At 45.6% G+C, this 288,358-nt stretch overlaps 2 protein-coding genes and 3 non-coding genes across 5 annotated transcripts; all 5 read left to right on the top strand.

The window, feature by feature from the left end:
• Nucleotides 1–28,170: 28,170 nt before the first annotated feature.
• LOC142574478 (kelch-like protein 10) lies at nt 28,171–48,453 on the top strand. Its single transcript, XM_075683542.1, has 10 exons — nt 28,171–28,456; nt 30,414–30,620; nt 32,337–32,548; nt 35,369–35,607; nt 37,919–38,105; nt 38,867–39,066; nt 40,311–40,421; nt 40,627–40,818; nt 42,649–42,774; nt 47,563–48,453. The coding sequence occupies exons 1-10, from the start codon at nt 28,214–28,216 to the stop codon at nt 47,715–47,717; spliced, it is 1,872 nt and encodes a 623-aa protein (XP_075539657.1). The 5' UTR covers nt 28,171–28,213; the 3' UTR covers nt 47,718–48,453.
• On the top strand, nt 46,644–46,718 carry TRNAS-GGA (transfer RNA serine (anticodon GGA)). The gene has a single exon. It is a non-coding gene; the product is annotated as a tRNA-Ser (tRNA).
• Nucleotides 46,925–46,999, top strand: TRNAS-GGA (transfer RNA serine (anticodon GGA)). Its single transcript has one exon. It is a non-coding gene; the product is annotated as a tRNA-Ser (tRNA).
• Nucleotides 47,206–47,280, top strand: TRNAS-GGA (transfer RNA serine (anticodon GGA)). The gene has a single exon. It is a non-coding gene; the product is annotated as a tRNA-Ser (tRNA).
• Nucleotides 48,454–115,948: 67,495 nt separating the features above from the next.
• LOC142575439 (carotenoid-cleaving dioxygenase, mitochondrial-like) lies at nt 115,949–232,071 on the top strand. Its single transcript, XM_075684815.1, has 12 exons — nt 115,949–116,073; nt 209,547–209,683; nt 214,278–214,402; nt 214,783–214,924; nt 215,802–215,943; nt 217,246–217,454; nt 218,528–218,685; nt 219,601–219,694; nt 220,993–221,104; nt 222,591–222,691; nt 224,378–224,492; nt 227,114–232,071. Exons 1-12 carry the CDS (start codon nt 116,013–116,015, stop codon nt 227,266–227,268), a joined length of 1,551 nt encoding a protein of 516 aa, XP_075540930.1. The 5' UTR covers nt 115,949–116,012; the 3' UTR covers nt 227,269–232,071.
• Nucleotides 232,072–288,358: the final 56,287 nt, after the last annotated feature.

Genomic DNA, 288,358 nt, shown 5'->3' with positions numbered 1-288,358 from the left:
TGCGACGACCGCTGTGAGATGGCGCCAGAGTAGCACGCCGTCGTCTGTTCACCGATGGCAAGCGGTGAGCGCGTCCACCGATACCATACATGGAAACAAAGCGCTGCATGAGTGGAGGTCTGTCTGCGGCGCCTGCTGTGAATCGCGCTCACGCGCCACCTACGCGCTGCCTCTCGTGACCTCCCGATCAGCGAGGTAGTCGCGCTACTCTTCGTTCCGTTTGCAGTGTGCCGCACGAGACAGAGTCGCCTAGCAACTTGGATTTCGCCTCTGTCTGTATGAAGCCTCTTCAAACAGCCCCGCGCCCGCGCGAAACGCGTGTTTCGCGAATGTAGAAATAAATTTTTCAACGCCTAACAGGAAGCGAATTCGGCGAGAGTAGAATCATTTACTGTAGCGGTTCGAAAAGGCCGGTTTTTATGGTGAAGTTCGGAGAAAAGAGGTGGTGGCTGCATGGTCTTATTTATGGAAATATACCTGATGATGTCAGCGCAGGTGCTCTCGGTGACGCCGTTTCGACGCTGATGCCGAGGCCACGAGAAACGCGCGGGCTAACGAAACTCCCGAACGGCAACATATATAGGGTTAACGCTAACTGTAAGGTTAACGATGCTAGCACACGGTAGTTCGTTCTTAGCCAGAGCTAAACCGTCAGCCACTTTTTGTTGTTCTTTTCTGTGGTCGGTCGAAGCGACTCGTAACTTTCGTCGTGCTGCACGCAATCGAGCAGATAGAGTGCTTATGCCTGGTGCCTCACTGCGTGCGAGTGAGTCGACTCTGCAGGATTTTCAATGCTGCACGTATTTACATCGCAATTCCGATCGATGGCTCAAGGCATAGAAAAAGGTACCATGCGTCCCTGGCCGCGACAGTTGACTTCTAAAGCACGAGAAAATTCGAACGAAAGTATATGCAACTTCATTAAGAGACAGAAACTCTCCTTTTCCCCTATTTCTTAAGAACCGCTCTGCCGGCCCAGTAGAGCCAGAAACGGCGTCCTGAAAAGCTGGGCAGTTTCTTTCAGGCAATGCAATAGTCGCACACGTTTCGCCATCTCCTAGTTACCTTTTCTCCCGCAATGACTGCCGAGTTCTTTTGTGACCTTACGCTAGCGTGCAAAAAAAAAAAATAATCAAGAAATGGTGAGGGGAGAAAATACCGGCCGCTATGCGCGTGAAAACGGTGAGGCAATAGAGCGAGCAAGGTTAAAGAAAAAAAAAATTTCTTGGGGAGTTCCGCGAAGCGTTCCACAGCGTCTAGCCACTTCAACTTGGCTTTCTGCAGTGTTTATTTCGTAACGTGCCCATAAGTTTCACGTTCACCGGCGTCAGATGGTTTCGCTAAAGTATAGTTCTTTAGCGAGAGGCAGCGACTCCTACGCGCAAGCTACCACATATATGTGGTAGCTTTCGCGCAGGATTCACTGCGTCTCGCTCGCTTTGACCAAAAGAGTGGGTAACTAAATCAGGCCGTTGATAGGGGGATCACTGTGTTTTATGCAACGATAAAGTGTCTGATATCTTAGTTCAGGAGCTGAGAAAACGAACGGCACCAATACGGTGACTCAATTCTCTCTGAAAGCGCAATAAAAAAAATGGCTGTGGCTTAGCTAAGGTTAAGCCCAGGATGCGAAGCATACTAGCCTTTATTTTAGTTGTTGAACCACTGTTTAGCCTGGTGAATTGCTGTTGCCTGGCTATATTTGGTTCGGCTAGACGAAGAAACAACTCATGCAGGCGAGCGCACGAGCTGAGACCCGGCTATGTAGCTACGCGGCCGCAAGCGAGCGCACGAGTTGAGCCTCCGCTTTTGCAGCTGTTATGACGTCATATGGTAGCTACGCGGCCGCGCGCGGCGCAGCAAGGAAGAGCGTGGTTGTGCGGCTAGTATGCTTCGCATAATAAGGGCACGTATTCACAAGAAGGTTCTTGCGCTAGAGCTGTTCGTAAGAGCGAGTGCTAGCCAATCGGGATGTGGGCTTTATTATTCGTAAGCGTTGCCGGCCGATAACAAGGAACAGTTACAAAAGAGTTTGCCAATTTGGATCGATAATTGCGTGAGACAGACAGACAGACACAGACAGACAGACACAGATCTCAGCCAATGAAGAAATGTGCGGAGAGAAAGGTGAAAAAGGACGAAGGAACAGCAAGAGAAGGACAAACGCGAGCGCGGGATTCCTGAGGTTTGCCACTTCATCAGTATGCGAAAAGTAGTTGCGAATAGTTAAAGAGCGGGACCAAAAAAAAAAAGAAGGGTTAGAAAAAAAGAAACGTGCGTCAGTTGCCCCATATTTGCACATCATCTCTCACGGGCTGAAAAAAAGATGGGGTCGCGATACACTGTCGAGTTAGTCTTATCAGTCCCGTACGAGATCGGACGTATTTGCAGGATGACAGACGAACGCCCTAGCGGGACGTCAAATAAGAACAGCTGGACGCGCACGCTTACACACGAAACAAGAAAAGTGAATTGCTGCGTATATCAAATACCACTAACATGCGGGCGCAGTTATATTGGGCAAACGGGGCGCTGTTTAAACAAAAGGGTAGGGGAACACAAAAAATACTTAACTAAAGGAAGGACTTTTAACCTAGCGTCGCACTGCAAAGGCTGCCACGGCAAGCCTAAGTTAAAAAAAAAAAAGATCTTTGCTAAATCGCCATCACGATAAGGAAACGCGGGAAATTTCAGAGGCATATTATATTAACAAATTTCGCAACAAGTGCGTAAGTCAACCATCAGTGTCTTTACACGATAAGAAATTCGGAGACTATGCCTGTCCTAATATTGTCGGGCTTTACTGCGGGCTTATTAACCTACCGATGTGACTGGTGTCTCTGGCGTATTCCATACACTGCGGCCGCATTTCAATGGGGGCGAAATGCGAAAATACCCGTGTACTTAGATTTAGGTGCACGTTAAAGAACCCCAGGTGGTCAAAATTTCCTGAGTCCTCCACTACGGCGTGCCTCATAATCAGAAAGTCGTTTTGGCAAGTAAAACCCCATAATTTTTTTTTTGTATTCGATAATATATCACGTGTGTGTTTTGTGACAAATAAATTCACTTGGGATTCAACGATCGTGTTTGTCCGTTTCTCGCTATCCCTTTGTTCTTTTTGCTCTTTCTTACCGCACTTGAGTGCTTCGCGATTCAGAAATCATGAACGTAAACCAATTGACCCACACCGCTGTTCTCATCCCGATGAGGCATATCTGACAAAACTTGTAGAACTGTGGACTACTGTAATGCCACGCAGCTTTGAACGATTTGTCATCAACATGAAGCAAAGTTAGTATCAATCAATCAATCAATCAATCAATCAATCAATCAATCAATCAATCAATCAATCAATCAATCAATCAATCAATCAATCAATCAATCAATCAATCAATCAATCAATCAATAAACCAATCAATCAATCAATCAATCAATCAATCAATTCGTTAATTAGCTTTTTTACAGTACTTACACGGCCCACAGAAGCCTTGCTGTAATGGGAATACAAACGTTCAAAGTACAGAGAGTACATGGTTGTACATGACAAAACGCAGAATAATAACATTTCAGTGAGACTTAGGAAGAGAACAACAACAAAAAATTTAACCAGTAATAGCACGTGCAAGAGAAGTTTAGAAATTGAAATGGAAATGACCAACAAAGAAAAATCAACCATGCACGCTCTGCTCTGACCAGACTGACGTGTTCGTGCACATTCTTTAGCCTTTATAAGCTGAAAGTATATATAGGCAAAACTGCTGATTTGACGTTATCTTTGGGAGGCAATAGGCTGAACATGGTCGGCTGTGATGAACACATGTGATGATCACAAATAATGCGATATCCTTTTTTTGTTTTTACACGGTTAAATTTTCTTGTCTAAGCCGAAACGAAGGTAAGACAAGAAAAAAAAAACAGTGCGGTACTTGAAACTGCGACGTGCAGCCTAATTTATGTATGACTAATCGTTTCGCATGAACATGCGTTGCATGACGTTGGCTTTGTTAAACGTTGATGCTCATAAGTAGAGTAGAGTGTACGATCGCACGCCCGCTTAATCTAATTACAAGGCTGCCTGACGCAACAAGTTGCAGGTATGGAATATAGCGCTGTATTCACAAGTGAGAATGGCCGTGAATTCAACAAAATTAAGTAGACTCTTGCGGCGATAAACCTCAATGGAACACGTGTCCTTTATATACACGTGGCTTTTGTTTCCTTTCTTTTAAAGCCAAGCTGTTAATGACAGTTTCGCAGCCATTATTTTCGTGCGGCGGCATGTATGTACTCGTATGCTGGTGGAGTGCCCGGTAAGAATCAGCAACGCAACTTATAAGTCGGAGTTCCCAATTTTAGCTTTAAATAATGGTAATTATTAATGACTATGAATAAAAGTTACCTTGCGTACTCTTCACAGGAGCACAAAGCACATTCTTTGCGCGGTTTATTATTTTTTTCAGCCAGCAATTTGTAATCTGTGTTTCTGACGTCGGGTTTAACCGGCTCCACGTGCGAAGCCAGCTAGTAGTTTGAGCCGTCTGCGGTGGTAAAGGGCAGTTACCAACGCAGATTCCTATGGTATACCGTATATATACATATATTGCGTTTTACCGTTTTTCAAACCTAATTAACACAAGGAAAGTACCCCGAAGTTTATTGATTTCGCGATGTGAGCGTCTTTACTAGACCAGCCGCAGTGGATCAGTTGCTATGGCAACGCAATGTCACTGGTTTGACTTCCGGCCACGGCGGTTGCATAAGTGAAAATAAATAAATAAATAAATAAATAAATAAATAAATAAATAAATAAATAAATACAAACAAGAAACAAAATACAGAATAAGTCATCTCGTGATGACTGTGGATGGTAATGTGACTAGCATTCGAGCAATGTAGCAAGACAGCGTATTTCTGAATTAACGTGTATTCAACATCTGGCGTGATCACTGTGAGACTTCCATTTTGCTTCGGCACCGCTTCCCCTTTGCTACGGGGCTTGCTGACCAAGGTTTGTCACGCGAGCGGGGACATGACTACGATCGTATGACGCCGACGCAGCGACTATACGATGAAATGACGTCAGTGGTTCGAACGCCCCTCCGGATATATTGCCACTGAGATCGGCTCACAAGGAACGGTGGATGGTAAGAAAGAATTGGAATCGAGCGAAAGGAATTCTTGCTACATGCCTGGGCCCATTAAGGCAGTCGAAATTAGGATTAAGCCCGCTCCGCTACCCCATCCACCTATACTGTATACGGTGTTGACGTTAAACACGATAATTTAATTCAATTTAATGCGCCGTGGCGTGTTCATTATGGGAAATTTTCGCGGGTATTGAGCACCGAATGTCAGAGCCGCTATAATGCCAGGTGTCCGTACAAGTCGGCGGAGATACGAAGGTAAACAATGCGCCTGTCAAAAATGTTTCATTAAAGGTTCTCTTTGTCGCTGGCTAAAGATTGCTGATACATATCGTTATACTAATACACCAATCAGCACTTACTTCCTGAAGTTTCGTTCGCTGCGCGATGAGGGAAGCGGGCCAAGTACCTGTTATACGTGTTGTACGTGTACGTGGTATAGCAGAGTACGCGTTTCGCGAACGAAAAGAAAGAAATAGCGGAAAGGCAAGCTTTCGACGGTTGATTTTAGCTCGTATAGTTCGTCATTTTCATCCTCGTTTCTGTCGAGTTAGTATTCGTCGTGTTCAGCTCGGCTTACCTAGTGCCACCTAAAAGAAGCAAAAGAAATAAAGAAAAATGTGCTCGGTATTTCGAAGAGACGTGTTGCAAATCAGCTTATCATCTTTCCAGCATGGGGGTCTCCATCACTGTCGCCTATGGAGCAGTATTGATCGGCGCTGTCTAAATATAAACCCTCCGCACCGTTGCCCGCGTGGTCTCCGTCCGGCCTAACGAGAGTCAGGCCGAGTCCGCGAGTCCGGTGCATCTCAATTTGGCTGCGTCGCCCGTTTCTCTTGCTCGCGGTGGGTTGCCGAAACGTGAAACGGCGGCGATGTTGATGACGAGGTGCTTCTCTCTTTGCTTTTAGTATGACCTTCCCGCTCATACTCGATGGATGCAGGTGTCCTTCACGAATACATTTGGCTGCTAGCTTTGCTAATCACATAGAAATCGATGGTGCGTGTTCCACGTGTCGTACAGAGAGAGAGAGAGAGAGAGAGAGAGAGAGAGAGAGAGAGAGAGGGAGAGAGAGAGAATTGTTAGAATTTGGGTCAAATTACATGTATTTAGTATGCAGGAGGAGGTCCCATAGTCAAAGACTGTATCGGGACTGTAGATGAACTGCAAAAGACTGGCAGGTTATTCGGAGGACAAACATCCAGTTTTCTACCCGGCACTGGGGAAAGGGTAAGAAGAGAAAAAAAAGAAAAAAGGGGAAAGCAGGCGCACTGAGAGAGAGAGAGAGAGAGAGAGAGAGAGAGAGAGAGAGAGAGAGAGAGAGAGAGAGAGAGAGAGAGAGAGAGAGAGTACACAAACATGCACACTCATTAAACAGAACGTGTCGTAACCCTACCGCTGCGGTAGAGAAGTTTTCTCTAAAACAAAGCAAAGCAAGGGAGATGACGCTGAAAAAAAGAAAACTAATTCGAACAGCCGGCACAATTTTCAGTGCTTTCGTTCGACAACCACAAAATACTTCGCCTAAGTATTGCAGGAGAGAGCAGCCTTATTTTTTCGATCAGCTTGCACTGTGGAATATATTCGTATTTAAATAAAACCGCCAAGACCTTCCTCAGGTATAAATTGATGAAGGTGGCTTTTGTAGGACTTGTTATTAATTAGCGAACGCGTATTAGCTAACACGTCTAACCAATTCATCAAAGTACTCACCAGCACAAGGTATCGACTGAAGTTTGTCCATTTGAAGGCCTCTGATTCTAAACTTCTTCGAAGTAGCGGAACTTATTAAACACTTTCAAGTTTACTATTATTGATATTGAAAGAAAAATAAAACATCATTGCAAATTGCGCAATATAACGCGAAATACTGGTGTAAGTTAATTTGACGTTTCATTAATTCAGTGAGCAATTTATTGGTTCGGTAACTGATTGAACGAATTGTTTCTATTTCACAAACTACGAGAGATGCTGCTGCAATATAAGGTAATTAGATTGAGTCTATGTTTTGAGGGGGGTGGGGTTGTAAACGCTATTGAGGGAAACTGGCTTCGCAAACAAAACCCAGTTATTGAGCGGGTCACGCAGCGATTCTGCGTTTTATAAAATGACGAAGGAGCAGAATGATCGTCGGTAACCTACAATTCCAGGTTTAGCGAACAAGCATTAGTCGTTTCCCACTGCCGTAGTTGGGCCAGCTATAGAATTTCTCTCGCAGTTACGGCGCCCTACCAGCTTGCGAAATAGCGCGTTGCCTTCCTCCGGGCTTTACCTGCGCGAACTTTCGAAAAGTGAGTTTCTAACAGTATTTGCTCTTTTACGTGACGTTCTAGCTTTCATGCAGCTTGTCAGGAAGAAGATGGTTTGAAGGACGACCTTTAAAGCCACGAGCCATGCCCAAGTTAGACCTTCCAGCCGTGCTACTCTTGCGCTTCGCTACTTTCCCCCTCCCACTTTGTACACCAATGGTGCCGAGAGCCGATTTCCTTGAGCGATAGCCGGCCTAGGGTATTCCTGACGTCACGTAGCTCCCGGGATTCCTCGCGTCATGTCTTCCTCCTTAGGGCGACCGCGCTGGCCTAATGACCAATCGCCAGGGCACGTGGGTACACGCTCAGAGCGCGTCTTCGCAGGAGCCAGCCTGCCTCACCTATATGGGTCTTCAAGCTGTCGACTTAACGACCCCCTACGTTTTGCGCGTCAGTGAACGGCGCTCGTTTGGAGTGAACCTCAGGGCCTTACTCGCCCGCCGCCTTACTTTCTTTTTAAACCCTTATCGGACACGTATTTCATTTCTTGTTGGGCGAGGAGCTCACTCTGCAATGGCGGAGCCGGGCTGTCACGGCATTTCCGAGCTTCCTTTTCGTTCACGTTTTTTTTTTTGCGTAATAGTGATGGCAGCGATCAGAAAAAGCGTGCACCGTTGCGAATGCCTATGCCCCGCTGTTGCCGCACCGAGTTGTGCCACGTGCAAGCTTTCAAAAGCATAAAACGTGCACTTCATTTTCAGCCATCGTTGTTGCGATGAACGTGGTGATACGGAAAGGAATAGGGATCGTCGCTGAGTTTAGGCGGCGTTTGTTTAGGTGGCACGAAGAAATTAAACTAGCGTCGCCGTTTCCGGCTGGTTTGCTTTATCAGATGCAAAAAATAATCGGCTCACCCCGTACGACGCTACCGAATTGTCTTCACATCAGAGACGAATACATGAATTCGGCACACAATAAACCTCCGGAAAGCATAAGGGTAGTTAATTATGCTTAAAGAAAGTGATATATAGAAATAGCAAGGAAAACGGAAATCGAAGTGGGCGAAAAGCTAACTTGCCGCCGTTGGGAGCCGGTTAGTTTGATGTAGTTGTGAATAAAAAAAAAAGAAGAATAAACTGAGCGCCTCGGTTACTATTCTTCTCGTACTTCACACAAGAGAAACAGTCACAAGCACCATACATTCCTTTCCCAAACCTAATTTGTCGAAATAAGGATCACTCGACTACAAAATTGGGAAAGACAGATTTTTTAATGGACATTTTGTTTTCGTGATTTCCTTGCACTGTCGATGATGTAGTGGCGAGGAGACTAGGTTGTGTCTCAAACTTGGTGAGCCTGCAGTGCCACTAGTTAATATCCCTGCGCAGGCCAGGCGTACCAGTATGGGATGACCTAAAACTTTGCCAACCGAGTGATGTGGAATAAACCCTTTAATTATTTATTTTCAATACTGCTGCTCTCACTTGAGAGAATAGCAGGTGTTAATTAAAGCGATATCATGAAAAGCGGCAGTAAATTTGTCACTAATGATTAATCGTACAATGAAACGTGCCAAACCAACAGAAACGCACATAAAACCAAAAGAGGACAATCTCAATGGACAAATAAATATTGCAACAACTTTGACCAGTGATGTGAAAAAAAAAGGAAACTTTGACCGGTGAGCAAAAAAAAAAACAACAACAACATATGTGCTGGCCCCTATCCACCGGTTCACTGTGCATTTGCTTTCAATAGCCCGTTCACATTTCACAAATTAACGAAAAAAAAGCGAGATAGAAAAAAATTCACCGAACATTGCGATACTCCCTTATGCGCAATTTGAGCGCAGCTGTATACGTGTTTTAATTTCGCGATGTGTTGGCTGACGCAGACAATCTGTCGCGTACGGCACGTCGCAAACGTAACGATGTGGGGTGCGACTGCCTCGCTAATTGGGAGATCGGGAGAGGTGGCGCGTGGGCGCGATTCACAGTAGCCGCCGCAGACAGACACCCGCTCTTGCAACGCTTTGTTTCCATGCAGACGACGCACGCTACTCTGGCACCATCTCGTAGCGATTCTTGCCGCAAAGCCCGTCTTGCGCGGCACAACGCTTTTCTTCTCACGCTTTCGCCATGCCCTCCTCTTCTGCTTTCCCCCTCGCGCTTTCTTCGTTATCGCCATCTTTCATCTGGCGCTGCGCTCCGCGTTCGTTTTTATCCTTCGCTGTGTTCATTCGCTCGGTTACGAGGGACAACGCCGACACCCGCCGGGGGAACGGGCGCTTAAGAGCTGAGCTCTAAGAAACGATAGGGTCTATTGGCAAATACCACGCAATAAGGTTGTTCCGCAAGCCGCCAGGCCTTGTCGAGCCCACCGTATTGGCCTGAGCGGATTTACTCACAAAATGTTTCTTGTTTAAAGTTAAGCGGGTAAGATCGGCCATTGCGACCTGCGCGCGAAGCACACGAGTACGCAACCGAATTAGTCCGTTCTTGCTGCCAATTTGCATTTCATAAGAATGCCCCGAATATAATTCATGGATTACACCTTGAGCTATAATAGGTACTTGGACCATGTACTTGTGTCACCTGTGTGCCTTTTTCCGAGACACTGGTCTGAAGAGGATACTTTGATTTGCTTTGATTCTCGTGTGTTGTAATGTGACTTTGTGTATGTTGTGTGTCCGTGGTGCTAGCATCCACCATCTCACCGTCTTCCATTCTCTCTCTTTAATGATGATGATGATGATGATGATGATGATGATGATGATGATGATGATGATCCTCTCTACAAATGGCGCATACCCACCGCGGGTGGGTGGAAAATTGAATCCAAGCTAGCGCAGTGAAACTAGAAAATTATAACCGGATGAGGAGGGTGGCGTCATCGTCAACAATTTGTCCGCTTTCTCTTGCTTAGCTTGGGCTGCCTGGTCGAAAATTGCGGCGGCGGGTAACGAAAACATAAAAAAAAATGTTGCCAAGGCGGCTTCTGAGTGAAGAAAAGTTGGTATGCGTGACGGAAGGGCTTGGCGACGTTATATTACTACGCTGGCATTCTTATTGTACGCAGGGAAATCCATTCTGTCCAACAGCTTCGAGTAGCGTGTGCCAGAGCGACCGGCGGGCAATCACGTTTTATTCCTTTCGAAACGGGACACTCCTCGGCTATTTCGAAAAAAAAATCAGTTCTGTTCCTCATAACAATGCATCTTTGGGGCATACACCTCACTTCGACGTGTGAGCTTCTGCGGCCTTGTGGCGTCGAGTGACAGACGGCCGAAGTTGGCGAAGTCTGAAAATGTTTGACCAATAGCGGAGAGCTAACAGAGAAAAAAACGCAAAATCGGAAATGAATAATTTCTTTTCTTCAGCCTAATCAACCGGTTTGCGCACGTCATATCAGATCGCGGATATCGGCGGTTTTTCTGACGTCACGTGGTAGACAGACAAGCGGGGCTAACCCCAAATATTTTTTTAGCAATCGTGGAGAGGTAGGTGCAGACATAGAATACAAGCAGAATGGAACAGTTTTGCTTGATAGCGCCCGAAGTCCTGAGAGGCAAGACTTTAGGACGTAATTTAAAAGAAGAGCGCTTTTGAAGATGGAGGCAGATGCATTTTGCGCACACAAGCTAGTGCACCCTGTAATGGCAGGCCGAAGTATTTTGCGCGGTAAAGTGGTGGAGAGAGCGACATCGATATGAAAGATCTGCAAAGATTATTTTGGTTCTTGATACACAGCGCAAATATTATTTGAAAACCTTACCGTTAAAAAACGAATCAGAAATACACTTCACCTGTAAACCCCCAAAGACATGCTCGCAAAGGAAAACTTGATGAAACCGCAAGGTTACGTAAAACACGAACCATACTGACCTGCAAGAAATCTCGAACTGTGTATAGGGTGATAACTGTCACGAAAAGAAAATTGACTGTACATTTAATATACGCAAAAGAGGGGGAAGGCGAAAGCCTGCGCGGTCAAGAGATATTAATCACTTGACATTCTCATTTGAGTGTAATGCTACTTCTTATTACTTGTATTCTCCCACCAATGGTCTTGGGATCGAGTGCCTTAATTGACGCTGTTGTGGACGCTGCCGTCTGGTGAAAGCGGGGCGAGATAGTTCCCCCGTTACGGAGCCTGGTGGGCGATGTGGCAGCGCGGGCTCCTTCTTCGTCCTTAGACAGAACACCTCTGAGAGGCTATTAATTAGCTTAAGAAAACTAACACTAGAAACACCACTACGCAGTCTTGGATTACATTTAACTATTTGAACTGCGCTTTCTTTGGATGCCTTCATACCTGGACATAGCGACGGGAAGGTTAGCGCTGCCAACCAAGGTTTTCTATGATGACCACAATGATATTTAAACTCTGAGTACAAATTTTTTAGCCCCCTCTTCTTTAACCAAAATTCACCTTTAGTTGTTTTTACTTTATGGTCATGGTAGAATGTTCAGTTTCATAATATCGTGCAGGCTCTACAACCTCTATCTTTCCATTAGAGCTCACCTACTGTATTCTTAGAGCTTTTCTTTGCATGGGTGCTCTTCAACACTGTACTTTATGCACGTCTCCACTTTGACTCGACCTGAAATAGCTGATATATCGCTTCCGCACCTCAAACGACTTTGAGAGTTCAAGAATAAAGTCGATATTTGGGGACGCACTAAAACTTGAGGAAAAATGGAAAATCCCCAATTTGTTGTGCTGCTGCATGTATTTCAATATGCTGAATATACGATCACTCTGTATGTTGAAATAATATTTACACATACAGAATTAATTGGTGCCTGTACGGTTCATTAAACGAGATGCGGCATCAAATCTGCATTCTAACTTCGATGCGCAAACGGGCCCGTTGAATAGATGAACTTGTGATAAACACCACAAAAATTGTATTGACCGAATAGCTTGTAATATTCGTAAGTAGGTCTCCTTTTTTCTTTACCGGTTACAATATATACACACAAGAACATGCCCTTTAAATGCATGCAATTTTATTTTAACATGCAGATTTTCTTTCAGTTTCTCCTAACGCGCTTTGGGAGGGTTGCTCAGAGACAATCGCACTTCTGCGCCGAAAATTTGCGTAGCCGAGGGCGTTGTCGATACTCGAGCCTCTCAAGCATACTTAATACAGCCGAAGTAATCAGACTTGCTTCGGCGCCCCGTTTATGCAGCGTATGCTAGAAGTATCCGACACAGGAGTTGCTACGCAATCAGTATTCAAAGAGGCTTGTCGTACGAGCTGAATTCCGCATGGTACTGGCTTCGTATAGTGGCAGGTAGAAGTCACGATAGGTCATCTTATGGTAATATATCAAAACTTCAGTGAATATACGGTACTGATCATAATTTATTATATTTGGCCTGCGGACGTCCTTGCATTTTGGCACTTTCATTAAACTTCTTGCAGTGATCAAATCCCCTAATTAAAATTTAAATTAAATTATGGGGTTGTACATGCCAAAACCACTTTCTGATCATGAGGCACGCCGTAGTGGAGGACTCCGGAAATTTCGACCACCTGGCGTTCTTTAATGTGCGCCTAAATCTATGCACGCGGGTGTAAATCCCCTAATTGTTCTGCACTTGGAATCGTGATCGCCTTTTTTTTTCTTGCTTTCTGCTAAGCGCTTTCTCGTGTAAAAAATAATTTAAAAAGTGTCATCTGGGAATCAATTTCGATTCAACTTTTGTATACAATCTCTGTAAACGCATAAACGCTTTATGTTCATAAACCAGCGCGCAGAACTGAGTGAAGTCTCTCGAAGATAAAAGAATTTCGCCCAAGCGCTTCAAGCTACTAGCTCCTAGGACCACATTAGAGAATAGGAATACTGCAGACGAAAATTGCAATTTCAGGTTGTGGTTACGCGCTTTTGTTGCACAAACGGAATCTGTTAGCAGGAAGAATCCTGCAGTCCTTTCAGTTCACTACTCGGGCAGCCGAACGAGCAAAATCAAAAACGAAGATGAAGAAGAAAGAAAGAAAGAAAGAAAGAAAGAAAGAAAGAAAGAAAGAAAGAAAATATAGAGGCTTTCATGAAGTGCCTGATTTTGAACTCATTTATTGCCGACAGAACTTACTCCCACGACTTTCCCCAAGGTTCCAATCTTTGCGCAAAGCTGGAACAACCCTGCGCAAGGACCTCGACTCTGTTCAGTGACATCTTAAGCGATGGCGTTGCGACGACTTCGACGGGCAGAGCAACGTCAACTGCTCGAGGATGATTATAACGTTATGATCGTTATAAACTGCTTGCGCAGTACAAAATTAAAACGCAAGAGGATGTGGTTGCCTCATATTCTATATACATGTCAAATAGGTAAATGACGTTGAGAGTATTAAAAAAAGAAGCAGCATAAGAACGGGGTTCTTTTTTCTTCTTATTTGCCACTGCTGTTTACTTGCACTTTAGCGATTTTAATTTCATCTTCTGGGAGGAAGTTTTTCTTCTTCTTCTTCGTCTCCGTCATGTTGACATTGTCGCAGGGCAACAACAATAGCGACAACAACAAGAAAGGTCGCGGTTTATCAGTCATGTCGTCCTGGAGCAAAGCGGAAACGGGCGCCACTTCTATGGCTCATAAATATTGCCCATTTCCTGCGCATGCCTCCGACACCAAACTGTACTTTTCTTGTGGTTGCACGCTTATGGGCCATTTTTTATATGTTTACTAATCTCGCAGGAGCACGTTAGAGTTCCAGGTCTGGTAGCGGCGTGACGAGGATAACAAAGCGGCATAGCTTTACGTTAGCGGGGACGTGAACGTGTTGACTGCACAGCGAGGATTTACTACAGCCATCTTAAGCAAACGAAACGAGATAGATAGAGACTAAAGAAAGGTGAAGAAAGGAAAAACGGCAACGTTAACCAGATAACATTTCTGGTTAACTACCCCATACTAAACAGGGGGAATGTTGACAGTATTATACATGCTGTTCGGCTAGTTGGGGCGAGTACTAAGGTAATAAAAAAAAAACTGCAAATGGAAACTAACCAACGACGAAACCGTGCGTCATTGTTTTTCTTTTTCTCTCCGTGCTCAGCATCACAGATGCGAGAGACCGGACAGGCGCTAAGCTTTGACTTAGCGCCCTGTCCGCTCTTGTTTCTTCTTCCTACGTAGTACCCCAGTCGCGGACCATGAATAAGTGTAATATATTCTGAAGAGAAGGATTAACAGCGCCGACAACGGGACGTGACTGAGACAGACGAAGCGCTTCGTCTGTCTCAAGTCACGTGCCATTGTGTTCGCCATTACTTGTTCTCTTCAGACATGTGCCAGCCGCCCAAGTTAGCACGTAATTGTAGTCACATATTCCTCGTAAGGCAATATGATTCCAACAGGAATCGCTGAACCAGGAAGGGCTCATGAATGTCCCGATGAGTGCATTTTGCCCCTAGAGAGTGGTGCCGGGACGTCTTAAAGATGTGGCGGAGGTCGTCAGGCGGGAGTCAGTCCGCCAGGCAGTAATCGTAACCCCGCGATATTTAGGCGGAAGTGAAACGGCGAGGTGGTTTAGGCACTTGAGAGGCAGCATATATTCTCTTCGCCGGAGCCCGGCGTAATAGAGACAGTACGCCTTATACTGTCGCGCATGAATACCCGCGGCGGGCACAAATAAAGAAGTGAAGAAAACCGTTGGAAGCATTGTGCTTTCTTTTCTTTTCTTTTGGTGGAGAAGCAGCGGGAATGAACGTTGACCTCCGCACTTCCCTAAATCTAGGAAATGAAGAGGACGTCGCGGACATCGTGCCAATATGAATGCGCTTTCGTAATGACGTGATAAAAAGAAAGGCTAGCAAAGCAATTCGAAAGGAAGATGCGTACTGAATATAGTGTTGGAAAAAAGAATAACTTGGCAAGAACACAGCACCGTTAGCAGTCTTAATATGCGATAGCATAAATTGTGATGATTGTGACGTGTCGGTAAAGACGCGCGCGTGTGTCGCGCGCAACATTGCACGCTCTCATTTATCGACGCGACGTTTCCCCACCTCATCTCTCTCTCTCTCTCTCTTTTTTTTAACTTGAGATTTCGTGCACACTGTGACACTATCACGTACGCTCAACACACCTCGAGCTTCCCTCTACACATCTCCAAAGAGCCAACGATTGGTAACGATTGACAGATTCAGTTCAGGGCGTTGTGTCGGGGGGGGGGGAGGTGCAGACGGGGCAGGAGGGTGCGGACCGACGCTGTGTAATGCGAGGGATGGAAGACAAAGTGCGGGCTCGTGTCCTTTTCCGCCTTGCTGTGCCCGTCGTCTGGTTGCTCCGTGTCGCGCTGCGCTTCTGGACAGTGACAAACTTTCCTGAAAGGAGGAGTTCTATACTATATTCTATACTACGTCCTATAATATAGTACATTCTATACTACGTTCTATACTGTACTATATTCCATATTGCGTTCTATATTATAATATATTGAATTGCAATCAAGTTTATTACACAAGTTTATTAGATAACGAGGGTCTCGAATCCGGCAACATTGATGCCTTCAGGTAGCATGTGTGGGTTTATTGACCGGTTGCCTTCACCCAAACAGATCACGTTCTCGTGAAGCCTGCGGCAGGAACGATGCTCCACATCCGCCGCCAAGGTCTGCGAGTGGGGGCGCTGGCTAACACTCCCTGGGTTCTACTGGGAAACATAAGTACCCAAGAAAGTGGATGGGGAAGCGGCGCCGCGCTAGCTCAATCGGTAGCGCATCGCACGCGAAATGCGAAGGTTGTGGGATCGTTCCCCACCCGCGGCAAGTTGTTTTTACATTTAATTTCATTTCCATTGATTTATCGTTTCTTTCATTTCATTTATTAGGCACAAGTAATCTCTCATATGTTGTCCTTGGTGTCAGTGTTTGTGGGCTTCTTATGACGTGTCTAAAAGGACGATTTGTCACTCTCAAACCGTTGCAGAGGCAAGAAGCTGCCCTTAAACGTTTCCAAAACTGTTGAGCGCTGAAAACACACCGCGTGCGATTTTCATACACTTCGGGATGCTCCATCGTCCAGGGTCAATGAAGCAAAAGATCTTGGTGTACACTTTGACAAAACGCTATGTTTCTCTTTACACACTGGATATGTGAAACAACGTGCCCTTTGCGCTCTTGGTATTGTTTGTGGTATATCGCAAGACTTCCGCTTCACTACTGCCTTTGTTAAATTTCATTCTGCTGCGGGTCTTCCGCTACTAGAGCATGATTCTGTGGTTTGGGGCGGAACGTGCGAATCTAATTCTGACTATGCTGAACGCGCACATAATAAATTGATGTCTATTTTCCAGCACCGCTTTTCAGGTTCTGGCGACCGGGCCTTTCAGTTATACTTCGACTGACACCTCTAAAATCAAGACGTATTAGATAAGACCTTTTGTTGCTCTAAAGATCTTTTCATCGGGCGAGGAGTAAAGAGGGCGGGGTGATCTTTTTCTCCTGTCTGGCTTTTGTATGCCAGGTAGCACTGCACGTTTCCTGCGCGCGCGACCTTCTTGCTTTAGAGGCTGTCCTGTGGCTCGAGTGGAAAAAAGAAAAACGGTGATAAGTATTCTACTTGTTTGACATAATTCAGAGTTAATTCCCAGTGTTTTGTATATATGTAGATAATCACTTCTATGATTAACGCATTTTTTTTTCACACACCTCCTCGTTTTCTGTTTCTCTATATTTTTTCATCTATCTCACATCGTTCTATCTACCTCATTTATCTAATCTGTCCATTCGGTCTTGCTTATTACTAAGTGCACCAGTACGAAGGGGGGGGGGGGGAGAAGGGAAGAAGGAAAGGCAGAGAGGTTAACCAGACTGAGTCCAGTTTGCTACCCTACACGTGGGGAGGGGAATGGGGAGTGAAAGAGAGCACGAAAGCTTCGTAACTGTTCCTATAATGAACATTTGATTGATGAGGATGATCATTATTATTGATATACATTTTATTATTATTATTATTATTATTATTATTATTATTATTATTATTATTATTATTATTATTATTATTATTATTATTATTATTATTATTATTATTATTATTATTATTATTATTATTATTATTATTAGTTGTAATATATGTTCGGAAGCACAGAGCCTTCCCGGAGAGAAGAAATGTCACACAGCCATAGAGACATCAAAGGTAGTCGAGAAGGTTAACCAGATCAAAAATCCAGTTTCCCACCCTGCACTGGCGGGTGGGGGAATGGGACGTAGAAGAATGGGAAGGAAACAGAGGTACTTAGGTACGGAGAGAGCGGGGTGGCAGTTGTCCCCAGAAGAGGCACAACTCCTTTTCCTCGGAGAGGAGGAGAATATCAAAAATATAAATATAGCAAGTTAAGGCTACGAGACATTATAAATGAAAAGCAAGCGGAACACACCAACTGGAGAACAACAGGAGAACTCATAGAAACAATCCACTTCCCTGCCGTGCACCTGCAGGGTACCCTGAGCCTCTTCACGACAAGAAGCTACGCCAGACCTGACTAGTACTATAATAGTTCGCACAAACAGCGTTACGGCATCCAAGGTTACAAGACTCCTGGACCGAGAGGCCATCTCTTTGCCGAGTGGGCGAGATAAGCACGCTCGCCCGGCTTGCATTTGCAATTTCCTATTCATTCCTGATAGGAATGACCAACCGTGCGGCCCGCAGTTTGTGCGGGTTGCGATGAGACTCTAAAGCACCTTCTGTGTCACGGCCCATTCTTTGACACTCAGCGACGTACTTTACAAGCGAAACTCAACCTGCTAGATAATAGAGCGCTCTCAGAAGAAATCCTTGTATCATGGTCTATGGATTCTTTCTTTTTTTTTATTTGTTTAGAAAGACCTCGCAGGCCTACGAAGAGGCATAGGGTGAGGGGACCATATGGCACAGTTTAGCACACGATACAATTGGTAAAAAGATATCGGTACATAAAGGGATTCAAATATTGGCACAAAACGACGAAATTTGCATATTTAAAGAAAGATGTCAAAAAGAAAAAGAAGAGAAAAAAAGTAATTCTGCGCTTCTTAAAGGACATTGGATTGTATGAACGCTTGTGACAGTGGAGATACCGCTGCGACTGACCGTGAATGACATACTATCATTTTTCTTTACTCTCCTTATCTGTCTTTCCCTTTCCCCTCCCCAATTGCAGGGTAGCCAACCGGGCACGTCCTTGGTTAACCTCTTTACCTTTCCCTCTTCGTTTCTCTATTTGTCTCTCTGTGTCAGCTTGCGTGTATTCAAATTCCTCAAATAATTGTTTACTCTCTCTCGTAACGGATCGAATCAACTGTACTCAGCACTGCGAATAGGAATCCAGCTTGAATATGGCAGCGACGACTCGGTCTTGGAACCGCGCAAAAAATAAAGATTCTTTTTCTCTCAGAACTGCTCCAGCCTGAGTTTTCTGCTTGGCTGAATGCCTGCTCTCCGTGCCAAGCTGAAAAAAAATATTTCTCAGTCGTGATTTGCCTACTCCGCAAAACATCCAAGCGTGGTAAATAACAGCCGTATATAAGGCACAGATTAAGACAGACGGCACGCGCCAGCACACAAAGCGTGCCTGATGCTCTGGCACACAAAGCGTGCCAGAGCGTGCCGTTTGTCGCGAAGCGCAGCACCACCGATCTGACAAGCGCGAAACACAGTGAGGCGAGCCTGAGATGACGCGCCATGAGCCTTCAAGAAGGCTAACCGGGATGGAAGCGAGAGAGACGCGATAGTAGCTTCGACAAGCACAAAGGTTGAAGAAAAAAATCACGCCGACAAAAAAAAAAATTGTGTTTGTTCAGGGAAGTACCGCAACGAAGGCATAACTTCAAGGCGTTCCTAATGTGTGCGTGTAAGTCGAAAACGAAAGTAAACAAATAAAACAAGACCAACGTCGTCTTAGTGGCATAAAAGAGAGACAGAAAAAGTGGCGAGGTGTCGGGTTGCGAGGCCGTAACCATAACCTAGACCTGCCAACGAAACTGAAATGGCTAGATGGGACGACGTCTGAGACTCCGCATTCCTTTTAGCGACCAGGCGAATAAGAGCACCACGGAACGTTATACTTATAAAGGCGAGCACTCGCTAGAGGAAGATGTCATCGGGAGTCATCTTGGTCTTTTTTCCCCTTCTTTCTTTTTATGATGGAAGCCAGCGTGGGTAGGTCATTTTCCAAGGCTCCACAAACACAGCGATTCGCAGAAGGCACTATATAGATCTTCTACGCATACACACGTCGCCGAGCTGGTTCAAAATGAAATGAAATGAGAAAGAATTTCCCTAGACTTTGACTTAACAGGAGCGTGCAGCACTGTGAGAGTTTTTAAGTTTGTGTCAGTTTTCGTATGTCCATCGGCCATCAAATTCAGCATCGGCGTACAGATATAACACTGCTGCGCTTTCCGTGGTTCTGCTTGCTGCTGGCGCCCTAGAAGCGTATTAGTTCTTGTACTACAGCTAGACGATAACATATTTTTAATTTGAACTGTCTGTGGAAGACCAGCAATAACCTTAGCAAATGATTTAATGCAGATTGACGGCTTTGTTCGGTCCAAAAGACCACACTGAAAGTAGCTTTGTCTTTCGCTACATCGGACACACTTGCCCTACTTTAGCTATAGCTCATTATTACCTTCAGTTTCACTTCATCTATAGAGCAGTGACAATAAGCAGAATGGATTTCAGGCAGATCAACGTCGTTGTCTTCGCAGGGAAAGAAAGATCTGAATGAGCATGACGCTTTTTTTTGTGATACTATACAGAATATCTGATGAATATGTGTCGTCTTAAATCATGTTGAGTAGTCGTACACGTTGACCGAATAAACGAGGCCACCCTACGTTTTTACTGAAAGTGAGAGAAAGTCATTCAGTCATCCTCTTACTACGGCTACTCAATTTCAAACAACAACAACAACAACAACAACAACAACAACAACAACAACAACAACAACAACAACAACAACAACAACAACAACAACAACAACAACAACAACAACAACAACAACAACAACAACAACAACAACAACAACAACAACAAATTTCAGATATCACGAACTGGCGTAGCTTCAGAAAATGTAGAACAGAAATAGCTAAAGGGAGCAAATGAAAGCCGCATATACACGGTACTTTTTTCAGCTGCACGAAGTATAAATATTTTAAACAATGCTTGTGGCAGATAGCACACTTCTCACCCTTGATCTAAATCACTCGATGAGGTGGCCACAACTACGAGAAATCAAAATAACCACTTGAATAATCAACACAATTATGCTAATTAACTCTTTAATGAATCTTTTTACGGCACAAATCTAAAAGCTGTAGCTAGTGAATTCGCAAGGCGTATCCAATTGGGGCAAATTCTCAGGACTGCCCCAGTTTCGAGATATTAATTTTGAAAGTGCATTGGTGTTCCAGTTACTGCTGTGTTTCAATGCATAAAATAGCCTTTTCTTAAAGAAGGTAACTGGAACGCCATTGCACTTAGTCGGATACTTCTAAAATTGAGATCCCGAAACTGGGGCAGTCCTGAGAATTTGCCCCAATTGGATACGCCTTGCGAACTCACTAGCTACCATTCGGTAATTAATACATGTGCCATGCGATTATCAATTAAAGTTATTTAGCGTAAGTATGTTAATTATTCAATCAGGTATTTGGATTTCTCGTAGAAGTTATGGCCACCTCATCAAGTAATTTAGATCAAGGGTCGAATCATGCTATCATGAATAATGCAGGCATTATATAAAATATTAGGTGCAGAAAAAAGAAAAAACACCCTGTATAGTCCTGTATAGTCCTGCACTCTATCCGCGCTTTTGCCGAGTGCGTCTGTGTCGCGTTGTCTATTCAAATTAGGAATATCTATCTATCTATCTATCTATCTATCTATCTATCTATCTATCTATCTATCTATCTATCTATCTATCTATCTATCTATCTATCTATCTATCTATCTATCTATCTATCTATCTATCTATCTATCTATCTATCTATCTATCTATCTATCTATCTATCTATCTATCTATCTATCTATCTATCTATCTATCTATCTATCTATCTATCTATCTATCTATCTATCTATCTATCTATCTATCTATCTATCTATCTATCTATCTATCTATCTATCTATCTATCTATCTATCTATCTATCTATCTATCTATCTATCTATCTATCTATCTATCTATCTATCTATCTATCTATCTATCTATCTATCTATCTATCTGCATCGCTAGCAAACGAGGTTCAAAAGTGGCCGCCGGAGGCACTTAGCGTTGAGCGTCAACATTCTAGCTACTTAATTAGCACAGATTGCCCCGCCATTGCAGTGCCGAATCGCGCAAATAAACTGCACTTAGCCCATCGGAACACCAGACCCCCAGCGCCTGCTTGCGCTGTCAGGACCCTTCCTCCATTCTCAAACTTCGCTGCTTTGTTGTTTTTTCTTTTTTCGTTGTTTTTTCACCCCCCCCCCCCTCTCTGTCGTGCTCGCTTTCCTCGGCTTTCCGGGGCCACGCAGCGATGCCGTCGTCACAATGTTCGCCTTGCATAGTTACTCGTGACTCTTGCTGTGGCCCACGATCCAGTGTGTGGGCTTTCTTGCAGGACGGAGGAAGGCTGTTACGCCCAATGCTAACACTACCCACGCTGATTAACAGAGGCGAAGTCATTAAGGAGATGGAGAGTGCACACGTTTTTTTTTTTTTTGATCCGTCATCGTTTTCTTGCGCGAATGGGACGGGCGAATTTGTTTCAATTACGAAGCGACGTCGAGTGCAGTTTCAGCCACCGACGCGTGAATGCGCTGCGGACTTTCCCACCTCGCGACCTGATTATCTTGCAAGGCGACACATAAGGAAATGAGAGAGCTCAAAACGCATGGCTGCCTGACCTTTGGTAACTCGCTGATAAGAGTGGTTCATGGGTGTTGAATGCAACTAATCGACAGGCCAATGCGCTTATGGCTGTTTAGAACTTTTTACAAAGTGAACGAACGTTTTTTTATGCGGCTGACAATGCGCTGGCCAGTTTCTTTGTGCTGAGCACTGCAGTTCAAACAGCCCTTTATTATGTTGTTTAAAAAGAAACTGCATTCGAGCATGCTTCACGCCACTACTTACCTAAAAAAATGCAAGAGACAGAGAAAAGAGGGTATACAATTATTCCACACTGAGATGTAGTATATTCCATATGAAATTACCCCCCCCCCCCCCCCAAAGAGAAGAAATAAAGAATAATGAAGTAAGTAGCCGTTGCATTCCAAATTATCCTTAATTTTTCCCGTCCGCCCTCCCATCTAACACGTATGGTGGCAAACAGAGATTATTACTAATCTTATTAATTTTGGGGCGTTACTTTTGAGGATTTATTTTCGCGGCGACAGAATCCAGTGAAGGCACAAAATGGCTGAAAAACATGTGTTTTATATCGGCAACGTGTTTTATTGACCTTTGGCAGTGTAACCGTGTCTCGAACGTCGCATTTATCATCTTGGCTCGTTCTACGTGCAAAAAGAATGTCGGTCACTTTGCTGAACGCTCTCTGCACTGACGTGCTGGGCGTACGCGAGCACCGCCAATGTGCCGGAAGAATGCCTGATGCGCGCCATCGTAAGGAGTCGATTGCAGGGCTATTGACGGCCTGAAGAAATCACAACGCCTCGTCCTTACTTACGTAGCCCTGGAACGCTTGAGATCTCACAGCTGAAGTAATTGACGGGTGAGCCCCCGCAGGCTACCCGGGCCACGTGACCCGGGCACAATCAACCGATCATCGCAGTAACCTTAACTCCGCTTTCGTAAAGAATACGTACTCCGAGTAATGTCAGCTTTAGGTGTCACAAAGAGAGAGAGAGAAAGAGAGAGAGAGAGAATAATGCAGAGAAAGGCAGGGAGGTTAACCAGAGGTAGTTCCGGTTGGCTATTCTGCGCAGGGGGAAGGGTTAAGGGGGATAAAAAGAGAAACAGAGTGGAAGGGGGAGATAGAAAGAAAGAGAGAGACAAAGAATATTCAAAGCATCAAATCCAAGGAAAAGCAAATATCCACAATATTTGATGGTATTGCGCGGTGCTGTCCGAATGCTCTCGAAACAATATAAGCGCCGGCAAACATTAAATTATTAAAAAAATGGTGCACGTTTACTAAAGTAAGAGAGCTGAGAATGTGCATGTGGCAGTGTTCAGGTGTAAACAATCATGTCTTCGTTATAGCAAAACGAAGCCATGTAGAGTTCAAGCTATAGGATAAATGTGAAACAGCCATCAGATTCAAAGGCCCGTTGAATTGCGCTACTTAGTGGGGACTCATTTTGCTGTCACCGCGCAAGCCAGTAAGCAGAAAGAGAACGCCCACGAATGACAGAATACGAGCACTGGGGTGTGATCGGAGATCGTTGCTTGAAACGCGCGTTCAGTTTGCGTTCAGCTTCACCTCACGCGATTGGCCTAAACCGCGTCGAGTCATCAGACGCGCCTTCGTTTTTTCATGCAGCCACAGTTCTGACTCGGCACAAAAAAGTAATGTGCCGAGAGATTATTTAGGCTTCCTTAAAACAAAGACAATATCGTCTTCACTAACAAAATACGAGGTCTGTTAATACGTGTGTGAAACTTTATATATTTAGAAGCGCTGCAGGCATTGAAAGAACGTCAATGTGGTAGACTGATTCCTTCTGCAGTTTCAATTTAATCCTCACAATTACAACAAAAAAGAAATTATGTATCGATTTATTGGGCACCAGGACATGCTGCTCTTCCTTTTTTTTTATTAAGATGTATAGAATCACCGGTTGTCAGCTCAGGCACGAGTTGGTTATTGGCTATAGACCTTACTAGAGTGCAAAATACTATTCTACCTGCATTGCTGACTGAACGCAGCAAGTCGAAAATCCCTTCAAGCATGGTGTACTGCCTTCGTCAAAGTAGTCGCATGCAGCAATGCGCTGGCCAGTTGCTGGTCACATCAATGCTGAACACATCAAAGTGTAATAGATCCACATTTCGGGTTGAGTTTATCCGAAGCCTAATGTACGTGTCTTTTTCCTTGCCACCATTGGAGAGAACCAATGAAAACAAACGGCACGCACGAATGAGCGCACCGCGACTGAAAGAGTCAGAGCAGAATGGCGACAAATGCCTAAGTGAAGGATCTGTAATGCTACCGGATAATGAACTACCAATGTTGAAGCTTGGCCAGCGGCGATGGCGCATGAAGAGATGATGCGAAATGGCGCTTCGCATTCGTGAAGCGCACGCTCGTGCCGATATGATGCGTGTTTCCTGAATAAACGATAACTTTTGAGTTGGGGCTCGAATTGTAGTTTCCGTACGCCTTTTCTTTGTGGTTTGGTTTTCGAAACCGTAGTGAACTGAAGCCATGAGACCCAGCGTTGGGCGTGCTCTTGACTGCAACGCGCGCGATAGTTCTCGTTTCGCTTGAATAATTTACCGAACATTCGAGCCCGTCCCGCGGGTGCCGTCGACTAAACAGCGAGAAGCTGAATGGCAAGACAAAGGAAGCATCGCGTAACACCAGCGGAGAAGGTGTCCGACCCGCATACACAGTAAATTATTCAGGAGAACCGGGTTACAGAGCGCGAGGACTCATTTCTTCGTGCGTTTTCGATGCGGGGCGAGCGGAGACAAAGCGGGCGCATATTTGCACGGATTGCGAGTTTCAAGCGAACAAACACGAAACAGGGAAGCGGTGTAGCTGCGGGCGAAATTCGCTCTCGCCGGATTTTTCTTGTCACCCACGACTCCAAAGTGAGCATTAGTTGCAACGTTAAAAAGAAACAACCAAAAACGTTGATGCCTTAATTCCACCGCGATATTATTGTATGTTATTGTCTTCTTAACTATGCTTAACAACAATGCGCGTATGGTACGCGGCATTGTGGACCGATGAAAAGACATTTGTTGGCGGCTCCAATCAGTCGATGCCCGTAGCCTTAGCATACAGAAAGATTACTGCTACTGGTGCTTACTCGTCGAGGTTAAAAAGAAAAAAAAAAAACAAAGGAACAATAAACATTGTTCTCCGTTAACGAATACCAGGATGCGCTAGAAAGATCACGATGATGTTTTGCAGCTAATCGAGACTATCGCAAAGACACAGGTCATGTTGTACGAGGAGCCTCCCGTGTGAGAACGTGGGGAGTCTAGAGCATGGAAACAGCCGTCGGACCGGAGATTCTTCCAGGGCAGGTCATCGCCACCAAAGCCGCCACGCTAGGAAAGAACGTAAATAAAGCGCTCCCGTCCCCTGCCTCCACACTGTTAGCTTTTGTTCTCCCTGAACTCTTCCTGTCTGTTAACCCTGGATCGAGAGCAATAAAAATTAGGACTATTTGATTTCCGAACCAAGCTAGGTTAACGAAGAAGCTGCGGTCTCTCACTGGAGATAACAGGAGTAGAAGCAGTCACAAATCGGTTTGCAAACATACGGTGCTGTAGAAACTCACGGAAGAAGATAACTGTTTGAAAGCATGAGCCAGAAGTTAGGATATAAAATATATGGTGGAAAGAAGCTCATGAACATGGCTCAAGGGAGCAGTTACATGGCACGGACAACAAGCTACGCATTAACGAGACGTGAAACATTTACAAAAAAGCGATTTGGCGCGTCCGATAGTTGATGCACGAGCATAGGACGCATATAAAATGTCGGCGTATATGCTGTCTGAAGCAGCAGCCAATTCAAGGCAATGCAAGACGGCCCGCCCTTGATACGTTCGTGAGATTGCGGGCCTAAATAGCCTTTTTAAAGCGAAGCTTTTTTTGCCTCTTCCTTCGACTTTCCCACTGCTGCTGCTGCTGCTGCTGTGGGTTGCTGTCGCGCACACCGCGTCGGGGGGTGGTTCCGAGCGTGTATATAGATGGCAGCGCGAGCAAGAGAGGAAAGGCGACGGGAAAAACTCGTTTTCACTCCACCACGTCGAATGTCCACAATGCTCTTTGGAGCACCCTGGCCGTCACCACATTAGCTGCTTGACAGCTGTAATTATCCGTGACTCCCCTCAGAAGCATTGCAGAAACTGCAGCGCTTCCCTTTTTTACTAAAGCGCGAGGCCAGAGGGGACGCAGATAGAACTGCAGAGAGAAGAAGAATGAGAGGGATAAGAGGCAGGTTCCAATATAAGAGAGGGGGGAGGTGACGTGAGAAGGCAAGGAAACCCCACTACTCTACGACAGTGGTTGCGGGGAAACAGGATAAGCTTAAGTTCAAGCTACGGTACAGTACGTTGCTACTAATTCTGAAAGATAAACGCCGTGCAAATATGTCGAGCGGGCAACTTACGCAGGGCGTGCAGAAGCAGAGCCGCATTAATTAACGTGCACCGCAGAGCCCAGGTGACAATACGGAAGCGGTCGACCGTCAATCAACACTTCTATGCCCACCGCGCTACCTTTGCGGCTATGGCATTGCTGGAGGTTGTGGATTTGACTCCAATCGCGGCAGGCGCATTTTGACGGGGGCGAAATAGAAAACGCACGTGCACATAGATTTTGGGACACGTTAAAGAACATTGCGGTGTCAAAATTAATCCGAAGTCCGCCACTACGGCTTGCATCCGAGTGTGGTTTTGGAACGTACAGCCACATAATCTAATTCAAGTTTACCACTTCTGCCACCATGCGATGTGCCAAATGACAACGCTCAACCCTCTCAGAAGTTATAAAATATGGCGCGCAACAACGCCTCAAGCAAGCATCTCTCCCTGTTTGTTCTGTGTACTACGAAGACAGACAGCAGTGGTGCTCGCAAGGTGACGTTTAACATCAACTCACCACTCTCGTGTTAGCCTAAACTTAGACGAAATTAAGCTTTAACCGTCAACATCACTGCTAATTATCATCAATCGAAGCATCCAGCACGGAAAGCTTCGCTTACGTCGATTCCTGCAGTGCGTGGAATCTGCATATATATTTTTTTTATTTTTGGCCTCCTGCCCCGACTTTGCGGGTGCTAGAAGTTTTCTACTGGCTGCTGTCACGCAGAGCATACAACAACTTGGGTCACCAGGCATGAGAACTGAGCTCATGCCACTGGATATTTGAACACTCGCGGTCAGTACCCCTGCAGAAAGGATCCATCCCTCCGGGACATGCCAGTGCGGCACCGTGCGCGGGATTGATCACAGGCTGCGCGCACGAGTGCTGTTCCAAACTCGCTGCATGCGTAGTCTTATTCACCCTCTCGCGCTGCGCTTCGGAATAATGAGGAACTTTTTCTGAAGAGAGGTGCTCGGGTGGAGCAACTGCCGGCATGTTTGGCATGGCTATATCCACCTGCAGCCAGCAACGTTCTCCTGATTCTTTTCCTGCTCCCAGACTGGGTATATGCCACTGCGTAGGTGCTCGAATAGACAAGCACAACAGGAGGCAGGAAGCGAACGAGTCGGCAACAGAAAGTCGTACTAGTCGGCTACAGCTCAGTGAAAAAGTAGTACGCAATAAATGCAGACAGTTGCGAAAAAAATGTAAATCGGACATAGTGGGAGGGGAGCGTGCAATGATCTAGCGATGTGCGTTGAGCTACAGAAAGAAAATGAAGAAGTGGAGATAACACACATTAGTAAACATCAAAGAAAACTTCGCTTATATCGCCGATTTCCACCATTGCATCCACGGGGAGCGCTAATGCTATTCTTCTTCCTTTTCTTTCTTTTTTTGTCACGAATAGATATCTATTCCTCGCTCTCTCGCGTGCAGTTTGCATGGGCGCGCAAGACAAAGACGACGCGGCGACTTCCACGAGGTGCACGCGACAAGAGCAACGGTCCCGATTCTGCGACGACGCGTCATCTCGTCGTCCGAGCACCATGTCCGAGGTCTCCTCCTCTGCCGACCATTCCGTCCGGGACGGCTGCAGGGTTTCGTACGACTGCCTGGTTCGCACGGCTGACGGCGGCGTGTTCAACGTCCACCGCGGTTTCTTGAGCGCGTTGAGCCCCGTCTTTCAGGCCCTGTTCTCCGTCGAATACGGGGACCGCAAAGATGTCCTTCTCCAGGACGTCAAGGCTTCTACAATGGGCGTGTTGTTCGGTTACCAATACCAGAATAAGGTGGGTCAAGTAGCAAGCGATGGAGACGCGACGCGAGTTGGTACCTAGTCCTTGTGAAAATAGGCGGGAAACTTGAACCCCGATAGCGCCAGTCAGTATCAACAACACCATCGTCACCGCGGTCCCCATCGATAAAGCTATTATCATCATAAAAAGAAGCCTGGTAAAGTCCGCCGCAGGATGAAGGCATTTCCTAATGATCTCCAGCCTAAGCCAGCTCTTATTCTAAGCTACAATAAAAAAATTGCGCCCTTTCGATCTTATCTTGTCCCCAAGGAATAAATGTAATCTATCTTGCATGAGATAGGGCGAAATGCAAAGGTAATCGTATACTTAAATTTGAGTGCGGATTAAAAACACGCAGATGTTCAAAAGTCACCCGAAATCCTTCCACTAAGGCGTCTATGACAGCTCCAGTGTTGATGTATGGTGCTAAACGTCATCAATCAATGAATCATGCGTGCATTTGCTTTATTCAACGATGCGCCAGCGCCACATAGCGTTTCTGACAGGAAGTGAGCGACTGCAGAGTGGTAAAGGAAGTTTATAGGCATGGCGGATGACGATTAGTGTTGAGGGATAAGATAATATCCCAAAGTTGTAAATTTTCTTTAGTCTGGGAATGCAAGTTGGCTAATATCGTTTGCCAATACTATTATTCTTTGAACTCGGTGGCATTTTATTCCCTTTGACACTCATCCTGTTACATTAATAAACCACCGATGACATGCTCTACACGTCACTCTTCTTGCACATCTTATCACTCTTAATTACAGAAAAAAAAATGTCTTGTACCCTCTTTCTCCATCTACACTGTGAAAATGTTTAAACCCTTCAAGGTGTTTTCTTGTTGCACTGGTAACACCCTTGCCGTTAGCACCTTACAAAAATTTATGTAAGACTACGACGCAGTTCTAAATAGGCGTGCTTTGAAAAAAGACATAGTTGAAAACTATGCAATTATTCTAACAGACTTGGACGCAAAGAAATATCCGAGAGGAGAGTTTCATATCTCTGTCTATGAAATTATATTGTCGGATGTTTGTATGCGCCCAAGGCTGTCAGAATGATTACATAGTTTTCAACTACGTCTTTTGTCATCGCACGTCTAGTTAGAACTCCGTTGTCGGCCTCTATAACTTTTTGTAAGGCCCTAACGGTAAGGATATTACCAGTGCAAAAAGAAAACAACGTTAAGGGCGTAAGCACTTTTACAGTGTAATGCACATTGCCGTCTTATCTCCTAGCGCGGCACCTGTCATTTTCCGTAAGGTTGCCAATAACAGGGAGGAAACCAATGCCGGGAAGAATAGTCACTTTGTCAGGAATCGCAAAGAAAACCTTAGTTGCAGACAGGTGCCAAAGTCCTTTGAATGCCTTGACAGTCAACGGCCTTCTTGTCGAAACGTTGGCACCGGATTGATGAGTCATTTTCTATTCATCGCTCGCAGTCTCCTTACAAAAATCTTTATACTTCATGTATTTATTCGTCAATACAGAACTTAGTTCCTGTCAGGGTTTTTGTCTAATATTGAAATTATTTAGTACACACCATTTTATAGGAGTAGTGTTTTGTGACAACTGCTTCAATTCTTTGCCAGCGGTGTATAAATGAGATTAAATCAAGAGGAGGCGCGGTGCACCTCTTGGAACAGAAGCGCTGTTAATGAAGATTTAAGGGGGCATATTCTTCACAAAAGCTTTTCCCTGCCTTGGTTTTTTTTTCTTGCCAGAGGTAAAAAAGAAAGAAGTGGGCGACTGTGTGTGGTTTCACAGCCGATCTAAACAGCGCGACAAAACGAGGACAATTTAGAGAAGTGGAAGGACAGACATATAGTTACGAGCACAGCGCGTGTCCTACCGCTTCCTTCTTGCGTCCTCGTCCTTTCGCGCTGCCTAAGCCGGCCGTGAAGCCTCAATTTTTGCAACCGGATGCGTTTGTTCTTCATGGCTGCAGCTGCGCATCAACGAGGAGAACGTGACTGAGGTCTTGGCCGCGGCCGACATGTTGCTTATGGACGACGTGCGCAACCTGTGCCTGAACTACATGCTGTCCAACATGGACATCGAGAACTGTCTGGGCATGGCCACCTTGGCGCGGTGGTACCACTGCCCGAACTTCAGCCAATCAGTGTTCAGCTATGTGCGTGAGCACTTCGACCAGGCGAGTGATTTTTCTGCGCGGCCTCGCAGTTTTCGACTGCGAACGCTCGCCTCCGTATTCTAGAACGTTCGTCCTTGCTGCGTGTTGCGCAACTAGCAGAGCGAGGTTAAGCTTGACACTTCCCGCTAAACCGCCTTTTCGTTCGCGCTCAGATTTTGCGCAAAGGTAGCATTTTACGTTTGAGTTTGCTCTGATACCACATTTGTAGGCGTCCTCTGCCAGTATTGTCAATAATAAATTCGAAATAGAGGTGGACTGCGAAGGCGCTACTGAATATGTTTTTGTATTACTTTGACAGAGCGGCAGCCATCTGTCACTGCAACGGCGCAGGTGCAATGTTCTCCGTCGCCATGATAGATGGCGTCACTGTTTCGTTGCAGTGGACTAGGTATGCTTTGAGTGACAGTTCCCGTAGACAATACCTACTAGTAATACCCATGCAAACGTGATAATACACTTAAGTTACTGCGAATTTCCACCTCTGCGCAATATGTGAGCGCGAATAAGGTAAATCTTTACCAGGAAGTCTCATGTAAACCTGGCGCTGATAATTTATTGACAACCTCTGAATGCACTGGCAAGTACACCGCTATCCAACTCGAGAAGAACTTGTACAGATGTGCCAGTCTATTGTGCGAGCTTCGTTTATTTGCGCGATGTCCCGCCAGAGGGGACCTCCTTTCTATATCTGTTAGTTACAGTATAGGCTCCAACTCTAATATCGGCGTCCCTCGGGAACCATCTTTTCTAGCGCGGAGTCACTGAGGACAGGCACAGTGCAAAGTGTCTCGGGCGGCCAGTCGCGCGGCAATTTTGCCTGTATTCGCAGGCTTCTTTGAGGCTCGGAAAAACTTTTAGGTAGCACGTATTCAGCAACAAAAAGCTGTATCGGGGGTTCTCATGCTGCTCTACAATTTTCTCATTGATACTTTTAAACTATATATCATGATTGAGAAGTTGATTAATTAAGACTAATTATCTAATTAGAAAGAATGCAAAAAATATTTTACTACCTCCAAGCGATGACAAACATTACCTTGGTTCGGTCCAGCTGCGTGGTATTTGCATATCTTAAATTTTGGGCCAAGTTACGTAAAACACTATGTGTAGTCAAATCGAGGAAAAGGCGCCCAGTCCCTGCTTTTGAGTACAGGGGTTGGACTCGCTTGACAATCTTTAAGACGCTGGTCATCTTCAGTTTACGTTGTTGCTGTTGATCTATGAGTCAAGTAACGGCGTGAACTGCTGGCGTTGTATGCGTACAGTATTTCAACACCAAGGACAGTTTGTTGGGGCTTTCTGAGAAAATTGAAGGCACAGTTGATGGCAATGTAGGCGCCGTTTGCGGGCTGTTGCAACTACATTGCAAACTACCAACGGTGTCCTGCAACGTGTCGCAGAAGCCTGCAGGTATCCATTTCAGAAATGGCTTCAAGATTTCAAGCATATGTGATATGGTCAGCGTGTATACTCTCCGCTGTCAGCAGTGAATTGGACCATCTGCACAACGTAAGCTGCTGAAACCCGCGCTGAATGACCGCGCACTTAGTGAAGGAATGGAATGGCGTACCGCATCTCGAATGAGCTCTGAAACGAAACATTCTTTACCCAGCCGTCGCTTTACCTCGTCGTTCGATGACACCCTTGTTCAGCGTCTCGTGTCGGTGTAGCACCTGGTGACCGACAGCTTTCTGCGCACTGCATTCCGTGGTGCAGGTGTGGCGTACAAGCGACGAGTTCCCGGATGTGTCCGAGGCGCTGCTCGTCGAACTGCTCGCCTCGAGCGAGCTGAACGTGCGGAACGAGGCGAACCTGCTGCAAGCGATCGTGCGCTGGTCGTCGGCCAGAGATGCGTCCGCCAGCGGTGAGGCTGGCGCCGACCTGTCGAGGCTGCTGCAGTGCGTGCGCGTCGGGCTCTGCGGATCGTTGTAAGTGGCGCCCCAGGTGGCCATCGTTTAGAGCCGTTGAGTTCCTGAAACGTGAGACCCAGAAAAAAAAAGACATAAGATTCGCGTGTATGCGCGGCTACGTTTTCGCTTACAGCCAAGATGCTACTACGTATTCAGAAATTCCCCGCGTGAAAAGAAATTACAAGGGGTTTGTAAACCCAGTAAAGTACGCAAGATGCGCAACATATTTTTTTTAAAGTACACCGCACGTTATGTGAGGTTGTTTTCCGCATTTACCACTGCCTGCCAGGCTTGAGCTATGGTGGCCATTACTAATGACAGCGCTACCGCGCCTTTAATAATTAAAGAGCTGAAAAAAATTTTACAGCCCCTTACGTTCTTGCTTATGGTAATACTAACGTATTGGTACTCCCAGAATCTTAACCTGGTACCAGACACATACCCAAGGGGGGGCCCGAGGGGGCCCGGCCCCCCCCCCTCTCCCCCCCCCCCCGCCCGAAATTAAGACGCATAACCTCCCCGCACCACGCCACCACTTCTCACACACGTTCCTAAAGCGCCGCCAAATCATTTCTGAAACTTGACAGATATTCGGTAGTCAACATTTTGCTGCCTTTCTCACTCCTTTTGGATGGTGGTAGTTATCGGCATCTCCTGGGGTGTGAAGGCTAGTTTCCTCACCGATTCGATGCCCACGCGATTAACTCGAGATGCAAAAGTTGTCACCGTCTTTTCAGCGGTCACGCGCATCGCTGTTGCTTTCTTAGTTCAAACTTCTTTGTTTAGACTGATCCAGGGAGCAGGAAAGGGATTAGGTTCGTGGTCAGCTGGTCTGTATGCACGTGGAACGAGTGGCGGACAGAGAAAACGCCAATTGAGTTTAACTTTTCCTTTTGCTTCATTATTTCCTCGAGTAACGGCTCGCCGCGACGCTGACAGATTCTCGGAACCATATACCTCCTAAATAGGTTGGATAAAAAGGAAAATAAAATAATGTGAAACAGCGTCCATCATCGAACCCTGCCATAACCGTTAAACCCATAAGCAACATGAATGTCATCCGTTACCTCGTCTGGTTTTTGCCTAATTGTAGAGCACTTCTGGTGCAAGATTGCCAACTGGGAACAACAGTCGCAAGGAGTCGAGAAATTAAGCGATCTACTATGGAATTCATCGTCGGCAACCGAGGCAACAGCCAAACAGGAAGAAAAAGCAAAAATTAATAAATGTAACCGTTGTTTATGAAAATATTTATAGATCAACATCTTTTTACCTAAAAAGGAAGTAGAAGAAACGCCGCCGTAAGTGGAGAACAATTCCGTGTGTTTGGAATGGCGCTTCTACAGTACTAAAGTCGAGCCTCCTGACGTAGCCACTTCTCTGCTGTGCTTATGTAATTGTCTTTCTAAGCTTCCGCGGTGGGCGTAGTAAGTCTAGAATCGCAGCGTCCTGCGCCCTACGCGGTTGTACGGGAATGGCGGCCACGCATCGTTGCGTAACTTCACAAATAACAATACAAGTCGGTTGCGGCACTTAATTTGGTAGAGCATAAACGAGGGATCCAAAAGACCTGTGATGGTTCCGCAAATATATATTTCTCTATAATTCTTCCAGAGCTAATTCAAAAAACGCTACTATAGTTGGATACAAATTAAGTCTGCAGTGAAGCCCCACCCACGCCGTCATAACCGCCAGCCACTGCTCCTCCCGGGAGGCTGCAAATAATTCGTTCTTAAAGCTTTTCCTGTTACCCAAATAAGGCGGTAACGACACAAAATAAAATTATTAGCGCCTAATTTTATACCTTTTGCCTCGCCTATTATAGTGGAATGGCCAAAGCCTAATTCTTTATTCAACTGAAATAACATGCTTGCTTTGCTGCAACTATTTGTTGTCAAGTTTCACTTCAGTTTGCATTGAAGTTTCATGAGGAGAACGGGTTCAGCAGTGAAATGAACTGGCCCCGCAGACTTTTGAAAAGTGAAATGCTCAGACTTCATACACTTTGTCCATGTCTGTTGCTCACCTCATTGCTTCCGCCGATGAAAAGACTCTTCAAGAACAGCAGACTATCCGGAGGTATCAAGTACGACGCCATATTGAAAAGGCCGCATGACGACGATTTTGTTTGCTTCTGTGATTGGCTGGTGAAGTAACACAACTCCGCGTGGTTTGTGTGCCTTGGTTGCCAACTGCTGTTTTTTAAGTTGTATTCTACTAATCTTTGTTACTCTTTTGTTCTCGGCAGTGTTCTCCCTGCGCAAGTCCATTTGACGCAGTTCCATGTTTGCCAAGTAAAGGAGAGATATATCGCACAGGCGTACCTGTAAAATACACCTTACCTCTTTCTATTATGTGGGTTTACGAGTTTTTATGGCGAATGGTGGACGCTATTCACATTTGTACTGGTAAAGTACCCCCCACCCCCCTCATTCGCATAGAAGTTACCTTGGGTTGCCCCCCCCCCCCCCCCCAAAGAAATCCTAGGTACGTGTCTGCCTGATACTACAACCTGACTTCGCCTTTAGTTTAACGCATTACGCCACCGATGCGCCAGCTGTGCATTGAAAAAATTCTTTACCTTTCCTCTATCACCATTGAAGCCTGGACTGGGCGACTACGTGGTAAATTTAATCTACTCCTGAATTCCTTCACGCAGCTCGGTCGGCCTCATCAGAGTGTCGCTCGCGTCCGCCTTACTCCGTGCAGACGACGTTCTCCGCTACGTCGCTTCTGACGTTATTTTAACTAGTTTCAGATTACTTATAAATATTCATTCCTGTACCCGCGACGTGGTTGCCAGGCGTTTACTCAGCAGCAGTGCACGGCGGTACCCAGGGCGCCGGAAGACTTCGGCCGTTTGTATCCAACGCTGGCGTGCAACCGCGCGTACTGCGATATTGTGTGCGAGGCACAGCGGCAAGGCCCCTGCCTGTGTTCGCCCAGCCCGCTGCTGCTGGTGCAGTACGCCGCCCGTCGCTCGGACGCGGGCGCGGCGTCCCCTCTCGTCGACAGCAAGGGAGACAGCGGTAACACCGGCCGGAGCGACGTTGTTGCCCCCGCTGCACCCAGGAGCTGTGAGTTGCAATAGGAAATTTCATAGTACAAGTCACTGGCCAATGCGAAAAAAGAAGTTCCGTTTACTAGAACACTAGGTTATACTAAATACCATGCCCATAGCACGTTCAACATAAACTAGGACGAGGCAAAGGTCGCTATCACGAAAAGAAACATATCAGCAAAACTACGCCTGCAATAGCTGGCTATCCCAAGCTCGCATAATACGCTGACAAATATTGCGTTTCCTACAGTCAATACCAGAGGGAACTGTGGCGCTGCAATCGTTCAGCCACCGTTAGAATGGTGGGTAGTATACGGATTTGTCTGGTATTCGCGCTTGTGGATTCAGACGTTCTTGTGGCTTTGCTCATTATGCTTTATCTGCCTTAATTGTCCTAAATTTCAGAGCAATGTAAACTTTTCTAAGTTCAGAGGGCTGTGCGAACACGCACAATTGCTACTAACTGCAGCAGTTCAGCCTGTCGAGGTGGCTAACTCGAAATGTGCCAAGCATCTCGGTGCGCTGGCTTAACCCGCGAGAAATTCATAAGGGCGTTCGGTTCCGCTCCTTGAAGCATGCTTACGTGGTATAATGGTTTCAATATCGGGCTTCTGAGCTACAGGTCCTATGTTCGAATCCTACCATCGGACAATATTAATAATGTTTATTTAGTTTTTATACAGTATACTTTCATAGAAATTGTGAGTTTACAAAGTCACAAAGCCGTTCGAAGCCAGAACGACAAAGTTTAGGCACATCCAGGTACTACCCACTATTCCTAAGCAGTCTGAACCATTCCGCTTGCTGCAGCTTCCGTAGACTCCAGTGATCATTGTTTGAAACTGTGTGCTAACGAAGGCGCAACACAATCTGGACAACGTGTATTCTCTAACACTGGGACCCATCGCTCAAGCACATCGGCTCTTGTAATGTGACCGGCTCACTGCGAACAAGGAATCTAGCTGCCGGCAGCCTGCGGCATTAATGACGTTTTTCGTTTTTTTTTCTACTTGACCATGCGGTGTTTCGTCGAAGTCTCGAAAAATTTGAAATTTGTTTATTGTACCGTATAAAGTGTGCAAACTCAGCTACGAAAAGTCGAAAACAGCGACTGACAGCGATGCAATGATGTTACAAAGAATTCTGTAGTCACAAGCACGAAGGATATCACAAATTCGTGTGCTGTACAGAAGTTTATCGTGGTAGCTGTATGACGCCAGCACCCTATTGTCCCCTCCATAATATGTTGCAGCAAACTTTATGATCGAAAGAGACGCTGCTCAATCTCAATAGTATTCAAGAAGAAGACTTCATTCATTCATTCATTGAATAAAACAGAACCGTCGCGGTGGCTCATTGGCTATTGCTGCTAGGCACGAGGTCAAGGATTCGACTTGTGTGTGTGTGTGTGTGTGTGTGTGCGTGTGTGTGCGTGTGTGTGCGTGTGTGTGTGTGTGCGTGTGTGTGTGTGTGTGCGTGCGTGCATGCGTGTGTGTGTGTGTGTGTGTGTGTGTGTGTGTGTGTGTGTGTGTGTGTGTGTGTGTGTGTGTGTGTGTGTGTGTGTGTGTGTGTGTGTGTGTGTGTGTGTGTGTGTGTGTGTGTGTGTGTGTGTGTGTGTGTGTGTGTGTGTGTGTACGTAAACTAAAATGAAAGGGTATTGCCGCATTTCCCGCTCGTCTAATCAGATCACGCGCTTCCCGCAATTAGTGCTGTGCCATCTGGAATCTACGCGGCCACCTTTTATCGATACCAATTTAAATAAATCTTGCAGTCTTACGCGCTAAAACAAAGATTTGATTACAAGCCACGCCGTAGTCCGTGATTGCGGAATGATGTTGACCACCTCGTGCTCTTTAACGTGCTGACCCGAAATGTGCGATGGCACATATTTAGTCTTGCGCCGCTTTTCTTTTCGTACAGGTTCTCCCAACTGTTCCTTGGTTAGGCACATGATTTTTCGGATAACAATGTGTCCGCTACCAAAAAAAAAAAAACTACATTCTGGGATTTTACGTGCCAAAACCACGACATGATTACGAGGCACGCCGTAGTGGGAGACTTCGGAATATTTTTGACCACTAAGGTTTATTTAACGCGCACTCAATGCACGGTAAACTAGTGTTACATTTCGCCCTCATCGAAACGCGTACACGCCAAGGCCGGGATTCGATCTCGCGTCCTCGGACTTGTAGCGGCGCAACGCCAAAGCCACTGCGCCAACCACAACGGCGTGTGTCCGCTGTGAGAAATTCACGCGTTTCTCGAGACACGCGGTGCGCGCACACTTTTACTCACGCATGCATGCACCGTTAAATTTTTTTCTGCAGCAGCACAGCTTCACTGCGAGCGCTGCGGCGTGGCGCGCAACCCGGAGCGCTGGCTGCCACGCATGCCGTACGAGATGCTCTTCGTGGTGGGCGGCTGGAGCGACGGCAACGAGCGGAACGCCATGGAGGCGTACGATCCCAGGGCCGGGAGGTGGCTCATGAAGCACATGCAGGGATTCGGGCCCAGGCAAGATTGGGGCGCGCGCGCGTTCCGCCGTGGGACGTTTGCCTAAGTTGATTGTAACAGAGGAGCAGTGTCAAAGCGAAAAAAAAAAGTGCGCGTGAGTGAAGTGTATACGTCATGTCATAAGAAGCCAACAAACAATGGCACCAAGGACAACATGGGGGAAGTGAGTTTTCCTTACTAATTGAATTAAAGAAATTGTAAATTAATGGAAAGGAAAGGGGATGAAAAAACAACGTGCCGCACGTGAGGAACGATCCCACGTCTTCGCATTACGCGTGCGATGCTCTAACAATTGAGTTACCGCGGCGCCATTTTTCCGGATACCTTCTGCTGTATTTGTTTTACTGCTTGACGTAACCCTGCGAGTGTCAGCCAGCACGAGCACTCGCAAACCTTGGCAGCGGATGTGAACCGCATCCGCCGCCATGTTTTGTGAGTGATGGCTCTCCTATCCTCTCACTTTCATTTAGCTGCCAGATCGACTTCCTCTGAAACGCGCTGATCTCTCATTCGATATGTAGAGCTGGACAAATTGTTCCTTAACTCTGATGCGTGCTTTACGAGGACACCCTTAGCGGGTCATTTCGTAGTAGCCTGAGCCATTCAGCTGTATGGGATTTTTTTTTTTCTAAAGACATTCGGCTTCGCTTTAAAGATCTGTGCTAGACGTGACGCGTGCTTTGAATTAGCACCTTCCTGATAGAACAACACCAAGTGAAGTAGTCTAAGTATTAAAAAAAAGGCCCATATGTTTTCTGCAGGGCCTACCACGGCGTGGCGCTTCTGCGCAATCGGCTGTACGTGGTCGGGGGCATGCAGGACAGCGCCTACCTGCGCTCCTGCGACTGCTTCGACATCGAGCGCTGCACGTGGGAGGCCCGTTCGAGCCTGAACATCGCTCGGGGCTACGTCTCCGTCGTGGCCCTGGACGGCTACGTGTACGCCGTCGGAGGGCGCAACGGTACGCACGCGCAGACACCCGCGAAACCTAGAGAGGGAAAAGTGCACATTGAAATGCGGTCGCGTTAGTGGATCACGTGGGCATCTGGCATTTCTCGGAAGCCAGGTTTGCGAGCCCCAATTTTGTCGCCCCATGTTGCACGCGGGAATGTGGGGACAGGGTCGGTGGCTCCAAAGAGCAAGGTCACCAGCTGAGGCTCTCGGAGACCCGTGATTCTCGCGTTAGCGTTTAGATCACAAGGACGGCGAGACGAGCTTGAGGAAGCAACGTTGTGCCAGTGAAGGGCTAGGACAGCGGGAATAGCCGAGTGAGAACAGGGTGAAGGTTTCTTGGGCGACGGGTTTCTGTACGCATTCGCGCAACTTTTACGGACTGTGACTCCCTGCTTGTCGCGTGCGCCTCTCGACAAAGGTGTCCTGACATAGGTCTCAATTGTTCAGACACCGAGTTCAACGCTATTGAAGGTTGCTAATCACATCAACATATTTTCTCGCCATAAAGTGTGACAACATTCTTCGTAGATAAAGCGCACAGGACGCACTATTTGGGCATTTTGTTTAACCTTGTATACCCCGGTATTTCACCTACTTAAACTGCTGCTGAAGGGACTTTACTCACTTGCATGCAGAGGACTTCTTTATAGTGCTCCGAAATCTCAGCTACACGAAGGTTCTTCGAGGTCTATTTCGTCCTATCGAAATAATGTGACTGCGACCAAATTGCATACCCTAGACTGTGGCAGCTCGTTAAGCACGTATATAAACAAATTTAGAGAGCTTGCAAACTCTCTACAAGTCGACCCCAGATCGGCTGCTTCGATGTGGTATAGATTTAAACTTTTGTTTTTGGACTGTTGTTCCTCGTAAGTCTGATTCCCATGCACGCTTCTTGCAATAACATTGGAAACAGCAAAACATAAAAGAAGTTGTAGGTCCTGTGAGACATTCTAGATTTTTTATAAAACAAATATATATTTACGGCTGACAACGAAAACATTCTGTGACGGAGAGCTTTTAAACCACCACAGTCGGCACTTACGGTGCAACTCCGTACTGCGTCTTGTGGGGCGCCTTTAAAGTTTCCCTGTGTGCCTGCATTGCGCAAAATGTGAACGTGTTGCTCACTGATCACGCGGTGTCTATAGGGAACTCGTCGAGGCGATGTTGTTGCGATATGCTGTTTTCTTAGCGTTCGTGGCTTTTTTCCGAATGAATCGAGACCATCGTTATCCTCTTGCCATGCAGCCAGCGAACGCACAGCCTCCGTGGAGCGGTACAGCCCGCGCTCCAACCAGTGGACCCTGGTGTCCGCCATGAAGAGAAGACGCAGCGATGGCGCCGCCTGTGCCTTCAAAGGCAAGTCACGACAAGGCTGCAGAACATCTGTTCAATGCTTAAGCTACTACTGCTACCACTACCGCTTCAGATGCTAGTATACTGCAGTTTAAGCAGTGACGTATTGCACTCTGTTTACACAACAACCGACGCTACCACACAAGCATTATTATTTCTGGAATTGTTTCTATAGAGGTGTACTTCGGCTCCCATGCCTATTTCGCAGGCAAGATATACGTGAGCGGCGGCTTCAACGGCCAGAAGGTGCTGACGAGCGTGGAAGAGTACACGCCCAGCCGCAACACGTGGTGCCTAGTGCGGCAGCTGCCCAGTCCACGCTGCAGCCACCAGATGGCGGTGCTCGGCGAGCGCATCTACGTCATCGGCGGGTACGATGGCCGCCGACGGCTAAGCTCAGGTATACGGGCTAAATTTCGACGACTGGCCTAATGTTTTGTCACGTCTCTAGGACATTTAGGTGAAAAAGAAAGTCAAGTCCAAATCTCCCGAAACACGTCAAAAATATCCTAAGCCTAACAAGTAGTCTTGACATTGTTTTGTCTTCACGGTAGAACTATATTTGCTGCACGGCTAGATTTCATGCCGGTTTCATAAATTCTTTTGTTCATAAATTCCCTTCGCCATAGGCCGGCCGCTTTCATGCGCCGAGCATCACGATTGGCTGAAATCTTCTTTTGCGAAAACTTCTTGCGTATGAACTGACCATAAGGTTCTCGGCCGTCGTTCACAAAAAGCTCCTATGCCAGAATTCGTAAAGGCGAGTTCCAGCCAATCCTGATGCTGAACATATCATTAGCGAAGGCGCCCAGCAAATAGCAACGATCACTTCCGAACGACAAACTTTGTCAACTGGGTCCTTCCTTCGTAAGTACCGTCGTCGATGGACGATCGCCGATTAAGATATCGTGAATCGCGGACATAGAAAGGGCGGCCAATGAGCAGGCGCTTCTACATAAGCTTTATGAAAAATTTGAAGGTCGCTTAAGCTTCGCCTCTAAGAGTGCATTGCGATAGCATTCAAAGATCCCTGGTTGCTTGTCGCGCTTCCCGGCAAGCGCAGTTTCTTTGCGGATGGGAGGAGGTGATGGTGGATGGTGGTGCTGCAAGGAAGCGAGCAGGCCGCGCCGCTCTATGAATGGTAGAAACCCTGCAAAAGGGGTTTGTGTTTGAGTTGTCGCGTAACAGAATTTAGTTTGCTTGCATACTCAAGTTACAATCCGACGCTATCATGTCTGTAGGTTGTGTTTAGGTCGCACTTCATAATTTTCTGACGCATTTTACTTTGAGTGACTCAATTAATTCAGTAACGCCTTTGCGCCACTGGGAGGGCCTGCATGGTTGTGTTTCGGAATGATTTTTAGCGCGACGACGTTCGACGCCGACACTGGATTTCGCGTTAATACAATCTGAGTGTCCGTACTCACAAGAAAATCTTACGCTAGCAATCTTCATATTACAACCAATCCAGAAGACGGAAATATTACTAGCGAAGTTGGCCGGTCATTCGCAAACATCACTTAGGAACGAAAAGCTTTTTGCATCGGGGCCCTAGATTCACTCGAGAACCATGCTTTTTTCTTCTAGAAGAAAAGTATAAATTCTTTGTCAAAGTGTCCAAATAAAGGTATTTATACCAAATACACCATGAGTGGGCGTCATTAAAAAGAGACAAGCTTGGCCGACGTGCATGCACCTGAGTGACTGGGACGCGATAGCATTGTTAAGGTTGTTCCGTCAACGTCTTTGATTGAACTTCTGCATTGTCCTGCATTTGAAATAACATTCAGACCATCGCGAGGGCACTCATCTAACACTAATGTCAGTATGAAACTAAAATGTCACCACGTTTGGTTAACACAATCATAAGGAATAGATTGGTTTTGATTACTTCTCAAAGATTGGCCTTGCTTACTTTTAAGCTTTCTGTGGGATCGGCTTAGGTTATTTGCCCAGACGGTCAAATAACGACACGCGAAGCCCAAAAGAAGCAGGCAAAGAAAGCTTCATTTTATAAGTATTTATTACAAAATGTTGCTCGCCCGGCGATGCAGCCACACAATCACCCCGCTGAGGCTTCGACGGTTTGTGCGTAGCACGCGAGCCGATGTTTCTCTGGCGCCAATCGATAACGATGGCGCTTTCACTTGGCCGAGAGTCCTTTCGTGACAGAGCTTCACATTTTTTTTCCCTGATGACGCGGGTGGCTGTTTCCTGTCCCCGTGTCCAGTGTTGGCCAGCAGAGAGGGCGAGGGGCCGCTGTGGTGGCGCTCTGTGACCCCCATGAGGATAGGCCGGAGCACCTTCGCCGTGGCGCTGTTCGATGACGGGCTGTACGCCATCGGCGGTTTCGACGGTGAGTGCCTCTGACGGCTCGAGAACCACAAGAGTGGTTTCGGGAAGCGTACTGACAAAACATATCCCGTAATGTCTTTCTTTTTTTTCGTGTGGTCACGTATAGTGATTATCGCTTACAGCGTAGTACAAGAAATTTCGAAACAGCCCAACAACCTGGTACCACTGGTTAAAATTATTTGTACCGACTTCTCACCTGTCCTAAATACTCTCAGGGCACTCTGATATGTTCACATGCCAAACAGCATGTATACTATCTACTTTTTTGTTTGCCATGTCCCTACTCAGCGCCTGGCATAGATAAAATAATAGAGTTTAAAAGGCTCCTCACCAGACCCTGTTGAGCTGCTTTTATGGCCGTACGTAGGTGCAAACCTGGCAGACTGTTTACAAAGATGGCTTGGTGGGCTAGTCGGTAAAGCATCTTAAAGGGTTAACAGCGCACACAGAACGGGACAGAGTGAAGTCCTGTTGTTCTTCACACTGTACCCATCTGTGTGCGCTGTTAACCCTTTAACTCGCAGATGTGGTAGTCACGGCCGGATGTACGCACCCAGCTTTTCTTTTGCTGCACCCAAACCTGGTGAGGACTCCTTTAAAGAATTTGTAGTAGTGGCGCTGACAACACTGTCTCCCGCTGTTTTCGATTTACATCGGTCGCCATGCACAACGTTTTGCGCGATAGGAACTAAGTTTGCGGTTGCTCAAAGCAGATGATTCGTGTACGTAATGCAGAAAATTTGCGGGTGCTAGTTGGAATCGCTTGGCGCAGGGTAGGGGTAATTGGAGATCGTAGGGAGAGGCCTTCGTCCTGCAGCGGACATAAAATATGATGATGATAATGATGATTATGATGATGATGATGATGATGCACCCATGGTCTTTGCGCGCTTAGCCGACTCTGAGTCACGGTGTTCTCAAATTTAAGCCAACATCTGGTTCGACAATGACCAGCTCTTTAGAATCTTGACACGATGTTGGAGCACATGTTCCGAAGTTACCACGCAGTAGGGCACCCTTCACGTTATTGCTGCATTCTTTCATGGCCTAAATCCCGCTTTGACATCGATTAGTTTGTTCACTCTCTTGCAGATGAAAAAAAAATGAGCGAAAGAAGGCGCAACAAAGAAATGGAGTGTTGACCAATAAAACAGCATAGCTTTCAAAGGGAAGCGGAGATCTAACGTGGTGATTTTCGCCAGCATATGCTGCACAGAAACGAAGTGAATGGACTTTATTTACATTAAATATGGGATACCAGAGTGACAACATCAGCGTTAAGATTTGCTTGAAATCAAACAAAAAAGTTTAGGTCCCCCTCCCCCTCCTTTTTTTTGCTGTAGTATAACGAACGCTTTTACGTCAAATGAATGTAGATAGCCAAAAGGTTGTGGTAAAATTATCCGGCAAAAAATATATTAGACGACAACGTGCTACCAAAGACAAACTCGACATGTAAGGCTATGTTTACACGACGAAGCAAATTGCCATTAGAGCTTGCAGATTGTTATCACAGGATCATACGTCACCCATTTCCTGTGGCGTCCACTGGGTCCCCGTGAAACGATTCACAATGCACCTGGAATCTCAATCACTACGCAGATTGTCGTCGAGAAATACCAAGCTACGGATAACAGATACTGATGAAGAAACGCCTTCCAGTGCAAGTCGCTCGCTGAATTGAAACGTGAAACGCACGCGACAAACGTGTAGCTCACGCTGATATCTCTCTGGCTGCGGCTTGTTAAGGTTCACTTTGTGCGGCCATGAATGGAACGAATGGCAAGCGCCTGAGACACGACGCGCCTAATCGTCACGCCCGTCGACATGAAAAGACTTGTCCGTCGGGTGTGTGCGATGGGATTATGCCCCAGTGCAAATTTACTCTCCACTGACCTCCGTTCACCACCTCTACGCCAGGGGTTGATTTTTTTTCTCCGTATTCCTATGTGCTGGCTGACCAGTGTGCTGACAAGGCCCTCTACCGGGGAGCAAGAGCAAATGAGGTTGCCCGAATGGTGTAGGGTATAAGGTCAGCGAGACACCTCGTGGACATCTCTGCCCCTGCTTGCAGGAGCACGTACGCCGAACGTTTCTGTACTTTTTGTCTTGGAGCGCACCGCTCACCCGTAACGATCTCTTAAACTTCTGGTATTTCTTTTTACATCATCTCGTCTTACATCTCCAAGCAGACGCTGTTGAAGATCGCCGAAACCTCGACCCCGTAACAAGTGGTGACAGCTGTAATGGGCTGAATGTGCTCTGCGCTCCGACGCATTTTTGCCGTAACCCGTTCATTGAAGAGCGAAAGCAATGTCTACGGAGTTGTCCGGCTTTTCTCTGTTGCCGTGGGAATACTAGGTGGGGAGGGATCCATACGCCGTTACTCACAAGTATGTGGGCTACATTGCTTACGACCGCCGCGATAACTACAGGCTGTTTAAAGGAGTTCCTGTGGTGTGCCATAAGCATTAGAATGCCTTCGAGAATGGAAACAACTCGCATTACCATACACAGATCTGGAATGCTTCTAGCGCCAAGAAAACCGCGCACAAATACCTAACAACTTATATGGGGCGGGCGCAAAGTATTCCATATGCTTGTCACAAAAGTTGTAGGTGATAAGTCAGGTGACACATTTGTGCGTAATCACATACGTCGCGTCAATAACCCAGATAAAGGTGAAAACGGCCTTCAGACATTGACTGAACAGCACCTTGGTTTTTACTGCCCTATGTGTACTGGCTAGCGCTGCGAAGTTTTACCCCATCTTCTCATCGATTGAGGCCATCTCGTCAGTCAGGATGTTTCTAGTTATTACCGTTACTAAGCTGCTAACTACTACTACTACGGATAAAGGGAAAATGAGACATCCACCCGTACGTAGCAATTGCTACAAAGGAAACCCATACGGGTTCCTCGAAAGAAAAGCCTCATAGTTGAAGAAAAATTCGTCCTGGTCCGGGACTCGAACCCGGGACCACCGCCTTTCCGGGGCAGCCGCTCTACCATCTGAGCTAACCAGGCGGCTAGCAGATGGCAGAGCGAAGTCGAATTTGTCGACAACACGAAGCAAAGGCAAGAGTTTGACGTAGTAGTTCTGCGGAAACCCGCAAGGTGGAGAGAAGTAATGAATAAAGGGAAAATGAGACATCCACCCGTACGTAGCAATTGCTACAAAGGAAACCCATACGGGTTCCTCGAAAGAAAAGCCTCATAGTTGAAGAAAAATTCGTCCTGGTCCGGGACTCGAACCCGGGACCACCGCCTTTCCGGGGCAGCCGCTCTACCATCTGAGCTAACCAGGCGGCTAGCAGATGGCAGAGCGAAGTCGAATTTGTCGACAACACGAAGCAAAGGCAAGAGTTTGACGTAGTAGTTCTGCGGAAACCCGCAAGGTGGAGAGAAGTAATGAATAAAGGGAAAATGAGACATCCACCCGTACGTAGCAATTGCTACAAAGGAAACCCATACGGGTTCCTCGAAAGAAAAGCCTCATAGTTGAAGAAAAATTCGTCCTGGTCCGGGACTCGAACCCGGGACCACCGCCTTTCCGGGGCAGCCGCTCTACCATCTGAGCTAACCAGGCGGCTAGCAGATGGCAGAGCGAAGTCGAATTTGTCGACAACACGAAGCAAAGGCAAGAGTTTGACGTAGTAGTTCTGCGGAAACCCTCAAGGTGGAGAGAAGTAATGAATAAAGGGAAAATGAGACATCCACCCGTACGTAGCAATTGCTACAAAGTGCTAAATTGCTCCTTTATTCATTACTTCTCTCCACCTTGCGGGTTTCCGCAGAACTACTACGTCAAACTCTTGCCTTTGCTTCGTGTTGTCGACAAATTCGACTTCGCTCTGCCATCTGCTAGCCGCCTGGTTAGCTCAGATGGTAGAGCGGCTGCCCCGGAAAGGCGGTGGTCCCGGGTTCGAGTCCCGGACCAGGACGAATTTTTCTTCAACTATGAGGCTTTTCTTTCGAGGAACCCGTATGGGTTTCCTTTGTAGCAATTGCTACGTACGGGTGGATGTCTCATTTTCCCTTTATTCATTACTTCTCTCCACCTTGCGGGTTTCCGCAGAACTACTACGTCAAACTCTTGCCTTTGCTTCGTGTTGTCGACAAATTCGACTTCGCTCTGCCATCTGCTAGCCGCCTGGTTAGCTCAGATGGTAGAGCGGCTGCCCCGGAAAGGCGGTGGTCCCGGGTTCGAGTCCCGGACCAGGACGAATTTTTCTTCAACTATGAGGCTTTTCTTTCGAGGAACCCGTATGGGTTTCCTTTGTAGCAATTGCTACGTACGGGTGGATGTCTCATTTTCCCTTTATTCATTACTTCTCTCCACCTTGCGGGTTTCCGCAGAACTACTACGTCAAACTCTTGCCTTTGCTTCGTGTTGTCGACAAATTCGACTTCGCTCTGCCATCTGCTAGCCGCCTGGTTAGCTCAGATGGTAGAGCGGCTGCCCCGGAAAGGCGGTGGTCCCGGGTTCGAGTCCCGGACCAGGACGAATTTTTCTTCAACTATGAGGCTTTTCTTTCGAGGAACCCGTATGGGTTTCCTTTGTAGCAATTGCTACGTACGGGTGGATGTCTCATTTTCCCTTTATTCATTACTTCTCTCCACCTTGCGGGTTTCCGCAGAACTACTACGTCAAACTACTACTACGGATTACTACAATAATTCCTGTTGCAGCCTACGATTGCAACTGCTAATAAACTGATTTCAGTGCTTCTATTTAGCGTATCTTTAATTTACGCTGCTGGATTTTCCTCTTTGCGACTGGCCTCAGGGATGAGCACCACAGCGGAGGTGGAGAGTTACTCCGCGACCACCGACAGCTGGCGTCCCGCGGTGCCGCTCAACGAAGCGGTCTCTGCCATGGCCGCCTGCACACTGAAAGGCCTCAACGTCTGCAGGCGCCTCTCCGCATGCGCCGAGCGCTAGCCGCGTTGGCGTCCTCGATGAATTTGTATAACAATGGTTTTATTTTTTTTGTGAAATTTTGTAATTGCATGCGTGCATTACTCACTCGTGTAAGTCTCGCTGTCGCTCAAGAAACTCCTTTCTCTTCGCGCGCACACACTTTGGAGCAGATGAGTGCAAATGCGAGCAAGTTGAGCTTCGGACACAGCGAATCTATGTACGTGAGTTATTGGAAGTCCTGGGAGAATAGTTTGTTTCCGTTGGACGATTCGATGAAATCTGTTAACCGCTAAAATAGAAGGACAGAAGCAAGCATACCCCATGGTTTCACGCACTTTTTTACAGACATCCCGAAAGCCTCTTGAAACACTTCGCAATATCCTGGGCAACTAATTCGTTATACCCAATGTGCATTCAAACGTTTCGCTATATATAGTTTACTACATTATGTGGTCCTGTGTACGATTACGCGTCTGTAGCCGAAACTTTGTAGACGTGCTCACCATATCCGGTGCAATTCCTTCTGTGTACCCGAGTCTCTTGATTAGAAAGCTTCTGTATATCCGAGCTTAGCACTTTTACGCTGTAACCCACTCGTGTTACTGTGCGCTGCACCAGTCCTGCTGCGCCAGCTGGTCTCGTTACATTGCCCCTGCGCCGCACTTCTTTAATGACGACGACGCCTCACGTGTCGCAGTCGCTGACGCGTTGCAGCACATTGCAACTTGCCAAAGCGGGTACAGCATTAGGATAGTGGCGGTTGCATCGAACACACTCGCAGAAATTAAGACTTTTCATGGTTGGCCATAACTGGTTGCCGACGCTGTAATAATCGCGGCGCATTACAGACATCCATGTTTGAAGCTTTGCTCCCTCCCCCTCCCTCTTGTTTCTGGGTGCTGGTTGCGGCTGTTCTGCTTTTTTTTTTTGCGACCGAACGGAGGAGGACCGCAGCGATGTGCCACCTAAGCGCAGACGTGAGTTACAATAGAAACACGTCGTCCTTCGTAGTCATTCCGTCGTCATTTCATCCCCTTCGTTCCATTAGGATCAGTTCTTCATTGTCGTACCATAGTCATTGTTGCACAGCCTTCACTGTCTCTTTGCGGTGTCATGTCGTTATCACCTCACCGTCATCACGCTGCCGTTATTCCACCATCGTCATTCCATCGTCTTCATGTCGCCGTCACGCCGTCGTAATAACGCCGTTGCATGTCGTCAACCCATCAGATTGACGTCATCGTCGTCGTGCCATCATCGTAACTGCGTAGCCATTCCACTGTAGTCCTGCTATTGCCATACCGTCAGCGTTATTCAATCATCGTTTTATCATGTTTAGAGCGAAGCATTCTTCCGAGAGCTATTGACTGCGCAAGTGCACATAGATGTCATATAGTATTGTATCGGCTTATAGAGTGCCTAATTCGTGCCAAACATACTGCAGTTTTTCCGTACCTTTAACAGGTATGAACGCCTAATCAGCCCTGACAAAAACGAACGATCGTGTGCTACAGGTGTTCTTAATTTAACTCACGTGAAGCGTACGCTTAGTCGCGCAACCGACTTAAGCACGTTGTACCCTCAGCATGGGGTCTTTCGGCAGTAGCAAGACCAATTGCATTTCGCAGATAACTGGAAAAAAGTACTCTTAACTACTAACCAGAGAAAAGCAACTGACGTCATCAGACGTATGTGAAAGCGGCTACGGAAGACCACCTCTACTGGTTCTGAATGAAGAACCCTCGGAAGACATACAGCTGCGGAACAAGAAGCGAAGCGGCCCGAAACCGTAGACACGTCGTAGTTAAATAAACCTGTACATTGTGTCGTGCTTCGATTCACATTCTCAATAACTAAGAAAGCTTTGAGACCGTGGGTTGTAGCCCTGCCGCGGCGGTCACATCTCAATGGGTGCAAAATTCGAAAACTCTTGTGTGCTTCTAGTTTACGTGCACATTAAAGTACCCCAGATTGCCAAACTTCACCATGTTGCCTCGATTACGGCGTGCCTCCTAATCCTCTTTAGAGTATTTTGTTTACACTGCTGGATCTTCGTTTCGGCATGTAAAACTCCACAATCTAAGTTTTCATTTGGGAGATGAGTAGAGAGCGCGAGCACATAGCAGGTGAGTACAGATGGCTAAGCAACATGCGATGGAAACGAAGATTTAAAAAAAATGTGATGGCATGATTAGGCTAATTAGAAGTACAAATCTAGGGTATGACGGAATACCGTTTACTTTAAATGAAAAATGAGGGCCTACCGACTTAACTTTTAAGAAAATTGATGGTCTTGGCTCCAGCCGAAACTCCTTTGACAAACAAACTTGATCGATGTTCTCTTTTCATTCACTTCATGCCAAGTACCTTGTTCCACTAGATAGTTCATTTCGTAAATTTCTTTCCGAGTTCAGCATTAGGACAAGCCGACATTTCAACTTGTGCATGTCTGAGATGGCGCTGTTATGCTGTCACGCACTGTCGTAATCAGTACCCTCTGCAAAATCTGTAAGCAAAAACGTAGGCGCCACGGAAAACATTGACAGTAGAGAAGCTTGGGAGGCCTTGCTCCAGAGCGAAGCTGAAGACGACCAGCGTCGAGCAATCCGCCTGGCCGTTGAGGCCGTGAAGACTCACCGTCCTCAACGCGTGGGGACTGCTTCGTCCTGCCCCCCTACCTACGTGTAAGTTAAGAGGCGGGCACCCCAGCTCGGTGGAATAATAAAGTTTTCAATCAATCAATCAATCACTACTCTACGAAACGCGAATGACTTGAAAAGAATGGCACGGAGAGGAGACGTCGTTCAGCCTGTGGGCTCGAAGGTATGCCTTTCAACTCGTTAGCTCCGACTTTGAGATTTCTTACAATTTGTTAATTTATGTATTTGTCGTTCGTTGCTCATAACATTCGATTTCTTTGCCCATGCGCCATTGTGCGTGCCAGGGACCTTCAACAACAATAACAACAACGACGACGACAACAGCAACAACAATAACGGTGACGCCTCGCCGACCTCAACAATCTTATGTTGCTTAGTCGGCGCCCAAAATAAACAGTTCACACTGAACTATGTTGTTTACTAGAATTACGATTTATTATTCGGGACGTTGACCTGGTGCTCGGTGACTTTGCCTGGTCGCGCCAGCAAGGAGACCATCGTCATTCTGTTCCGAACATAGAAGCGCAAATAGGGGCTTTCAGAGGATCAGGCACGGGTGCCGGGATAAAGCCTCTAAAGCGGCTCGGCCTGTGGGACGCAGCTCAGGAACCGCTTCTTCGTGGGAACAGGCGAAATGCATTAGGAGGTTAAGCCTGGCGTCAACGCGCTTTCCAAGGGTTACAGGGCTAAGCGAGAAAGGATATACTGTCCGTGCGTTTGAGCCGTCTGCACACCCCAGGAAAGTGCGAATAAGATTGGAAATGTCCGCTTGCAGCGCGTACCGTACTTTGCTCACCCATTCAAAATAAAGCAGGCGAGGATTTAGACAGGCAATACGAGACCGCAAAGCTTATATGTGTCCTTTTTCTCCCTGTACGTAATGGGAGCGAAGTAGGTAGATGACCAATGTATCAAGATTTAAAGAGTAACAGAGGACAGCGTTTCTGTAAGCATGACCTGAACGAAGCTAGTTAACTCCGAATTTTTAGGTCTATCAGGCTTTTGGAGGCACGGGGGGACAGAGTCGGAACGCGACTACCACATTGCTCTTCGAGTGATGCCTGGATTGCCCCGTGGAGCCCAGTCTACACATTTGCTCACAGCAGATGCCACTTAGCGTACATGCAGCTGAGTAAGCACTATGACATATCGAGCGTATTCATTGGGCACCGCATGGAGGAACGCTCCTTACGCGCCTCATCACGCGCTCTTTGCCTCACACAAGAAAAATGCCGATGAACTTTTACAACAATTATTGGTAAGCATGACTCGACAAGTGCCGTCAATAATAGTTTAGGCGAAGTTCATTTCCCCATACACCTTCACGTTCATGGCATACAGGAAGAGTCGCGACTTTCATGTCGGCGTCGTGCCAGCTAACCCTTTTCCCACGTATATGAAGAATATTGTCAACACGTACGAGTGTACACTGACGCCTCACTACATGACAACAAAAGTGCGTCTGCTGTGTTCTTCTCTCCTCAAGCAGGAACACGACGTGTCGTTCCGTATGACATACTCAACATCAACAACTACGGCTGAGTCACTGGCCGTCGAACTAGCGCTGTAGTTAATAGATGAGGAATTCGCAGCTTGCCAGGTTGGTTTTCTTGAGCAACTCATGAGCAGGGCTTAGTCCCCTACAGCAACCTGGCAATGATCATGCCCTATGGCGAGTCGCATTATCGACTCTGTCTGAGTAGTTGCATATCGTGATGTGTCCTTAACCTGCCAGTGGATACCGCCGCACGTGGAAATTGCCGGCTGTAAATTTCGGATTTCGGATAAGTGAGTGCGGCATTATTCCAAAAGTTCCCTGCCAACTGGATGATATTAGTCTGCTGATCTGCCGCCTCTCGCTGGGATAGCACCCTGATAAACGAGTTTCAGCTGCAAGATCCACATGTTAGTGGAAGTGGTTTACCTAGCTGCCATTAGAGCTTTGTTACTGAAGCTTAGTGTAGGGTGTGTGCCTGACGCTGTTAAGAACGGCCAGCTGCAGTGCAAGTTTGCCAGCCATTTACGCCAGCGGTGGCAACCTCATCTTGGAATTCCGCCGCCAACCCCTAGCCACGGCGTGACTAAGTTGACTTTGTGTCGGGAACAATACGCGCATACTCCACTCTCCGTCGCTTCAGCTAGGATGCGTTCGACGAAGCAGGTTTTGTGCTGAAACCGCCACCGTTACGCTCTAGCCTCGTCGTCGTTGTGACTGAAGGAGTTCGACGAAGCAGGCTTTGTGCGCAACACGACAACGCCGCCCTGTTCTGCTATGAGTGGGAGTTGCCGCGGGAACGCCGACGAAGGCTCCTTCTCACGCGCCGACCAAGACGCAAGACAATGTGCTACCCGGGCGTGCTACCCGGACCGGCTCCGAGTTCTACGAAGCACCTCTGACGTCGGCTCCAGGCCATTGCACCTGTGCGTGTGTGTGCGTGTGTGTGCGTGTGTGTGTGCGTGTGTGTGTGTGTGTAACCCGTCCCGGGGAGAAGCGGCCTGTTTACAATGATTGGACGAACGTTTTCCGTCCCCTTGGAATCAAGGGGGGACCGCTTGCTTATAAGCCGCTGTTGTGCGGATGCTCGACACACTTAAGCAGTCATGTTGGACTGAGACACTCTATCAAGCAGTCGTGTTAGACTGACGTACTTTCTCTCGCAGTCATGCTAGACTGATGAACTGCATGTAAATACTGTAAATAAACCCATGTTCCTCGTTCTTGATGAGAAGCAGTCCTTCCCTTCATCAACGTCCTCAGCGTGGATAAGTTGGACGACGGCATGGGCCAGCTACCTTCGAATTCATGCCGAACTCCAATCTTGACAACGGATCACGAGCGATGGCAGTGAGCCCCCAATCCTGACAACGCACTGAGTACCTGACAGGGGCGGGCACTCAGTGCTTCCTGTGCTTTCTGCGGGGTGACAGATGGACTGACCATTTAATATTGGACAGTCAAACGTGCGTCGAAACATGATCAAGCACATAAAGCTATTCTAACATCAAAAAGAAAAAAAAATCTGGGGTTTTGCGTGCCAAAATCACGCTTTGGTTATGAAACATGCCGAAGTGAAGGACTCCGGATTAATTTTGACCGCCTGGGGTTCTTCAACGCGCCCCCTATGCAAGGAACACGGGTGTTTTCGCATTTTGCTTTTATGAAATGCAGCCGCCGTGGCCGGGTTTTGATCCTGCGACCTCGTGCTTAGCAGCGCAACCCCATCTAGCATTTTTGAAGGCGACAAATCTATATAGACTACTGATTATAGCCTACCATCTTGCTCCAATTTTTTGCCATTTGCCCAGCCTCAAGTGTCGCCCGGTGATTGTGTTACGCACATGCATGTTTTATTATTGAGTTGATCTTTTCTCAGCTCTTTCGTATCCTCCCTCCAATAATCTATCCTGTTCTTCTATACCTATTCTTTTTTTATGTACCTTTTCTCTTCTAGAGGTGACAGGCATTGTGCCCCTCCTAGTGGCCGTTGTCAGCTAGCCTTCTTCATCTCTGTGATTGTTGTTTATGTGTGCAAATCAAATAAAGCAATAGCACTATTTTCCTTTTGTCCTGCCGGATTGTACCGGGAACGTCGCCCGCCTTGCGGAGGCATCGTATTGCTACTTACGCTGACCTAACTTAGTTATGAGGTCAAACCCTAACTGCACATCTCTGTTTCTTAAGGAGAAAGTCTTATACGCCCCATGACGCGAAACATTCGCCGTCCGTTGTTATCATCCGGTGGTACCAAAACCCACGTGACGAAGCGAAGACGTCACGTTCCCGGTGCTGAACTGCTGCGCCTCGCACTACGAAATCCCATGGTGCACAGCCATGGCGTCGGACGGACGCCGTGGCCCTCACCCAAAATACTGGGCTGAGCTACTCCCAAAGGTGAAGTAAGTTGGATTAAAGTCTATTAAGGTGGGTTAAGGTGGATTAGAGTGGGTTAAGGTGTATTAAAGTGACTTAAAATGAATTAAATGATTTGAAGTGGATTAAGGTGGATTACGGTGATTTAAGATTGGTGCGAATTAGAGCAAGGTGGAATATTCTGTATTGAGGCAGAGTTTTAATGTAAGGTGATAACTAAGAGAAGTTGTTATGCTTTCGCGTTCAAATCACCTAAGGGTATTTAAATGACTGTCAACTTTTCAGTACCGATTTTCGCTAGTCAAGGCAGGTGTACGATAAGCTAATAAGAGGGCTAAATTAATAAAATATGTGAATATGACGGTAAACTGATATGTGATACGGAAGGATATTAAACGAGATTGATTTCCTCATCTGGAGGCACTTTACCGTGGAAAGGCTGTACTCTTATTTGTTTTTACCTAGAAATAAAAGAAGCAACTCTCTCTGCGATATGCGCGGTGCACATGCGTGATAAAGCATTACTTCGAATACTGCACCGAACTAGTAGCAGGAAGAGGTGACGCCCCGAGCCTTTGGCGTAAATGAAAGAAGTTAGCATGGTCGTTTATTTGCGTGAAAGTGGACAGGTAACCCGTGAGCGTGAATATTAGCAATATGCCGGGTTCCAATCAAGCATTGAGAACACAAGCTGCCGCAGTTTAGTTTTCTGAAAGCACTCCGGCGAGCTTCTGTTGCTGCGCACTGATTGTGAACAAGAGATATAAAATTACAACCCGGAGACGTCGCCTACCAGGCAGTATATGCGATGTCACTCTCATCCCCTAGCTGACAAAAGTGACCTTCGCAATCTCGAACGTTTCCAAGCAATGTTCGGCGGATTGCAACTCACTTTACCGAAGGCGGAAAGCTGCAGTAAAATTGGGGAGAAACACAGAAAAACAATCAAGAGAACAGTAATTTATCTCAAAACTCCACAGGGTCATTAAGACTCTGCCTTGTAGCCGCCTTGTCATGATTGCTATTTCATCGATTAATTGCCTCTTGATTATCTCGTTACAAAACGCCAGATGCTCCTCGTTAAAACCCGTTCACTCTCGGCGATGGTGTCTGGAACGAGACAGGTACGGCGAGGCTAATTGCGCGAAGACAAATTGCCGCCCCGAACTAATCTAGTCCCGTAAAATGCCAGCCGGCAGTCCGGCTAGGGCAGGCTGCTTAGAGTGCGCTTGCTTGCTCGGATGAGCGCGTTTAATTTTTCGAATCGTAATTCTTTACTTCGGGAAGTAAATGGGGAGGCTCGACAACGATCGGATCGAAAGCTTTGCACAGGAAAAAAAAAGGAGGGAATCGAACAGCAATAATCCCCAGTTGACAAGTGCTGGCTTGAGCACTTGTTCTGTGAGCGAACATATGATTCCCAAATAAAAGCACAATTGCTAGCGAATCCTCTTTATAGAAAAGAATAACAACAAAAACAAGCAAACAAGATAAAAAAAGTTTACAGCGAGCAGATTACATTCAGGAATGCGGCTTATTGGACGATCTATCGTATCTGAATAGGGAGTCACTACCGGGAGACGTTTCTGTGGCGTGCGAGGCGGCAGTGTCGTATTGTCGAAATTTTTGACAACAAATAACCAACAAACATGTCGGTATTGTTGAAATGCTATTTCGTTGCGCCTCAGTGGAATGGCGCAACCCACTCTGGAAAGATCTGTCATGAACTGAGTGGTAGGAGAACTCCAGAAAAGTACGAGAAAAAAGAATGAGGAAAACTTGTTGAAAGCAAAGTAACTGTTCCGTTTTTTGCTGGCCGAATCGGTACGTATACATGCAGATGAACACAAAGCCAGCGCAAGAGATGCGTACACGAAAGACGAAGTGGACAGGACAGGCGCTGGACTGACAATCAGTAACAAATTAATAGTTGGCAGTTGTGAACCTAAACGTTAACTGATACAGACGTGCCATGGATAACAACTAGATATTGCAGCAAAGAAGAATTAAGGGTACAAAACCAGACTAATTTAGCATGCATTTCTTCCTGACTCGCACAGAAAAATTGAAGATGGCGTCATAAATGTTCCTCTAAACGTTTAGAATGGGTCCGAAACGTCAATATAAGCGCGTTATCTGTCAACCTATAGGTGATTGCTTATTTTGTTTTGCCCACGTATCCTCGTCGACTCATGAGTTTTCGTCAAACTTTGTACTACGTTGCTCTCCGAGAAAACCATGGGGCGCCCTTTACTAAGCATATTCGTCAGTTCGTCAATCTCAAGTCCGAACTGGCCTCGTTCGAAGGCCAGCTGAACATTGGAAAGTGGTTTATCTGCTACTGATACGCTAGACGTTGCAATAAGCGTGTAGGTTATCTTAAATGAAACTTCCCTAACTGACGTTACGAATAAAAGCGCCCAGTTGGCGTTGGCACCTTTATTGGCTTATTGCGATTTCAGTACAATGTCTTCGCAAAACATCCTTCAAACCCAACTGAACATGATAGAAAAAGACGCATTACAAGCGTAATACACGACAAATTTCTGGTGAATCGGCGAGCTATCGTGGACAAGAAGCGGGCCGTGATTCCGCTCTGTGAAAGTGTGAATTTTTTCTCTGTTCCATTGCGTCAACAGGAAAACCACTTGCTAGCGTTTTGTTCGAGATGTGCGTAAGGCCGGAACCTGGAAATATGAAAGAAATTTGCCGGGTAAGGCAGCGAAGAAAGGAAACCTGGAAAAAAAGAATAAAATTACCATACATGGACGCGGCACTCGCGCGGACAACAAACGCTTGCGATGGCATTTTATGGATCGTCGTAACTCGGCTTTAGCTTCCGGACAGGTCGCGATAACCCCTGTTCGCCTGTCTTCCGCGCAACACAATCTCTCTCACTCGTTGCATTGTAGGGCTTTCGCTCGATGTGTGGCCTCATGAACGCTCTTAATATCTCCTGTGATTTTTTTGCTACCCGAAGTATCACGCAAGGTTGGTCTGCCGGGAAGTTTTAATACTTAAATACTTGCCTTAACCTTTCATTTTCAGTACACGATTGATCGCAAATGGCCTCCGACGTTCCTGCACCTTACTTGGTACCATGCCGCACTTGTATGTTCTTGTTGAATGAAGATAAAGATAAGGGAAAACATAACTTTCACATAAGCCGTCGAAAAAGCTGTAGTGGCAATAAAATTTTTGGGCAGATATCCTCGCAATTTTCATAAACCGCGGGGGCGGTCGGTGTGCGTATTTGAGACTACAGAGTTTAACGGGCTCCTCGTCGAAGCGCACGCACAATTACGATATTTCTACATTGCAAGTGCGAGGAACATTGCAATGGCGTAATTTCTTCGTTTACATTTCACTTCACACCTTTAAACCTTAACATAGAATGTTATTGCAGGTTTCACTTTCTCGGTAACTTGCAGCACACGACAACAGGACAAGGAGACGTGCACCCACACGTGTACAGCCGGTCGAATCCATAGCTAGGCCTCGCCGTCCACTGTGTTTTCTGTCAGTAAGCACTTTACAGCGGAGAGAATTTCCGGTATGGTCGTTGTTACGCGCGCGCTTTGTGAGCACGTACTTAAGATCCCCGATATCGTAAATTCTCTCCGTCTTAAGGTGCTGCTGGACAGAAAACTGGTAGCTTGGCGTGTCTTTAGCTATAGATAAGTGCTTGGCCTGCTGTAGGTATGTGGGGCTCCTTGTCCCATTTTTCTAGCGTCGCAATGTATCGGTGATCGATCCAGCAAACCAGCCAGTGTATTCGTGTGAACTACATTTGTCATGCTTGAATGCCTTGGTCACTCGTTCGCCATGTTGCCTAATGCAGTATTCAGTCAAGCCCTCTACGTTTCAAATGTTTCCTTATGCGCACGCACGCACGCACGCACGCACGCACGCACGCACGCACGCACGCACGCACGCACGCACGCACATACATACAAAAAAAAAACCTGCCGTTTTATCTTAGGTACTCGCACGGTGAAATGATTATAGTGATTATGGAATAGCGGCTTAGAACTGAGGGCGACACTGGCACAATTATTCGACAGAGCAAGATTCAGAGTACACGCCTAACCACTGCATCGGTAAAGCTTGCGGTCTTTGCCAGCGTTCTCGTTTGCATCGACAATAGCACCTATTGTGCCGGAAAACGGGGACGGTACGTTTTTGGCCGCCTGCCAGAAGCGATCGGGGAAGAGAGCAATCAGCGCTATCTCAATTCCAGCGCCTAAGCGCACAATGCGCTGTAAATGAGCTCTCCGATCGCAGTATTGAAGGTTGTGGTGCTAATGCGACAGTGCTATCGTCTCGGACGCGGTGCGCAATGCAGTTCTGGAACTGTTATGGCAGAAAGCAATCTTGTTTGTTTGTTTCTTTCATGCACAATGTGACTTTAAACGATGCCACAATGAATAAGCAGCTGCTTGACGTTTTCGAGGGCGAAAATTCCCCGCCATGGGCCGAGAATGGCGTCACGCCAGAAGGCGTTAGAGGACGTAAATAGTAACTACCGGCAACTTTCCAAGGCTAGGTCTGAAAAAGTATCACCCGTCCTCCTCCTGGGACAGTGTGAAATGTGGGGCTTTTTCCGCATTGTCATTTTACTCACTTACGCAGGGGTGACGAGTAGCAGATGAACGCCGCGGGTTGTATACCGTATTTGCACGATTCTATCGCGCACCTTTTTTGGATAAGAAGTGCACTCAAATACGCATGCGCGTTACAATCGCAACTAATACTACTCAAAATCATGAACGAAACAAATTATTACCAGGAACAAAAAGTTCAATGCAAGGTAGCTAGCCACACTGCCATCGAACAGACGTTTTCTTTTTTTCTGTATTAGTTTGCGGTTGCCGGTTTCCAGTTTGCTGTACGCGTGGCATTTCTAAAGCATCAGATGAAACTGAAGGTGACTTTCTGTGGTCGGTAGAAAGCGAAAAGAAGGTGTCGTTGACTCCGACAGCGATTAGCCGCTGAGATTCAGCTGTGTGCTTTTGCACGTTCTATAAAATCGTTTCAAGACGGTACGCGTCGACTCTGGTTTCGTTACTTGATGTGCGCGGTAGAATCGGTACAAAGTTGCTTTTTGGTAATATAACTGCGCGTTACAATCAGGGGTGCGTTAGAATCGTGCAAATACGTAAATTAGTATTTTGTGGTCGCTGCAGGATATTTAAGTGTTTGTCACTCATTTCATTATTTTTTCACAACATTCACCCTGAATGGTTTTAAACAGTGTTAAATATGCTCAACGTAGTACCACTGCAACTTTTGAACATCTACTGAAATGTAGGATAAGCACATTACTACTTTAAGGGTGTAGTTGTCAGTAGTTCTTAGCACGTTAGAAAAAACAGTTACCGCTGGCTCAACCTGTTCGCCGTAATATGCGGCGGAAAGCCAGCTATTGTAAGAAGGTTGTTAAGGGGAATTATCCAGAGCCGTTTTCTTGTGTCGAAGGGCTCGGCGTGCGACTGGGGTCCATATCAAATCTAAATACAAAGCAACGGGTTTGGAGCGCCGAATTTGTTTTGAAACGTAATGATTCGTGACTATAAAATAAAATTGATCTTGCGTATGTCTCATTCGAAAAAAAAACTTAAGTGGACGCTTTTTTTTAAACCGTGATTTTTGTTGCTCCCGTCGACCTATACCACTTCTTCGTTGAGAGGCCACTTAGGTATTTGTATGGCTACAAGACGGGGAAAGCTCGCGCCTCAGGACTCTAATGATGCATGCGTGGGTGCCTTCATTGGAAAGAGCCAGTCATCACCAAGGAGGTTATCTATGACAGCGCTCGTTCGAGCGAGGCTGGGAGCCAGCAAAAGACCCTTACTGAAGAAACTTGCTTATGTAGCTATGCTGCCCCATGATGTATCAGTTGCTTACATTAGCGCGTGTCTACGACGGATTCTTTCTTTAGGTCTTCTTTTTTTCCATTCATTGTACAACTTGCGATTGTTCGTCTGAGGGTTACATCTACCGAACTTGGGAGCTAGTCCTACCGGTATGCATGGCGCTCGCTTCAGTATTCACCTTAGCGCACTAACAACTGGTCCTAATTCTCTGTATGATTCATTCACATGCGCAAAATTTGAAAATGCAACTTATAATGCGCACACAGCGACTTACTCCTATAGTGAGGAAAAGGCGTAAAAACCGGATCGGAATGCCACGCATAGCGATCTCAAAGCCAACGCAATAAGGAGGACGAATAGGCGGAGGCGAAAGAAACGCTAGCGTGAGATAAGACAGGCATGCGATCTCGCGGAAAGGAAGCAATAATAAGCAGCGTCAGAACTAACGCGCAGGAAGCCGAGCGTACGGAAATAAAAAAAGGCGGAAACGTTGGCCGGAAGCTAAGCACAGCGAGCAGGACATAAACTTGTAGGTGTCAGGGGCACTTCCGTATAATGCATCACGAGCATTCTCCGCTGAGGTCGTCGTTGTCATCTCCAATGGCCAAAGTAGAGCGTGCTAGGAGCCAAACCCCAGAGGGGAAACCTTCGGAGCAGGCGCTCAGCGAAGAGGCTTTGCACTGGCTTCGCCTCATTGCACGCCTAATGGGACGCGATGGGCTTCAAGGGATGCGGCGGGCGGCGACCACGCCCGGAGCCTTCTAACGAAGCATCCTGGTAGTGCCATCAAAGCTGGTGTCGTGGAAAGCGTGAGCTACGCGACAAAACACGACGCCGGCCATGCAGGAGACCGAAGGGCGTATCTTGCAGCGCTGATGGGTGTTATCAGCGACAAACAAGGAGGCCCCGAGGGTTGGCAGTGAACTACTCCACCAGCGATGACGGTGGCGACGCCAAGTGCAGGCGGTTGTATGCACCCTTTCAGGAATTGCCTGCAATTCACCCTCCCCTACACCGTCCCCAAATCTGAGCGCGCAAAGGCAGACGGATGTTTCCCCATCCCGTATGGCATACAAGCATAACAATCCGGAATTAAATGCCGTTGCGTATTTAGGGTACTTGACACTCGAGCTTGTTAATTATTTAAACTAAATTATGGTGTTTTACGCGCCAAAAGCATGACTCGATTATGAGGCACGCCGTAGTAGGCAGCTCCGGAATAATTTGGACCACCTGGGGTTCTTTAAACTGCACCTAAATCTAAGTACATGGGCGTTTTCGCAATTCGGCCACATAGAAATGCGGCCGCTGTGGCAGGGATTCCATCCCGCGACCTCATGTTTAGCAGCCCAACACCATAGCCACTAAGCAGCTCCGGCGGGTCGACTGGCGCTTGTTGGTGTGGCGTAATTTGGAAGTCAGCGCTGTGTGTCGTCTTTTCTGCCTGTTTTCCCTGTGGTTTCACGCAGGACACAGAAAACGGGCAAGGAGGTAGCAGTCTAGGCCAAAAGGGCAACCCTGCCTACGCTGAGCTGCGCTTCTTTTGAACTTTCTTTGTATTTATTGGGCCTACGAATGAATGTTGACACTTTAATTCAGTCGTTGGTTGAGAGGTCTATGGGCAATATTTTCTCTCGGTTAGACTGCAGGTTGCTTACGGAAGAAAAGATCTTGGTACTCTGACCGAGAAAGCGGTTGGTACGAACAAAGTTATTAGAGTGATGCAGCTCCTCCCGACGCTTACTAGACTCCACGACCGCATTTTACTACGTAGTGAGCGCTCATGTGCGCATACTTACGCGTGCCTACGTGTGCGTTTACTATCTTTCTCTTTTCTGCTTTGTTTTCTGTATGTTACTTTCTTGCCCTCCCTTTACATAGGGTAGTCAGCCGGGTCTCTGCTATCTATCTATCTATCTATCTATCTATCTATCTATCTATCTATCTATCTATCTATCTATCTATCTATCTATCTATCTATCTATCTATCTATCTATCTATCTATCTATCTATCTATCTATCTATCTATCTATCTATCTATCTATCTATCTATCTATCTATCTATCTATCTATCTATCTATCTATCTATCGATCTCCCGTCATCCCTTGCGTAAGACGTTATTGAGGCGTAACACGACAGACAGAATTTCCATCATGAGAGAGCGACAGAAGCTGAACTTTTATTTTCTGAAACTGTAATGTGAGTAAGGACCCAGTTCACCCTAGGTGGGAGTATTTATTATTAGAGGAACCCTCTGGCTTGGGCTGCCTCCACGGCCCGGATGAAGAGAGTGCGTTGGTCGTCCAGGTCGTCACAGAAAAGCTTGGCCTCCCACGTTTCAGTGGTCGTAGAGATCTACGGCGAGTTGGGGCGCTCTTCTTGTGCTTCTGTGGGACGACCTTCTTTGGAGTCGTTTTATGGAGCTTGCGAGGTGGAGTCTGCGGACGTGTCACGCAGCGGGCAATGCTGAACCATGTATTGCAGGATGTCTGGGACGTCGCAGTGGGCGGATGTGTACGAGCACTGCGTAGATATAGGCTGTGCATGATTATTCCGTGTACGTAGTTGTTTGGCTGTAGGCAGCGGAGGATAACTTCTTCCTCTTTGCTCAGATCCTTGTGTGGTGAAGTGTACGTTCTTCTGCTGTGTCGATGGTGTTGCAGGAGCTTGGAGTACTTTAAGACGATGTCATCAATGTTGGTGACCGGCCTCGTGTGGGATTACAACAAAGCTCAGGTCCTCATGACAGGTCATGACAGGTCCTCATGGCCCTCATGGCCTGGAACCCAATTAATGTGGTTGTCGGGGAGCGAGGCGCGTGCATATGATTTAGAAGTATTTGGAGTGTAGTGTCTGATATGTATCTTTTTTGATAGTTGCAAGCTGCTGCTTGAGAGTCTGTTATGATTGCTGCTACTTCAGGGTAAGTTGTTATTGCCAGAACAATTGCCGTTTCCACTGCAGTCTCGGCGGCTCTTGCTCGGATGGTGACAGCTGCGAGTTCTTTGCCTTGGTGATCCGTGACGCTTAGGGCAAAGGCGTTTCGTTTAATATACCGGGCAGCATCGGTGTACCTCGTGTCAGGGTCTGTGGCGTATTTCTTGCTGCGTGCGCAGATTATGCTTTGCCGACGCTCCTTACGGTAAGTTGGATGCATATCGCAGGGTACACTTGCAACGCTGATACAGTCCCGGAGTGTGGGCGGAATTCTTGCTTTCTGGTCTATGTCTGCAATGCAGCTTTCACTGTAGTTGAGGTAGCGCAAAACTGCACGTCCGGTGGGTGTGAGCTTGAGCCGCTCTAGTTGGCTGATTTTATGAGCCTCGACGAGCTCTTTCCACGTATTGTGGACGCCGAGCTTGCGAAGTTTCTCCGTTGATGCCATGGGTGCGTCGGTAAACGCTACTTTGATTGCCTTTGGAATGACAACAATGATTTTCTTGGTTTCAGCCGGCTTGAGTGTCAAGTAGGGAGTTCCGTAGGTCATACGGCTAGTTAAGAGAGCTTGAATTATGGTTAGCGTGTCTTGCTCCTTGAGTCCGCTTCTTTGGTTTGTGATCCTCTTGATGGGGTACGTAACTTGTGTCAATGTGCGTTGGAGACGCGGGAGAGTGGCCGCCCCTGATCCGTCCTTGTGAACATGAAGTCCGAGTACGCGACGGGAGTTGACTGTAGGGATCTTGGTTCGATTGAGGGAGACGCTAGGATCGGGTTCGACATAGTTGGGTGGTCTTCCTCGTGTCCATGCTCTCTGGACGAGAAATTCCGACTTTCGGGTGCGCATTGGAGACCGCAGTCTCGGAGGTATCTTTCGATAATATCGATAGTTTCTTGTTGATTGCGTTCTTGTGGTCTAGTAGTGGCGGTTTGGTCGAGAGCGTGATCTCATCGGCGTAAGGGGCATGATGTATCTTTGGGATGGCGTTGAGTTGTTTTGATAGCTTGATCATTGCGATATTGAAAATGAGTGGTGAAGTAACTGATCCTTGTGGGGTTCTTCTTTTTTGGGTAGCCGAAACTTATCTCTGCGGAGGTTGCAGACGCCTCCTGTTGCCCTACTGTTGCTGTTCTATGTGTTAAAAAGCTGCTGATGTAGTTATAGGTCCGAGCTCCACTTCTTGTATCTTCGAGGTTGCGGAAAATTGCTTCGTGGCTCACGTTGTCGAATGCGTCCTTTACGTAGATTGCCAGGATAGATTATTTGCGCCTTTGATCAAGGTAGTCGAGCAGGTCTTTTTTGGGGAGCAGGAGTATGTCCTGCGTGTGCAGATGCTGTCGGAATGCGAACATGGTGTGTGGCAAGTGTCCGTTGTGCTCGAGGTATGGTGTTGACCGGTCGTGCACGATGTGCTCGAGGAGTTTGCCCACGCAGGCCGTGAGGGAAATGGGACGGAGGTTTTCGATGCGAAGGGATTTGTACGGTTTGGGGATCATGGTGACCTTCGAATGCTTCCAGGCTGCTGGTAGGTCCCCCTTTTTCCACCAGTAGTTGTAGTACTGTAGCAGTGCTGCGGTTGCCGGTTACGGGAGGTTGCGTAGGAGCTTATTAGTTATTTTGTCCTTGCCGGGGCTGGTGTTTCGAGTGAGTTTGGCTAAAACTGCGTGGAGCCCTGCCTGGGTAAATTGAAGATACAAGTGTGGGTTTGGTGCGCCGTTATACGCCTTTCCGCTCGCCGACGAAGCGGGCTTGTCGCTGCTAAAGTTTTTGCTTAAGTTCGCAAAGGAGACCATGTTCTAATCAAGCGTGATTGTGGATTAGTCTACGCAGATCTTACCTCTGCTGCGTTTTGGTGCGATCGGCAGCTAAGGCAGCGCATAGGAGATACCAGGTTTTCTTGGTGCTGAGTGCACCTTGTATGCTGTCGGAAAAGGTGTGCCAATTTTGCCTGCTAAGGTGCTCCGCGTAATCTTGGGCCTGTATGGTGAGAAGGGCGATTCATCGCTTAGGTTTTCTATTGAGCTTTTGTCTTTCACCTCTTCAGGAGGCTTTTGTGGCCTCCCAGAGAGGAAGAAGATGCAGATTGACTGCGGGGGTGTTGGTGCTTAGGTGTATGCTCTTGGTGACGTTTTCAGCGGTAATGAGAAGGCCCTTGAACCAATAGTCGATGTCGTCGATTGTTGTCTCTGAAGGAATTCCAATCTGTTAGTGAGGCAACTCCAGCCTGGGCCAGTTTCTAGTTATGCGCGATGTCAATTTGGATAATATGCTGGTCGCTTGCGAGCGTCTCCGTGAGACGACTCCACTCGGCCAAGTGAACGTTCGTTGTGAAGGTAAGGTTCGGGTTCGTGTCCCTGTAGACAGTTTCTGATTCTCGTGGCCTGTAGCGGTTCGGTCCAGACGGTCAGCTTATGTTTCTGGGCAGTGTCGTGCACTCAGGCTCCCTTCTTGGTGATGTTTGGATAAGCCCATGCTGTATGGGGGGTGCTGAAATCGCCCATTATGAAAACTTGATGGCCTTTCATGCGTTTCCGGAGTTCACGAGTAAAGTGGTCGAATTCCGGAAGTTGATCACGAGGAGGGCTGTATATGCTGGCGATAAAGAGGCTTTGCTGCGTTTTTCTGTCTGGTATAATCTCCAGTAGGGTGTGCTCCATGGGGATGTCTTCTATTTCGTGTTCTCGCGTTGTGAGAATTTTCTTGGTCAGGATGCCTGTGGGTTGGGTATGTGTATGAGCGGTGTATCCTTGAAGTCGAGCTTTGTGGGTGTTGGTTTCCTATAGAGCAATTACATCAGGGTGGTCCACTTTGACGAGTTCTTGTAGGTTTGCATAGCGGAGGCGGAAGGACCGACAGTTCCATTGCCAGATGCGCAGAGTTTTTGCAGGCTCTTCGTTGTGATTTTAGGCGTCGCCATCATGAAGCTCTTCAGTTTCACAAGAAGATTCATGGTTAGGTGAGATCGAGCGGGAGGCAGTGAGACTTTTCGTGCGAGCCTTTCTTGTACCCTGCTCGGTAGTAATGAGAAGGCTCTCGAGGTAGGACTTGGTGACGTAATTGTTCTTTGCGTGTGTTATGAAGTTGTTGACCGGGGCTGTTAGGCCGGTGACCTGGCTTGAGAGAGTGGCCACTTCATTTGCGAAGGTGGTGACTTGGGCAGTAAGGGTCGCAATTTTCTCGGCGATAGCCTTGGTGATGTTTTCAATTAAGGGGAGGATGTTCTTTGTGAAGATCCTCCAAGACCAGGAAGTTCTTTTGAACTCTAGCTTCGATGGCGGCATCACCTGCCTACATGCATCATTAGCGTTGTAGATGATTGCTTGCTTCCATGCTCGTATTCATTGCATCTTTGGAGTAGTCTGTCTATGAGGCCTTGTTGATTTTAGAGCTTGCTCTCGAGGGCTCATACAGCTACCGAATCTGTCTATTCGACAACAAATCGTGCTAAAAGGCAATGCAAGAGTTGAAAAAAAGCGATTGCCATGAATGTAGGCGAGAACCGTGTCTTGACTGTTTTCTTACAACGGAAAAAGTAGTATGAAAAGAAACATTAGCGGACTGGTGACAGAAAAGCTAAGTGGACGATTCTTTCAACCTAAATTCTGAATCAGAGCTGGTTTTTTAAGCGTCTTATTTATAGAGATCAGCGCTAACGGACGGGATACGCAAAGAACATACACAGGCATTTAGCATGCAGTTCTAACTAAGCAAATGTAGGTTATCTAGTTAGAAGTCAGCGTTAGTTGGGTTGCATAGTAGGAAGTCAGCGTTCAGCCTGTGTAAATGCTGCTCGCTCATCTCATGATTTAACGCTATTGATTCCGCGTAAATATGGTTCTTTCGTAAGTGCGATGCTACATTCAACGCCAGGAGGCGGTCACTTGTTCTGTGAATGAAAAGTTCGAAAAGAGCGTCGCCAGGATCTAGCCTGCATATTTATTTACACAGCGCTTCGCCATGGGATTGGGGATGGAAGCTTGCCAAGACCTGTCACAACCAGGACGCGTCCAATATGTCAAACTCAGCCGAGCTTTCACACGCGTCGCTTTGTTTCGATTGAATTTGCAGAAAACTTTAGCCGTTGTGAAACGAGTCGACGGCAACAGTAATGTTATCATTATTTGAGATTAGCGCGATGCTTAGCTACAACATGAGAGCGTATACATTCCGTTGCACTATGCAATTAAAAAAAAAAGAAAGTACATAACCTTACATCGGAGAAAAGAAATAATTTATTATAGGAAATGCGGAGAGGTCGGCCTGAGTTAGTGCATCCCAGCCGGCTAAGCTGTACATTGGGACTGAGAAAATGATGCTCAAAGTAAATGAAACATCATGATGAGGGCAAGAACAATGAATGTGTACATGCAATAACCCCGCAGCGCAGTGGTTGGCCTAAATCATTGTGTCCAGTCCAGTGTTTGGCAGATAGTCCATAACAGGACATTTGACGGAGGTAAAGAAACGTGCGATGCTTGCACTAGTGGTGCAAAGCTGGAGTCAACAGCGCAGCTTGTGATCACCTAGCTTTTACATAGCTTGCCTAAGTTGTTTCTAGGTTTTGCGAGGTTATGCTAGGTTTTGCTAAGTTGTTCGTAGGCTTGGCTAAGTCGTTTCTATGATTTGCGAGGTTATGGTAGGCTTGGCTAAGTTTTTTCTAGGTTTTACGACGTTATGCTAGGTTTTGCTAAGTTGTCTCGGCGGCCTGGACGCTGGAAGTTTTCGAGCAGTCGCGAACCGGGATCGCTTTCTCGGCGCCGTCGAGCATTCAGGCTCGACTCGGCGTCGCCTCTTCTCAGCCGCAGCTTCGGCGCCGTGTTCCGGATCAACTCTGCGGCGACGCATCGCTTCTCGCTTGGCAGTAGGGGGCTCTTCCTGGTAAGCCACTTCCTCTTCGGCCGTCCGAACTTTCTTCGGTCTGGCAGCAAACCGAAGTATGGCAGCAACACGTATGCACGGAGTATAGGAGGCGAGAGGTGAGTCGCCATGCCGGCTGTTGCGAGCTTTTACTCGCGTCTGAATCCACAATTCCGCCCTACAGGTGTGGGGTGCGAGGAGGTTACGTGGCTCAGTGCTCTCGCAGATGGTTGCTAGGCAACGCGAGGTGGCGCACAGGTGGGCTGAGTTTTCTGGTAACGCTCCACGGCGGAACGAAGAGCTTAAACAGCTCCGCTGTTAAAGGTAAAGCCAGTTCGTCGCAGTGAAAGCTGTCAAAACAGCGGAGCTGGTGGTCGTTTTTTCAAGTTTGAACCGGCGTTAAACGCGATTTTCATGAAAGTCCTTTGTCTCATTATTGGCGTTTTGCTAGATTCGAGCTTCGGTTCCGGATTGCGCACACTCTTCAGTTGCGTGAGGTTGGGATCAAACCACTCTCTATCACACACCTTGCAGCTGTGGCCGCACTCACGGTCGAGGAATTCTCTCTTGAATCGTCCGTCGGTACCCTCCGTGGAAGGAATCTCTCTGCGTCGACGTCTCTGCTCGGCCTTCTATACTCTTGAAGTTGAAGTTGAAGTTGAAATCATCACAATGCGGGAAGGCTCTAGCAAAAAGTGAAAATCAATTCACTTGAGAAGCGCTCGAGCCCCCAATATACAAGGCATACAAAAAGCGCGACTAATAACAAGGAATTTTAACAGTTTACCATTGCAGGTTAACCTCTAGTGTTATACAATGTAATATAATAGGAACAACTTGACAGTAACTATAGATACATAAAAATACTAACAGCAGTGGAAAAAGAATACTGACATCATGGAATGAAGAACTCTCGTATGTTACGTATGCTGCACATTTCTACATGAATGTCCTGGAAAATTAGTTTGTTCAACAGAACTGCAAGTGCATGACGTAACATTTGCCGCCCATGCTCAGTACGACAAAATGGCACGTGCCAAAATTCTTTACTAGGGAATGAATATACAATGGTGTTCGTTTTCAACGATGATATGCTAAGAAATGCATGCTCGCTGCAATATACAGAATTTTTGTATCTTATGCATAGAAAATACTCGTAAAGTTTGGGCACGGGAACAACTTTAAACTGCCGAAACAGTTCAACAGTGTGTGTATTGTAATCAGCACTAGCGATATGACGTAATGCCTTCTTTTGTAGCACATGCAGTTTGCTAGTGTTAGACGATGTGGTATTTCCCCAAACCGGAAACAATAGTTAAGATGTGATAAGAAGAGTGCGTTGTAAATGAACAATTTTACGGATGCGGGAAGGTATGAGCGAAATTTTGCTAGAACACCAACACACCTATTTAGGCGAGGCATAACTGAGCTAACGTGAGGATCCCAGCTCATGTTTTTATTAAAAAGTATTCCCAGCGTTTTTACAGTATCAACTATTTCAATGTTGCAGTTGTCGAACTTTATCACTGGTTTTACAATAAGCGAATTTTGACGCGCATGAAACAATACATTATTTGTTTTTTGGAATTTATTAACAGGCAATTTGCAGCGCTCCATCGACTAAGCTTTTCCATAGTTTCGTTAATAACCAAGATCAGGCGCTGCACGTCGCGGCTTTTGAATAGGAGGCTTGTGTCATCTGCATACAAAATATAACTTGGGTCGTTGCTAATAGTTGTTATATCATTAATATATAGCAGAAACAATAATGGGCCCAGGATACTACCCTGAGGGACTCCTGTGGTGATATTCTGGTAAGTAGACACGTGGTTTCCTATCGCCACGCCCTGGCATCGATATTGTAGGTAAGATTTTAGGAGGAGCGCTGCGATTCCACGAATACCATATAATTCCAGTTTTTCCAAAAGTATTTCATGGTTGATCCGATCGAACACCTTCGAGTAGTCTATAAGTACACCGATACACAATTGTTTGTTTTCAATGGACTCAAGAATTATTTCTTTTTGCTTTAGAAGAGCTGTTTCTGTGGACCTGTTTGGTAGGAAGCCATACTGCGATGAAGTAATCAAGTTAAATTTCACGCAAAACTTCATTAGTCGTTTATAAATTATCTTCTCCAAGCCCTTGGAAAAAATGAGTAGAATCGAAATTGGTCTATAGTTAGCCACGTCATTTCTGTCACCACTTTTAAAAAGCATACTAACTTTAGCTACTTGCATCAGTTTTGGAAAGCAACCTGAAGATATTGATAAGTTATATACATAAGCCAATATTGGGGCTATTATTTCAACCACGTGTTTAACTGGAGATATCTCTATACCATCAATATCGTGTGCTTTGCTGTATTTAAATGAGTTAAATATGGCACATATTTCGGCCTCATTAGTTGGTTCGAGATACATGCTAAAAGGGTTGCTATTTATGGCATCTTCAGACCTACTTGGCCTTTGCGGACCTGACACAACATCTCTGAGAAACGTATTAAATTGTTCAGCAAGCTCGAAGCCCTCAAAACGACGTCCATGATAGTTTAGCTCCGTGACTGCTGCCGAGACTGGTGTACGATTTAGCAGACTGTTGAGCTTATTCCACATCTGCGCACTGTCCCTACATTGCTCTTTACTAAAATGATCATGCAGAAAAGAGCGCTTTTCGTTTTTTAGAAAGGTGTTAAGCTTATTACGATATTTTTTATAAATATCGAGATCCTCTGGTGATCTGGTCTTAAGAAACTTTTGGAACAATCTTGCCTTCTTTCTTATTCTGCGCAGGCACTCGCGGTTGATCCACGGTTTCCTGTTTTTGTTACATTTTCGTAATACTTTTTCCTTAAAATGTTCGAAATAAATACGTTTGAAAGCAGAAATGAAAGCCTCATATGCGACGTCGGCCGTTAAAGAATGGCAAACGTCAGTCCAAGTTTCCCGTTCAAGGCACGCTTAGAAGGCGTTTAAAGTTGTGGGAACGATATTTTGTACCATCTTTACATCGTTCTTTTGCGCATATGTAAGCTTATCTTCAGCCTTGATAAACAAATAAATCGGCAAGTGGTCACTGATATCGCAATTCAGGACACCAGTTGTCAAACTTTCGGTATGTATATTTGTAATAAAGAGGTCGATGAGTGTCTCGGTGTGGGATGTAACACGTGTTGCCGTATCTGTTAAGATAGCGTGACCAGATGACTCTACTGCTGAAAAGAGTGTTTCTTTAATGCAGGAAGATTTTAAGAGTAAGGGAGTTGGCTTGCCTCCACCGGCGCTCGGCTTGCGCTTCCCTTCTTTATCCTCGGCGGTAACGGCTTCCCTCCACTGGCGCTTTGCTTGCGCTTCTTGCTGTCGAAGTTCGGAATTTGTGCGACGTTGGTGTTTCCGCTCGCGCCGAGCGGAATCCATGGGGCGAAAGGGCGCCCACCGGCGAAACACCTTCTTCTATATCCCTCTCCTACCCCGTGCCCTGGCGCTCGCTATGGCCCCCTGCGTGACACCGGTTAATGGACGGCGAAGGCTCGACTTAGAAGAACTCCGCTGTTAAAATGCTGAGTGTGATTAAAGGCATTGCCGTTTGTTGGGCGTGTTGATAAACTGACTCGGAAAGCATATTTAGCGCCAGTGAACAAGAACAGAAGGGAGACGACACCGCAATGCGCTAACTTCAACAACTTTATTTGCAGGAAACAGCCCCTATTTAACCCATGCACTGTGGCGCACACATCATCCAAATTTTACCCATCCGAAAAAGCCCTCTCCTTATCTAACAAGTGGACCGAAGGGGCACTAACACACGTATCACTATTCCGATAGATAGCCTCAGGCTCTATAATCTCTCTCACATCTTTATCTTTGCGCTTCGCAAGAACACGGCAGGGGCCATACACCGACGCACAGCTGTATTCCTGACAGTGAGTTGATGGATGACCGTATTGCTTATTTCTTACGTTTACACTACGTTTTCGTAACCGGTCATGAAGACACCTCCTTGTCTGTCCGTTTTATTTTTTCCCACACGACAGCGGAAGCTCGTAAACAACCGCTCCTACGCAGCTCACTGGTGCTTTACGATGATTCGTAGAGCATCCGACAGGTGGCTTACGGTATGGGTCCGTTAACCGACATATTTTCGCAAGTTCTTCTGGCGCTGAAAAGACGACTTCTGTGTCCACACGGCTAGCCATTTTCTTAAGACTATGTGCCGTTCTATGCAGATAGAGCACTATCGCCACCTTCCTTCTACGTTCCGTTCGTTGATTTTCCGCGTCTCGAGTTGTGCTGTCGGACCCGCATCTTTTTAGCAGCCCCTCTACGACCGAAACGTGCACTGACTTCGGAAACCCTGCCTCTGATAACTTTCCCGACTGATCCATAAGACTCGTCTATATCGGCAAGATTTCTTTAATGATTGCCAAAGCACAAGTTGGCAATGGTCCTGTTGACGAGCTTCGAGTGGACGGACCAATACGGCAACAGAGGCTTATTAGCCCTGGGTTTATACTCCCAACACGTGTGCCGTTCCGTGAACTCGAGCTGAATATCTAAGAAACACAGCACGTTATAAGTCGGCTCTTCAAGCGTGAGAGTAAGTAGGCTGCCTGCAGAAAGAACTTCGTAAAGCTTGTCTACTGTAGAACGTGCGTCTGGTTCGAAAAGGACTAGATAGTCATCAACGTACCTGACAACGTCAACCACCCTGTGCTCCGGACTGGCAAGGTACGCGACAGGTTTTTGTAATGGAGGGCTAGAAACATGCCACTTAGTATAGGCGCCAAACACGAACCGATGCAGACACCCTCTTTTTGAATGCATATATTGCCATTCGATGCTGCGTAAGTTGCGTGAAGGTAGCAACTAAGTATATCTAAAAAGCCCTGAACGGATAAACCAGACTGAATTTCTAAATGAAACCGCGGCATACTTTAGTTATTATGATTATTATTTGTTTTGAACACATATACACAGCTAACAGGCAAGGGAAAGCGAGGAGCAGGCTGGCAACTGCCACCGGAAGGGGCACAACGCCTGCCTACCCTTCTGAAGGGAGGTGACAGGAACACAGAAATGGAAGATAGGAAGGAGGGGAGGAAAAAGGAAAGAAAGAGAAACACGACAAATCTAAAGCCTAAAGTAGACCACACTACAGATCACACAGAGTAGGCCCGGTCACTGAAAGTCACGCTACCACAGAATGTTGAATAGGATCGTCTCGACGCGAAAAACGTGAACCTAAGTTAATTAACTCTAGAAAGGTAAGTAGGGATCACGTTTAGACGCACAACCGCTGGGGTATAAATATTCGCCGAGTGTCGCAAACCGCAGGCCAAGGAGATTATAGTTTCTCACTAGCGACATGTGCGGCGCACTGAAAGCGGGGCACTCAAATATAAGGTACTGAAGTGTCTCGCAGCAGCCACAAGGCGTACACAATGTACTTGCCACACGCCCTTGTCTGCATAAACATTCATGCACGTTCACGCAACCATACTCGCGCCATACTCGTTGATGCACTCTTGTACGCATGCTATTAGTTTCTTTTGAGACGAGGAGTAGTAGAAATCTTTTATGTCAAAGGAGGAAGCTCAGAAGCTTTTCTCAGAATTTTCTTTAAGGAAATCTACGATTTCTTCAGAGCATTTAAACAAAAATGGGTCGTCAATAATAAGAATTCTGAGTCTGCCCTGCAAGAAAAGAACAATCTTTTTGTTTGCCATGACCCGGTTTCTGAAACAACTGCCCTTAATGAGCAATCGGGTTTGTGCGTCTTCGCACAAAACATCATTTGAAGGCAACCCGACGTTGCGTTGTCAATTTCAGGAACCAATTGACTAAGGTCTGCCTTCTTGCAAAGACGGCTTGTTTCTAGTTTGACCTTTCCAAGAGATACATTACGACACTGGTCGAACACAGAGGCGATCGCAGAGCAGGTTTTCTTATTAAAATCACCTTCCTTGAGGACTACAAAGCCACCTTCCTTGTCCGCTGGCAAAAAACACAGTCGGTTCTGCCTCAAGAACGAAGTTGCGTGGGTGACCGGTACACGTGAGACAATCGGTTTGTTGCGCGAGACCACGTCGGAAAGCAGGTGGGTGTTCAGTCACATGAAACGTTTACTTTCTTTTCATGGTTTAGAATCATAAGACAAAAATACGAAAGCATGCCCTGGATAATGTAATTATTCTATTCCTATGCTATTCCTTTGGACTCTTCGTCATTGGCCCGAGCTGCGCACTGCCCACGTTATCACCGGGATCGGCCAGCCTTCATGGTGTGTGATAAGAAAGTAATAGAATAGAGCGACAGAACTCCTTACATTATTTATTTCTTGTACTTCAAAGGTACCTTGGGCAGAGTTTCGCGTGAGACGTCGGCTGTATACGTGCATTACTTATTCAATGACGCGTTAAAGGTACTTTGCGCTTGATTGAAGGACGGCGCTAGCAAGAAGGTGAGACCATTCCTTTGATGTCTGGGTGAAGAATGAGGAAGCATGCGAAACAGTATGGGCTTGAAACGGGTATACAGTCCTGCCGTGGTTGGCGCGACTTGGGTGGCGATTGGCTGCCGCAACGCATTCAGTCCAAAGTGATATGTGGAAGAAATTGTGGAAGTCAAAATGCCGACCCATATTTTCGAAGTCGAGTAAACCAAAATTTGAAACTGTGTACAAAATGGCATAGTCGGGGCAACTTTCCCTTATCGGAGGTGTTCTCGTTGCAGTGAACTTAAAAGGATAAAGATGACAATGATATACGGTGATCACTTGGATAGATAAGACGATGGTGATGACCAGGACAACGACGTCTTAGGAACAAAAAGACGAAGAAAGAAACGCTATATTCGAATTCCTTTTAGCGCGCGGGAAATCACGCAGAAACTTGATAAAGGACAGCGCAGCAAGCATGTGAAATCGAGAGTAAACGCCGTTTATTTTCCTCCTTCACGCGCACGCACGTAGTGTTGGCAGAGCAGCCCAGAGATTAATGTTCACAAAGCAGCTGACGCAAGCGTTCTTTCGGGAGGCAGCGAGTCGGGGCGGGCCAACGAGAGAGCTATACGGGCGCTCACTTTTGTGCAAGCCACACGAGCGCGGATCGAAATTGCTACGACCGCCCGCACGAAAGCGAAAGGTCAGAGGAAATGAAGAAACGAGGGCAGCGGGGAGATCGGAAGGAAGGTAGGAAAGTCCCTAGCCTTAGGACGCTTCGTTGTTTACCTAAGGCTGATCCAAGCACGAAAGGACAGCAACGACTCTAGAGATAAAACGAGAGCAGCGCAGACGCGAGTTGCGAGAGCGTGACAAATGTTGCGCAGCAACGATTTTGAAATTGCTTGGCGGGGGCTGGCAACACTGAGGGAAGATCGTCTGAACTCACTGGCGCGAGCTAGCAGCACTGCTTTGGTATCTAGGGCAAGTATTGCTTTCTTTTTTTTTTCACATTTAAAACAGCTGTATGGGGATCTTCCCTCAATTTCATCACCGGTCTGCGCTCGTGCTTGACGAATGACACCACGCCTTCGGCACCGGCCTAGTGCACCGCCTGCAAGAGAGAATGCAATTACGCGAATGTATTAGATTGTTTCTCCTTCGGCTGCGTGTCGGCTGCTACAACACGGCCGCCAGAATGCACAGACTGAACGGAAGAGGCAGCCCCGCGTGCTTGGATTGCGGCGAGGAGGAGACGCTTGAGCACCTTCTGCTCCGCTGCCCGGCCTTCGATGTTGAGCGCACTGCGCTATTTGCATCATACCGTCGTGTGGGACTGCCCTGTGACTCGGAGGGAGCACTTCTCTTTCCGGCAGCCCACCTTTCCATTGTCAAGAAAGTGCTTCCTGCCCTACTTGACTTTTGCTGTGACACGCAGCTGAGAGCGCGGCTGTAAGCCCCGCATTGCTTCTTCACCATTCTTATTTTTTTTTCGCCTTCTTTTCCTTCTCTCCCTGATCTTTTTCTGCCCACTCCCCTTTCCCTGTGCAGCGCTGTTGAGGTGTCCTCCTCTGAGAGACAGTTACGGCACTGCACTTCTCTCTTCCTCTCCTTCAAAAGTCACTACACACACACACACCGCCTGCAAGAGAGAATGCAATTACGCGAATGTATTAGATTGTTTAAAATGGTATTTATTGAAGGGTGTTAAGCAAGATCAGTGTAGTCAAAGCGTGCCCGTATTTTCTTACGTACGTTGACGGGAACCTCTTCCTCGACTCCACAGAGTAAGGTTACTGTGTATGGTTCAAAGGGAGTCATGCACATGAACTCTACCACCGAGTAGAGCGCAGCGCCACTCCCCGACTGAAAAGGGCATTGCGCTTCGCAACATTCTGTTCCTGTCCTGCCACACCTGACCCCTAAGGGTGACGTCATACGATGAGTGGGTGCAGCCGCAAGAAGGCGCAGCACGAGGAATTAACGCTTTGTTTGCTGCGCTAAGGAGGCAGACAACCTAGCTTCACTTAATCATCTACCCCCATCTTAACCCACAGAGTCGAGTCTTTCGTCTGAAATATGGGGTTTTCTCAATCAATCAATCAATCAATCAATCAATCAATCAATCAATCAATCAATCAATCAATCAATCAATCAATCAATCAATCAATCAATCAATCAATCAATCAATCCTATGGTTTCTACGACGAGGAGCAGCTTGAACAACATGCATTCACCGCAACAGATTTTAGTAGACGCCTAGAGCATCTGGCTAGAAAAATTTACGCCCAATTATCGCAGTCGAGTGTCACTGAGGTACACTGAATTACTCGAGCTGTGGAACTACCTTTCACTTTCTGGCAGCTGTCTTGAGCGGAGGCATTCTTAGAATACTTGAGTTCGTATTGTCCCCAGTTACCGTTGTCAACGGTGCCCTTCAGTTTGGATGGGGGCGACGACTCGCGGGCTTGGGCGAGAACCACGCCAGTGCCGCGCGCTTGTTTGTACATTTGTAGTACCCGATTCCCCTCCACTGAAATGGCCTGGTTCGCTGGTTTAATGGCTCTGCCTAGTAACCTGATTCCAGGCTCTTCGGCGATTACCAGAACGAGGTCGGGGTCATCCATAGCACATCGGTTTGCTTTAAGACTCCACTGCTCTAAATGGCTGAATAATATGGAGAATGAAGGATACAACAACATAGTCCCCATTAGATGTCGCAATAGTTGCAGTTTAGGCAATCGCGATATAATTATAAACAGATATAAAGAAACAGAAACCAGGGCAAACACAGTTGATAGGCGAAGTGAGACAAGAAAATCATGGAGGAAGATACACAAGTGACCGGGTTCAAGCGTAGTGCGAGCTATCGCTGTCACATGCTTTGTACATTGGGCTCAAGAAGAAGCTTTTATCTCAGGGGCTGCTATCGAAATACATACATGAATTAAAAAATAATTTTATTCTGGATTCGTTGCACCGGAAATGATAAGGTTTGTTGAACGTTAAGGAAAACGTTATAATATAGTGACTGTAGCAAGGGCCCTATTTATTTGGACCGTCAGGTTTCTTTTTCCAATGTTGTTGATAATATCAAAATTAAAAAAACAGAACTCCGTCGTAATGTTTTCAAGTCTACGACTCTTTAATAAATAATTGTATCACAATTGTGTAAGCTGCAGTTATTCAGACATCTGATGGGGAGAATATTATTCTATTCTACATCGCTTCGAAGTATATACCACAAATTTATGAGTAAGACTCTAGCAAAACTATCGCAAGGTAGCCCTGAACCTCTTTTTATCGAAATATAGAGAAATGTATTTGAACTTAAATTAGGCTGTTTCAGAAATACTTTGGCGCAAAAGGTTTTTCTATGGGTTCATCAGAAGCGGAGTTATTAGCAATCAAATATATCGTTTGCTCCTCCTTCCGCTCCTCCTTCAATGATTTGCACTGCGAAGGCTACGACGGATTGAGGTGGGCCCACAACGTTTCGCCTACTGAACGTCATCGAGGCGCGCAGTTAAAATTTCTTGAAAGTTACCGATTTGGTCAATTTTTGAAAGCAGCATGTGATCCCAAGTAAAAAAATGTGCTTTCGATGTTTGCTAGTCTTAAAGGGACTGACAATCCATTTTCATGGTACTTACTTTTTTTTATTGCAATGGAACAAGCTAACCGGTCAGAGTGTCCAATCATGAAGTGGCAAAGCGTAAAACACCGTGGAACACTTTTTTATCAGTATATTTCGATCTGCAGTGTCGCAGGATGAAAACCCAGCCCCGGCGGCCGCGTTTCGATGGAGGCGAAATGCGAAAACACCCGTGTACTTAGATTTAGGTGCACGTTAAAGAGCCCCAGGTGGTCAAATTTCCGGAGTCCTCCATTACGGCGTGCCTCATAATCAGAAAGTGGTTTTGGCACAAAAAACCCCATCATTTCATTTTTAATCTGCAGTGAGGATCTAGTCGTTCGCTGTAAGCATGCTGAAAACGGTGATAGCTGAGCGCGATAGCGATTAGACGCCGGCATTGGTGGGAGGCAGACGACAAGTGCGGTCGTAACTGTGAGAAAGTATTATTTTGTTTATCCTATCCATGTTCCTGCGATCCATATTTTCCGAAGTGTTAAAGAGTGTAGCGATAATAGCTCCGGGTTATTGTGGTTTCGTATCCAACTGTTTAATTGTTTGACCTGTTAAAACGAAACCAATCGGATCGAAAACGAAACAACGCTTTTACACGTGATACGCATTTCAGCGTGTTGCCGTAGCCATGCGTGCGCTTTTGATTTCCGATGCATAGATTAAAGCGCGAGTTACTAAGAGTAATTTTAACCGATAATTATGCTGTACTCGGTAACAGGCGACTTACGTACAATAATCTGACAGGCTACATCCGAAGTACCAAGATTTCACCACCAGGCATCGCCACTTACCGGTTTTTGAGATTTTCTTTGCAAATTAAAAATAACAATTCCTACTGAAATCGTGAACACAGTGCTGGATCCTATCACCATAAATCATGATCATTTCATTTCCATCAACGCCTCACAACCCATTCTGCCCAGTTGTCAGTCCCTTAACTTAGAGTTGTTGTTTCGTGAGAGCATTTCTCTGTTTTACACGCAATTCTATAGGGAAATCGGATTTAGACCCGAGCTGCACTTTTTTCTTAATTCGGATTTATGTATATATAGGTATTGCTTATGGTCGCTTCAGTTTTATATCCCTAATCGTTTTGATTTTCACCAACGTCGCGCCAGCGCCTACCGCGGCGTCCGTCACTTGAATTTATAAGTGTTCGCAGAAAGTTAAGAATAAAAATTTACACTCCACGTGAGGAATATGAAACGACAGTGCATATGAAACGACAGTGCATGAAACGACGTTTTATTAACAAATTAACTGGAATGCCAATGCATTTATCCGCAAAGTTCGGGAATTTGTATCTCGAAAATTCGTTCCAACTGGATCGGCCTTGCGAACTCCACGGCTAGAATTTGTAAATTGCAATATGGGCCATGATGTAATTAGTCAAAAACTGAATTAGTGAATTTTTATTAATTAATCGATTTTGCATCTCAATTTTTTGTGCGAGTATTGTCCACCGCTTCGAGTAGAACATCTCATGAACTAGAATTGTGATGTCTGCCACAGGCAACCTTTAAAGATTTTTGAAAGCGTTCGGTGAAACACCCTGTATATATACAGGTCAAATGCGAATGGGGTGAAAACAAGCTGAGCAGGAAAAAGATGTCGAGTAAATCTTTTGAAATGTGGAATATGGAACATTGAATATGAAATATCGAACTACACCTTTGATGAAATTACTGAACATGGAAGAAACGTAACTCGATAAGACTGGTTGCTTAGCTATGCTGTATTGCATATTAGCGTCAGCATGTCAGTTGTGGCGAAGCAGGCCCGTTTCTCTTCGTATCCTAACTACCTGATAAAAGAGATAGTCCTCTCTGCTCGAAAAAAGCTGAAGGACAAAAACGTCACAGGTAATGAAGATTGCTCACCTGCTACACGTCACGCTCGAAAGAAATTAACCAAGTTTGCCAAAAGTGAATCCAACGGAGGTCCGTATCAGCTCCGATATAACAAATTACTAATGAATAAGAAATACTACATGTATGATCCCGAATCTAACTGCGTTAACGAGCATACGAAGCAACCGCCATCACATGATAGTCATCCTACTAACTCTGTTAAACAGCACGCGCAGAAACCGCCCTCAGCTTATAATTCCGCTAGTTCGGCTCACGGCAGTAATAATAATAATAATATTTGGGGTTTTACGTGCCAAAGCCACTTTCTGACTATGAGGCACGCCGTAGTGGAGGACTCCGGAAATTTTGACCACCTGGGGTTCTTTAACGTGCACCTAAATCTAAGCACACGGGTGTTTTCGCATTTCGCCCCCATCGAAATGCGGCTGCCGTGGCCGGGATTCGATCCCGCGACCTCGTGCTCAGCAGCCCAACACCATAGCCACTGAGCAGCCACGGCTGGTCACGGCAGTCCGTAGGGACGCGCGAGGGGATGTGGACGTTCTTTTTCGCAGATATCCGTTCTTTTTACTAACATCCGCAGTATCATCATCAAACGTGACTGCCTTAACTCCGCCATCGACACCTGCAGCGCTGATATCATAGTACTAACTGAAACCTGGTTGCGTCCTGAAATTCGAGACCACGAACTTTTTCTTATTGCAAATAATTTCTCTCTCTATCGCTGCGATCGCATTGGGCGACAAGGAGGAGGCGTACTGCTCGCTATCACGAAAAATCTCGCTTCACAGTGCATCCACGTCAACACCCCTTTAGAAACTGTCTGGGCATGCGTCGCCCTAAATCATAAAAAAAGTTATTATTGGGGTCTGTTATCGGCCCCCTACCTATGCACGGAACTTCGTAAATGAATTACACGATGTTGTTAACATCGTTTCATCCCGTTACCCAAACTGCCCATTACTTTTGCTTGGCGATTTTAATATGCCAAACATAACCTGGTCTAACACTGTCCCCACGATACACCCACCTTCCACGCTAGCTAAATAATTTTTAGAAATGTGCTCCGTTTTTTCTCTCGAACAGCTTGTAACTGAACCGACTAGAACCACAGACTCTGCTGCTAATACCCTTGACCTCGTTCTCGCTTCACAGCCCGACCTAGTTTCCAACATCGCTCACGTTCCAGGAATGAGCGACCACTCTTTAATCTTTTTTCACTTAAATCTCGCACAACCTAAACATGCCAAAAGAACTGTAACCATCCGTAATTACAATAAAGCAGACTTTGACGCGATTAATAGAGAATTATGTTCATTCCTTGATGTTTTCCTCCAGGATTCAACAGCCGTACAGTAAAAACTAACTGGGCAATCTTGGCAGAAAAAGTTACTTACCTAACCAACAAGTACATTCCCATTCGCATCGTAACTAGCAAGTCAGACGCTCCCTGGTATAATGTTGATATAAGACGCTTATCAAATAAAAAGAGTCCATTGTACAGGTCGGCAAAGTTTTCCTCGAGTGAAGCCCGTTGGAGTGCCTACCGATTGGCTTCAAGCGAATATGTATCAGCGCTAAGAAACGCCAGAAACAATTTTTTTATGTCACACGCTGCCGTCCATGTTAACAAATGATACCAAGAAATTCTGGCGCGTTATTAACCAAAAAGTTGATGACACCATAACTCTTGTAGATAACTCTGGGAATGCCATACCCTCTGATCATATCGCATCCGTCCTCAATGAAACATTTATCCAAAGCTTTTCTGTAACCTGCAATGTTTCCCCACCCACTGCACCTTGTTATGATTACCAGGCTATGTTTCCAATTACAACTGAACCCTGTGGCATCGAAACCGTGATTAAATTGTTGCGTCTCTCCTCTGCTCCTGGCCATGTCCTAATTTCCGTGAAATTTTTGCACAGCACTGTTGTTTATTCATCTATTTTAATAGCAAAACTTTTTCAACAATCGCTTGACACAGGATACCTGTCCCTTGATTGGAAAGTCGGTAAGGTGATTCCACTTTATAAATCAGGTGACAAGCATTCTCCTCTTATTTATCGGCCTATTTCACTAACCAGTATCCCATGCAAAATATTAGAACATATCCTATATTCACAGCTTGCTAACTTTCTTGAGTCAAACTCATTTTTTTTCAAGTTCACAGTTTGGCTTTCGAAAAACATATTCTTGTGAAACGCAGCTGACTTCCCTCATACATAAACTACACCTAATTCTTGATACTCGTTGAATAGCAGATTGCATTTTCCTAGACTACTCCAAAGCTTTCGATAAAGTGTGTCACAAACTGCTACTTCACAAACTACAGCTCATGAACATTGACCCCGAACTTCTTGCTTGGATTGAGTGTTTCCTTAAAAACCGTTCGCAATACGTGTCAGCTAATAATCTTAACTCTTACTCAAACCCTGTCCATTCCGGCGTCCCACAAGGCTCCGTCCTCGGGCCTCTTCTTTTTCTAATCTACATCAACGATTTGCCTTCTTCTGTTTCCTCTCATATCCATTTATTTGCGGATGACTGCGTAATCTTCAGAGAAATAACAAGCAGTGACGATGTAACCGCTCTTCAGTCTGACCTGAACGCTATTTCATTGTGGTGTAAAACATGGCTCTTGGAACTTAACATCACAAAATGTAAATCTCTTCGCGTATCCAGAACTTGCAACAGTATCCCCACTTATTCCTTAGATCATGTCCTCTTAGAATCGGTAGGCTCATACAAGTACCTTGGTGTACACATCACTTCCACTCTCACTTGGTCTGTACATATCCCATACATAATTAACAATGCGAATCGTATTCTTGGTTACATCCGCCGCAACTTTTCTAAAGCGCCCTCATCCCTCAAACAGCTGTTGTACAAAACGTTAATACGTCCGAAACTAGAGTACGCCGCATCCATCTGGGACTCTCATCAAGAAAACCTAATACTTTCACAAGAAATGGTGCAAAATAACTCGGTTTGCTTCATTCTTTCCAATTATAACAGGACCGCTAGCATATCTTCAATGAAATCAAGCCTTAATCTATCCATCCCTATCCTCACGTCGCAAAGCGTTTCGTATCTGTCTGTTCCATAAGATGTTTCATCATCCACACTTGCGTAGCGAATTAATCCCTCCCCCACGTCACTTATCATCGCGATTAGATCATGCCTACAAGGTCAGTGTCCCATTTTGTAGAACTAACGCTTTCTTTCAGTCATTTATACCTCGTACAGCAGCAGAGTGCAATCACCTTCCCGCACTGACAGCCACCATCAAAGATTACCAGCTTTTCAAGAACGCCTTAGCTAATTTTGTATGAGTAGACACACCTGTTAACTTTTCATTGCAATACTCCTATTCCTTGTATCACATTTCCTATTTTTTCTTGTTTTGTATGCCTGTAACCACTCCCCTCTCCAATGCCAATGGCCCTGAGGGTACATGAAATGAATAAATAAATATCTCATGTAGGTAGTCATGGCGCTGCTTTATCATACTTTCTTGTCCCGCATTCTTCTTTGCCGGCGAATGCACAGAAGAAAGTGTCAGTCCCGTAGTGAAAAAAATACATGTTAAAACAAGAGACAACGACAGAAGACTACAAAAATTTGAACCGAGGAGTGGCAGCAGACGGATCGGTTTCATTCCTGCACCACGATCGCAGTGGGCGGTGGAAATACGAAGCCGCCACTGCACGTACTTTCATTGGCGACTTTCTCTGCAAACTCTCTGTTCCAGTAGCTTTATTAGCAGAGACGTTTCTCGCATTACTTTAGGTAAGCTTGGCTGAGTGGTGCGAATTGATCGTATACGAATTCCACCAGGGCTGTCAGTCCCATTTGCGTGTTTCTTTTCTCTCCCGCTGTCTGTCTTGAACTTTGGATTTATATCACTTTCTTAGTTCCCGTTTGGTGCGTGTGGCTACTGTTCTAACAGAGGTCGTTCTCGATGGGGGGCCTCCTCTATATTTAGACTTACGTTAGTCTGGAGACCTACAGTATGGAGTTCCTCATAAGCCGTTGTGCAGTCCCGGCAAGTTAAATTCCATTATCTAATTAACCCGGCTCTTTCCTCGTTAAGCAAGGGAGAAAAGGGCTAGCGCTTTTGTGGAGCACCTAGGAAGCCCTATCTGGTTTAGGAACTTAGGCGCAATGAGTTCCTGACAAAAAAAAAATCAACTTGAATTGCTGTGGTTAACGAGCCGATGACCGCAACAGAGGGCCAAGGATTGTACATCAAGGCCAGCGCAAGTAAAGATGCAACATATGGCAAGACCCAAATGCACCCGCGTTATTGGTTAACCTGGACGGAATCTGTAATCAGGATGCAATCGCTGCGGTACGTAGCGCTTTGTGATCAAATGTCTCACTGACGTCGTGTTTTTAGTCCCTTTTATTTTCATGTTGCCAACACATACATAGATAATCATCAGGATGTGACAGGGATTGCGAACACCTGCTACTGCAAACATTCTTTCGTTCATCTTCGTAAGTGCATTTACAGAAATAATCGCCACCAAGGGATTACCACGGCGGCAGGAAATTTAGACGGCAAGTAATACTAATTTTACTTCACGTCATCGTTTCAAATTTCCAGTTGAAACACTAATGCCTGTGTGAATTTTGCAGAAACACGCCAACGCATTCTGGACCGAACGAACAATTAGATGTAGGCTTCATTTGTACCAAAGCAGCTCCACTGCGTCACCCAGCGATAACCTCGGCAATTTCCACACACTTGCACAGGTGGCAATGGTCACAACAATCTGCGCAAGATACTTGACTCACTACAGCGCGTTCATCAAAAGATGGCTTCGCCACAGTGATATTACGCATGAGGAGAAGCAGAATTGACTAATTTCAATATCTAGCCGTGGGCTGTCTACGTACAGTTCATGGTTTGTGTAATCATAAATATTACCGTAGCAACTACAATGGCTCCTTGGGAATGAATGAATGAATGAATGAATGAATGAATGAATGAATGAATGAATGAATGAATGAATGAATGAATGAATGAATGAAGAGATAGAGAAATGAATAAGATGATAAATGCACGGAGGTGATCTAGTAAAGGTTAGTTTAGAAGCATCGACAAAACGATAAAGCGCAGGCGCTATGTCACGTTGATTGAGCTTCCACTTCAGTGTGTCAGTCTGCTAAGGAGCTGTGGTAATGTCTGGCGCGTTCACTTAGATACTTCCCCTAATAGAAAACAAAAGCCGAGTATTAACAAAGAATGGCTATGATCGAAAACGCGTTTACGGGCACTCAAATTCTCATCCTCTGAGCACGCATGAGACGGCTACTTCATAAAGCCAAGGACGTGCCCGATCTGCTACCCTACACTGCAGGATGGAAAAGGGGAAGAATAGGTAAAGAGAGAAAAGAAAAAGAGTAGTCGATCCTTCACAGTTAGTCGCAGAGGTATTTAGACTGTCACACGCGTTCTTACAACCCAGTATCCTTCACGAAGTGCAGAAGGGCATTTGTGGCCCTTTACATGCAAGAATGCGTAGGCCATGGTCCAAGAATCTTTTCTTCCGAGAGCGCGCTATTATCTATCAGGTTGGAAAGCAAGAGTAGTTCTCATAAGGAATGCATTGTTCTGTCCGCGAGTTCACACCAGAAAAACCTGAGAAGAAACCTTCTGTTAGGAAGGCAACAGGATTTCAAGATTTTGCAACACCCGCGCACATTGTTACGGGTTGCACCAGTCGCCACGTCTCCGCAGAAAGCTGTGTAGACCTTTGTTTCCTCGTTTCGATGCAAACAAAGTTCCTCACCCGCCGTTTGCATTCAAAAGGGAAAAGCGACAGCAAGACAGTCTGCTGACAAGGGACTTGATTTACAAGCTCCGTTCTCCGAATTGACTGTGCGGCGTCAAGGTCCTCCACACTCCAAACGGCTCTCGTTCAAGCAGAAACCGACGCGGTTCGGTGAATCTGGAATTTATGCGCATTCTTCCAATACGAAACCCGGTGAGAGTGCATTCGAGGAAGGTCTGCTTTGCGGCTGCAGACTGTGTTTCTGTGGCAGCGCGAGAAAAGCGCGAGAAATCGAAAAAAAAATACTGCATTTTTTTTCCTGCTCGAAACAGTACGGTCTTCGCCTGTTCTTCGTTTACTGTTTCTTTTTCATTCTTTCGGACAATACTGAAAACAGTGTTCCACTCGCTTCGATTTCGATTGTTCTGATCATAAAAGTGAGTGCTCGCCGCTTTTGCCTCGGCCCCAAATACAGAATAATCTCTTGGAGAATAACAAACTTGACAAGCAAGTGAGGCCTTCTGCGCACAGAGCAAGTTCGTACATAATCTGAGGGGGGGGGGGGGGGGGGCATAGTGATTATTTGCAATCGACGCAAGAATCGTATGTAAAGACACACTCCGTATTGACAGGGGCGGTTTTCTAGCGCGATGAATACCGGAGCGGAGCAACATGAGGTGAGCATGTCACGAAAGGCAATGGCTCTAATTGAATCCAGGAAATTGTATCACCAAGAAAATAAAAATAAAGTTTTGTTAGTACGGCTGCAGCACCCGTCTTCGTGGCGCCGTTTCTAGTAAATTGTTGGCGCCATCGAACAGCTGCATTTGCATATTTGCCCGCGTATTCTTCGGGCTTACCTTGTACGCCTTTTCGACGAAGTAGCGCACGCCAGAAGGCGCTGAAGCAGTTTGGTTGTTTGCACAGTTTGCTAACGCCGTCCCATAGGGATGCCGCGAAAACGGCGTGATATCTAAAAAGTTGATGAACACGCCTTTGGGTCGGTGCTTGATAACGCTTTCCAAAAAAAAAAAGACATATACAGCCTAAGGGAGATTTAAAAAACCTCGTTGTCGCAATCGAGCTCTGTCCATTGGCACGCGCTTTCCAGAGTTCGCGCTCTTTCCTTCATTCTAGTACGCCGGCACCCTGTAAAATCAGACGCTGGACTCGTGAACCTCACGATGAGCGTTGATTATGGTGATGAGAAAATCGCAAACATCTCGTACTGAAAACTATGCAGAAATTGTTGAAGGCGACTGTCTAAATAAGCCAATAGCACCTCATGCGGGCAGCAGAAACCAAATGGATACACTAGCAATACTTCGGAAGTATACTCGTATTGCTAACGTCGACTGCGGTGTTTAATGGTTGCGACACAAACCATCGGTGACCCGTTTTAGTAGACGGCGTGATAGCGTCACGAGTTCGGTGGCGCTGCGGCTGCGGTAGCGTGTGATGACGATGAAGGAGGAGGAGGAGGAGGAGAAAAAAAAGAGAGAATTCAAGGACATTAATCAGAAATGCGACACCGCCAACCGCCCAGGCAGCACGCCCCAAACCAAACAACACGCCCAAACTGCCACGTTAGCACGACCAAAACACAATGGTGACAACAGAATCCGGACACAGTGGGGAATTAACGAAAGACAGCTATTCGCCTTAAATTTTTTGTTACGGAGCTCTTTATGGTACTAGGATTTCAGCGTTGTCAATTTTCAGTCAGGACGTCAGAGTATGTTGGATTTCAGCCACAATATATTGGCATTATTACATTGGAGTTAATTCTACAAATTTTTTTAGTTAAATGTCTGGTGCAGCAAAAAAATTATTTACCACATTCTCGTGCTTTACATTTGCAGCAAATTTTGAAGAAACATTGCTTCAGGAGTCGCACTGAAAACCAGACCAGTTGACTAAAGTCACAATGCATATTACAGACGTCTTGCAAATAGCTGTACGACGGCTTTTCCGCTCATCTCATTCGTTCATTTATGTTCGTCCATTAGTTCTCCTGCCAGTGAAACACTAAGCGCCATACAGTCATGATAATTCGCTCATGTTGGTTTCATTCAAAGCCAAGTCAAACGGAAGTGAGAGAAAGAGACAAAGAGAGAGGAGTTCTCTTTAACAGTGATGTACTCAGGAAACATGTCATTGAAACAGCAATTATACGGACGCTAAAGGCGCGTTCCAGCCGCCATCATATTATTCTACCACGGCCGCTAGAGCAAAATGTTTTGATCGAGCGGCCGCTATCGACGGCATATGCGCGACCACGCGCATATGACCACGCGCACGAATACAAGTGGAGTCACCGGCCGAGCTCCCTTCTGTCGGAGTCAGGGCAGCGTGTTGGCTCGTGTGTTGCGCGCGCGCACATACACACACACACACACGCGAGCGAGCGCGCGCATGAAGAAGACGACAAGGCAGAGAATAGAACAGCCGGCCCAGGTGAACGGGTGTCTCTGTTCTCTCATTATACATACATACATATATATATATATACATACATACATACATATATATATATATATATATATATATATATATATATATATATATATATATATATATATATATATATACGCCTTGTATATGATTAGCATTGGTTGTGGTATTCACATGCAGAACTGATCGCGGGAGAAAAAAAAATATCCACTGCCGAGAAAAAATGGCCACCACTTTCAAACTTTATGCGCTATGCCATCAGACCTCATTGCCACTATTACCCCGAGAACGGAGGTGGCACAGTAACGTAAACGCGTTTCCCACACCCAAAGCATAATCACGCGGCAGTGATGAGGAATGGGGGATGACTTCGAAATTCTCGAGTTGTTGCATAATACCGACCGCTAGCATAGACACACCCTCCTCCTCCCTCCCCCTCCCCCCGGTATTGGCCCGAATAACTCATCGAACGCTCTCGCCTCTTTTCTGCGCCGGCAGGCAAATAAATGCGCGTGCGAGGGAGGCAAGGGTAGCTTTACCACAAGCAAAGTGATTGCATGAAACGCCTATGCCAGAATTATTCGTGGCGAGAATGAAGATACACACAAAGCTGCGGACCTGAGCTAAATCCGAAGGTTTTCCCAGAGCGTTCTTTTGAAAAGAACAGACAATGTGTGTGTGAGCGAGACAAAAAAGGCTATCTTTCTTTTCTTTCTTTCTGGTTTTGTTTCCTTTCATTTTTGTTATACGCTGCGCTCATTCATTGTCGCTTCAGACTTCTACAACGCTCTCTTATACTTTTTATCTGTGTGCACTATATAGCCTGAAGTGAAAGCACAGGCCGACGTAATTCCGTAATTCTTGTTCGTCCCAGTTATCAGGCGCCTTCCTTGGAAATTTATGTATCGTTACATCAGCTCTCAAATCACCGGTGCTGGCTGTAATTTAGGCGGCGGGATCCGTATACTTGGTTTGTGGCTCTGAGGACTCGAGCTTCGGAGCCTTGCCCGTAAGGGCCCTGATGTAATGCGGCACTTTACGTACGGTCTTTCCAAAGGGAACCGTCTCTTGAGGGGCCATATCATTCATGGCGCTTTAGTCGGAACTTCATCCGCACGGGATTCTATGACGCTTTCGTCGTTTTATCTGCTTTAAGCAACCTCTGGAATCTGAATGGTCGTTGATGTGCGCACTGTGCCGTGAAACCATTGAAGTCAACCGTGCGTCCTATTCAATTTTCTATTTCATTTTTTTAACGTAATGCCAAGAAGACTACGTACGAAAAGATTAATGTTTTAGCTATTACATTGGTGTTACAGAAGTTATGAATCATATGTAGGTCTTTAATGACCTGTATGTTACAGAGAAAATGAGGCGTCATTTGTCTGGAATATTACATCTCCGCGAGCTTCGGAGTAATCATTACGACGACGCGGCGCACAAAAGTCAGTTCCATGATGGCAGTGCGCGAAGATTGTCGACAGCATTTTTTAAAACAAGGTTTTAAAACAAGTATGCAGTGTAGACTGCATAGAGAATTTGTCGGCGTTGTTTTTCTAGCAGCTATGTAACGTCTCGCTTAATATCTTGCAGTCCACAACTTTGCGCACAGGCATTGAAAGGATTTCGCCTACTGTGACGGTGTGATGACCCACTTATGGGCAAAGGTTCGTGTTCTCAATGGTTCGGTTGATTCTCTTAGGCGGAGCCTCCGAGAACCCAATTGAGGACCAAGCCGTCGGTTTGGACGCACACACAAAGACTTTTAATCAAACAAAAAAAGGCAAAAAGTAAATAGAAAGAAACATAAAGCATGCATAAAATAAGCACTCAGGAAAACATTGTGGTAAGGAACACACTTAGGGCTTTAACGAGGGTGCTAGTCCGGGCGTGCCACGAGGGCGGGGACGCGTCGCAGTCTCGACACGGCAACGCGGCGACAAGCTGGCAGAAGGGGTGGCGCCGGTCTCACCAAAGGTTGCGGCGTAGGCTGACTGACCGGGCGCCGGGAGCGCGCCAGCTCTGGCGAGGCGAGGTAACGCTGGCGGCTGGGTGGCAGGTGTGGACGGCGGCGGCGTTCTGGCCGGGCAGAGAGCTCGGGCCCGTAGCCCGACTGCTCCCCTCTCGCCCACGGGCACGGAAGCTCGAACGCCGGCCTCGGGCAGCAGGCGGCACGGCAGACGGGGGTGGCGTTCTGGCCGGGCAGCTGGCGTAGAACTCGGGCCCGAAGCCCGACTGTTCCCGTCCTGCCCACTGGCGCAAAAGCTCACCGGCCTTGAGGAGCCGACGGCACGCTCAGTTAGACGGGCGACGCACAGGAACAGGTTGGCAGGAGGCCCCGGGCGGGTGAAGTCCTGGTGGGCTCGGGTCCGGAACCCGACGGCCCGTCTTCAACGCCCGCTCCGGTGGTTGACCTCCTCCTGCCGTCGTTTCCTGGGACGATCCTGGCGTCTCCCCGGCGTCTCCCTGCGTGTCCTCTTGCGTGTCGCCCCCGTTCTGCCAGCGCACCACGCTTTTTGTCGTGGTCTGGCCGATTTGGCATTTACTGATTGGCTGCCCGACGCCCCGTGGTCTTTTCTAATTGGTTGTTTTTTTCCTTTTGTCTTTCCTGCGCCGCGCGTTCACGTGCCGGGCGCTCTTCGGCGTCGTCGTTTTTCCTCCTTCCAGCTCGGCGCGCGTGCACTCAGCGTCGTCTGCTCTCGACGGTCCCGAACACCGCACCGTGTCGCGCACCACACATCACAGACGGTATTCTCGGGCGATTACTTTCGGAGATGCTTTCACTTTCGCGAGGTTTCACGTGACCAGAGCCCGACACGTCGGCGTCTACGAGCGACAGCGTTCTTAGCACACTTTCTTAGCATCTGTTGGCACAGTACCTGAATGGCCCGTAGACGCCTAATGCGTCAGGCGGTGGTCTCGCGAAATCTTGCGAAAGGTAATTACTGAAAGTGATTGCACCAGAATACCGCCTGTGATCTGCGCTTGACGGTGCGCTTGGATGTCCAGACGACAAATACAACTGGCCATCCCATATGTCTTCACTACGATGCCAAATTGGCGATATCTCTTGGCAGAGGGCACGTCGGATTCGAGAGAAAAAGGGGCAGGTTTGGCGGATAGTAGAACGAGGCGTCGTGCCTAAGTAACTGACACTGATCTGGAGCGGTTGGTGTGCGAAACTGGCAAGTTGCCTCCTCTGGAAGACGTTACGCCGAATTTAGCTGCGGCAGTAGTTGAAAGCTTCAAACTGGTTTAGGGCACTGCTCTTAAACCTCCATTCCTGGGGCGAGCGTCGGCGTAACCAAGTGAACGAGCACAGCGAAAGATGAAAGCGAATGCGGAGCGCAGCGGAGGATGAAAGACGGTGATAGCGAGGAGATTACTAAGAGGAAAGCGGAGGAGGAGGGTATAGCGAAAGGGTGAGAGAAAAATTATAGTAGGGCGGCGACGTTCGCTGCGAGAGGGCGCCAACATAGCGCGCGTCGTCTGGTAGGTCTGTCGGCGGCGGCTGCTGTGAATCGTGCCCACGCGTCACACCCGCGCTGGCTCTCGCGATCTCCAGATTAGCGAGGCGATCGCGCCGCACTTCACTCCGTTTGCAACATACCGCACGAGACAGACTGTTCACACCAGCCAATATATCGCGAAAGGAAGACACGCATAGAGATGGGGCCCAAATTTCTCATTAGGCAGTATGGTAATCGTCGGTGAACTTCTGCCGTGTCCGTTTCTCCGTTTGTTTAACGTAATTCTGTTAGGATACGAACTCATGCGCTGCTGAAAGCTGCACGTGCTAATCACTGCGCTATCATGCTTTGTAATTTGTTCGGGGTTTGAATGGAAGAATCTCTGCGGCTATTTGGGGGGGGGGGGCACAACAGGACGACAACAAGGACGGCGCGGGGTGCTTGAAGCATGAGCCCCCCATCAACAGGTATTCTCAAGGTGAGTGTATCGCAAGGAAGGAGTTGCTCTGAAGATGATGACGAACGTCCTGCAGTTGTCGCTATATATGAGTTCGAAGCAGGAGGAATTGATGAAGTGTGCCTAATATTTTTTATCGAAGTACCACGAAGCGAACATGTGGGAACTTTAAGCGTTTTATGCCGCGTTGTGTGGAGTTTGCCCTGCAACCAACAGACATACACAAGCATTAACGTGCTGTCTCGCGTGAAATAATTGTCTCCTCAGAGTACTCTGCTGGCGTCTCGTGCGAGAAGTTTGGAGAAAAGTACCCTTTAGAGTCGAGGGCTGCCACGAATTTTCGTTTAACCCGACTGAAGATAAAAAAAAAAAGAAAGCAGCCGTGAAGGCAAATGAGTTGTCTTTATTTTCCATAGTTCGCAATGCTGAGTCAGCGTCCTTCTGCACGGCCCGTGGGATTGTATTCTCGAGTTTACTCAGCTCAAGAGCAGGTTCCATCGCATGACATAGTGCGATAGCGCTCGTGTGGAAAATCAATTTCAAGAACCGCTGACCCGTCACGGACATGCAACAATATGTTATGCAATAAATTAGAGGCTGTCTTTTTTTTCAATGCCTGCTTATAATTTCCCTTCATCCGCGAGCACCTCTCGAAGAATGGCTCTATTTGTCAGTGCTTTGTGCAATAAGGAATGCGCCACGTACATAACGGGTCTCTGGAGACCTTAATGGGTCACCGTGCACGGAGTGCTTCAAGCTTATTTTTCTTGGTTCCCAGCTCTTAGGAACAACGTTAATCTTTAAGCCTATAATAAAGTAGAGAGCGAAAAATTGAAGAACCTCTATGTAAAGTAACCTGCAGGCATAATTACGGTCCAGAGAAGGTTCGATGGCTACTATGGTTTTGCGTAATTAGGTTTTTGTTGTTGTTTGCTTGTCCTTGAGTATTTTAAACATACTACAGAAGGCTTGAACACTTTAGTAGATTGCAGCGAGTGCAAGAGAAATGTACTGTGTGCGTACTGTGTACTGTGCGCATGACGTGTTCTTTAATTGTTCAGCTGAATGAAACTATCGTGCGAGTCTCGAGTTCTGTGGCGTCGAACTTTTGGTTTTTCTAGGTCTAAAGCACAATTTGTGATTGTTGTTTAAAACGAAGGCTTACAGGGAGACCAACGCTAAAATGCAGGTTTACTGGCAAAAATGAAAAAGTGTTCAAGCTACGGAGTTGCAAGCTTTTTAGCTTGAAACTTTCTTGAAGTTTTATTACAAGGATGTAAATTGTCATGAAATGTTACCATTTTTGGTAACAGTTTTCTTTGCTTGTATTGCGCTAAGCAAGGAAGCTTCTAACATTCATTAGAATGCGTTTTTTGCCGCAAGTTAAAACACACACAAAAGGAAGACACAACGGCTGTGTTTTAACTTGCGGCAAAAAACATGTCTTTTAGCAAGCACCAACTAGGCTAACAAGCAGTTATGTTGCAACATAGTTCATTAGAATGTAGCTTCCTTTCTTTTTTTCACTGTTACACAGCCATTGAATATTGTTCCGATTGTTCCTATATACAGGTATCCATGAGTTCGAAGACCGGCCGTCAGCCTGGTGATCAAGCCGGATATCGAAGTTCATATCGACCGCCATGTTTACGGATGTGATGACTGTTTGTTCTTCTAACTGGTGTATTTTGCTATTATTATCGAGTCTTGTCTATCAGATATTGTTAAGGAACGTTCCTGTGTCGTGCGCGAACATTTTAAGAAAAGTGAAAGACCATTATAATACAATTAGTTAGTTGGCACACATCGAATAGGTGTTAGAAGCCTCAAGAAATTCCAGAAACTGCGTCCCGTTGACTGTATGTGCAGTGATATATAATAGTGACAGCAGCCAATCAAGTGCTGTTGAAAGCGCTCACCGTTCGCCATGCTTTGTAATACAGACCTGTCCAAGGACCTGCATCCCAGAGCCTCATCAGGTAGAGCCAGGACTGAGAAGACAAGTTTGACTCCGCCCTCTTTCTGCTCTAATTTCTGTATTTCACGCCATGGAGCAAATCGCAGGGCTTCAGGAAAAGCACGAAGTAGATAACGCAATCGATCTCTTCTAGACTTATCTGAATAATGCAAACCACAGAATGGACGTAACGCTCGTAAAGAGCAAGAAAAATAACGGAAACATAAGGGGTTGATTTCGACCTAAGTAACGGTGATGTGAAGACAACGAATAATGAAGCCAAGAAAAGCGCAGGCTTTTTAAAAGAACGATATGAACCAACGAATGCGAGATCTAGTCCTAAAGAATACTAACTATGACAGCAGCGCTGAAATTTCTAGGGAAAGTTACGCACGTGCGTACGTAACGTTCCCTACATACATACATACATACATATATACATACATACATACATACATACATACATACATACATACATACATACATACATACATACATACATACATACATACATACATACATACATACATACATACATACATACATACATACATACCTACATACACACACACACACACACACACACACACATACATACATACATACATACATACATACATACATACATACATACATACATACATACATACATACATACATACATACATACATACATACATACATACATACTTGAGTTATGGACAGCGGTCGCGGTATGGCGCAATTAATGGAGCACCACATAGTTCATCGCAGGCTGTGGGTTCCGTTGACACCGGCTGCAAAGCAGTCTTCTATTTTCTTTTTAAAGAAGAGTATTGCCAATTCATTCTTCATATTCTTTAATTATCGCATTCGTTGAAATAAAGATATGGTTAGGGTCTATTACGCTTTTTCTGGCTTCACGTCATTTTCACTTGATGCAAGTGAGGTTTTATTGCTGTTATTGCACAACGGATTGAATATTAACATTGTAAATTCCAAATACAGCGCAAGAAATACACATACACGTAAAGAAGACACGAAAGACGCGGTCAAGCGCTGTCTTCTTATGAATTAGTGGGTTCTTTATGCGTAAGTGTATTTTTTGCGCTGTATTTGGAATTTACAATGTTAGATCAACTAGCCCAACAGACGGAGGCCCTTCTGATTAATATTAACGCGATGGCGTTAAGGGTCCCACATCGCAGAAAGTCCGGCGTCGTTTCGGCAAAAATCATTCCGAATCCCGCATACCCAACCACGTAGGCCCTCCATGAAGTGCAAGGATGTTCCTCAACTAATTGAATTTCTGAAAGTAAAATAGGTAGAAAAATTATAAAGTGCAACTTAAAGACGACCTACAGACATGATAGCGTCGGACTGTAATTTGAATATACGAGAAAACATAATTCTATTACGCGGAAACTCAAACACAAACCAAGTGTTTCTAAAATTCATAGAGCGGCCATGGCCTCCGAGATTTCCTCGCGCCGGCGCGCGCAAATCTTAAAGCCATAAATAGGCGCGCCCGGTTCCTTTCAACACCTCCAGATGACGCAAGAGGGCGCGTTTCTACCAGAAAGCTCGCCTTCGTGCATAGCGTTCGCCGCCAGTGTTTCCAAGTAAACGTTGCGGTTATGTAAGCTACAGTTGTCGCGAAGCGTTGATAAGCAGTCTGAGATATTTGAATGCTATTGCGTTTCGCTTTAAAACGTGAAGCTTAAGCGCCCTCCGATTTTTTTTTCTTTTCGTTATGCTGTCGATAAGTGCCTGTAAAACAGGCAAGAACGTGGTTCAGACTCGGCTCACCTAGGGCGTTTTACGAGTATCGCATTGCACAGGCTGGTTGCAAAGTCCTGACACCAAATAAGCTCTTCCAAGCCAAACTTCAATTCTGGTACTTCTGATCATGTTGTTTTACGCACTCTCGATATAGGTTCGACGCGGCGCTGCGGTACCTCGGCGCAGGTTGCCACATTTGTGGTTGCTCCTCAGCAGACGACAACGCGTTCTGCCCGGTGTTGCTGTGCAAAAGTATATTGTTTGATCGCGTGTGGTTCCGCTTCTACAAGAAGACTAGTATGAAATGTTTCGCTGAATGTGCTGTGCGAGCGTGCAATATAGTCAGCATGGTGGTGTAGGTGTGAGCTTCGCCTAAATATGTCAATCTATCTCCGAGTATGTGCTCGTGTGTCAGGTCGCATTAGCGCTGCATGGTGCCATTCACGAGCTTGTTCTGGCAGGTCAAGAAACACGCGCAACGATGTCAGCATTCGAGGGCGGGTTTCTATGACGTGCTTACGGAGCCGAACACCCTATAAGAACTCTCAAGGTCGTCAGGCTGTTGGTTTGTGGAAATCAAATTAAGGTACAATGCCAAGGTTAGAACAACGATCTAGACTTCCAGGTCACCCGTTCAATACCTTGAAGCAAATCTTATATTCGAAGGCACGCCTTATTTGCGGAGGAAGCAATGATGGAAGGGACCCCCCATCTCTAGTGAAGTTCAAATCACACGCGAGTGAACGAGGTGGCTTACGAAGGATACCAAGTTGGGCCGGCAATGGCAAAAGCCTTGTTCTGCCGCTCACTACAACCTAGTTTGACTCAGAAGGCCGCACAAAGTGGCCGCCACTCTCCCACAAATATCCCCGACAGAAGTGCGCGGAGCAACATTAGTGACAATGGGGAGCGTTCGCCTTTTATGGCGCTTGTGCAGTGTCCTTCCCGTACGAGTCTTTAGTTTTGCTGTAAACCTTCGAAAAAGAAGCAGCATAACTTCCTTAACAAATTTCGCCAAGCTGTATTTTATTTTCCACGTTGGAACGCAATACAGCTTGAGAGGTTCACTGATGATAAATAGGAGGTCATGTGTCGTGGCAACTAGCTCAACGCATACTGTGCGTCCGTAACGGCGACGCCAGGCCTGTCCGCGATTTACATTAGTTTTATTTGTCCATTACAAAAGCTCCGTTCGCGCTAAACGTCGATGTTTTGGCGCCAAGGAACACTAATTCATTCCGCCTTACTTAACGTTTATACTTAATCTCTCTTTAAAGCTACTTGAACATTTGCGCCACATCGCACTCTTATCTTCCTAAATGGCGCACGCCAATGGGAGTCTTCAGAGTCCAAGCATAAAGCACGTTCAGAAGAATTGCGCAAGTTCGGGAGAGGCCTCTACCCAGCGGCTGCCTCTATAAGGCAGCATAGAAGCGCTAAGAGGATCCTCCACACGTGTGGCGAAATGACTTCCACGTGCCCGGGAACAAGAGGCGAGGCGGCGGACAATTTGGCCCGCCGAAGCTTTACAAACGATAGCGCCGTTTGTCTTGGTGCCGCAGGGAGGCCGCCCCATTGTTTCTAAGTAGACAGTGCGAAGCCCCAGTAAGAACGGCGCGCACACAGGAACGTCGGGCGGTTCGGGACCCAGCCACGAGCTGCGAAGTGATTAGGCTCGCCCGGCTGTTCGATGATAAGAAAGTGAGAGGCGCCCGCTGCTTCCAGCTTCCGAGGATCCGCGCAAATGGAGGGAACGTTCACCGATTTCCTCATCACGTGTTCCGACGTGGAGAGTCGTGTCGTAGGGAGCCTGCACTAAAGATCATGTTTGCAATGTGGAGATGTATTTTGTCAGTACGGTTCTACTTTATGTAGGTATATGTTCGAATCACGTATAGTTCTTTTACCGTGTTAATAGAAATGGATGCGGTAATGTTCATAAAGCTCGAACGTTTTTGCTCGTCCGCAGTCTTGCGTGTAGTATTATTAGAGAGTTTTTTAGCTTGTCTGTCCTTTTCGGAATACCAGATTACCGGAGAGGTAAAGGTGAATGGTCTAGCGTGCACCCAGCGGTCGGGCTGGTAGCGCTACCTGGTAGCGCAGAGATGAAGCGGAGAACACACTGAACTATTATTGCAGACCAACCATATTCTAATTAGTTACTGCTGTAAAGTGTCAGCAGTGGCTTAATCGTTGACCACCAGCCTTCTTTTCATTTTTATTCGAAGAGAACACGCATGCAGCATGGCAACGTGTATACCTTCGTTGTGGTAGAATGAATTGTAACAAGGTGTCAATAACCAGCGTTGTTGCGGCAGGTCACGTTTCCGATATCCCTGTATTCCGTGAAAATTGATGAGTTTACATCTATTTCTGAATTGTGAACATGGCTTCTGGACGCCGTTTTGTGCCCTCAACAGTCGCGTATTGTAGTATGTGGTTTTCATATAGGATATCTTATTTAAATCATTTATATCCCGGGAAAGAAAGAACTGCAAGACCTACAATACCTAGTCCCGTGCAGTTATGTATGAGATGGCGCACTTATGTTCTGTATACTGCGGACCCAACTTGAACTAAGGTGTCTGTTTGGACCTATACCATCCATTTAGTATGTGAAGGATTCTTGCAACAATAGATGAACACTACGAAGTGTATACAGTCAGTGCCACGGACAGATGGCAAATAAACGTACTGTTCGTTGCGTCTTTGCATTTGCTACTTTCACAGTCTATTTATTTATTTATTTATATGGCATTATTTATTTATTTAGTTTTGCTGCTTAACGTAAAGAAATGCAGTGGTCAAAGCACGCTCTCCTTCAATATCTCCACAGCATGTGATGTATAACAGAACAGCAGAATAGAAGCCTGTAGCGGAGAATTTACGCGGCTCGGTGAGAGTTTGGATACATCTCTGCAGGTGTCGCGGCTCGTCTCCTAAATTGAGGGCACCGGGCGTCATTGTACCCTGCGAGACGACTAGGAACAAAGAATACATATATGTAAGAGCAAGAAACTGAGGCTTTGGCGTACAGCGTCATACATGGCAGAAAATACGAGGCGAGATCGCTCACTGGAGTGTGGAGGAGGCGGAGTGAAAGAAGGTGTGGACCAGAGCACTATCTCGAGGACCCTACTTTTTACTTCGGCCCCTCGCATTGATTTCATCCCATCAATTGGCACGAGGTCATCGAGGAAAGGAGGAGGGGGGCGGGCGCCGTAACAAGCTAGGCCCACAGTCGTTGCCGGGGAACGCAGCCAGAAGACGACCCTGCGCTGATTACTTGGGCGGAGCGCCCTCTTGTGGACTCGTAGAGATCTCGCAAGGTCAAGTGGATTTCGAGCGGAGAAAAGGATACGAATGGCAGGCTTCTGAGACCGGCCATATGCGCATCGTGAAAGAAGGGGAGTCGCGCCACCACGCCCATCTTTCATATTGGCACAATACTGATGCAGTATTTGATTGATACAATATAATGTGCAAGATTGTTTGGAGTAGGCGTATAGAGTTGTCGATGGTGGCGTGGGCAGGTGTGGTTATAGCATGCGCAGTTGCTTGTTCCGTGCAAAGTGGCTGCTGTCTGCCAGCTCCTGTTCTCCCGTTGACCGTATACTCCCACGTAGCCTATAGGATTGCAGAAAATGTGGCTGTATTCATCTTTATTCTGACACTAGCGTTCTCGTCCGCAGTCCTAATGATCCTAGCCTAGGCATTATTGCAGCGTTTCCAATTAATCGCCTTTAAGATGACTGTGCAAGCCAAGCTTGTTTGGCCTTTAACGGAGGCGGGGCCAATCAAGCTGTGTTTAGATCGCAGTTTTTGACTTGAAACGTCTTTAAGTTCGGCCAGCACAGGGGTCTCCCTTGCTAAAACCGTCACGTATTGAAAACGTGTTATGCTATTGCCTCTTACATCTTTACAACCGTACTATCCACGGGTCTCACTTTAGTACCGTTGCGTACAGGAAGGAGGACGTTACCCGGTCCCGCATGAATCGCGCGCACAGACGGCCCTGCTCTACGAGTCGCGCATGACTAAACTGGAGCTGAATTTAGCTTTTCGCTCGGCTTTCAGAGAGACATATCTGCTGCGCAGTACGTCTGTCGATTCGAGCAGGAGTGGTCGCGTACGAGAGAGCTCACTCTGCTATAGCAGGTATAATCCGTCAGACTGAAACCTTAGCTTATGAGGAGTCATAAGGCCTAGGAGTGTGCACTTCGTTGCAGAAATTTGAGTGTTGCTCGGCAATGGCGACCACGCGTTCGGCACGTAGGGTACAGAAATGGCGTGAACCGTCCTGGGCAGCAAAGCAGGAAGCGAGGTGGATTGCGGTACAGAAATGGCGTGAACCGTCTTGGGCAGCAAAGCAGGAAGCGAGGTAGATTGCAAGATTAGACCGCGGGACTCCCACCGACAGTGGCTGTTTCGTAAGTTAAGCATGTAAGCTTTTCAATGCGTGAATAAATGTCATTTGCGTATTTGGTTGCGTCATTTCTGAACGCTGGTGTCCGTACGCCTTTAGCACCTAGAACAATATGTTGCACGTACCCCAACTTATCACCTTACCTCCCCCTCCCCTCTTTCCCCAGCGTAGGGCAGCAAACCGGATCTCCCCCTCTGGTTAACCTCCCTGCCTTTCCCCTTTCCTCTCTCTCTCTCTCTCTACCCCAACGCCGGCTGCGTCCCCTATGCAGCATAACCGATATTTTTTTTCTCAGCTTTCCCACCCAGTTGTTTCTTTTTCTGTGTGTGCGCCTTATCTTTGCAAGTAATCATTAAAAAAAGAAAAAATCAAACAATCTCTTGCAATATGATTTAAAGAAATGAAATATGTCGCATTCGTCCGATCTTTAAGGTCCGCAAATGGCATGGAAAAATGTAAACGCGTATCTTTTGCCACAAAATAATAATAATAATAATAATAATAATAATAATAATAATAATAATAATAATAATAATAATAATAATAATAATAATAATAATAATAATAATAATAATAATAATAATAATAATAATAATAATAATAATAATATTTTTTTCTTTTCTTTTTTTAATTGCTGGGGGGTTCGAATGAAAGCTTTCACACAGGCAGCCTTTATTTATGCGCCAACGCAGCGCACGAGCCTCTTTGTGTATGAATGCTCTCTACTTTTACATATGAGTTTTTTAAGGTAAACTTTAGTGGCGAAGCAGGATATGAGGTCGGGCTAGTAGGTGTTCCATCTTCTTCAAGAGCGCGAAGCGAAACAATCTTCGTCCCCCTTTTTTTACCGCCCTTTGTCTCGTTTTGCACTGTTGAACAAGAATTTAGTTGATAGTCAGCTTTGCTTTCTGCCTTGTTTCTTCCCTTTGTCTTAGTCTTTGGAGCTGTTTAATCATGTCCGAATAGGTCAGCGGATGTGCTGAGAGAAAGTTATGCAGTAGATTTTCACGCAATGAGAAACTCATGCAAAAAAGAGAAGCTTCGAATCAATAACAGTCGAGAAAAGTACGAATTAATGAAGTATACAAATTACCTAGCTGATCTTAGTAACCGTTCAGGCTGGGTACGCCTCTATGTAAGTTGTAATCAAACTGGATATTCCGTTCTATCACCCGTTATTGGGACAATAGTGGCAATGAGGTCTGATGGTGTAGCGCATAAAATATGAAAGTGGTGGCCATTTTTCTTGGCAGCGAATAAATGTCTGTTCCCTCGCGATTATTTCTGCAAGGGAATACCAAAACCAATGTTAATGATATACAGGGCGTATATATATATACTATAACCAATCAGAATTCTTACGGCTCAGCGCGCAATAAAGTTTCGCCCTATTCCCATGCGCGTTTGACGCGTCTCCCTGCCACAGCGATTAATGCAGAAATTGTCAACCGTCTCGAAGCTCGATCTGGAACTCGACTCCACGCAGAGCACACCGACGACATGTGTCTTCCTAGAATCGCTCCAACGACAAAATAAATCCGTAGCCAAAGATCACCGCGTAAATCTCGGCTTAGGCCAAGTGGCGGCCAAGCAGCGAATGGTTGAGCGAACAAACGCTGCTGAAGAGAAGGAAGCCAGCTCCGGCAAACCGAAATAGTCCGCGATACGGCAAAACGGCTCGAAAAAAAAAAAAAGACCACACAGCGCAGCAAGCTAATACGCTCGGTGTAGCCCACGGTGGGAAGGAATGCAACCGTAATACAGCAAAGCTTCTTGGGGACAGTGAAAGAACACGAAACACACACAAGAAAAGGAACGCAGAATGGGAACAAAGAACAAACTCGAGGAAACAAACTGATGCCAGACACCCATAGCTCGTTGGAAAAAGAAAAAAAAGTAGGAAAAAACAAGAGTGTGGATCCTCCACTCGGCCAAATGAGAAAACCGCCGAGATGTCCCGGGCGTGAGCCCCGAGGGGATCTGGGCCAAGAAAGTATTGCAGCGGCGACGACACCATTGTCGCCTAGTGGCTCGGCTGAAGAAAGAAATGAAAAGAAGCATCACGTCGAAGAAAGAAATCAAAGTAAGAGAAGAAAAATGGAAGAAATCAATAGAGGAATGAAGGAAGAAAGGAGGAAAGGATGGAAGGACGGAAGGATTAGCTCTCTCTGTATCTTCAAAAAGGGTATCAATGTGAATGCTGTTGACCACCCATGTTTAAGTCTAGACGTCCCCTTAAACGGCGAATCAGAGCAAGCTGTGCTACTGTCCAAACTATCTTTCATGATTTGTTCGTAGACGGTCTGTCGACCGCGCACTTTGAGAGTAGCGACGGCTCCTGCACCGGTCAGTTTCATTCACCTGACCGTTTCATATCGTTATAAGTGCTGCCGATGGCTGCCACGCGCGCTTCGAGAGAAAATCGATGCTATAATTAACCGTGAAACAGGAGCAATTATTTGATCGCTTCCCATATCCCGATGCACGAAGCAGGGCTACTCCGTTCCATGACACAAGTTAGCCACGTGTGTCTCAAAACTAGCCAAGAAACACTATTCAAGATAATGCAGGAGATCAGAAAGACAACTGAGAAATAACGTAAACGGGCACTAAATTTAGTGAGTCCATGGAACCCGCTCTTCGAGCCAGCCAATGCCGTTATACGAATCATCATCATCATCATCATCATCATCATCATCATCATGGTTACGCCCACTGCACGGCAAAGGCCTCTCCCATACTTCTCCAGCTACCCCGGTCATGTACTAATCGTGGCCATGTCGTCCCTGCAAAATTCTTAATCTCATCCGCCCATCCAACTTTCTGACGGCCCCTGCTACGCTTCCCTTCCCTTGGAATCCAGTCCGTAACCCTTAATGGCCATCGCTTATCTTCCCTCCTCATTACATGTCCTGCCCATGGCCCCATTTCTTTTTCTTGATTTCAACTAAGATGTCATTAACTCGTGTTTGTTCCCTCACCCAATCTGCTCTTTTCTTATCCCTTAACGTTGCACCCATCATTCTTTCGATAGCTCGTTGCGTCGTCCTCAATTTAGGTATAACCCTTTCCATAAGCCTCCAGGTTTCTGCCCCGTACGTGAGTACTGGTAAGACACAGCTGTTATACACTTTTCTCTTGAGGGATAATGGTAACCTGCTGTTCATGATCTGAGAATGCCTGCCAAACGCACCCCAGCCCATTCTTATTCTTCTGATTATTTCAGTCTCATGATCCGGATCCGCCGTCACTACCTGCCCTAAGTAGATGTATTCCCTTACAACTTCCAGTGCCTCGCTGCCTATTGTAAATTGCTGTTCTCTTCCGAGACTGTTAAGCATTACTTTAGTTTTCTGCAGATTAATTTTTAGACCCACTCTTCTGCTTTGACTCTCCAGGTCAGTGAGCATGCATTGCAATTGGTCCCCTGAGTTACTAAGAAATGCAATATCATCAGCGAATAGGAAGTTACTAAGGTATTCTCCATTAACTCTTATCCCCACTTCTTCCCAATCCAGGTCTCTGAATACCTCCTCTAAACACACTGCAAATAGCATTGGAGAGATCGTATCTCCCTGCTTGACTCTGCTTTCTTTATTGGGATTTTGTTGCTTTCTTTATGGAGGACTTCGGCGGCTGTGGAGCCGCTATAGATATCTTTCAGTATTTTTACATACGGCTCGTCTACACCTTGATTCCGTAATGCCTCCATGACTGCTGAGGTTTCGACTGAATCAAACGCTTTCTCGTAATCAATGAAAGCTATATATAACGGTTGGTTATATTCCGCACATTTCTCTATCACTTGATTGATAGTGTGAATAAGGTCAATTGTTCAGTAGCCTTTACGGAATCCAGCCTGGTCCTTTGGTTGACAGACGTCTAAGGTGTTCCTGATTCTATTTGCGGTTACCTTAGTAAATACTTTGTAGGCAACGGACAGTAAGCTGATCGATCTATAATTTTTCAAGTCTTTGGCGTCCCCTGTCTTATGGATTAGGATTATGTTAGCGTTCTTCCAAGATTCTGGTACGCTCGAGGTCATGAGGCATTGTGTATATAGGGTGGCCAGTCTTTCTAGGACAATGTTCCCACCACCCTTCAACAAATCTGCTGTTACCTGATCCTCCTCAGCTGCCTTACCCTTTGCATAGCTCCCAAGGCGTTCTTTACTTCTTCCGGCGTTACTCGTGGGATTTCAAATTCCTGCAGACTATTCTCTCTCACATTATCGTCGTGGGTGCCACTGGTACTGTATAAATCTCTATAGAACTACTCAACCACTTGAACTATCTCATCCATATTAGTAATGATATTGCCGGCTTTGTCTCTTAACGCATACATCTGATTCTTGCCACTTCCTAGTTTCTTTTTCACTACTTTTAGGCTTCCTCCGTTCCTGAGAGCATGTTGAATTCTATCCATACTATATTCTTTATGTCAGCTGTCTTACGCTTGATGATTAACTTCGAAAATTCTGCCACTTCAATTTTAGCTGTAGGGTTAGAGGCTTTCATACATTGGCGTTTGTTGATGAGCTCTTCCGTCTCCTGCGATAGCTTACTGGTATCATGTCTAACGGAGTTACCACCTACTTCTATTGCACACTCCTTAATGAGGCCCGCAAGATTGTCGTTCACTGTTTCAACACTAAGGTCCTCTTCCTGAGTTAAAGTCGAATACCTGTTCTGTAGCTTGATCCGGAATTCCTCTATTTTCCCTCTTACCGCTAACTCATTGATCGGCTTCTGATGTACCAGTTTCTTCCGTTCCCCCCTCAAGTCTAGGCTAATTCGAGTTCTTACCATCCTATGATCACTGCAGCGTGCCTTGCCGAGCACGTCCACATCTTGTATGATGCCATAGTTAGCGCAGAGCATAAGGTCTATTTCATTTCTATTCTCGTCATTCAGGCTCCTCCACGTCCACTTTCGGTAATCCCGCTTGCGGAAGAAAGTATTCATTATCCGCATATTATTCTGTTCTGCAAGGTCTACTAATAACTCTCCCCTGCTATTCCTAGTGCTTATGCCATATTCCCCCACAGACTTGTCTCCAGCCTGCTTCTTCACTACCTTGGCATTGAGGTCGCCCATCAGTATAGTGTATTTTGTGTTGACTTTACCCATCGTCGATTCCACGTCTTCATAGAAACTTTCGACTTCCTGGTCATTATGACTGGATGTAGGGGCGTAGACCTGTACGACCTTCAATTTGTACATCTCATTAAGTTTTACAACAAGACTTGCCAACCTCTCCTTAATGCTATAGAATTCCTGTATGTGACCTGCCATATTCTTAATAATCAGGAATCCGACGCCTAGTTCTCGCCTCTCCGCTAAGCCCCGGTAGCAAAGGACGTGCCCGTTCTTTAGCACTGTATATGCTTCATTTGTCCTCCTAACTTCACTGAGCCCTATTATATCCCATTTACTGCCCTCTAATTCTTCCAACAGTATTGCTACACTCGCCTCACTAGATAACGTTCTAGCGTTAAACGTTGCCAGATTCAGATTCCAATGGCGGCTTGTCCGGATCCAGGGATTCTTAGCACCCTCTGCTGCGTCAAAGGCCTGACCGCCGCCGTGGTCAATAGCTTCGCAGCTGCTGGGGACTGAGGGCCGGGGTTTGATTGTTGTATTCATATAGGAGGTTATGGCCAAGTACTGCACCAGGGTGGCCAATCCTGCTCTGGTGAGGGAGTGCGTTACCGGTTCTGGTCACCGGGATCAGGCCGCAGTCCAGGCCTGTTTATGGAATTTTATCAACACGCGGATTTCTTTTCTGCTATTTTTTTTTTTAATCTGGTGGAAAATTGCGCGGCACCGGGATTCAAACTACGGTCCTCTTGCACGCGAGGCGCATGCTCTACCTCTACGCCACCGCTGCAACTTGCGTACGAAACATACTTGAACGATTACTGACACTGCATTTTTAAATCATAAAAAAGTGAAATAAGGTGCACGTAAGTGTATCGTTTATAGTAGAGAAAACCGTGGTCTCTTATTCGAAATCCATTTAGAGGAACAATCCGATAATATTGGGATACCTGATACTGACATAAAGGGTAGCCAGAAAGTAACCGATGCATGGAAGAGCCGGGAATCTCGTATAAGTGAAGGGCTCTAAGTGCGGCCGCTTTGGCACTGAGTGGCGAAATCGAGCAACCATGACGCCTGAAGCGTTACCCGAAGCGTTTACGGCAGCGCTTGTCGTCGTACAGGTAATTGCGACAGTGCCCCATCAATCAGGGCATGCTGTAATTGTGGTGTTACAGCACACTGACGTGTGTGTATCGTCAGAAATTCTCGCTAGCTATAGGCTGCGTTTCCGGGTGCTTGTGTCGGTGTGGAAATGTCTTGTGGAAGGTGGCTTAGAAGTAATCAATCATGACAGTTGCAAAACTTCGTTTTGGATACTTCGACATCTTTGGGGACCATCCTTCGGATGCTAGCCGACCGACACGTCGTCGCTAAGCAACGCGGCAATATCTGCTTGTATATGCCGAATGCGGTCAGCGAGTAAACGTGGTATACAAGGCAATTTCGAGAAGCGACTGGTCGAGCGATCTTTTTATGCAGCTGTGCGACTTGTTTATTATTGTTTTCCTTTAACGCCGCGTTTGGCTTCAATAGCTTTCTTGGAAGCATTACATATTATTCAAGGGAGCGAAATCTTGCAAGACGCGTCAATCTACGTTTTGTTTTACCCCACCCGTGAAAACGTAGCAGACTTGACAAACTTTCACCCAATCAGCGTGTGGGATTTTCGGAAAAGCAGAGCGCTTTGGCGACCTTCGCAACTGTAATGAATAATGTAGTCTTCGATGAACGCGCCTCAACTCGCATAAAATTTGACTCCAGGGTTTGAATTCGCGAACAATTTGACCGCAACGTCGTTTTTTAACGTTATATGCAAATTTCCAGAAAATGTTGAATCTTCGAACGGAAGCTCTTTATTTTTTTGTCTAAAGCTTCCATATTGAATAGTTGTCGCACCTGTTACCTGAAATTCTCGGCGAAGGGAACCCTCAGAATTGAAGGACAGAGATACTGAGCAAGTTTTTTCCATTTTACTTCAAAATTAATATAAAATGTTGAATGGAATTCTAGTTTATGTAATAATCGAACGCAAAGGGTGGACTTGAAACGCTTAGAGGCTGGCTGAGCTCCGAGTTCTTTGGCAACTTCTCAGAGTCAGATTAAGGAAAGATGTAGAAATAAATAGTATAGATGACGGAAAATGATGCCAATAATGATTAAGGGGCTCTTTTTTTAAAGAATATAAAACGGGAATGAACTCGCATATTAGGTTCGCTCTTTCCAAGGACGTCTGCAACGGCCTTTTTAGCCTGAAGGCCACAGCGGTGCTGTTACGAGCCGAAAATAGCTCTGCCAGGAGACGACTGACTGTCGATCCAAGCCAAAAAGAGAGTCATTGACTCTCTCTCTTTCTCTAGAGTGCAGGGGAGACACGCAGACAAGGCACGTGATCAATATTCTTTTGCACGATGCAGTGCCTGCAGTCAGACAGTGAGCAAGAAGTGCAGTTATTATCGCTGTATACGGGGGCGGTGAAAGTCGCCGTAGGTTTGTGCCGAACCAAACTCTGCCTCTGCTTGTTTTAGCTTAGGTGTAGATAGAGATCTCACAAAGGTAGCGTTGTGCTTCCCTGCACTTGGTGACAAACAAAACGCTTTCGAGGAGTGCCGAAGATTACGAAACGTCCGAAAATGCCCGCGAACAACAGTAGCTCTTATGAACATGGCAAATAGTAATGATGACAAAGATTCGTATAGTTGTGAAGGTTTCATTTATGTACCGTGTTATCTTTAACAGGAAATTAACTGCTCAACTTCGCGGGTGACTGAACGGGATAGTCCTTGATTTGCTTGAATCTGTGAACAGCGCAAAGGTAGACAATTAAGGAAGAGTGCTGAAGCTCGTCTTCGTCCCATTAACATCCTTGTCCGCTTGTGCTGTGTTAACTTAAGATGGCAGTATAAGTCTGGAACATGTTAGTATTACATAAAAAGATTCGGTCACCTTTAATACCGAGCATTCTGCTGCCAGCCCAACCACTTCTCGGTATGAATGCCTATATCGCCGTTTACGTGTGTCGATCCTGGTAATAGCGCTCTCTAAAATTATGTGCCAGAGGTAGGGGCGACTGATTATGTGCCAATGTGCTTGTAGCTTGTTTTCAATCTCCAATGTTGCCATTACAAACATTCTGTCTTGCTTAATATAAACAGAATCACTATACAACGTATACAATCTCTGCATAACCATTCGCTACACGAAGTTACATTATTCGTGCAGCCGTTCTCTACAAGTCATAAATGCTACGCATTACGTAGACGTCAACTACAGTTGAGTCAACCAATTTTCTTTTCTATCACTTTGGTATGCTGGAAAAACATTTTCCGGCATTCATTGTCACTCTCGTAGGCAGCTTTGCTGCTCTCTGTCCGCTTTTCTATCGTCCTTATCAGTCACTATATTGATTGACCTCCTAAGCCTGCCCTGAAGAATACTTTCTGCAACGATCGAATCCGTGTCACTATGCGCATCGAGTGTAAGCGAAACACGGAGGACGACAGAAAAACGCAGTTCTGTCTTCCTTGTGTGTTTCGCTCGTCTTCACTGTGCATGATGCCATAGCAACTATCTCATCAGTCTATCCTTTCGAATTTGATGCGTAAGAGTCACGATATTAAGAAATATTTGGCGTATGTAGCGTGGCTCGATATATTACCGGCCGGGCTATACAGGAAGAGAGATATAGCGGATGCGCCGTTAATGGTATAAGGAGCGTACATACAAGCGCCCAGCTGACTTGCATGAAGTCTCCCTAAAGCAATGGGACAAACACTACCTCGGGTAGCCATTGCAGGCACTTTTATACATAAAAAGTATTGTGATTGCGTAGCCCGGTATCACATGGTCTCTCGTTCCGGAGCATTGCGCGTGGTGTGATGCGTCTTTTGTGCGGTCTTTTTTTCTCTTGCTTTCCTGCTTTCTTTCTTTCTTTCTTTCTTTCTTTCTTTCTTTCTTTCTTTCTTTCTTTTGAGGGTGCAAGGCACGTGCAGGCGCCATAAAGCTTGGTTCATAACAGCACACAAATTGCACAGCGGCGATTGTTTAAATACGCTAATGTGATACGTTCAGAGCTCCTCAAATGCCTAAATAGTAGCTATAACATAAAAACGGAAAGCGAACCAGGAAAAGTACGCTTCACGAACCTTGAAGGGGGCCCCTTTCTTGCGCCCATTGCTTACATGTGACAAATATGGCATTTCTATCTGGTGCTTCGATCAGTAAGGTGAAAATAGCTGGTCAATAGAATAATGCGTTTTTTGTTTCTCAGAGACCAATGTAATAGCCGCTCCATCGCATGAGAAGGTAAATGAGGAACATTGCAACGATAATTACTGACCGAGCACTTTTCCTTTTCCTGAAGATTAGTGGCTAAGGTGCTGGCTCGTGGGACTCGGTCGAGGCCCCGGCGGCCGCATTTAGTTGGAGCCGAATTGCAAGAAACGCAAAATTGCGAGAACGCTCGAGCATTTAGGCTTAGGTTCACGCAAAAGAATCCCAGGCGGTCAAAAATTAATCCCGAGTCTCCCACTACGACGTGCCTCATGTTCGTTATTCAGGCACGTAAAACTCGGGAATCCAATTAATTTTATTTTCTCAAACTCCTCCGCCTCACTGCCACGCTCAAGTCATAAATAGTGCCTCACCATTTCCGTGCAGGGCCGTGAAACACACGGGCCGCGTCATCCAACCGCGAAAGATCACCATGGAAGAAGGGTCTCTGCCATCTTACACCTCTCACCGCCCTCCGCGCGACGCAACTGAAGGGAAGCATCACGGAAGGATAAATGGAGCACAATGGGCGTGACCCCCTCGCTTCTCTGGAACGGTCGCTGGTTCTCTGTCCTGATTGCCTGCCACAAACCCTGCCCTCCGCCTAACTGCCCGTAATTGCCGGGAAGGAGAATACAGGGTGTCCCAACTATAACGAACCAAGATTTCAAGATATGCAAATGTCACGTAGATGGACGCAACCGAGGTAATGTTGTTTGCCGTTGCTTGGAGATGCTTAGATTATTTTTTGCATTCCGCCTAATAACGTAATTAGTCTTAATTGATTGGTCAACTTCTTAAAACTGATAATTAGATGAAAAGTGTAAATGAGAAAATTGTGCAGCAACATGAAGAAACTACCGATACAGCTTTTTGTTGCGTGATACGTGCTACATAAAGGTGTTAATTCGAGCCTAAAAGAAGCCCGCGAATACACGCAAAGTGCCTCGAGCGGCCAGTTGCGCGGCAATTTTGCGGCACAGTTAACCGAACACGGAGGCAAATGTTTTCCAATAATTAGCCGGTTAAATATCATGCCACCTTGCTGTGTGTGACGTCATTACTTCCGATTTCTACTTCCCGGTTTCCAGGAATTTCGAAAAAGTCGTGCTTACGGGGTAGGTTTCTCAAGTCTATGATATTGTGCTTTGGTGTGCGCTATTCAGTGATTTCTAATTAATTGTAATTATTCCCTGACACTTCAGTTACTTAACTAAAGTTATGCTCTGATATCACATCTATAATGAAATCCATGAAGACTGTACTGTACTATTTCGTTTCTATTTTTCCTGATTTATATTGCATTTCATCCTGGTCGTCTCAATGATTTCTAATTAATTCTAATTATTCCAGACCCTTCAGTAACTCAACTTGTAACTAAACTTATGATCTGATATCATATCTATAATGGAACCTTTGAATTTTGTACTGTACTTTTTGTTATATTTTTCTTACTTATTTTGAATTTCGTCCCCTGTTGTCTGAGTTATTTCGAATTAATTCTAATTATTCCAGACACTTCAGTAACCCAACTTGTAGTAAACTTAGGCTGTGATATCATGACTATAATGAAACCCATAAATCTTGCGCTGTACTTGCTTTTCTATATTTTTCTGATTTATATTGAATTTCGTCACCGGTCGTCTCAGGAGGTGAACCGAAAGTGCTGCGCAGGAAACAAGAGTGCCACTCGATGCTCGTGCCACTAAAGAACTAAAAGAAAAAGAAACGTTATTGTAAATGAAAGGAAATATCGCGGTAGGTGTGCCTGCAAAGCATTTAACCGTCAGAATGACGGCAGGCCGTAACTTTGTAAGGAGTACAACGCGACGTACTGCACAGGCCAGCCAATCGATTCGCGTTATTATCACGAGAAATTTCTTCTCCTCTTTTTTTTTTTTCGATGCGGTGTTTGCAACCCTCACCTTCTCTCCTCGTTCTCGGTGATAGAAACGTCTTGTCAGAATGACACCGATGGCTTGCCAAAATGATAAAGACATGGCCGTTAAAGTGACAGCTGGTTTTTAACAGTGGTACAAATGGCTGACGGCAGGCTCATAAAACGGAACATCATGAACTCGATGCAGCGGCCATCACCGTCCAGTGTAATATCGAAGTTCCGCACGAGTTTTCCTAGGAAAGAAGCACTATAGCTTCCGCTTCCCTCATTTTGATCTGAGAAATTTGCTCTGGAAAATACAAAAATATTGGTTGCAAACACTCTACTGGGTGAAAGTATAGTTTAGTTCCCCCCTCCCTTTCATGGAAGGTTCTTTCTTTCTTTCTTTCTTTCTTTCTTTTTTTTCTCTGGGAAATCGAATCTTCCGGAGGTCCTCCGAAGTTTCTCCCCTAGTTTTCACAGCAACCTCACTACGTCGTTGGTTCCGGTGAATTTTAAATTTATGCGCATTTTTTTAGCGTATCTCAGCGAGGAGGGAATCTCAAGAAAGCAACAGAGTAACAACGCGACAGCGCACGCTTCCCCGGAACGGCATAAACGTGCACCTCCTTTCTTGACCTTAGCCAAGTAACATGGCCAGTACTTTTGATTTGAAGCTTGCGTTTTTTTTCTTTGTTTTTGCGGACACATCATGAACGCACCTTGTTTCGTGCCACCTGTAGGATGATAGAAGAACGACAAAAATTTTTACACGCGCCGCCTATCGGTTTCTATTCCGTATGCAAGCAGCCGCCTAGAGAAAAAGAATAAGTATGAGGGCAAATAACCTTACCTGAACGAAAAGATGGCGCCCCATTTTCCGCAATAAGAATGAAGGACATTTCTGAGGTTCAAAGAGCGTTAAAAGTGAAGACACAGCAAAGGGTTAAAAAGACGTTACATTGGCTCTATTTAGTTACATTTACTACGTACTTGTCTTTCGCTCTTTTTCTGCTTGAAAAGGAATAACCTACTAGCCCATGCTCTCACGTTAATAAACTTTCCCTACTCGTTTGTTCAAACTGCTTCTCCTCATCATAATGAACGAATGGAATGACGGCTCTGCTTTCCTGGGAGTCGTCAATAGAATAACGCCTCTAATGACGTTACTGGGAGCCGTCATTCCGTTTGTTCAGTAATAATAATAACAATCATTCCAAATCGTTTCCAATACGGTGCAGCCATTTCGACGGAGGGTGCATAGAGAAAGAGAAAACCGTTTATTAAAATAATATAGCAGAAGAAAAAAAAAGGGTAAGCCGCTCTGAAGTATTTCCAGTGGGCTGCCAAAACATGTCTATTAGTTTACCTTAGTGGGTCAAGGAGCAAGCTCTCGCAGATGAGAGCAATCAATTCCTGTTCACGAGCTTAAACAATATATTACAGGTAGAAAAGCGAAATTTTATGGCGCAAGAATTGGAGCTTTTCAGGATTCAATCATGCACGCAAAAAGAGCGTTATAGAATCTCGCTGCGGGTATTGTGGGTTCTAAGCGGTGGTCTCAACAGACACTGCTATTCATTGGTAATCTGCTAATAAAAGTTACCGAGGCACTTGTCTCCTGACGTGCATTGACTGCGACAGCAGTATGACTCTTCAGCGCGATACGTTTCTCTTGGTCATGTGCTGGAATTGGGCAAAGTCAATTTTGAGGGTGGCCACTAGAGTTCTGAGTCAATCTGAGTCAATTTTGGGGGTAGGCTAGATCGATTTGGAACGTGGCTCAACTCACTTTTCGACCTGGGCAAAGACAATTCTTTTTTTTTTAATGTGGGCCATGGCGTCCGTCCGACACCGTGGTTGTTTACCGTCGGATATCGTAGCACGAGCCGCGAGGAGTCCAGCGCCGTAAACATGACGTCATCGCTTGGTCACGTGGGCTTTGGTACCATCGTATGTTAATGGCGGACGCGTTCGCCGGATTTTTGGCTTCATGGGGCCCATAATGTGTTCGCATTAAAGTTATAGCCAAGGCACCACGAAGAAAATTCTGCGTCTCAGACCGAGTACGGAAATCACACTCAGGTCCTGTGGGCACTGCACACTGCTTGCGCAGCGAAGAGGAGGAGGAGGAGGAGGAGGAGGAGGAGGAGGAGGAGGAGGAGGAAAAACGTTTATTGAGCTCTAGAAAAAATTGATGAATTTCGCGGGGTCAGATGGTGTCTTCCATCTTCGCCTTTAGTCCAGGGCTCGGCTGGACGCCGCTGCCAGTTGGCCCGTCGGATCAGCCCTAGTTGGACCTCCTGACGGTCACTGGAGAACATTTATTCCTTCCCATTGCTCCGCACTCGGGTTTGGTATTATTGGTGCCGCATTTGTTTTCTGGCAGGCCCACGTCATATGGTAGAGCGTGGGTGTTTCCTGGCACCATGGGCATTTGTCAGTGTACTGTGTGGGTTGTACTTTACTGAGTGTGTTTAAGTTCGGATATGCACCCGCCTGTAGCAGACCCAAGCTACGGAGCTCCCTTCTCTTGAGATCACGATGTTGAAATCACCCACGTATACGCTTGCGATGTAATAAGGGGCCTTCAAATTAAGCACACAGTTTCGTATACGAGATAGACGGTCGTGTTTTGTTTAAAGAGTCGAATATTCGATAACCTTAGCAGGGTCGAGATAGCTGAAGAGGGGGAAAATTCTTTTTAATAGTGAGTGCTCTGGGTTATTCGAATTATACGATAGTGACGCGCGCGCAGTTTTACGTAGAACTAGACAAGGGGACCGTGCATGCCATTCGCCGTTTACAGCGTGGAGGAATGGAAGGAAGCGAAATAGGCGTGTGCAAATGTCAGACCGATTTCTTGATTTCAAATTTTAAAAATTAGTCCAGGACAATTTTTTGGCAGCAGGTTAGTGTTAGTGACACCCTTTGACTAGTCGTTTTGATTACACGATTGAAAACATAGTGCTAAAAAAGTTACTCCACTTCTTCGCCTGTTCTAAATTAAAAATAGCATAAGAAAAAAAAAGGAAAGACTTAAAGGACGTGGAACGAATCTATTGGCCTAGAGTGCAGGGATGTAAATCTACCATAGAAATAAAACAGCACAGGCGTACTGTGTGATGGCGTTGGCTGCGTTGGGTACCTCCTCCTGAAAAGAAAACGCACTTGTCTTTTTTAGATCCCTAACTGTGCGTCAGAACTCCTTTGTGCTGGCATTGCTGCGATACAGGGGCCTTGATTACGTTCGACAAGGATCATTAAATATCCACAAAGCTTCGTTCTACCCCGGAGGGCCAACAAAACCGAGACTTCGAAGTTCATCGTAGCGACTTCCTGACTTGCTCTCAAGTGTGAAGCAGTAAATGACGAAGAAAACAATTTATAGCTTTATTCGCAGCTTGAGTTGTCGAGCAGTTTGTTTTGGGGGAGAGAAAGAGACCCTGGCAATCAAGCTCTGTGTGCAGCACGCGTAGGGAACTGCTTCGCATGGCCGGGAAATGAAAGTGCGCGCGCACGCATGAGCACACGCACAGACAAACAATGACACGCGCGCACAACGCGCATGAACGAATGCCGTGTAGTACATTATTCGCGGGACATTGTTGTTGACGGTATTGTTCGGGACAAAAGGCAAAAGCGCCTTGTCGAAGGCGGCACATATGCCACAGGGTGCATAAGAAAGAAGGCAGAAAAAGGAAGGGGCGGGGAGGCAGAAAAAGAAAGAAAGTTGTGCTGACAATTTCATAAGCGCTCATGTGGAAGTAAATGGCGGGACTTTTATTACGGGTCCTAGAGAATTCGAAGCGATGAGGTTTTGCAATGCATGCGGTGTCTACATATTACGATATCGGCTTCCGAACTTGTCCCTGTGTGGCCCTGTTACGCAGTATCCTACAATGGTGAAATCGCCTAATCCTCGGCAAATACGTGTCTTTCCCTGACGCACCCTATAATTGGATGCAAATGCCAGACTGTTCACGGTGGTTACAGCAACACTAAATCAGAGACGTTTGGTCACTTATTCTTTGCTGACCGTACAAACTCGCCCTTTTCCCTTGGAGACCCGTTCCCATAGCGCGCTGATCTCGAGCCTCTCTGCTCCTGGAGGAACGAGGCTTCCGTGGAGGCGGATCGAGAGAGGCAGGGAGCCTCTCTCAATTCGCCGTCTCACGCGCCGTCGCAGGCTCGTAGGGCGATCAGTGAAAGCTTCGCTGTTTTTCTCTCGTCTCGCTTTTTGACGTCGCGCCGCCGCCAGGTGGCGGCAGCCTGCGGAGGTGGTAGGTGGCGCCGCCATCGAAACAAGCGGCCGCGACCGAAACGCGAGCCGAGAGCTGCGGCGGGGGGTGACGGGGGGGAAGGCTCCCGCGTCGAGGTGTTCTGCTGGCGCGGATGATCGGCAGGGCATAACGGCACCAGGCCGGCAGCGAGAGTGGCCGGCGCGCTCGGCCTACACACGCACGGGGCGCGGACGCTGTGAGCGCACACTCCAGGGCGGCGCTGTTACGAGTGTTACGAGTTACGAGCAGTAAAACACTCGGTGCTGTGCAGCCGCCTGTCAGCGGAACTGCAGCATTGCCCTACCTCGACCATCATGGAGCGACTCATCGAGAATCGCGAGGAAGTCACGGAACCGGTGCCCACGTGCGTCTTGGGTGAGTGACGGGCGACTTGGGACGTAGCTCTAGCGATGTCTGTAACAGAAACCCGCGTGTACGCAGGCAAGGGCGTGAAGAGGCTCGTTTGTCTAGACGAGTTAACCTTCGTGTATGTGCCCGCGTCCGGTCGGGTTGACCGATAACGCGAGAATGACGGCAGTTCACTTATTAGCATGCTTTCGAGACTTGTTGCTTTGGATGCCTGGTCCGTAGCACGGTTTCCATTTCGGTCGTTACTGCCATACAGTTTCTCTAATCATTGTTTGCCACATACACAGTAGCAAACCGGAGACGTGCTTCTGGTTAACCTGCCTGTCTTGGCTCTCTCTCTCTCTCTCTCTCTTTACAGATCAGCAACGCGAATGATGACCAATTTGCGCCCGCTAACCAGAGTTTCAACTAATGCAGTTTCAATAAACGATATAGGGTTTCTTTTTTTCATTTTTGTCGACTTGACATACATTGCTTTTCTGTGATGAGTTATCGTCCATCCGTGTTTAGGTAATGCATGCTGATTTTGTTCTAAATTGGTAAAATCCTGAATGAGTCCTGGGAGGTGCACGACTCATAACGAGCACTACAGCACGAGTGCTGACAGTTTTCTTAGCCACGTGATTTTGCTTTCACGTCCTAAGAAATAGTGGTTGCGCAAAACGTGGCGCGAAAGGTGCTATGCCAGACTGTGCAACTCTTGACGGTTTGTTACCTTATGTGCGAGTAGAAAATGCAATGGAATGCGCTACGCACTTTTATGTGCAATCTGTTTCTCGTTTCCTTTTTGTATGTCGTATACGTTTCCGTAATTGCAGTAGCATCCTTCGCCACGAATTTACCTTATTGCATAAATTTTACTGCAGTTCTGTTGTTTATGGGTGTGTTAATGCTATTTCACTACTTTCACTAAGAACATTTACTATGTTCTTTGGCTTTCTTTTTTTTGTGTCATGCGAGCGCTGTTTCGCATGCTATAGATGGGAGGAGGCGCTTGGGCTGTCGATTTTTTTGCTGTGTTGTCTCTTGAACCTTTGCGATGCGAATATATCTGGTTGACGTCATTAACATGTGAGCTGATCAACATGCATTTCTCTAGCGCTTTAGGCTGCGATAGGTCCATCAGGAATGTAGTCTGAACGCAGCTCCGGCGCACTCCTTGTAAACATTGCGCAAGACCGCATTCGTCTACGGCGCGTGTGGGTGCCTGCGTTAATCTCAGAAACGAACGCGGTATTCGATTTGAAACGACTCTGTCTACGTCGCCAGCGGCACTCTTCACGGGCCGTGCAATTTCTCCAGCGTCGTCGACAGCGCTGTCTGCACGAGACTTGACGGCCAAAGGCTCACGTACGAAAATTCTTTGGGGCACTATTCGCTTGATGTATTGACATAAAGTGAAAGAGCTCACTTTGCAGGTTTTCCTTGGGAATAATTGATTTCAATTTCACACTTAGCGCCATAAAATACTCTTGTAGATCATTACATTCCCTATACGCCCGCAAAATATTTATTTGGTTTGTCATGTACACACGTCCCTAGCTTCTCCCATTACTTCTCTGTGTAGAAGTTTCATGCGCTCTATAATTTTTTTAAAGTGTCGTTTCACACGCGATTATTTTCAAAGGCTGCTAGAGACGGGCTCATCAGCAAGAAAGCTGCGTATATATAGTTGAAAAACGAGTTGTTACGAATACGTCGATGGTAAATTTTCCCCTCCGTGAAGTTGCCCGAACCGGCGCGAACCTTATAGAATTGCACAATTCAAATCGTCGGCTCTCCACCTTTATTGTCATTCTTCTTAGCGAGTGTTAGTTTCATCTTAAGAAACTTTAAGCTCCATATGGACGCCATCTCAACTATAGCGTAAATGGGGAAACAGCGATTTGCCAAACTCGTTGCTATAGTAACGCACAGTGTGCGAGGTCCATGTATACGTATCTTGAACGTATTAAAGCCGCCGCATTCATCGGCTAACGTCTGAGCGCGTCCGGATCCTTCCGAACACGTGTACATGTCTCGGTCCCTATCTATCGGGAAAGCGTGTATGACGAAAACGCGAGGAGTCTCGTGTTTCGGTCGAGTGCGCTGGCGTATATGCCCTATATAGGGCGGTTCCAGACTGGAACGTGATCTTTGCTCCGACGCGTTGCCGCAACTTGGCTGTCCATCCAATTTTGTGTGCACAGCGTAGTTATGCAAAGGCAGTTGCTTTATCTCTGTGTTCAAACGACTGGTTCTCGGAAACGCAACGGCGGTCGTTAGAGGGAAGCAGCACGCGATCCAAACGAAGATGAAGAGAGGCAGGAGGGAGGCACACACGCAGCGCGGTACTTTCAACGAAATGTTCACTTTATCGGTAGACAGGTTTCCATGCAAATAACCACGAGAGACAGTGGCGACACGGAATACCAACTATTCACCGCGGGCTCTCGTGCGTGCTATTTATTGCTTGTGGCTAATTTTTTTTTACCCCGCTAGTTAGTCCTGGCGGTTCAAGCTTCATTAACCATGTCGTGAATGTTAGGCAAATCTTACCGTCGCGAATTTCAATACGCACGCTCTTATACTGTAGTCGGCAACAACCTATACATGAATTCAGTAACAGCTGCACCCGCAGAACCACACTGCATCTTCTCTCTGTGTATCCGCGCTGCAGAACGTAATTCCCGAAAGGCGTCGATAATTACTGAAGTGATAAACATTCGCTCACCCCGTGTTTCTCACTGGAGCGAGCGAATTCAATTGGCCTACGGCAGCTACACAATTTCAGAACATTTTAACGCGCGCCGAATTAATAACGACCACAGTATGAACGAAGAATGCCGACCAACTTGAGATGGATGTCAACCAACTAGCCACTTGATGATTAATAGTGTCTTATGGCGCAAGGGATACACCGGCCAAAGAGCGCCATCGGCCATACCATGCGGAATACTAGCCACTTGTCCATCTTGATGCATCTAAGGAACTTGTTGCGAGTTAAAGATTACTTTAGTTCTGTGGTTTTGCGCGTCAAAGCCACAATCTGACCATGAGGCATGCCGTAGTGCAAGGATTCGGATTAATTTTGACCACCTGGGGTTCTTTAACCTGCAGCTAAATTTGAGCACATGCATTGGCGTTTTTTTATTTATTTTTTCATTTCGCCTTCGTCGAAAGGCGGTTGCTTCGGTCGGAATCGAACCTGCGACATCGAGCCAAGCAGACTAACACCATGTTCACCGAGCTTTATCGCGGCGGGTAAATTTTTCGGGTTGAACAGTGGTGCATTTGCCGCAGTATTCTGAGGTGGCCGCCGACTATGGAACGCCGTTGCTGCTTCGACATGCGCGAAATTCGACAAATATTTAAGCGCAACTGACAAAAATGTTCCAATCGAAAACAGGATTGTCACGGAGTATAGAAATACATACTTTTTTAGCTGTTTTCTTGGCATGCCGCCACAAAAGCGCCATATTGTGCCAGCCCCACTTTCGGTAACACACCCTGAACTACAAGTCTGTCTGTCTCACTTTTCGAAAACACACCGGGCTATCCCCGAGCGATGTTTCTTTTTTTTTTTCTTTGCTGCCTCAGGTTTCGTGAGGCGTTATTTGGCTTCTCTGCCTGCAGCCGTGCCTATAGCAGCGAATTTCTTCCTGTATTGCGCAGCGCCGCAAATCCGAGCCTCGCCGCGCCAACGATATTAATAATTCACGAGCTTTATACCGTCCTAAAGTCACACTGAGGCCTTTGGGAGAAGCCGGGAGAAAAGACTGCGGTTTTCGCCATTTGGAAACATTGAATGTGCACCTCAATGTGAGTACGTGGATAGGAAACGAACCCGCGGCTTTGCGCTTGCGACATCGGAACTCAATACCCCCCCCCCCCCCCCCCCGAGAGCCTCATGGAGCAGCATCGCTCGGTATACTGAAGCTGTTGATTTTCGAGCAGAAACCTGAAGTCATTTTGTTAAGGAACTTGATTCCATATCATTGAACACGCTGAAGCTCCGAAACATAGCAGCTACAACGCGTTCAGTCACGTGATCAGCGCACCTGCTTACCGATTCAGATCAACGTCATCAAGGACCAACTCGCTGTTCCGCGGCATCGCGAATTGAATCATAGCCCAGTTTAGATATTAAGGAACTGTAGCGAAGGTAACCCCGCAGAAATATTCGCAAAAGCAAGCGAGGCTATCGTACGTCAGGTAGGTGTTTAAACACCGTAGAGTGATAGACGAGTAGAAAAGAAAAATAGGAAAAGGCATTGATAAGAAGATCAAATGGACCTTTTAAGACGACTTTGACTTCATAAAACAAAAAGAAAAAAAAAGAAACGAACAAAGCTAATGAAACGCAGAAAGTCGTACATTTGTGCGGTGTGTCCATATCGTAAATCCTGCCCCTACTGCGTCGCCGACCAATTGAAACCGTTCAGGGGGGGGGGGGGGGCACTGATACGGCCGTACAAGAGCGCGGAGAAATGTCGCTGGTGCGGCACAAAGCGTTAAGCCAATGTGCTTGCGATAGGATTCAGTTTCTGGGGAGAGCGCTTTAAGACTCTTTTTCCAGCAGTCCTTTCCTCCTTTTCCCTCGTCGGATATACAGAATGGGATAGCAGACCACGCTTCTTCACGGAGGAAAAGAAAAGAAAAAAGAAAGGTCTCTGGCGCAGCGACTTCGTTTCGGGATGGCGGGACAAAGAAAAATAAAGCCTCTCGCGCACGGCTCCGCAGAAAGGCGTTCGGCGGGAAGGAAGCCCGGCTGTATTGAAGGACGCGGAGGCACCGCTGATAGCCTCTGATTGCAGCTGCAGGCGCAGTGGACGTGGCGCCCTATTGAAGGAAGCCGACGCGAAGTCCTCAGCCTCCGATGCATTGGCTCCGTGTCCGAAAGTAGGGAACGGTATACGAACCCGCTTGCGGAGTCACGTTTCCCGGCCCGGAGTCACGAGCGCAGAGAAATGGCATCGGCGTTTCGAGGCGCATGCCCGTGCCCGTAGAAGAAACGTTGCTTGATTGTATACGATCGGGTCGGCTGTCCCACCTATGGGCCCGGTGGGAGAGCCGGGCGACGTTCCAGACGATCGTCTACAAGCGAATGATTTCGCGCAGTTCCTAAATCTAAAAGACGTGTCTGCGGCCGAAAAAGGCGGCCAAACAAATGCAGGGGGAAGAATGCACTACACGTGTTTGTGTATGGGAACGCTGAGTAGTTTAGCACAAACGGCAGGAACATAGGCGTGAGGAGGTGAGCGGCACAGAATAGAAAATAGGAACGACACGGCATGCGAAAGGTTGTACGAGCAATGATGTCTATTGGGACAGCCAGTGGTGTTTGCAGCGGTAAACATGGCATTCAGCACACAAAAACTATGACAAGATGTGAAGTTCCTGAAGTTATCGCTAGGCAAGATTCCCGTACTCACACAAAAATGTACCTGAGAAACGTTTTACCGTACACGCTGTCTTAATGTAACCATCTGCCGAAAACCGATTGAGAAAAAGCGGAATTCTCAATTCTTTTAATGCGTAACTTGTTTTCCTTCGAAAAGTTTGAGTTTGGGAGAAAAAAAAAAAAAAAACATGCTCTCGGCAACTAATTTCTGAGGTCTCTCTGTCCTCCATTTTTTCTTTCTGAGTGCCATCTATTATTTGCTGCGGTAGAGTGGCCGCAGCCTATATAATATGAAGGTTCTCATTTTTCGTTTACTTTCTTTTGTCTTTGTATCTCCGAAGAATAAAATACCTCTACCTCTCTCTAGTTAATTGTGGAAGGACTTTCGCTGTAAACAGTCTAGGGACAATGTCGGCAGCAGTGAGTAAGAAAAAGGAAGTTCCTGTCCCTTGCGATCAGCGCCAAAGCAAAGACAAGACAACGAAGTTCACCCTCTTAATTTGAAGCAGCTGACATCGATCTTCGCTTGCTGCCCGGTTTTACTTTGTTATGTTCGTCCTTTATTTATCGATTCTTTTTCACTTTGTTTTGCCGCGTAGCCGCTGTCACTTTGCGCCGTCCTGCTCACGGGTTCCATTAAGAGATATTAATAAGTACAATATTCGCCTGAAGGAAAAAGCCTGAAAGATTGAAGCAGAGCTGTTGGCAGAAACTTTCCTTGCATAGTACGTGCCCGCAAGCGTAGTTCATTCAGTTCCCCCCGGTAAATATTAATCTTTGGGTGCGCAAATAAACTAAGCCTAAAATAAATAAATGAATAAATAAATAAATAAGGAAAGAAAGAAAGAAAGAAAGAAAGAAAGAAAGAAAGAAAGAAAGAAAGAAAGAAAGAAAGCTGTCAGCTGGCATCGGTCTTGCGATGCGGACGATAAATATCATCGGAGAAGTAATAAAAGTATCGCGTTTTCTGAGTATTTCTGGCATGCGGCGCCACGACCCACGGGGAGTGCAAGTTCTTTTTAATACGTATTTGTTAGAAGAATCATCTTCTTGTTACTTCTTGCACAGCGGCTGGCGTTCATTGTTGTTTCCTACGTCCTTTCCCTCTCAATCATTTATTCCTTTAGGCGAACTTGTAATTAAGCCGCTAGGGAAAGCGAGTAACTGGTGGACTACTTCCAATCAACATTTAACCCTTTCTGCTTTACTTTAACCCGACACCGTTTGATCCCTACTTAACTAGCGCCTATCGTCGAATGCTATGCGAGATGTTCTAGCTAACAGTAGCCAAGATTTAAAAGTATGCCGAAGCACTCTAGGTGGACGCGACGAAATACATGTTGTTGGCTATTGTAAAGAGAAAGCCAGACTGTTCCATTGTATTCTGCTTAACTGCATAGTTATTCAAGTATAAATAGCCAACTTTGCAAGCATTAACTTTAGGGAGAAACTTCGATCTTATGCAGCAGCTCGTAACTTACCGCTTATTACGTAATAACTTTTCCTGCGTCCTGAGCAAAGCCCACGAAACATAAAAAGAAAGCACGTGAAATACCCGCGTGCATGCCGCGATCACAGTGCTCTCAACCGTGCCACGTATGAACGAACAAATAAAAAATAATTTTTTATTAATTTCAACATTAAGCTAAATACATCGTATAAAGTGGCAAGAACGTGCTCAGAGTACAATAAGAGCCGTCTGTAGCGAGTCGCACAGCCCATAATGGTCAAATCGAAACTTGACCTAGTTAACAGCCGCACCTTGAATGTGCTCGTTAGCACTGGTCAGAATGGAAGCCCATAATCAGAAGTCTTTGACGGGGACTACAACTTAGGCGTAATACCATGGTGCGCGGGGTCGCAAGACTATTTCGAATAGGTTAGCGTTTTGGCCTGCTCTCAGTGGTTCGCAGTTTCAATGCGCATATTACAGCATCAAATCCACAGCGACAGGTTAATTGTTAAGCTTCGTCCAAAGAAAAACAAGGCTACAGCGATTAATAGCTATACTCCGTTCCCTGCATAGCAGTCAACACTGTGGAGGCAAGAGAGACTTCTTGCAGCGGCTTCGCTCGCATTTGGAGATAGTTCGACGTTTTTTGACCGCAATTGTGCGCAAATGACTTTATATAGGCTCAATAGTATGGTATGGTATGAAGAACTTTATTTAGGTCCTGAGGAATCAGTCTGGGACTGATGCGGGCCGCTCCCACGTCGGTACAGTAGTGAATGAAACAATTTTTAAACCTTAGAAACAAACACACAGTGGTATGCGGCTGCTAATGCGTTGTTTTAGAACATTTTTAGTTTTGTTGTTCTTCTCGCGTTTTGCGAGCGAACGCTGTTGCGCACAGCGAAGCATAGGCGGCACGCGTGGAGTTTTAACTTTTCCTGAGCGATCTTCTCGCGTAGCTTCCACAGAGTTGACTGCGATGTATGGAACGGAGTAGAGGAGCCTTAGAGTATGCTTAGGCGTTCCTCGAGCAACCTCAAGTTCCTCAGCAATTGCAGAGGCACGTCATCCTCCATTCCCTATTATGAGGACGGTTGAAACCTGCCGGCACTACTCTCGCGTTTGAGTGCAGCACAAAAGGCACCCGCTAGCAGGTGCACTTATTGAGGGAGACAGGGATAACATCAATTCCGTGATTCAGGCGCACAAAAATCTACTACCACATCACGACTCTTGCTTCTCAGATATCTCCTACGTACCCTCCATGGTGACTCGTCTCTCCAAGAATTCAACTTTCGGTTGAAGGCATTATTCGCAAAGGAGATATGTTTGTGCTAGCAGCACAACAACTAGCGTTATACCAGATATACTTCCGATGCCCTTGCGAAATTCAAGCGCATACAGATGATTCTTGCGAAACAAATTCTTCTACAGTTACCTTTGTCATTCCAAAATGGAAACAAATACAGACGTTTAAACTGCGTCACATGACCTCATCAAGAACAGCAGAGCTTTTTGCAATATTGTCTTTGTTACGATAAACAAATGCAATGCAAAGAGGGAAACACTGGGTCATCCTTTGTAACTCGCAGGCAGCTTTGTCTTCACTTCATGGTGACATCAGCAAAACACAGAACATGGCGTTAGTTTACGAATCACTAAAAAAACTAAAAAAAAGCAAGTGAAGAAAATCGCACACTAATGTTACAGTGGATACCTGGGCACTGTAATATCCCTGGAGAGAGAGAGAAAGCGAGAGAGAGAAAAGGATGCATAGAAAGGCAGGGAGGTTAACCAGAGGCAGTTCCGGTTGGCTGTCCTGCACAGGGGGAAGGGTGAAGGGGGATAAAAAGACAGAGACCGGACGGGGGAGATAAGTGTTGCAGCGGACAAGGCAGCCGGACAAGCGCATTAACGCCCCATATGGCCTCCTTCTAACGCAAGGCAAATTGCGGCGCATATTAAGACAGATCTCAGCCCGTGGTTGCAAAGCGACGTGGTTTGATCAGAACTCGAAATCTTCACATTTATTTCACATTGACCCATCGCTTCAATTTAAAATATCGTCCACATTAGATACAAACAGAGCCTTTGAAATACTCTTTCACCGTCGGCGGCTCGGTACCGCGTACTCAAAACACTTTCTACATAAAATTTCGAGAGCTAATAGTCCGAAATGCATTTGTGGCCACGCGGACGAGGTTGTACAGCATATTCTGGTAGAAAGTCCACGACATGACACACAAAGACAACGCTTAGCACGTGATCTAGTGGCATTAGACCGCAGGCTCTTGAGCCTCAGGAAGATCTTCGGTGCATGGCCAACATATATACTCATTGCAAAGACTAGCGTTACTGGCCCTTCAAATATTTCTAGATGAGAACAATATTCTCGGAAACTATTCAGGAGACTGTTTAAATGTGATAAGCGCATTCTATTGTTGTCGTTTTTTTGCCTGACTTTGGTCAATTCAATTCCTGGTTTTATGTACCTTGATATAAATCTAATCCGTGCCCTGATTTTAGTCTAGTCATGTGACCGGACTTTGTGTTTCCTTTAGTGCACCTATGTGACTGGACTTTCTGTCGCTGTGTTTCTGAGTTGACTTTCAGTTTGAATGTAGCATTAGTGTACTTATGTGACTGATATTTGTGTTATTGTGATTTCATTATTTTTTTACTCTGATTTATTCTTTTTTTTTAAATCCCTATGTCGAGAAAGGCGAGAACATCTCCTAAATATCATAAAATAATAAATAAAGCTACGTGTAACTACATATACAGGCCTAAAGAGCTTTTTTTGGAAACTTCTGATAGAAATAAACATAGTTGACTCTTATAGTTAAACCTTGGAAACACCACGTTTGCGTTTATTCTTTTATTTTTGCTCAGCTTGTTGTATTTTTTATTCTTGCTTCCATCAATTTCGCGTGCATTATGTTGCCTCGAGTAAAAGTACCAAGCGCGAATGTTCCAGGCCAGTAAAATGAGAGCAAACGCTCATAATTATCCCGGAGGCTAAGCCTTCGTGCGTCAAATTCTATTCGTTAGACGTCCGCCTGGCGTCAAGACAAGTATTACTAGAGTTCTATATAAAGAGTCACACAATATTGTTACTGTCGCGTGGTGCGAAGGGTGTCATTAATGTTCATTATCGTTCGCATTTGTTTGCTTTTCGTCGGTAATCACTCGTTCCTCCTGCTATGGTGGCACGAAAAGAAAAAGAAAGGAACGAAAGTTTTGCCTTCAGCCTGCCTTCGGGGTAGATAGATTATGTATGTACATTTTTACATACTCGCCTGTTCTCCCGGCGACGACGAAAGCAAATGCCTTTTGTTACGCGGCTCGCCGGACTTGTTTCTCTTTCTGCTCTTCGGCACAGAAAGCAGAAGCTATTGATTTTCGTCGCGCAGTGTTTATTTAACTCCTGTTGGTCTGATATGTACGAATGTAAAGTCTATGAGGAATAATGGCGTGCAGCAAATAAGACTGGTATTTTTTTTTACTTCCTTAAATCTATTGCTGATTACAGGATAGAAAGCGTAGGATGATGGTGACCCGTGGCATGGGGCTTTTATAAAGGATTCGAGTCGTTCCTGCATGGGCAGATAAAGGAGAGCTAAAAAACGTCGCGACGACAGTCGTGTCTCATAATGGTGAATGCACTGCACTGCCAACGAAGAGGTTGAAATTGAACGGGCGAGTGAAACGCGGGTTTACGGCAACACACACCTGGAAACCTAACTGCAGTAATCCAAATTTTCCTGGTCAAGTTTCCCCTCTTACCGCCCTTTAAGGGCATTGATCACCAGTGTCCTTGAGATGGAGACGAAATCTTGCACTTAACCATCCTTCAAGAAGGTTGCTAAACGGATATTTCTTTACCAAGTTATATTTCATGTCGTCTTCTCATCATTTATGTTCTTACGCGTCAGCTAGAGGCGCATGATTTTGGCCGCCATTGAGCGTAGTGTTGCCATATTGAGCGCAGCCCAAACCTCTCTGTAATCTTGAGTGCAGCCTCTGAACGGCTTCATTAACGAGTAAGCGAAAGCACGCCTTCGAAAGCGCCATCAGCGTGGTCAGCGAGAGATTTGATGCAAGAATTCATCTTTGTCTTCTTTGTATTCTCTACTCTGCGTCTAGCAACTTTCGCAAAACATGCGAGTTAGCCATCTTTGTCGCATGGTTCTCTGCCGTGGAATTAAGTGATTTAATCTCAGTACAGCCAGGCAATTAGGTAAGCCGTAAACAGAGGGATGACCGCAGGGTAAAACACGCGCTGATGAAGAATCTCTAAAGCAATCGATCGGGTGCCGCCGCCGACAGATATTTAGCGCGATCCATTAAGAGCTCAGAATAAACAGGATCTGTTCACTTTGCGCTCGCTCCGGAGAATCCGGAGCCTGACTATTTTTGCGCTTACTTTATGCTTTCCTTGTGGATGCGAGAACGAAGTTTCCTTCTGCGCACCTACTTTACTGCCATGTTTTCGATATCTCCGAAGCTGAAGTTATGTTCGCTCTTTGAATGTGTTCACGTTCTCGCGGTGAGCGCTGGTGTCTTATACACGTGAAGGAGTTACTCGACGTGAGCAAATACAGTAACTCTAATGCATGTTCTTTGACGCGAGCGAGGTAAAAACGGACGGCGGCGCTTCCCTTTTCTCTGACTGCGCGGAAAGGAAGACGCTGGCGTACGAGTAACGTTCATTTCTGTCTCATATCCTCGCTTTTCGCATCGTTGCTGCCCCCTTTCATTTCGTGCTTGTTTCCTTTTTTTTTTAGAACCTTATTCTCCGCCACAGCTCACGTCTCCGTCCCTCATTGAGTTGCGCCAGCGTTTCCGAATTTAGACATCAACGCTTTCTTACTCTGCAAGCTGTGCAAACAAACGATGCAAAACTTTTACTGCGCAAACAGGCGCTCGAAGCACGAAGCGGACGTTGCGAAATCGGGTATGTAGCGTGTCGTGCGCAATACACACTCCGGGCGCTGGTGAAGTACATCTTCCTCGTACACGGAGGGGAGGTGGGGCGGGGGGGGGGGGGCGTAGTGTAGGGGCAGCACGCTCGCGTTCCTGCCACATTTTGTCGCCAACTCGCAGGATTCGGTTCATCCATCTCCATTCTCAACATCGCTTCACGCTATCATACTTTTCTTTTTCATTTTATTGGTATTATACTTTGCTTCATTGTAAATTTACTACTCCAACGTCGGCCTCGGAGAAAAGTGCAGTTCAGCACTGCCGGTGTCAACAAATTACGCCCCTACATAGCGGACCGCGACAGTGAAAACCGAAGCAAGACAGGTGTTGGTATCTGACTGCAAGGTATCTATCTCGGTCTGTTAAACTAGAAATACTGGCGTAGTTCGACGTTGATACTTCTTTTGATTAGGAAAGGTCGAAATGGCACTCTTTTCCGTGTTACGAGCCATTGGCAGAGCAAACGGAAGTTGCTCCATTTCACCAGTCAGAGGCACACCAATCGATCATGAAGAGGTTTAACGGTGTTGCTGGCCTAACACCACCAACAGAATACCAAGTTTTGTGCAATGAAATTCAATACCGGAAGGCATGTGCCATCAAAGTAAGTAAAAAAAAGAAAGAAAATAATACTTCGGTGTGCTCGCCAAAGAGGCAAGCTGTAATGTATGAGTGTCTTCTTTGTTTGTTTTTTTGAGGTCAGAAAGTATAACAGCTTTATCGTTCGCAATTTGATCCATTCATTTCCAAACCAGGCTTTGACAGCTATATTTACACTTTACTCTCGAAGCGCGGCTAAATACAATATTTTTTTTATTGATATGATATATGGAGACGTCGACGCACAATTTAAGGCGCCGGCTACTCCTTATCTCTTGAATGGTTCCATCATACAACATACGGGGTTCAAGATTACATATGAAATAATCTTTTCACTGAACACCAGGACTTATCACGCATTAACGCTTTCACAGAAAGACTATGACATAATAAACACATGCTACATACAATATACAAGGTAAATGTCTCCACAGTTATGTAGATAAAAGTCTCAAAAATACAAACGATACTGTCGCCTAATGATACATTCTCTAGTCAACGGGTGATACATTCACCGTGTAAACGCACTATCACGTATAGTCACAGCAAAACAGTTAACATAACATAATTCACTAATACATTACAGTGGCAATGAAATGAAAGGAACAATAAAAGCGTCAATAACGTCCAACAATGCCGCTGTCTTCAAGAAAAGTATTTAGTGCTCTTAAAGCGCTCTTCTGCAAAGACGTTGTTGGCCAAGGACCCAAAAGTTTCTTTAAATTGAAAGGTCTGTGGTGTAATTTAATTAGGGTTGATTGAAGTCGGCATGTTGGTGTGTCGTGACGTGGGCAATCTAGAAGGAGGTGATATATATCTTCATCTACAAATCCACGATCACATTCGGGGGTTTCCGCATGGCCAATTCTGTGTAAGAAATGCTTTGTGGAGGCAGTGCCTAGCCTTAATCGACGAATAAGGGTTTCTATAGTTCTGTCTAATGATAATGAAAATTTGAATTCAATGAACGGATCAATATGGTATCAGTCCGAGCTCTTGGAATTCTGGTCAAACCAAGTGTTTCTACACATTTTGAAAGACGTTGTTCTTATAATGCAACGTAACTCATTTTTCGACGTTGGGAGCGGAATCACATCATCTTTGAGGTGTGCTTGTCGTGCTGCTTCATCGGCTGCTGTGTTGCCAGGAATGTTACAATGCCCTGGTATCCACTGAAATGCTATTGCATGTTTCGCTGCGCTTGCCTTTGTGAGGTTTTAAAGTGTCTCGTATATTATACTATCACTGAATGTTTCCCTTTTGTGCTGCAGAGTGATGTTAGAGCCGCCTGTGAATCGCTGAAAATTACTCATTTTTGCGCATCTCTTACTGACAATATAAATTTTATCGCACATAGGATTGCGAACAGTTCAGCCGTTGTGGACTAAGTCGCACGAGATAACTTAAATGATTCTTGTTTGCTGAGGTACGGTGTAATGAATGATGAAGTTGAAGAGGTTGATGTACTTGAGCTATCTGTATAGACGTGTGTGTATCCTGAATACCTCATATATATCTGGCAAAGTGCTAGCTGTTGGGCAGCTTGAATGAACATGTCTCTTTTTCTGAATATCCCGTCTACTGACAATTCGATTTTTGGAAGTGCAAGCAGCCATGGAGGATATTCGACGTCTGAATTCCAAAATTTATGTCTTGGCAATATGTGAAGATTTCCTTGAATTTCTATGTGAACATAACTTTTATCTCGTTTCCTTATGTCCAGAGCCAATGGGTGACTTTTATGTTGAGTTTGAAGACGAAAATAATATCGGCATGTTTCTGTAGTTCGCATAACTGGAAATGGTGATTGGCGAGCCTCAGCTATTACAAGAGAGCTAGAAGTCGCTCATGGAACTCCTAGACATATGCGTAGTCCTCTAGCTAAACGTCTTCGAAGTCGCTCTTCTGACGTGTGGGAAAGTCCGTGTAAGATGGGCGCGGAATACGCAATTTTTTGTCGTAATAATACATTGTAAACAGTCAGCATGGACGATACTGATCCACCCCACGATGTGCCTGCGAGTCTGCGAAGTACAGTCACTATGGCATTGACCTCGTTTTCGAGTTTTTTTTTTTATGTGGCGTGTCCAGGATAACTGCCTATCAAGTATTATGCCAAGAAATCGATGCTGCGTGACAATCATTAGAGGGTGTCCTTCCAGATTAAGGGTGAAATTTTTTAACTGCCTCCGAGTGAAGGGCGATACAGCTGTTTTTACGCGTGCTAAAACCATCCCTCTCTGTGTCAAAAATTGGTTAATGATATTTACGCCGTCTTGCAATGCCATCTGAAGTAGTTGAGCATTAGACCCAGATGTCCAAATACACACATCATCTGCATACAATGAGAACTTTAACTGTGATGGCAGCCTTCTTCCTAAATCAGCCATGACGCAGTTAAAAAGAAAGGGCTGAGTACGCTTCCCTGTGGTGCTCCCTGTTTGACAACACTTTCAGCACTCTTTCCTTCGCCCGTCTGAACAAATATTTTGCGACCTGATAAAAATTTTGAAATCCATCGCAAAGACTTGCCAGACAGTCCAAGTTCCAACATACTTAGCAGAACGTGAACGTGACTAACAGTGTCAAATGCCCTCTTGATGTCTAGGAATACTGCTTTCGTCATGTTTCCACGTGCACGCTCGTGTTGCACACAGGTTACTATATCTAATATTGCATCCATTGTGTATCTATGTTTCCTAAAACCTACTAAATAGTTGGACAACACATCCGTTTGATTACACCACCATTGAAGTCGCGCGTCAATCATTTTCTCCATTACTTTGCATAAACAACTTGTCAAGCTGACTGGGCGGAAGGATTCAAGGCACAAGGGCGTCTTACCCGGTTTTAAAATTGGTATGATTCGAGCGACTTTCCAAGAGTCGGGCACAGTTTCTTCTATCCATAAATTATTATATATGTCTAAGAGAGCATTTGTACCTGTCGGTCCGGGGTTTCTTAGCATATTGTACGTAATGCCGTCCGGCCCAGCAGCAGACTTTTGGCGACATGATGCAATTGCACATTGAAGCTCGCTTAATGTGAAAGTATGATCTAATTGAGGATGTTGGGTCCAGTAGCAAGCAGTAATTTTCTATTTAGCTAACACTACTGAAATATCAAATTCTGTACATTGCGATGAAAAAGCAGGTCTGGAAATAAGCTCACAAAATTCATCTGCGATTATTATCTCACACGTGTCCCGAGCTACAGCGAGAGCACGAAATGGGAAGCTATGTGTGACAGGTCCGCTTAAAGAACGGATTACTAGAAAAATTCGTGGGACAGACGTGTGAGGAGACAGTGTGCCGCAGAAATCGCGCCAGCGCCGTTTGCCTCAATTTTCCATGCGTCTGCGCATTACTTTCTGTATTTTCTGAGTGTTTCTGTATGCTTCTAAATTTCCGCTGCGTCAGTACGCTCTTTCGGATCGGCGTCTGATGGCTCTTAGGTGTTCATACTCTCCGTCAACTGTAGCATAATCTTTTGGAATTGAGACCTTCTTTGTGCATATGTTCATGTTATCCTGCAAAAGTTCTGTAAATCTTTTCACTGTTGCATGTTGATTAATTTGATCCGTTAGGCGGTACCGGAAAGCTTGCCAGTTGGTTAGTCTGCTGTGACGCCTGATATCATAGTGCATGCTAGGGTGATTTACAAGGATGGGAAAATGGTCACTTCCGCGCGTTTCTATATCTGTTGTCCATCCGACACCATTCACTAGATCATGTGAACACAGGGTCTAGATCTATGCAGCTTGAATAGTTATACCCACGAAGAAATGTTGGCGACCCATCGTTTAAAACAGTCAAGTTGCATTCATCTATGGCCCACTCAATAACGTTACCACGTGCATCACAATGATCACTGCCCCAGATGATGTTGTGTGCATTGAAGTCGCCACATATAAATACATTAGAATGAGCTATTTTGAGGATATCCACTAGCGATTCTACTGAAATCCGGTTTGAAGGTTGTAGATATAGATTAATCACTGTTATGCAGAGCTTACCAAAGGATACTTTACATGCGATGAATTCCGGGAAGTCTGAGTCACTGGGCTGAATTTGATAAAATGGTAGGTCTTTTCTGACGCACAGGAGCACTCTGCTAACAGCACCTTGACGAGAAGTCTTGTATATCACATAATTCGAGAGGCGAAAGTCGTCATTGATTCCTGCCTCTTGAATGCAAAGTATCGGAAAGTTGTATTGCACAAGCAGTTTACGAAAGTCAGCACACTTTCTTCGAAGACTGTTGGCATTCCACTGAAATATAGCGACATTTTTGTAGCGGTTATTCATGTACCGCCTGCCGCAGTTTCGGCCCGGATTGTTGACACAATAGTGCTTCCAGAGGCAACAAGGCTTTCACTCCTGATAGGTTGTTTGTTTCCGGCAGAGCAGATAGGATTGCCTTAAGAGCTGCGAAAAGCATTGGCAAAATCAGTCGTGTCACCGATGTGGTGGTATGTTCGCTATTAGCTGGCGTTACTCCTGCGGTAGGTGCATAAGGTCGCTGAGAAGAATGCGTGCGAATATTGGAGCTGTCTTGTGTATTACTTTCTGCCTGTTGTCATCTGGGTTTCCGTAGCACTGATGCATAAGACTGGGCGCTTGACTGTGATCCTCTTGACTGGCCTCTTGATTGCGCTGTCGTTTGTTCTCTCGAGGAGGAATAGCTTGTAGATTCTCTTTGCTGTGGTGGTTCCGGTGCCCGCTGTTGTGGGTGATCTTGCACTGGATGATCTCAAGGTTTGGGGCGGGTTCGTTGCGTCGCGGTTATCTTCCATAGATAAGTTCATGCCGACGCATTTTTTCCGCTGCCTTGTTCCGAGGGCAGCCTGAGAAGGAGGCGGCATGATTCCCCGCACAGTTCGCACATTTAGGTTGAAGAAGTGACTTGCACTCCTTGTGGTCATGATCTTCTGAGCAGATTTTGCATCGGCGTGTGCTGCGGCAGGTTTTCGACATGTACCCAAATCTCTGGCAATTATAGCAGCGAAGTGTTGGTCCTAGGTATTCCTCGACAGGATGACTGGTGTAGCCCAGGTAAATTCTTCCTGGAATAGGGCGATCGTCTCTGAAAGTCAGAATTACCGTGTGAAGTGGATGTGACTTTACTGCTCCATCTTCTTGGCGGAAATACCTTATCTGTCTGCGTGCCGATATAACTCCTGCGTCTTTCAAGAAGTCTAGGAGTTGTTCGTATGTATACTGCAGAGGCACATGTCTTACTTTTCCAACGTTTCGCGTGTATGACTCTCGGATGAAGGGCTTGACTTCCAGGCCGCCCACACTTGAGAGCATCAAAAGGCGTTTTGCGGATGCTGAGGAAGCAACGTTGACACTGAAACTTCCATCTCTGTTCGTCCTGAAAGACTGTACTTTTTCTTTCGAAGCGGAAACTATTTCAGCAGAAACTCGGTGTGGATTTACTTGCCAAAAAGTAGTACCTTCACTTGTTGGGCGAATGACAACTGGAATGCCTTCTGCTCGCTTTTTCTTGTACGTGACCAAAGTAAATGGTGCATCTTCACCCATCTCTTCTTCATCACTTAGCTCATAATTCGATGTTGTATCATCATATTTGCTGTCTTCTAGGCGAGGTTTCTTGGTCTCGACTTCGCCGTCAGCCATAAATTATGATTATTCCTGAATTCACCGAAGTTGATTCCGAGTTGTTCAGAACCAAACGTGCCGGCTTTATGAAGCTTTGTGACGCTTGCAAGGCCTCAGGCTTTTCATTACGGCCTGTAGCATCATTCATATGGCTTGCTACACTTGGACGAAATAAGGCTCGTGACGATGTTCTCTGCTTCCGACCACCGTAGTGAAAGGTTAATAGCCAGGTCCTCAAAAATGAAACGTCGTACCTGTAAGGCGCCTGGGTCGCTGAATCTTCGCCCGAAGTCTTGTTAGTCAGTCGTCGTCGGTAACGTAACGTTAATGGTAACCGTAAACGTCCAAAAAACCATAAAAATTAGAGCACCACACAAAGACAGCGACCGAACAGACACACTTCTTCTTCTTCTTCCTAAATACAATATTAGTGATTTGCTTCGGTCAAGGCAAGCGCAGCACGAAAGCTGTCTAATCGAAGCATTGACCGCGAAAAAAAAAAAGAAATAGGTGCAAATTGGCGTTGGTGCACGACAACTGCTGAACCGCGTGGTGATTGCGGTCAAGTGGATCCGTGTCAGGGAAACGGCGCATATTGTTTCCTCGCAGAAATTACGTGCAGCATTATCCAGGCTGGAACTGCATCGCGTCCGATCAGAAGTACGTGGCACTTCGACTACTGCTCCACGCCGTCGCTGCAACAAATTCCTCATCATCCGCACTGTGGCAGTGCGTAAACGGTCATAGTCACTAAGATATAATTTGATATATTTTATCCTGTTCTGTTCTGTTATGCATGGGCAGCTGTGGAGTGATTGGGCTGAAGAGTATCTCAGTAACGCCATTTCTCTGTATCGTGCTGCAGAAAAAATAAAGGAATAAATGATAATGCTAAGATAAATAAATAAATATTTGAATGAAACAAATAAAGATAACAACACCGCAACGTAGAGTTCACTGACGTCTGCCCGTGTCACTGCTCGAACAATATATTCAGATTCTTGTGCTGCGAGTGAACCTCGGGTTTGGTCTGCCACACGACATTCTGGCTTGCCGTTAGAATTTGCGAGACAAGAGCGCGAATGTCAGATGCATATTTTCTGATAACGGCTTGCACATTCTTTTCTAGAAACCGTAACCCAATTTTACGCTAAACAATTCGTACAATTCGCACTTTTTCTCCCTTTTTAAGTATAATAATTTACGAATGTATAACTAACGACTATCACAACTGGTAAATTGCGTTCCGTTCATGTCAGGAACATTTAAAAGCATGACTTCATTCATGCACGCCAGAGAGGAGCTGTCGTGAGTTCTGAGGCTCTCGCTCTGTGCTCACTGTTCCCGATCAATGTTCAATGTTCCCGAGGTAATGTCGACAACCGGAACATTTTCTAGACAAAAAATGGCAAACAGTTTATTACGCCGTGCCCGTACCTGCAAAGGGGGCCTTTACCATTTCCTCTTAAGATATTTGCATTACCCTTCTTTTTCTTTCGAAGTTTTATTACACTAGCGTCAACAATATGCTGAAAGTTCACCACTGCGAGATTAACCTGCATACCTTATGAGGCGCGAGGGAGATCTCCTTTGTATTACACTGCATGGAACAGTGGGGAAGGAGCGTAGTCGCTTCGTGAGCCCTAGGCGTGGAGGGAGGGCACCGGAGGCGTGACTGTGCCTCTTAATTGACCGTCACACTGCTTCCTCTCTCCAACCTTCTCTAATATTACCTTTTCCTGTGGTCGACAGGGGGTTGGCAAAGACTACCAGTCGAAAGTAATGAGCGGGTATAGCAATGCCCCCATTCTGTTTGGCGCGTGATTCTAGGCCATTTGGCCGTTATTAGTGCACTATACTAGAAGATCTATAATGAAAGATCCGTGTTAGCCGGTCCATGTTCCATGCTCAATACTCGCTTAACAGGTACACAAGGGTTAGTTGGTAAATCAGCACACTCGAAAAGAAAAGACAGACATATAAAACGAAATGATGGCTTCCCTGAATCTGCAAATGATTGGAAATGACTTTTTTGCGCAAACTTTTCACGTGTAATATGTGACAATTTAAAGGATTTTTTAAAGATTAATAAAAACGGTAGGAGCTAGGCCTAGCAGATACTTATTCTATGCATGTAACAATCGATGCTAAGCCACAATGACAAATACTCATTGTAATAATCGGTTGTCTCCCATACTAGGTGTTCGTTTTTCTTTTTACTCAGAAGCATGATTATGTGCTCTGGTACAATTACTATTTTTTTATTGATGAAAGCTTTCACATCGTTCGCCCTGTCTCCTTCCTGACGTGATTGAGCGTCCTGCTCCTGCTTTTTGTCTGTTTTTATAATGTTGCTTACTTTTTCTATAAGTTCTTGCGCACCGACAAAAAAAAGAAAGTTGTTTTTGCCGGTGGTTTCCAGAGGTCTGATGCATCATTCACTCGTGTCTCAGCACCGTGAAATGAAGAAGTTCTTACCTCGTTTATCAGAGAGCGGATTTCTGAACTTCCCTGTCTTTGCTCTAAACACGAAAACATTCGTCCTGTACATCATGCTCCTTATAAAGTTGTCCGATATATTCTTCGTATAATGTGGCCGGGAATCTCTGTATTTATCTCTTTCAGATGTGCTCGCTATCATTAAAGTCGTGTGCATTCAGTTGTACAAATTGGCAGGGACGTGTTCGTACGTTTCGTCCTATCTTTTCTATCTTTACGCCTTGATTTTTTGGCTGAAAACAACTAAGGAGCGCCCACAGTTTCTGGTTTGTGTCTGCCATCTTCCAAGGTTGCAGAAAAAAAAAAAGAACTTAATATGGATCGATGTTGTATCATTTCATTGTGTGCCTACACAGCGTGCAGACAGCCGCACTTAATGCATTATCGTCTCTTTCGGAGTCATCGTTTTCTCCTCTAGCACCGCATCACAAAAAAGAAGCTTGCGACAACGACAAGACATTCTAGCTTTAGAGCAAAACCGGAGAAAAGGTTGAAACATGGCTGAAACATTGGCTTCAGCTTTCGATCGCCCTCGAGAGCCAAATTCAATTACGAACGCGCCTTCGCTAACAGATGTATTTTCAAATGCTAACAATAAAAGTGTTTCTGATCTAATATTCGTTGTTTGCCTAGGTTAGAACGCTTGTGGAGACGTAATATTTGCGATGTCGTCTTTCCACAACTTTGTTTGAGAAAAAATAAATATAAAAAGCTTGGGACGGTTCTTCTATAGGACGGCTTGCATATGAAAGCTTGTACGCGATTATGGATTTTCACTTTGGAGCTTTGTCTCCCTTGAAGCATCAAGAAAGAAGAAGAAAAAGTTGTGCTTGTATTCTAGCTTTCCGAGTGCTTCCATAGATAAAATAGCTGCGAGCATTTATTGAGGTGGTCAAAGATTTCTTTTTCTATTTGTGTCCGATCTAAAGCTAAAGAACGTTTGCTATTCTGGAAGCACAGCGCCTGTGTTTGATATTGCATGTCACTGACAATATTTCTCGAATGTACTCCGTTTCACATGTTAGACACATTCAGTATCGCTGTGTCGATCACGTTATCGCTTTCCTGATTAGTGGCTCTTCTATTTAATGTAGAAACAGCGTCGTTGAGCTACGGTCAGCCTCACTTCGTATAACTTCGCTTTCGAAAACTACAATGCGTTCGAGATGGCTCCCTTAATGCTGTGAAACGCATTACGAGGATCCTTAGCAGTGTGAACATTTGTATCTGTCCATCTGTCTCTCTAAAAAGAAGTTTAATTACACTCGACTCTGTCTCTTGACGCAGTAAATAAGTTATTCTATGTTTTTCCCATTTTTCTACTTTTTTGCATTTATGATGATTGTGCTTCCAGATATATGCCTACTTTCCAATACGGGAACGCATAGGAACCAAGCGCCCTCTACGGCGAATTTTATGGTGCTGCTTGGGATGAAAAAAACGTGTGATCGATTTAGGCGCTGTCTCCTTAATATTCTACAAGATTTCAAAAAGAAAATAATAAACAAAAACAAAGCAAAACAGCTGCGACATAAGGAAATGCCACTACGCCATATGAGCGTACACTGTTTTCTTTTTTTTTTTCAATTGAAGGGAAATGTTCCGCGAAAAGAGCTTCGCGCGTTTTTAGCGTGCCACTAAAATCATTGCAAACGGGGAGATAGACGTGAAATCTGAAATGTATCTAATACGACTCGTACAAGCGTACACACACAGAAAAAAAAATAAAAGGACAAAGAACGGACGAAATGAAAAAAGGACAGTTTGCATTATAGCCTCAATACATGTCTACAAAAGACGTCGTGGTACGCGGCGAAACCACAGCACAGCCAGTCAGACTTGTCTGCTATCAAAATCAACATAAAATGGCGCTGAACAAGTAGAAACTTCAAACTCACCTTGCCACGAACCGATGACAAAAAAAGAAGAAAAGAAAAGTCCGAGCCAGCGGAAGACAGGAAAAGTAATGTCAGGGAAATCCTCCGCGCGCGTAGCCGTATATGCGGCGTACGTCAATTTTGGATGCCTCATGTCGTGCGACTCAGAAATGATTGGTGAACCGGAAGGAAGAACGAGATGGCACGACGCGTAAAAAGGAAGCGCGGGGAATTGTGTGACACTTTCGAAAGCAAATACAAGAAAGCAAGATTTTTTTTAAAGGGAAGGAACTTCGTTGTTGGTAAAAGAACAGAGAGAGAAAAAAAAAGAAAGAGTTATACCCACAGAAAATGTGAGCTATGGAGGCGAAACGCTGGCGCAAGAGATCTGCTGGTAGCGCTTGCTGCCCACCCTCTTGGAAAGTTGCCAAACAGTCAGCGGTGGGGATAAGGCGTCACAGGGACCTCGATGCGGATTGCGCAAGCCAGTTCGAAGCACCACGTACGTGCCGTGTGACTTTGGGCCGTAAAAATTTTGCAGACTGAACTTCGAGGAGGGGGGGGGGGGGAGGGGTATATACAGGTGTCGTGTATATATATATATATATATAAGACTGTACTCCGACGAAGGCTGGTCCACCAGCCGCGAAAACGTTTGTAAATAAGTCTTCCTAAAAGTTTGTCGTCTCTTTCCTGTGTATGTTACGTCGGGTCCTGCGTGCTGAACTTTGAAGAAAGCTCCTATATATGTTTGTTGGCTTCTTATGATATGACTATATATATATATATATATATATATATATATATATATATATATATATATATATATATATATATATATATATATATATATATATATATATATATATATATATATATTTGGCGGGTACCTTTAGACACTGAAGAAAACGACGGAGAGGAACGTTTATTCAAATGAAGAGAAACCGCAGGGTGCTTCGACGGGCCCTGGGCGTGGGTGGAGTGCTGAGTCCGAGAGCCTAAGAAAACTAGAAACTCGTAAACCTCATAAACAGGCATAGAAAGCATTGCAAGGAAGGATTTAAAGCAACAACAACAAAAAAGTGATGTTTTCGAAACAACAACACCACGACGACGACGACAAAGGGTGTGGCTGGAGTGAACGAAAGGATGAGAATTCTCGGGGTCAGCAGAAGGGGCTGTCGGTGAACGCGTCACTCGTCCTCCTATGCAGCTAAGAATATTTTCCGAGCTCCGCACTCCCGACGTGCGAACGTGTTCCGTCGATCAGGCTCTCGACGCGGCGCGTCCCAGATATTTCGAAGAGCGGTGGTGCCTCAGCCGTTTTCTATGGCGAAGCTTCTCCGTGTAGGAACCGCGGCGCTATTGTTTTCGTGCTCCTCCGCTTTTCCCCGTCGACATGTGCGCGACGCAGCGACAGCTTGGAGCCAAGCAAAAGCATCCCGTGTTTGTGCATAGGTAGGAAGCAGCATTTTTTCACTGCGCGTACATTGCTCGTGTTTGGTTCTCTTACACTTTTCTTTTTGATAAATTTTGTTGACGTTTTCTCTTTTCCGCTCGCTAAAATTTGAATATTACTAACGTTAACGCCAACTAAACGGCAAGTAAGAACCGCGCTTTGTACGCGTTGATGGGTGCCGCGGAATCCTCCTGAATGCAACATTTGTCCAGTATTTTCCGCAGTAGATCAATCAATCAATCAATCAATCAATCAATCAATCAATCAATCAATCAATCAATCAATCAATCAATCCTTAATATACTTTCACTTTCACTAGTACATGTACAAGCAGAAGAGCCTGTAAGGTCATCCTTGCTGAACCACTGCTTCGCACGTTACAATAAAATCTGGGCACGTCAGACTTAAAGACAGAGTCGTAGGCTCCCACACTCCCAAGGCTATGCAAACTGACGCTAAAATTTATGGAGCAGTTGCTCGATGCCACAAAAGTATGAGACAAAATTCATCCGACCCAGGAGAAGACAAACGACTAAGTAGTTCTTACATTTCTCGCATGCATACCTTTTTCTTGTCCACTTACACCCTCGACTGAACGCGAAAGCACTAAACGAATGCTCAATAAGAGGCATGCATGAATCACTAACCCGATTATAATGCTAGCATTTCTTCTCCTACGGCGCTCAAAGAACGGGCTCCAGTATCTGGCCTTCAAATACACACATACTACCATGAAATGGTGCCGCAAATATAGGCTAGAAGCTAGAAGAAACGGCTGTACAGAAAGAAGCGAGAGAGGTGAATCTTGATGAGGTTAATAAGTGGCAGCGAAAACAAGCCTTTTTGTCTTGCCTCTATTTGCCCTCGTTCCCACTTATTGAATTGGGCACCTCCGCCAAGTTTACCAGACTATCTCGGTTGCGCGTCTGGCTTTTCGGTAAAAGAATATCATAAACAACACAGGATACTGGGTATAGCTAAATGTGGCTACAGAAATTGGGGTAGAAGACAGGCCTCCCCAAGAAGCAGCAGCTTTAGGTCATAGTAATACTATACGCTCTTTGGATCCTGCTTAACTTAGGCGTGTTAACTATTTAGTATAAACCCTCGGTAATAGCTTAGTAACGGTTAGTAAGCGTAGAAAACTGTTATATATGATTCGCCTTCGGGCAGCCTTCTTTCCTCTTGAGAAAGTACAGAAAAACCCCGCCTCACCTTAAACGGGAAAGAATTGAGCACTGACTGCTTTGTTTCGGCTTTCTAGCTGTGCTACACAAAACAGCTGACATTGCCAGTCCACGTTCCTCTTCTTTTAGGATCGGCTTCACTGAGCTCAGCCTTCTTAGCACCAAATTTCCTTGCATTGTTCTTGAAGCTAACCTTTCGTATTTCCTAGGGTGGTAATTGCGAAAGAGCATAGGTTTCTTTTGCAGCCTATTTATAACATAGACGGGGCAGAAAAATAAAAGAAAATTGGAAAGTTCCTCCAGCTCATTAAAGGAGTAACTATTTGACTTTTCGGCCGCGTGCTTTGGAAATGCGAATATCAAATATCAAAGCGATATGAAAAGCAGCGCGATACGAACGTATTTAGCGTTTGCTTAAAGAACTTAGCTTGCAAGACGTTCGTCTAGGTAAACGAGGGGCTTTCCTATCCAACGATAGGGAAGCCGTCATACTTGCGTCCTAGCAGGATCTATTTACTTTTTACTCTTTAGGTGGGCTTTATTACTGTTATGAAAAATGTAGAAAAACAGGAAGAACTTAGAGGTTCGGCTATTACGAATTCTCAAGTACAATGATTAGAAAAGGAGGATGAAGAAAAACATAAAGGGAAAAAATTCGATTTGATTATCTGTTTCCTTATTCGTATTTTAAGCGTTACTTTAGGCCGGTTCAATTCAAGCACTCCGTCTGAACTAGCAAACCGTGCACATAGCAGGGCTAGCATCTTCAGCCTCCATTAAACTCTCTTTCTACGAGCACCCAAATATCCAGCAGTTCGACAGCGTGATACACGTCGGTGCATTTCAGTCGATGAGAAACTGCGACAGGCTTTTCGATATGGCTATCACAGGCCACAGAACTCTACCTGCACATCGCTAACCGGCGTTCGCTGTAATTTCGCGACGCGAATTCAGTCCGCCGGTCGTGGAACGCATCATAATCGACAGGATACGCAACCTCTTCGCCTCGCGGTTAATGATACAGTGCACGTTCTTGGCGGGCTCATTTCGTCTCACGCAATGCGTAACCTTACTGCGACGTCCAACTAGAGTGCGGTCTGGCTGCCTCGACAGAGATGAATGACCGGATGAACCCCTGGGAACGGCGGCGTTTGGTTTAGTATAGTCTAAGCGCCTACGTTCATTGTCTTCCATTCTTTCTAACGGCGCACATCCGGTAGATGGGCAAATAATTTATTGGAAGGCCCTGGTTTCGGCGTCATTTCCTATAACGGAGCTTTCTTTTGTGCTAATATAACGTCATCGCGTTAGGCGTCAGTTCGAGCGGGGTGTGGTTGTTATGAGCGTTTTACTACTGCATGTACGCAGAATACGTGAATCCGAAGGTGTCAGCGTGACCATTTATATGTTAATTTGGCTTCAAACGTCTGTGTTAGAAGCTTTAAGATATCCGTGGTACCATTTCGTTCCAAAATAAGACGACCATTGACATTTCAGCTTTGCGGTTCAACGTGGGGCTCGATATGAAGAGACCGGTCGTAGAGCTGGTGTTTTTGTTTTGCGGCAAACCTTACGTACCAAGGTGAAGTTCTTAGTTCGCACGTGCATGCTGTTGCCATACATGCCTATTTCATTAGGTGTCAAGCTTGAAACAAACAAAAAATGAAAGCATTGGTCGATTCCGCTTTCAGAGGAATTAGCCATGACATGAAAATAGAACGTGCATTTTAAGATTCGGTGGCAGTTTTAGTTGCGCATTCACAAATACAAGTTCGTCATGTGGGCAGTCTTTTATTAATTACAGTTTCGCTCGAAGGGTGACACGCAATGACAGCAATGGCAAACGTGTGAGGTCGGTGCTCCTGCAGAGCGTAAACAGCACCCCGAAGGCTGCCAGGCATCGTAGGCTGTATATCCGACGTGACGGTGAGTGCGTATGTGGCGAAACTGCGTCGTGAAGAGCTCCGACGGCCCCGTGCGAACTCGCCTGGACAGCTGTTGAAAAGTGTGCCGCCGCGGTGCCACCGAGCGGGCTTGGTTTTTGGGGAGCACTTTAGGGAAAAGCGCAAGGAACGCTATAACACATAGACGTCGACTGTGTTGAATGCAAGATGCCTCCAGGCACTGCCTCAGTTAGTGCCCTTATAAGGTGGCTTCCAAATTAAGTCTCGGGATTCCTACTTCAACAAATTCGTCATACTTTTACTCAACGAAACGCCCTTTTGTTGCTTTTGAATCCGCCGGTGCGTTCCAGTCGAAAAATCATTCAGCCACTCCTTAATTAAACATTCAGATGTGGCCATTTCCGAGCACAATTGACCTGTGTCTCTGCACCACTGCAACCTTGACATTTTAAAGCTGGTCATTGTAGCTTAACGGTGAACAATACAAAATAGCTTCTTAATTTCTTTTGCAGGAGCTTTCCGCTCCGAGTTGAAAAACGCCGAAAACCAGCGTCAAGACTCCGCGCGAGCGCGCTAATCTACATGCTCATTGAAGGCAAGCCTCTAAGAAAAGCCCCTCGACATTTGCACCGCACGGATCTACGTATTTCCACATCAAAGACTGCGTCCGTGGCGCGTTTGCCTTTCATACGTCGATTCTCGCCGCGACCTCCTCTTTACGGCCCTCGAACGCCGCAAAGAGCGAGGGAGGCACGAAAGAATAACATTTGTCCTCCGACAATGGAGAGCGCCGACGCCATTGTGCGACGGGGCTCAAGGCCGTTCACCGGAATGCGCCCTTCTTTCGACGGTAAAGACGCCAACCTCCGCTCACAAAGTCGATCTGCTGCGAGTTGTGTACACGCTGGCGATAAGGAGCGGGCAAAGTAAAAAAGCGTGCCCACATGCCATCGATGGAGACACATACCGCTCTATGAAAAGTTCTGCGCCCAGTCTTGCTATGGTGTGCCCCTTTTTGTGTCCGATATTCCATCGCCTATCTTTTTTTTTCTTTCTTTGCGGTTTTTCTTCTCCTTTGAAGTGCGACCCTATATGAAAGGAAATCTCGTTTAGTGTGCCTATGGGCCAAATTCGCAATACCTTTTGTTCGTAGGCGCTCTTTGTCATTCGCCGCATACCTTCGCCAATAGTTCGTCCGTCATCAAGATTAGCTAGTATTTTTTCTTGCGAACGCTTTTTAGCGTAAAAGCATCTTTTGTAAATATGAAGCGTTTTTAAAGCCAGAAAGCAAGGACACGTATAACTTGTTTTGTTACTTCCAATGTGGCTTTAATCCTGGGATTAGTGTCAGAATATTGCGAGATCGTTAATTGGGCAAACATAAGGATTGCGTTTACAAAGTACATTCGGCATAGCGGGCTAAGCGTCGTACGTTCATCGAACGCAGCGCGAATACAGTGTGGAGCGAATTGGTTTTATTAAGTTGTGGCGTGCCTTTCTTGAGCAACAAACCTTTGTGCACTTTGGTGTCATTCAAATTTTTTGAGAATAATTCCAGGCTGCTCGTGGCTTTACAAGCCACGCGCTGATTCTGCTTGGAATGTTAAAAAAAACCATTAGAAGGAGGAAAGGACAGCGCAACGAGACACGGAATACGGAATGGTAGGCGTAACGCCAATAGACAAAAAAAAAATAAAAATGGAGTGGTCGAACGGATTAAATACTGAACACGGTAACTGATTTTATATTTGAGATAAAGAGGTCGAGGTGGAATGTAATATGTGGAAGACTTACCGCTAGTATATTAGCGTCACATAATGGGTGTCTTAACGGAAAGAGCCGAACAATTAGGCACCCCAAATATACACCTAAGCTTTGTCACCTTTCCGAGGGGCACATTTGCGTAGATACCGCCTAATAGTTACTCCCAAGCACGACGCGGGCCCACCTCCGCTCTGCGGACAATGCGCTGCCGCTCTTATTTCGTTTGAATGTGTACACAACGAAGGTAAGGTAATATGTAATTTGTCTCACTCGTAGTAACGGTTCAAAAGGAAGACGGAAGTCCCTGCACTTCTTTTGCTCGTGATTTATACGCTCGTTATTTAGTCTCGATGCTGCTACTTCAGCTGTAGAGATTCTAGCAGAGGGACGTCGCAAAACTAGTGAATGCTGCACTAATCCTTCCTAATGTGTGCGTCGCCCATAAGCACATTGATAAGCAAAAGATAAACACGTTGTTTACGTGAAGTCTAGAGGACTGCGTAGCCTAAATGTTTGCCTCAAAAACAACGGGATCCAGCCCGTTTATTCTTCTCTAGAGTGTTTCGAGTGTGAGGCACCTTGGCAAAGGCAAGATGTTGGCAAATATTTTTTTTTCTTTCTCGCCTTACCCGACTCATCAGGCGCTTAGCGAAGGAAGTTCAAGCAGCCGAACGAAGGCCCCTGGCTGAGAGTTTCGGAAGTAACCGTGTCTTGCACGCTTTTGCCGTCCTTGTTTCGCTAACGACCATCCGAAAGCCGAGCGGCGTTGTTTAGATAATGTAACCTTGACTTCCTGTGGGAGGGGGGGCAGAAGATGTAGCGAAAGAAAAGGATAGAGAATCCCGCGTTAAATGCGGCGTACTTCCCACTACGTACACAAACTCGTTGTGAAAGTCAAATGGGGCTGACACGAGTGCCTTTCTCGTCACCGCTTTCGTTATTCTTTCTTTTTTCATGTGCAGCGTTTCTTGGCTCCTTTCTTATTGTATGCCCTTCTTGACAACGGGGTACGTCTAACAAGCGGAGAGGAAACGCCTTGTACTTGCACCGCGTCCCCACTGTCTGCCTTCACTGTGTGCCTTCAACTTTGATTCCCCACGCAACTCTGTTGTTGAAATGAACTGGCGAACAACGACGACGACGACGACGACGACGATGACAACAACAACAACAACAACAACAACAACAATAACAACAACGACGACGACAACGACAACAACAACGATGACGACAACGAGAAAAAAACGTGAAGATACGAGAAGGATTGTAGTCATTATTTGAATGAAGTCGCACACTCTTGTGGTTGGTTGCTACATATAACGTCATTTTATTAAAATCAAATTCATAAAATTAAGCACTTAGTGCCTGTCACTGTTGGCGTAGGGCACGAGTACTGACTCATCACCATATCAAGTCACGCAATTATTAAGACCGCGGCCAGTCACCAATTTCTCGTGAGGCTGTCCCTATGGTCTCAGCTTGTCGTTCGTAACATTGTTGTTGGCATTGTTATCCCTAAAATTTTGGTCTGAAAAATGAAGAATATTTAACTCCTTAATTAATTAAAGTTATTGCAAGTATGTCTGCTCCACGGCTAGGTACTCATGGTGTAATGCAATTCTTGCAAAAATAAAAGCATCGCGAGATATTCTTGACGAGTGCAATAAGATATGCAGAATTTTGGTTTTTGTTATTTATTTAACGCATACTTCAATCAATAGATGGTGGCTAGCTGACTTTGTGCAGATAATATTTAGAAGGTGTATTCGCTTACGCTGGACCTCGGGCACAATCAAGCTACACTATCGTAGCCTTTATTTCGTGGTACTTTCCCCAATCAATTGTAGGGGGAAAATGAATACGATTTTCAATTACTAGGCAAAAGAAAGAAAGAAAGAAAGAAAGATGCAAGTGACATAAATGGAGAGAGACTGAGCAGAGGGGCACTTAGATACTATCGCTATGTGGTTCCTTGCGTGCCGCATATTTCAGTACAACCAAAATAACTTTCCTCTTCCACCACAATGTGTTCCGGCCATCCTAAAATAGGAACGAGCACATAAGACGTACCGCTTCACTCTGATTTAGTTCATTTGATGATAGTTCGGGCCAGCCATCCTACAAAAGCACACTGCAGAACCAGAACTGCGTGTCAATGTTTCGGAAACACGCCTGGTGCAGCGTCATACAGCAGAATTTACGACAGTCTTTACGAGGGGTCGCAGCTGTTGAACTTGCCACACGTTTACCGGCTTCTTTATTGGTAGAGTAGATCCACCCTGTATTTCAGTGTCAGCAAAATTTACGCTGCGGCAAGTCCTTAGTCGTTTACACAGTGCTCACTGTCTGGAATTATTTCTTTTTCGTATCGTTCCTTTCTTTCTTTCTTTCTTTCTTTCTTTCTTTCTTTCTTTCTTTCTTTCTTGTGTCGTCCCACCAAGTGGTGTTTTACAGACCAAAGGCTTTTTTGACGGAGTAGGAGTCGATATTTATGCTTTCACACACCATGCAGCGTGTATGGCGGATTCTGTATTCTGAAGATTGAAAAATCGCATTTCTTCCGCGGGTCTAATGAACGACCTCTGTGATTCCAATCTGTAGCACGTCTTCCGTGCTCAACCTGCCTTACAAAAAAAAAAGTATAATGAAAATAAAATAAGAAAGAGGTGAAGTTCTGAGGCTTTGTCTACTTCAGACTTTTCCCTTTCTTCATTAATGCTCCGAAACCAACAGAACACGCAAAGTTGAAGTTAACAATGACACATCTCTGCTTTAGTAGATACTTCAGAGAATTAAAATAAAATTTTCTCAAATAACGTATGATCACAGGGTCGTGGGAACAACAGCTTGACAAGCTGAACCCACTTTTGATACGTCCGAGCTTCGTTTATCGCACTAGCGACAAACCTTACCAGCTGCCCTTATTTGTGTGCTTTCGTTCGTTCGCATGCATGCTGTGAAAAGTATCCTGTAAAGAGTGCTTCTCCAGTATTAGGTGTTCTGGTAGGAGAAGCCTTCTTCACACAATAAACTCGCGCTTGGAGCAGTTGCGCAGCGTTAAAAGTGTGTCCCAGCTAACTTTAGCCAAGCTTTAAAAATGAGCCATAGAACTCTAGGAGGATGCAACCGAATGCATCCTGTTCACTATTGTATGGTCCAAGTCACACTATCTTTCGCGTTTTGCTTTATTGCATATTTGTCAAGATTATTCAACCAACATCGGTAGTATTAAATTTAGGCCAGAACTGCCAATGAGAGAGTTGCAGAACATTCTAGGAAACACATAATTCCGCAGCTTGTAACTTCCTACTTGCCATGTATTTATTTTTTCCGCATCCTAAGGAAAGTCCGTGAAAGATGAGAGAGAGAGAGAGAAAAAAAAAGAAAGCCCCTTACATACCCACTTGCGTGCCGCGATTGAAGCGCTCTCAAGCGTGCCGCATATGAAAGAACAACGCATTCTGCTTTTCTTTCTTTAAAGTGACAGAGAAGCCGCACAGGATATGACTAGGCAATTTACGTCAGTGATGCGCTTCCCTCACGGCGTTTCATGATGTCGATACACATACATATGCGGCACCTTTGAGAGCTCCACAATGGCGTCGCGCAAGCGGCCATGTCATGTAACTTTTTTCATATTTTGTGGCTTTCTTTAAGATGCATAAAAATGGTTATGACAGAAATAGGGAGGTATGTAACAAGCAGATGTTTCCTAGAAGGTTCTACAACTTTCTCATCGGAAGTCTCGACCTAAAAAAAAATACTTGCGAAGGTAAGTAATTAGAAACAATTATGACTACTTATGCAATTACGTAGAATACAAGAAACAGTGTGACATGCTCCCTACAACAGTCAACAACTCTACATGCATCTGGGCGCGTCCTCGTAGGGTGCTTTGGCATATTTGTAAACCTTGGCTAAAGTTATATTCGACGACCTGTATACCAAGGTATGTTTTTGGCGCCTGCCATCAAAATATTAGTTTCGTCAGCGTGTTAAGTAAATCTGACGCTTTGTGATGTGGCGAAAAATAGAAACGCTACATGCCACGAGATTAGGATGCTTGAGAGCATAGAATCGCTACAGTGATGATGATATTTGAGGGCGTTAATTATACGAGCAATTAATCGCTGCTCTGAAGATGACATATATTGTTCACAGAAACACACGCCACCTCCAGCAACTTACCACCTCCAGATGACGGCGGTTAAGTTTGGAGTTATTTTGTCTAAACGCCGCATTTTATACCTGCCTGTCCGAAAAAAATAGTCGCAGTTTTTCCCTAAAGGCGAATAATAATATATGGTGTTTTACGTGCCAAAACCACTTTCTGATTATGAGGCACGCCGTAGTGGGGGACTCCGGAAATTTTGACCACCTGGGGTTCTTTAACGTGCACCTAAGTCTAAGTACACGGGTGTTTTCGCATTTCGCCCCCATCGAAATGCGGCCGCCGTGGCCGGGATTCGATCCCGCGACCTCGTGCTCAGCAGCCTAACACCATAGCCGCTGAGCAACCACGGCGGGTCCCTAAAGGCGAAGCATCGATTGCGATAACAAATTATGAGACAGCTATACGAAGTAAAGATAGTAGTTTTATCAGCCGTATAAACTTCTAAACATAGGCATACTAGTAAATTAACAAGCATGGCGTCACGCGCGCACAAGCGAAAATGAACACATCTCACTCGATGACCGCGGAAACTTGCTGCAAAAACCCTGGAATGAGGAAGTGCAGCAGCAGCAGCGAGTGAATTGACCTTCGGCTGCCTCTCTCAACAGCACCGAAGTAAGCCGCGAAAACATAGCGCATGGCGGGCTCTGTCCCCGTCACAGATGGCTTTCAAGATACAGCAGCCCGGAGTAGAATGCGCCCCCCTCTCTCCCCTCCCTACCCGCGGTGGACCTTGTCCCCGTCGCAGATGGCTTTCAAGATACAGCGGCCCATGAAGGCGCGTGTGGCCGCCCGGAGTAGACCTAGCCCCCTTCCATGCCACTCCTCCCCCCCCCCCCCCCGGGAGCCTTGCGCGCCACGGAAGACGTCGCGCTTCCTCCCCGCTTTCCTCCCGTTCGGGCGTGAGATTGAGCCGCGATCGTCGGCTCACCCTATCACGCTTTCACACGCACCTACAGCATACGGCGTGCGGCCACAATTTTATCGCCCTTGAACTTTGTACGGAAAGTCACGACGCCGCCGACGGCAGGGATGCGCTTGGAGTGTCCATATAATTGCTCTAGCAATAAAACAACTTATAGAAACTTCGTATTTGTATATTTGAAGTAGACTTATAAAGGATGGGGTGTCTACGCTATCGTAGCATCATTTCAGTTTTCTTCTTGCAAACCAAAAAGGAAGAAAAACAAAAAAAGAAACATAAGGATAATGGTAAAGAACGAAACCAACGCAATCTTATTTTCAAGCTGGCACCTGGGCTCGTGGCCATCTTCGAATCGAGACGCCTCGTCAGCAACTGCGGCTCGACGCGCCTTGTCGGCGTCTGGAGATGCGACCGACGCCGCAACCCAACCGCTGAGATGTTTCTGATTCTCTCTTCACGCTCATGTATAATGGATGAGGACTTCTGGATCGCCCGCAATGCCTCAAGCTTTGCAAGGCGCAGGCAATGTCTAGGCTTGCTACGCAGTGCCTCTTGCTACACAACCGCACTTCTCTCACAATGATGACGTGCGTTAGGCCTTTCCGCTGTTTTTTTTCTTTTAGTTTATTCTTTATTTCTTTCTTTCCACACATTGCGACGACTGAAACGCATCACCGGTCCAAATGTCTCAATCATAAAAAGAAAGAAAGAACGATCACAAGGCTCCCATTTACTGCTATTCAACGCATCGTTTTCCTTGTGTCAAGACCTGGTTTTTGTCTTTCGTACCGCTTCCGTTGTTTCGTGGCTTTCTTTGCAAGATGGACGTGTATACGTACACACGTGACATGCACATGAAACAGGGGAAGAAAAACTGATACACCGTCGAGAGCTTGTAAGTCCTTCGTTTTACTTCGCGGTAGTGCGTTTTAAACAAGCTTGGTCGACATAGTACTCTGGGGCGAGGGCAGGGACGGAGGAGAAGGGGTTACCTCAAGATAGGTCGAGCGCTTGCGCCGCGTCTCGTAATTTTATTTCAAACCTCGCGTGCACTGACGTTGGCATGCAAAGCAGCAACAACCCTGCGGAAAATGCAGTGACGAACCACGCCAGGGGGCACTTTGATTCCGAGCTCGCATATCGAAGGAGTAGGCGTGCGGTGAGTTTCCAGGTCTAGATTGCTAGCGCAGACATGCACCATTCATTCAAGGGCACGCCATGCTGCTATCAGGGCGCATTTCAGGCCCTTTTATGGTCCAACGGAACACGTGTAATCCATATGCGAATATGTCTAGGAGGTCATATAACGGTATTTTTACTTCTGTAGAGATTCTAGGATAATCATCCACATTTGTAGGAACCCCTCCAGTTGCAGGCTATTATTACGGGCACTGGATCGCGTTTGTGGAATAAACTGAAGCATTGCGGCTGCTTTCGTCTTGAGTTGGGTTGGTATGAGAATTTTGAATTGGTATGAGAGACACGAAGCGTTTTGGCGGACTTGAAGGAGACAAACTTGGATGGCTAGATTAAAAAAAAATAAAAGAAAAACTGTTTCATATTGACTTCATTAAACATCTATCGTTCCACTGCTCCTTTCTGTCGCTGCGTGTGATAGCTTGCAAGAAAAAAATAAATCGTAACCATCATCAGTGTGACACCAACCGTTTTGCTGGCTGCTACATGATGGCAGGTAATTCGCCTGTCCGAGCGAAACGACGTGTTGTCGCAAAACGGGTGAGCTAGCTTATAGGCATTCTTTCACACTAAAAGTCCATTTCAGATTTTTTGTTAGGAGCCCACATATGTGGCCACCGAGCAGTAAAATGCGCGAAACTAATTTTTTGAAGTTCTATCGTTATATGTTAAAGGCACAGAGCCTGGAAGATCAGCGAAGTCTGGTGGACCGGGCCCGGGCTGCAGCATTCAACGGCAACGGCTTTCTGGATTGGACCGCCCACCTAGGGCGAAGAAAGGACACTTTCTCGCTGTTTCTTACAATAAACGTTCATTCCTCCTCCTCCTCTATCCTTATATGCATCGTTTTTTTTACTTCAATTTTTATTGTTTCTCTTTAGGAAGAAAGAGTATGGCCATAAAGATTAAATATAATATATGGCTCGTTCGAAAAGAAGGAACATTCTAAACAGACATGTATCGTTTGGAGATTTGCATCTGTTCGCGGAGGGAATAACCTAAAATAGAAATGTCCGACGTGATTATCCGCAGTCCTACAGCAGTCGATTAGCGCGCTTTCGGACTGCCACTTTGTTCTCGTTCCGTATCTTCCAACCACTGCAGAATTTATAAGATGAGCGAATTAAGCGTTACTGCGCTCGTTTTAATCCCTCTCTGTCCCACAGTATTTCTAAGCGCAAGAGGATTAATCGCCAATGCTCAAAAGAAGCACGACGGTAATCTAGCCTGACGGACCGGACTTTGCCGTGTCTGTATCGTTTAGGGAAACACGCCAGGCCTAATGGATCGATTCCGCCGACTGCTATTCCCGCTTGCGCGATGTGCGCCTGTAGTCAGTGTCCTGTAGCCGAGCCTTTAGTGTAGATTAAACGGAAAGGGTACTAATGACCTCGTGCGGCCTGTCAAGTCGATTAGGGAGCTAACACTGCCTTACCGACGAAGAGAGGAGTTTAAATTTGGCCGTAATTCCTTGGTTCAGACACTTCGCTAGTGACGCATGTGCTAATTAATGGTGTTCTGCTAACTACAAACTAATATAAAGGAAATCTGTCCACCCAACGCCATATTATTGGACCGAGTATCTCGACGAAATCTTTGCATTCTGCACTCCATACCGCTCTTGAAGATGCCCTCGCTCATTGTGAACCAGCTAACCGTTCTTGGTAATGTTACAGGTTCTATTAGGTTCTAAAGTATAACGCGTTCTAAACAAAGTTTTTAGATGGAAATGTCAAGAACTTAGAGAGGGACATAAGCAAGCAACGTTAACTTCTTTCTGTAATCGTAGTCAGCCAAGTGCCCTAGTGAACACGTTCTTTTTTTTTTTTGCGAATCTCCACGGGTTTTGTGACCGTAAGCACTGCGGCCTGGCTGTTCTCTGGCCGAATAGGCCAACCAATCACCATTGAGGGTGCGCCATACGCGTGCTCTTGGGTTCCTTGCACCACCACGGGATGGCACTCGCCTGCGCGCATCCTAGGAAATTGGTAGGGGAAGCGGCATCAAATTACATCCGACAAATAACAGCCGCATCTTTCCGAGGCAATGAAGAGGTTGTATTTGAGGAAAAAAGAGAACGTGAAAGAAAACCAGAAGGAAAAGGAACTGGGGCTGAAGTTTTTCAACTGGAAGAAGGCCGAAGAGAAAATTCCTAAGCGCCCGGCCACAGGAATAGAAGAGGTTCCCGTTAGGCTGAATAATGAACTAGGGCCAAAAGGTAAGGAAGCACTGTTGAAAGCAGCAGAAAAAACTTAAAAAGCTAGGTGGATACAAGACAGTTGGCGACAAAGCAGAATCCATTTAATTTATAAACGTAAGGGGGAGAAAGACAATTCACTCATATAGACCGTTGAATATTACATCGGTAATATACAGGTTAGCAATGCAGGCAATTAAATTAAAGCCGCAAGCATGGGCAAAGAATAATGGCAATTTGGGAGAACTTTAGTATGGCTTCAGAATATGTAGCCGTCTGGATGATAACTTATTTGTCCTTACTCAGTGTATTTAAAAATTCACAGTAGAAAGGAGACAATTATATGTGGCCTTTTGAGACATTACAGGAGCGTATGACAACGTAGACCGCAATATTTGTGGGATATTCTGGAAGGGGAAGGCTTCGGTGACCATTGTATTTCAGAGAGTTTTACCTAGAAAGTACCGTTTGTGTTGAATGGGAAGGCATGAAGAGCGAGGAGAAAGTTGATATGAACAGAGGACTGAGGCAGAAGTGCCCTTTATCTCCAGTTCCAGTGCTGTTTATGTACATGGTGAGGATGGAAAGGTCGCTAGAGGGAAGTAATATCGGGTTTAATCTCTCATACAAATAGGCGGGTACAGTAGTAAAGCAGCGGTTTCCAGGTTTCTTTTATGCTGATGACGACATTGTGTTGCTAGCTAACAAGCAAAGTGATATGCAACGTCTGGCTAATATCTGTGGACAGGAAGGTGAGAATTCAGGGCTGAAGTTTAGGGTTAAACATCAGGTGTTATGATATTGAGTGAAAACAGTGAGCAGACAGTGTCAATACAAGGCCAGGAAAGAGCTCGCGTAAAAGAATAAAGCTACATTGGTATATGGATAAATATAGGCAATAGATATACGGAAACAAAAAAAAAAACAATAACAAGAAATGGGAAGAGAAATGCGAAAAAAAAAAATACAGAGCGCTATGGGGATACAATAGGTACGAGGTGCTCCAAGGTATATGGAAAGGTCTAATGGGCTCCAGGACTTACATTTGAAAATGCGGTTGTTTGCTTGAAATCAGCGGTACACTCAGGATTCGATGGCAACCAAAGGTCACTGGGACGCCTTGCATTGGGCGCTCACGGCAAGGTGATATGGGCTGGACAAATTTTGAAGTGACTGAAGCTCACAGTAAGGTTGATTATGAAGAACGACTGAGGAATATGGAAGAAAGTAAATGGGCTGGAAGAGTGTTCCGGTATTTGCACAGAAAAAAAAATGTTTATTTACAGTGGAGGAAAAAAACTAGGAAGCTTACTAGCAAGTATGCGAGCTGTATAACAAAGAACGTCAAGCGTAAAGACAGGCCGAGACAACCTGATTGGTGGCGGCAATTCAAAAGAAACCCGCTATGAGTAACTATACTTAAAAGGAAAAAAAAAAACGAAATCAGGAAAGAGCAATTTATGATAACTCAAAGGAAAGCTTTTTCCTTTTCGAGTGGAGATCAGGGTGCCTTAGAACAAGCACTTATAAAGGGAGGTATAACAAGGAAGATGAAGCATATGTTTACCGCGGCAAAGCTAGGGAAACGATAGAACATGTTTTATTAGAATGCGAAGATATCTACCCGGCGGTCCCTCTGGCATCCGTGAAGCCCTTGGGTGCAGCGAAAGCAGGGGAAAGTAAGTATGTCTGCAATACAGATTAGTAAGACGCGATTGGAAGATTGGCTGAAGAACGACAAACAACGGATGCGACAAACGACAAACAACGGATGCGTACAAAAACAAAGTTCACAATAGGGGTCCAGAAAGTTTGGTTATGGAAATTCAGCGTGTTTTTTTTTCCTTTTCTTTTTTTAAACATACCTAAGGCATTAGGGATTATAAAGACAAGAGCTTGTTGGCACAACACACCACCCCGTTCCAAAAGGGACATATAACATCCATTCATTCAAGAAGCGTGGACACAGAACGGAGGAAGAGGTCAAGAGAGTTGGCAACCAATTATAGGGTGATGTAAAGTATATATAGACAGTCAGGAGTAATCAGAAAGAAATTGAGAGAAACAGAGACAGTGAATTAGACACAAAGATTGGAAACGAAAAAGACCGCTGAAATTTACAAGATTGATAAAAAAGAAATTATAAGGGAAAATCTGCAGTATAACACAAAGGGCAGTGCCTTGCTATTTGAGGCTTGAGTCGGTTGGCTAAGGACAAAAACATATCGGAGTAAATGTTCGCAATTAGGTAAGGCATGTGTGTGCTGCAGCAAAAATGCGGGGACTACTCAGCACAGCTTAATGGAATGTAAATGGATTCACCCAGCGAGACCAGTAGGTCACGTAATACTTCCACAGGCGTTTCGATTTAAAGTAGACGCAAGTATCAAGCGGTCAGCAGTCGAAACACGCAAGAGACTTCTAGAGTATTGGTGAAAAAAAAAGCAGGGAGGAGACTGATACGACAGGATCCATTAAGGCATATAGGCAGTGGTACAAGCTAGATAGAGAAGGTTAAAGAGATGTATACAAGAATGCTATAAGGAAAAGGCATTGATAACATCCCTGAGTAACTCAAGCAGGCTAGGTGACGATTTTGTACGCCCGGTTTCAAAGGCGATGCCAATAAATCATCTTAATCATAATCATCATCATCAACATCATCATCATCATCATCATCACGGAGGTGGAGGCGTCGGCCAAGCAGGGAAAAAGAAAAAGAACCAGAAAGCTCGCCTTCGCGCATCCGCGGCGGTGGCGGCGTCATTGCATTAGCCTCTCTACAATACCAGAATAAAGCCTTCCGTGTCACATTGTGCGGATAATTATCAGCACAAACTCGTGTTTCAACTCTTTATGTGCTCACACAAAGCTTGCATCTGCTGCATTTCTTCTCTGCCACGCTCTAGAGGTGGCAAAACATCTCCGCGAACACGAATATTATTAGGAAAATAGCGCTACTTTCGTATCTGGCTAACAGTACTAGAAGGAGAATGTTGCACTGAGAAGGCTGCAGCAGCCGTTTTCCGCTTGTGCTGCAATGAATGCATTTCATGCAGCTTTTCTCAAAGAAGCCATTATGCACTTGTTTAAGCAACACCACAGTCTGTTCTTTGCATGTAAAGGGATCTTTTGTCCTCTTTGAAGCAGCGGCGTAACGAATTGCAGTAACATGGGATGCTGAAAATCTGATGATGTAAACAGCAAGCACCGAGCGAACCGTTGAAATATGTTGGACTAAATTCCAGTCTGTGTTTGCACTGCAAGCTTCACGTTTTGCATAAGCTGAACGCTGCCTGTAACCTTCCTTCATCCAAGTGTCAGTCCGATAACACATTCGGGTGGCTCGGTGCCCACTAGTTATAACGCAACCTTTGAAGTGTCTGTTTGCTTAGCACAGCGCAGCATTGAGCTAAAATCTAACTTTAAAGGCTGATTGAGCGTACGAACATACCACATAACCACTGAAAGAAAACTGGGCAGCGCATAACGCAAACTTCGTATTCTAGTTGGCTATATTACCAAAGCCAATGGAACTCTCGAAACGAGGAGATATAACTAAATGTTCAGAAAAAAAAAATGCGCCGTATTTCCGCACTTACATATACCTGGGGATGAAAAACCCATCCGAATATAAAAATTTTGAACTACCTACGCTGGGCCGTTTTGGCCACAAGGCCTTCAACGTACAGAAGTCGAACCGGTGTGCACCATCAAATCTATTCCCTCGTCTTTGAGAGCTGCTCTTTTCTTGCCTTTCTTAAGAGAACCGGTTGCCAGTTTTCATAACCAGTGTTTTGTGCATGCCTGTATGGAACGTTTGCTGGCTTTCTATTGAAAAATTACAGCAACCCAAACACGAGTAAACTTTCCAGTTTATGCAATATGCAGATGTGGGCTGAAGCGAATCTGTCTGTGTTTAGAATATGTACACTGAAGTTGTATTTGAGGGTACGAAGTTTGTATTTCTTCATGATCAATAGCACTGAACCTTGCGGAAAAATTCAGTGGTGGTGCTCTTTGGGTTTAACAGCGTTTTCTACCTGATCAGGTTATTCTCAGACATCTTTTCTTGAAAAAAAAAAAATCGTGCCCTTCACATAATGCAGCGAGACACTCGGAGAATGAAGACGTTTCTTGTGCTTTGAACATGGTACTCTCTAAATATTCTGTTTAGAGTGACTTCCGTTAAAGAGGCCTCCGCCAGCGCCTGTGAGTTTTTCGCAGCCGCCACCTCACTGACTCAGCAATTGAATGCTTGTTCCAATGGTCGTAGAAACGAATCACTCACTCTCAGCAGCCGAACTGTGGAGGCCTTGGCCTCGGATATATCTATCACTTTACCGGAGTATCTTCTTATTACCGACATCTACTGGCATCTTATCTACGCTTTTATCGCGACAGGTTTTTTTTTTGTACTATACCGGCGCCTGTTGCTCGGAGCTGTGAAACGGCCAATTGAAAGAAAGTTCACCGGCAGATTGCTCGGCAACCTGTGCCAACCTGTGCCAACGTGTGCCAACCGTTTATCCATTATCTAGTTGCGAATAGCTGTGCTTTCTGGGTGAAGCGGAACAAGCGTTGTGCAATGACGAACTAAAGAAAGTGGGGAACATACCTCATCAGCATATTATTGGACCTACGTGAATTAGATGAGCTGTGCATGTTGTGCTGTCTCGTGGAAATGCTAGTCTTTCACGATGTTCCGCCTTCAATCTGAAGACGGAACATAATGTTGCCTATTTTATGGCCACCATCCTTACATCTATAGGTATCGCCGCTCTGCAATTCGTAATATCAGCAAATATATATATATATATATATATATATATATATATATATATATATATATATATATATATATATATATATATATATATATATATATATAGCATCCGAAACTGCGTCTGGCTCCGGGAAAACGTCCCCCACGATGAAACATTCCCCTAGACTTGATCCACGGCGTCGCAGAAGCAATATGACGAGGCCCTTTCGAACAATCACCCAGTCGCGTAGAAAGAGCGCGAACGGTGATGACAAATGTTTGGCCGATCTCTGACTTCGTCGAGAAGCGGCGAACTTGGAAAACTCCGCTCGAGCATTCATCGCACTGGTCTGATTACGTAAGGGCACTATCGTGCCGCACGAAATGCGGCGCTCATTACCGAATCCAGAGTAGGCAACTCAATCATCAGTGTACTTTTTTGTTGATCCCGCTATTCTTGTCAATATATCTCGGAATTGTGGGAGTGCAGGGGTAGCAATATATAGCGCTGATTCGTTTTACTTTCGGTTCACTTCGCGTTTCGCCATTGGCTCGCAGTGTGCCTAGCTGCCGTTATTGGTGAGATCAGCCAAGGGTGATATGAAATGGAGGACGAAGAAAAAGAAATTCTGATGGATCCTTACAAAATGCAGTCCCGGTTCATAGTACAAGTGCCGTGTCCGCTTAGTGTAATGCGCTTGTGGACGGAGCTTGCGAAAGCGAGAGTTCGATGTTCTCGTGAGTTATTGAGAAACACGCCTAAACCCTTGACGCACGCAGAGAAGTAACGCGGCAAGGGACACAAAATTTAAGAATGACGCCATTCTTTACATTTAGTGGCGCTACCAGACCTTTCGGGATGATGATGGACAGGCTGGAGCAAAATTTTGCCCTCTGACGACGCAAGCGCCTGGTATTGCGTAATGGCAGGTCCACGAGAACACAAGAAAGCGCATGCGCAGTGCCATATCTCGAAACCAGGCGGTTATGCGTTGCGAGAGGATGCAAGATCTGGCACACCCTTGCGAATCCCGCGATGTTTTGTCTCCGCCTGCACACTATATACGCAACGAGAGACACCTATAGCACTGTGCACTGTATTTCTGCCAGCTCATCGCGCTGTCAACAAATATTACGTCCAGCAAGCGTTATCTTTTTTAGGCGTGCGCGTGTGCCCTTCACAGTGAGATTAGGGCGCCCTTAATTGCACTCAGGCGAATTTTGAAGTATGTGAGAGCCAGTAATAGAAAAAAAGGAATAAAGAACGCCAAAAAAAGTAGTAGCCACTTTCACTTCCACGTGGGCTGATTATTCATCATTGGATCCACGCCTGTCTAAATAGCGAAGCTTTATGTTTTATTTGCGTTCCTTGAATAATAATAATAATAATAATAATAATAATAATAATAATAATAATAATAATAATAATAATAATAATAATAATAATAATAATAATAGTAGTAGTAGTAGTAGTAGTAGTAGTAGTAGTAGTAGTAGTAGTAGTAGTAGTAGTAGTAGTAAAGAGACTTGGAAGTGAGCACTTGCCGTCTTCCTTACCATCTTGTAATTGTGAAGGAAAGAAACGCTACGACGCTACTTATATACGACCACTGTGTTGTGCGCATAGATGTCCATATACCGGCTAACTTCTCCCCGCGAATTCAAATCACGTCTTCAATGCTGCACGCATTGTGTGAACAATACAAGAGTCTTGAGTGGAAAAGATTCCCACGCTTTCAACGTTCGATCTTTTAGTGAAATCGTTGAATAATTCGTGGGCGCGAGTTAAACGAAACTGCCTTCACTAATGGGAGGGGGGGGGGCAGTAGGCACCGCTCTACAGCCACGTGGAGGCGCTGTTTCTATTTGCATTGCGGCCCCATTAATGCATTCGTCGAGCAGCAGAAAAAGAGGCCTTGGTCGATCGCCTATTCATGGCGGCACGGTGACGTCAATGTTAACGACAGATGCATGCTGCGCCGGCACATTAAGGGCGTCTTTATTGCCGGCCTATTTTTCTCATTGGCATAATCGAAGGATACGCTGTAGCCCAAATCCGACGCCGGCGGCCACTGCCTTGTCTCTGAAACAGGTGATACAGTTATACTACACATCGCTCTGTACACTCATTCGCATAGTTCTGTAGCAGAACTAGCAGAATGATAGTTAATGCGCGCGCACTGGCGTTGAAATAGTGAAAAACAACACAGCGAAACAGCAAACTCGAAGCAACAATGCTAGAACAACAACAATATCACATAACATACGCAGTGAGAGCACAGCCTCTTTGGTTAGAGTTCTATGTGTACCTGCCACTTTCTTTTAATCTTCATATCATGGTAATGGGCTGCTTGTATAAAGCCACAATCGGGGCAACTTTCACGATGTTTCATTATGTTGCTCCTATTTGCTTAAGTATATGTGTGCCTGAAGAATAACTGAATTAATTAATTGCACACTTGGGTAACTAAAGCTAAACAAAATACGAAGCTCTGAACTTTATTTTCAATAACCGAGATTGGCATAGCGCTTGCAGGCAGACAAGTGCACTCAGAAGCCAGGGATACTCATACGCTTAAAAAGAAAAATAACCGTCATTGCTACCCTAAATTTTGATTCCCGAAAAAGAACACATGGTGCGTGTCAATGTCTCTGGTTGTTTAGAGTATAGTATGCTGAACAAAGTGATAATTTTGGCTGAGCAAGGTTCCTGGAAGCGGGCAGATATCAACATTTCCAGCGAACAAACTTTCTAGTTAGAGCCAATGCCTTGATCATACTGGTTACTACTTCAACTCTACCGTTACGAGGTACTCAAGCGTAAGTCAATTTCTAAAGCAATAAATTATGAAGTTTTGCTAATTTATAATCGTAATGGCGATTATCACTCACACTTTGATGTCTACCACAGCTTATGTAACTTGCTAACGCAAATTATCGCTTTCTGTCGAACCCCTCTTCTTTAATAAGCTGAAACAGTTGTGAGAACATGCAATATAGCTCAGTAACGTGGAAAGTTGGGCTAGTTGGTGAGTGATCATAGTACCTTGCTGGTGAAGCAGCGCACAAACACGGACACAGTGGAGACAAGCAGGAATGCTTGAAGCAGGACAAGCAGTGTCGTCTATTCCTGCTTGTCTCCACTGTGTCCGTGTTTGTGCGCTGCTTCACCAGCAAGGTACTATGATGCAATATAGCATACATATACGAACAGATATTCGAAGTATAGTCAAGGTGCAAATACTTTTTGGGTCCCTCATTCCTCTGGCACTACTAAATCTGTTGGCAGGATCGAAATGGCGTATTTGCCCGGCAAAACACCAATACTCAAGACCCCTAACTCGCTACCCACGTGACTCACGTGACCGTGGTTGACAGTGCCTTGGGCATCAGCCCAGATGTCGTTACGCAATCGCCGGTATCGGCCCGTACTACTATTGTACTGTTCTTATGATAAGCTCATTTTACTCGGCGGGAAGCTGACCCAGAAAAGGCGCCAAACAAAGAGGGAGTACTATAGGCATATTAAATATTGCTTTACTAAGGAAATTAGTCGAAAATCTTGTTATAACAAAGTTGAAGAGGGTAGCCAAAATTACTTTGTCATATCAATTACTTCGTTAATCCACTACTGCATGTGCTGCAGCGTGACTTTCTATGGGAGTTTCAAGGGCAATTTTACTTTAGTGATGTTTATTATTTCGTTATACATGTATTGTTATGAAGAGGTTTCACTATGCGCTTGAAGCAGTGCTTCTAATGCAGTGAGGATAATTGGGTAGCGTTTGTTGTTTCGTTGTGTAACTCTGTAGAAGAGAAAGTCAGTCAGCGGTTTACATGCAGGGGTAATAAAGATGACTACGTGTAAGCCGATTGGTTATCTGAACGCTCTGCTGTGTGAGCTATTTGACCAGACAGCAGCAGCAGCAGCCCCCAGCATTAGCGAGCCATGGTTATCAAAGTCCGGGAAGGGTTTCCAAAGAAGTGTTCGTTAAAGAAAATCAGTTTTCAAAAGCTTGGCCATCGGAATGGCATGCATGAAATGCCACCGCTATTTCACAATGCAGAGCTCCATATAGCGCCATTCAACCATTCTTCTCTTTTCAGAATGAAACACACGTGGCGTTTTAAAAGTCATAAGAAAAGAAATTACAGTCGAAACCGCGGGCGATCGCCATGCGTGTGAGTTACCGGAGAGCGCTGCTGTAGAAGAAAAGCGTTTGCCTATATTGTTTTCTTAGCTTCAAACTTTAATTAGGGAAAGGCCTCGATTCATTACTTTTCTCGTTATTATTTTTTTTTACTATTCTCTGGCTGCCTAGAGGCGATTTTGCGCAGCGGAAGAGCTGCAACGCAAATTTTTAAACTCCCCATAGCCGCGTTCCTGCGTCGGCAAACTGGAATTGCACGCAATGGCTATAATTGGATAGCCAGCCGGCCGCAACGACGGCTAGGAACGTAAGCAGCTTAGGCAGGAAAACGGCTTTAGCATTTCGTGGCTCATTTCTGCGGCGAAGACGACTCTAATCTCGCGTTCGGTTTCTCCGCCAAATTTGCCCCTACTTTCCAAATGTTCCCTGCGCGACGTCGTGGACTCTTCGGCGTCCGCGTGTGCCAAACCTTGCACGGCTCCATTGGCGAAAGTGAGCGCTAGAAATTCGGTTTCGAAACGCTTACCCGTTTTCACTGTAACCGCATGATGGCTCGGCTGGTGTGTGTGTGTACGACTGCCTCCTCGGTCGAAATGCTTTTGCAAAGAGAGGCATTTCTGCTATGCAGTATTGCTTTACCTTTTTTGTTTTATTAAGAAGTCGTGGCTACAGTTTAAGCTTTCTCAGGGGTTTCCTTTCTTTCTTTTCATATATGACTGAGAAGGCTTTTGCAGAAAAAGGGTACTTTAGCATAATAGAATGGCTGTGTTAAAGCAAAGTTTAGTAAATCCTATCCGTCTACCTGGTGTCTCAGAATACAAAGATAAGGAAAAAGACAGTGGACGCTTGCCATTTGCTGTGGCTATGTCTAGGAACAAAGGCCACAAAATTAAAGGTGCTTAGAGACGCCAGAAATGGTAGAGACTAGACCAGACACTACGAACAGTTAATTTTCTATATGTTCTTTTTGTTTATTCACATCATATGCGTATGGCAAATTCCGTGACTGAAAAAAAAAGGCAGCGAAGTTTTATGAGAAATAATCATTAATTCAGCTTTTAGACAGCTTGTTGATCTGTCCTTTTTTTTCGCTTCTGTGTTACGTACTTTAAAGGGCAAGGGTGAAAGCGAAAAAAAAAAGTTTTTTTTTTTTTGTAGGGGTTGCTCAAACACTGGCGCAACTTTGTGTCTGTCAGATTCCACGCTGTATATTCATACCTATAGCTTCACGCACCTATTATGCAAGCAAATTGACTGTTTTATAATGCAACAACATGGCGAGACCGACCAGTTGGCTGATGTTCACAATGAACAGATCTTGAAGCGCACAACTACCCATGCAAAATAGAACAGAAAAAGAAAGAAAGGTAGACAGGACTCAGTTGTCCTGTGTGATATTGCGTTATCTTTTTTTTTTTTTGCGAGCGCGCAGCTGCACGTTTCGAAATCTGTCCAATATTAAAATGAACTGTTTCTTAGGCTACTGGTCAACGAGAGTGGCATGAATATTTACAGCGCACAACAAGCCAGACCATATAGGTTAAGGCACACATTATGTCTACAACAAACGCTGTGTACGTTCGTAAAGGCTTGTACCCCCAACTCGAACAAATGCATATTTCATAAAAGGTAAGGCTGTGCCACGCCATCAGATGTCTAACGTGCAACAAGTGCACATTTCATAAAGGGTGAGGTTGTGCGATGCCATCAGATGTATAACGTGCACATTCATCGCTTTTATCCTTGTGAATGCGTGCATGGATGGTGTCTCTCGTCGTTCTCCTTCCGTGTCAAGGCATCGAGTGCGTTCCACATTCGTGTATGCTTAACAAACGCCAACGCAACAGCTTCCGCAGTGTCGCGATGCGCATATTTCCTTTAGTATTCAGGAGTGTCAGCACGAAGTCGCTGTTGGGTTCGATCGATGGCTGCTGTGGCCGCATTCTGATGTGGGCAGGATGTAAAAGGTAGGCAAAAAAGTAGGATAATAACATTAATAATAAAGCTGTCGTATTTTGTGCTTTTGGTACTTGTTAAAGAACCGCAGGTGGTTAAAAATTATTCCTCCCCTCTGCAACCTACGTCGTGTCTAACAGTCTATGTGCTGCGTTGTTACTTTCAGGCCCGTCATGTGTTCTTAAACTGTAAGTTTAGTAGTGCAGCAACGACGAGCGTTTTCCTCTTGTTGCGATTTCCAAACTGATGAAAATATTGCGGTCTGGGGTGCACATATACAGTTTCTCTAAGCGTTCCCGCACCTGTAATGTGGTGCGGGAATGTGGTGCTAGTAAAGCCATACAATATGACACAATCATTGAAGAAAGGCATGATGTGTCTGCATTTGTCCCACACACCGCGCGTCCCTCGAGTCCCCATGAATGCGGCCTGCTTATTGATAGGCCCAGTTTGCAACGCCGTAACATAGATTCCGCTCCAATGGCTGTTTATCGTTAGGCAAAGCATGCGCGTGGGGGCGAAAAAAAAATAGATCTCCCGCGCTGTGGGGAATTCAATCAGCGTCAGCGAAGCTTGAATTGGTGTTAGCGCTGTTCATACTTATGGACCATTTGCAAGTATATGGATCCCACGCATGACGACGATGAAACGAGAATGAAGATATGACGACGACGATATGACGGCAAGAGTGTGACGACGACCGCATGACGACATCGGAACGAGGATGGCGAACTGACTATGACGGCATGATAAAAACGAAATGATTGCGAGAAAACGACGGCGTATAAACGACTATAGGTTGGCGGTCATCGTCACGGCTCGTGACGATGACTCGATGAAAATGATTGAACGGCGAAGGAGTAATCATGACGGTGTTATGACGACGATGGCATGAAGTTGACAGCACGGCGCCAATGGGGAATGTCGATAAGTGTGTGACAACGATAGCCTAACGGCGAGGGCATGACGATAGTCAGATGACGAAGGTGGAATAACGGCGATGGAATGACCACGGCGACACCATGATGATGGTAAGACCATGAATATATGAGGATGAGTGCACGACGACATGATCACAATGGATTGACGACAGCGTGATTACGGGTTGAGCGTGATGTTGGCGGTGTGAGGACAACGGAATGACCTCGATGGGATGACAACGCAGGTACGACGGGACAGCGAAGACGGCGGAACGCTGACGACGCGGAAAGACAACGAAGGAGTGATTACAATCAACTGATGGCAACGAAATGACAACGACGGAAGCTCAAAGATAACACGACGACGAAGGCATTTCTTGTGTTAGGGCTCACGTCTGAGCTTAAGTACAGTCGCGTGCAATATGAGCTGCAACGCGGCGCCCATGTTCAGAAGGACACCAAGACCGTACGGTGGCGCCGACATACGAATAACTCGAGGACTAAACACCCTTACAAATACTCGTATTTGTTGCACCAAGTTTTCGTACGTTCACTCTTAAGGCCCTTTAGAGCACGTGCACTGTGTTGCAGCTCGCACTGCACGCGACTGTACGTCACCTGCCAACCCGGGCCTCTTTTAATCGCATCATATGTGGCGGCGGTTTCCACTATGGCCGTTACCAGATATAAGCGAATGAGCAAGAGCGTCACGCGGAAACTATTCTTCAGGCAGCGAGGCACATGCACTGTGGCTTTGGGGTTCGGATTTCTTGCACTCCATTTTCGGGGCGTTACTAGGGGGAGGAAAGGGGGTGGGGGCATGTGTACTGTGGCCCCACGCAAGTAGCCTGCGAAACATGCGAGTGGATGGTGCTGTAGCTAGGGATTTTTCGGACGCACTCGGCTCGATATAAAAAAAAGGAGCAGCAATTCTTTCATGCGTTCACCGTAACTTTTTTTTGCTTCGCGATATTCTATAGACGCCTGCGCACCTTGTTTGGGACGCGCGTGCTGGTGAGTGCATGCGATGCTCTCGACTGCCATTAATTCTGAATCTGGCAGAGCACTCACAACGAAGCGAACTGATTAATGTGGCGTACGGGGACGGGGGAGCAGCTTTCTAAATGAAGTTAGGAATTTCAGCTGTAAGGCACACTCTGACGCGTCTGGCGAAGACTAATTGTTCATTCTGTCAGCCTTCCTTTCTTCTTTTCTTCTTCGGGAGGCACATCATTTGTCATCACTTCGACCTCACACATGTTCTTGCACCTTTTCAATGTTCTCAATTGATAGTGCAATATTTCTTGTGTTTTGCCCGTGCTTTGTTTATTTGGAATATAGTCCGTACAGCGAAGTAAATGTTGCTTGTGATGTGTGTGTCCGTGTGCGTGCGTGCGTGCGTGCGTGCGTGTGAGTGTGTGTGTGTGTGTGTGTGTGTGTGTGTGTGTGCGTGCGTGCGTGCGTGCGTGCGTGTGTGTGTGTGTGTGTGTGCGTGTGCGTGTGTGTGTGTGTGTGTGTGTGTGTGTGTGTGTGTTAGACTAAAAAGAAGAAAAACAGAGTACGTTCAGCATGTTATTCATCTGGCAAACAAGAAAACTTTCTGGTATGATGTATGATATATACTCAAACTCCGCGTACCAAGCCATGTCAAAAACGAAATGCCACGCGAGCTTTGCAATTTCAACTCGGATCTCGTGCAAAACTCGTCAGCGCCAATCGTCTCAAGAAGTGCAGACGTCATCGCACCCGCAGTCAAGGCGCCTGACGCGAGTGAAAGTAGGCTTGCACCCGTTTCACAGGATTCGCATTCAATGCACACATCACACCGGGCAAGTTGGTTCTGCTCACATTTGGCACACACCTGCTGCATCCGTCCGAATCCAATATACTTTATTTATTTACCCAGGATGTTGTCCCAGACGCCCAACTGCAGTCACTTTCCGGGCTGATCTCGCACTTTCAGTCTTCAGTAGTTGTTTTTTCTTGCAGCCTGTCTTCGGAGAGGGCATAGCGATGCTGTTCTGTTTGTGAACGGTCCTGACAGCGTGCCTTCGAAGCAAATACTCCCTACCTTCGGTGCAGCCCTTACGCCACCGGTTGAGCCGCTGAAGCCTACGCTGCGGCCGGCAGAAACATGCTCAGTGTAGAGCCACTGCAGCTGCGCTCAAGGGAGTCGCAGGCAGAGGGAGGTCCGCAGGTTTTGTGCCACAGCGCGCGCGCCATGTTCGCGATGAAGGCAAGTAGGCCGAAGCGCAAATGAATGCCCACTGAACGCTGTAGAAGCTCCATAATATCACTCCCTAATATCTCAAAATAATCTTTGTGCGCAGCGCACGTCTACCTGGAACGACAAACTGCGTGTGGTTAGCTCAAACGCAGCGCATTCACACGAAGTACAATGACGGAAACGTTGTAGGTCTGCTGCGCGTTGAAAACATGATGAATACTGCTTCACGGGTGGCAATCAACCTAAGTTAATCTATCATAGACAAAAACACACGTAAGCTCTATGTCCGTGATCCAACATTCATCATATTGGATCTGATATTAAAACTATCGTGTCCCAATATGTGTTGAAGCAGTTTTATGAAATTACAGTCACGGGGCACATACATTTTTCGAAAGTATAGGGTTAAGTTTTGAGAGCCTATGGCGTGACAAATCAAAATACCCGGGGATACCTCAGAAAGCACACGAGCAGAAATGCGGCAGAATCTATCTTACGACGAATTACAAAGTTAATGTGATTAGCAATGAAGCAATTAAAGTAGCGACACACCGTATTGCCGCTACAGAAACGCGTCATGTATGAGACGAGGGACTCTTCTCTGGCGTTTTCCTCTGTTCACGCTGAATTATTCAGCAGCGGCGCCGCGAAGTGCGCTTGTGGCGCTTGTGTGAATAAACAATCAGAGACGTTTGTCTCAATATATAAGGTCGATTCCGCCCAAGCACCTGAGATATCCTAAATGACTTCCTGTTGGCCACGGAAGAGCGACACACATTTACCCAAGTTAGCGTCAAAGAGTTTCATTGCAGAGCGGCCGATATCCAGTGACACGTGCCCAGGGGCCCAATCGAGAGAGAGAGAGAGAGAGAGAGAGAGAGACGGACGGACGATAGATAGATAGATAGATAGATAGATAGATAGATAGATAGATAGATAGATAGATAGATAGATAGATAGATAGATAGATAGATAGATAGATAGATAGATAGATAGATAGATAGATAGATAGATAGCCCCGAGAAGAAAGCCCAGTGTTTTACCAATGCGAATCGCATTAAAAAGAAAATAGATAAGTAAGCCAGGGTGAATTATTCATGTAAGACGAGCGTTGTTTTTCATTCTCTTCCTTTTGCCCCCTTTCTTTTATTACCTTTTTTTTTTGTAGCATGGATGCACAGCTATGAAATCAAGAAACGAGCTACTTCCTGCAGTAAGCTTCACAATACGACAAACTAAAGAGCATAAGAAATTCAGCCCAGCTTGAGGAAAAGAGTACGAAAGGGGATTTTGAGATGTATGTATAGAGATGTTTGGAAAGGTAAGAAATGTTGACTTTCGAACAGGATGAAGACACGGACAAGTGGCAGCTGAAGCAATGCGGTTCAGGCCCTCGAAAACCTCGTCGTTAAAAACGCTCCTATTTTGAGTGCTGCATAGGCTAAGTCTTAGAAAGCGACGGGCAAAGCGCAAACTGACTGGGAAGTTCGAAGCGCACATTTCGGCAAGGTTATGAGTGTTCTTTTTTCAACTAAGAGTAAGCTTAACTCAAATTTTAATTTCTCGTTGTGCGTGTGGCATTCGATATTTAATACATGTATGACTGTTTGTTTGTGAGAGCCTGTAAGCGCTTAATTAGCTCCAACTTCGTAGTTTCATGAGAAAAACGCGACTCTCCAGTTAGTCAGTTAGTTTGTGACAGGTGTTTCTCTTTCGTTCTCCCGGCGCAGCTTAAGTTTTTGTGAGCTTCATCTCCCGTCTGGAGTTTCATATTCTCCTTATCTGCTATTTCTTCCTGCCACAGTCTCTGGGCACTTATTTAGTGCCCGCCTGTCCGTACTTTGTAGGAAGACACGCATTTCGCTACGTTTTTGTCTCGACGTCACAAGGCCTTCCTTCCGTGATCACTCGAGCGTACTCCAGCCCCTCTCGAGCACGCTCGAGAGAGCACGCCTCGCTCGACGGCATCAAGCTTTCTTAATTTGCGCATGACAAACGGTGAATTCGCAGAGCAGAAGTTATAAAGATCGAAAAAAAAACGTAGAAAAAGAAAAGGAAGACAACGACATGAAGAAATGAGGGACGACGGATGGTAAAACGTGGCAGAAAGCGCAGACGAATGGCTTTCGTGTTTCTTCGCTTTCTTGTGTGCGTGTATTTCCGGAGCGAAAGAACGTTCTATTAAAAGCTGCTTTTGCAAGCCGGCTTGTTCGCGGTTCCGCGAACGACATCGCACCGACTGCGGGAGAAATGAAGCGTTTCTGACCGAGGGTTGCCAGGGGCGCTCCATTTATACGTCGGGTGACGTGATGTACGACACCCGCTGGACAAGGGAGTGTCGTACATTCTTCCCGGACAAGGCGACGTCAAATTTCTGGAGGCGTACGTGTCACGGGGGAACAATGTCGCGCTGATATTCTTGCCTCCTGGGGAACCAAAACACCCCTGTCTGAGACAAGTATATCGCTGTACAGGAAGGCCTTCTTTCGTCGTTCTGCGCATCTGGCGTCGCCGTTCCATATCCAATATCCTTCTTGTATACTTACCTGTTTACGAAGCTATCGTGTAGTTCTGTTGCTCAGTATACTAGTCTTGAAGTGATTCCTTTAGCGTATCTAGTTGGCCACGACTACGAACTATTGTTGGTAGTGCCACTTGTTCTGGTCTTCTTGTTTGTTCGATATGGTTATTTCCTTTTTGCCCCGGCATGTTATTTCTCATTTCTTTTTTATTCTTTCCAAAATGTTTCTTAAACGTTTTTTAGATTGTATAACTCAGAGGATCTTCTGAAAGTATTTTAAGAAATTAAAGGAACTAAATAGTACGGAGGAATGTCGGATTTTTTAAAAATTCAACCATTCCTCTTCCTGACACGCGTTGTGAGTTGAAATTGACTTATTCTTTTTTTTTCATATACAAACAGTGACCTAGTAATTTGAGTCGAACTTAACATTTGCTAACTTTAATTATCTCCTGATTGAGGTCAACACTTTCACTCACGTGCGTAGAGAAGACTTGATGCATCCGCGCAAACAGTGACGAAATGTTAGCGCTGTTTTCGCACTGCAATATCCGGCCTCCGACGCTGTATTCCAGACACCGCTCCTTTTCTAAGCGTACACCTTACTGTGCCACTACCAGGGAGCACGGCTTGGAAGATATCGCAGTAAGTAGGGCTTTCGCCTGCAAAAGTAGCCCGTTTATACAGCCGCATGCCAGTTGTCACACGCGAGTTCCAGTTGTGATTGAAATTGCCCCGCGTGTCCGCGCGAATATGCGTCACTTTCGGCCCCCTCCCCCGTTCATCTGTTTTGTGTTCCCGTGTTTTCCCGTCTTGTGTTATTTTTGCTTGTCTTCTACTCCGTGACACGGTCTCTGGTCATTGGCAAGAATTGATCATGCGAGACCGCTTCCTTATTCCACAGCGAAGGCCCTGCAAGCATTGACAGAAAATCTGCCTAGAGCGACGCCTGCGTAATGTTCACGTACATGCACATCACATTACCATCTTGTGCGTAGTGTAGTCAAAACACTTCCCTGTGCAGTAAATGTATGTGCTGTACCACATCCAGTGGTGCGTTACTTCGGCTCAAGAGTGTACCTGTACCTACAGTACACATGTACACGTACCCGTACATTTGTTCTTGTGGCGACGGCTTTGATACGATAATCGCTTCAGTGGACAAATCAGTAGCTTTTTTTCTGGCTAACGCTCATTGTTTGGCGATCCAAATATCTTTTGTACGCGTTTATGTCCGTCCAAGCGTATTATTTCCGGGACGCTCTCTGGTACCCTCTCGTTTCACGCAAAAGACATTCGGCGCACGTATCCAGCCATCCTCCGTGTACCACGTTCCCTCGAAGAGGCACAGTCCACCGCTTCGCTCGATGGCTTACCAATCAACGGCGCTGTCCTCGCGGCTGAGTCTGCTCTCTGGCGGACGTCGACAAGCCTTCCACTTCTCGTTGTCATGCGTCGTACGCGCGAAACACGTCATTCGTCTTTACTCGGCAGGACAGCGTTTTCCTTCCTCTTACGCCCCCCCTCCTTACCTGTTCCGCGCTTCTGTTGGGCACTACTGCTTCTTGCTTTATATTCTTCGGCTCCGGGTCCCTCAAGCCCTGTTCATCACCTGGTCATTCATTCTCTTTCCCAGTCACATAGGCTCGTTTGTGCGGTAGTTGAGGACAGCGCTCACCACGTCTACTCGCTCAAAACAGCCTGTTTTCTTTCCCGCCAATCATCAGCCACCTCCTTTGGAGATGAACTCGGAAACATAGCTCCGTTTCTTCTTAGGCATAACTTTATACTTTGCCAGCTGTCTTGCTTGTTTGTTCTTTCACATGATACTAAACGCTCGTGCTCCGTGCAACGGATGATACCAGGTGGCCAAAAATTAATATGACGCCCTCCATTTCTTGTTTCCTAATGTACTGTGCAGTTTCGGGACGCTAAAGGGAACCTCACCAGGTCCGGCCGTTTTTAACAAACAAGCGTAGCGTATCCGTGACGCGTTCACGATACTGTCTGCAAATTATTCCTGTACTGGGCGCCGCTCCAAAAAAGAAAGCAGTTGGAATTTCAGAGCATATGTGCCGCGCTGCTTCCCTCTCGAGGCAGCGCGATCCCAGCCAGAGATACACGGTCGCGCGCACGCATTCCTCTTGGCAGTGCGTGGTATCGTCACTCACCATGACTAATCTTCCAATGTGGAAGGCGCAATGCCCCGATAAAGGAAGCAGGGCTCGACGCCGCGGTACGTACCTTGGTTCCTTTATGGGAGAAGGCAGGGAAGGAACACCGCTTGGGACCGCAAGTATATAGGCAGAGGGTGTCTTCGTTGGCCGTGACGTTCGCTTCCTAGCGGCATGGAAACAGGATAGTTAGGTTAGTTTATATCTTCAGATAATGTATTGATTTGGGAAAAAAAGAAAGTTTACATAGAACGATTATTATAGGGTGTTTTACAGTTTCCCGTGTGTACCGAAAATTTGCGGTGGGGCGTGGTGAGGGGCCATTTAAATCCCGCAATTACTTTATTTTTTCAGCCACTCGCGCAAAAAGAAAAGTACGTTTTATTTCCGCGGGCCTCAAAATTACATGATATACGACGATCGTTGATGCTGTTTCTGGTTTGATTAATTGTGCATTGTGAGCTTATGATATGGATGCTTCATTTGTGAAGTATAAGGTTTACAGATAGCACCTGGTACACGAGCGCAGATAACACCGCTCATCTCGTCAAGGTTAGCCCCTACTACATATTTTTACTTCTACATTTAAGAATCAATCAATCAATCAATCAATCAATCAATCAATCAATCAATCAATCAATCAATCAATTATTTGTTTGTTTATTGCGCGCAAGAACAACTGGAGGTCTAAGTACTGGCGCGCAGAGCAATAAGAAAGGTAAAAATGTAAAGTAAACAGGACCAAAAGTTGTGGGATGAAAAAATAGAATGAAGAAATAAAAAGAAAACATAATGGGCTAGTAAATAATAAGCAGCAATCCTGTAATACCCCAAAATTAAGAGACAAAGTAAATATGCGGAAGGAGGGGGACACTATTAGAAAACAGAACAGGAGTGCCCGAGACAGACAGAAGAGGCCTAAGCTAAAGCTCCCACCTCTTAAGAGGAAGCATAAACTCGGGACAAACTCCGACGCCGCCTACTAAAATAGATGTAAAACCTAGGCATGTATTTATGAGGCAACCTCCAGACCGATTTTAAGTAAGTTGGCAGAATTTAAGAGAGAAAGTTAAAGTGTAGTGGCTGTAGGATTAAACATTTTTATTGATGTCCTGAATTTTTTTACAACAAATTGCCGAAAACTGGTAAGTCTAAAATGCATTGAAGCACGCCGTTGAAAAATCCATAACTCTGCACGGAAACACATATTTCAGTTCTCTAAACTACATTGGTTAGAGCATCAGCAGCTGACAAATTTGATATATCAATGTATGTTTTACGTGAATTTGTTAGTCTTTACGAGTATTTTGTATGAGTCCCACTTGCGTATTAGTGTTTTGCTTGACGGATGGATGGAATAACTTTAATGAAAGCTCCTGCGAGCTACGGTGCGCAAGGTCCCACAGAGCGGGCTAGTCCAACGTTGAGACCGGGAGTTGTAACTCCCTGGCCGCATTGTGGGCTCGCTGGACGGCCCAGAGCTGCTACGCCAGGTCCGTGCTGCTTAACTCATGCACAGAACTTTGCGACTCATGTACTGTTGGACTGTATATTTTTCATTGATCCGGTGTTCTACTGAGTGTTATATTTAGTGTCGCTATTCTCCCTTTTTGCGCAAATTTGTTTCGTCAGCCAAGTCACAAGGAGTAGCCGGTGCCACCACATAAAGGCGCCAACCTCTCCTAACATTCACTTCAATAAAAAAAAAAAGCGCTTCTTGTAGCCTGTTCTTGTAATGTAATTTAATGTAGCCTGTTCTTGCGTAATGTTCTTGTAGCCTTGTTTTACTTGAGAGCCATCTATAATGCATCAATTCTGTCTTCTGTAGATTTACTATTAGTTGCAGTTTAAAGAACAGTGACACCGTCTTTATTGCTGAGTTACAGAGTTGTAAACTTGATAGTTTTGTTTTCTGTAAATATGGAGTTTTCAATAATTTTCATTAAAATTGCCAGCCCAGCTAAATCAGAACGTTGCTTCCCTCGTTCACTAAATTCTAATTGTTTCTTTTAATTGCAACAAACCTCACCAAATTTGGTGCCGCGGTTGCCGAGAAAGACGATTTCTCCGTTCCCACGTGTTTAGACTGGAGCCCTCGAGCTAAAGCTTCCCTTTGAGCGGACCACTTGTAGCGGTAGAACAGGTGGCTGTACGTATAAGCCGATTCCTCATAGGTTCGTTGTCTCCCAGTGGCGCAAGCACCGTCGCTACGGCGTCTCCTACCCTATCCTATCCTATCTTATCCTATCCTATGCAATCCTATGCTACCAAACCCTACCATACCCTACCCAACCCTACCCAACCCTACCCAACCCTACCCAACCCTACCCTACCCTATCCTATCCTATCCTATCCTATCCTATCCTATTCTACACCTCCGGTGTAGGGCGAAAGGGAGGCCGGAGGAGATGAGAGCTCTCCTTCCCGGGCACTTCACCGCAGCATCGAAGACTTTCAAGGCGTCCCAGATCTCCCGCGCGAAAAGCACGTGTCTCGAAGAGTTGCGATAGTTTGCGGTGGGCGGCGAGCACAACTTGGCTGCGCTGAAGCGCGCGCAATCTCCACCGGCACCTGTTATAGGCGGTGAAAGTCCAACCACGACCTAGTCGCACGAAAACGGGCGAAGGAAGCGAGTTCGCTTTTAGAAATCCTGCAGAAATTCTGAGGACTCTTTACTAATGCGTAAGTATTCTTTGGCTCTGGAATTACTTCGCTTTTGCTTACTTGCTTTTTCAAACTTGTGAAATTCTACCCATCGCTTTTCTGGTGCCAAAGAACGCTTACGCATTAGTGGACAATTCTCAGAATTTATGTAGCATTTTCGTTGCATATGATGTCTATCTTGCTTAGAGCGTGTCATAACGCTCCAAACACAATTCCATTCCATACAATCACGGGACTACAATCTTTTATTGCTGCGTTCTGTACAGTTTTATTTTTTTCTGTATCAGACAACCGGCACTTCATCTATGGAGGCTGAGAAACTTCACCTTGAATGCATCGCTGCTCCTCTGTCGCCAGAGCGCCTTGTTGTTCATGTTCGTCATCTCCTTTCTTTCTCTTCGGTGCTGGTTTCAATACGAAGTATTTTCTTTTCATTTATTTTATTTTACTTTCGTTTTGTGTTACGACGTGAGCGTGGTGACGTCATCAATTTTCAAAATTTTTTTAAGGCTACCAATAATCTATTATACATTGTATCACATCTGCCAATCAGCTATATTATTTTTATACTCCGCCGTTCCAAAGCAGGCTTCTTGGCACGCACACCTATAATGCGGGAAAGTAAGCTTTAAAGAAGGCATGACGAGACCTGTTATCTCTATCCTGTTTTATTTTTTATTCTTCATTTTCCATTTCTTACTTATCAATTCTAAAGCTACAAATCATCTACGTTTACATTATTATAACAATTGCACGTCTTAACGTAGCGAGTAATGCACTTATTTTGCAGATAAAGGGTGTGGTACCTCTCGAATTATGGAGAGATTTTACTGAAGACCTCGGCAAAAAAAAAAAAAAAAAAAATCTTACGCATTAAAAGTTCCGTAGTACGCTGGAAGTCAAGCAAACAGATTATCACAGCAATATGAATAGCTGAATTGATCAGGAGGGGCCGAATGAAGGGATGTCGCCAGATTGTTTCGACTTATCGTCTTGTCTATGTCAGGGTTCAGTTGTTGCACTGACGAAGACAAGTCCACTTGTCTAAACGTCGAATCCGCATTACTTGCTTGCTTAGGCATTAGAAATGTTGTAGTATGTTGGAAGTCAAGCAACCAGAGGATCACAGGAATATGAATAGCTGAAGTCATTTGGAGGGGCCTAATCAAGGGATGTCTCAAGATGGATCTATCGTTTCGACACACCGATTTCGACACAGCGAGTTGTTGCCCTAAGGAAGAGAAGTCCACTTGTATAAATATTCACTCCGGAGACACCTCTTATGCGACCACTACAGTATGTTGAAGTGTGACAGAGCAACCTCGCTCGTTTGTTAACTGCAGATTAACAAAAAAGTAAGCCTTAGTAGAGCCAGCCATACCAAGATGCATATGAGAGGTTGACGCTATTCCTTTTGCCTCGTAATACGAACACACAAACAAAAGGCATGCAAATATCGTAGTTTACATTGAACTGTTGTGTCAAGATGGAGCTATGGTTCAGACACATCGATTTCGACACATCGAGTGGTTGCCCTGAGGAAGTCAAGTCCACTTGTATAAATGTTCAGTCCGGAGACATCTCTTATTCGACCACTGCAGTATGTTGAAGTGTTACAGGGCAACCTCCCTTGTTTCTTGACTGCAGAGTAAACGACAGTAGACCTAGCCGTCCCAAGACTCATTTAAGAGGTTGACGTTATTCCTTTCGCCTTGTAATACGAACACACATACAACAGACATGCAAACATCGTAGTTTACATTGAAATGTAAATGTAAACGAAAAATAAATCAAGCTAGCTGTATACGATAAACAGGGTGTTCCATATGCATACACGCTACATAATCTAAGTTCATACCGTGCAATAAGAAACAAGTGATAAGAGAAAGCCAGGAAGCCTAAACAGACTGAATTTGGTTGGCTACCTTGCTGTGGAGGAAAGGGAAAGGGCACTGGTAGGTGAGAAGAGGGTGAGAAAGTTCGCCAGGAACGCAGGTGCACTCAATTAAGCGGTCATCGTTCAGTTCGGCGGTAGCGGTCATGCTGGTGCATCTCAAGAAACGCAGCTGTATTTTCGTGGTTTTTCGCGTCGCAGACGCACGAGGACAAGGTACCCGGATCTTCTATATGTCTGTCACCAAATGTCCCCTAAATGTGCTTGAAGGGCAAGGTTGTTACGTCCGTATGACGGGCAGTCACAAAGCTGGTGTTTTATTTATTCTATGTTACATGCGGCACAAAGACACCGTCAGCTATTCCGATTAGGAAGGAATAAAAATCAAGGATGCAATAAAAGCACTAATACGCACAAACACGTGATTGCCACGTTGTTCAAGTATTCCGGGAAGCAAACAGGCAGTGTAGTAAATATACTGTTCGCGACCTCTTCTCTCTTTGGGGATGAAGAACTCTTGTTTACGATGAAAAGCAAGAAATGCTTGCGGCTGCGGCAAAGCGACATTGAAATATGATGGCGTCCCACCGTCGTGTTGGTGGCTGGTCTCTTGAACGATTATACAGGCTACTACTGCACAGGGATTCGGGCACCGCTTGTAGAGGACGAGGATTCCGGCACTGGAACTGCCCCGTTCGGATCGGCCGTGAGAAGGGAACGGCTTCCTCAGCAGAACCAAAAGCGGAACTCATGCGAGAGAACACAGGATCCCCGCGAAATCGGCCGACGGAAGACACAGCGCGACCACCACAAATGGGAAGCCTCGTCCTATACGGCGGCCGGGAAGGAAATCGAAGAATGCTGCAGGGATCCGTTGTGAGCGACCTCCTTGCAATGGAGTCCGAGACGCGCAGTTGGGACATCCATTAGTCTTCCGACCTCGTACCGAGACTGGTTTCCAAAGTTCTGCTTTTCGCGTTTTCCGGATTCGTTCGAGTCAGCCGGGTTGTAGTCTGCTCGTGAGAGCAGACGCAAAAGTACGGGTCGAAAATAAAAACGAGCTCACCAAAAACAAGCTGTCCTGTGTCCTTCTCGCATTAAACGCATGTATACGACATATGTATACGCCCTGCACTTAGGCTTGTATTTTTATCACGTTCTCCTTAGTGATTACATTTGTGAATCTTGTCTGCCTTGCGCCTACGAATGCTTCACCATGAATAAGCGCCTGCCGTTAGGTAGTGCGATTGCAGTGAAAGTGATTTTCTATAGACAGTAGGGGGCAAACGTCCGTTTTATTGTATACGGACGCTCGAGACGCATTGGCTCCGTCGCCGTCGGCGTTGTAGTGCTGGCCAGGTATCGGCGACGCACGAGCGGCTCGCACGTGGTGCATGTCGAAGGCCTTCAGAGACGCGAAGTGTAAGTACGCTTGGTCCTCAAAAGCGACGAACCGTGGACACGCGGTTAAGATCCGCTCCGTCAGCCCTGTCGGATCCACGGCGGCGTTCATGCTTCCACAGCCGGAGGCTGCATTGTCCGCGCACACACATTAGCGTTTCTGCTGAGCAGAACTGTGCATATCAAACCGTGGTGTACGTCAAGCGGAATTCATGTAATCTTTTCTTCGGAAACTGAGCAACGCCGAAGCTTTTTTTCATTCAGGCTCATATCGTGCGCCGCCGAGCTGAGACGAAGGTGGTATTAAAAAAAAAAGGGAATGGCGTTTTTTGTTTCTTCAGAACCTCTTTGGGTGTGACAGCTGCAACGTCGCTGGTACGCTCCTCGTCACTGCGGCGTTGTGAGGCGCGTTCAGCGCAGCACTAAACCCTGCTATAGTTTTTGAATATTCCGTGAAATAAACAAATTTCTTTTTACCAAGGGATGAATTGAACTTTACTAGTAACGCATATTATGAGAATTTATATCTACAAAGGTTCTATAGCATATAAAAGAGAAATCGCAACCAGGCAACAGCTCAAACAATAAGAAACGGTACAGCGCAAACTTGATAATGTCGCCCACAGAGACCCTGTGCTTAAGCGAAAGGGTATGGCAGAAGACATGAAACACATTTCTTCCTATTGACGCGTCACAGTTGTTAAAATTGACAAGATCTCAGTTGCTCAAAGTGAATATATAAATAATAACTTATATAATATTAGCTTTGTAAGAAAGAGGTCCTAAGAGAAAGCTTTAGCTCGGGCTCAGCTCCATCGCCGCCTATTCAAGTACATGTAAAACGCAGCAATGTTTCTCTGAAGCAACTCCTGCGCGGATTTTGATGAAATGTCTTCCATTTAAGAGAGAAAATAAATTTTTAGTGACTGTAGGAAGCGAAATCTTTATTTAGAGCCTTAATTTTATTGCAAAAATTGACGAAAATTGTTACGTTTTAGTAAGAAGGACGAAATTTAACAAATTCGTAACTCTGCACAAGAAAGAACAATAGATATCGCAGTTTCGTAAATTGCATCTCACTGACATTCAACGCGGTCAAATTTGGCGCATTCGTTTTTATCGTACGTGGAATTGTTGCGTTTATTTACAAGGGTTTCGCATAAGTCCTACTCACAGATTAATGGTGTACTTGAAAGTCATGTATAACAGATCAATTTGGCCCACATTAGATATAATATTAAATACAGTTTATGTAATCGAGACATAGGTTTATTGTGGAGTACAGTTGTAAACTTCATAGCTTCCTTTTCCTGAAAATTAGCGAATTTCAACAATATTCATAAAATAATCGACTGCTCAATAAAATATATGCCTTCCGCAGTGACTAGATTTTAATTTTTTTTTTAGACTGCAACAAATCTGATTTGTTGGCGCAGTGGTTGCCGAGAAAAATCAGTTTCTCCTTTCCCATGTACTTAGGTAAGAGACCCCGTTCAACACATTCAAGAAGATCAATGACCAGCGACGCTTACGAGGTGTTATTCACTATCGACAACCAACATGTCCTGTACGTGACCGCCGGTTTGAATTCTATTTCCTTTGAGGAGTGGACGCATTGCTCTTTGCGACTGCCACTGACAGCATCGAAGGAACTGTGCCGCCGCAATATTGAGCAAGTATCGAGGCAGCAAGTGCTAACTTTTTGAACAACGAGCGCTTCCTCGCTCTGAATGCGTTTATGAGCACAGTGAACATGTGACGGAGAACTGTCAAAAGTGTATACATTCGCGCAGAGCATGCTATTCCGTTTTTTGTAACCGAAAATTCGGGCAGCGTGAACAGGGAACAATACAACATCTTGCACATCTCTCTTTAGTTTGTAGCACGTTCCACTTCCGCCGCCACTCAACATCACTCAGCTGGCATGGTAAACGGATTCTTACTAAGCTCTTCCATTTTTCTGGTTGGCACGGCATGCCGTCAAGCTCATGAGCGAAGCAGAGCGCAGGTCTTGCAAATAGGGCAGGTGTTCCTTCCCATTGGAACTTGTCTGTTAAAGAGATGAACAGCAAATTTATCTAAGCACTGCAGCCGTTGGCACGACATAAAACGCATAACCTGTCGCTCATGTTTTAGCCGCAAATGCCTTGGTACTTCGACTTAGTTCCATTCCGCTATATACCGAAAAGATATTTTTAGCGCGCGAAGGAGCCTCGTTCTATGGTCGAGGTGATACGCAGGTCGGTTCAAATTTGATACCGATTACTTGCATTCTGCCAGCAAACGCGACTTCTTTCCTGAGAGTGTATAACAGAAGGCATGAAACCACAAAGCTACGGTCTTTGATTGATTAAGCACCGTTTTTTACTTTCATGAGGAAACAACATTAAGTTCAAACTAGCCCAATTTCAAGCTTTGGTGGATTGAGCGCAGCCATTTGATGTAGCTTTACAGTCATTAAATATCGTTCAAAAATGTACGAAACTGTAGGAGTCGTGAAGTAACAAGGAGATGCCATCTGTATAAACCGGGTGTTCAAAATTAAGCTTTATGGTTTTCTTAAAGTTAGGCACTGGGAGATACGCGAAGAGCACCTGTGCAAATAAGTTATGTGGTCAGGGGAACACAAAGTGAGAAGATAATTATCGCTGTTAGCAGCTCAATTTACTAAAATTGAATAATTTTCTTATTGTTGACTGCAGTAAGTGGGTGTGCTTGTATTGAATAGTAAGAGGCAGCCGTGTTTCTGCACAGTATCAGTTGGAAGAATTCTTCTAGCGTGCCTGGGGTCCGAGATATCGCACTCCAAATTTTAATTGTCGTTTGCATGATTACACATGCAAGAGAGGATCAGCGCAAAGCTCTTCTCTGATGTGACGCGGCTGTGGCGTGTGACGTTTTATCCGACAACAGGGTGGAGGCATTGGCAAAGATGATGACTGTCCACCTTCCCCTCTTGGCTGGCGAAATCAAGATTTGGCGGAGCGTGTGCCGTGATGTCGTTGCTCTTGATTTCAATTAAACTTACAATACTTAGAAATCAGCAGCCACTTTATTTGCGTAGCCCATGCAAGGACCATGCCCGCTCGTCTAGTCACCATTATGCACGCGCATTGCCCTCCGGCTTCTCCGCTCGCGCCATTATCACGGAATGGCAACTGCCGCCATCGTTACTGGCTGCACCGTCGTTTCTTACGACAGCGGTTCCGGGTTCTTCGATTTTTTTTATTTCGCCAGCCGAGAGAGTAAAGGGGACAGTTATCTTCTTTGCCAACGCGTCCGCCCCGTTGTCAGATTAAACCTCGCACGCAACAGCCGCGTCACATCAGGAAGGAGCTTTGCGCCGATCCTCTCTTGGATGCATAATCATGCGAATGACAATTAAAATTTGCAGTCGGATATCTCAGAGCACAGGCACGCTATAGAAGAATTCTTCCAACTGATTCTGTGTAGAAACGATACTGCCTCTAACTTTTCATTACCAACATACCCACTTACTGCAGTCTACAAAAAGTTAATTATTCAATTTGAGTTAATTGGGCTGCTGACAGCGATAGTTACCATCTCACTTTGTGCCCCCCTGTCCACATAACTTATTTGCGCAGGTGGCTCTCGCGTACCTCCCTCATGGGTCGAAAAATACGACGACCGGACGGCGTTATGCCTCCAAAATTCAAACGCATGCGCCAGTAAGCCATTAATTTCTTTACGCATAAAAGAGTTCGATTATCTATGTTCGCGTTGAACGGACACCCTTCCAAATAATCAGTGTTGCCACAAAAGTGCCTGCGTGTGGTTTTCCCCGTTTTGTAAATATTTGCCGAGTAGTGTACACGTGTCTTTATGGCGTTTTCAGGACTATAAGTACGCCTGCGAGAACTGTAAATAAATCTGTTGTTTAAAGTTAGCGTTGTGTGTTTGCCTAATTTGCTTATCCGTGTCCCTATCATTCTGCCTGCGCTACAAGAGAGCAGACGGCACCATGTATACGAGGCCCGTGCAGCGCTACCCACGTCGATTAAAGTGTTAAAGAACATAATTCATTCAGTGAACCTGCGAATGTGTCTGAATGGTCTATATAGATTTGCCATGACCGTTCTAATGTGCCATTAAACAGGCACAACCAGTGGCGCTGTCTAGGCTACCGAAAACAAGTAACAGGAAGTAAGAACGCATTCGAATGTCAAAGTAATTAAATGCATGTCTCGTCAGTGCGCTGGCTTTCGCCCTCACCTTCTTGAGCGTATGCTTAAGTGACTCAGCTTTTTGGGCCGAGAATTGGGGTCACCGGGCAGGGAGTTGGATTTGGGGCAAGAACGATGTGGCTTTCCTTAACCGGGGACGGTGTTACACCTTCTTCAAAGAGCAAGTTCACGGGAGCTGTAGTATATTTCACAAGTATTTGAAGAAACGAGTAGTAAAATTTTTTAATTAATCCATCAGGTCCAAGTGCTAATCGCTGGTTCATCATTGACAGTGGTGCGCAGATCTCTCCTATGGTCATCGGGCCACGAAGTGCATTCTCTGGTAGTCTTGATGTTGCAAAAGCACCCAGCACAAGAGACCTTGAATGCATTTAGGGTTAGCGTAGAGCACGCTATTTCTCGGACACAGGGCGCCGCCTCAAACTTGCCCCGAAGGCTCTGCGCCCACAAACATCGCGGCACCCTTCGAAGCGACGGCTCCTCGTTTACACCAACTTCGACTCGATTCCTGCCGACTCGTAAGTTATTAGGCAACGAACAGTGATTTAGGCTATCGCATTCTCTCTACTCACGTAAGACTGATCGGTAAAATACCGCCAGTTCCAAGTTCGGTTGTCGATTTGGCAGGCCAAAAATGGAAATGCTTGAGACGCGAAAATATTCGGCCGAACCCTGCGGCCGAACCCCATAAGCTTGTGGCCAAACGCGGACAAAGCTTGTCGTTGGCACAGTTCGACGACCGTCTTTGAAATGTCGGCGCCAGAGATGGCGGCATCTTCACGGACGATATTTTCCCAGGACAATGACATTGCTTTACCACATGCCTACACTTTCAAAAGGGATAGTTTTTTCTTCACTTGGCAGAATAGGCTCACCCAATAGCAACGTAAGGAGCCTATATGAAAGCGCAACACAAGCATGTGAGCTCACTTCGGCAGCGTTGTAAGACGCTGCCGTAGTGAGCCCACGTAGTGAGCCCAGCACCCTGGTATGTGTTAGGGCGCTACTACTGCTGCCCCAGGTTGTCTCCCCCTCTATTGTTCGGAAACCAGCCAACGTGCTCCAGCGCGCCGCTAAATATTGCTATCCCTCTCAGTGCTGCACCCTTCGGGCCAAACTGAATTTCTTTTCTTTCCGTTACCCTCACATTAACAAAAAGAAAAAAAAACAGAATACAATTACGTCATTTATGGTTACAATAACTACTGGCCACATCGGCAGGTTAAGGATGCCTACGCGAACGACACATGTAATGCTGTTTGAACATTTTCGTGATTCTGTATTAAAAATCAGTAACCTTGCGCGCCAATCAGGTGGAGGGAACATTCAGTGCCTAAATAAGCCGTACTCACAGTCAAATACTTGAGAGCATTGACGAACTAGTAAATTAGGGTAGTTTTGCCTTCCGCTAATTTAAACTTTCCGGAAAGCACAAGGACTGACAATGAGTCGCCACGCGAACGTTATTTCAACCTCAGACATTGTTCGGGGAGCCACAATGTCTGATGAGGCACTTTCTGAACTCCGTTCACACCTCATTCAGTCCTTCGCATCGTTAAGAGGATCTCATTAGGATACGCGCTCCAGGGACCCGCCATCGAACGCCTGCTGGCTTTCCCGCCTTGCACTTCCCGGTATTTTAAGGCTTCTCCGCTTTACATCATTTGGTCTGCATTAATCGGAATCGCCGAGGATGCTAGCTGGGCTAAATAATGAGCTCCGAAGCACAGTCTTTAGCAGCCAACGGCAATTCCAGTAACCACGAGGGATTCCTCTAACGAACACATGTCGCCAGAAAATCAGACACGCAAAAATTCAAGCAGCCACCGAAACACTCGAAATTTGTTTAAAACCTTGCATCTTGAACGAAAGAGTATCGTTTCTTTCCAGCGGAACTTCTTGTTCGATTCCATCTAAGCAGCAATTATTTATTGTGCTTTCTTCTCTGCCAAATTATTCTGCAATGTGCATTAGGAATTTGATAAATTGTTGGATGCGGCATTTTCATGGTAGGCTTCTTAATTAGGATATATTTTAATTTTCAGTCGATCCTGGTCAGAGCTATTTTACAGGTATGCCAGCGTAACGTTTGCGCCAGGACAACAGAACAAAAGGAACGACAATTCACCACTCAACCTATTGCTGCAACTCAAGGTGGTGAACAGCATTCGAACGACGAAGATTTCGTTACCTGAAGTTAACTATAACGCGCCATTATAATGAAGGAGTCGGAGGAAATACGGCCGAGTAGGCACTTACGACGTAGATGTTATAAGTACATGCATCCTTATTTCGAAGTATCGGGAAGAACTTGAAACGGACGTAAGAGCTGTAAGATTCTACAGGAAACTCAGAATTCACCTGCTGTCGAAGGTGACGAAGGTACATTTCAAGCGTAAAACATAAGTGAAGTAACAATAATGACTTCGCGACGTTAAGCCCAGAAAAACAGTTAGGTTGTCGAGGTTCTGTGCACTATAGCTACATGTATTGTTTTTAGATGGAAGTAAATTAAAGACAATTAAAGAAATGAAGAAAAGAAGGAATAAATAAATAAATAAATTGAATGAATGAATGAAGCAAGAAACGAAGCAAGATATGAAAAAATGAAGGAAGAAAAAAATTAATAAATGAGTGAATGAATGGAATCGATTGCATGAAGGAACGAAGGAAGGAAAAGAGGACGTCACTCGACAGACTGATCCGCTGGCACTGTCTGCAGAGCGGCCTTCACGTGATTCGCGTGTGCTTAAGCTTGCCTCGAGCAGAAAGTACGCAGCGCGATTCGGTCACGTGATGTCTAAGCGACGATGAGTCATCTGACAGCCGGAGCTAAATAAAGTGAGCATTCGTCCACCGCGTAAATTTGCCTCGGCATAGGCTCAAGAGGTAATGAATTGAATCAATAAAGTTCTACCATGAAATCCGCGTGTAGTGAAGGCGTGTGGTATAATTTTCGCCGTCTGCGTGTTTTTTTTTTTCGCATGTGACAAGACTAATCTCAAGTGCACTAGACTTCGTCTGCACTTCTCTGCAAAACGTCTTAAAATTTGAAGCCAAAAAAAGAAAGCAAATAAGAAGAAACACCCCTCGAGCACGTGGGGCCGAATCTCGAACTCAGCTCCAACGCAGGAAAGCATTGCCCACGCATCTATTTTGTCGGCAGTCTCAGCAGGAAACTTAAGACGCGCGGCTTCAGTGAGAGGGATAAGATATTAACTTCCAAGTGTAGGCACTCGAGATCGCCTGGCCATTAAGAAATGTCATACAACACCGCCGACACGTGGCAACATTTTCTTCTATACATAAAGAAAGCAAACACTTCACCGCGCTTCATTCCTGGTTATTGGAAAAGGGGCGTCTTCGCACAGCCGAGAAGCTCTTTAAAGAATTGCGCTTGATGAGTCGATCCCTGGCTTCATTTCTGGGCCTGTAGTTGCACACGGCGCTGTTCTCGGCTTGCTGTGCCGCCTTCTCTCATTCGATGCCTCCACATCCACAATCCGGCAAGACCACTCAACGTAGAAGACTTCATCAGAGACATTGATAGAGCCGCACTTGGGATAACAAGATCTTGCTTTTCAGTGTAACATGAGGTACACAACGCAAAGAAAGGAAAAAAAAATAACATAATGAAAGCGGACGTGGAACTTCCTGACAAAATTTCCCTAAGAGCAGATATGTCGTAAATGTGAGTAAACATGGGCTTACGTTGAGACAAGACATCCTTGGCAGCCGTGCTCGAACCCCGCTGTTTGTATATTTAAAGCACCCCTAAAAATTATAAGATTTTATACCGCTGTAATCAAAAGAATAAGGACACCTTAACAAACAACTTCAAACAGATTGCCTATACAGGAAAAAAAGCCTGTTCTGAGCTGAAAACATTAAATCTGGAAAAAGAAAGTTATAATAATGAGCCAATATATTCAGTGTTCTCGCAACGTCGAGTAAGATTCAGGCTTCCCTTTATTGTCAAGGTTTTCGTCTGAACTTTTTCATTCCATTGATGGGAGAGATTGCCAGCCGATGACAAACATACGCCACTGAGCGCTTCGGAGCGTGTGTTAGTTTAGTAAGTTTGCGGATGGCAGCGCTGGGCACCTCATTCCATTACCGTAATTTCCCGAGTCATCGTCTGTCTCCGACGCCCCCATCACACGCTTCTCTTTTACCGAAACATACCAGCTTCGCAATATACACTTAAAAGGTTAAACCCCCAACCCGCACATACTTATACACAAAAATTATGAGGTTTTTACGTGCGAAAACCGATTTATGACTATGAGGCACGCCGTAGCGCAGGACTCCGGAAATTTTGACCATCTGGTGTTCTTTAACGTGCCCCTAAATCTAAGTACACGGGTGTTTTCGCATTTTGCCCCCGTCGGAGTGCGGTCGCCGTTGCCGGTATCTGATCCCGCGACCTCGTGCTCAGCAGCCCAACACCATAGCCACTGAGCAACCACTGCGGGTCATACTTACACCAATGAAAATAGACAAGAGAAAGAATCCAATATATAGACGTAATGTTAAGGAATCTCTCGCAGGTAGCACATCGCTGAAGCTTTGTAGTGCATAATATGAAGCAGTTCGCAGTGCGCGCAGGTGAGATTTTATTCGTACTTGAGGCCAATCATCTTGCCTAAAAGGCTGCGGTACAATATGTGAATGTCCCGCCCCTGTTTCCTCGCTTGCTGCAAGCGCTTCTGGTAGTGGTCGCTATTTTCATCTCGGAAGCGCAGGTGACGGTCGTCGGGAAGGCCGGTACTGGAAGCAATCTGGTAAACTGGTGGAGATGCTGATCTGAGCTTGGTAGCCCGATAATAACAGGGCAGTCACTTGCATTAAGAATGGACCCTTCGATGTGCATTCAATCCAGCATCTCCCTCCCGGCAGCAAAGTAATGCACCTCCCTCTCAGCGTTTCCCGTGCGTTATCGCGACAGAACCAACCCCAGAGCCTCACAACGTCACTCACTGCCACCGAGAGTGAAAGAGAAAGTAGGGAGAACCATAGAGGTTCCTTCCTGCCGGAATTGCTAGAGAGAAGTCCGGGGCATTATCGTTCTTCGTGGGATGCAAATGTTAATTCGGCCAGTAACCAAAACAGCGCGTCGGATAAGGCGCCTCTGGTTGCAAACTGCGTAGCGTCCCTCTTCTGCGGCTGACACAAAGACCGCAGCTGTGGCATTGCTGAATGACTTCCATACGCGGTGGGGGCTTCGCTATTGTGGTTGAGAAGCCCGACGCTGCGCGATAGAACAATGATTGTACCATAAATTTTAAACAATGGGAACCGAAAACGTGAAACTTCGCTTCAGATCGTTTCGACTTCCGAGGATGTCTTATGGGGATCGCTTAATTATCCACGAGCGTGAGGAGAACTTTAAATCGCTTTCGGGAAGTGCTTACTGGCTGGGCGGTACCCAAAGGAAATGTTGCGTTCTGGAAGAAATAATACGAAGTTCGATAGTTGAATGAATGAGACAAATGTAAGAGGAACTTGCATATGCCGCGCAAGAAATTGCGTGCCAGTAATCCTTACAGAAATCAATGAGTAACAAACTACACAAATACCGAAGGCTGGATCGAGTGCCAAATCGGATTCTATAATATTGATCTTCCTCTTTCTCTTGACGTACATATTAAAAGAAAAAAAGGAACCTTTAATCTCGAAGGGCAACCTGTGAAAATGGGAATATAAGAAGCAAGAAGATTCGAAGGCAGCTTAATTGTGCCGTCGCCGAACCGCAGCGCGAGGTGCACTTACTTCGCAAGAGAAGTAAACGTCGCTCGCACATTCGTTAAAGTGAGCTTGTTTTACGCGGTCCAGCTGCGACCACTCTTTGAGGCAGCTAATTTGGCTGCAGTATCTTGTTTCTAATTTCTCTCTTTGATGGCGTTCATAGACAGAAAAGAAAAAAAACCGACAGGCTTCAATTTTTTTTTCTTTCCTGCTCTGCGCTCGTTTACATGCCACAGCCGCAGACTTTCGCAGCCGATGCCGCCATTTTCTCGGGATCGGTTTCTTCTGTGGCCCGCGCACGCAACTTAGCCTTCGTCCGTAATGTATGTTGTGGCCTCCTGGAATACACATACCGGAACCGCACCCACTCTCGAAGTGCCCGTACATATCTCCGCAGGAGTTGCGAAGAGCCACGCGAAGAGTCAGTGAAGAGGCGTCAGGTTCGTTTCCTTTTAGTAATACCTTCCTCGTGTCAATGCTCTATTGATTTACCAATAAGATGTGCTGGAGAATCCGGTGACGAAAGTTGTTGACATTTCCAACCAGTCAAACAATAAATAAATAAATAAATAAATAAATAAATAAATAAATAAATAAATAAATAAATAAATAAATAAATAAATAAATAAATAAATAAATCGGAACTTGCTCACAGTACTTCTGCCGTTTCTTACACAACTAAAGGACCTTGCATACGGAATGTAATTAGCTATGTAACTACACAGGATCTCTAGACACTGGAACGGCTGTTTCGTATTGTTTTGGAATGACTTTATTGTCGTAAAGGGACCTTGAAGCAGCCCTTGGGCTTGGTGCGCGTAGCATACGCTGCTGTGAACATCTCAGCCAAGTTTTGCTGTCGTACGCCGTGCGTGGAGCACGCAAGAGCATCGCGAAGTCACCTTTCTCTCAAACGCTCTTTTTCAACAGAAGACTGTGTCCTCACTCTCTTCTGGACGCCTTATTTCTTTACCGGACGCTTTATTCTGTCGTTCCCTTAGACGGCTGCTATTGGCCGATAGCTGCCATCAAGCTGCGGTCGCCTACATGGCGTAGATACCACGGCCAGCGCGGGTGGCCGCCACGAGTCCACTGGCTAAGCGCACTGCGGCTCGCGGACGGCGACCGCGTTTGGCTTACGTTTAGCGCGTCGTAGGCACCAGAGGCGGAAGTCGTGGCTTCTACGTAAACATCCAAAATGAAATTTGAACTGCGCGCCACGGTGACATTGAGAAGGCGGAGCGTTGTGGGTACGCCCCGCTGCGCCGTAGCCTTCGCGGTGCAAGGCACTGAAGAAGGAACGTGCGAAAACCGAAGGCCGTGTTTGACTGCCGATAACTCAGCTTCCGCTGAACGCATTGAAGTACTTTTTGTGGCAAAATATTTTTTTTTGAAATGGCCTATTTTCACTTCAAATGCCTTTCTCCACTTCGATAAGAAGTGCTTAATTCGTTGTATTCTACATATGTGCGCGCGTTCTTCGTAAAGTGCCACCACAGGGGTCGTTCACTTGCCTGTCAGGTCTTCCAGAGGCCATATTACTGCGTTCACCCTTTCATTTATAAAGCAGGACTGGGACATTGCGATGATCATATTCCAATGCTGTTCCATTTTGGCTGTTCGCCAGTGGTCCGAGTGGTACTCCGCCCGTGTTATCACCGTGATCGGCCGATAAGAAATCACGATAAGAAAGGAATAAAGCCGAGTGAAAGGAATCATTTAAGTTATACCGACCAAGAATATTTTACTCTCGTACATGCGCTTAGGGCAAGAGCAGGCAATCTTCCGGTGCCTGGATGCAAGCGCCGCCGTCACGGCAGTTGGGGATCGAGGTGCCCTAGTTAATTAATGGATGGTTGGATGGATGCCATGAGCGTCCCCTTTGGAACAGGGTGGTTGGTGGCGCAACCAAGCTCTTGTTATATTGCCTAATGTCCAACCAATATTAAAAATTAAAAAAGAAAAAAAGCCCCAGGACGCACTTCTATTAACGAACTTTCTGAACCCCAATTGTAAGCTTTGCTTTTGTACGCCGCCTCCGTTGTTTGTCGTTTCCGTACTTTTCTTCCACCAATCTTCCAATCGCATCTTGCGATTGGAATCTCTATTGCGGACATGTTTACTTTCCCCCTGCTCTCGCTGAACCGAAGGTCTTCAAGGAGGCCAGTGATTCCGAAATAGACCGCTGGGCAGAAAACTTCACATTCTAATAAAACATGCTCCATCGTTTCCCTAGCTTTTCCGCAGCAAGCACGTGCTTCTTCTTCCTTGTTGTATCTCGCTTTATAAGTGCGTGTTCTAAGGCATCCTGATCTTGTTTCTACTCATTCCGTCGCGCTCTGTCGGTGCGCCCAGCGCACGGGCTACGGGTTTGATGACGGAGCACCCGGCGACAGAGTTGTGACGGGTGAGCACCAGCGGCAAGCATTGGATGAGAATAGCTTCAACGCCATATTTCAGCCAGTTCCCGCAGTCCCCTGAAGAAGATTTGTTGCCACCTTAAAAGCGCTGCTGGTTATGGGGTCGAGTTGACAAAGCTTTGCGTTCGTAAGTTGTTCTTTGCCACTGGCAGGCCGCCTTCGCTAAATATATGTCGAGTATCCGATCTGCCTGAAATTTGCTCGTACGAGGCAATCCTATGGTAAGAGTTCTTTGTGTGATGCGTGTCCATAGGGCATATTGCCTACTTCCCGCTATTTTCTTTGCTAGCTATTAAAGATCCTGTTAAAAAATCCTGTTAAAGAATCATTGTGCAGCAATACGAACACGCACAGTTAATTTTCTTGGCCACTGTGTCTTCGGAAAAGAAAAGAACACGCTTCTGCAGTGAAAAAAACAAACAAACAAACAAGCAAATAATCAAAGAAGTAAGTTGACCCACTTGTAGGCTTCAGAAGAGCGGTAGGCATACTTCGAGACTATCATCCTTTCTAATCCCTAACCCAGGTGAGCAAGGTAATTTCGCGAAGGAATAAAGTATTGCGGCAGCGAGTTCTCGCAGAACGTCTTCGTTAGGCTTTCGTTAAGCAGAACGGTCGTCTAGTCGAGGAACACGGAAAACAAGCGGTCTCTCCAATCTCTGTATCTCTTTCTTTTATTCCTAACTACGAGGCAATCCCGGAGAACGTAGACTTATCTTCCAAGTTGTGGCGGCGCTCTTCCTACATTTTTCTTTATCTCGTTACTGATGAGCTGCCGGCGATGAACTGACGGCGCCGTTATACTCTGTCTGCCACTCCGCCAACGATCGTGAGCCGACGCCTCCAATTCGATTAGCTGGCGTCAGTTGCAATCCCTTTCTTACTTTTCTTTCGGGGGAGTCCGCCATCTGTTTTACCCGTAAACAAGCCATTGCTCCTGCATAGTACATGCCGTTATTTATTATCATCCAACCTAGATAAACACCTAGCTAAGCCTTACCGCAGTTTAGCTTTGAAGTGCAATATTTTACAGAATGGAAATGAATAAGAAATAAAGAAGAAATATTGTAAAAGATAAGAACGAGAAAAACTCAGACGCCAAATGACTAAAGTGGCGAAAACAAGACGGCGTCGGGAGGTGAACTCTGAGCTGCTGCGTTCTCTTCGTCTCCGCCATCCGGCTCGATTTTCTAATTAGCCATTACACGGCCAGCCCAACGCCATTTCATCCTCTTAACGTCGATTGGAACATCGGCTACCTCTGTTTGCACTCTACTCGACGCCGCTATCTCCCCGCCTCTTAACGTTAGGCGTTAAGCATGTGAAATGCTCATGTCAAATAACCGGCCATGTAGTAAAGTTACTGAACGGGTGCCAGGAGAAGGGAGGCGCAGTCGAGGACGGCAGAGGATTACGAAGCGTAGTTAAATTAGAAAATCTGCAGGCAAAACGTTGGGGGGGGGGGGGGGAGCTGCTGCAAGGCAGAGGGGATCGGAGATCGCTGGGAGAGGTCTTGGTCGTACAGTTTAGATAAATGGAATGAACATGATGATGAGAAGAAGGAAGAAGAAGATGGCGATCAATATTGTTTGTGCTTACTGCGTTATCTATTCGGCAGTTCGAGTAGCCCGTTGCAAGTGAACGATATTGGGGCTAAATAGGCACAGAGGACGCAGCTATGAGATCCATCGTAGTTAGCTTTATCAGAAATTTGTTAGCCCCCCTCCCCCCAGTAATTGGGTGACGTATAAGAACACTTGCATACTGCTCTCTTTTTTAAAATCAACACCATTATTTTTTTCACAGCGGTTTCAAAGCGATGCGGGAAACACGTTTTGAGTTATCAGGAGTGGGATCCCTGTGCTCTCTCACTGGTTTTGACTTACCTGGTATAGTTTAAATTCATCGTAACAGGCAGTGAGCGCGCTGTTCGAAACAACTGATTAATAGTGAGCTTTACATATAATGGACGAAAAGCTAACTTTTTCAGTTAATAGTTGCGAGGAATGGAAAGTTTGGCCATGGAGAGTGCCGGCTGACCAGAAATATTAACCAAGAAAAAAAAAACACGGAACGGAAAATTGGTGCGAAAACCACATAACACTGTTGAAACAAGTGGATGAACCAACCAACAATATGAACAGGGAAAGTAAAAAAAGAAACAGAACAAATCACAGAACCTAATCACATTGATAAGAATATCAAAGTTATTTGATGCATATATTTGAAATTAAAAAAATAAACGCCTCTCTTGTGTTAACGGTTCATTGATCCAGTGATACAAGTTTTTTTTTCTCTTTATTGGCGGTAAACTCAAATCTCAATACGCACAAAAAGTGCAAACATTATAGCAATCTACACAGACATCAACACGGGCAGCCAACATGAGATGACCTCGTTGAATTGCAATGTTTTAGCTGTAGCACAGTTTGTAGACGCTGTAGCAATTCAGGAATAAATATTTGCGCTTTATGCACTTCGGAAAGAGTAATTACAGCTTCAGGAGTTAAGTGATTGATTGATTGATTGATTGATTGATTGATTGATTGATTGATTGATTAGATGCAAACTTATGGAGAGAGGTTTACATAGGTCTTTGATCGATCTTTGATCCTCTAGGTTGTTCCGCCTGCACTGTTAGGGCAATCTGTTAGCCGAGCGCGATCCGAAGCCATAGCACTGGCGAATGAAAGCGCTGGCTCTCATTGGATTCGTTCAGGCGCATCGGAAACATCGATCGCCCGTAGAAACCACGGTCCCGTGCCCTCTCGTCTTGATGAGCTTTCGATCTGTTGCTCGGGAGGGAGCTCGCCAAAACACGGACGGGGTTGCGCTGTCGATTTTGACGCTGTCGGTTTTGATCTTGCTTCCCTTGCTCTACAGTTGACGGCGGCTCACGAGGGCTAATTTTGCGTAGGCGCGTAATGAGTCCTTGGTGAGCGAGGTCCAGTTAATTAACAGCGCCGAGAAGCGTTTCCGGCGGTTCCTTTGTTGAATAAGCGAACAAGCACGGAATTGAAAAGGGAGCTTGGTCTCAAAGCACGACATACATGGGCGGAAATGTGGCCGTTTGTTGGCCTGGTACGATGAAAGAACAAAAGACAAGAAATAGCTGCACTCAGTGTCAACAATAGAAAACGATTAGTTACCACAGCAGCCAACATTAGCCAAAGCTTAGAAAGCGTGAGGCAAATGCTTATGCTGCTATAGCCCTATATTCGGTTGCAGTATATGTAAATAAATAAATAAATAAATAAATAAATAAACATTTTTTGTATTCGTGAAAGAACAAAAGGAAGAACAGTTGTCTGGGTCATGAGGGTGCCAGGCAATTCTGAAAAGGCTAAGTTGCACTTACATGATCTGAATGTTACGTCGCTTAGGAGAGCTGATATGAGCCGCACACGCTGTTAAACTGCTAGGTCGTTCGCTATTAAGTTTCGTCTATAGAAAACATTTGGCGTAGTGCCGTGCCTAGTATCACGTTTGGGCGGAGAAATTCCATTTTTCGTCGAAAACAGATTAATAGTGCGTACGCTACTCATTAAACATAAAAATAGATACTGCTAGGTGCGAAACATCCTTCCGTGAGGTGGATGGAATATAGGCAGCAATCTTGACCTCTGTAGCACCATCTCTCGACAGTATTTCAGAAAAATGGAAATTTTTATTATCCCTCATCATTGCTGGCAACATGCAGTTCCGATGTATCCCAGAACGCTCAGATGTGTTAATAAATATAAAGCGCCGCCAAGAGATTCCTGCATGGCTAGACAAAAAAAAAAAAAAAAAGATAAACTCTGGGGTTTTACTTGCCGAAATCACGATCTGATTAGGAGGCACGCGTGCACACGTGCATGCATCGTAAGCATGCACGAGCGCTGAATATAATCTCAGAAGTTACAAACGGAGGAGCATAAACGTCAAAAACGTGTGCACGAGCGTTTGCAACGCTTAGAGAATGTGCGTCACGCTAACGGGAACGAAGTGTCCTCCGATGTCGCCCGTGTAGGGGACCCGTGCCTCAGCACCATTTCTTTTTTGTACTTTCCGTTAACGTGCGAGCTGTTTGGAGCTTTACGCTTGCTAAACAGCACCTCTGCGAGTTTCACGCTTATCGGCACAGGGTACAAACTCGCCGTGGCATCCTCCGGCGACGTGCTTGACAGGGCGCTGTCGCCGGTAAACGAGGTTCCTGGAATGCGTGTCCAAGGAAGGGCCCATTCAGACGAGCGAAAAAAAAAAGAAAAACGTGCAGCGTTCCGGAAGCTACAAGCCGTGCTTAGAGCCGTTGCATCGGAACCGCTCATCGATGTATATAACTGCAGTGCCAGAATTTCGACAGAGAGCACAATCGTGTTGAAACGCGCATTTCTCGTCTATCTGAATATGTGATTAACACGGCCGTGCGCGAAAGGACAGCCGTTACAATCACGCATACAGAGTTCAGTTTGAATCATGTATATGAGAACAGGCTCATACCGAAGTACATGCCGAAAAGTTAAGTGGGCAAACAAGTAACAAAATGGGAATTCTGATTATCTGTGTAGTAATTGTTCCTGCGTCTACAAGATTTCTGCAAACTCTGCAATGATTACCATTCATGGCTTATACTTAGCAAAAAGAAGCGTTGTTGAGTGGTTTTGCAAGTTCCGATGGTGTAATGGTTCCTCACTTTCAAGCGACCTTGCTTTTGATTTGTATACTTGAAATATCAGTGCGAAGCGTACTTGTCCCTTCCGATTCTCGGACGCACTTCCCTTGCGATTGTTTCCTTTCTGGAATTTGGAAATAAAAGCTTGTCTTCGGCACTGTCTCATGAAAACGTACCACTGAGGACATTGACAATCGGTAAGTCCAGCGTGATACTTAAGTATAGGGACACATATCAGTGCTGCCTACGTGCCAGCCGTTGCTTTCACGAACACACGTCGTTTATATGGAGGGATTCAGCAGCATCCCGATCGGATAGCGCATGCTCTACAGCCTCCGCTGCGCTGCACGCATTTACTGAGACGTCGCACGGAAGAAAGGTGGTCCTGCGTCCGCTTTCTTTTCCGCCCCACTGATTCAACGTTAATTACACTCATCGATCGGGACGACCTCGCTCATTAATCGGCGACGCGGTGGGACCGCACGAGTAAGTCCTGCGCCTGCGCAAGCGATGCAGCTCGGGCAGGAAGCGCCAGCGTGAATCTTGCCCGAGCAGACTGTTATATGGGGCTGCGCTTGACGTCCGCCAAAGTTTTCTAATAGGTTCTCGAAGTTCGTGTCAATGTGCAAGGTGCGTGGCACGAAGTGCGCTGGAATGCAGATTTCGTGCAATAGTTTGCTCACATTCTTCGCCTCTCTGAACGGGGCCGTAGCAAGGGTACGCATTCACAGCAAGATGGCCTAACTTTGAACGCGCAGCTTTCGCTGCCTGTCATTCAGCGTTGGCCGAAGATATATATATATATATATATATATATATATATATATATATATATATATATATAATGTGTGTAATCTTTTACAGCGAAGCTGTCTGTGGCTAGGATCCCGGGATTCTTTCGCGTCTGTCACACCGACAGAAAACCTAGTGAGCCGATCCCGGTTGCAGTGTTGGGCCAAGAACAATGACCCATACCTCCGCCTCCCCGTAAGGCAGGGGCATGAAGCGAACATGCAGCACAACTTGCGTTTCGATACGAAACGCACAAATAAAAAGAAAGATCACCGACGATTACGATACTTCCTAATGCGAAATTTGAGCGCAGCTGTGTGCGTGGGTATATTGGCTGGCGCGGACAATATATCTCGTACGGCACGTTGCTAGCAGAGCGAAATGTGGCGCGACTGCCTCGCTAAATCTTTAGATCGCGAGAGGCGGCGCGTGGATCACGCCTGGGCGCGATTCACAGCAGCCGCCGCAGACGGACCTCCGCTCATGCCGCGCTTTGTTTCCACACAGACGACGCGCGCTACTGTACGCCATCTCGTATAGCCATCATTCACTCGGTTACGAAGGGCTACGCCGACGTTCGTCATTAGAACGCGCGCCTAAGAGCTGCCATCTAAAAAAAAAAAAGCCGTCAAATCACATGATTGATGAGAAAGCGCGTGTACTCCCGCGTTGATCAACGCAGGTTGCCTCCGATCTCCCGCCGGTGGTCATTGTCGGAGACTTTAACGTAGACATCCCAAAACCGACATGTCAACAAAGCAGTAGTTCACCCACTTCATGGAAAAGTTTGGCCTCGCTTACTGCAACGATCCGATTCTACCAACTTTACCGTAAACGGGTCATGCATTGTTTTAACTTTGACCAAAAACATTTCTCAAATAAAATCGGAAAAAAATCTGTGTGTAACATAGTGACCACAAAGTAGGTATAGCAGTAACTTCAAAGTAACAAATAAAATAAAGGTTTGTAAATTGCATTGAACCGTATGTGTCATATATCAATTTGAAGAGCAATGTGCGTAATGGGGCGCACATCACGGGATCAGTGTTGGACAGGTTGCCCTACGATAGGCGCAACATACCTACAGCTTCGTTGACCACCGCCTTCACAGGAGTGAATCGGTGGTGATTTTTTTTTTCTCTTGGTATGTTGTCTATAGGCAATACTCATCAATGAAGGGTCAAGTATGAGACCCCTCTACATACCCTCTATTATTGCCGTGACATTCACCTTTTTGCGCGGTTTCATGAAGGCAGTCACCGAAGAAAGCGCTTGTAGGAGAATGCATACAGTACAGGTATGCAGGGGTAGCGTCACTTTGACACTACATGTGAAGGCTCAGTGGCTGCATGGCGCTCCGTTGCTGAGCTCGAGGTCGCGCGTTAGAATCCCCGGCTCATAGTGAGGTCACGGTTGCGATCCCGGCCGCGGCGGACGCATTTTGATGAGGGAGAAATGCAAAAATGTTCGTGTACGTAGATTTAGGCGCACGCCAAAGAACCACAGATGCTAAAAATTGGTACAGAGTCGCCCACATACGACGTGCTCCATAATAAGATCGTAGTATTTTAACTACGTCGTACCTTAATTAACTTAAGAATTAATCTTGAGTTCCCCGCCACGGCCTCTCTCATAGTCCGTGGGACGCTTTAGGGTGTTAAAATTCGTAATTTATTTAGATATTTTATGTAGACTGCCTTTTCCAAAAATTCCTCCTTCTGCCGGGTGCCATATGGAGTGCTAGCGTCTTCTATAAAAAAGAAAAGTAGTTTCACGACCGAAAGAAAGAAACAGAAAATGACTAGACTTTGAGCAATTAGCTCGGTCTGTTCTCGAACTAAAACGAGAAATTCACCAAACCACTCATCACCACTCACGATTATACGCGCCAACTAATGGACATTTTTGCCACTGAAGCGTGCAGAGAAGAGATTAATAGAAAAAAGAAGAAAACTTGGGAGTGCCGGTGAGAGGAGTGAGCTGTTGAGTTTTGTAACTTGGTTCCGTTGATGAAGACAAATTGAGAGCGTTCGGACAACTGCCAAACCCAATTACGATCGCATGAGCACATCAGCTGGTGCAAGTGTGTCGCAAATGCGCCAACTGCGGACGTAGTTGAAAGTATACGCGTACGAGAAACGAATGGTGAATTGGGGTTGAAACTAGGCTGACCACGATCTTTCTTTTTTTCTTTTTTTTACACCCTGGCCTGAAAAAAACGCATGCAGTAAAGAGATTCCAAACTATACTTACGTTGTACTGCTCTGACGCCTGAGCCATGATGTCGCTACATTGGGGCATTGCGACATAAGCCCCCTACCTAAAGTTGTAAAAAAAGAAAAAAAAAGAAAGAAAAAAAACATGCTTTCATTATTTATTTTAAAGCTGCAATTTGGCATAGTCTCGTTGCAAAAGGAAAATTATCCAGGTTTACAGTAAAGAAAGTCACTGCTGATGACTTCGCGAGGCACAATTTTGGAGTGCTGTAGCTACGATCAACTTTCACCGTTTATTGCGTCGATAAAATTGAGGGTTTTTTTTTTGTGGCAGTGACTGAGCAGGACTGTTGACACCACGGCCGGTAAAAGTAAACCGAACGTGTCTGGTACGCTGTGTGCGCGACGTATACACGACATAAACGTATACTTCCCTGAGCAACACAATACGGACCTGGAATTCCGCGATAAAGACGGTTTTCTCCTGTGCATAAGGCTTGGCGTTGAACAGCGCTGAAAGGCTTCCAGTGCACGCGTCAATTTCAGTTTGCGCGTCTGAATTACGAATAAACTCAGTCTTTTACGGCTAGCCTCTGGTTCGTATACTTTTATTTTGTTCATGGGTATGCGTGTACTATATTGGTAATCAGCTAGCTGAAAAAAAAAGAAAAAAAGAAAATTAGTTTGCATGAAAGACAGCTTATCTATAGTTACCAAATCCTTACGGGCTCTTCTTCGCGCTATAAGCTCCTTTGACGGCTATAGGTGCGCTGATCCCCGAGGGAGTGCTTCATCCGCGACGGCCGATTCTTTTTCTTGACACACCCGGACTTTCGCAGCGGGAGCGGCGTCGCTCGTCTTGGTGTCAAAGCAGAGAAAACAAAACTACCCGCAGGGTTTACTATGCACAGCTCTAGATCTTGGTTCCTGGTATTCGGACGGTAAGACGGCCCACAGATAATGCCGTCCTCTTGACCTCTCCGCTCTAGCTTCGATTTATCGGAGCTTAAGCGGAGCAATCGCAGGCATGCGCCACGAAATAGGGGCACACCCGCAGTTCTGGGTGCCTGTCCTTATTTTGTGTGTGCGCCCGTGTATTGTTTTCTAGCTCTTTGTTGTTTCTGCCGTTGCTATCTTTTTTTTTCTAACTGCGTGAAGCAGTAATGTCTTACGCAACGGGGTTTTAGCGTAACACTCTAGCGTAATAACGTTGCGTAGAGGCTAAAGTGCAGCGCTCTTTATAAGTCGTTCTCACAGGCAGGCTAAAATAGATACAGAAATAATGCTTATGAATTTCGCAACGAACCTTCGTGGTTATTGTTATCATTATCGCGCCGTTGTCTTCTTTGTGGTTGTTGTGCCCTTAAGTGCTTTGCAATGTAAATCACGTAGTCTGCCACTTTTATTTAGTACACGGCTTTCAATAAAGATATTGGTTCTCTGTTGAAGTCATCGTAACTGCTACGTAGTTTACTCCAAGGGCATGAAAGAGTCTCATCGCATGGAATTAAGATAGCGGTCTCCGTTCCTTTGCCCGTTCCAAAATCGACGGCGGTTAGAGGGTCTGTCAAAACTGACCTATCTTCACCAGCGCCGTCATGTTTACGCGCAATGACTTAATTTTTAAACGTTTCTTGATTTTGTTCCGCGAGCACAAGGGAGCATTCGAGTGGTGCCAGATGTTATCGGTCACTGAATAAAGACTTCTAGGGGACACTTGCATTTCATTCCAACTAATACCCCTATCACACGGCACGTGTAATGTCATTTGCAGCGAATGATATAACGTCTTAAAGTCATTATTGTTGCTCATACGCGGGCATAGTGAATGACAATAACGGCTAATGGCATTCGCCTATTGAATTAGTTCCCTGAACTCATGCAAGCGCGACTTACGTAATCTCGACGACAGGGGCTTGGCAAAAAATTACGAAATCGGTAATTTAAAACGAAATGTAATCAGAGTAAAGGTTGTCATAGTTGCTGTTATGAGCTTTTTAAACCTCTTTATGACGTAGAATGCGATAGTTGAAGTGGTTTGTGCAGCTATATTCTTGTTCCCAGTCGCCGAATCGACGCTAGCACCTCTTGTCGGCCATGTTTACAAATGTTCGTCCGCTTTTTTTTTTCATTTCTGCATATTGTTTTCAAAGTGGTGCCACGCTAAAGCCTATCCGCCAACCCAGGGAAGCCAACTCTGCAGCTTCGTCAGCGGAGAATGAGGAGCGAAAAGTGCACTGGACCGACGGCGAGGCGCGCGCGCGCTGCAGAAAGTGTGGGAAGATCACCTCACCGATTTGCGCAGGGCGAAGCGCAACCTGGAATTATACATGTCGATTGCCGACTACTACCTGCGTGCTGATAAACATCGCCATCATTTGCGAATGACATTCTGTATACCCGCGTAGACAGGGAGCGCGAGACCGCAGAGACATTCGCTATGGATGTCATTTACTGTGAATGACATCACACGCACCGTGCGACAGAGGTATTAATTTCAGCTCACGGCTATATTTCAGTTTCAAAAACACAAGAAAAGCTGCTTGTTGATTGCACATCACTTTCATGACTCGCGACCATGTTACTGCTCAGAAACAGTCATGCGCTGTTTTTCTTCTCTGTGGCCCTTGTAACTTTCGCTATGCGCATTGGCCAGAAGAATGGAATGGCAAATCTATGCATGGTGTAAGGAATTTAGAAAAAATTTAGAAACGGATTCATGGCTCGGGTAAAAGAAAAAGAAAGAAAATTCACCGACGATCACTGTACCCCTTAATGCGAAATCTGAGTGCAGTTCTGTGGGTGTTTTCATTTAGTGATGTATTGACTGGTGCGGACAATCTGTCTCGTGCGGCACGTTGAAAACGGAGCGCAGTATGGCGCGGCTGCCTCGCTAATCGAGGGATCGCGAGGAGCAGCGCGTGGGTGACTCGTGGGCGCGACTCACAGCAGCCGTCGCAGACAGACCTCCGCTTATGCAGCGCTTTGTTTGCATACATACGACGCGCGCTACTCTGGCGCCGCCTCGTAACCATCGTCGCCGCAGTGCACACCTTGCGCGGCACTACACTCTTCTTCTCATGCTTTCGCCCTAGCTTCTTCCTCCGCTTTCTTCCTCATGCTTCCGCGGCACCGTCTTCCTCTGCTTTCGCCTTCCCGCTCTGTTCGCACTCCCCGCTTTTTTTTCATACCGCGCTGCGCTCCGCGTTCGCTCTTTCATTCGCTGCTCTCGTTCGCTCTGTTACGCCGAGAACGACGACTCTCTACGCAGGAACGGTTGCCTAGAAGCGGCGCTTTAAAGTAGTTTCTTATCGCCGGTTCATATTGACATAAGAGTACTGAACCAGTGCACCTCTGGAGGCGTGGTGGATCTAACCGGACATCCTTTTTCTACCTCAGGGCACTTTCATTTCGTTATTTTGTGTGGTTCAGAAATCGATTGAGGACGCCATTACTGTCTTAAATCGAGTTTTCTTGTTTGCCATCAAAAAGAAACGTAGAAAATAAAACCTAACTGGCGCGCCGATGTAAGCTTCACTTTTAGAAACGCTCGTGAAAATTATTTTTTTTTCTTTACTCACTCTGTTGTTTCAGAGCATCCCAACTACCGCTATTTCAACGCACCGCCAGTACTTAGGTTTTGTTAGTTAGATTTTATCGTTTTCTTCGATTTTTTTTCTCGCTATCGTAGAGCAGCAAAGGCGCGCTATGTTGGGTTCGCTAGCCCCTCGGGTATTTCAACTTCTGTAACTAAAAAAACTGAGAGTAACTAACGAAGGAAACTGAGACGGAATACAATCGAAAGAACCCCCAAGGGAGTCTTTCTAGAGCTTGAAGCATAAACACACGTCGCCGAGCTCAGTAGACCCCCCCCCCTCCGCCCCCCTTCCCGTCCTGTTTTTGGTTATGCTTGTTTCACAAGTCTTCAATGTTTTCATCTCTGGGGCCTCTTCGCGCCGCGCAGTAATAGTTTAGTCCAGTCTCATGGGGGCGCTCAGGAGCGCTTGGATGCAGCAGAATCACCGGGTACAGGCTCCAAGCCCGGGACGAAGGGAGGCCACGGTCTACTTACGCCCAATTTGCAGCGTTCAGCGACGTGCCCTTGCCCAAGACTGGCGAGAAGCCAAGTACACGCACTCGTTCGTCACGTTTCATCGGCTTCAGCAAACTACACGCACCCTCGGCCTTGGAAAAACTGTACGCGTTGGCGTGACCCCCCTTGAAATGAAAATATAAGAGAAACTACCACGGAACGCCTGTAGAGTACGCTTTATCTTCGCGGAAAGTGTCTATGCTAGTCGTAAGTGAACCTGCATTTGTACCATGCTATTCTTTTTTTTTTTACGCCAGGTGCATTCATCTCGGATGCTTCCGCTTCTAATGCGACGCTCTAGCAGTCAGCTACAATGTCGATTTGGTACGACGGTCATAGGTATGCCTGACAAGCTTGTTTAATTTGAAAGCACTGTAGTCATTTGTGTCAAAGCTGTGACTTTCCTTTTAGTCGTCTTACTTCAACACAAGCATTAATAAAGGAATTCGTTGGCGTTCACTCAAACACATCATCCAGACAAAGAATAACACCTCGCTCATGCGATGTTTTCATGCGTGACGAAGAAACAGATTGTGCTACTCGTATAACTGATGCTAGCCGCTACTGTAGCCATCGTAAGCCCAGATAACGCCACCAAGAGTCCTTCTGTGCCATGTGAACTCCAGCATTGTGGACAGACTAGGAATTTGGTCGACATTCTTTGCTTACGGCGAATAAGAGACGTCTGCAGACGCGACAGAAGCACACAGTGCGCGCGTTAACAGCTGACATATTATTAAGTAAAACAGAACGTAACTACAACAGGCCAACCCGCAAGAGCATACACTCAACAGAAGAAACGTTCCAGTAAATATATTTCACCCTCAAGAAGAGAAATAAAAGGGACTGAGCCGAAATTACCGGAGTTGCAGTTATGCAAGTCTTTTTTATCACGTGCTCTTTGACCTTATGTCTTGTTGTATGCCCCCTCAAAGGAAGATTTGAAGCCCAGCCACGTGACCTGAGATGAGTAGACAGATGCAAGCAGCTTGAACCTTGAAAATTGCCACTGTTTGTTGCAACGTTTCATTGCAAAAAGAAAACAAATAAATAAAAGGTCTCGCGTACGAGACGTAGTCAACGTGTTTTACAATCACAAGGCTGTAAAAACTTACGACATCAATCGACAAGGTTTCGTTTGAGGCGTGACAAAGCAAAAGGACAAAAAAAAAAAAATAAACATCCAATAAGAGCCCCCGGAAACGCCATCAAAAACTCAGAATTCATGTAGCGCAGAAGCAAAGATCAACCGGAATGACTCAAAGGGAATGTTTGCGTTAATGTTGCGACTGAAGCCGCTTAAGCGGTTATCGTAACGCTGGAACATCGCAGTCGAGAGCAAGAATCTCCTGACCGTCATATTCACCGAACGTTCCTGTCTCGAGCGCCACGCCACGCACTAGCGCTTAATGGTCGACGAGAGTGGTGCACTTCAGGCTTCGCGTGTCCACGCTGACGATGGAGCTTTGACTTTCCTTTTTCGGACGCATGCTGATACAGACGTTTCCGTTTACAGCTCAGAACCACTCAAACGCCCAATAAGTGCTTGCGAATATAGACACACAAATCGCAGAGTAGACTTTCGCCTGCTTCGCAGTTTGGGTGCGTTAATTTTGCTTATTTGGTTTTCTTCTTTTCTTTATATGTTCTCCGCGGCAAGCCCTAAATTGCTTGCATCGGGCGGGCAAATGGCGATGCTTACCAGGTTTTTTCTTTTTCTTTCCTGCAATTCATTTCTTTAGATGCTTCTATACGTTTTCATAAGTCATACTCATGTAGTCTTCATTTTAGCTTTTCGTTTAACTGTTCAACATTACGGCACGTATGTGGCGTAATGTTAACTACACACTTGTTGAAGGGACACTAAATAGAAACACCAAATCAACTTAGACGGGTAAACTATTCTCTCAAATTTTAGTTTCCGCAATTAGGAGACAAAAAGTTGATTGCTTGTAGAGGAAGGAAAATGACACATTTACACTTTATTTTTTAAAATTCTGCGTGCGTCGCTGGTACGTCAGTGTGACATCACATATCTCGATGCCTTCTCCCATATTTGAACAATTGTGGTCCAATAAAATTCTGCAAACTTGTTAAAGTCAGTCTTGGACTCCTTTACTATGCAGTTCGTATTTACGGAAAAAAATAATGAGGCGTGAAATCCATTACGTCGACGCGTATTGGGGCGGTAACTTCGTGCGTGCGTGTGTAGGTGTTTGCGCGCTTGTGAGTTTGTGCGTGTGTGTGTGCACGTATGCACGTGTTCATGTGTGTGCGTGTCTAATCTTCGGTTCCATATTCGCTCTTCTCGCAAAATAACATGTAACTACATACGCTAGCATATCCCACCTTAATTAATAATAAAAAACATTCGGTACGTCCTATCAGGGTCGTTACAAGGGTTTTCGCCTTCTTGCATGTGATGCCAACGGACAGTGTGAAGTGTATAATGAATCATGGTCATACAGACGCCGTCAGACCAAGAAAAAAAGCAAGGAAAAAAAAACAAACAAGAGCGATGAGTGTTGCGCATCGATGCATTTGGGGGAGAGAATATTGGCAATTGAGTTAAAGGCGCCACGAAAACCGATCTCCGCTATCTGCCTTCGGTTGAAAGCAACTCGGTGACAAATGTGCACTGAAAAAAAATAGCAATCGATGCGGCCAGTTAGAGACGGCAAAAATATACTATAAACTACACGAATTGCCAAAGTGCGCTAAGTATGAGTCGCACACGTAGCCTTGATGAGTAAACAAGCGTCGGGCTGGACGCGTCTGCGAAACGACACATTTGCTGACCTCGTTCGGTCTGCTCTGGTCGCGATGTAATGGCGCGGACGAAAAAGCTGCAGCGCGGGCAATGAACGTAGACACTGTCTCCAAAAGGAAAAAGAAAAGAAAGCAAACGGAAATGGGTCCGCGACTAACAATAACAACAAAGTGCGTACATATCGGAGAAGAAGAAAGCAGAAGGAAGTTTCAGGGACAAGCTGGAGGAATAACGCAAGAAAGAAACAGGGGAACGGCCATTTCAGGAAATGAGAAAGGTCACCGAGAAGTGCTTGGCTTGGCTTCACGGGGCTGTAGCCTCGGGGGAACCAGAGAAAGAAGATCGTGACGGTAGAACAGACGGCGCCGTGGGGCGACGCACTTGAGCTGAAGCCAAAGCCACTGAGGGTCGACACAAAGCTCGGCTTTTCTCCCGGCACTTGAAATAGAGAAACAAACGTCTTCTAGAACAACCTCCTTCGCTCCGTAAGGCCGACGTAAACGTAAACAGAAGACCACTGGCCGTCTCGCTAGCAGACGTGCGAGTCCGCATTTCTCGTTAAAGAGGGGACTCTACTCCAGACGAAAAGAAAACAAAACCCTCGGTAAACACGAAGGTGTGAAAGACAACTAGAACAACGAAAAAGGATAAAGTAAATGAGACGTGGCTATTGAAGGCGTGGAAGCCCCCGTGTCCGGACTTGGGTCATAAATCGCCAGACGAGGTGAAAAGTAGGGGTGATATGTTCTGACGCCACGGTAAGAAGCAAGAAGCACAGCAAGAAGCCGTTACGGCAGCACTCCCTGTATCACCATAGGGGTCTCTTTTTCGTCACGTAAGAGTGAGTGCTTCTTGAGATCTGTGAATGCTATTACAAGTAGGTTGCGCCAGACAAATAAACGCAATTTCACCAAAGCGAAAGATAATGCCAATTACGAAAGGTAATTGGCCGTAATCTTGGGCATTTCAATAGAAAGCTACGCTGTTTGTACGAGGTTTCCCCACGTGGAATAAGTATGTATACGGTAAGCTGTTAGCAACGTAATTGCGGTGTTTATTTTTTTAGAATGGATGTTAGAACAGATGGTGGAGTCTTCTGAGGACGTGATCGCTGATTGGTCGCGGCAAGTTATTTGTGTACCCCTCTGCAAAGGCCCATGATATATTGCAACAAATAATTGCATCTGAGATTCCGCTGCCATTTATGAGCTCGCCATCTTTGTAAAGTACACTTTGTAAGTGAGCGCGTTAATATCAGATTGTGCTGACCTATTCTGTTTCATGTCTGGAAGTTTGATGGTGCTTTTGCGTGACGTTACAATGGACAGCTGCGGATTAGCGTTGAGCATCTATAGAGATCCTGAGCGCGCAGAAAAGTCACGAATGCTTGGACGTCCTTTTTTTGTGTGTGTGTGTCTTTGTCTTTGCATTCCTATGCCGTCAGATTGCGGCCTTCGTGGCTTTGGATTGAATGCGCGACCATACGCTCATCTGTGGGCAGTTTTAACGCATGACACATGGCAATGTTACAATAATAAGACAATAAATAAATGTTTTGAATGTCAGGACGTCAGTATAGAAAATGATATTCACCTTACTGCGATTCTATTTTCCGTTTGATGTCGATGGCTTATAAAGGTAAAAATGATACTAGGCTGAGAGAGTTGGGAAAATTTGTGCAAGTTCACCGGCGTCGTACTGCGCAACACGTGGCGTTATAGCAACGTAACAATTCAGTTATTAGCCGGGTATAATATAAGTGGCACTAACAGTTGTACGTTGGTGACCTTCCCTTAAGGTCGCGATAACGCCGTAAAGTATGCTGGTTAGTGGCTATTCCGAGTTAACGTGTTGAAGCACTGCTTAATACCGTGATAAAGTTTTGAAATGCACGAACGGCTGTTGATCTGAGGCTGTAGTGTTCCGTTGAGGCAAGGAAAGGAACTTGTCTTAAGAGAAGTAGTACAATCTAATAAGGAAACTCTCGTCTCAAAAGCATATAAAAGCAAGGCGCAGGAGGACCTCGCTTGTGAAAACAAACTCGCTGGCTTCTCTTCTTTCATTCCAAGCGGACATGCACTCTTCTGCGGAAAACTGCTTCGTTGCCATGGAATTCCCCCTCTCTCCAATCCCCATCGGCGTCTCTGCGCACACGTTTGTTTCGGCATCAAAACACACGGTGATGAGGGAGGCTGCGGCAAACAGGCTACAAAGCTGGGGCAGATAAATTCACATGCAGAAAAGAAGCCCTTACGCGATGTTTTGGTAGCGGCAAACGTGATCAACGTGCCCGCGAAAACTGTTTCGGGAGAATGGTTTTTCGTGTGGGGGATGAAGCCGGAAGCACGGGCTTTGTGCACGATGCGTTGCGGCGGGCTTCCCTCGCTCGCCAGGATGTACCCTGAACGCCCCTTTCTTAAAGGGACAGACATCCGCTCAGAATATGAATCTAGATGACTCCGATGATGGAAAGGGTGCTTATTGTGCTGGCTAAAACGAGCCCTGTTTTATTTTCATTAAACGTTTATACGTTCCTTAAACATTTAATGAAGAAATATATATATAGATATATATATATAATTCTTCATTAGAACTTGCTAAAATTGACCGTTTCGTGCCCCACGCCGCAAAACCACGAAGATGCATAATTGAGCAACCACGTGACCTCCTGCTAATTTACGCGGTTTCTGGTACTTTTATTAGAATATCAATGCAGTAGACTTTTTTCTATTATAAGCTTTCTTTCTAACTTACAACGCGCAGATAAGCCTTCGTTTGTAGTGAGAAGAAAGGCGGTGCTCCTTTCGCTTTTGTTCTCGGTGAGTTGGCTTGGCTCGTCTATCGACATTATAACGATGCCGGGGACCAGCCAGCCATGACGTAGGCCTTTTCTTCGGGAAATACGTTGTAAACATATAGTAAATGTCTCTACAACAACGGAAAGTTACTGTACCAGCTTTATTTTACGTATCTTCAAAAGTGGTTGAAAAGGTGAAAATGTAGGAGGTTTACCACAGCCGCACTCACTCGTGTTGTGAAAGCAGAACGTTGGGCGGCCTTCCCTTTTGCGAGGCGGGCTATCGGCATCGCTGTCACTTCTCAGCGTTGCTGGAGAAGGGTCTCTCTCTTTTGTTTTATTTTCAGAGGCTGCCCAGATCGAAAAATTCTGCTTACAAGATATCCACGCGCTTTTGGAAGTAACCGCTGGAGGTGTAAACACTACCGTGTGTGAGGATTTCGTTGTGAATTGAAAAAAAAATGGGATTCCCAAAATCGCTTGTCAGTTTCTTTAAGAAAGCGTGCGAGAAGACGACGTCCAGTATTCGCTTGCGGCAGAATTTGAAATTTCAACGAGAGACGCTGTCCGGTAGGCTCTACATGCCAGCGTTGTGGGTGCACGCACGAAATTTGACTGAACGCTGGCGAACCATAAACTCGTGATATTTTATTTTCGAATGAAAGTAAACGAAAGAAATTTGTTCGCCTTTTCTTTCACGACGAAGATATAGCAATATGAGATAGAAAACAAACAGAATGATATAATACAGGTTGGAAACAAAAGGCAGGAAGCACGCAAGGACAAAAGAACCATGAGATCCCTATGTCAATAAAGATGTTCCTTTCTTGACGTTGATGATACCTCGGGCAAACCTCTAACGCCGATTGTTGGATTAGGGATAGCTGTAGAAGTACCTGTGCGCGAAAGAAATAAACAAAGCAGCAACCATGCCCCTGCCTCTTTTCTTTTTTTTTTTTCCATAAATGTAAGAAGGGAGAATGCATTAGTTTTGCTTTGCATGCATAGGATGAGCGTTTATTTCTCACTCTCCCATTTACAACGCGTCATATACTCCTTGTTTCTTGTTCGTAGGTGGTTGCCACGCTTCTAGAGCGCTAATATTTGTTTCCGTGGCAGTAAATATTTGCATGTTTAAGTTGGTGGCTCGTGTTCGTACTCTTCCGCACGCGTGCTTTCCTAGTTTTCCCTCCGAAAAGTACCATTTGCTGGCACTGAAATTTGTTTATCGTGCGTGGCCTTTCTCTCCCTCCCTTTATACTTTCTTCTGATCTTCCTAGCTTCTTCCGCGCCCATATGCAGTGTAGCTAACCAAGTTTTCGGTTGGGGTAGGCCTGCCTGCGGTGCCTTTCTTTGTTGTTTTATTATTTACATGAAAATAAAAGAAAGGTATTTATGCGTCTCTAATGGCGACAGCTTCTCCTTTTCACGTAATAGCAACATGAATAGAAAAAATATATTGTAAAGTGAGAACTAGCGTCACAGGTTCCTAGAGTTTAGGGCGGAGTTAGAAGAGAGGGGTAACTGAAGCACACAACTAGTTCCAGACACACCGGAACACGCAGAAGCAAATTGTGAGCACACGTTGCAACAACCACTGCATATCGAGTGCCGACAGATACTCCGTATAATGAGTCCCGAACGCACAAATAAGGCCACGATGTGGTCGTTGATGAGCAGGAGCACAGATGAAGAAAATATACAGACGGCATTGTACACAACCGCAGACACAGCAGTCAGAACCGGGCTTCATATCACACACGGCTCTCTCTCTCTCTCTCTCTCTCTTCCTCTTGCTTATTGCGAACAGGTAAAGTGTATACCTCTTCCGAGCAACCCCAATCTAACGAAAAGCTTGTCGTCTGTTTCTCTCTGTGTGCAGGCGAGGTCCCCGAGTGGCTGAGCGGCAAGCTATTCCGGCTGGGTCCCGGCAAGTGGGAGCTGGGCGGGGGCTTCTGCCTTCGCCATTGGTTCGACGGTGCCGCCATTCTGTCCGCGTTCGACATACACAAGGGAAAGGTGCGCACCACGGGTCGACGCATGCCCGCAGATTCACGCCGTTCACGAAACAGGACTCGTCCCCGGAGAGCTCTAACTTCTCCGTAAACTTTACCGTTTACGGATTACAGACTCCCCGGAGCCGTGGACGGCAGGATGGATGGATGTTATGAGCGTCCCCTTTGGAACAGGGTGGTGGGTTCAGCCACCAAGCTCTTGCTACTATACTGCCTAATATCCTACCTAGGTTAAACAATGAAAAAAAAACAAAAATTTTTTGGACTACCACGCCCAAATTTTCTGATCCCCTATTGCGAACTGTGCTTTTGTACGTCTCCGTCTTTTGTCGTTTCCCTACTTTTCTTCCACCAATCCTCCAGTCGCCTCTTACTAATGTCTACTGCGGACATGTTTGCTTTACCACTGCTCCCGCTGAACCGAAGGGCTTCAAGGAGGCCAGTGGTGCCTAAACCGACTGCTGGGTAGACGTCTTCACATTCTAATAAAACATGCTCCATTGTTTCCCTTGCTTTACCGCAGCAAGCACATCCTTCTTCTTCCTTCTTATATCTCGCTTTATAGTTGCGTGTTCTACGGCACACCGATCTCGCTTCGAAAAGTAATGAGCGTCCCTTTGAGTTATAATAAATGGTTTCTTCCTGATTTAGTTTTTTTCTCTTAAGTAGTTACTCATGGCAGGTTTATTTTGCATTGCCGCCACCCATGAGATTAATTCAGCCTTTCTGACTTTCCGCTTGACCTTCTTTGTTGCTGTGTTGCCCACCCTACAGGCCGCATACTTGCTGGTAAGCTTCCTAGTTCTTTTCCTCCACTGTGAATCAATGTTTTTTTCTGTACAGATACCTGAACACTCTCCCAGCCCATTTACTTTCTTCCATATTCCTCAGCCATTATTCATACTCAATTTTACTGCGAGCTTCCCTCACTTCAAAACTAGTCCAGCCCATATCACCCTGCACAGCTTCATTTGTAGTCTTCCCGTGAGCGCCCAATGCGAGGCGACCCACTGATCTTTGGTTCCCGTCGAGTCCTGATTGTACCCCTGATTTATAGCAAACAACCGCATTTCCAAAGGTAAGTCCTGGAACCATTACACCTTTGCACATACCCTGGAGGACCTCGTACCTATTGTATTCCCATAGCGCTCTGTGCTTCAGTATGGCTGCATTTCTCCTCCCCTTTACTGTTATGGTTTTTTCCTGTGTTTCCATATATCCATTGCCTTCGTTTATCCATATACCAAGGTATTTATATTCTCTTACCCGAGGTATTTCTTGGCCCTGTATCTCCACTGTCTGTTCACTGTTTTCATTGAATACCATAACACCTGATTTTCTAACACTAAATTTCAAACCTAAATTGTTGCCTTCCTGTCCACAGATATTAGCCAGACGTTGCAAATCGCTTTGCTTGTTAGCTAGCAATACAATGTCGTCCGCATAAAATAAACCTGGGAGTTGCTGCTCTATTACTGTACCCACCTGTTTGTGTGAGAGATTAAACCCGATGTTACTTCCTTCTAGCGTCCTCTCCATCCTCACCATGTACATCATAAACAGCAGCGGGAATAAAGGGCACCCCTGCCTCAGTCCCTTGCGGATATGAACTTTCTTCTCGCTCCTCATCCCTTCCCATTCAACGCAAACGGTATTTTCTAGGTAAATCTCTCTCAAAAGCTGTAGACAATCCTTACCTAAGCCTTCCCCTTCCAGAATATCCCACAAAATGTTGCGGTCTACGTTGTCGTAGGCTCCTGTAATGTCTAAAAAGGCCACATACAACGGTCTGCTTTCTGCTTTTGATATTTCAATACACTGAGTAAGAACAAACAAGTTATCATCCAAACGCCTACCTATTCTGAAGCCATTCTGAAACTCTCCCAAAATGCTATTATTCTCTGCCCATGCTTGAAGCTTTAGTTTGATTGCCTGCATTGCTAGCCTGTATATTACCGATGTAATGGTCAGCGGTCTATACGAGTTAATTCTTTCTTTCTCCCCCTTACCTTTATAAATTAAATTCTTTCTACTTTGCCGCCAACTGTCTGGTATTCGTCTATCTTTTAAAGTTTCTTTTTCACTGCTTTCACCAGAGCTTCCTTACTTTTTGGTCCTAGTTCATTTATCAGCCTAACGGGAACCTCGTCAAGCCCTATGGCTGTGCGCTTTGGAACTTTCTCTTCCGCTTTCTTCCACTTTAAATTTGTCAGCACCAGCTCCTTTTCCACTTGGGTCTCTTTCATGCTCTTTTTTTCTTCAAATACAACCTCGTCATTGCCTTGCAAAGATTCGGCTGTTACTTTTTGGATGTAATTTATTGCCGCTTCTCCTTCTAGTCTGGTTTCATCTTCGTCTAGGATATGTTGTTGTATTGTTTTTGACTTCCTGCCTAATAATTTTATGTGATTCCAAAATATTCTAGGTGCGGCCTTCTTTTTCTCACGTATTTCTGACAACCAACGTTCACTTTCACCTTTTAATTTTGCTTGCACCAGAATTTGAACCATAGACTTTTTCTCCCGGTATATTTCCCATTTACTGGTTACTTCATCCTGTGGCAACTGCGCCTTCTTTGCCTGCCTGTACTCTCGAGATGCTTTCTGTCGTTCGGCGATCGCTTCTCGTATCTCCTTGTTCCACCAGCTTTTCGGTTTCTTTTTTCCTTTCCAACGAACATGTTGTTTCTCTTTCCGTATTTCTGTCGTTATTACACTCAGCTCACCATATTCCCACTCTTTACTTGGCCATTTGCCAAGTTCTTCCTGAACTCTAGTGACTATATTTGCTATTTGTTCAGTTCAAATTGGGACTGGCCATTTTGCTCTCCTTGCTCTCTTTCCCAACTACATATCCCATTTTCAAAATGATGCGTTTATGGTCACTCCCTATGCTGCTAAACCCTTCCTCATCGATGACCATTTCTCTCAACTTATCATGAATTCCTTCTGTCATCAGACAGTAATGAATGGTCGATTGAAGGTTTCCCACTTCCCACGTGATCTGTCCTTCACAATTAGGCCCTGTATTCACGATCACGAAGTTATGTTGCTCACAAAGGTCGAGCATTGACTTCCCGTTATTGTCGGTATAGCCGTCTAAATCCTGTATGTGGGCATTCATGTCACCTGATAGGACAATTTCAGCACCATTCCCGAAACCCTTAATATCAGCGCTTATGCATTCCACTAACTCTTGATTCTTCTCTGTGCAATTTTTTTCTTGTCCACAGTAGCACAGTCCACAGATTTAGGCAGTAGCAAAGCTGGTAGCGATACCTCGTGGCGCTTTGTGAATCTACAATGCGTTTGCGAAATTGCGGTTGGGCGGGAATGCTTCCGTCGAATGAAAATTGTTAAAAGACTGCTTGTTAACGGTTATATCGCTGTCAACGCTTTACACCAGCATTTAAGCGGTATGTGGTAGGTCGCTACAGTATTAGCGTTGTGTGCTTTCTGATTAAACTCTTCGTCACCTGAAGTCGCTGCTAGCATTGCTGCTGCCGTACACCTTCTTGGTAGTGCGGTATACTGCAACCTCTTATACATTTATGGAGAAGCTACGACTAAATTTGCCTCGAAGTCAACGTAGTATATTTTAAGTCTTTTTTCAGCAGAAAGTGGCAACTTGACTCCCTTCCGCAGCTGCATGTGGCCTGTTTTTGGGGGGGGATTGATTCAATGCCCTCTGAAATCAAGCAATACTTACTGGTCGCAGCGTCCAGATGTACACGAGGTTTCGTTTAATGTGGAGGCACACCGTATAGTGTTGCATCTGCAATTTGCCTAACCTTGGAGATGTAAGGTTATGGAGTGCATATTTTATACATGTGCAGTCTTTAGTAAAGTGTCATTCTGAGGTACAAGTTCGGGCCTTCTAACTTAAGTAACAGGCCGTAAAAAAAATGCCATGCGTGATAATAATGCGTACATGCATTCATCCGAACACAAACTAACGAAACTTCTTTTTGCCGTCACATGCGCTAACAGCGCACAAACTTCAAAACGCATACAGCTTTGTTTGTCGTCAGTTTCTCTTCGCCTAGCTGTTTCGGTGCTGTCTCCGTGTACGTCCTATACGTACACTTCTTAATATATTGTGTTAGCGACATGAAGAAGAGAGCAACAGCCTTATAACACCTGCCTAGAATTACTTCGGAGAGTCCGGTCGGAATACTTCACCACTCCCTATAGAAGTTAAACTTGAAGAAATATTCATCAGATCGATCATATCTTAATGGCGGGCCGTCACAGAAAATCTCAAACTGTAATTAGCTGTCGCACTTTCTTTCTCTCTCATATCCTAAGAGAATTTGCTTGTGAAGCGTTTAGAATTTGAAACAGTATCTTGTGATCAGCTGTGTGCGGATCCGGCATTATCGACATGCATCTCCTATAGTGGGACGATGACTTGCCTTCTTGTGACAGGAAGGGTGCGAAAGGGAGTTGGTGAAAGATAAAATACATGCACTCGACTACATTAGACAAATTGATTTGGACCTTAAGCGATATCCTGATATAATGCTTGATGATGTGAATAATTTGCGATCTGTGAATCGAATTTTCCCGAATCACTCCCCTCCATCGATTCTTTCGCAGGTGCGGTATAGTTCGCGGTATCTACAATCTGAGGCTTACAAGAAGATGAACAGCGCCAGTCGCCCCGTCGTGACTGAGTTTGGCACGAGGTGTTACCCGGACCCCTGCAAGAACATATTCTCTAGGTGAGACCTGTCAGCCCTCGGGAGGTCTTTATCTTTGTCAAAACCATCTTCAGAATCACACGTTTTCATTTATTTAATCTTCTATTACCCGTTTCTTTATCGTTTTGTTGTACAACAGAGAGAACTGAATGGAGTAGCCGAGGGGCTTCCAGCCCCAAACTCAACACAGCTACGGGTTTATTACAGAACATATCGGAAGCAGAGCGTCCTGCTCCTTCAATTTGTGTATTTCGTGCATGTTACGGCAAGCTCTGGCAACAATTGAACATATGTATATGTGCGACGGGCATGAATCTCTTCACGAGTTTCCGCGCCATTAGGCTTTACAGTGGGCTGAAGAAAGCGAGACGAAGCTAAATATGGCGCCACAAACCACGCAGGTTTTTCGCTGCCCTGGTCCCCAGCGACTTGACGGATAACAACTTCGGCAACGTGTACTCTCTAGGCGATGAGCTATTCTGCACTTCCGAGACGTGTTTTATGTGGAAGGTCGACCAAGACTCTTTAGAAGCCGTCCAGAGGGTGAGTGCAGCCAACCATTACTCAAATAAAAAGTTCACGGGGCAGAAAATGCTAGAAAAGACGCAAAAACGTCATCCCAAGACAACATTACTTCTAACTTCCGACGATGTCTTTCTGTGACGTCATACATTTTAGCAGCGCTTTCTTATGACAGGTTGGTAGTCTGTCCAACAAACAAGGATCACATTGTATTCTGGAGGAACCAAAGAGTCAATCAAGCGAGCTCTGTGAGCCTTCTTGTGAACGAAAGCAGCCCAAACCGATGGGAAAAAGCGACAAAATTGTTTCAGTACACAGGCCGGCAATGTATTTGGAGGAAAAGTTAAAAAGAAGTACTTTGCCTTTGTTTTTTCTGCAATGATAACTTACACTTCAGTGTAACGTAAATGAATATAGAGCCTTCCCAGATCAGTTACTACACCAGTGCAGACTCGTTTAGGGTTGTTTCTTATCTACATAATAACTATGAGCTGGCCAGCGAGCTTCCGAGAACAGGTCTAATCTTAAAAACAACAATAAACAAAAAACATCATGTGGTAATAAGTCTAGTGAGTATGGTTTGAATTTATCAACATGTCGCTTCTATAAACTATCTCTCACCGGGAAACGGAGCAGCACGTCATTTTTCTAATGTCCGGCATTCGTGCTGCAATGCCATAAGTGGGTTGAAAATGGTAGCCGCTTGAAGTTTGAATAAATATTGGACATCTCGCACTATGCCCCACATACGCTGATGTTCGTACTATGCCCCACATACGCTGATAAGTTATACCGTGCTGCGCTTGGTGGCTGCTATATACTGCACGAATGCCATTGTGTCCGCGGTGCCATATCTGAGACGTGCATGGGTCACATGTGTTCATTTGCACGAGCGCAGTTCGACGTGAACAAGCTGGTATCGGTGAACCTCGCCAGCGCCCACCCCATAACCCAAGAGGACGGGACCAGCTACAACCTGGGCGCCAGCTTCATATCGGGCCTCAAGTACCACATCATAAAGATACCTCCACCAGGAAAAGGTAGAGAACTCGACACGTGCACACTTATTGAGTACGAACAATGCACTGCGAAGGACCGAATTCTCGATGATGAAGAATTGAGCTATCTTCATGAAACTTTTGTTACGTAAGCACGGTCCAGGGTTAGCCATCACCGGCGATCGTCTAGTGAGTCGTAACCAAGAGAAACGATCGCTATCATGAGGAGCAGGTGCCCGAATACCGGTCAGAGAGGAAGCGCAGAAAGAGTTTCGTAAAAGCTGAAGGTGGCCAGCCCTGCTATAGCCTGGATTGCTAACTGAAATGGGGCGTCTGAACTGACATAAGACGACCATATAAACAGAAGCAGAAAGAAAAACTAGAATTAGACAAACAAGCCAAGTTCAGCTGACGCAGTAACATTACAGAACCTTTGTGAATATAATCCCGGTTTGGACGACTATTTCACTAATCCCGACGTTGTAATGGCTAAGTGAAGATAAGATTATTTCGTGAAATTCAGGTTTTTGCCTCTATTTCCTTGTGGATCACCCTGTGGACATTGCCGTCTTCTGCTCTGATAGAGGTGTCACGGTCGCATGGTTTAGAGAAAGAAAACTGGTGTAACTGATGTTACACTTCAGATTAAGTGGAATGAGTGAAGTTGGGTCGGGCAGTTCATGTGCCTAATGTGTGGAGAATATAACCGGAGGTTTATTACAGTCACCAAATTGATGCTAAGCAAAGCGATACGTAATTAATGGTGGTAGGGAAATTATCTTTTATGGTGAGATTGCGGAAGTGGCTGACATAAGATGGAGAAAGCTGACACAAGACCCGAACAATTACACATCGCTGAGAGAAGCGTTGTTCCTGCTCTGGACATGACATGTATGTAGGGGTGCCGACAACGATGATGATGATGAAAATGACGGGCTCAGTAGAATTACAAAACGTGAACGTGGACTGTAGGGTGGAACTCGTACCGTAGTAGGTAAACATAAGTGAAAATATAGAATATTCGCTGCAATATTGTACACTGTGTGGATATCTTCCTAGTGAGCTATACCGAGATTCAGTTACGTTATACTACGGCGCAAAAGTGCGATTTTGGCGATTAAACGCCCTAAAGAATACAAGGAAAGTGAGTACGGTCAGTGTACATCAAATGTACGGCCAACAGCACGCCACGCGCACTGGGCTTTAGCTGTAATTTGTTGCTTTTTCTAGGGGCTTACGATTTAGATTAACTCTAACGTAGCGCTAGAGGACTATAAGTTTTCGAGCAGAGCGTACTGAATTGAAGTGAACATTATAAAAAAAAACGCGTGCTGACATGCGTAGGCTGTTCGGGTCTGAAGCGGGCCTCGGTGGCGTACCAAATACCATCGAGCTGGAAGACGACGTTCAGTTACTACCACAGCTTCGGCATGACGCGCAACTACGTGGTATTCGTCGAGCAGCCGCTCCTGGTGAACGCCATGCGCCTGGTGGGATCGCGCATCAAGGGCTACTCCTTCAAAGACTGCCTCGACTGGGCGCCCAAGGAGAAGGTGAACACGGTTTATTCAAGATCCTGAACTGCTCCGAGATGAAGCATTGCGTAACGGAGATAAAGAAGGTTGAACATAATGAAAATGAGAGAAGCTGTCAACTCGTCCCATAAAATTAGTAGTACGAAATCGAACGTTATAACTATAATTGGCAATGAAAGTCACATGTTGCTTATACGTCGTTAGGCGGAAACAGCCTACTCAACAGCGACTACTCGGTTTACTCAGTTAACTTTCACCTTTCCTTAGTAATTATTGTCTTACTTTAGCCATTGTCTTCCTTCCCCGTGTTCGTTCTCCCGTGTAAAGCAGCAAGCTTGAGAGGGCAACCTCTCTTCTTTTTCTATTTTAAATTATTTCTCTCGTTCTTTTGACACCCCCCTCCCTCCACCCACCTTCAACAAAGCGAAAGTGGTTGCCTCCCACCATCGCAGTGTGCTACGAAGTTCGTTGCTGCAGACTTGCATGGTAACAAAGTGTCCACGAGATGTGAACTTGAAATACGCGCATCATCGGTAGTGAACTGACATGAGCGCTATAAAGCGCAATAAATTTTGCCATTTGCAATCACAGCGTAATGCTCAGTGGTATATTAGCACGACCAAGTCTAAGTGCAGAGCAGATATGATTATTTCTGTTGGAGAAACTAGGTGCTGTTTGTTTTTTACGTGGGGGTGCTGCGCGAGCTGCTTATCGCGGAATTTTTTGTACAAGCCGCTGATAAAAGGGGTATTGATATTCTAAGTACTCTTGTTTCGCGTGACACGCTTCTACGGAGGCTAGTTGTGTGGCATGACCAGAGCGAATCTATGAGCGCGTCAAATGTAAAGCAACAACGTCGCACCTCCAAAATAGCCGGAACTCAACGGACACGATGGGACAACAATGTGCGACTTCCTGTAAATTGAGTTTAAGGCATAGTGAGAGCCGAGTGAGGTGTCATGGATGTTTTTTTTCGCCCTGTTCTTTTCTTGTCACCACTCTGCCTACTTTATACGTGGATCTCCATGACCTCTGCGCCCGACCTGTCTTGCATGGGACTGACATCTGTTCGTGGCCATCGACGCAACTAGACCAAATTTGTGGTGGTGGACAGATCATCGGGAGCCGTCTTGAGGACGCGGTTCATCACGGACCCCCTGTTTTTCTTCCACGTGGTGAACACTTACGAAGACGACGGCCACATCGTGTTCGACATGATCGCCTACGAAGACGCCACCATATTGGACAGGTATGTGACCCCAGTCAGGGGTTTGATTCGAGAGGGAAGTAGTCTGAGTACGTGAACAGCTCCAATATCGCCGGAACCGATTGTGCGCTGTAAGCAGCAGACTTGGCGTGCGGTCGTGTTTGGTGTCAAGTGCGAAAGGTTTCGTGCACATTTGCGCCGGTAATGTTACGCAATGTTGTGTTCACGAGTATGAAACTATTTATTGCACTTTTTCACTTATGCCGCAACCAGCAATGTCAATGGCTAATGCTTAAACAATTTTTATGGCAATTGCCAGCCTCTATCCGTCTAAACAGAAGCTTTCGGGAAAGAAACTGCTACATTTAGGTGTCTCTACTAAATTTATTGTAAGGCTTTATTTCTGATGCCCTGTCAGTTAAAAATCGCAAAGACACAGCGAGAGTAATGTGAGCTGAGCGGAATAGAGGTTTATCAGAATAGTGTTCGCGCGACTGCTCTGCGCTTGCAGCAGGAAGAAGTGCAGCAAAAGGAAGACGGAAGGGAACAAATATGTGGGAAGGAACTTTCCGCGGTAGTACAGGCCACTAAATTAACGGGAAGCAAGGACTCACGCTATGTTTTCATCGCAACCCTTGGCCAATCCGCCTTCGTGGGTACGTGCCATATGTTATAGGGAACACCACCACCTCCACTAACAACAACAGTGGCAACAACGACGACGACTACGACGACAACGACGACATTAACGACATGCGTTGAGGCGCCTGATAACAAGCGGTCTTCCCTGTAGTGGTTTTTTTGAAATACTGTCTTTTTTTGGGCAAGGCATAAGACGTAGTAAACACTCGTCATAGAAATGACGCTTTTATATTGGAGCTTTCTTTGCATGCCCTGCATTTACTCGTATTTTTCTTCAATTCTGTGATTGCGCACGATTCTGTTTGCTTCTTACAGGTATTACCTGGACAAGATTAGGAACTCCGCGGCCGAAGATTTCGATCCGGACTGCCAGGGTCATTTCCGGCGCTTTGTGATTCCCGTTTCTAAGGTGCGCAGTCAGTGAAATTAAACCTTTCTCGCAATAAACCAAGCGGTGCTCCAATTCTGAGGGAAACAAAACAAATCCAAAAAGCTTTTCTTGAATTTTTCTCATTAGTCTAAACAGGCTTACAAGGCACTACACAAGATGTGAGCCTTTATGTAGCAGACTATTCGAGTTGGAGAAACTGCTGACCATCGCGAAAAGAAAAGAGGCAGGCCGCTGATCGTGCACTTAGACAGTATGGGAGAGAGAGAGAGAGAGAAAAAAAACGCGCGCTTCTTGCAACTTTTGTGAAAGGTCACGAAAGAAAATTGAAGGCAGACTTGCTCGTCTTACCGCGTTCGAAATAAAGTGAAAAGGAAATGAATTGAGTCTCCTCCATTCAGAATAAACAGTGAGGCTTGAGAAAATCATCACGATGGGTTACTGTGTTTCATTTAGAACTTGCATTTATTCAGTTCCCTCGCTTCTTCACAGTCGTAATTAGTTTTATGTTGTAAAAGGAACGCTTCTGCCTATGTTTTTGTTTGCCTGCGTTTTTACCCGACAATACATTTGAGTCAGAAAATTGTTAGCTGATCTTATGTGTAGTGAAGCAGCGCCTCTAGATAGATTATGCAGTTGTGTCGTACGCGCAAGTTTTGCATAGTTGCGATGGACATACAGGGGAGCGTCCGACGTTACTCAAGGCCGCCAATTTCAGTTCAAGGGTGTAGTTCTAGCCTTTGCCAGCTTGATTTCCGCATCACCGCTTTTGCAAGCCTACCATAATCAAACCTGAAATCGCGAAGAAAGAAAGAAAGAAAGAAAGAAAGGAAGAAAGAAAGAAAGAAAGAAAGAAAGAAAGAAAGAAAGAAAGAAAGAAAGGAAACGAGCCTCCTAAAAAGAGGTTGGTGTCCCCGAAATTTTTGTGTTAGTAGGCGGCCTACCCAACCCCCCTCTGCCCCTTCCTCTTACGTTCCCCGAACAAATGTTGCCCCCTTCCTACGGAAAAAAATTGCTGGCTATGCCTTGCCTAGACGGCTGCATGGTTAACGGCACAGAAGTCTAGAGATGTTTAAAACCCGCATGTGCTAGTCTAGCGGTCACATGACTACGTGTTATTATTATTTATTGATTTCTTCTGTCTATAGGGCTCTGTTACGACAAATATATCGGCATCAAAATTTTAAACAGCCAAACTCCCCCTTTTGTCACCGTTAATAGGAACGTCCGTGCCTCGTTTTTGCTTGGAAAATAATAAGAGTTATATATAAACATGGTTCTCTCTCCCCCTGCTCCTTTCCCACAACAAAACAATGCAGGTGAACAGCACGAAGGAGGGAAACCTGGTGAGCCTCAAATACACCGAGGCTCGCGCCTATCGCCAGGACAACAGCACTCTCTGGCTCACCCACGAGGAGATGGGAGGCAAAGGTACGCACATAGTCCCGCTCTCCACGCGTGTGCAAAGGCCTTGCGTACCGTAATCTTTTCCAGCATACGACGCGAAATCTGCCCGAAATATCCCTCGTCCCTCGAGTAAATTGTCCCTCATGTGTTAACACGAGGGACAAGAAAAAAGAACGTTGTTTGCGCTTTACTTCTTTACGTCCGGGAGCTTGTTGCAGGCGACAAGCACTATTTATGTCAAGAAGGAAAAAAGTGCCATCCACCTGACATTAACACGACGCGATAAAAGAAACCCATGCGGGTTTTAAACAGAAAGCAAGCTTCGCAGTTTTATAAAAATCGTCCTGGTCTGGGATTCGATCCCGGCACCAACGCCATTGCAGGACAGCCGCTCTACCATCTGAGCTGAACAGCTGGGTATACCAAAGTGTACTGTCAGACATTATTGATCGAAATCTTAGAATGCAGGAATACTGAATATGGCAATGTATGCCAATATTTATGTGTTTTTAACTGAGAAGGTTGCACTTATGGCACGCAATGTTTTTAGTAAATTGCTGTAAATATCGGCGGTGCATAGTCAACGACTGAACTAAGGCCCTCTTTATTCACATTCTAGTGTACATATATGTAGAAGCAATTGCGAGTCTGCAATGAAATTAATATAGTTTATGGAACACCGTTCTGCTTGGACCTTTAGAGCATTGAGGAGAATGAAAAAAGACAGTGCAGAGCTCTTACATTCGGGAAAAAAGATTGCTAAACGCAGAAACACGAATAATAAACCATGTATTCTCGTGCTTATGTGCAGCTGATACTATCAGCCGCTCAGCAGTGAAGCTCAGTACACGAAATTGAACAAACTTGCGAACGAGGAAGGGCAGTAATATACGGTGTGTCCCGGCTAACATTAGCCAAGCTGCTCAGCGCAGAAGATGATGTAAAAAAAAAAAAAACACGGTGCAAGATACAATTACAAGATCTATAGTGTTCAGTCGTCAGAGGTCTAACGACGGAACGCCGTACGTGTCAAATTTGCGCCTTGAACTGCGCTAAAAGCATTTTCTTTGTTCGTTTAACAGCTTGGCTAACTTTAGCTGGGACAGCATATGTGCTGCGGCCAAATATTTTAGATGAATGTGTTGGATTACGAGGATTGGCAGACAGACCATTAACACTCGCAGTTATGCGCTATCTTCCTGGTTCACATGCTTGTTGAATTTCTTGTACTGCGCAACAACGGTTGAGTGATTAATGGATGAACAAATGAACAGATCAATCAATAAATCAATCAATCAATCAATCAATCAATCAATCAATCAATCAATCAATCAATCAATCAATCAATCAAACAAATAAGTCTTTCGGAACGTGGGCCCAACTCCATGCGTTCCAAATTGCTAAAGAAAAATGTTCTGCTTCTTACAACCCGCACGATTGCACTGAATAATACACACCACGCACTGAATCCTAAGATGAGTGCACTGAAGCGTATTCTACCGATTTGCAGGGTACGACTTACCGACCATAAACCCGGAATACCAAGGGAAACCCTACCGCTACACATACGGCAGTGGAAACTTCGAGCGGCTAGGCGAGTGCCGGAATGCGGTAAGCTCAACAAATCGATGCGCTCTCTTTCTGTTCGACGGAACCAGCGGTTTCGCTATATTCTGGCCACCGATCGGTTTCCAAAATAAAAACTGGTTCGATGCCGCCTCCGGCAGTGACAAAATATACACGTCCTTTCGTCATTTCTTTGAAAGAGTTTTTTTTTTTTTCATTTCAACTGGCGTAATGTGGCTGAACGTATATATATTCTACGTTTGCAATTACACCATGGCACATTGCAGCTGATAGATCTTACATCGAGGCGCAATTACTCGAAGCATAGCCGTCGCGGTAGCTAACTGGCTTTCGCGTGCTGCTATTGAGCAAAAGGTCGTGGGTTCAATTACTGTTCGCGGCAGCTGAATTTCGATGACGGCAATACAACGCTCACGACCATGTAGATTTAGGTGCACGTTAAAGAAACCCAGTTCGCCGAAATTCGGAGCTCCTCAATCGTCTCCCATAACCTACCATGCTGTATCGGAAGTTGACTCCCAGAATGTTTTATTGTCCCCCTAATCTTTCTCTTATTAAAGCGAAGTCTTATTTGCAAGTCCTACCGCAATTCTGTGACCGTAGCTGCTGGGGCTGGCTAGCCGAATAACTCAAACATAGAGAGAGAGAAAAAAAAATGACGTGTCCGACGGTATCATCGAACCTCGGTCTACCAGAACAGCAGCCTTATTCTGTAAACATTAGCCTGCAGTCGCAGGCGTACATTTCTCGTACCAACGTCAAGTAGTTCATTGAGACAATTAGCGCTTGTGTCACGTCGCACATCACGTGCCAACTCCAGCCTCCATTAGGCCTCGGACGCAGGAAGGAAACAAGCGAAGAGCAGCCATCTCCTTACTACTGTCATTCGAGTAATACTTATTTCTGCGTATACTTCTCACTTCTCTCCTCTCGACAAACATCGAACATCGATTTCGTTCTCATGACATCACTGCGTCGTCGTATCACAGGGTGCATTCTCATCAACGGCTGTCTGCATTAGGGCAAAGCTCGTGAAGGGTGCAATACATGAACATAAACATTGCGTGACATTGAGCTCGGGACCTGTGCTGCACGTGCATAAACACAAACATTGCAAGAGATTACCTATCACGTAGGATGTATATAAAAACCGGCGCACAGATTCCAGTTAGCTTTGGAGCAGTTAGTTAACCGCTTGATATAAGCTTCGCTTCAAATAGATTCCAACATGGTGGTGCTCGTGGTGGTGTTGCCTAGGGCGGGCTAGCCTGGCATACTTGGCAGGCCAACATATGCATCGGATCGCACAATTATTTGCTCACGCAGGCACATATACATAGCACTCATATACACACGGAAACAGAAGCAGGCTAGCAATTGTGTCCTTCCCAAAGCATGTGAGGTTTGAAAATTCAGTACTGCAATGGCAGCTCCTGTAGCTACCAGCAAAGGCAAAAGGACGCCGAAATGCTGATTCCCAAAGATACCATAGTTCTCAATAGTTGTCAGCAGACGCAAAAAGGTTCAGCGATTAAACCTATTTCGCAGTGTGTAACGCCTCGACGACAAAATCAGAATATTGCACTTTATAAGTAGTTGCATTCACTACTTCAGCGCATTACACTCAGAATCTAGATTGTTCGTGTTTTCCCGGACGTACTTGTTCTTCTATACCACCTCTTATTGGCCGTCTGAACGATGCCTATACAGATCTGCAAGCTTGACATTGAGAGGCGGGAAATGCAACTCTGGCGAGAGTCGGATACGCAGTTCCCCAGCGAAGCCGTCTTCATCGCGAACCCCGAAGGAGTGGACGAAGATGACGGTAAGCACGCTTGTGTCCATCACATGAGCAGTGTTGTAACACCAGAACCTACAGTGCTAAAAAACTCCTAGCAAATGCCACGCCCTCCCTGCGGGCTTACAGATAATTTTACGTTGGTTGCAGTGGGCGGCTTGTTCGAATTAATCGAAAATGAAAAAAAGAAAACAAACTGAATCCGGAGTGCATCAATCTTTTTAACGAGGAGCTAAAAAAATTGGTTCAGTGTATGCTCTTCCAAAAAACCTTGTGTGTCGTTTTTAGAGCGAAAGTTCTACTACGCCATGTCTCGCAAGGTTATTCATCGTGTAGCAGTGGCCTTGAGCCACCGGAGCGCCGGTGTGGCAGGTGTGACGTCGCAGCTGCGGCGCAAAGCTGCGGCGCGTGACAAAGTCGCAGCTGCGCAGAGGCGTCGCAGCTGCGCTCTCTCGGTTTCGCCTCTGCGGTACCACGTGACTAGGCGAGGGTTTCACGGCTGCTTCGCCAGCGCTTGCTGTGCGTGCGTGCGCTTCAGCGCAAGCTACAGGCTGAATCCAATTATTCAGTAGATATATGACGGCAGGCCACGAAATCTCAAGCGAAGGCAAAGTTGCCTGCTGGCACACAGGAGCAAAGGGAGGTAAGGTTAGCAGGTTACAGAGAAGCTTACCGAACGCGGAAGCATGCCAAGATTGAAGCTACAGCAACCGCTGCCGTCGTTCAGCAACACGAACAACAAGTTCACGAAGCCGTGGGTACAAGCAACCGCACCCACAACGATCGTTTGACGAACCACCCCCTTCGGCTGGCGGCCAGCTTGACTGCGATGGTTAGGCTTCACTGCGACATCGCGGACAACCCATTCGGCAGCGTACGTAACGTGTGTGATAGACTGTGGCCTAACTTTAATGAAACACTGCGCATAGTCTTTGCAAAACCAGGCCAAACAAACCTTTCGCTCGTGATAACTAGGTTTACAAGAGTTAAACCTCAGCCAATTTGTTTTATTTCAAACAGTTTAGAAAACTATTTTTGATAATTTACTTCCGAGCTTTTTATATTCTTATTTTTATATTTCGTATATTTCATGTCGACGATATTCATTTGACTCACCTTTGACAAGCGAGCGAATAAATGTATGTATGTGCGCATGTGTCCATGATTGACGTGTTTGCCACTGCTTACATGGATTAGAAATAGGTAAAGAAGGACGCAGACTCTGTAGCCTCGAGTGAATGGCTGTGCTAAGCAGCTCGATTGCAATGTGCCCTTTCGCGTGACCGAGAAACTTCACTCATACATGCAGGATGAACGCTTGCTTAGCGTCACTGCGCGCTGCTCAGTAAACATTGTCTCCTTGTGCCCCTGTAAGCGAACCATTTACTCCTAAGTGGCAGTTTGAGGTATCGCCGACATGCTTAAAATTTCAGTTCTCTGCCCCGTCAGATGCGTGAGTCAGGAAAAATACCACTGAATATAATCACGCCCTTAGCAACGGAGCATCCATTATACGTCGCTACGGCTGCTAAAGGAAACAAAAATCTACAGAGACCATCGGGGGACAGTTGTCCATGTCACGTGATGTGTGTGTGTGTGTGTGTGTGTGTGTGTGTAACTAGCTACAGGACGACGGTGGTGATGACGTAAGGAAGACGTCGTCTAGACTAAGACGACGTACATCATGACGATGGAATGGAGCCAAAGCGACGAACGAAGGCGCTGCGATGATGGTGTGAAGACGACATCGCGACGACCCTGGAATGATAACGACGGCAAAGGGTGACGACGACGGTATGATGGCGGCGGCATGACGAAGACGGCCTAGCGACAGCAGAATTGCGAGTGCGTGACAGAGGAGGAAGCCGTGCAACGATGATGGCATAACGAAGAGGGAATGACGATGGCGGAAATGGCGGTGAGACGACGACCGTACGATGACGGCATCATGACGAAGATGGCGGGTATTCAACGGAGTGACACTGCCGTGATGACGATGATGGAGCGGTGACGACGGTTTCACACTGACCGTGTGACGACGACGGAATGAAGACAACGGTTTGTCGCCGATTGTTTGACAGAGCAGCATGATGAAGATGGCAGAATGATCACTACAGAGACACGGTGACGCAGGCGGCGCGAAGCGGACGGCTTGACGACCATCGAATTGCGAGAACAAAGATGACGATGGCTCGAACTTGATGGTTTAACAAAAATGGCAAGACGGCAACAGAATGACGGCACGACAAAGACGGCGTGGTGATGGCGTCATGACGAGGACGACAAGACTCCTAACACCTGCTTAACACAGTAGAGGGTGCATGTATAGCGGGACACGAGTATATTACAGGACAGTGGCGGCTGCTCGATTGGACCACTCGATGCCTTGCCGCGATCTCCTCCTACTCTTGTATGCGAGAAGGCTCGCGCTGTAAGGAGCGATACTAGGCCTGATCAATATTTTCATCCCACGTACGTGTGTATATATGTACATACATATGTAGGACAGGCTCCAACGGTAACTGTCCCAAGGGTATTCTAAAAACGCTTTCAATTGCCGGTTCGTCCTCTGTCTGGTTCTTTGACTAATCCTTGTATTTCGTATTTTTTCTTTCACCCGCTCTTTGTCCCTATAACCCGCCCCGCAGGCGTCCTTCTGTCGGTCGTGAACGACACAGACTACAGCAAGCCGGACTTCCTCTTGGTGCTGGATGCCAAGACGCTTACTGAACTTGCGCGGGCCCAAGTGCCCCCTCACGTGCGCGCCTGTACCTCGATCCACGGTTGCTTCGTCAGGAGCTGAGGGGTCCTACGCAGCCTCTCTCCTCGGGGAGCACCGCACGAACCGCCTTTGTATTCGCGCAACCCTGGTCCAATCCATTGCATGTACGGGTCTTTCATTTCGGTGCGGTGCAAAGTATCGTTCGGTGCCGCCAACTGAGGTCGCTTTTTAGTGGTGAGCTCCCGCTTGTACGTGAAACGTGTCGCAGCTCACGGAATGCCGGAACACCGGGGATGTCGACGGCAGCAGCTGCGCCGGTAGCGCCGTCTCGTGAGGCTTTCTTCAGCCGCAAGGCGCTAGAAAGAAACGTGTTTGGGCTTAGTTATATGTCTAATTTTTTTCTAGGACGTGATATTATAGAAAATGTTAGCGCCTTTACTCAGCACCGGTAACTCGTCGTCGCATGGCAAGCAACATGAGGTCACAAAAAGCACCGCCAAACACCGAAGGAATGGAGCAAAAGAGCACGTTTACTTCCCGAAATCTGCACACGCGTCCAGGATGCCACGGAAGATAGTACAAATTCTATCTCATTAAATTCTAGTACGGAGAATATTAAACGTGTATCGTTACACAAATAAGTAAATGTACTTGAAGCTTTACGAGAAAACGTACAGAAATTCGGTTACTTCGTTGCGTCATTGCTCTCGCAGAAGGGAGTAAAACAAAAATACTCTTAATTCCCATCAACGGCTAGGGTCTGGTGCTGCGTGTACACCTTTGCAGTAGCTGCAGTTATAGGTCTGTGGGCTCCAATTCACCTAAGCTTGGCAAGATGTGGCCACCAGCGCTGCGGCACACGTTTGCAGTGCACCTCGAGTTCCAATTGCATTTCGTAAACTGTGACACGTCGACGGATAGGTTTTAAAACTTTGTATACTTTGTGTAGTGAATCGCCGTCAAGGTACGACGTGTGTGAGGTGAACCGTCGTCGATCTCATTTTTTGTGACCATTGTGAAGAGACTTGTTGCTTACAGATCCGCGTAGATGAATGACAGAGATGTAAGTGTTGTGAAATCAAGTTCAAACAAAAATGCAGGTGTGTATACCTTGCCGTCGTTTCACAGCCGTTTGCCTAACTGTTACCTGCGTCTTGTTCTTTTTTTTTCCAGCAGTCTTGCTAGCATAGCTTTCAGCTTTCGACAATAATTGTGGTCTTTTCAGAGAGCAATTGCGCAGATTTCTTGGTACAGTCATTGTTGAATGTTTCCCTTCGATAACATTAAATATAAGGTATATTCTTGCTTTCTCGTTCATTTTAGGAAGCATACGATCCTTGGAATCCAGAAACAGAGATCTCGTGTTCACAGTTGTGTTGCTAAAAAATAGAAATAGCACTATAAATTAGCAGAGCACACCAAAAGCTCAGATAAGCAACCAGTAGTAATGTCGTTAAAGCCTGCCGTTCTCGGCGCCCAACACCCTATGCTTGCATTAGCGGACAACGCGCAGATAGTGTGGTTCTACCAAATACTTTATCGTTATACAAAACGCAGTCAAACCATTTGCGTCCATTTGTGTAGTTTTCTTGCAATTTGCCTTTTCCGACGGAACATTGCGGGGGTATCACTTGCGTCAATAGCGTTTTGTGGTCATACGTTGCGGCGTTTCACGTTGCGGCTTCAAGTGAAGCTGAAAGTAATGCTTGCACAAGAACTTTCTTGTTCTTGCGCTCAGGAACGGTGAATAACCGTTCTTTTGTGAAAATCAAGGCAGTGCCATTCCGCCAGATTCCTGGGGTGTTGACGTGTTGTTTCTATATATCTACGTACGCGTTCACTGCGATGTTTTACAGATTCGGTTTCTTAAATTAACGCACTAAGCTGTTTGACCTTTTCTCTGGATACTTCGTAGTTCGTGGTGGGCTAAAAGAAGAAAAGCCCGGCTCCGTAAATTCAGCATTGTGGTCCAGTTAGGCATGCTCTGAGCTTTAGAGATAAAGCAATAACGTGACACAATCAAGGAACGTCGTATAAATGTTTACTTATAGGCAACCCAGTCATGTCATTGGAAATTTACAAATTGTTCAACCAGGAGCTTCTAGAACCTGACTTTTTTTTATTAATTACAGTAAGCTTGAGCAAATGTGCGCATAATTGGAATATTCCTGCTTTTCTCACGTATTTGAAGAGGGAACACACAACATATTTTCCTGAACAAGCGTTCATGTGTGTATCAGCAGCAATCACTCTATGCCTTTCTCCGCATTTTAACAGCGCTCTTGATTTGTACATACACAATTGTAAATATACGCTTTATATCGGGCAACCTACGTCACCACTTGACTCACCTATTTCATTTGGAGTACGTCATTACGTGGTTTTCTGGCTGTTCGATTGCGTAAAAATATCAGCTGTTTCCTCCATCAATTTCCTTTCTTGTTTTTTTTTTCTTTACTTTGGTATATCCGTCGCAAACGGGTGCGTACTATGAGAGTTACTAAAATATGTATGTTTCCCGCACGTCAAAAATGGCGAGGACTGTGCAGCCGACTGAATTGTGCAGCCTTAGCTCTGAGCTGCGTCACCAAGATGTCAATAAATATAGGATGCACTTTTTTTCTTTATCGTAGCTCATTGTAGAGGAGAGCTGCCTAACAGCATGTACATCTTTGTTAACGGCAAAGCCGAGAAAATATACTTCCGCCAACAGGCCACTATTGGACAAATGGCAACCGTTGCTCTATGACTGATGCATAGAATGGGGACAAACATTTATTTGCGGTATAGTTACACCTTCAATGAATAACGTCCGCACGTCATCGTTGTGTCCGCTTCAGAGACAACTTGTGTGCAACAGGCCAGAGCAGACGCAAACGCGATATCGCCTATTAGGATTTGGCGCCTGTTCGACTAATGAGGTTGATATTAATTAAGAACTGTAAACAACTTAGGGGAGTCGCCTATTCCGAGGCGCAGATGCAATGCAACGCTGTCCCTTTTCCCATGTAACATACACACACACACACACACATACCCCGAAGACAAACATAGCAATCCTACATACAAAAAGCAGAATCAGAACAGAGAAGTAATGTTTTTATGTCATCTCTGCCGAGGATAACCTTGACAACACGCGCTTATACTTCGAATAGCTTTCGGAATCCGGCCCTTGCCCTTGCCCATTCGGTGCCTACTCGTAAACGTGCGGGTATAGGCACACAGCTGGCTCATTTTTGAAGAATATAGCGAAGCTTGCCTTTCCGGATCCAAAGGTGAGCATCTTCAAAAGAAGTCTGCGTCGCTGGATAAACCTTGTATCTCAGACACACCCGCAATTTCACGGACAATTGAAATGAAAGATCATTCAAATTTGCGAGTTCGAAGGGCTTTCTTGCATGAGCGCGCACAATGGAGCCACTTCAGCGCTCACGTTTCCATGGCCTTTGCTTTTTTAATGGTCATTGAAAGCGCACGTCGAACTGTGGTATTAAAGAGCTCTTAAAATTTTCCAACCAAGTTAGGAAGTGTGAATACTGAAGTTAGGAGGCCTGGCGACTTCAGTGAATATCGTAAAGTTCCTGGGAATACTACAACCCGCCCTAACGGCAACCTCTGAATAAGAGGCTGAGTCGGCCTCGAGATGTAGACACTTTTAATTGCAAAACTAGATAGAGAAATTTTTCACACCGTTCCCCAGATCGTTTTCGAGACTTCACAGACGACATCAGCCAAACTGGAAAGCCATGGGGACGATTTTTCCGAGTAAATCAAGCAATAGGTTGGACAGAAACTAGTGCTCGGTTTAACCTTGAGCGCGCTGTTGTTCAGTATAACATTCTTGCTCGCCTAAAGCCGGCTTGTGGAAAGGTACTCTCTGTCGGGATAGTTGGCAACAGTCATCGAACATTCCAAACATAACCGTTACATCACCTGCTTTCTGACATTGCTTCCCAATCCATCTTTCCGCGTTTTTTATTACTTGTTTCTGTTCTTTCCTTGACGCGAGATGTGGGACCACTTCCTCTTCTGGCAATTCAGGGTGTTGACGATGACGTAGCTCCGCGTGATGCATCTTTGTTTGCGTACCTTTTGTTGAAGCACATTACCATGAGTGAAGTGATGCTAGAAGTACGTCTAAGCTGCCAGTCCTATATACGCCGATATGACATCTCTGAAAAACTAGTCATGCTCCTTGTAACTTAATGTTTAGCAGCCTTGGAAGATCGCTGTTCATAGAAAGACGAGTCTTCAATTCCAGTCGACATAACTGAGACATTAATTAAGTCGAGAATGCTGACTACGTGAAAGTTGAGAAGAACTCGTTTGATCGCTTGACTTACCAAAAAATGCATGCGCGTTTATTATACACAATGAGGCAACGGGTATAAAGTGAGAGGCAGCTGTCCAGCACTTGTTGCGTTCGCTACTTGACACATTCCATGCGTTCTCCATTAGTGAACATCTCGTCTGCCAAGTCCGAGCATAAACGCACTCATGTTTTTGTAAGTGATTTAATCAGTGACCTCCGATGCCCTTCAAGGTGCCATTTGTGGGAGGCAGCACGGAAAAAATAAAGGACGTCCTTAATCTCAACGCTGCCGAATGTTAATCATCATGCATGCATTCCCAAACTGTGATAAACCGATTTGTTCCACATTCCTTCATTTCCATACTGCGCGTGTCCTGTGCAACTGCATCTCTTCATTGCCATTATTTTACACATTGTATACTGTCCCTAAGTTTATGATCATTGTGATATGCTTTTTCTGTCAGAAGTCTGTTCGTACTTGGATACTACTGCTGTATTTTGTTTGCCTGTACAACCGAAGCCTGCAAGAGTCTGGCATCCAGGCTGGCAGTATCCAATAAAAAAAAGTTGAAACTTGGCCTTGTCTGCTTTTTTTTTTACCATTAGTAAACGACCTGAAAGGGAAAGAAATACTCATAAACAACAATCAATCTCTTGTCTTGGCCTTTGTGTTATCATTTGTGTTGTCATGTCACAGAAAGTCATCCTCCTCTTTTGCAGCATTGCACGTCGCGGGTCCCGAAATTGATGCACAAACGCCACATCTCTCAGAATATGTATGCGGCGCATGACGCCGCACAATTTAGCAAGCACTAGAACTGCTCATTAACGCAGTGGTTGGCGCGTCCGCTTCCTAACTGCCCTGCTCTAAGTGATCGGAAGAGTGTCCACAAACTATTGTGTTCACTAAATATACCATGACATTTACTTTCCTGAGCAGCTAGAAAACGATCCCGTTTACAGTTACATTGCAGTCAATTTAAGTTAGGTTTAAGGCACTGGATAAAATCTCGTAACTATTAGAGCTATCAACTCATTTTGCCTAGACGCAATAGCATATTTTGACATAGACGACCGTGTTGTTATGTATGCCACTGTTGATAGCTACATAAGGTAACTGCAAGACTGCTAGAACTGTGGTACTGTGAAGGTCCCGTGCGACTTGTCTATGAAACAAACCAACACAATTACGCAAGCAAGCAAGCAAGTAAGCAAAGAAACAAGCTAGATCAGATAAGATGTGAATATTGGCGTGTTTTCCCGTAAAAGAAATAGGTCGGGAGAAGAAAACGAAGTATCACACTGGATGTCTTTCGCGAAACGTTCTTTTAGATTGGGTATACGCGAAATCCTTTCAAAACAGGGGTATAGGTATGTAGCCTAACGCGAAGGCAGAGGTTGGATTGTGCGGGACAATGTTTTGTGCCTTCGTGCCTCTTGTATACGGCATTCAGACCCCGGTGCGAGCGCCTCCACAGAGCCTCTTTCTACTGATCATTTCCTTCTTTCCTTTTATTGCGCATTCTATCGACGCCATGAGCCATGGAAAAGGCTTCGGCGCGGAGGGTTTCTATACCGAGTACGGGTGCATACAAGATAGGCCGCGCACGCACATATTACGGAAAGGGTTTGCGTGTCACGCACCTGGTATAGATTCGGCCCGAATGATAGCTGGCGACTACAGTGTGCGCAGTTGATGAAGTGCACTGTACCAAAGGAAGCCAAGGAACTCCCCTATTCTATTGCGTTCCATGATTTGCGTATATCTATAGTATGGACGTTCGGGCAAGCGATTGCGTAGTCACGTTTCCCGGGACATCATTAGGAGCAGAGCAAAATAAGCTTTCGTGTTTCGAGACCCCTCCTCTGGCCGCAGAAAAAGCCCTCCTTGAGTGCATGGTCAAGTATAGACTCTGATGTGGCCGAGCTCCGGTATTGTTGCCGACGCCGGTCGATAGCCGCGCGACCTTGCGCGGTCTTCGCTATACGTGTTCCCCGAAATCACTAAACGTGAAAAGCTCGCGTGAGTACTGGTTCGCCGCGCTCAACATCCTCGTCTGTGGATTCTAGCGGCGTTGCCATGTTTATCCCGAGAGAATTACTAAAGGCTGCAGCTTCTACTGTTGAGGTTTCCTCAATTCTTTTTCTCGGTGGATGAGAGGTCTGGCGTGGCTCAACACCCGTGGGCTTGTTAAAAGAAGTTAAAAGAACGGTACCTTGGCCCTGTCCTTTTGCGATAGTTAGCTTTTTTTATGTCGGAATAATACGCATTTTCGTCACGAAACCTACGTATTATTCTCCCCAGCAACGATCTTTTTTTTTGTCTAAGTCAAAGACGTTCACGGTGAAACATTTTTTTTTTGCTAACTTCAGAATGCTGGTTCGGCCCGTGGGTGACACCCTTACGCATATAAAGTGGGATCGAATCGTTGATCGTGACTAATGAGGTTCTATTCTTTGGCGACTTTTCCGTGGCAAGTATACCCGATGATGGTTGCGGCAAACGACAGTAAAGCTTCTTGAAATTAATTTCACTAGCTATCACTGTCAGGATTTCGTGTCAGATATTTTGGTGCGCACCCGGTGGTCATAATTATTACACAGTCCTCGAACTATAGCTTCTGTCATCACAGTTGCATTTGAAGCTCGCTGTTGAGCACAGTAATTTCTTTCATTAGCGAATGGTAGGGGTTGTAGCTATGGGACGCACCAGCACTCTTAAATGTGTAAAATGTTTTACCGTGCTGTAGCAGGAACGGACGGGATGAAGTCGCTATCAAAAGAAGAAAAGTACGTTGATTGAAATTTTGAAACCATTACGGGGCTCGTGATAGTAGGTGCTCGAGGTGCGCTAAAGGTTGCTGACAAAAATAACAACCTGCTCAGTGCGAGGAAACGCATTGTGCTCATACTTTTCATGCCATTTCACTCATTCTTTTCTGGTGTACAGTTGCAACTCATTCCCAAAATGTTCCTCCGAAAAAGAGCTTCGAAATAATACGTGAACAGTACTGCGCGTTCCTAGCTTTTAGTTGCCTGCACGTAATTTGCGCCACTCCGAGTCGCATGTGTTCGTCAACCCAGCGAAGACGGCACAATTAGGTCAGGAGGTGCCGGCCAACAACATGTACAAGAAATGTAGGAGTGCTAACGGAGTTCTCTGTTCGCGCGTATTATACACACCTATGTGGAAACACCTGCCACGTTTTGTTTTTGTATTTTTTGGCGGACCCAGTCGTATGCATTTCTCGCTAACGAGTGCCGTCATTCTCAGTGCCACAAGATGACCACCTATTGTTCCTAGACCACCATCACCCGAAGCCGAGAAAGAACGGTTCCGGCAAAATACAACGACTCTGACACTAGCCACGACTGTCTAGGAAAGCTGATTAGGATTGCACCGCTCTCGCTGATGCAGACTCGGGGAGGTTTCCAACTTTTGTGGTTGGATGGAGGAAACGCCCGCGAATACTGGACCGCGAGCTTTGGTGAGCCGTGTACGCATGCGAGAAGGGCGTTTGAAGCTCCAGAGCTTTTATGGAGCTCTGCAGAGAGTGTTTTAGTAGGGGGCAATTGTTTATTTCAGCCACCCTAATAGCTGGTCACTGAACTTTTGTGTTGAACGCGTATGTAAGCACGGCAACAAGACGTAATTGAAGTCTTGCTGGTTCCAAAAGATGTAGGTCAATGTCCCAGTAAAATGATGTGTTGTGTCCTCGGTATCAAGGTTTTATGAAACACGAAAAGAAAATTGTAAGGCGCATTTCCGTTTCCACGATCGCCACTGTATGCGTGACTAAGCAGGTGGTTACACATTGTCACGCAAAATAATGCCGAATAATTAAACGTAAGAGGTTCAGCATACGCTGTTTCTTCCAGTTCGCGTTTTATTAGTGGAGTACATATAGTCCTACGCGCAAATGCCGAAGTTAGGCCGGGAAGTATTTAGTGTATTTCATATATGCTCCCATGACAGCCAAAGGCGGTGGAGAAGCCGGCAGAAAAATTCCGGGCACAATGAATGAATGAATGAATGAATGAATGAATGAATGAATGAATGAATGAATGAATGAATGAATGAATCAATCAATCAATCAATCAATCAATCAATCAATCAATCAATCAATCAATCAATCAATCAATCAATCAATCAATCAATCAAAAATTTGAAAGCCGTTATCAAGAGGCAGCTATACATCGTGCACGAATATGCGGAAATATGATATTAAATCTTTGAAGACAGATGCGCGATCAGAATCTGCACCGCAGACGAAGGGATTCGCCGCCAGGCCACGTAACCAAGTTCTATCTCGAGCCACTAATTGAGCCGGATAATGGAGCTTACTCATTTTATTTTATTTTATTTACACTAGGCCTCCATTTCTTTTCATAACATAAAGCTTGTTATTGGCGCGACAAGAATAACATGGTTTCGAAACATGCGATGTAGGTGAGAAAGACGTCGTCAGACAGAACTTGCACACAAAAGCGAGGATCAGTCGCTTGACCAGGCGAATTAAAAGGAAAAATGGAAACAATGAATGAGGAAGGAGTAACGTTGAGAAGACCGAGACTTGAGTCCCAGATTGCCTGGCAAAAGAAAGCTTAGTGGTGGGGGATACAAAGCGACAGTCTTCGTTCGGTGATCGAGATGAAGAAATCTCGAGGCGATTTTGTCCGTCGCCCAAAACGTTCTATATACGACTGCGTTTTGTAATTTGTCCAGGACTTGTATATTTCTTATTTTCGTAAGCTTAACTCACTTCAGTTCATTAGTGAGGTTTCTGTATTGATTTGTGGATCACGAGAAACGAATTATATTGAAGTTTACGGGCAAAGCTGGGTCTTTTCTTAGGGCCCTTTGTTTTGGTTGCCGGCTAATCCTGTGAGATTAGGCATGTGTAAGATGCAATGTTTACGTTGAAACAATGGTCATCGGTTTGAGCTTTCAATCTAGAGGTTTCTCCATTCATTTTGTAGTGACCGCATCATGAGGGCCATATACATATATGTGCCAGATCAAGGTGCCTCCTTTATCTTTCACGCATTAAGAAGGAGGATAAAAAGTTGGCTCGCAGCTTAAGTGGATTGCATGTTCGCTGGACGTCGGTTGTACAAACGACTACTACTCTTTTCTAGTCGGCGCGACGCACCATTCGCTTTGCTACGTGGATTTAACATAAGTCAAGCGCCGCAAATTAGAGTTTGGCAACTCGCACATCTATCGTAGTAACTATAAAGCGGAAGGTGGTGGTGGTGAAGATGAAAAAGAAAGTGATGGTCATGATGGCGAATTCTCTTCAAAAGGAAGCGTTGGTAGGTGCCACCATTCTTGCATACCATTTGGGTTTACATGCAACTTTAGTGTCATTTTATGTATTTTGATACCCACTCCTTCCCGCCTATAAGCGCATAATTGCATCATCCAGCGACAACGAACAAATTTTTATTCGACGTCAGTGTGGTTCTTCTCTACATATCAGCCACGACTGTTCTAGATGTGTTAGGCTTAGGTTGACAGCGCTAATGTACAACTTATCGTTAGTGTATTTATCACACTTATAGTTAGTGTCCCAACTTGTTTAAATGGAAGTAAAGCAGCACTTCCGGCTGTTAACTTTAGTTTTGGGACCGGCACCCAGGATGATGTGGAGGCGCTAACTACGCCGTCTTATCTTTTTCGTGGACTGCCTATGCAGGATGGAAATGTGTACGCGAAATAATAATAAAAGAATAAGTAAGAAGAAACATTCCTGTTCGAAATGCTATCATAAGCAAGACCAGACCTTCATGATGTTACCCAAGCCTAGTGCTTTGATTTATGATCGTGGCCGGGTCATTGCAGTTTCATTTTCCTCGTTCTCTTGCCTCTATTCATAAATGAACCTTTGTTGAGCTCACCATACTGTCCTGTACATAATCAAGAGGGCCGAGAGATGGAGTAGCACTTCGTGGTATGAAGGTTACAAACAGATAATAAAATGCCTCAAGAAGGCTGGCCGGCGTTTCGATAGGTAGACCTTTGAATAAGATAGATCCACCTATCAAAAGGCAAGCCAGTCTTTCGGAGGCACTTTATTGCGTCTTTGTAACTGTCATGACACACTTTCCTACTCATGTTTCCTCTACGTTCATTATTAAGGGAAGAATTCGTACTCTTATTGATACTGATTCACGTGCCTGAAGGGCAACATGCAACAGCAAATACGAGGGATTATTGTATTATTACCAATTATCACTGCACAAAAATACACCTGACTTGCACAAGACCTTTGCCTACAATATTAAGTTTGTGGTCTTGATAATGGCTGCGGTGGTGGTAGGTTTGTTAGGCATGCACACAGCTGGCCTGAATTTGCAATATAGACTGGAAACTGATCGGCTTGAGCTTCTTTTGCAACGTCACCGGGGCGCATCCGCATATGTTCTCTAAATCAAGTCTCAATTGAAATTCACCATGATTATCAGCATCGGCTTTAGCGGCAGTAGCGCAACAGTAGCCTATTGTACGTCCACTGCAAAACAAAGCCATTTTTTCGCAGATCTCGAATATACGCGGTTGCGTGCCACATGACGCCATTCAATGCCTGTAAGTTCTTAAACTTCGTCAAACAGCCTGAAGTTCTGTGCTGACGTCAACTGCGCTTACCTTCCCTTGGCGCTAATTCTAGCTGTATCTCTGATAGACCAATGATGAGCCGCCTTGCGCATTACGTTGCGTTCACAATTCCGTTTCCTCCTTTTACTAACCTAAAATTTCAAGGGACAAAGCTTCATTGCGGGCTCTGATTGACTCTACTGGGAATATCAGGTATAATCTCATCCATGTACTTGGTGCCATTTTTTGTACTTTCCGCTTCGCAAAGCGCTGCGTCACGTCGCACATATTTCGCGCACTTTTCTAGACACGTTTTCTGTGTCAAGAGGGGGGGGGGGGGGGGATGATGTTTTTATAAAATTGGTTTGTTCAAGCGTGTCGCCCCCAGGAAGTGGTGTCCGCCCACGAGTGCTGACTGTAATAAAATCTTCTCACATTTGTTTTATCGCACGATAAAGTCAGTAGGCGTCGCCCACGAGTTACTGCGCTAGCGAGTGCTTCTCCTCCACGCAAGAGCATCCACCAACAAGAAGCTTAGCTTTATTTATGTGGGCCTCCAGTTACGTCGTAAACGCGAGCAAGGCCTGTTAAATCAGGCTTAAGGCCGCCTCTGTCGACCAAGTGCAGTAGCTAGTGCGACTATAGCGTGTACGCTCCAAGTGGACGTCGCCGTACGGGGCCTGGACGGGCCTTTTTACCAGCTTTTTCTTCGTTCATTTTCCTTGGTGTCGCGAAAATTGGATCAGCTTCTCTGCTGTGCAGACACTTTCGTTGCTGGTGCGTAATTTGGTCGAAAGAAGACACCAGATTACTCAGCCGTGGGCCTAATCAAGTTTCGTATACTGTAATGGCTATACGACCTTTCAAGTAACGATGCAGGCGGTAACCGAGTGCCTTTAGGCAGGACAGCCAGCTGGTAAGACCACACAGAAAAGCGATCGTGGCACGCGAAGCGAGTTCTTACGAAGGGCTAATAAACAGGCTGAACTGTGCGCTTCTTGCGCGAGGAGTAACTACGTTATTCCCATCGCTGAGCGACACCCGTATACGACAGAGCGGCCTGCAGTTCCTTCGCGCCCTTCGTGTAGCTCTACACGTACAATATCTAGCCGCCCTTGACGAAGCGTGCTAACCCATCAATTCAGCGCGCGAAGAAAAAAAAAACTACATGAAATCTGATAACTGTCTACTAAAGCGTAAGCATTGTTTGACTCGGCTGTGGTTTCACTTTTGCTTAGTGTTGCCTACTTGCCTTTCCTAGCTTATGCACGTCTATCCGTGGCCCTTCCGGTGGCAAAGAATGCTTAGGCTTCAGTAGACAATTTGACCGATTTTCTCGCCGCATCCAACCCCTTTCAATGCAATTGTACCATATGAGCCGGAAAGCCAGGCACCAGCGCGCCTCGACGGAGCAGAGCGCTCGAAAGCGAACGCCAGCAGCTGCGGCAGTAGCGCGCGAGGCGTTGCGTGAGCGGCGAGTCAAAGCCACCTAGGTGGCTTTGGGCGAGTGCATCACGACGGCACCATGTAACCCTCGCCGTCTCTGACGCAAGCCTGCGTCACGCGCGCGTTCCTTGTCCACGCAAGCTCTCGCGTGCGTTCCGATTGCGCCTTGGTATGACACGATGAAAACGCGCCAAGCGTCTGAGCGCGCTACCTTGCCCGCCATGTGTTCGTAACTCGAAGGACGCGCTCAGCAGCGTTCCATTAAACATTGGGCCAATCCAAATTTTCAGCTTAGTTCATCCCCAAATTTAGGTTCGCCCGACCCCAAAGTTCAAGGTGGCCTACACCCAAACGTAACTTGGCCCATCTCCAGACTTCAAGTTACCTCCCCTCCCCCTCCCCCCCTCCGTCAGCCCAAATTTTCATGCCACTGCTCGCGCGTTCATTGTCGTCTTCTTCCAGAGCAGGCTGGCTCTATCTTGAAAGCTATCGTCTTACGCGAAAGAAGGATGAATGAACAGTTTTCTGGTTCTGTAACCATATAAATGCGTACGTGTTTAAGAGTTCATGCCTCCTTTCAGTCACCGGACGCTTGTTAACCTCACAGCATTTACATTTTCTCTATATTGTATTGCATGCAGCGTAACTGCTGAAATGGGAGAAGCCATGGAAGCACACCACAAAACAAGAAATCACCATGAAGTAGCCCTGTTCATTATAAAGAACTGAACCTCTGTATTAAGAAATGCAACTTGAAGCCCATGCTTGAATTGATTTAAATGACGCCTGGCACGAACGCGCCCAAGACACTCATTGCGTTTCTTTTGGTGCGTTCACCACAGGCGTAATTTAAATCAAGTCAAGCATAGGCTTCAAGTTAAAATGCATTTCTGAATACGGGGGTTACCCCCGTATTCAGAAATGCAACTTAAGTAGAAGCCCATGCTTGACTTGATTTAAGTGACACCTGACGTGAACGTGTCAAGAGACGCTCACTTAGTTTCCTTCGGCGCACTGACGATATGCGTCATTTAGTTCAAGTCAAGCATGGGCTTCGAGTCAAGATGCCTTTCTGCCTACGGTGGTTAAGAGTGATTAGCTTTCAATCGCTCTACGTAGAACAGACTTCAGCGTAGTTCGAACTGATCACTGAAAAACTGTCGTCTAACGGCGCATGTTTTGTAGGCAATGTAATATGGCTCACACCAAGACGGGTTTATCATGAGTCACCCATTGGAATAAGGAAATACAGTGTCATGCCAGTAAGTAGAAAGCGACGAAGAACAAGAATGAAGTCGTCAAGAAATGGAAACGTTTATTTGGTTATACCAGGTGATTATATTTAAGTTTTACAGAATGTTTCAATATTGCCTGAGGCAGATAGCGTGATTATAGTCCTTCAGCTGTATTATTCAAAGAGGCGGACATTCCTTGCACAAGAAATTCAAACACATATTCAAATAACGTTTTTAAAATTCCCTAATTAACTTCCTAAATAATTACTTTACCACAAATATTGCAATTTATGGATTGTAGCAGGTAAGTTGGCAAAGCCATATCCAGTTAGAATAAATAATGAAGAAGACACCGGTTTCAAGACATTCATAGCCAAAGTGCGCGACAAAGACATGGGCGTTTCCATCATTTTTTGCGCTCAAATGGATAAAAGAGGATTTTGTCAAAAACGCAAGTTGAACGACAGTATATTTTTACCGCAAGCTTGACGGCGCATATGTTGAAGCACACGCCATTCGCGAAATTCATTCCAACTGATTATGCCTTGCAATCTCGCTGGCCACAATACGTAACTTCGAGATGTGCTGTAGAATAATTTCATAGTAAATTAACTGGAGAATTTTCAATTATTTGATGATATGTTCTCAATTATTGTGCAAGTAATGTCCGCGTCATTCAATTATATTCCTCGAGGACTAGAATTATGCAATCGGGCACAGGTTACCTTAAAAATTTCCATAAATCTTGAGAATTATGACCCCGTACATATGTCGGCGGCAGCACTGTGACAGCTTAAAAAAACACATATTCCTATTGCAAAGCCCAGTATCCAGTGTGCAGTGCAAAGAAGGGGTAGGGCGTGCAGACACGGACACAAGAGAAGTGGACAGCACGAACGCAATGTTGGCGTTCGTGTTGTCCACTTCTCTTGTGTCCTTGTCGGCACGCCTTACCCATTCTTTGCATTTTGAATCCTTACCAACTAGCTCAGCTTTCTGTCCTTCTAAGTGCCCAGTGCTATGCTGGATTATGGGCTCAGTGTTGTGCGCTGGGCAGGCGTGGCATAATGGGAGGTGCTGGATGATAATAATAATAATAATAATAATAATAATAATAATAATAATAATAATAATAATAATAATAATAATAATAATAATAATAATAATAATAATAATAATTTAATCAACCTGGCTACGCCCACTGATGGGCGAAGGCCTCTCCCATAATTCTCCAACCAGCGCGGTCATGTGCTAATTGTGGCCATGCTGTCCCTACAAACTTCTTTATCTCATCCGCCCACCTAACTTTCTGCCGCCCCCTGCTACGCTTCCCTTCTCTTGGAATCCAGTCCGTCACCATTAATGACCATCGGTTATCTTCCCTCCTCATTACATGTCCTGCCCATGCCCATTTCTTTTTCTTGATTTCAGCTAAGAAGTCATTAACTCGCGGTTGTTCCCGCACCCAATCTGCTCTTTCCTTATCCCTTAACGTTACACCCATCATTCTTCTTTCCATAGCCCATTGCGTCGCCCTCAATTTAAGTAGAACCCTTTTCGTAAGCCTCCAGGTTTCTGCCCCGTAGGTGAGTACTGGTAAGACACAGCTGTCATATACTTTTCTCTTGAGGGATAATGGCAACCTGCTGTTCACGATCTGAGGATTCCTGCCAAATGCACCCCAGCCCATTGTTATTCTTCTGATTATTTCAGTCTCATGATCCGGATCCGTGGTCACTACCTGCCCGAAGTAGAAGTATTCCCTTACCACTCCCAGTGCCTCGCTATCTATTGTAAACTGCTGTTCTCTTCCGAGACTGTTAAACATTACTTTAGTTTTCTGCAGATTAATCTTTAGACCCACCCTTCCGCTTTGCCTCTCCAGGTCAGTGAGCATGCATTGCAGTTGGTCCCCAGAGTTACTAAGTAAGGCAATGTCATCAGCGAATCGCAAGTTACTAAGATATTCTCCGTTAACTCTTATCCCCAATTCTTTCCAATCCAGGTCTCTGAGTACCTCCTGGCTGCTGGTGCAAACAGCATCTCCAGAACGTAAAATACGCGGTGCCTGGCCACCGTATATATATATATCTTTTTTTGAATACGGAAAACAACAGAGAGCATTTTAGTGCAATAAAAAATAAGAAAAGTAAAAAATTATATATTTCGACAAGGATTCGATCGTCTGACCTACAGATCTCAAGCCCCTTACCACTACTCCAAACAAGCACATCGAAATTCTGTGGATAACTTGTCACGGCAGCTGTAGTTCATGCTCGCACATACATGGTAGATGCGCTATCGCCCCGCAACTAAATCTTACGCCCGTATCACAAAGGAAAAGTTGTTATCCGTATTCAGTAGTATGCTTGGAAGTGACTGAACACCACTTTTCATTTGCGACTGGTATTTTAACTCCGAAAAAAGTCCTAAATAAACCGCCTACGCGGTACGCTGTATGGGAAGTTATTGCCAATTTTGATAGCCGTTTCTTGTTCTTCGCGCGAGGGATATGCAATGTTTTTTTTTTTAGTTGAATGATGCGTTTCAATTGACACGTCTGTCTAGTCACATATATTCGTTAGAGAAGCGTAGGCTAGTGCTGGAAGCTTTCGGCGACAGCAGATATACGTATGTTCATTACGCGTCACATCGGCGCTCATCGCCTTTTGTGCTGACACTGCAGACGTGAAAAAAGATGGTTTATTTAAGAACACCTATGCGAAAGGCTGAAATAGAGGGTGACATATCATAGTTAAACTTGTTGATTCCTGAGCCCATACGGGCCGATAGCGTGTAGACGGACTCGGCGAATACGCTAGTCCTAAGCTTCGATGGAAGGGACCGATCTCGGCGCAGGTACCTGGCAAATGCTAAATGTGTGCATTTGAGCCTCAGAGCCTTTTATCTATTATATGTTTAGTACACTAGGCAAAGTGGAAGCGGACGAATCGTCTCAGCTTTGTTATCGGTGCGATAATATCAATCAACGGCATGCTCCGAACTCGGGGACCGTTCGAACGCCTCTGAACGATTTCCGGGTATCGTGTCGACTCCACAACACTGCGACAACATAGAGAGCTCGCGGTCATCGCTTACGTACTACCCATTAAAAAACGAGGCGTCCTCTGCGTTTGTATGGTTTTGTTCAAGAATGTAGCTATCCGCCCAGTTATAAAAGAAGATGCAAAAAAAGGAAAGTGATCTTTAGTGTCAAATATGCATGCATAAACAGAGCAGCTCACGCACCTTTATTCCAAGCTGCGACACGAAATAGACTTTTATGACTCCACGACGTAGCGTTATTTAGGAGAAGAGACTATAGTATGAACCGATGAAATTGTATAAATCATTTAATAATCAGCAGCGCCTATCCTCGTGGCCTACTGGAACTAGTGCGGCACAAACGCAACCAGCGCAGTTTCCAGTGCGAACCAGCGAACTGCAGCGAGAACCAGTGCGTGTACAGCATAAACCATTGCACCCCAGCGTCAAGGCAGTGGAACCAGCGTCTCGACTAGTGTGACCCAGCTCTTATATCCAGCGTTCTCACTGGCGTCCCAGTGAGTCCCATCGAGTGCCAACGTCCCCAGTGCGATCCAGTGTCAGAAAACGTGCTGGTTTCCAAGTGGAAGGCACTGGAAGAAGCTCGTATTTGCAATAGGGATAAAGCGTCAAATAATGCCGATAGCGATTGTTAGAAAGGTCTTTACTCATCACTAATAAGTGAGCTTGACAGGCATACATTCGCTAAGAGATCAATGTCAGGAAACTATGTTGAAAGCCTTTTAATTATTTACACTTGCATCAGAAATTGAGCATTGTTTATTTCCAATGATTTCTAATGCTCGTAACTGACGCAAATGAAATGCAGCATTAACGAGCCAAAGTCCAGTTCGCGCATGCCATGGGTGCCCACCCAGACGAGGAAGACTTCGTTAGTGTAGCGTTTTCTGCACCCAGTCCCTGAGTTAGCCTGCAACTCTTGGGATCAATAGCTTCAACAAAGAAAAAAAAAAGAAAACGATAACGATAAACAATGCTATTCAGTGACTTCTTTTAAATGGATGGATGGATGGAAAAACTTTATTTTCGTCAGAACGCATGGCCTCTTGTTTTAGTTCCGACACGCGTGCCAGTGTTACCAAGCGTATATATATATATATATATATATATATATATATATATATATATATATATATATATATATATATATATATATATATATATATATATATATATATATATATATATGCGGGGTGAAAATTCCGCGTGACATATTCAATATCCTCGCTACCAAAGTGCCCGTTTGATTTTGCGTGTTTAGATATCGATTTTCAATGCTGTACTCCGAGCTTTCAATATCTCGGCAGCGCTGGGCGTAAGGTATTCCGGCATATTGCATGGGAGGCTGCATACACAAAAAAAGAAAAAACTCAGTGCCATAAACACCAGCGCCAAGGCATGCTCTAGGTGATATATGCACAACCATATCTCCCCTTCCAATCGCACAAGTTATAAAATATCAAGCTAATAAGACATCGCGTGCTTGTCTGCTGCGCAAGAGGAGCTCATTAGGCGACCTTCAATTAAAAGAAGACACACAGAACTCTCCTTGCGCGAAAGTTTCAAACTTACTGCAACTGCGCTTTCTCATGCGGCTCACAAAAATTGCGTAACAAAGACCTGGAATACAGGCGTGGCGGCGGCCTGCGCGAGGACGAGATTTCACGCTGTCGGTCTCATTAGTCCAAATTTATGACAGGCGCATTGTTACGAGTGCGCAGCCGTGGAGTCCAGTTCTCACGTGTTTTCTAACACAATAGCAGCGCCGCAACTGCGTCCATTTTGCAACGTTGAGGCGGGAGGCTACTTGACGCGTGCCAGAAACGAGTATACTGCGTCATTTTCCACCGGAAGATCACTATCGCAGGAAGACGCTGTCTCGTCTGACGCGGAGCGCTCGTCTACGCGTTCGCGTGAGTTTCCCGCCGAGTAAACCGAGAACGACGGGCGCGGGAAAAGTGACGCCGCTGTCTTTTGGCGCGGCGGTTTGGGCGTAGAGTCACGCCCTAAATATATCAGATATACATTGGGCGTTCATGCCGAAGCACGCAGTCGGTACGGCGCATCATTCAGCTATAAGCGTCGAACAAACTTCCGCCTTCTTGTTCGGCCCCAACGCCGTGGCCGCACTATTTCCGCGTGGCGGCGATTTCAACGCGATCGCGTTAAGGGCCCCGTGTCGCTGAAAATCCGGCGTCGGTGACGGCGTCGACGCAGTTGTCCGTGAGCGAAAATTTCCGCATATGTTTAGGTATATTTATATACGAGGCCTTGCTATACGAAATGTGGTAGATGCGCATTATATTGTCACACTATGCGATCGCTTAAGTTGTTCATCCTTTCTGTTACACTTTCGACAAAGTTATTCCTCGGAATTATGAGAATTACAGCCCACAAGCAAATGTCATGAAACAAAAGAACGACAGCGCATGCCTTTTATGTTAAATATTCTCAGACTTAGACATTAAAAGGGTGAAACAATAACAGAAACCTGAAAATGATGAAATTTTTTTTTCTGGCGCGGCTGTGCACTACCTCCGGGATCAGCCCACGCCAGAGGCCGCGTTTCTACCAGAAAGCTCGCCTCAGTGCGTAGCGTTCGCCGCCAGCGTATCCTGGCAAACATAACGGTTACGTATAGCTGCAGCTGCCGGGAAGCGTGAGAAGTAGTCAGTGACCTTAGAATGCTATCGGCGTTCCACTCTTGAAGGTGAAGCTTAAGCGTAGTCCAATTTTTCCTCATTTACTTTAAGACTTCTATCATCTTATGGTGTTCGGAACATTTAAGGGGTGGTGTGGTCGTAAAATTGTGATTTTCGTCAGAACAACGAATTTTCTTAATTATGTTTATTTTGGATTCATTGGCGTCTAAAGAAGCTCATCACCAAGTGTGGTTGCAATGTTTGCCGCAGAAAAGAAGGCAATGAATTCTGTTCTCGTGACGGTGGTCTGTGCTCGGCCGTCGAGAGCGCTCATGAACGCTATGTTCAAGACGCGGCCGCAAAGCGGGCAAGAAACTCAATGTTCTATTGAACATTGAGCCACCCCAAAATTGCAAGTAGGGCCACAGCAAACTTTCAAGTTGGCCTAGCTCCAAATTCAAGTTGACCTACTCTCAAATTTAAGTTCGCTTACACCCAAATTTAGGTTGGGCCACCCCCAAATTTCAAATGTGCCCACCTCCATATCTAAGCTTGGCTTACCTCTAAAGATCAAGTTGGCCCATTGCCAAATTTCAAGCTATCCCAATCCCCAAATTTCGAGTTCGCTCGCCTCCAAATTTACGTTGACCCCCCCCCCCCCATTTATATTTGGCCTACCCCCAAACCTAAATTGGGCCACCCCCAGATTTGAGCTTGTCACCCACCTTGACTGTAACTGAACAAACAATGCATCCAGATTTATAGTGAGACGCTGACTCAGAAGTGTCGACACTTATTTACATTAGTGTAAGTTAGATATTATTGAACGAAACGGCCGTTAACGTACAACGCTCCAATGCTCTAAAGATATGCTATGAGAAAAGCATGCCAAACAGTTCAACTACAATGAACAAAAAGAAAAGAATAATCCTGCAAGAAAACAGTGGCACATGGACGATGCCAGCTACTCCTTGTCGCTTCACCAAACAATGCTTAACAAACACAGATGGAATAAAACATAAAAAAAGAAGAAGAAATGTAAGCTAAAGTCACACTGCAAACTTTTCTTTTAGCACATAATACTGAATCGTTTGGTTTTGTTGTCCTATCAACCTTCCATCACCGCAGTTCCGTGCCATAGTGCCTCCGTATTGGCGACGCCAATAAACAAACCGTGAAGCCAGTCGATGTCGCAGTGGATTCTTGCCTATTGGTCAGCCTACGTGCCATGCATTTACGACGCGTGTACATGCCACGGGAAATTACTTCGCGACCTTCAATGCCCACTTTTCTTTTTCTGTACATCTCGCCTTTTCTTTTACCCTTACTTCGCCGTACTTCACTGTAGTTTGAAGTGCGAAGGCCTACTATCGCAAGTGCCGCTCGATCCATCTCCCTGATGGAGCGATATCAGCTGGGCGGGTGCCAGGCTTGAGAGGCTTGCGTGGCCATCACGTACGTTCAAAAAAGACCATAGAACGCGCATGTGAACGAGTCGGCTTGAGTTACAGAACCGGAGATGACGCCGACGGGCTCCTGACGGAGTGGATTTCGTTATCCGCCAGCCAGATTACACAGTTGCAGCTTATTTTTTTTTCTTTTTTGAATAAACCAACCCCAATAACGTGAAAGCGTCGTTGTCTTTACTGTATACTGTACCGACGGGCATAACTTTAACGTCGCCGCGCTGCATTTCCCGGAATCGGTTTTAAGGAATGAGATCTCCAGATCATATCCCTCAAGTCCTGGCTGTCCAGTACGCCCGCGAAAGGGCTAGGAGGCTTGACCTCCCGGTCCCAACATGGGACTAGCCAGGCAGGTGGCAACACCTTGCACAGGACAAGAATAAAATTTTTTTCCTCCTCCTCCTCCTCCTCCTCCTCCTCCTCCTCCTCCTCGTCCTCGTCCTCGTCCTCCTCCTCAGTAACGCTAGAATCCTGCCGCCTGAGCACGAAGCCTAGGGTTTGATTCCCGCTATATCCCAATAAGAGTGAAAACGGTCGTCAGCCGGAATTTGGGGGGCGCATGATACAGAATTTCTGGGGTCGAAGTTCATCCGAAGCATCCGACTAATAGCTCTTGCGATAGCTTCAGGAGATTTGTCGCATTGGGAAGGTAGTCTCGTGCGTCTCCGATGTAAAAGGTACAAAAAGGCTGATGCGTTTGTTGAGATGCCCACCTATATATATATGACTGCGCTTGACGAGGTGAACTCTTCAGTTAGTGTGCACCTACGGGCTGCGAACATTTCTCTCCATTTTGTCTCTTACTCATCTTTTAGCACCTTTTTCCTTTTCACCAGTGTAGGTTAAGGGATGAATACAAAAATAACGTCGAAACTGAAGATGAGAAGGTGGTCTGAACGATCACGGCAGCATGGAAAAATGGGAGGACGCAGGTAACATAGTTTCGAGATTTTATGAGGAAGCTCTAACTCGGGGCTTCCTCTGATGCCGCTTATTCAAATAAAGACATGCCCTTATGACACAACCCCTGGACCGATTTTAATGACATTTTTGTGTCTACTAGAGTGAAACTTAAATCTTAATGACGGTAGGAAGCGGAATCTTGGCTTAGGACACAGAATTTCATTACAAAAAATTCTTGAAATCGGTGAAAAAAAAAACGAAATAGAGGCACAAAGCTTAAAAAATCTGAAACTCTGCTTCTAAGTTAGCTATTAACAATGATTTATTATTACAGAACTATTTCTTTTGGTACGAAAATTCTTGTGAACTGTCCTTGAACTTTGTGCTTGCTTTTAGCCCTACTAAAACAACATGACATTCATGTGTGCGTGTATGATAATGTTTCCATGGCTCCGTGGGCATGAGCCTTTATAGAAACTTTTCTGCGGAATATGCGTGCATCTTTACGGGAAAATAACGTAACTCGAATTTCTTAACTGCGCACTGGGATAGCCGGGTTTGATGTGACCTGCCTTCCCATTCTCGACGCTTATTAGACAATAAAAAAACTCTTGAGAGCTTCACATTGGCTGAAACTGGAAGCCCGGCCGACTTACCTTTGGAAGCAGAGACGGTGATTTGGGTTTCGAGGGACATCTCTTTTTAATATGTATCAGAGGAATGCGACGGAATGAAGGAAAGAAGAACACTTTATTGTTGTGGACGACCCTAGTCCGTGTTGTCTCCGATTGCGAAAGTGTCGCTGAACGGTGGCGGGTTGGCGGCGGGTGCCATCGATCCCTCGACGAGGCGCAATTAAGTGGCGCACCAGGAGGAGTGACTAAATTTGTCTGGAGCAGGCATTCGCGTAGTACGGCTTGGCTCTCTCAGGTGTAAGGCATGGAGAGGGGCATGTTGGCGCAACTTGTGATTTTTGCCTTTCACCTTTCCGGTTCGCTTTAACTGGACCATCCCTTGTGAACGGCATTAAAGTCAACTTCGCCACGCTGTGCGTTCACTGACAGCACCGCCAAAGAACGCGACAGTCTTCAGTTCTAAAGCGGCGTCCCCTGACAGCGGTTGGGGAAAGCGTGGGAAAGCAAGTGCACGCAGTCCGAACCCCCACGGCACTTATGCTAATGAGATTACTTGAACGGGTCCGAGAGGTGAAAGTATTGCGAATAGATCACGGGTAAACAGTTGCACGATAACTCAACGTGCCACACACAACACACACAACTGCCATAGCCTGCTTGGATGCAAGCACTGTTTGTCATTTTCGTATTTCTCCTGAAGTGGTGCTACACATAGTCAAAACTTCTGAAGTTGAAAGGCTCCGGACTTTGTCTGAGCGCTGAAGGCAAAGAGACTGTGCTGATAGTTACAGCATGGGGCCGTATTCTGAAACGATTCACTTCGGCGATACTATCGCCTCGGCGATGGTTCGTCGTCAGGCTCGCGCTGATTGGTTGTTTTAGCAAAATCGGATGAGCTACGTCATATGATTTGGGTCAACCAGCCAATTATCACACGCCTGACGGCGAACTATCGCCGAGGCGATAGTATCGCCGAAGTGAATCGTTTAAGAATACGGCCCATGGGTTTGACACTTTGCATTGCTTGACATACCAGGATGCGAGTCCTACCTTCTCGCCATAGGCACTCAATAATATATGAAGGTATTCATGGAAGCGCTATCCGAAACAACGATGGAACATTACAATACGATGCGACCAAAAAAAAAACACACAAGTACCCTTCTAAGAACCTATTTTCGAAAGGTGCGGTTAATCGAAAGAGATACCAAGAAGAGGAAAGATATGAAGGGCAATCAGACAAGCATTTGGCTTACTGCTCTGCCAAGAGGGCAGGGAGAGAGAGAAGGGAGTAGAAAGAGGAAAGAGTTATCGGTCGAATTAAACGAGTAATAGGTTAGGGCACTGGTATCTACGAATAATATTCACAAGAGGAACAAAACAGAGATATCAACGAAGGGAAATGCCAGAGAAGTGTCTCGCGATCTCTGCTCTTTGTCACAGGCTGCTTTAGATAGTTATCTCGCCCATTAGTTCACACAGAGAAGTGTCACAGTTTTGCTTGGATGTTTGTCTTCACGTGCCGTCTTTCTTTGCGTCGAATTTGTTTTGTACGTTCTTTGCGTAATGCATGAGAGTCGACGGTAATATGTGCGAGCAGCACGGCGGGTACGGGAGCACAGGACGAACACAAAAGAAGCATCGGGGTGCCACCGAGATCAGCGGGCCAGACTGACAATTAATCATGTCTCTTGGCTCCCTGGCCCCATTTGAGCGCTACCCGTGGTAAGGAGATATAATAGAGGGACACAAGCAGCCCATAAAACATTCCGTTTTTCTTTATTAACTGCACACAGATAATAAAACGGGTTGCACTAGAGCCGGCTATACTTATACGCAGCTGAGAGATTGTAACTGCTCATTTATTTACAAATATGCGCACACATATGACACACGAATATAGCAAGCCTTCAGACAGACAGACACTGGAAGGTGGCTGATGTATCCTAAGAATACTAATTGCAATAACACAGACAGAAAACAGGAAAAAAAGCAGGAGTAGCTACACATATATGTCCATATTAAGTAAGAGAAGTCGACCTTACTGTGCAATAAAATCACTACCATACACACTACTACATACTGTGAAAGGCCTGTATATAGGAGAAAACGGGAATTTCGAAGAAACGTTCTGTGAAGTGGTTAATCAAACGCGTAGTTGGCATAAAGGAACTGGCGCTCTGCGCAAGTGTGCTCTGCGCACCCATGCTACGTAAATGTGACACACGAGGTGATAATTCCAAAGAGCAAGTTGGCATTGTCACAATAGAAGTATAGTATACGGTTGCGCTGTAATGACGAGAGCATCGGGCCGTGGTGCTGTGAGACCGGGGTCAGTTCCCCCCCATTGCGCATGTAGTTCGATGTTTTTTTTATGCATGAGCTATTCAGTGAGACAGCAGCAGCATCCAGCAGCCACGGCCAGGAAAAAAAAAATGCTTCGCTTTAAAAAAATTTTGTTTGCAACAGATGAGGACACGGACATTGTGAGTAACGACGACCGGAACAATCCACTAGTACAATTACATTAAAAGTACCCAACGCTAAGTACAAGGCACGGTTTCACCAAAGCGTCGAAGTCCACACAAGCTTCCTAACATACTAGGAGACTTGTACGTTATGAACTACTTGTAACCAGTTTGCATTTTCTGATAGCTTTTACTTCATAGAACACCCTATTTTGCTCATTAATGCTCACTGTTATTCGGTTACTTCTTTGAGCAACCGTTCCCATGTACCCAGTTACACTACGGACGAGACAAGCTGTAATAGGCGGCGCAACCTTCAGCGCTTTCAATATGACGGGAAGTCCGAACTGTAATAGAACACCCTCGGCCGTGCCACGCATGTTCTTTGCGTGGTCCTGGCACGGTCATTCTAGGCATGTTCAGGCAGGCACACCTGGTGCTTAGTTTCTGCCTCCGCGTATTTAAGGGAAGGTGCCGTTGCATGTATTAACCACTCCGCATTATGCATCTCACGATATTTCCGCGTTTCTATTCGGCGCGAGCGTCACCACACCGAAACATTCATGTTCAGTGAGTTATGGCTTCGCTTTTTGTCATTGTTTATACAATGCAACGCCACTCTTCCCTCGAGCATCCACACTGGTCGAATTTGCAGTGTCGCTGCTGATGTATCGACAAGAAAACGAGGGGAGATGACTGACAAAAAATTCCGAAAAGTACTTGTTGTTGAATATAAACAGCGTGTGAATAGCTGCGAAAGACGCACGAAAGGAGCTAGAGAAGGTTGTTTCTAGTTACTGCATCTGTTAATAAAGGTTGGATGGAAGTAACGTAACACTATTCAATTATGGTTCAATTATGTTCAACTACTTTTATGTGACACTAATTGGTCACTGCAAGAAATTGCACTTTTAATCAAATAATGGTATTTGTAAGCGGTTAGACCAAGTAGTACTTAGACCAATAGAAACGTATGGTTACAGATAGCTAAAGTTCAAGGTCATGTACACGTTGTTGAAGACAACACAACAATTCTGGAATGTTCGGGTTTGTGTTTTTTAATGTGTGTGAGGGCGGTTGTAGAACTGCATTTTTACCGAACAGCCACCCTGCTTTTGCATCTCTGTAGGCAAAAATATTCTGTGCCCTCAGCATTCTAGCCTCAACACCACGTAACGCAAATGCTACGTAAAAACGACAAAAATATTATGGAGTTTTAGGCATCAAAACTACGATCTGATTCTGAGGCACACCGTAGTGGGGGACGTCGGAAATTTGGATCGCCTGGGGTTCTTTAACGTGCACTTAAATTTAAGCACACGGGTGTTTTGGCATATCGCCCTCATCGAAAATGGGCCGCCGTGGCCGGGATTTGATCCCGCGACTTCATGCTTAGTGGCTACGTTGTTAGGCAGCCCAACAACATAGCCACTAAGCAACAACGGCGGGTGTACAAACGACACCGTCGGCCCTTCTGCTAAAGAGCGGTCTCTCGAGTTCTACAATTATGGATCTCTTTGGGACTCTGATGGGGAAGGTGCATAAAGCTTTTAAACAAGACAGAGTCGATACCCTGCGTTGAGCTTTCGGAATTATTATATCAGTGTGCGCAGTCGTTTAAACTTCTATTACTTAAAGCTTGGGAATATGAGACACCTCTTCGGCTAGCTTTACCGTTTGCTTCTTTTCCATTTAGGTTTTCGGAAAGTTACTACTCTTGGTTGCATGAGGCATGTGTGCTTGCTATATGAGGAAATATCTGGCGTCCCTTTCCTGACTATCTATATGGCTGGTTTTAATGCAGCCTACATGTTTGACGGCAGGCGTTGATCGACTAATAAACAGCGGTGCCAAAATGCTCTTTATATGCAGTCGCATCGCTGTTCCGCAAACTTAAGTTAAATTCAAATCAAAGTTTATTTCAAGAAATTCCTTCGTGAAAGACAGCATTCAATTCATTGGTCTAAACGCACTGCGTCTGTCGACCAACCAGGCAATAGATAGAACATCTAAATATGTACAACAAAGCTTGTGCCACAGAGTTAATGCACCAGCATAACATACTACACTAGTACCTTTTGCTATACAGGGATTACAACTTAACCAAGTCGTAACAACGATCAAGAAGAGAGTAAAGGACAAATGGAAGGACAGGAAGGTTAACCACAGAGAAATATCTGGCTTGCTATCCTGTACTAGGAAAGAAAAAAAGAATAGGAAGCTAGAAGACAAAAAGTCGCAGTTCCGCCCGAAAGGTGAAGCAGCGATTGCGATAGCAAATTAGTAGATAGCTCTACGAAGTAAGGATAGTAGTTTTACCGGCCGTATAAACTTCTAAACATTCGCTTACCAACTAAATTAACAATGATAGAATGTGTAAGCGCCATTGAACAGGACGTAGAAAGAAACAAACGCACAGAGACAGTGCTGTCCTTGTGTGTCTGCTTCTTTCTACGTCCTTGTTAAGTCGCGCTTACACATCCTACCATGTATTCAAACCAGCTATAGCCCGCCGACGTTTTTGAACTACATTAACAAACATGGTGTCATGCGCGGACAGGTAAACATGAACACATCTCGCTCGATGAGCGCGGAAACTCACTGTCAAAATGCTGGAGTGAGGAATCGCGGCAGCGGCAAGCCAATTGACCTTCGCGCATCTCTTGCTTCAGCGAGAGGAAGCCTCGCGCGCGACAGGAGAAATCATGCTTTCGGCCCGCGCTCCTCCCTCGCGCACGCGAGAGTGAGCCCCGTTGGCCGGCTCACCCTCTCAAGCTTTCACTAGCACATACAGCATACGGCGCGTGGCGACGGTTTTATCTCCCTTGGACTTTATACAGAACCTCACAGCGACGGCGACGGCGATGGCAGAAATGCGCCTGGAGTGTCCATATAATTGCTATCGCAGTAGAAGAACACTAGTACACCGCATGCGGATGACCACAATACAGGCCAGAGTTCTTTTTTTAATGGCACTGGAGTGTGATTCGTTCGTATAGGCCAGCTGTTTGAACAAAGCGCACCATCTAGTGTTTTGAGCCGCTTTTGTAATGCCTGTCATGTGTAGATGAAAGGAAGGTACATTAGGAAGCGTTCCTGTACTTCAGCGGTGGCGGCACTTCTGTCAGCGTATCGAGTAAATAAATAACATTTTGAGTCGTAGACGTGTGTTGGTTGTCTAAAAGCACACCGGCAACGTCCATTAATGACAACACTGTGACTTGCCAATCTGCAAATGTCGCCTCCCCAGTAGCATTGCATTACTGACAATGCACTGGCCTTGGTCGTCTGCTGCAGCGAACTTGCTGATGACATGAACTCTGAAATGTCCCAAACAAAGACGATGCAGCGATACAATTCGACTTATCCATAGTATCAGGATCACGCAGTTAGCGTACGTCGTCTTGAATATTCAAGTTGTGTTTACTGTACAACCACGTATAACAATTGCCTCTCGTATCTTAGCCATTTATTTTTTTCATAGCAGTCCACCGTTTCGGAATCCGTTTTCCTCGTGTTATTTTTGCATTTTCATTGTCATTCCTAGAGCTTCCGTGGCGTCAGAAAATATGACATGAAAACGTGTGAGCTACTTCATTTTACTTGGTGTCGAAGTAAAGAAAATGTAAAGACAGGATAATTATCTCTTAATGTATTCTATGAATTAACTTATTTTCTTGTTTTTATAGATCAACAATCACAACATTCAAAATAATCCCTTGTAGAATCAGTTCGTTGAACTCTCTCTCTCTCTTTTGTTTTTCCAATGGTTCTGACGTAACCACTTAAACTATAAATTTTTCTGCTTCCAGAGATAGTGACGTCGTTCATAATACCATAGAAAAGCGCCAACAAAGCGCCAACATTTTCCGCTTTGTTCACGGTTAATTTACATCTGAGCTATTCAATGTAACCCTGATCGTGCCACATGAAACCAGGCGCCCAGTTTACTAAAGCGCGCGGTTGAGTGATATTTGCTCAGAAAAACTAAAACATATAGGCGTAGTGGGTTTGTTCTTATAGAAATGAATTGTCGCCCAGCTTGTATGAGGCACATTACTCTTGTTTATCCTTCATCCCACAATGTGTTCTTACTTATGAGCCTCCATATCAACTTCTGTGCTTCTGGCTTGTGCTATATTGCGTGAAGTGCTTTTTTTTTCGTCTTTCTTATTCTTTTATTTTGTTTGGGACTTTGAGATGGCTGGCTTGAAGGAGGTCTACCTTCCCTTTTATATTCGTTTTATGGAGAGAATTGTTTTATATTGTAGTTTGTTCGGTTTTCCCATGCGTCTTATGCTCAAGAATAACGACGTTGGCTGGCGGCAGGCGACAAGTTGCCTCATCGATGTTACCTTGTCCTTGAAAAGAACGTCCTCGCAGATCTTTCGAAATAGCGCATTTGTAGAGTACGACGTCGTTATCTGAAAAGCAGTTTCTTTCAACCGCTGAGGGCTTACCGCTAAACTTCCGTGCAAGAAACTGCAATATACGTACCAAAAATCCACTGATAGCCTTTTGCAATTTGTCACAACTTCAAACAGCTTATCGCGCACATTTCTGCTGCTCAAATTTTAGTTATTTCAGCCCTATCAGCCCGTAAACTCTTGGAAAATCACCTTCTTTGGGGTGAATGTCATTAAGATGCCACATAATTAACCTTAGATGGGCTAGTGCATTAATTATCTGAGATTGCGAGAGGTTTTCGTGCTCTTAGAAGCCGGATACACTTCGAGAATTAGTCGTTAACTAGGTGTAAAATGTATTGATACTGAGTTTTCGTTCACGACTGCGCAGTTAATTACTTGAAAGCCTTGCAATGTTGCTAGTTCTCTTGATGTACATTAAAAGTGTTAATAATAGAAATATTGTGAATTAACTATATTTCGATGTCACTTGGCGGCAAGTGAAGCTGTTGAAACAATCTTTGAATCAGTAATAGATACGCTTTTCGTGAAGAATACGATGACAACGACGATTGCGACGACATTGACGACCCGGGTGGCGACGACATCAATTAAGTGCTTTAATTTTAAATGTAGAAAAATGAGGAGGTAGGCTTCTCTAGAGGCGGCTATCCCAAAACCTAAAGATACGTTCGACGAAAGTTCAAAAAGGAAAGTAAACGATAAAGAATAAACGCAACACTAAACACACAAACATAGCACGCAAGCCCAAAATATTGCGTCTATGGGTATCAGTACCAAAAGAACGGTCCAGCACCATCCATCACGCAGGACGGGGGAGTCCGCACAAGCCCTGTTACGTATACACATCTACGGAGCATCGATATTTGCGCATATACTGGATCATGGCTGCGTCATAAAGACGTGAAAAAAAAGCAAGATAAAGAAGCGCGACGTGGCTTTCTTTCGCCTGACCTAGCGAAATTGATCACATGGAACACTTTAGTGCAAACTTACTCTTTCCAACCCCTATCTCCCAACCCCAGTGTATGGTACCAAACCGGAGACTAACATCTGGTTGACCTCCTTGCCTTTCCTCTTCATCTCTCTCTCTCTCTTTCTGTCTCTCTTTACAGCGTGAAATAGAGGCGGACAGAAACGCGCGGCAGAAATAAACGCATTGAAAAAAGTCAGAAAGGATATTTGAAACGATAGCAGATTGTATACACTTCGTTTCACTGCCATTTTTATTCCTGTGTACCGACATAATGTAGCGCACCTGTGACGTGTTCTGTGTCTCTTCTTTGTTACTGTGTCTTCGCGCTACATTTTGTCGGTAAACAAAAACCAAGTGACCCAACAACAAGTCCTTCTACAGAATTTATTCTTGTATTCTGGGAGAAAAAGAACGCCGCCGGCGTCAGCGAGTGTAAAGGTTTTCTAGCTTTTCCGCCATCGGCGCAAGTGCTGAGCACGTAGCATTTCCCGTTTTGTGCCTTAGTGAGTCCCAATTTTACATTCGTTAAGTCGCAGAAAAAAAAAAGAAGGGGGAGGAGGATACAATTACCTCGATGCTTGGCACTACAACTTCTGTACTGCCTTCCCAATGTAAGGCGATCTATGTTTCTATCTCTCCCTTGCAGAGGCAAACAAAAGGAAACATTTCATCAGCGATGCCAATGACCGCTGCATTGAGCCCGGTGAGCAACTTGTTTGCCACAAAGAAGCTACGCGTACTTTGAGATGTCGCGTGGAGACGGTCGCGTCAGACGGCAACAATGCGGTCTCACAGTCATAGCTAGATTATCACTCATACTCTGTACGCCAGCAACATTAATTGCGCGTTTACGAAACGGCCTGTAGCACAATTGCATCGTTGCACTTATGCAAACATGCGTCTCGCTGAATTTCTTCCGTGGTGTCGCACGAAAGGTGCCTTGGGCCTTGTGTCATGCTTCACAGCAGAGCACTCACGCAACGGTCGGTTGTTTCGCTAGATTGCTTGGCCACGTCAGAAAAAAAAAATGAAAGAAGAAAGAACAGAAATCAGAATGGCAGTAATGGATTGTGCCGTGGCCTCCGGGTGAGTACGACGTCGATCCGTGTGTACCGCACTGTGGGCAGAACCCTGCTGAGTGGCTCTTACGTGTCAAGTTTGCCAACGGCCGTGTCTACAGGAGAATGACGACGTATAGAGCCGTGTTACAAGGCGCGTTGCGCAATAGGTATTGCATGCACAACTCATATCTTCTAGTGACAGACCCCTTCCAATAAGAGCTGCCCATCCGGAAAGCCCTGCTTCTGTGTGCTGCTGGTGCTGGATGCGGTTGTAGGAGCCCCTAAACACGTAGTCGTGGCCGCGCTTCGGGCTTCACCTTTAGTTTGCCTCGCAGTGTGGTGCAGGTCAGAAAACAAATGGCATTGGGCGTGGTTGCGTCGCCCTGTTATCCTTTAATCCCGTGTTGCAGTTCGTATTCCCGAAGCAAGGCTTATTTTTTTTTTGGCAAATTTGCATGGTACGAAAGGAATTCGTATCTGCCCTCCTTTATGGTGCGCCGCTTCTCTTTGTCATGCGTCAGTTGTAACACGTGACAAAGTGTGCGGGTCAAAATTCCGTCTCTGGTGCCCCCTGTAACAATATCAATGGATAACAGCGGATTTTTCTTTCAAGAAACCGTAATGACTAAATAAACGCCTTCCGCACAGAACTGCTCAATCAGAGTAAATCTCCACTGCGAAAGCTACATGTTTAGGCATTAGCACGTTAGAATCGACTACACATATTAAGAGTAATCGTTGCTTAAAGGAGGACGCAGTGTCCCCTGTCAAATTACACATGACTGTACTATTGGAATTGTATTTTGTTTAATAGAATGCTGCTGCTCTGCTAGAAGTCTGTAAGTAAGTCTGTAAGTGTATCTGCACATGCATTTGCAGTCTATCTTGCCCCTTTTTTATTTTACTTTCTGGCTTTTGACCCTTCCCCCAGCATAAGGTGACCAACCGAGCGTACTTCTGCTTCCTTCCGTTTATCTCTTCCTTCCATATCGGCAAATTTATCACGATATAAATGCGTTCGACCTTGAAAAAAAGAAGTCCGCTCTGTATTGACGCAGTATTTACACAGTGTATGCACGGAACAGCAACGGTGCAGTAAGGCGGGACGGGGGCGGCTCGGAGGGGATCGCTATAGAAGATATATCGTCTGGCACGGTCGGAACATGAAATATACAGCGCAGTCAGGACGCGAAGTCGGTATAGGAGGACGAGAGACGTCTTGTACAGCGCAAAAAAAACTAAGAAGAGATCCGTAAAGAAGAGCCACGATCTGTGCTTGCAAGACCACGGCGACTACGGTATCGATTTCCGAAAAATGCGATCCGCCTCCTGTCCCGATAAACGGGCCGTTATATATCGCCGGACCGGCTTCGGTCCGGACCCCCCCGCCCGGCGCCTGTGCAAATATCCCAGCCTAGACGCAGGAAGCAAAACGTGGCCCATATGTTCCTTGATGAGAGGTTCGCGTAACGACGCCGACGGGGGAAAGGCGACTGCAGTTTCCCCTGCAGAGCCAATACACTCAGGCTGGCATAGGCGAGACGGCCTTGACTACTGCGTCTGTCCCTTCCTTGCGGAGAAATGGTGCGACGGGGTCCCTACCTAATGGAAATCATTGTCTTGCGACGTGTGTGGGGCGCCTGCTCCACTAGGCTTAAGCTAAGACTTGGCGTTCAATGGCTGTCGCGATATTGGTCCGTAATTTGTGTGAAATAATGATCCTTGCGCACAACACGAGTAACGAAATGTTCGTACGCCGGAAACGTAGACTTGGAACTGCGGGATGGCACTGATTGGACGCTTGAAAGCGAGTGCTCGAAACAGTGTCGAATGCATTGAGGGAGCTCTTTATTAATGACAAGTGTAAATTTACCGAAACGGTATCACGTTCAAAAACGAATACCAAACTTCAGAGCGCAAAGGAAGGGTACTCTTCCACTTATTTCTCTGTCGCGAGCAACAATACTGAGCCTGCTGTGTAAACCACTAAACACCATAATTGATCCTAAGGCTGAGTGCACAATTTGAGGTCTGTGCATAAATGGTCAAATGCAAGATGGAACGGGCTTGTCATATGCACTCAATGACCATATTGTTGCAGGAGCCCAGTCAAATTCTTACAACGTAAATACGTATATTATTCGGGGAACCAGTATATTCTCTTCTAGTATGCTGTTTTTTTCCGACTAAAGAGCTTGAAGTTGTCGAGATATTTAACAGCCTAAATGATTCAAGAACACTTGACGCAAATGACATGCACATTCGTCCCATCAAATATATCATAGACACCATTGCTCCTATCCTGACGTAAATGTTTTATTTAGTGCTCGAAACTATCTCCTTTCCGCAAAAGATGCAAACGGCTGGGGTAATCGCAATTCACAAGGGCGGTGATAAATATGATCTAGGAAATTTTAGGTCGATTCTACACTACCAGTGTTATCCAAAGGATGGGAAAAGATCTTGCACATACACCAGTTTTTAGATTCTTAAATAAACGCCATCTAATTTCCGGAGCAGAATACGGTTTTCTGAAAGATAAATCTACAATCTCTTCTTGCTAAACAAGAATGTATAATTGAGGCCTTTGAGGACAAAGACGTTGTCTTAGGTGTGCACATTGACTTCTCGAAAGCTTTTAACTGTGTGCAACATAATCTATTACCATATCAACTAGAACAGTATGGCGTCCGTGTGAAGTCGAACCACCTTCTGCGTTCATATCTACTGTACCGAAGTCAGTTTGTCTCAAATTGTAATTTTGATTCGCAGTCTAAACACATTAACACTGGAGTCCCTCAAGGTAGCATACTTGGGCCGCTCTTATTCATTGTCTATATAAACGACATTTTTCTCTCTGTTAAAAATGGTAAATACGTTGGCTATGGACATGATACAGGACTTTCTTTTCAGGGGTATAAAACAAGATATAGGTTGGTATCTTTAGCAAATGATGCGTTTGCACAGGTATTAAATTGGTCAAAAGAAAATTGCTTGAAAATCAACAAGCACACATACACACCCACACAATAAAATACCGGCTATATTTTATCGCACTAAGCACACAGTTGTTGGATTGACACAAACCTGATATCTTGATAATGATGTAGTTAGTATTGTTAACAAGATTAAGGCGTTGGGAGTTACATTTTTAGAGACACCATCATGGGACAAGCAAGTGGAAATTATCTGGAGCTAATTAAATTGCGTCAGTGGACTGATTAATAAAAACCGTCAAATATTACCAGTAAAACTCAAACGTTTGATTTACAAAGGAATTTTTTTTATCAACACTAAATTATTGCCACCTTGTACGGGGCAATGCATCGTTAGATAACATTAAAAAACTCGTTCTATGTCAAAAGCGCGCAGTTTGTGCAATTGCTAACGTTTCCTATGCTACTCATACATCTCCTTATTTTAACGCATTTAATATCCTAAACGTGAAATTTCTCTGCGCATTCCGTCTTTTCTGTACTTACCGTTTGGCCATTAAAACTAATAACCCTGACTTCAACGGTTCGTTTCATATAGCAAAGCGACACCACCTACACAACACAAGAATTCAGGATCCTTGGCTCCAGCGATTATGCCGCACAGATTACGGAAATCGGTCGCCATCATTCCAACTACCCGTGCTCTTAAACAAGTATGCCAAACATGGCACAATCACAGAGACTGCGTCCACGCACACGTTCTGTTTGTTTTTATCAGGCCAATATATGACTTAGCTCACATAACCATCAAGTCGTCTACCGGCCGCTGCTTGCTTAGTTTCAACTACACTGCGTATTATTTATTGCAGCAGTCGCAGAACGCTGTCAGTTGTATTTGTATGGCATTGTAATTGTCAATGACTGTTTTATTCCATTTTCTCGAACGCTGTTCTTTTTTATTTTTGGTGGTACTAACTTCTCACTATAGGTAATAAATTTTTGACATTGTGTCTTTTTGGCGTTTTCTTGATCTTCTTTCTTTCAGAATTCTGAGGTTAAATTGACTTCACAGGGGAGAGCAAATGGCAAACTGTTCTCGTTGTTTCTTGCCGTTTTAGATCTCACACGCTCGATACGACACTGATTTTGCATCCTCATATATTGCGATATGTTTTTTTTCTTTTTTATTTACTACATGTTTGTTTGCTTTTATTTCACAGCTTTGTAATTAGTTTTGATCCTGTACTTCAATTATTCCACGTTGTATGACAAATTAAAACCCATTTCTGCTCTTTGTTTAGGTAAATTATAGGCTATTTGTATATGTTTTGTGAAAGTGTATCTTTCTTCAGTGAGTATGTTTAGTTGCTTCCCATTCGCATTTATTTAGAAGTTTACCGCGGCTCACCTGCTGTTGTACTTCGTAGGGGACCGGAGCTTTATCAAGCTGTAGTTAGCGGCTTTTTTCCGTTACCTCCGTATTTCTCGTGAAGAAATAACACTTCGTTTGACTGATTGATATATTGATTTATATATTGATTGATTGATTAGGTGATTGATTGATTGATTGACTGATTGATTGATTGATTGATTGATTGATTGATTGATATTAAGGTTACACTAGCGAATGAGACAGCTAAATGAATATCCTTCATGTGTCCTGCCCGTAACGGTCTTCTGAAATTACATAAACCACGGTATAATCACAGCAAAGTTATCGCATTGATGCATTATGCAGGTTAAGCAGATGGGAAGACTCCTATGCGAAAATGGACACTGCTCCACCAGTCGTATTGACGAAATGCTGTTTCACTGATTGGTTTGGGCGTAATATGAATGCGCTGACAAAACCTGTAATGTCTTTTCAGATTTATTTCTACATGTTGCACTAAAAAACATTTTGTAGATGCATAAGCAAACAGAAATGTGGGCCCTCGTGTGTTCTTTTGGTCATATAGCTGTTAAGTATCATCTGCATCCTCTCCATATCATAAGTTCGTCTATACACTAACAAGCATGAGAGGCGGGCGATACCACTACGAAGGGGACATACCGGAAAGCCAAGGCCATTCTTGAATCATGACGCTGAAACGATAGTTTGAACTTCTGCAGTCAGCGTACGCGACTGGCATCAATTTTCTAACTACGCTCGACCGGCTTCGTAACGCTCCTCGAGTTGAAAGTGCACTTCCTTGATTATCGCGTGTTCTGGTTAACACGGTACTCGTAAATTTGAAGCTCTTCCTCGCGAAAGTACCCGCTACGAATAGCACCACTTTGGCCGCAAGGGTGGCAGGCAGGTAAAAGTGGTGCGGACGATTAATACCGAGGAATAATTGGACACTCGCTTGCGTCTTGCAGAGAACGCAAGCGTGGTTTGCGTCCGTCCACACATAATAAAAGCGCGCCTTGTAAACACTTCGAGGCTGCAGAAAGGCGCTGATGAGGTATCCCTAATTACCGGCCAGAAACAAGCGCCCGCAAAGCCACGAAAAGTGCCTTCGCGAGACGCTAAATTGCCCTTTCAATGCCGGGGTCGTTTGGTAAATGAATCCCTTGGCATGAGTTATGGGTACCGCTTTTGCAGTAACTGTGTATGCGCGGCTGGGCGCAACGTAATATTCCCGTTACGTCCTGCTTAACGCGCACGCCGTTTTGTGGGCACACCGCACTGAAGCGTTCGCAAACTTTGGCAAACTTGCAACACTGCTTTGAAGAACGGAGACTTTGATCATGGGCACTACTGTGCAAAAGAATTTAACTGCTTCAGTGATATTGTCTGTTTGCTTTGAACTTGCCAGGCGATGGCCACACCGACGGTCTACAGGGGTTATATTTGAAGATAACTGTAGAGGAGAATTAGAGGTATCTTGATGATCCTGTATACTCGCAGGGCAATTAAACGGATAAAAACTACGGTGAATTGTTTCATTGAACGACAACATTAGAGCGCTACAAGTGGTTCGGAATTGTTCTTTGTTTAGCGCAGGTCACTATGCTCTGTGGTGAGAAATTTACTATGAAATAAAACGAATTTCTGTGAATAATACTTGTATCTTCTCGTCTCCACAACCCTGTAGGCAACCTTTAATGATAGCTGGAAAGCGTATGCTGTAAGAATGCGATTCTCAGGTGTCGAATGCTAACCTTTGATTTTGTTCGGGTCGTCCTCGTCGTTGCATAAATAGAGTTAACTTATTTTTGTTTCCTTTTTTTTAATGCTTCTTTAATTTTTGTCTTACCAGAGCCATAACGAGAAAAAAGACGAAATAAAACGAAAGAAAAATCAGTTCCGAAGAATTAGGCACGGGTTTTCAGCGTGCCATCCAGCATTGTTTATTTATTTATATCTTTTAAGAACCGATGTTCCGACACTCCGTAAAGAGAACCAGACCATTCAGACAGCTTCAAAGATATGTGTTTGCCCGAAGTTTCTGGAACGTCGATAATGGTAGCAATGTTTCCTTTAGATTTTTTTCCGATTAAAGAGAATCAAGGCAGCTACCAGAATAAGACAAAATTGCCCTTGAAAAGAAGAAATGCATCAAGAAAAAGAAAGAGAGAATTGTGATAAAACAGAATTACACACAAATATTTGTTGTCGAAAAAAAAAGTGCAGTGTGGTTTGTCGATATCCAACGACAACGAAAAAAAAAAGATGTATGCAGTTGGAGCAAGGTTCGTGTGTGTTTTCTATTATTATTTTGATTTCCTAATTACTTTCTTGCTGCCACGCAAAAAAAGTTTCGTGATTGCAAACAATAAATGACTAGCCAGGTGAAGAAGTGCTTCGTAAGCCCGGACAAATAACCAAGAAGAAGAAGCAAAATGTCCCTTAAGAAAAATTAGATCCGCCGCAAGGCAGTCGTGGCAGGAGACAGGGAAGGAGAAACACAGGAGACGAAGAAATGGTGTAAGGAGAAGTGAAGCACAAACTCTGGTTGGGGCGGTTGAAGACAAATGAGGTGTTTCCGTTCGGGGCGCCGCGAAGACATGAAATGGAAAGCATGTCGCCCATCCACAAGAGGGAACACTGATCGTCCCCCCCCCCCTCCCCCCCAAAAAAAGAAGGACGCGAAGAGTTGAACTAGTATAAAAAAAAAATGTCAGGATAAATGGGGACATTGCTTCAAGAAATGCGACGACGCGACAACAATTCAAAGAAGAATGAGAACACCATGTGCATTTTCCTTTTTATTATTATTTACATGATGTGAAGATGTTCGTCCTTTTTGCCCTCTTTGCCTTGCGATCATGTAAGTGTTGTAAACTTGCAGTTACATTCACTTACGCAAATATACACAGACAGTTGTCGTGAAAAATAAAACTATCCCAATAAATGCAAGGACAGCTATATAGTCTGAACGTAATTTTGTTGTTCCGTGCGATCTCGTCTCAAATGATTGACAGCGTGCAGGCATTTTATCGTTTAAATTTTATTTTCATACTCGTGCTAGAGTTCGGAAATGCGTTTTCCAATATATGCTCAATTTTCCTTTTTTTCCCCTTGTCGATCACCAGTCTTTCCATGCACTTTTGGTCATTCATAGCACTGATAATCTGGTAGTATAAGTCTCCGATATGTACAACTTATCCACAGATAAGTGTGCTCTAATCTAATATATACACAACCGTATTGCGTTGTGACAGTCTGAACCCCAGTAGGAATAGGAACATTCATACGATTCGGGACGTTACGCTGTGGAGGAGACAAATATCTCTGAGTTATTGCAGGTAAGGCGCATGTTTAGACAAACATAAAGGCCTAACACAATGGTTAGCTCCTCAAAAAACGAGAAGCTGCGTTCTTCAACGCGGACACCATTCGGACATCACCGCATCACATAAGGAGACCTCTCAGTGTGGCCATCTTTCTCTGAATCCGTTATTTAGGGTTAATTGAGGCTTGCTTATTACTGAATGAGCACTTAAAAGAACCCTTCTACATTAAAGCGTGGGCCACAAGAACTATTTTTCAGTGCAGGCAGTCGCGAGAGGGTAATATTTGTACTAACAGTAATTGATCGGGTTTTGCAATCCGACGGTGCCCAGGTGTCTATGAATATTGCCATAGATAGAAGGAGGTGTTAGTTTTTATTCTATGGAGGTTACGTTAGTTCTTGCGTTCCCGTTGGGTATCGCTGCCTGAACATTTGCCCCGGATATAGTCAATAGCAAATGATATCATAAAAAAGTAAAGCGTTGTTCTTTTTCAGCATGAAGGATTCTGCAGTCCGGACCGGCCACTTGACCGGGGACGGGGAAAGAAAGAAAAGAGGGGGGCGGGGCAGGGGAGGCCACATACTAACACAGAAATTTTGGGAAAGAGGGAGGGAGGCACACGTTCCCGGTATGCCACTTCCTGGCTACGCCACTGTATTCGATTCTTTCAGCGTTTTTCTCCCGTTATTGATGTACTATAGATACCCAACTACTTTTCTGGAAACCGAATGCTCTGGAAGTATATCCAAACAACTCGCAACTAACTAAATATACAAAAGAACGGGAATAAAAATCGAAGCAGGAGCTCATAAATGACATCTGAGAACAAAGCAGGGTGAAACAAATAGTTCGACCTAAATGTGCATTTGAGGGTCGGAATTGACTTTTCGGACAAAGTGACTAGAAGTGGAATAAGGGTAACGGCTGTCATTTACACTGAATTGGGAGGAAATCGATTCATCCTGAACTCACATGATAAGCGTGCCTAATATTTTCTTGTGACAGTAGTACAAGGCTATACAAGAAATACAAGGAAAGCAATAAAAGGAGGGCGAATCGTAAAGCCCCTCCCCCCCACCCCCCCGAAAGAAAACGAAATAAAAAAGAGTTCTAAAGTACGCAAAGCAGGAGTGGCGCTGGTAGGCAGAGTAATAGATTGACAAGCATCGGATAAACTGCGTTTGCAAAGCGACAGACTTGTTGAACTTGGTGCTGCCTATGTGGGTCGCGATGAAATTGTGCGGGTAGAACTTTTAATGGAAATAACACGTGTAGCTGAACAAGGAGCAGACATGATTATGAATAATCCATAAGGAAGTATAATATGGATAGAATTGAACATGCTCTCAGGAACGGAGGAAGCCTAAAAACAGTGAAGAAGAAACTAGGAATTGGCAAGAATCAGATGTATGCGTTAAGAGACAAAGCTGGCAATATCATTACTAATATGGATGAGATAGTTCAAGTGGCTGAGGAGTTCTATAGAGATTTATACAGTACCAGTGGCATCCACGACGATAATGGAAGAGAAAATAGTCTAGAGGAATTCGAAATCCCAAAGGTAACGCCGGAAGAAGTAAAGAAAGCCTTAGGAAATATGCAAAGGGGGAAGGCAGCTGGGGAGGATCAGGTAACAGCAGATTTGTTGAAGGATGGTGGACAGATTGTTCTAGAGAAACTGGCCACCCTGTATACGCAATGCCTCATGACCTCGAGTGTACCGGAATCTTGGAAGAACGCTAAGATAATCCTAATCCATAAGAAAGGGGACGCCAAAGACTTGAAAAATTATAGACCGATCAGCTTACTGTCCGTTGCCTACAAAGTATTTACTAAGGTAATTGCAAATAGAATCAGGAACACCTTAGACTTCTGTCAACCAAAGGACCAGGCAGGATTCCGTAAAGGCTACTCAACAATAGACCATATTCACACTATCAATCAAGTGATAGAGAAATGTGCAGAATATAACCAACCCTTATATATAGCTTTCATTGATTACGAGAAAGCGTTTGATTCAGTCGAAACCTCAGCAGTCATGGAGGCATTACGGAATCAGGGTGTAGATGAGCCATATGTAAAAATACTGGAAGATATCTATAGCGGCTCCACAGCCACCGTAGTCCTCCATAAAGCAAGCAACAAAATCCCAATAAAGAAAGGCGTCAGGCAGGGAGATACGATATCTCCAATGCTATTCACAGCGTGTTTACAGGAGGTATTCAGAGACCTGGATTGGGAAGAATTGGGGATAAAAGTTAATGGAGAATACCTTAGTAACTTGCGATTCGCTGATGATATTGCCTTGCTTAGTAACTCAGGGGACCAATTGCAATGCATGCTCACTGACCTGGAGAGGCAAAGCAGAAGAGTGGGTCTAAAAATTAATCTGCAGAAAACTAATGTAATGCTTAACAGTCTCGGGAGAGAACAGCAATTTACAATAGGCAGCGAGGCACTGGAAGTCGTAAGGGAATACATCTACTTAGGGCAGGTAGTGACGGCGGATCCGGATCATGAGACGGAAATAATCAGAAGAATAAGAATGGGCTGGGGTGCGTTTGGCAGGCATTCCCAAATCATGAACAGCAGGTTGCCATTATCCCTCAAGAGAAAAGTATATAATAGCTGTGTCTTACCAGTACTCACCTACGGGGCAGAAACCTGGAGGCTTACTAAAAGGGTTCTACTCAAATTGAGGACGACACAACGAGCTATGGAAAGAAGAATGATAGGTGTAACGTTAAGGGATAAGAAAAGAGCAGATTGGGTGAGGGAACAAACGCGAGTTAATGACATCTTAGTTGAAATCAAGAAAAAGAAATGGGCATGGGCAGGACATGTAATGAGGAGGGAAGATAACCGATGGTCATTAAGGGTTACGGACTGGATCCCAAGGGAAGGGAAGCGTAGCAGGGGGCGGCAGAAAGTTAGGTGGGCGGATGAGATTAAGAAGTTTGCAGGGACGGCATGGACACAATTAGTACATGACCGGGGTTGTTGGAGAAGTATGGGAGAGGCCTTTGCCCTGCAGTGGGCGTAACCAGGCTGATGATGATGATGATGATGATGAATAAAGACCAAGCAGAATACTGGCATTCCAGGGATCTCCCTTGTAAGCGTGGCCGGAACCTTATTTTTACAGTGGTCTTTCCTTTGGCGCTACTACTCGGCCTAATGTGTCTGCCTCAATAAAGTTTGTGATGCCACTTTTATTTTCCAAGGTGACACGAGACTAAATTCAGGCGAAAAGTTTTCTTGGTGGTGGTGGTGGTGAATTGTAGCAACAGGCGGGTTTAGCGTGGCGATCAAGGACGGCAATTGCTCCGCCCGAGCCTCTCGCACAATACTGCTGAAGGGTTTCACCATATGTCCATCAAACCAGTCTCTCTTAAAAATTCGACAAGGAGACGTGAAGTTTCTTTGCGGGCTATAACTGATCCCTAGGGAAATATAAGGAGTTTTCTTCTTTAAGGGATTATTCACTTGGCTGTAATTATTCGGCGTGTGTCTTCACCCGCCGTGGTTGCTCAGTGGCTATGGTGTTGCGCTGCCTAGCACGAGGTCGCGGGATCGAATCCCGGCCACGGCGGCCGCATTTCGATGGGGGCGAAAACACCCATGTGCTTGGATTTAGAACCCCAGGTGGTCGAAATTTCCGGAGTCCTCCACTACGGCGTGCCTCATAATCAGAAAGTGGTTTTGGCACGTAAAACCTCATAATTTAGAAATTGGACATGTGTCTGTAACAGATTACCATTAAGTTAAAAATTTCGTGTGTTACCTCGTCTCAGTTTATATTTTTCGATACCCTTTGTTTAACTCTTCGACCACTTCAACCGCGAACTTCTTAGTCGATGCCTCAGACTGGTTTTCGCCATTTCCTCGAGGACTCGCCAACCAACCATCTACTACGGTTAAAAAAGAGAAAAACAGAGAAAGAAAGAAAGGAGAACACTGACAGGCGCTTTAGGGTCATGAAAAAAAAGTCCAAGTGATGAAATGAGAAGGGACTCCCAAGAAATTCTGGCAACGTGGCAAAGTGCCCCGGCGCGGACGGATGCAATACAGCGGATGTAGATGATGATGATGTTTAATGGCGCAAGGGCCAGGTGTGGCCAAAGAGGACCATGCTAATGTTAATGAGTTCACAGTGGACAGATGGGTTCTGTGATTTTAATGTGTCGTGGCTGTAAAGGGTCCTAAAAGAGTTGATGCAAATTCCATAAAATGTACAAGTAATAAAATTATGGGAATGACTATTGACGTGTACTATGAACATTAGAAGGCATTAAGAAAAAATGATGCAATATATGAAATACGTGAGATGCTAAAATGTCTGGAGCACTTGTGCCTTACCAGAGCCCTTGAAAGCCAAGGACCTAGAGGCACGTGCTATACAAAGAACACTATTGTAGAGGTATCCTCTGGAAAGAGGATGCACTACGGAATTAATGGGCTTGTCACGTGTAGCACAGCATCTTTCAAGTAAGCGAGGACTGCTTTGGTCTTAAAAAGTGGTTCTACACCAAGAAACATGGCCGGATGCAGAGGGACGTGATGGCTGTATGCAAAAGGAAAATGTTTCCTCCTGTCTCTTTCGGCTTCACGGCACTCCAGGAAGACGTGGAGGACAGAAAGCCTATCGCCGCATCTACCACAGGTTGGAGGCTCATTACCAGTCAGGAGAAAGTTATGAGTGCCGAACGTGTGTCATATTCTTAGTCTAGTGAACAGGACGTCTGTTCTTCGTGTCTTCGTTGTTGGGTGCCAGAAACCTAACTTAGGCTTAATTACGTGAAGCTTATTACTCGTTTCTGCGTCCCAGAAGCGTTGCGAGTGGCTTTGCAGTTTGTTTCTGAGGAAAGGCTTCATGTCTGTGGCAGGGACTGCAGCAGAACGAGTACCCTGCGATGCCATTGATTTGGCCATCTCGTCAGCAAGCATATTTTCCTCGATTCCTCTATGGCAAGGAACCCCGCATATTACTACATGTCTATGTGATGAGTAGATGTTACATAAGTGTGTGCAGAGTTCATTGAAGACAGGATTTGTATGCTTTTGTAACGAAATGAGTGCTTTTACAAGACTTAACGAGTCTGTGAATATTATTGCTCTGTCAAGTTTCAGAGTCTTTATATGCTTTACTGCAGACAGTACTGCATAGGCTTCTGCAGTGAAGATACTTGTTAGGGGGTTCAACACGTCACATTCAGAAAAAGAGGGACCAACAGCAGCGTAGGATACGCCAGCATGGGATTTGGACGCGTCTGTGTAAAATTCGTAGCAGGAGTACTTCGATTGAAGTTCTCGAAAATGCATACCAATTTCAAGCTCAGGAGCGAGTTTCGAGATTTCTACAAAGGATATGTCACATTCTATCACCTGCCACTCCCAGGGCGGTAATAGATTAGCAGGAGCCATTAGCGATGTTCGAGCATTGGGACATCCATTTCTTCACCAAGTTCTCTTACACGCAGTTACAAAGGAAGTCTCATAGAGGGTCTGTTACGGAAAATTGTTTCACACGTCAAGTCGTTTACTGTCGTGAAACACGGATGTTTCTTATTAGAGCGCACTTTAAGAAAGTAGGTGAAGCTGATGTATGTTCTCTGAAAGTGGAGTGACCACTCATCTGACGCTACGTATAGGCTTTCGACAGGGCTTGTTCTAAAGGCGCCAGTGGCCAGGCGGATACCCAGATGGTGGACGGGGTCTGACATTTTTAGCGCGCTCGGTGTGGCAGAGTTGTAAACCACGGCACCATAGTCCAGTCGTGATTGAACTAGGCTCCTATAAAGATTCAATAAACACTTTCTGTCGCTACCCCATGCTGTGTGGGATGGGATTTTAAGTAAGTTCATTGTTTTAAGACATTTTGCTTTAATATATTTTATGTGTGGATAAATGTAAGCCTGGAGTCAAGTATAACACCTAGGAATTTGTGTTCCTGGTTTACGGGTATTATCGTTGCCCATATATTTCAACAGTGGGATCTGCAGCAAGCCCTTTCTTCCTGGTGAAAAGAACGCAAGAACTTTTGTTGGGGCTCATTTTGAACCCGTTTTCGTCTGCCCACTTGGAGACTTTGTTTAAGCACTGTTGTACCTGCCTCTCACAGACTGTTAGGTTGCAGGATTTGAAACATACTTGTATGTCGTCTGCGTAGACGGAATAAAAAATAGATGGGGGTAATGTTTTATGAAGTCTGTTCATTTTAGCTACAAAGAGCGTGCAGCTCAGTACGCCTCCCTGGGGTACCCCAGTTTCCTGTATGAATAGACGCGACAGCGCATTACCTATTTTCACTCGGAATGTACGGTTGTGCAGGTAGCTTTCTATAATGTTTAACATAGTGCCACGGATCCCCAGCGTCGATAGGTCACGCAGTATGCTGTAGCGCCAAGTTGTATCGTACGCCTTTTCCATGTCGAGAACTACGGATAAGAAGGACTATTTATGCACGAAGGCGTCGCGAATGTTTGCTTCCATACGCATTAGATTGTCGGTTGTAGATCGTCCTACTCTAAAACCATACTGATACGGATCAAGAAATTTATATAATTCAATGAAGTGTAAAAGTCGACGGTTTATCATTTTTTCAAAAAGTTTGCATATACAACTTGTGAGGGCAATTGGGCGATAACTTGTTACTAATGCGGGGTCTTTGCCCTGTTTAAGAATCGGAACGACCAACGCTTCTTTCCATGCGGTAGGGAGGTATCCCGCAGCCCATATTGCGTTAAAAAGTGCTAGCACAGTAATTTGAGTATTACTGGGAAGGTGTTTAATCATGTCGTACATGATCCTGTCCGGTCCAGGTGCGGAGCTCTGACATGCAGTCAGGGAGGCTCTTAACTCGGCGTCGTTAAAAGGCGCGTTGAAGGGTTCGTTCTGTCTGCATTCGCGGTCGATAGCTTTGTGTTCTGCTACTTGTTTGTGTTTTAGAAACGCCTTGGAATAATTATTAGAACTGGAAACATATTGTAAGTGTTCGCCAAGGGCGTCAGCTTGGTCTTCCAAGCGATTTGCTTCACCGTTTACTAGAGGCAACGGATGAATTTCTTGCTCCTTAAGCCTTTTCAGCCCCTCCCATACTTTAGATTCTTGAGTATATGAATTTATACCGGAGAGAAACCTCTGCCAGCTTGCCCTCTTTGCCAGTCGTCGTGTCCTTCTTCCCTGTGATTTAACCTGTTTAAATTCTATAAGTTTTCCGCTGTAGGACATTCACGTAGTTTGCTCCAAGCTTTGTTTTGTCTCTTCCTCGCCTCTCTATAATCGTCATTCCACCAGGGGACCCGTCTTTTGGATGAAGGGTCTCTTGTTTGAGGAATGAACTTTTCAGCGGCGTCAATGATAAAAATGGTGAAGTATGAAACAGCATGATCTATAGTAAAATTATCTATGAAATCCCGTGATATGTGGGTGGATTCCCTAAAACGTTCCCAGTCAGCTGAGGCCAGTTTCCAGCGAGGGAAGTGTGAATGCAAGTCATGTTCGTTTACAAAGTTCAGCGTTACTGGGAAGTGATCACTTCCGAATGGGTTTTTAATTACCTGCCATTCTACATCAGGAAAGATGGAAGCGGATCCAATCGCCAGGTCTATTGATGAGTACGAGTTATGATGTGGATTATAATACGTTGCTTCTTTCTTATTAAAGAGACACGCACTGGTGGTTAAAAGGAAATTTTCAATGAGTCGACCTCTCGCGTCGCATCGCGAGTCTCCCCACATTGTGTTATGAGCGTTAAAATCTCCCACGATTATATAAGGCTTAGGAAACTGGTCAATGAGGTTATAAAAGTCTGTTTTTTTCGAGACGCTGGTTCGGCGGTATATAAATGGAACACACAGTTACTATTTTATTGAAAAGAATGGCCTGAACAGACACTGCCTCAAGGGGCGTGTTAAGGGCGACGGGTCGGCAAGCTACCGCCCTGTCGGCTATTATTGCTACACCGCCGGAGGCATTAGTCTCCTCACGGTTTTTGCTGAAGATGGTGTAGTTTCGAAGAAATTTTGTATTGGTAGGTTTGAGCTGTGTCTCTTGAACACACTGCAGCTTCGGATTATGTTTGTGTATTATTTCTTTAATGTCGTCGAGGTTATCTAGTAGTCCTCGTACATTCCACTGCAGTATTTGTGTTTCCATTTTGATAAATGTGTTTGGAGCTGTGTGTTTAAGAAACGGATTAGTTCACGGGTGCTTTGAAGGCGCCGTGACAGGAGTTTTATTTCTTTTGGAGCGATCGAAAGCGCCTCGCCGCTCCTTCGGCGCTGGTGGCGCCGTCTTGCTGGTGGTTGTGTCCATCGCCTCTTGCGAGGCGCTGAACACGCGCTCTTCCGAGCGCTTTGTTTCGCGTGAAGGCCTCGGCACGTTGGACGAGGCCTTCCAGGTCACCTACCCGGAGGTAGATGGCCCCGTCTGCTGGGTTGGCGTAGCAGCACTAGCTGCATCCGCCGGCGGGGGAGAGGGGGGGGAGGGGAGGGGTGGATGGCGTCATTGCCGCCTCACTGAGCGTGGGTCGGACAGCCGCCGAAGACCGTTGTGGCGCTGCCCCCTGACGCCCCACATCGGCAAATGTGTTTTTGAGCAGGTAAGATACCCGCCTGCGTGCCTCCTTGAAAGTTATGTTTTACTTTACTTTGATCGTGACTATTTCGTTCTCCTTCTTCCAGGAAGGGCACGACCGCGAGTATGCGGCGTGCTCCCCTTCACACTTTACACAATGGAGAGTGTTCTCGCAAGTTTCAGAAGTATGTTTGTGGGCACTGCACTTCGCACACGTTTGACGGCCTCGGCAGCTCTGCGAAATGTGGCCGAAACGTTGGCATTTGAAACATCTGAGGGGATTTGGCACATATGGCCTAACACGGAGCTTGATGTACCCGGCCTCTACAGGCTCGGGCAGAATACTTGAGCCGAATGTGAGTATAAGGTGTTTGGTCTTGGTTTCTTTGCTCTCACGCCTGATCTTAATTCTTTTAACATTGATAACATTCTGGTCACTGAAGCCCTCCAAGAGTTCATCCTCAGTGAGCTCCAGTAAGTCATCGTTCGAGACAAGACCGCGGCTGGTGTTCATCGTAAGGTGCGGGGTTGCAATTACTTGGGTTTCCCCAAATGACACTAGTTTTGTCAATTTCTCATATTGTGTCTGATCGCGGAGCTCCAAGAGGAGATCACCGCTTGCCATCCTCGACGCCTTAGAACCTGGACCAAAGGCTTCAGTCAATGTCTTAGAAACAAGGAATAGTGAGATAGTTTGCACTGGTTTATCTGGTTTTTCAGAGTGGATCACGTGAAAACGAGGGAAAGAAAAGATTCTTTTTGCCGACCAAAAAACTGGAATACTTCTTTGGTGCGCCCTCTTTTCTGAGGGCGATCAGGAAGCGGAGGGAATGAGGTTGCCATAAAGGAATTGAATTTTCCGCAATAACGCCAGCCACCCACCGTGGAGTCCTACGAGGGGACGCTACAGGGACTGTAAGAACAGGTCCTGTAAACGCCAGCTGTACGTCATCACTATAACCAAACATGAAATAACCTAGGTTGGATATTCACACAAGGTTAACCTTTGCTGCCTGGAAAAATTGGAAATAAAGGGAAGCCAGGAGAAGACAGGAAAGGTGGAAAGTGAGAGAAAGACGAAGGCTAGAGGGAGAGAGCGAGACAGGAAAAGGCAACTACCGATTTCCGCCGGGTGGGTCAGTCCGGGGGTGCCGTCTACGTGAAGCCGATGCCAAAGGGGTGTGTTGCCGCCGCCGAGGGGCCGTAAAGGTCCAAACACCCGGCATTGGCTCAACCCCCAGGATCCCGTTTTCCCCGGACGCGGCTAATCCACGCACGGTTAAACGCGGGAGGGTCGAACCCTCGTGCGCTCGGGTACGTGGTGTCGCAACACATCAAACGCCTGCTGACGCAGACGCCCCTGCGGGGACTGTGGATGTAGAAGCGACGAATCCGGGTGCAGCAGAGGACGGAGTAGGCTGCATAAGGTTTTGACAGTTGATGTGACAAATTTAAACATGAACACAATAATGCCCGTAACGGGCCCATACCTGCACAGCCTGCATGTAGCGACACTAACCCTAGTCCATCCCAAATCAAATCAAAATGCTGAGAAGAACACGAGAGTTCAGAAAAATAAAAAAAGTGCACGTTGGCAATGGACGTGGAAGCCCTGTTTCGTGCACGCCGTAAATCCTCGCGAGATCAGAAGTAATGGCGACCCATTCCCGCACCACCGTGCGCTCCAAGCGTCTGGCAGTGAAATCTTTTCGGCGCATAGTCTCTCGAGTCCCTGGATCAAGCTTCGTCGCGTGGGCATAAGCTCTTTTAATTCCCATCGCTGCTGCTGGCATTTGTAATTGCTCGAGTATATATAAACTTCGTTTTGCTGAATAAACGTATTCTGCGCAACGAAATTCCGGCAAACGCTGAGCGCGATTTATAGAGTGCGAGTTACGAGATCTAGAATGAAGCAAGTTTGTCGTCGCAGACGGAATCGATTGAACCAATTTAAAAATGCGCGGGTCTTGAGGCACACTGCTGCCATGAGGAGAGAGGAGGAGGAGGGGGTGGGGGTGTCGTTCTGGAGGCTTAGCTGCTAATGTGTTATTAATTTTTTCCGGCGCATGCATTCCGTGCCGCCGATTACATTTACGCTTAAAGAATACGCTTAAATAAGAATACCTCTTCCGAGGCACTTAAGCTGGCGCAGACTTACTCTGCTCGGGTTCAGAACTGCTCGTTGCCTTCACCGAGTCTCGTCCGCGCTTTTCTGCTTGCGTCATGTAGTATAATCGCTGTATGATAACTTAATAAGAATACGCATGCCGGCACTAACCTATACTGATCCGAAACCTCGAGAAACAGAAGGAAAATTAGAAGGAAGGTACGAACTGAGTAATGAATAGAAGGAATAATTATGTTCAATAATAAGTAACGAACGTAGATTTTACATAACTTCAGAAGTAACAAGTAAGTAATACGATGTAAACCCCTGTAGATGCGTTCAAGGAGGAGTTGAATAAGGAATTGCGCAACACAAGGTGGCCTGTGGTCTGTAAATGTAAAATAATGTGTGTGTGCCAAGAGAAAGAAAAACCCATCACGGGGGAAAGAACGTACCACTGGTGTCGAAAAAGACGTCACACCAGACGTTGTACAGTCGCTAACTCGGTCTGGCAGTTTCGATAAACGCAGTTTCGTTGGAAGTAATTGGCAATTAGAGCGTGAACATTGCAATGCGACCTGTACTAGCGAACTTTTGGAAGGATTACAAGAGCCCACTTTCGTGATTTCTTAGTTTGTTGCTATAGACAGTGTAGCCTTTTTTTCTTCGCCTAAGTGCAAGCATTTAGCGAAGTCGGGCGTCACAGTACTACCACCTCTTTTTCAATGTCTTGAAGAAGCTCAGTTCCATTTGTTTTGTTTCACTACTACCAACTCCTGGCGGCCATACGTCTGGACAGCGTCTTTATTTTTGCTTGTAGGGACATGCTCAATGTTCAATAGTGCTTCTGTGTAGTAGGTTTTCCTAGTAATCTACAAATGTTCAACGAAGCTGTAATCCATCTATATGTAGTCAGTTCACACAATGCCTTGGAGCAGGACTGAAGTCTTTTTCCTTTAGAAAATTAGAAAATAATTAGCATGGGGGAGTAATAAAGGGAACGCTTTTTTTTTCATGAGTAGTTCAACCGCCTAACAATGTAACCTCTGAGAAATCTATGACTATATATAACGGAAACTGGGATGCCAGTGGAAGCGTTACCTGAGGCAAAATGTATACAGCCATTTTTTAAAATTTTCTTAGCTGCAATGCTCGAGTTGCCTGGCGTTACACCGCAGTCTTGTTATACGATGTTTTGGTTGGTTGGTTTGATTTCGCACAGCTTTACTTTGTGTAACAGTATATCTACGTGTATTTGAATATGGTGGCATGCACTGGGTAATCGTGAGCATTGAGATTATAGGTAGATAATGCGAGGAAGCTAGGCGTAATGCGACGATTGACCGTTTGCCGATCTTAGGAATTCATTACTCCATTTTATAGGCCAGAGCTTGCGACAAAGTGTTCTCGGATGATTGAATATACATCGCACTCAAGAGATGGCGAACTGTAGTGCGTCAATATGGCGCTGAAGTATATTATCTAACAACGTGAATTCTCAAAAAGAGACAGAGCGAAATAGAGGGGGCGGGGGGCGCAGGAACGGTGGGGAGATCAGCCGAAAGAGCTGGCTCGCTACCTGCGCTGGGGAAAAGGTAAGGGGAAATGAAAGACGGAAAGAATAGGATACAGATAAAGCAAAGACACCAACAAAATAAATAGAGGTGGTGGGGAACGTCCGTGTGAACTGCAGTCTCTCTAATAGGACACTCTAACGCAAAAACTTCAAGAGTGCCTTGACCGACTTGTGGTGTGACAACTGCACGACCGACTTATTCTTTAACAGTGCCGCGCCAGCGCTGACTGGCAGGCCGGTGAGAGGCCTTGTAACCGCGCAAAACGACGAGATCAGCAAGAAGAGTAGCGCATGCGCACCATGTGCAGTGGAAGCCGTTATCTCCGATAAGCCGGGCAGCTTGCACGGAGTTAATCGTGCCAGGGGCTGTGTGCTGTTGGTGGAAAGAGCCTAGGAGACGAAACAGTGAACTTAATGTGCATGCACTACTCTTGCTGATCTCGTCGCTTCGCGTGTGTTTAAGACGCTGACCGGCCGGCCAATCGGTGCTCGCGTGGTAGTGTTAAATGAATCCGTCGACTGTACAGTATAGGACAGCGTTCCACGACTGCCTGCTCCGAAAGCGGTCGGTAGTCAAGAGGGGCCAGTGTGATCGCTAGGGACGGCCTGTTTGTGCTGTGTTAGCGACAGCGACAAAGAACATGTTCGATAACTGCCGCAGTGTTCACACGCAGCGCTATTCTTTTTTTCCTTTAATACGGAAAGCAAATGACTTTTGAAGGTGACACCAAGCCACAGTCAGTAAAGCACTGTTGTCTAGGCTCGAGATTGCCCAGGTTGTGTACGAAGTCGAAGACAGGGGTCCAGTCGGTGAAGACGTGTGTGCAGGAAAATACGCGTGTTCCGCAATGATTGTGTGGCAACATTCGCAAGCGCTCCAAGTTTTGCTGCTGCATCTATTCTCGACAACAGGATTGATTCCTGCGCGCCGTGTTCGTGAGCAGACCGAGCAGTTTCATCGGCATGGTTTTGGCCATTACACCACAGCGGTTATAGGGAGCCACCGAAAAGTGACGTCGTGACTTTGCTCATCAAGGCAATGAAGGAGCTCTCTGATTTCATTAACTAGTTGTTCGCAGGGCCCACGGCGTATCAACGGCGAATATCTCTAGAACCTTCGGTTTCCTAATGGCATTGTCCTTTTCAACACCACTGGGGATAAATTGCAATAAGTAATTGAGGACCTTAACCGGAGAATATGTAAGAGTAGGGGTGAAGATTAACACAGAGAAGGAAATGCTGATGTTCAATAGCCGGCAGAAAATTAGGTTGGGTGATGAAATTAGGAAATTCGCAGGCGCAAGTTGGAATCAGCTAGCGCAGGACATGGGTGATTGGAGATCGCAGGGAGCGGCTTTCGTCCTGCAGTGTATATAAAATTATTATTATTACCATTATTATTATTACGCTGCTGTTGCTGATGATGATGATGAAAAGCTGGGTTGCCTACTATTCAGAGAAAGAAAGAGTAAGGATGTAGGCGCTGGTGGTCCATAAGCAGCGTCTGGCACACATTAACTCGCATCGCCGTCTTGCGTAATTGCTTGAGGCGGTGATGAGGCAAGCACGGTGTAGCTGCTGGGAATATTCGCGAGTCTCGCGAGGGCGTCAGGCTAAGAGCACCCACCTGAGTAGCTGGCAGCACACCGGCGTCATCCCGCACCGCTTGTTACGCAAGCGTTGAGGCGCCCGCTAATTGGGCACCAACGGCAGCGAGGTGCCTGCCATCTGCCTCCGAAAGCACCAAAGAGCGCTCTTTGGCAGAGAGAGAGAGAGAGAGAGAGAGAGAGACAACGAAGAGAGAGCGAGGACACAGTGTACGCTTCGTGGCAACGTGCGAATATGTTCGAAATTGGGAGAGAACATCGAGTCACGAGATTTCACCTTGTGAGTTTGGGCATGCAAACATCAAGGGTCGTGTTAACAGACAGAAAGCATGCGCAAATACCGAGCTTACGATTATTCATTATATAGGGGAAAGCAGCGTTTATTTTTCGTTTGGGGAATCAGTGCTGCTATCCTGACGCTGTATATCAGCGATAAGAAAGGACGGATATGGAAGGCGAGCTTGTTGGCATTTGGTCGCCTGTGCAGGGAGAAATGAGTAGCGGGTAGAAGTATCAGTTTCACCCCATGTGCGAAGCAGCGAGAGATAGCTCGCACAACTCCGGAAACCAGAAGTATATGGATATGTGAATTTATGAACGTTTTTATACTGTGACAGCATCTCCTTTTGCGTACCCCACCAACTTTTCTGAATCTGGTCATCTGGTCTCGAAGCTGTAGCAACATAACCTACACAGCCGCAAAATAGTTTCAATGGCTAACGTTCGGTACGAAGTCCCTTTTTTCGTGGGGTGAATTAAACATCACCTTGAATACCCACCGCAAAGACAGAAGGTGTTATTTATCGTGCATTCGAATGACAAATACGCCATCTGAAAATTTGAAAAATGTGCACCGTACTTTAGCCTGCACCATTTTCTGCTCACCGTCTTCCACAGAGAACCGGCTAAGTAGTAACAATGTCGCATGAGACGTTGTTATCTATGCACAATAAATATATACAAACTAATTAATCATGCCTCAACGCATTGTAACGCTGAAATGCTGTCGCATTATGATAGACAGTCATCAATTATAGATTCTGCGGTAATTTTTTCTTTCATTTGATGTAAATTTTTTTTTTCACAAAGAACTGCAGTAGCCGTCAGTGCCAACGTCGTTTAAAATTAAGTCGTTATGCGGTGAAGTGTGGTCCAACTGGTTACGTTCGATGCAGCATGTTTCCGGCTATTCCATTTCACTTAGCGGGAAAATAGGAAATTTCTTTAAAATGAAGAAAAAATAACCAGAATGGAGCTGTAATCACGCGCAAGACTAAAACAGATTTGCAGGAGTGAGAGAAAAAAACGTGGGTGACCCCGGAACTTGCTGAAAATACGTGTCAAGCGAAGCTTTGCTTGATGTTTTCTGAGATACCAAACTTACTTTCTGGCATTTAACGTCCCCTAACTACGCAGTTGGTTATGAGGAACACGATAGTTCAAGGCTGAGGAATAATTTCGTGGAAGCACAGTAAGCTGGGCGAGTTGGTGCCATTTCATCGCAAGTAACCTGCGCACAAATACACGGGCCCAGAAAACAAAACGACACTACGCAATTTGTTTTTCATGCAATTCCCGTTTCCTCGTTCGTGTGTTTACGCGCTGGGCATTTACGAGGGTAATAATTTCGTAGGCCTACAGTTCTTTAACGAGCACGCACAACTCTGTGTAGGAGATTCTTGCGCTTCGTACCCGTCGGAATACGGCAGCCGCGGCTGGAAAAGGAATGTGACCTCACCAACGCAACGCCATAGCAACTTAGATATCATGGCGGGTCACAAATATTGGAACAAAGGTTATGTAAACACAATGTTAATGATGCTTACGTTTGTGAATGAATGGTTAAAGCCCCTTATTAATAAAGTCTTAGTTTCGCCCGAAAGGCGAAGCATGGACTGTCATAGCAAAATAATAAACAGCTAAACAAATTAAGTATAGTAATTTTAACAGCAGTATAAACGTGCAAATATTCGCTCACTAACTAAATTAACAAGCATGATGCCAGCGCACGCAGGCAAACATGAACACATCACACTCGATGAGCGCGGACACTCAGTGTCAAAACGCTGGCGTGAGGAAGCGCGGCAGCAGCAGTGAGCGAGGTGACCTTCGTGTTGCCTATCGCTTCAACGCAAACTTCAACGGAAGTTCCCGGAAGTACGTGTGAATGTGTAACTCATGAACGCGCTTCTATACAATTCTACAAAGGATGTGTCCCATTCTACATATTACCACTGTCATGACGGTAACTGATATATCGTCAGAAGACGACAACGATGAAGTGTGCGTGCGAAGGAGCCGGCGGCTTTCGGCATGAGCGCGCCTCACGGAACGAACGCCTCGCCAGTGCTGGCTCATACGCCGGAAGCAGTGTCTGCTATACTATGTGCCTGTTTCCTCGACTTAATAAATCGTCGACAGCCAACCACGGCTGTACCGAAGTAATAATGGTAGCGACAGGTTCACTGGACCCACTGCGTGATCCGTAGCAGTCTCGTTCTTGTATATGTCTACTTCAGAACACCTATACCGTGCTGACGATTTCAGTGATGCACCCTCTATAAGGACCATCGATTGGCGCCGGATCCGCGCTGTACGTAACCGATAGTGCGAAGCTATCAGTTTTTCGAATCACGTGAACAGCTTCGATGTCAGAAGTGCGACCGTGAAGAGTGTGCAGTCGCTGATCGAGAGGACGGGGGCCCGTCTCGATTTTTCACGTTGTAAGCGACTTTCACACTCGGCGTCTCGGTTTACATTTGATTTCATTTGCGCTTCTGTTTCCGTCTTACTTATATATATTGCAGGTCGGGGGGAAGGTAGTGCACAGAAAGGGACTTCGCTTGGCGATGGGAGTTCCAACGGCGGCTTCAAACAAGAAAGTCACTAGTGAGGCAGAGTCTCTTCCACTCCGCCTCTTGGCATCTCAGGCCTTGCTGACGCAGCTATTAAGGCTGGGCGAGTCACGCGCAGGCACGGCGCTTCTCCGGCGGCTAAGAGCAAGAACTCGCTCACATTTCCATGCGGCGCTGAACACCTTCCGACTTTTAGGATTGGAATGGCCTAAACGAAGTCGCCTTGACCCGCCATGGTCTTTTTCGGACGTTACCTGCAGCTTCAATGTACCCCACCTACCGACGAAACGCACCATTTCAACTGCCGAAGCAAAGTTTATTGTGCTGGACCACTTGAGCACTGTGTTTCAAAGCAATCTACAAGTGTACACAGACGGTTCGGTGTGCGCACAAACAGATAGCTGTGCAGAGGCATTCTGCATACCATCCCTTCATGTGTCATGGTCTGGCCGACTGGATCGCGTAGTTTCCTCTACAGCAGTAGAAAGCGCCGCAATCACGTACCGCGGCTTTGCGGAAACTACGGGCCTTTTCTGCACGAGATGTCGAGGTGCTGACGGATTCCAAGTCAGCATTACAGAGATTACATCGGGGCCTACCTCTAGAGAAATTTACAAGGCAGTCTCTGGCACTGATTGACGACCTAACGAGCAAAGGATTTAATATAAGGTTTCAGTGGATTCCATCACACGTCGGAATTGATGGAAACGAGGAAGCTTACGCCCTTGCGCGCCTAGCGCTGACATGTGTCCCAAAAGTGAAAGCTCCAAAAGCTTTTCAAAACCCTAAGGGTGCAATCCGCCTTCACTTTAAAGAGATGCACAAGAATCCACACGAATCCTGTGTGACTCATGGATTTACACGCGAACAAGCGACGCTTTTATACCGCATCAGAACCGACTCCGCGTACACCCCAGCTTGGTTATTCAAGATTGGGCTTCGCGCTTCCCCACTCTGTGTTTTCTGTGGTGACATTGGCGACATCGAACATTTCATTTGGCTATGCCCGCAGTTTGACACAGAAAGAAAAGCGATGGTCGACAACCTACAAAATAGCGGTCTTACGCACAGGACCTTTGAAGACGTTGTTTTCCCCGGAGGGCCCGCGGCATTCAGGAAGAGAGCGCAACGACTGCTGATAGCCTTCCTGCGAGACACGGGGCTCATCGACACCTGGTGACACACCCCTGATCTCAACTCGAAGGAGGATCAGGCGGAACAATTGCCGGCTATGTATGCCAGGCTAACCCCGCCTGCTTCAACATCACCAGCACCACCACCACCATACTTTCGCTTTAACATAAAAATAAAATAAAACAAAAACCTGACAGCAACGAGTGTGAATCTCTGTGCATAAGCGTGACATTAATATTTTGGCCCCATGTCAGCGCAATAATCAAGCGTTTTACGGCGACCAGATTTCCGAGTGTTGAAGCTTAACTGAAACGCACATTGCCGGTTGAAAGGGGTGAGGAGCATCATAAAGCAACTACTCGTGCGCATTGAATCTCAGGCGAAATAAGCAGGGGTGGGGGGTCGCAAGACTCGCGAAGTGGAGTGCGCTGAAATGGGACCACTGCTTCGAAGGTCTCATAGCCTGCCACAAGTGCTGGCATTGTTAGCCATATGCGGGGACCGCTATATTGTAGGTAATTGAGCCCGCATTTCTACGTGCTCCCGGCGCGGGGCAACCTGGTGCTTTTGTTTTCCTCAATTCGCCAACTTCGCACAGCTATATTTCATCCACTGTGTTGACATAGAGTGGTCGGATGGAAGTCTGAGTAGCGCGATATGCCCGTGTTTTCTTAACATGATTAAGTGAGATGGCTATGAAAGAGTTGCCTGTAGATGACAAAGTGCTGGAGAAGTGTAGCGAGAAATCGTATGCTATAGTACGGGGCAACGCTCCACTACAAAGGTTGCAATTCATTTTTTTTTTGTGACGTGCGTTGTTCTCCAAGCGCGTAGAAAGCATGATGTAGGATACGGTTCTGTTGCTGGCACGCTTTGATCTGTGATTCACTGATTAATGAATGTCCGCTCTCTTTGTAGTCGCACAACGGACTCAAACTCTGTGAGACGCAGTTATAAAACACAGTACATTCATTGATTGAACGAAATGGACGAGTTATGTGTAGTGGAGCTGAGGGCAGAGTGTTGATATCGTGTGAGCTGTGCGCAGCATAGGTCAGAGTTGGGGTGTAGGCACTATTGAAGCTTGAAGGGGCGTGAGCGTGGCAGGAGAGGCGTTAGTCATTAAAGGACTAATAGGAGATATTTCTCTCTCCCCTTCTCGCTTATAACGTTATTTATTTTTGCATAATATTCCAACGAAGAAAGCAGTGGGGTCATCTCTTCGCTGTGCATGAACTATGTAGTCGCTACTACATACTCCCAGGAAGGAGTTATTGTTCATGGAATATTCAGAAAAAAAAAAGGTGTATATTTGGATGAGACGAAGAATATTTACTGCTATGGCCATCTGTATTGCCCACACCCAATGACAGCAACAAAAAACATGATGCTTTCTTTTGTCCTATTTCATTTACATCGTGTCTATAGAGATCCGCTAGGACCTGCTGAGTTGAGGTTAGTGCCACAATGCTCTAACTGCTTAGCGCGCGAGCGACGTGAATGATGATGGTCTGAACACCTTTTACCGTGAAAATGATCTTGAGTCTAGCACCCATGAATGCACGCGCAGACGGCGTCCTTCCTCTCCTTTCTCTCTTTTCAGTTCTTAATCTCCTTTTCCCAGCTTAAGAGAACGAAATCAAACATGCGCCTGGTTAATTTCACTGCCCACGTTGTCTTTCCTTCACTCGTGCTTTCTTCTACCAATACACGTAGCACAACTCAAACTTCCAATCTTCCACTACTTCGCGTATTTTTTCAGAATTGAATTGGGGGCTCTGTTCAAGCAAAACGAGTTTGATCACGGCATCTAAGGAAGGCAAGACTTTGGTTCGGACTAGCTGTTTGACAGTTAGCTGCGGACAACGTTGCACAAAAAGACACGGACAAAGAAGGCACAGTACACTGGACGAGCGCTGCCTTACTCTTGAAATAAAATTGCATCCAAACGCTTTTTAATTTCAGCGTAGTACCATATCAAATGACAACATGCAGTATGCCGCATCAGATTACCCCGAAGCTTTTTATACCTTAACACGCTATGATTTCACACCAGCTTCAATATAACTTGTGCGGGTCCGCAAGAATTTATTCGCTAGAATTAAAACTCAGCAAAATCAACAAAATGCTCGTTAAAAAGAAGAAGGAAGGGACAAAAGCTCTTAAAGTGGCATTATCGGCTTTGCTATTCCCGAATGCGGCATCCGGTATTGCGATATAGCTGCTATGATAGTACTCTTACATATACACATCGGTGCTCAGCTGTAACCACGCCGAGAAAGTAAGGAAAATTAGTGTGCTAAAGTAAAGGCTGCATCTCTGTCGTTTTCACTGCAATCGTTACAATAACTGCAACCGCGTAAACTTTCTTGAACAACGTGCCTAGAAAGGCTGATGAGGAACTAAAGTATTTGTGTATACGCGGTTTGAATTCCTATACAATATCTACTTGTTTACGTCTAACACCAGAATAATCAGCTCACTCTATAGGGGATAAAACCAGAGACGGGTAATTAATGGGATTAAGTGCGCCTGATGGCATTCACAAGCACGCGCGTCTTTCGCATGGCACAGAAGAGAATGCAAAGCACACGAGTGCCGCGCGGTCTTGGAACGGAGACAACAAACAATCCAGGCAAGTGTTTCCGTGAAAGCGCTAAGGAACAGCGTGGATCTGCCTTCGTGCTCTGCCGCGCAATTTGCATGCAGCACGCGCGAACGCTACACATGAGTGGGCGAAAGTCATTCTGTTTCCTGGGAAGTCTCACAAGCCCAACGTCTTCTGCGCTAACGCGCGTGGGTGAAGTACGCAGAGTTCAGGTGCATCTAGCAAAGCACTGTACAACTTGCCTACTTTTCAGGCAAGGCACTCTCGGAATGCGTAAGCGGATGCCTAAACAGATAATATATTGGCACTATGCCAAAGTTGTAGCCATCGGAGTCGTACATCTGCTCGAGAGTGTACAAACCGATAGAGCGCAGAGAACGATTACTAATGACCAATGGGACGAGTTAGAAATGCAAATTTTCTGCTGGCGCCGAGATGGCTTAAGTAAGAGCAAACTGACACCCGAACTACAGGGTTTGGGACGCGATGAAGCCGATAATGGGAGACAGTTTTCTCGCTTAAAGAAGCAAAAACATCGCAGCCAGTTCCGTAGTGGTACGAAGAGAGATACCGCTGGCTTTCACTCATGAGTGTTTTAGAAACCACGACAAATTGCCGCTTTTCGGTGCTCCTGAAACAGCGAAAAAACTTGGAAGGATGTTTTCTCGGCTCATTAAAAGCGGAGAAATGTGGTCGTGTTGTCAGTGATTACATATGACTTGAAAACGCGACTAATGGGTATGCCGTTTCAGAAGTTTGAGACAGCAGGCGTCGAGAAAGAAGTTCATGACCAGATGGATAGTCAGTAATATCACATACGAGTTTAGAATAAGGCTCAACTTTAACAGCGCATAAGGCTGTGCTCATTTGATCAAATTTATGCCGGTTGATTTATTGCCGACGGGTATATTTTAAGAAACTATACCTAGGAGGGACAGCCATCGTGGTTCGAGGATGCCGTAGTGGAGGACTCCGGAATAATTTGGACCCTTTGGGGTGATTAACGTGCACCAAAATCTAAGTACACGCGTGTTTTCGCATTTCGCCCCCATCGAGATGCGGCGGCCGTAGCCGGGATTCGATCACGCAACCTCGTGCTTAGCAGCCCAGCAACATAGCCACTTAGCAACCAAGGTGGGTAGCGAAGGACGAATGAGCGAAAGCAGGACGCTGTGGCAGCTGAAAGGCGGTAATAGCGAAGAGAGCGTGAGGAGGAAACGGAGGAGGAGGGTGTGGCGAAATCGTGAGAAGGAAATCGTATTCTGCGGGCTCTGCAGCGGAGATGGCTACAAGATGGCGCCAGAGTAGCGCGCGTCGTCTTGGAGGTCTGTCTGTGGCGGCTGCTGTAAATCGCGCCCACGCGTCACCCACGCGCTGCCTCTCGTGATCGCCCAACTAGCAAGGCAGTTGCGCCACACTTCGCTCTGTTAGCAACTAGCCGCACGAGATGCATTGTCCACTCCAGCTAATATATCTCGAAATGAAAACACCTATAGAGCTGCGCTCAAATTTCGCATTAGTGAGTATGTTTGTCATATTATATATATATATATATATATATATATATATGACAAACAAATAGAAGAAATAAAGGATTCCCGGAGCTCATGCGCCTAAGCAAGAATTTTTCGCTTATGACTTTCTCTTGCCAGCAAGTGTTTATTCTGAACAAGCGCACTAATCGGAATGTCAAACTAAAATTTATTCGCATAAGCGAGCCTTTCCCGTGGTGTCTTCAAAGGCCAATCCTAAGAACCCTTACTTCTGCGAATTGTCGTTCGAAGCCAAATTCTGCTTCCATAAAATAGCCGCCG

This window comes from Dermacentor variabilis, chromosome 3 (assembly GCF_050947875.1).
Source record: "Dermacentor variabilis isolate Ectoservices chromosome 3, ASM5094787v1, whole genome shotgun sequence".
Taxonomy (NCBI): Eukaryota; Metazoa; Arthropoda; class Arachnida; order Ixodida; family Ixodidae; genus Dermacentor; species Dermacentor variabilis.
Note: the sequence above shows the minus strand (reverse complement) of the source record. Positions and strands in the feature narration are given on the sequence as shown.

Coding starts and splice junctions, on each gene's coding strand:
- LOC142574478 (XM_075683542.1), top strand. CDS start 28,214: ATGTCCGAGGTCTCCTCCTCTGCCGACCATTCCGTCCGGGACGGCTGC. Junction 32,549..35,368: donor GTCGGGCTCTGCGGATCGTT/GTAAGTGGCGCC, acceptor GGCGGTACCCAG/GGCGCCGGAAGACTTCGGCC. Junction 39,067..40,310: donor CGCCGTCGGAGGGCGCAACG/GTACGCACGCGC, acceptor CTTGCCATGCAG/CCAGCGAACGCACAGCCTCC.
- LOC142575439 (XM_075684815.1), top strand. CDS start 116,013: ATGGAGCGACTCATCGAGAATCGCGAGGAAGTCACGGAACCGGTGCCC. Junction 214,403..214,782: donor TGCAAGAACATATTCTCTAG/GTGAGACCTGTC, acceptor CAAACCACGCAG/GTTTTTCGCTGCCCTGGTCC. Junction 215,944..217,245: donor GATACCTCCACCAGGAAAAG/GTAGAGAACTCG, acceptor TGACATGCGTAG/GCTGTTCGGGTCTGAAGCGG.